The 288,358-nt window shown below is 45.6% G+C and overlaps 12 protein-coding genes across 37 annotated transcripts; 6 read left to right on the top strand and 6 right to left on the bottom strand.

Moving 5' to 3' along the window:
- Positions 1–24,012: 24,012 nt before the first annotated feature.
- Positions 24,013–56,967, bottom strand: LOC144719498 (polymerase delta-interacting protein 2-like). Of its 2 annotated transcripts, none has more exons than XM_078595483.1 (11): positions 56,738–56,967; positions 53,232–53,313; positions 49,044–49,141; positions 47,702–47,801; positions 45,673–45,742; positions 42,528–42,635; positions 40,070–40,242; positions 37,660–37,686; positions 35,955–36,080; positions 32,438–32,517; positions 24,013–25,454 (listed from the first exon to the last, which is right to left on the bottom strand). In XM_078595483.1, exons 1-11 carry the CDS (start codon positions 56,929–56,931, stop codon positions 25,340–25,342), a joined length of 1,173 nt encoding a protein of 390 aa, XP_078451609.1. In that variant the 5' UTR covers positions 56,932–56,967; the 3' UTR covers positions 24,013–25,339. The 2 variants fall into 2 exon arrangements, with proteins under 2 accessions (XP_078451609.1, XP_078451610.1); XM_078595484.1 differs by having other exon boundaries at positions 40,106–40,242.
- Positions 56,968–65,852: 8,885 nt separating this feature from the next.
- On the top strand, positions 65,853–87,769 carry LOC144719497 (aldehyde dehydrogenase family 3 member A2-like). 6 transcript variants are annotated; one of them, XR_013585605.1, is made up of 12 exons: positions 65,854–65,966; positions 70,818–71,004; positions 71,560–71,791; positions 73,573–73,658; positions 74,447–74,655; positions 74,950–75,067; positions 77,260–77,401; positions 78,901–79,067; positions 80,251–80,350; positions 80,860–81,122; positions 83,942–84,043; positions 86,353–87,769. XR_013585605.1 is itself a non-coding variant. In XM_078595482.1 (11 exons), exons 2-11 carry the CDS (start codon positions 70,843–70,845, stop codon positions 83,957–83,959), a joined length of 1,497 nt encoding a protein of 498 aa, XP_078451608.1. In that variant the 5' UTR covers positions 65,854–65,966; positions 70,818–70,842; the 3' UTR covers positions 83,960–87,769. The 6 variants fall into 6 exon arrangements, 5 of the variants coding, with proteins under 5 accessions (XP_078451603.1, XP_078451608.1, XP_078451604.1 ...); XM_078595482.1 differs by having other exon boundaries at positions 83,942–87,769; XM_078595480.1 differs by lacking the exons at positions 83,942–84,043; positions 86,353–87,769 and adding an exon at positions 66,690–66,823 and having other exon boundaries at positions 65,883–65,966; positions 80,860–83,915.
- Positions 87,770–93,473: 5,704 nt separating this feature from the next.
- Positions 93,474–100,505, top strand: LOC144719496 (adapter molecule crk-like). Its single transcript, XM_078595476.1, has 2 exons — positions 93,474–95,382; positions 97,882–100,505. The coding sequence occupies exons 1-2, from the start codon at positions 94,525–94,527 to the stop codon at positions 98,011–98,013; spliced, it is 990 nt and encodes a 329-aa protein (XP_078451602.1). The 5' UTR covers positions 93,474–94,524; the 3' UTR covers positions 98,014–100,505.
- A 1,938-nt stretch (positions 100,506–102,443) lies between these two features.
- Positions 102,444–124,994, bottom strand: KLHL22 (kelch like family member 22). Its single transcript, XM_078595475.1, has 10 exons — positions 124,623–124,994; positions 119,943–120,225; positions 118,189–118,354; positions 116,760–116,984; positions 115,896–115,964; positions 115,390–115,566; positions 114,397–114,695; positions 113,635–113,827; positions 112,680–112,913; positions 102,444–110,732 (listed from the first exon to the last, which is right to left on the bottom strand). Exons 1-10 carry the CDS (start codon positions 124,777–124,779, stop codon positions 110,301–110,303), a joined length of 2,235 nt encoding a protein of 744 aa, XP_078451601.1. The 5' UTR covers positions 124,780–124,994; the 3' UTR covers positions 102,444–110,300.
- Positions 124,995–126,612: 1,618 nt separating this feature from the next.
- Positions 126,613–156,458, top strand: LOC144719493 (fructose-bisphosphate aldolase, non-muscle type). 3 transcript variants are annotated; one of them, XM_078595473.1, is made up of 9 exons: positions 126,613–126,703; positions 144,540–144,670; positions 151,288–151,401; positions 151,930–152,141; positions 152,576–152,791; positions 153,500–153,583; positions 154,465–154,639; positions 155,201–155,400; positions 155,642–156,458. In XM_078595473.1, exons 3-9 carry the CDS (start codon positions 151,290–151,292, stop codon positions 155,735–155,737), a joined length of 1,095 nt encoding a protein of 364 aa, XP_078451599.1. In that variant the 5' UTR covers positions 126,613–126,703; positions 144,540–144,670; positions 151,288–151,289; the 3' UTR covers positions 155,738–156,458. The 3 variants fall into 3 exon arrangements, with proteins under 3 accessions (XP_078451599.1, XP_078451600.1, XP_078451598.1); XM_078595474.1 differs by lacking the exon at positions 144,540–144,670; XM_078595472.1 differs by lacking the exons at positions 126,613–126,703; positions 144,540–144,670 and adding an exon at positions 144,885–145,046.
- Positions 128,997–134,780, bottom strand: LOC144719657 (gamma-crystallin S-like). Its single transcript, XM_078595794.1, has 3 exons — positions 134,772–134,780; positions 133,228–133,476; positions 128,997–130,835 (listed from the first exon to the last, which is right to left on the bottom strand). The coding sequence occupies exons 1-3, from the start codon at positions 134,778–134,780 to the stop codon at positions 130,560–130,562; spliced, it is 534 nt and encodes a 177-aa protein (XP_078451920.1). The 3' UTR covers positions 128,997–130,559.
- A 4,123-nt stretch (positions 156,459–160,581) lies between the features above and the next one.
- MED15 (mediator complex subunit 15) lies at positions 160,582–179,800 on the top strand. Of its 6 annotated transcripts, none has more exons than XM_078595459.1 (19): positions 160,582–160,844; positions 162,486–162,573; positions 163,147–163,198; positions 163,554–163,577; positions 164,673–164,966; positions 165,754–165,869; positions 166,468–166,560; positions 167,637–167,945; positions 168,960–169,085; positions 169,517–169,669; positions 171,324–171,457; positions 172,720–172,844; positions 173,744–173,866; positions 174,980–175,043; positions 175,181–175,247; positions 175,791–175,954; positions 176,197–176,363; positions 177,677–177,775; positions 178,295–179,800. In XM_078595459.1, exons 1-19 carry the CDS (start codon positions 160,777–160,779, stop codon positions 178,429–178,431), a joined length of 2,403 nt encoding a protein of 800 aa, XP_078451585.1. In that variant the 5' UTR covers positions 160,582–160,776; the 3' UTR covers positions 178,432–179,800. The 6 variants fall into 6 exon arrangements, with proteins under 6 accessions (XP_078451585.1, XP_078451584.1, XP_078451586.1 ...); XM_078595458.1 differs by having other exon boundaries at positions 163,554–163,580; positions 168,963–169,085; XM_078595460.1 differs by having other exon boundaries at positions 163,554–163,580; positions 171,327–171,457.
- Positions 178,626–189,831, bottom strand: LOC144719492 (uncharacterized). Of its 12 annotated transcripts, XR_013585603.1 has the most exons (11): positions 189,703–189,812; positions 187,469–187,985; positions 186,573–186,623; positions 185,841–185,915; positions 185,369–185,558; positions 183,739–183,907; positions 183,178–183,292; positions 182,998–183,055; positions 180,787–180,896; positions 179,806–179,859; positions 178,626–179,255 (listed from the first exon to the last, which is right to left on the bottom strand). XR_013585603.1 is itself a non-coding variant. In XM_078595463.1 (9 exons), the coding sequence occupies exons 2-9, from the start codon at positions 187,860–187,862 to the stop codon at positions 179,144–179,146; spliced, it is 1,155 nt and encodes a 384-aa protein (XP_078451589.1). In that variant the 5' UTR covers positions 187,863–187,985; positions 189,703–189,831; the 3' UTR covers positions 178,626–179,143. The 12 variants fall into 12 exon arrangements, 8 of the variants coding, with proteins under 8 accessions (XP_078451589.1, XP_078451594.1, XP_078451592.1 ...); XR_013585602.1 differs by lacking the exon at positions 183,178–183,292; XR_013585601.1 differs by lacking the exon at positions 182,998–183,055 and having other exon boundaries at positions 179,218–179,255.
- A 680-nt stretch (positions 189,832–190,511) lies between these two features.
- Positions 190,512–193,461, top strand: MRPL50 (mitochondrial ribosomal protein L50). The gene is given in 2 exon segments (XM_078595456.1): positions 190,512–190,625; positions 190,627–193,461. Coding segments are annotated over 2 exon segments (690 nt in total). The 5' UTR covers positions 190,512–190,526; the 3' UTR covers positions 191,218–193,461.
- On the bottom strand, positions 193,153–216,229 carry SMPD4 (sphingomyelin phosphodiesterase 4). The gene is given in 19 exon segments (XM_078595455.1): positions 193,153–194,362; positions 195,000–195,128; positions 195,795–195,926; positions 196,745–197,152; positions 197,154–197,263; positions 197,590–197,753; positions 198,244–198,341; positions 199,481–199,571; positions 200,139–200,293; positions 202,070–202,159; positions 205,692–205,763; positions 206,613–206,745; positions 207,911–208,062; positions 209,302–209,354; positions 210,327–210,429; positions 211,028–211,103; positions 211,966–212,102; positions 212,556–212,642; positions 215,987–216,229. Coding segments are annotated over 19 exon segments (2,598 nt in total). The 5' UTR covers positions 216,032–216,229; the 3' UTR covers positions 193,153–193,999.
- Positions 216,230–225,989: 9,760 nt separating this feature from the next.
- LOC144719487 (glutathione hydrolase 1 proenzyme-like) lies at positions 225,990–250,996 on the top strand. 2 transcript variants are annotated; one of them, XM_078595452.1, is made up of 12 exons: positions 225,993–226,672; positions 232,642–232,772; positions 234,451–234,534; positions 236,929–237,139; positions 239,900–240,060; positions 242,802–242,948; positions 244,843–244,979; positions 246,087–246,274; positions 247,876–247,985; positions 248,641–248,753; positions 249,814–249,927; positions 250,695–250,996. In XM_078595452.1, the coding sequence occupies exons 1-12, from the start codon at positions 226,395–226,397 to the stop codon at positions 250,839–250,841; spliced, it is 1,821 nt and encodes a 606-aa protein (XP_078451578.1). In that variant the 5' UTR covers positions 225,993–226,394; the 3' UTR covers positions 250,842–250,996. The 2 variants fall into 2 exon arrangements, with proteins under 2 accessions (XP_078451580.1, XP_078451578.1); XM_078595454.1 differs by lacking the exons at positions 249,814–249,927; positions 250,695–250,996 and adding an exon at positions 249,711–249,804 and having other exon boundaries at positions 225,990–226,672.
- An 8,779-nt stretch (positions 250,997–259,775) lies between these two features.
- On the bottom strand, positions 259,776–285,275 carry LOC144719486 (glutathione hydrolase 1 proenzyme-like). The gene is given in 13 exon segments (XM_078595451.1): positions 259,776–260,688; positions 265,313–265,426; positions 268,523–268,635; positions 269,668–269,795; positions 270,835–271,022; positions 272,132–272,268; positions 273,728–273,877; positions 277,068–277,228; positions 280,614–280,806; positions 282,105–282,194; positions 283,362–283,492; positions 284,663–284,870; positions 284,873–285,275. Coding segments are annotated over 13 exon segments (1,812 nt in total). The 5' UTR covers positions 284,922–285,275; the 3' UTR covers positions 259,776–260,538.
- Positions 285,276–288,358: the final 3,083 nt, after the last annotated feature.

Genomic DNA, 288,358 nt, shown 5'->3' with positions numbered 1-288,358 from the left:
TACGCTCCAAGCCTGGGGTGTTTCATTCAGACGCTGTCTTCCCGACAGACCTGTTCTTCACCTGAGGACGGCTGCTTGCGTTGTGGCCGAAACGTCGTGAGAATTATTTTATTATGTTTTCTTTTTTTTCTTTTATTATTTCCCTTCTACGTGACTTTACCGAAAGAACCAAGAACATTGTAACCATCATCATTATCATTGTCGTCCATCATTGCCAATATCATCATCCTCATCACCATCACTGTTGTTATTCTCTATCGCCGTCGTCATCGTCATTATAACCGCGCCCACGGATCGGTCCCGCACTCTCTTACAGCCGTTCTTAAAGTGCACGCTTTCGGATCCAAATTTCGACAAAATCTCCGGTAACAAAAACAAATGTTGTTCCAATCATGCACCAGCGTATAAGCGAACTCACCAGTTTGTCATTACTACGGCCTCATACCCCAGCGCTGCACTGTTCACTGAATTTCGATTTAAAGCTTTCGTGACTGCAGGGATTCATCTTCTTGGTTCTTTCGGTAAAGTCACGTAGAATGGAAATAATAAAATAATAACAATAAAACATAATACAATAATTCTCACGACGTTTCGGCCACAACGCAAGCAGCCGTCCTCAGGTGTAGAACAGGTCCGTCTTCTTGACAAACCTGTTCAACACCTGTATTATTTCCATTCTACGTGACTTTACCGAAATAACCAAGAAGATGTTCACTGAATGTCCAGGTCCCTGGCAGATTGGAGTGGGTGGCACCACTGGCAAGTAACTGGTAATCCACGGCCATAGTGAGGATGACGTCACGGTGGGCGAGATGTTAACTACCTCGCCTGGTACACAGGAGGTTGTGGGTTCGATATTTGTAGTTTGCGTGTCTCTTTCCCTGTGGACGTGCGGATTTTGTTTTACCGGTCCTCGGGTTTTTTCCCCTCCACATTTAGAAACACGCGTTTAGAGTGTTTGGCTGCTGTGCATTTCCACACACAAAGCCACTTAGTTGAGTTATCGCGTGTGGCCTAGTCGATGAAAAACAAGAGCTTTACCTGGTAAAATTAAAAAAACAGTTTGGTATACTGGGTGTGGTGTGCCTGTTGCGGATATTATTTTTCCGGGACACGGACGGTGACAGACCCAACTGAAATGAAGTCGTGTTGCTTGTAACAGAAACATTTGAGAAACATAGTCAGAAAGGCTACGAACGAGCGGGCGGCTCCTTGGTCCATTTATCTCGCGATGGGGCAGAAAGCGCAGAGAAGGCGGCAGACAGCCAGACACCTGGCGCCAGCAGTTGCCGGAAATATGTCTCTGACGTTTTGGGCAATGGTCCTTCTTCAGCGAAGAGTGAAAGAGGGCAAGATAGATGCACCGTGGGTCCATGGGAAAAAAAACACTTGGGAAGTCTTAATAAAAGTGCGAAATGTTTTTGATAACCTTTTGACATTTTAAGGGATGTTAATAACCACGTTCGTCTCGGGGGGAAGAATCTGCAACCCCCCCCCCCCCCCATTAGACCAGCATCTCGAGATGGTTCACGTTTGGACAATTTAGAAACAGCGGAGTTCTATCGAACGGGGGATATTGCGTTAATGTCCGCTGACAAAGGAGCGGTTCAGAATTGACATGAGCAGTTTCCTATGAATAGACAATGATCAAATAGCCACGAAGATGCGCACTGCGGAGATGGAGAGAAGAGGTAGGCACCACACGCCTCTGATGGGATGGCGACGGTTTAGTGGGGCGTTCATCCAGCAGTGGATTGATCATAGCTGATGATGATGATGACGATCAAACAAACCCTGATTATAGAGTAAAATATAGTAGTAGGTTTTTACCCTTTAAACTGGTACAAAAACTGACACCTTTATACAAGGCATCATGTTTGCAATAACCACAACACAAGCAGTCAAAATGCAAACAAAAAGAAACAACTCTGATGATGATAATGATATGCACTGTCCTTGAAGTTGATTGGTCCACACCCGAGACAGCTTTTCTTAGAGCCTAGTCTCCATTGGTGTTGGGCCAGATGACGCCAAAAGGCGCATCATCAGAGTTGTTTCTTTTTGTTTGCACTTTGACTGCTTGTGTTGTGGTTATTGCAAACATGATGCCTTGTATAAAGGTGTCAGTTTTTGTACCAGTTTAAAGGACAAAAACCTACTACTATATTTTGCCACTGGTAAAGGAGGTCTCATAGTATAGAGTAAAAATTAACACAAACCCAGTTTAAATGGGGGCGCCACGGTGGCGAGATGTCAATTCCCTCGCCTGGTATACAGGAGGTCGTGGGTTCGACACTGACGCCTGTATATTTGGAGTTTGCATGTTCTCCCCGTGGTCGCGTGGATTTTTATCCGGGTCCTCCATCCACATTTAGACACATGCGTTTCGAGTATTTCGCTGCTACAAATGTCTACGTAATAAGCCACTTCGTTGGGCTTTCATTTGTGGCCAGGTCGCTTATGAAAAAGAACCATATAGCTCATTGGACCATACCTGGCAAAAAACCAAAAGTTGTTTAATTAATTTTAATTAAAAAAACATTAGAATGCAGAGCAGCATCGTTATGTCGATGTCGCGTCTGCCTATGTGAAGCCAAACCTAATGATCTTTCGCATCCGAATATTGTTGTGCTGTAAAGGGCCGTCCATAAATGACGTCAAGCGATTTTGGACGATTTTTGACCCCCCCCCCCTCGTCACACGGCGTCACAAAAAGCCAGACCCCCCCCCTCAAATATGACGTCACAAAGCTCTGCCCCCCCCCCCCAAACCATATTTCCATTTTGAAAATAAAACACGCTTCAAATCGCTTTAAACTATTGTCATTGTAGTGCGTATTTAATATGGGCTGCACTCTGCTGTTGTAGGAGTGTTGTTATAACAATCAGCGTTGTTATAACAATTCGATATTTATTTAAAATTGCGCATTTTTACGTGATGTCACATTTCTCAAACACCCCCCCTCCTCCTCGTCACACACCGTCACAAATATCTGACCCTCCCCCCCCGAGGTGCGTGACGTCATTTATGGACGGCCCCTAATGCGCTTCCGGTGATTTGACGATGCACACGCCGATGAGGATCGATACAAGCCTCAAGCGGCATTCGTTTCTTTGTCCATCCACTCTCCCCTGCACCCACGACAATTGTTTCGTCGATGGTCACAATTCATCCATAATAGGAGGATTTTGGGGGTGAGATCGCGTAAATATATAAATGCGTCATTAAAACCCGCCACCACCACCCGGCACAGCCAACTAGTGAGGGTCGTCACGCAAACAGGACGTGGCCAATTCGTCACTAGTACAGCACTAGTGTGTAGTGTATAGTGTAGTGTATAGTGTAGTGTATAGTGTAGTGTATAGTGTAGTGTATAGTGTACTGTATAGTAGTGTATAGTGTAGTGTATAGTGTAGTGTATAGTGTAGTGTATAGTAGTGTATAGTAGTGTAGTGTATAGTGTAGTGTATAGTGTAGTGTATAGTGTAGTGTATAGTAGTGTATAGTGTAGTGTATAGTAGTGTATAGTAGTGTAGTGTATAGTGTAGTTTATAGTGTAGTGTATAGTGTAGTGTATAGTAGTGTAGTGTATAGTGTAGTTTATAGTGTAGTGTATAGTGTAGTGTATAGTAGTGTATAGTGTAGTGTATAGTAGTGTATAGTAGTATAGTGTATAGTGTAGTGTATAGTGTAGTGTATAGTAGTGTAGTGTATAGTGTAGTGTATAGTGTAGTGTATAGTGTAGTGCAGGGGTCCTCAAACTTTTTAAACAGGGGGCCAGTTCACTGTCCCTCAGACCATTGGAGGGCCGGACTATAGTTAAAAAAAACTATGAACAAATTCCTATGCACACTGCATATATCTTATTTTGAAGTGAAGAAACAAAACGAGAACAAATACAATATTTAAAATGAAGAACAAGTAAAGTTAAATCAACAAACTTGCCAGTATTTCAATGGGAAATATGGGCCTGCTTTTGGCTAATGAGATGGTCAATGTCCGGTTCCATATTTGTCACTGCTAGTCGTAACAAGTGATGCAAGTGTGCATCCGTTAGTCTAGAACTGGTTGGAGATTTCAAATGTTTCATTCTGGAAAAAAGTCTGTTCACAGACATCAGTGCTGCCAAAGATGGTTGCCATTTTGAGTGCATGGTTCCTGAGATGAGGATATGTCTCAGAGGGGAGAGATGCATAGAAATTATGAAGGCTGCTTGACTTGAATGCGTCTTTCAGAGTCACAATTATGCAGTTCAGCCAGTTCCATTTGGTAAATTGTATCCACATTTTCAATGTCAATAGAAAATGGGTTACGGAAAAGCTGTATGTCCTGTTCATGGAGATGAAGCTCTTTAAATCTAAATTGGAACTCCTTTTGCAATTTTTCCAGTGAATCCACACATGTTTTGTTTGGGAATGCAACCAATTGTTTTTCCGCTAACAGATTTTGAGTTGTGGGGAGATGGCAGAAGTTTTCCTCCTTCACTTGTTTGATGAGAAGGCCTAATTTTACTTCAAATGCTTTGACATGTGATTGCATATCACAGAGGAGCTTCCCCTTTCCTTGAAGTTGCACATTGAAACTGTTGAGTAGCTCTGTTACATCTGTCAGAAAGGCAAGGTGCCATTTCCATTCTGCATCATTGAGCTCTGGTACTTCTTTGTTTTTTGAAAGCAAAAAAGCTGTAATCTGTGGAAGTAAGTCATAGAAACGTTTCAAAACTCTCCCTCGACTCAGCCAACGGACTTCTGTGTAGTACAGAACATCTTCATAGTCAACATTTAGCTCAGACAGAAATTCCTGAAATTGTCTGTGGTTTAGTGCATGAGCTCTAATGAAGTTAACACAAGATACCACAATTTTCATAACAGAGTCCCACTTCAGTGATTTACTACACAGCGCTTGTTGGTGGATGAGGCAGTGTATGGCTATTGGATGAGAATGGTTATGTTTGTCCATCTCTTGGTTAATGCGAGCAATCACTCCTTTCTTAGACCCCACCATGCTAGGAGCACCATCAGTTGTCACACTGGCTAGTTGAGCCCAGTTCAGCTCCAAACCATGCACAGTTTGGCAAACCTTTTCATAGATATCCTCTCCTGTAGTTGTCCCTTTGATGCTTTGCAGTGCAGCAAGCTCTTCTGTGACTTCGAAATAGTCATTCGTCCCACGAATAAAAATTAGAAGTTGTGCAGAATCACGAACATCATTGCTTTCGTCGAGTGCCAAGGAAAAATAGGAAAGTTTTTTTGTGGAGTTTTGCAAATGCTGATGCAAATTGTCTCCCATTTCTTCAATCCTCCGTGTAATTGTAGGTCCTGAAAGACTCACTGTACTAAATAAATCGGCCTTCTCTGGACACATCTCTTTGGCAACAGAAAGAAGGCATTCTTTAACAAATATCTCCCTCCACGAATGGTCTGCCAGTGCACACTATTAGCTTGGCAACTTGAAAACTTGCTCGCAGTGATGAAATATTTAGCTGCTTCTGCTTCACAAAAGTATTTTGCTGAGTTGTTAATGTATTTTTCAGTTTTAATATTTTATATTTTCTCACTTCTCCGACCAAACAATCATATTTATCTTTATGTTGAGTTTCATAGTGTCGACGTAAATTGTATTCTTTGAACACAGACTATATTCTGGCATATCAGACACACAGCTCTTTCCTTGTACTGCATGAAAAAGTAATCATAAGTCCACTGTTCTTTGAATATCCTACACTCAGAGTCAATTTTTCTCTTTCTTGACATCTTTGTTTCCTAGGGAGTCAAAATTGCTATTAGTAAAATACCTATATATATACAGCGCTACAAAAACAATATACCAGCAATAACTTTGCCCACATAGAGACATACAGACTGCACTGCCCATCAATGCAGTCTGATTGGGGGAACTCCGCTTTTACCCCAGGCTCACACTGGTGCGGGTGCCATTAAAAAGTTAATTACACCTGCAGTTTTGTTCACAGATCGCAGTGCGGTGGGCACAATGAGTGCCCACCGCCGCAGCTCAATCAGTGCTCGCCACCGCAGCCCAATCAGTGCTCACCAGCGCAGCCCAATGAGTGCTCACCAGCGCAGCCCAATGAGTGCTCACCAGCGCAGCCCAATTAGTGCTCAGAAGCGGAGCCCAATTAGTGACCATGGGCCGGATAAATGTCCTCGGCGGGCCGCATTTGGCCCGCGGGCCGTAGTTTGAGGACCCCTGGTGTAGTGTATAGTGTAGTATACTAGTACAGCACGCCGGTGTGTTGGAGAGCCAAGCCACAACATTTACAATCCGAGTACGACGTTTCGCCAGTAATTACAACTAGCTTCATCAGGCGACAGCCAGATTTGTGGAGAAGTCCACCTGTTTCGTTCCTTTATATCGAGGCGTAGATGTCTTGACCACTCTTCTGCGCTCTTGCACAATGATGGGGTGGGGGGGAGGCGATTACTGAGGCAACGTACATGATGCATGTGCATTATGCGAGCCCTTTCAACTTGTCCTTCCTGCCTATTGTGTTTATTATTAAAATAGCCCTATAAATGTGTCGTTTTAACGTTTTAACGACACATTTATATATTTATGCGAACTAACACAAAACAAATCTCTTATGGATGATATTTTGTCGCGAAAGCCTGCGTGTCAGACTGATCACAATTCACTCTGCACACACGTACTGAGGACAGCACTTTGCTCCGCATTGAATACGTTGCTTAAACCGCAATCGTGCAACCACAATGTGCGGCGTTGTTCATTCTTAATAATTTTATGACACGTTATAATAATAAACGTCTCCCATTCCAGGTGCTAAACCAGACTGGGCTCTGCTTTTCTGCCGAGATCCAACACATTCAGGGCCATTCGGTCTTACCACTGATAAAGGAGATGTCTCATAGTGTAAATGCTTACCCCGAGCTCTCAATATTCTGATAGTGCGCTGTCTTTGAGTTGTATGCCTTTTGGCGTCATCTGGTCCAACACCAATGGAGACTAGGCTCTAAGAAAAGCTGTCTCGGGTGTGGACCAATCAACTTCAAGGACAGTGCATATCATTATCATCATCAGAGTTGTTTCTTTTTGTTTGCATTTTGACTGCTTGTTTTGTGGTTATTGCAAACATGATGCCTTGTATAAAGGTGTCAGTTTTTTGTACCAGTTGAAAGGGTAAAAACCTATTACTATATTCGGTCTTAAGCCAACAGTCGAAGGCATTGCACGCTATGTCTGCAATGTGTTCAGTGTATTATTGTCTACGTGCACACATTGTGATTATGCTGCTATGGGAGCTGTTGCACTGGTAAGAAAGGTCTCGGTGGCTGCCGCTTTCTTCAGCGAAGAGCGAAAGAGGGCAAGAGAGATGCACCGTGGGGCCATGGAGAAAAAAAACACTTGGGAGATCTTAATAAAAGTGCGAAATGTTTTTGATAACTTTTTGACATTTTAAGGAATGTTAATCACCACGTTCGTCTCGGGGGGAAGAATCTGCAACCCCCCCCCCATTAGCCCAGCATCTCGAGATGGTTCACGTTTGGACAATTTAGAAACAGCGGAGTTCTATCGAACGGGGGATATTGCGTTAATGTCCGCTGACAAAGGAGCGGTTCAGAATTGCCATATGAGCAGTATCCTATGAATAGACAATGATCAAATAGCCACGAAGATGCGCACTGGGTCAAAGTCTTTCAACGAGGCATTCACGTCACAGCGATGATACCCACGCTTTGCCCCACCACGCGTGATCCATCAAATCTAGCGACAGCAAAAGCACTTATTGCTGGAGTGGACAAACACATGGGCTGATGAATAAATTAGAGGTAAAATAAATCACCCCTACACTCCGGCGATACTATGAGTTGTTATTAGATTCAAGGAGTATGTTATTGTAATATTTACATCTTAGTGAATGTAGCGGCCTCTAATAGCTGGGTTAGAACCCACACGAGCATGCATTTGTTGCTAATCCCGGAGAGAGGGTAGTGTTTCCATCCAGAAGCGAATATGGCTCACGATCAGACATTTTTTGCAGTCAAAATCATTCTCGTGCGGGGATTTGCAAGATTTTTTTGGGGGGGAATTTGTTATTATCATTGTTTTAACAACTTTGTAATTATCTTAATTTGCCTGTGATCCGCATAACTCAATCTCGTTTCTGGACGTGAAAAAGAGCTCATCAGATTCCTCCAGGATCGATATTCTGATCCTGATCATTAAGCCAGCACATAATCCACATCACTCACTCTCTTCACGTGCAGCCCTTTGTCGATTCACTGCCAGATAAAACCCTCCCCTCCACGCTCTATTGGTCGTGGGGGTCGTTGCCCATACTTCACCGTGCTGCTCGGTGTGGGGGTGTTGAATGGAGGGGGAGGGGGGGGCGGCCCGGAACCGGTTCACTTTATACTCACGGCCAGAAATTGAACTCAGGTTGCCAAGTTCACAGCACAGTGTGCGAACCACCCCCGACCCACATCACTCAAAGGCTCGCACTGATCGTTACTCTTCTAGCAAGTCCACACGTCGTATGGCAACACACACGTCGTATGGCAACACACACGTTGTATGGCAACTCACAGGCATTATGGGGGGGGGGGGGGGCAGGAAGGTCGGCTACCCCCACTGTCACGAGGGGAGACATCCATCTTCTATGCCTCCTCCTTCATGGGCCCTCATTAGCTACTCCTTTTAGTTGCTTCATATTGGACCACCCCAACAGTGTCATGGTACAATGAATGAAATGTTGTCGTCCCTTGTCCAATTTGCCCCCTCTGTATAGTCCAGTGCCTGGGTCTCTCCGGCTCGCGGGCCACGGTGCAGTTGCACCGCCTGCACACTCAACAGCTACCCAGTGCCACGTGACCACCCTCCAACCCTCAAAATCGCTCCCACGCGCTCCACAGCCGTCAGATTCCACACAACCACTGGGGGGGGGGGGGGCAGTGGGGGAAGGGTGGCACGGGTCCCCCCCAATGATCATTGGGGTTTACTAGTAATAAATCGGCATTTTGCGACCCCCACTGCCACTGTGTAGCATATTATTACGTGCCAGGGACTCTGTGAGATGATAGGACAATAGTCTGAGTCCATAATTGGCAATAAGTAACGGCAAAGCAGTTATAAGTGACTCACAGAATTGTGTGCAGTTGCGTATACAGGACACGACTTCCCTGCTAAAGGCATTCACCTTCGGCGAGCGCGATGCCGATCACACAACGCGGTTCGAATTCGACCCTCGATCGATGGCTGCACCATTGCCGCACACGCGTCGAATAAAAAGCAAGGGACGCGTCCTTACTTACTAACAACTCTTCTATCACCATTGGAACCTCATTTGCCAGTAAAAAATTATGATAATTGGTTTTTTACCCTTCTATCTGGCATCATCTGGTCCAACCCATGTGAGACTAGGCTCTAAGGAAAGCTGTCTCGGGTGTGGACCAATCAACTTCAAGGACAGTGCACATTATCAGAGTTATGTTTTTTGTTTGCATTATGACTGCAGGTATTGTGGTCTATGCAAACATGACTCCTTGTAAAAAATGTGTCAGTTTTGTTGCCAGATGAGAAGGGTAAAAAAACAATTAACAACTCCTCAATCATTTTTCATTGCTGGAGAGGTTGCCCCCCCCCCACGACCTGAAACTCCTGGCTCCGCCATTGCACACAACGCGGATTGCCCTCCACGAGCCTCCACCGCAATTGGCAGGTTGGCCACACACACACTGGCCCTGCGAGAACGTGGTCTGCGAGCGTGGCCGCTGCGATGACCGCCGTGCGATGACCGGTGCCCACCACGCCGCGCTGTCTGGTCGGCACGAGTGCCTTGGTGAGCCACAAACTCGACAACGCACGCGCTCAGCACTCATCTCTGGACGGGCATCACGTGTGATTTTTACAGGTGCCTTCGCTCGCTCTCGCTGTGCAGATTAAATAGATGGAGGGGGCTTCGCTCGTGGGTAGTTCCACCACTATCTCGCGCGTGTGTTTTTAAATCCTTTATATTAAGTTCGCTTGCTTGCTTAGGACCGTGCAAATCTTTCGGTCGTTTTTTAACCCACTTCCCGTGATCCAATCGAGCTGACATTTTCCACACAGACTCGTTGTGCGTGACAATTAATGTTCGTGGAAACAAAATCCAAAATTTTACACTTTTTAGGACAAAAATATAATATTTAATTACCAATTGCTTAATGGTGCAATGCAATGATCTGACCCATAGGTGGCAGCCATCTCAAGCCAGAGGACGAGAGGACTCTAGCCGCCACGCATATAAAGGATTTATAGTGGAAAACTTTGTTTTTACGGGTTATACTTATTTTCATTGTTAGATCTGGGATGCTCAGCTGCTCCCCCCGTGCGATGTGAAGTTCGTTTTGTTGTTGACCCAGGTGGACCTTGTAACGGAGACTCGGGGTCTCAGTGGGTTCTCACCTGGGCTGGATCTCACCCAGCTTCATTAAGGCTATGTGATGATTCAACCACTCTCCCTGTAGTAATAGGTGTTTACCCTTTCAACTGGTATAAAAACTGACACCTTTATACAAGGCATCATGTTTGCAATAACCACAGCACAAGCAGTCAAAATGCAAACAAAAAGAAACAACTCTGATGATACGCCTTTTGGCGTCATCTGGTTCAACACCAATGGAGACTAGGCTCTAAGAAAAGCTGTCTCGGGTGTGGACCAATCAACTTCAAGGACAGTGCATATCATTATCATCGCCAGAGTTGTTTCTTTTTGTTTGCATTTTGACCGCTTGTGTTGTGGTTATTGCAAACACGATGCCTTGTATAAAGGTGTCAGTTTGTGTACCAGTTGAAAGGGTAAAAACCTATTACTATATTTTGCCACCGGTAAAGGAGATGTTTCATAGTGTAAACACTCTCTCTGTCTCTCGCAGTTCCACACATTTGCGTAATTCGAGGTCACGTTTCGATTCCAGAACCGACGATCGTTTTACATTGCGGCAAACTTAGACACCTCCTGCTAATTAGACACCTCCTGCTAATTAGACACCTCCTACTAATTAGACACCTCCTGCTTAACATGTGGCAGGCTTTCGCGACCAATATTGTTCATAATCAACGATTTTTGGGTTTAGATCGCGTTATTTATAAATGTGTCGTAACCCTCCACCACCCGACACGGCCAATCAGTAAAAAAAGTGTCACGTTGACAAAAGACAAATAGTTCACTGCTTTAGCCCCACACCGGTGTGTTGAAGCGTGAAACCACAACATTTACAATTTGAGTACGACGCAATTACCAGCGAAACGTCGTACTCAAATTGTAAATGTTGTGGTTTCACGCTTCAACACACCGGTGGGCTAAAGCAGTGAACTATTTGTCTTTTGTCAACGTGACACTTTTTTACTGATTGGCCGTGTCGGGTGGTGGAGGGTTACGACACATTTATAAATAACGCGATCTAAACCCAAAAAACGTTGATTATTAGACACCTCCTGCTAGCGCGTGTTCCACGTGAACTCGGTACATGGACACGTGCACGATTTAGTTTGTACGGAGCAGACACTTCAAAGATGCAGGCCATCATCAGTATAATTGTGAGTTGCTTGTGCACTCGGGCGTTGTGTGGTGTGTCAACCAATTGGGGCTGTAATTATTCAGATATAACTAATATGTCATCCTCCGTGAAAAGTGAGACGATACATAATCAGACAATACACCGCCTTCCCATATCTGTCTCTCCACATGAATACATTATTTTATTTTTCACATCCCATCATCCACACGGGTTTTCTGAGAGTGCATAATCAGTCTTTATTTAGACTGGAGGAATCTGAATTTTGATTTAAAGCTTTTGCGACTGCAGTGATTCATAGTCTTGGTTCTTTCGGTAAAGTCACGTAGGACATGATGCATGTGCATTATGCGAGGCCTTTGAAGTTGTCCTTCCTGTCTATTGTGTTAATTATTCAAATAGAACCAAGAATATGGAGGAATCTGATTAACTATAACGCTCTTTCGCACAGATGTGCAATAGGGATGGGTCAGCAAGTTGCATACACAATTCCAAAAAATGATACCAAGAGTAAGACATAAGGAAGTTGCGTAACCACTCGCTTCTAGCATGGAAGAATACATTATGGTCGTACATAAATTTGAGCAGATTTGTCAAAATCAAATATAAGCTTGGGCAAGGCATCAAAACAGCAATAACATCAATGGAAGACCAGCAGCAGTGGTTCAACACAAGCGAACCTGTGGGGTCCGTTTCGACATTCAGTCTCATCAGCAGGGGACTCAGGCTGATTATTTGGATGAGTTTAATTATTTGGATGAGTTTAATAAGAGAGAAACTGACCTTTTCATCCACACTGCTTCGTGTTTGGTGTCACAACAATGACACGAATCACAAGCGAGCCACAATTCAGCCGGGCTTGTCTAATTTGTGAACTGCCCTTGTTTTCTCGACCGTTTAGTCGTGTAAACGATTTTTGATTCTCGAGCCAACCAACGATTTGCGTGCATCAAATGGCACCGAGAGTTGACAGCTCTCTGCTTCGTGTACAAAACGGAATGGAACTAGAAATATACTTTTTTTTATTTTGCCAGGTAAGGCCCACTGAGCGAGAAGCGACCTGACCACAAATGATAGCTCAACGAAGTGGCTTATCATGTGGAAATGTACAGCAGCGAAATACTCGACACGCATGTGTCTAAATGTTGATGGAGGACCCGGAGAAAAATCCACGCGATCACGGGGAGGACACGCAAATTCCAAATATACAGCAGCAGCCGTCAGGGTCGATATCGAACCAACGACCTCCTGTATACCAGGCGAGGTTGTTAAAATATCTACGGGAAGCGAGACGAAAACTTCAAATTTACAGTAGGCGTCAGGGTCGGGATCGAACCCACGCCCTCCTGTATACCAGGCGAGGGAGTTAACATCTCTGCATCCCTAGCTCCACTAAGAACTCCCTACTCCCACCCGAGCTCTCACAGTCACCTCGCCGAATCCCAGAAGCGCATTAGCTCTTGTCAATGTACAACATTGATCGTGCTGTTTATCGCTGTCCGCTTGACGTCTTGGGCCTCTGAAGCCGGTGCTGGGCAACTGTGTTCTAATAACTCAAAACACAGCGATTGTCGACAAGCTCGGCTCGGCCCAGTGTCCACCACGACGCGATCAAGATCCCATCGCGACGACGAGGATGATGTTGATGATGATGTTGATAATGTTGATGATTATGATGACGATGTTGATAATGTTGATAATGTTGATGATTATGATGATGATGATGTTGATAATGTTGATGATTATGATGACGATGTTGATAATGATAATGTTGATAATGTTGATGATTATGATGATGATGATGTAGATGATGATGTTGATAATGTTGATGATTATGATGACGATGTTGATAATTATGATGTTGATAATGTTGATGATTATGATGACGATGTTGATAATGTTGATGATTATGATGATGATGTTGATAATGTTGATGATTATGATGACGATGTTGATAATGATAATGTTGATAATGTTGATGATTATGATGATGTAGATGATGATGTTGATAATGTTGATGATTATGATGACGATGTTGATAATTATGATGTTGATAATGTTGATGATTATGATGATTATGTTCATGATGATGTTGATAATGTTGATGATTATGATGACGATGTTGATAATGATGTTGATAATGTTGATGATGTTGATGATGATGATGTAGATGATGATGTTGATAATGTTGATGATTATGATGACGATGTTGATAATTATGATGTTGATAATGTTGATGATTATGATGATTATGTTCATGATGATGTTGATAATGTTGCTGATTATGATGACGATGTTGATAATGATGATGTTGATAATGTTGATGATGTTGATGATGATGTTCATGACGATGATGTTGATGGTGTTTATAATGATGATGTTGATGATTATGATGACGATGTTAATGACGTTGATTATGATGTTCATGATGATGTTGATAATGTTGATGATTATGATGACGATGTTGATGATGTTGATTATGTTGTTTATGGTGATGATGATGCTGCTGATGATGTTTATAATGCTGTTGATAATTTTCATAATGATGTTGATGATTTTCATGATAATGCTGTTGATAATTTTCATGATAATGATGCTAATGATTTTCATGATAATGATGTTCATGATTTTCATGGTAATGATGTTGATGCCAGCTGCGGGCTCGGGTTCGCTCCACGGCACGTGCGCTCTCGCGCTGAGCCGCTTACCCCGCAGCGGTAATCTGTGCTCATCCCCGCGTGGTTATTTCGGGAAGGGGGGGGGGAGTCCATGAGCTCCCTTACAAAAACCAGAGACGCGGTGGAGGAGCCGGAGGAGAAGCGACCGCGCGCTGGCTATGGTCACTCGACCAAGACCATCGTCCAGTCTCGGCATCAGCGCGGCTTGTTTACGAGCCGGAGGAGGTGGGGGGGGTGTCCCACGCACGAGCGATGAGGGAGAGCGACCGCTTTGTCCACACCTGAAGCGAGTGGTTACGCAACGACGCAATGGAACGACGCGCGCGTTCGCGATGGCGAGGAGCAAAAATCGTAGCTCGCAAGTGAGCAGCACGGGTTGAAATGCGTGGCTGCATGCACTCGCTTGGCAGGCAGCGTTGGGAGCAACAGTCCGTCTCCAGACGGCGCAAATTTGCACTCGAGTGGTAGTGCCTTACGTCGATTACGCCTTCTGCCAAGCCCAGGCAAGCGGCGTTCTGGAACAAATATCGAGTGAAAAAAGCAGCCCCTTGTCCTGCTCCACCGAGTTGTTTGAGCTGATTTGGTGCATGCACGTGCTACAAAGATTAAGGTCTCCCGTATAGCCTTTTAACAGGCTGTTGGGCCAAGTGCCGTTAGCGAGCGCCTATCAAGGCCGTTGTGGGTGGCCAGCGCCACGCTTGGTCGCCTTCGTCTCCCCAGTGCCGATGTCTAACGAATCGCACCAAGTGTACTCATTTGAGGCCGAGTCGACCTAGGGGAGGCCCAGGACCGGTTAAAAAATTTGCCGCTGTTATTGGTCGTGAGCGGGGGGTTCGAACTCGGCTCGCCGTGCTTGCAGCGCAGCGCCACAGCCACTGCGCCACCACACAAAGACAAACATCCCCCGTCTAGCCTGTACCAGACTGTTGGGACAAGTGCCGTTAGCGAGCACCTAATGAAGGCCGGCACGGCACACTAGGGGATGGGTGGCAAGACACCACGCCCGGCCGCCTTTGTCTCCCCAGTGGCGATGTTTACACACCGCGCCAGGTACTCTTTTGAGGCTGAGTAGACCTAGGGGAGGCCCAGGACCGATTCAGATAATCGTCACTGTTGGTGTTGGCCGTGAGCGGCAATCGAACCCGGGTCGATCAGGTTCGTAGCGCAGCGTAGCGCTAACCGCTACACCACCACACACAACACAACATTCATAAACGCACACACACACACACCGCAAGCCTGCAGTGTCAGTGTGTGTACACATCGTTAGCTCGGCGGCAACGGAATTACAGCCGGTACACTGGGCATGCCAAGTCGCAACACTTCATACGCAATGTCGAGGCGTCGCTGTGGGGTGCGGGGGAGGTGAACGAGAGAGAGAGAGCGAAGCGACTTTCATCTCCGTGTCGACGCCGTTCCACATCGTGCGAGCGAGCGCAGCCACGCGGCGCGTAACTACGTGACCGCCGAGTCGCATCCCTTAACTTTCAAGAGCGCACGCGCGACGCGTGAATCAGACGTATCCCGCGCGAATGAAACATGACACATGCACGTGATGTCATCCGATACGCACACGCGTGTTATCCCTCTCTCACACACACACACACACGCGCGCGTGCGCGCGTACATTCACAGACACGCACGCACAAGTATACACATAAATACACACATGGGCAGACGCACACACGCACACACGCACGTGTTATCACACACGCACGCGTTATCACACACGCACGCGCACACACACGCACACAAAGACAAAGATCCCCCGTATAGCCTTAACCGACTGTAGGGGCAAGTGTTGTTAGCGAGCACCTATGAAGGCCGGAACGGTACACGAGGGGGTGGGTGGCCAGCACCACGCCCGACCGCCGTTGTCTCCCCAGTGGCGATGTTTACACACCGCAACGGTTACTCATTTGAGGCTGAGTCGACACACACGCACACGCGTTATCACACACACACGCGCTTGTGCACATGATTATTCACAAAGTCACACAGGGAGCTGGTATCCACACACACACACGCAAAGATCCCCCGTATAGCCTTAACAGGCTGTTGGGACAAGTGCTATTACTATTATCACCTATGAAGGCCGGCACGATACATGAGAGGGTGGGTGGCCAACACCACGCCCGGCCGCCTTTGTCTCCCCGGTGCTGATGCTTACACATCGCAGCAGGTATTCATTTGAGTCTGAGTTGACCTCGGGGAGGTCCAGGACCGGTTCAGATAATTGTCACTGGTATTGGCCGTGAACAGGAATCGAACGTGGGTCGCCGGGTTCGTAGCGCAGCGTAGCGCTAACCGCTGCACCACCGCTCCCCACAATTCACACGCAACAAAGACAAAGCCCCCCCCGCCCCCCCTGGAGACGGCACAGCCTCTTGGGGCAAGTGCTCTTGGCGAGTACCGATGAAAGGCCGGCACGACTCCCGCCCACCTTCGTCTCCCCGGCACCGACATTCACTCGCCGCGTCAGGCAATTGTCAAGGCCGAGTCGACCTAAAAGAGGGCCGAGGCCGTTCCGGACACTCGGCTCGCCGGGGCTCGTAGCGCAGTGCGCTACCCACGTCGCGCGCCCCCTTGTGCCGTGCCACCCGTCAGCGCGCCGACCCAGCCGCGTGGCTCGTGCCAGGGCCGCGCGGTGCACCGCGATGCCACGCGGAGCGTCGAACGTTTCCTCCGCCTCGATTTGACCGAGATGACAAAGACAAAGATCCGCCATGCAGCCTTGACGAAGAGGTTGTTTGGGGCAAGTTGCTGCTAGCGAGCGCTTACGAAGGCCGGCACGGCACGGCACGCGAGGAGGTGGGTGGCCAACACCACGCCCGGCCGCCTTTGTCTCCCCGGTGCTGATGCTTACACATCGCAGCAGGTATTCATTTGAGTCTGAGTTGACCTAGGGGAGGTCCAGGACCGGTTCAGATAATTGTCACTGGTATTGGCCGTGAACAGGAATCGAACTCCTGTGGCCGGGTTCGTCGAGCAGTGCGCTAACCACTGCGCCACCGCTCCCCAAAGACACACACGGGTTAAATTAAGCCTTGCACACACCTCGCTCGTGTGACACACACACATATCACTCGTGTGACACACACATACATGTCGCTCATGTGACACACGCCACTCGGGTGATCACTACATCAGTTAACTGCATTTTGTGTTGCTTGCGTAGGACAGGGCCCCCATAGTGAAGATGGAGTACCCTTACCAATACCATCTGGGAACCCGGCAACATTAACCACGACCCTGCTGGTGACACATCGAAGGTGGATACCGGTACCGAGTACGCTTGATTATACGAATACTGCCAATATTCCGACGCAACTAAAAACGTAAATTTCACGGATACGCGGGGCTACGTAACGGAGGTCCGTTTTCAGCGTGTTTCTACTTCGCCGGCGGACAATGCCAAGCGTCTGCGGTGATGTTGTGTGCGGCAGCCTCACCTGGCGCTCAGAATCACCGCCTCGCCCCGTCCGCATCCCAGCTGCTGCTGGAGCCAGCCCCGCAGCGCCACGAAAAGGCCCGGGAAGAAGGCACATCCCAGCAGGAACACGCCGATCATGATGCCTCCTCCTCTTCTGTTTCTCTCTTCTCAGCGGCTCTCTGCACCCACCGCCCTCTCTCTCCCTCCCTCCCTCCCTAACCTCCTCTTTCTTCCCTCTTCCCGGCGGCGTATGAGATGCGTCTCTCTTGGCGCGTCAATCACTGTCGTGCAACGTGTGTGATGGTGTGCCCGTCTGTCTGTGTGTGTGTGTGCCCGCGTATGCCTGTCGAGTAAACGCCTGTGTGTCTGTGTGCCAGTGTGTGTGTTCGTGTGTTTGCTGGTGTGTGTATGCCCGTGTGTGTGTGTTCGTGTGTTTGCTGGTGTGTGTGTGTTCGTGTGTTTGCTGGTGTGTGTATGCCCGTGTGTGTGTTCGTGTGTTTGCTGGTGTGTGTGTTAGCGTGTCCCTGCGGTGTGTGTGCGCGCGCCGTGTATGTGTACGTTCTTGTATGGATTTAGGTCTGCTCGTGTGTGTGTGTGTGGTTGGGTGTAACCGTGGGTGTATGTATGCACGTGCGCGCGTCTGTGTGTGTGTGTGTTGTTCGGCTATGTGTGTGCGAACACCGATCTCAAAATAAGAATGTAATTAATAAATAGAATCTTGCAAGCCACGTTCCCTTGTCTCCTTCACACGCTGCTGCGGCCAAGTCCAATCCTCTTGTCCACACCGCAGTCGCCCTTCATAATCACGCGTACGAACCGAGGATGAAACGGGAGCAGAGGATTGAACGAATAATGAATGACTGAATGAATGACGCGCGCGCGTGCGTGCGTGCGTGTGTGGGTGCGCTTCGAGACGCGCTATTGTGCAGCGTCTACAGCGGTGACATCCGCAAGCCGACTGACGCGCACACAGCAGCATCAGCCTCCTCCTACACCGAGGAACCCGCCTCCTGAGCAGACCCGCTATGCGCACTCTCGCAGCAGACAGCGCATTACGTATACAGTGCGTGCCGTAGTGCGCTTTCACGATACGCGGGCACTGCCAGGCTTGCGAGCTAAATATACCCGGCACGCGCTCACTGTACAGTACTGCAGATTGAGCCTTTATCAGAGCCGGCCGGCCGGACGGCAGCCTTCAATCATTCTCAGAGTCGCAGCCCTTCCCATGTCCATCCACCACTCCCGCCCGCCCCTCCTGCCCGCCCAGCCACGTTTCTCTCCCTGGCACCACCGCACGCCGCTCGCTCGGTCCTTCCCCTCGCAACCAAAACCACCACCTCCCATCCAGGGGGCATGAACGCTCGCGAAAAATACCCCATCCCCCGCACCCCGCCCACCACCACCACCACCACCCACCACCCCCCTTGCCCACGTTTGTTGCAGCCGCCGTCGAATCGCCTCGTCTCGCCGTGGCCCCTTTCCCAGATGCGGCCCTCCCTTTGTTATTTGTGGAGCGGCGATTGCTTTGTTGCCATATCTAAATCCAGGGGGGTGTACGGGGGGAGGGGAGGGGGGGAAGCTTTTCAATCAGCGCCGTGAGCTGGGGTGACCGTGCACCACGATGTTGAGGAGGCTCTTTGTCCTTCAGTTGGCAACGTTCACATTATAACCGCCACCTCCAACGGCCCCCCCCCCCCTCCACTTCCACACCGTACATCGCTCACACCCCCTCCCCTCCCCCCCCCCCCCCCCCGCGAAAACCAACGTCTCTTTAACCATTCGTGAATAAATTGGATTAATGTAACGGTCCCGTCCAATAACAGCGGTCGGCCGAAGCATCGGTTGTGACGTGTGGGCTGCTGCGCGTGGCACGGCCTCGGCCCGGGTGCATTGTCCCACGTGTGCAGGAGGGGAATTGGAATGCGCGGGTCCCATCTGGATACGCTGGCGACACACGCGGTTGAAGGAGGAGGAGGGGGAGGGAGGGGGGGTGACCCTCAAGCGAGTGGATGCACACGCCGCTGATACGGCCACGTTGAGCGTGCGTGTTGTGCACAGCGGTTCGCTCGCAAACTCAACAATGAAACGAGACCAAGCGGAGTCGCTTCGCAGGCTTGAACAGCGGCACGCACACGCCACTCGCCCCTCCGCGCATCCACCCACACTTTAACCTTGAGGATTCACACGCGATATCCTGACTGCGACTTGAGCCCATGGGCGTAATGCTCCAAGGTGAATGTGCACGCGTGTTACACTGCATTTGTGCGGTGCTGTGTATGTCGTGTCGCGTGCGTTGTCGTTATTTGTGCGTTGCTTTTGTGCTGTTCCTTACAACGGACCTCATCGGGCGTTTGTGGCACGGTTTTTTTATACCATGTGTGTGTGTATATGCTGCATTGTGCATTCCTTCCGCGTTTCTGTGTTGCGCTTATGTTGCGCTGTTACGTACCCCGAGTATAATATTGTGTATTTTATACCGGGGTGCGTGTCCGTCATCTCGGGGAAATGCAAATCGTACGCGTGCAATGTCTGCCACAAGCCCCAGGGGGCTTTGAGACGCGGCGCTTGGCGGGCGCTGTCCATTTCAGCACCCGGCACCGCCGCTGAATCCGACGCCTCTTGTATCCGCAGTGGTTGGGTGGGGTGGGGGGCACCGGGGACGCAGGGTAAGATAGTGTCGGTTTAGATTAGTGTGTGTGTGTTGGAAGAGGGGAGGGTGAGCCTTGGCTGTGAATGAAGGACGGTCACGCTCGCATGTGTTGAAAAAAAAAATATCGCAAGCTAAGCTCATGACGCGGGTTCCCGCATTAATATTTAACGCGGCCAAATTAAATGGCGCAGGCTCTTCCGAGGCTCGGGGTGACCGGGAGAGGACTTGCGCGCGCTCGTTGTGCCCGCGCGCTCCTCCCAACATCACCGCTGCCTTTCGCGCCGTCAGCGCGATGTGTTTTCCCACACAGATAAAAGGGATAACGATGCAGTGCGATACACATGCTGTAAACTGGCGCGGGTCAGCGATTGTTTCTGACACTGCAAGGTCTACAGAGAGCAAGGCTGGCGGTGGGGGTGGGGGGTGGAGGGGAGGTGGAGGAGGATGGGTGTATGGGCGCCCCCTGATAACGGCACGCGGCTGCCAAAGCAGCACAGCGCACAATGCGACCAGGCTCACCACGCGGCCCTTTCTTCCTCCCACTATCACCGCCCAGCCACGCTGCCGCCGCTGCCGAGCAAATACAACGCGTGGTTGTAAATCCCGAAGCATGTGCCCGTTGCCACCCGGGTGGCGGAGATATCGAGTGTGCAGGCGGTGCAACTGCCATGGAGCCCGCTGGCCGTGCGAGGTGGGGGAGGGGCGCAGGCGTCGAGATAGGAGAGGGATCAGCGGACAGCCCCTGACACCACCTCCCCCCCCATCCCCCATTTCATTCCTTGCACCACGGCCCAGCGCGATACGCCACTGCTTGTCACGACTGTATTCTTCTAATCTAGGAGTATAACGTGACTATTATTGAATGTTTAAAGCTCACTTCTGTTACGGCGGCAGTAATGATTTGGGCCATCACGCGTACATTGGTGAAATGTTTTAAAATATATATATAGAAGGCCGCAATCAAAAACAACCAATTTAAATGTGTAAAAAAAATCTGTAATGTCAATCGGCCGAGTACAGTGCGATATTGCCAGTGTGAGAGTTTGCGATCTTAAACTACAGCATGAATAATTATTGCAAACCGGATTTTTTTTGTTGCTATTGGCTTTAACGTTACAACCCATGGGAGGAATGACTTGGTTGACCGATTACAGGAATTGTACGATTGTTAATATTTGAGCACGAGACAAGAAGCAACGTAGAACTTGATGCACATCCTGCCAACCGAGTGAAACACCGGGGCCATCATTTGTGGGAGCATAAATTCGAAAATGTACGATGTCTGATTTGTTTTGAGTAATAAATCACAGACACGACAATATTAGTGCCAAACATATGTTCTATAGTCTCCCTACAACATCCCTGAAATTAGATTCAGTGATGGTTATAAACCGTGGAATACAGAAAACTCTACTACACTGCGCTGTCCTGATGGAATAAAACATTGTTGTAGGGACCCAACTGGAGAACGAAACAGATTTTAAATACCTATGGACATTATTTAACGCAGATGGGGATCAACTACGTGGAATTGGTAATTTATTTTACGGATAATTGTTCCACTTCTGCGGTCGCAATATTCCAAATTGAGACTGACGACATTTGACGGAGGAGTTTGGAAATCCAACCTTCAACTCGGCCGGTGGTGTAGAGTGATTGGCATGTGCCGTGGAGCAAGGAATGAAACGATGGGGACTCTGTTCAATCCCCCCCCCCCCCCCTCTGACCTATGGGCCTCGGTGCAGTTGCACCGCCTGCATACCCGATAGCAACACCACCAGACGCAGTGTTCACCCACTCCACGAGGCCATTTACAAAAACGAAAGCCACCCACGGCCGCCTTACGGTTATTTGACGCGTAGGGCTCGAGAACAGCAAACAAATGCATTCAACGTGGGAACTGCACCAGTATTTTTCGATTTAAAGCTTTCGTGACTGCAGGGATTCATCTTCTTGGTTCTTTCGGTAAAGTCACGTAGAAGGGAAGTAATACAATAATAAAAATAAAACATAATAAAATATTTTATGTTTTATTTTATGTTTTATTTTTATTATTTTATTACTTCCCTTCTACGTGACTTTACCGAAAGAACCAAAAAGATGCACCGGTATTGTTTTTCATCGTTGTACGCGCCAACCAACGGCGCTAGAATCAATCCCGATGAGCCTTTTAAAAGGTCACTGCAACCCTTTAAAAGGTCACGGGAGCCCTGCGGCGACACCGACTTTTAAACGAACCAGGCCACCTGACAACCCTCGTCCGCTGCCGTGTGAACGCGCGACCCGCAAGATTCCCGCACACAGCAAACTCGCACGACGCTTCATCCATCGCGAGCCGTGCTCACAACAACCAGGCAATGACGGACGACTGCAGGTGCTGCTGCTGCGGCTGCTGCTGCGGCTGCTGCGGCTGCTGCGGCTGCTGCGGCTGCTGCGGCTGCTGCTGCAGTGTCAAATTGAGAGGGACTAGAAGGCAAAGGCTTGGCAGGGCTTTGCTGGTTTGTACGTCTCCATGTACAGCTGTTTTGTCAATCCACTGCTGGATGATGGCCTCTTCACGGTGTGCGGGTCGCCGTGGGCTACCGTACTTCACTACACTGGGCAGTGTCGGTTGCCGACGGTAAGGGGAAGAGACGCGGGAGCACAACAAACTGTACATCAATGGCATTGCCCTTTGCTGCCCACCACAGAGCACCACAAGCATAATCACAACCTGTCTGTGCATGGTGGTCACCGACCCGAGCACTATCCAGGCCCAAACCTGCTTGACTTCTGCATTCCGGGCGATTGGGTTATAGGCTGGGCAGGTTTACCCTGGGGGCGTTTCAGTTTTCTTGCTTGCGTTGTTGAAAAATGCATCAACCTCATCAGATGGGATCTGCTAATGGACACTGGGGAGACCTTTTAGTGTGTTGACCCCTTACACGCATTCATTAACCGAGTGTGACGTGTAGAGGAGGGCCAACCAATGCATCTATGAGGGTTATCCATGCAATTGACAATTTGATGCAAAGTTCGGTAAATGCATTGTGCATATGTAGCAGAGATCGCAACCAGGTACCTGATACCCGTACCCTACCCGATACCCGTACCCTACCCGATACCCGGCTACCCGCAAGTACCCGTTTGCGACCCTGGTGCGGCCGGGTACGGGTAGACCGTGAGTCACTGGTGAGTAACTGTTTGTCACTCATTTCCCAACGTTTTGTCTCTTCTCACAATTCAAGTTCCTAGAATCAACCCACCCGTGTCTGCAACATGGCTTCATTCCAGAGGTCACAATCAGGTACCCGATACCCGTACCCTACCCGTACACGGCCGGGTACGGGTAAGGTACGGGTACGGCCGGGTACGGGTACCCGTTTGCGACCCTGGTGCGGTCGGGTACGGGTACAGGTAAGGAATCAAAACCCGTTTGGGACCTCTGATATGTAGGCACGTGGCAATCTTAATCGGTCCTAAACCTCCCCGAGATAAGACTCGAGTTCCTTGTGGAGTGTCAAACATTATCACTGGAGAGACAAAGGCGGCCGGGCATGGGAGCTAGCTACATCACACACACTCGTGTGCCATGCTGGCCTTCGTAAGCGTTCGCCAGCAGCTCCGAGAGTGAAAGTAGACTAAACGGGGCATCTCTCTCGTTTGTTTTACAATACACAGTTTATACAGCACAGTAGATACAACGACGAATGAATGAATAAAAACACACGTTACAAAGTACAGTATTGCATTTCGGTCTTTTGTTTCGCTCTACACATTTACACAGTAGCCCAACAGCTGCTATTGTGTGTGGTCATACATGGAGCAAGAGCGGAGGGGTTTATTCCCCAGTCTGGGGAGGGTAATTTCCCAGGGTGGTTGGGTCTAATTATCGGGCTGGGTCGAAGTAATTCCCCAGTCTGGGGAAGGCTCTGCTCAGGAGCTCTATAAGAGCGGCACACGGAGGGGGAGTGGCACAAGTGGAGGGCTGTACATTTGACAGTTGCTGTGCAAACCACACGAGTGGGGGGTAGAGTGGGGGGTGTGCAGTGGACAGAGGCATAGCTGGTGCCACCTAAGGAAGGGGCAACGTAACAATTAAGTTATTAATATTGATAATCGATTATTCCGCTCATGATTAGTTCATTTCAACGACGTACAATTATTTAGTGTAACGGAAAAAGACACAATCTAACAAACAAGGCAGACAAACGAGAATTAGACGGTACAAAAGTGACACACAGAATTGAACGCGTGACCCTGAATCGTGGGATATTGTAAAATCGGATGGGAGGGGATGGATGAGAGGGCCAAGGGATATCCGCTGCATAACTCACGGAATAAGCTCCTTTCCTCAAACTAAAGGAGACGCATGTTAAACGTCTTCACGTGCGATGAACCGTTACGCCGATTCGTAATGCCCACAAGAAACCGAAGCAGGTAGTGTCAGCTCCACCTGTCACAAACGCAAGAGGAACCAAGCTCCATTTTCATGCAAAAAGTACGCAAGCTCTAGAAATCACATGGCAAAAAACGATTAGCAGTGAGTGTCCTAAAACTAGTCACCATAATCAAGATACTGTCTTCCAACCAATAACAAGAATCCCCATTAGCTGGATATTACAATAACTTAACTACTAACAAAAAACACAATCATAATTTCCAGGTGGAGCTGACACTTTGTTCTTACATAAAAGGGGTCTTTATGTGTTGCACTGTGTCAGGGAGACCCATAAGTGGGAGGTGGGAGTGGCAGGGAAGACCCACAGCCTTGGCTAAACATCTGTATCACCCAGGGCTTAAAAGCTTCCAAACAGCATCGACGACAGCTATCAGTGACAATGACGGTGAAGATTTTGAAGGCAAAAGGCTCTTTCGTGACATGAAGGGGAACATTTTTATCGTACCCACGATGCAGTTGAATAGAACACAGGTAACCCATTCATACCGAGGAGATCCGGCTGGGCGGTCAGTAACATTCGGTCTTTTAGTAGGGAGCTCGCCACCAGTGCATTGTGGGAGTTGTTCGATGCACTATGACGGCACCCGCCTCTCTGGGGGTGCCCATCTACCCAGGGTTCCCCGAGCCTCCGCCCTTGGGACCTTTGCTGCTCTCCAGGGAGAAGGGAGGGATGCGGGCGTCAAACATCTTCCCGTCCGACCTCTCGAAGCGGAAGGTTCCCCTGTGGGCGAGAGTGACGGAAGGGGAGAACAGCAGGGGCAACACGGTGAGGGGCGAACAGCCGCTGTGTCTGCATGCCCTGGCAGACACGTGTCCACACAGTTAACAGAGGAGGTGGTCTTTAAAGTCCATGAAAACTTATTTCCTAAAATCAAGTCAATCTCGGACTGTCAATCATCGCCGGTGGCATCTGTCCTTCCCGTAAGACGATGGTGTCGACGCCACGGTGGTGGTGGTGGCAGTGGGTAATGGTGCTTAGTCGTTAGTGGGCGACAATGATGGTGGGTGGTGGTGGTTGGAGCGAGTTACAGTGTCGCAAAGAGACCAAATATAAATGTGCAAACCCTGGCACACAACCTGCAGACATACAATCCGGCACCAGGGGAAAAGCGAGCTCTGGTTTAGCTCAAGGTTTGTGACACTTTTTCTCAGACCACTACACCACAAGAATCCCGCAAGAGCCAAATGAGAATTCGCAAAGTGCACTGAACACAAGGCAGCAACATACAATGTGTGGGAACACAGGCGTGCCGAGACGCAAGATTACCTGCAAGCAACCGGCATAACATCCTACAGGTAACACAAATACCCGGGAGGTGAATTGTTGGGTTTCCTCATCGAGACATCATCAGAGACAGTTTCATCCATTTGCCCGTGTGTTTGTAGGCAGCTGTGGTGACACCGTACAGCAAGAAGTTGCATATATTCTGGTTGCCATTATAGGTGGGAGAATGAAAATGAAACGGAGGGACATCAAAATCCAAGGCTTGCTATTCTACTCAAGGGTGGCACAGAGAAACAACAGAGACCCACAACAGCAACTTAAGCCTTGCTTGACATGATTGCAACACGCCGGGACACGACACGGCACAACTTTGTAAAGGCTTCACCAGGTGTTGACGGTTGCCAGCTTCAGCAGATGTGAGACTTCACGTTTAATTCGGGTCTCTCTACCCCAATGGGCTCCAGGCAAATGTGGTGCTGGCATTGAAACACTTTTTGCCAAAACAAGCGGAAGGATGGCGTTCATGGCGATTTGCACCGCACTATCAAGAGATATATTTGCATCAACTTCGACCGATCTATCGTTGTCCGTGTGTTCCCACATAACGTACACATAGGATTATTGCATAAATAGAAGGGACTGTAAATAAACACACGGGGTAATGCTCCCTGAAGCCATTCCTGAAGCTACGGGCAGAAATGGTTCTGTGGATTATAGAGCAGATGTCGCAGCAATCAGTAAACATGGGGGCAAATGGACGGGCAGTTGTGGAAGACGAGCAGAAAGATGGAACAATGTAGACCACCAATCCTGCCCGCGGGGGCAATAACATCTATTTCAAAAGGAATGTTTCCATTGCAGTGGAGGAAAATGACTGCATATAAACACGCTTCTGCCAAAAATGCTGTTCGAATGCTTAGTTATTAAAACGACCAAGCGACTTATCGGTTGACGAATGCGACTGACGGCGAGATGCCATGAGAACATTTTCACTCGCAATTGAATTTGCTGGAATAGGTGTCACGTTAACCTCAACTCGGTTAAAAAAAAAATTAATTTACATTTATATTCATGGGAGAAATATAATTTGATGTTTCAATGCATTTTATTTTTAAGTGTATTCCCAATGTCACTTCATTGTTTATGATTTATGTATGTGGGTACAAGCGGAAGAGTTATTAAACATTGGATGCATACGCAGTGACGCAAGGAAGCCGACCACCACACTTCTTTTATGAATGAGCAGCACCTTTCATTTCCTGAGGTCATGTGCCATTCCTTCGCTCTAATCCCAGGTTATCTCTGATCATCTTTCCAATCTCGAAGGCTCTTGCTATCACACTTCTCTCCCCGAGTACTGCTTCTCCTCATCATCATCATCAGCCATGATCAGTCCACTGCGGGATGAAGGCCTCGCCAGGCTGATACCATCTCTTCGACATTGGGATTGAAAATGCAATTGACCATTGTCTTCTATCTCATCTAGTAATTATTTCGTGAACACTATCGATTTGATAATTGGTTTTTTACCCTTCTATCTGGCAACAAAACTGACACCTTTTCACAAGGAGTCATGTTTGCATAGACCACAATACCTGCAGTCATAATGCAAAAAAAAAACACAACTCTGACTGCAGGTATTGTGGTCTATGCAAACATGACTCCTTGTAAAAAGGTGTCAGTTTTGTTGCCAGATAGAAGGGTAAAAAAACAATTATCATATTTTTACTGGCAAATGAGGTTCCAATGGTGTAAACTATCGATTTGAGTTTACACTGTCGAATGTTTAATTGGCATGTCTCAATTATGGGTATATTTGTGGCAATGGCATTTTTGCTGTTGCCGTTCTTGTCTTGTGCCCCCGATAGTCTGGAACTCTCTACTCCCATCCATCCGTGCTGTCAACTCCCTTTCACCATTCAAGTCCCGGTTCAAAACCTTATCTTCTTCCCCTGCCTATGACCGACTGCCTCTCTCTGGACAATATCTTGAGATGCAACTGCATTAAGATGATATTTAAATCCAAATCGTGTTGAGGTTTTGCAACTGTACTGGGTTTTCTTTCTGTCTGTATGCACTCCTGTATTTTATTTCGTAACACAGGCCTCCCTGGAGAAATGCGCGGTCTCAGTGGGCTCCCACGAGGTTATTAATAACGATTCATGTCTATCTTCTGTTTCTATCTTAGATACCTTTGGTTAACCACCTAATCCAATTGCCTCTTTTCTATTTTCACTTTTTACAAAATTAGCTCAATTGCCCTCCTCTTTAATTCCGTCAGTCATCACGTGACAGCTGACAGATGCGGCTGGATCAACTTCTTCCACTTCTTCCCATCCCTGGCTATAGCAGTCGCTTCCTGTAGGCCGACGTTTGTCCCCGTTACAAGTCCTCCTTCGTGGACGACCTCTAACCTCCCGTGCCGCCTTTGCCCTCCTTGCCAGCCAGGAAACGTGGAGCGAGCGCTTGAAGCACTGCATTTCCAACGACTCTAATATCCCCTGCTTCATCAGCCTTCTTCACCGCCCACGATTCGCATCCGTGCATCACAGCATCCACATCGGCCATTGTTTATCCACTGCTGGTTGAAGGCCTCCCCACGCCGTCGCCATCCGGCGATGCCACAACCCATCTGACACCTGCACGTCAAGTGATCTCATCTCCTTGGAGCTCACCCTCTCGGGAACAATTCCTCCTTTGCACATCTACGCAATGCTTACAAATTTACATGGTCTGCATCGGAGTTCTCTCTCTCTCAGCGAGTCAGAGCAATGGGACTCCGATGCCAGTGGTGAATCGGCATTCGCTCCAAATGCGAAGCCCTCATCTTTACATAAGTTATGCCGTGAATTGGCTGATTGCGTAAGTTCAAAGTTACTCTGTGAGACACACCATTGTAGGTGTCCTGGAAACAAAATTGAACACGAAGTATCGGTTTTATCGAGAGCAGGTGCATGAAATGGATCAAGTGAGTAAATTATACAAAATAGTTTTTTGCACTGACAGGGGCGCCATCATTGAGAGGGAGTGCTCTTACCCATAACGATAATTAATAATTGAAAGCCCTTTGTCAATCCACTGCCGTACTAAGGCCTCCCCACACCGTGTCTGTTGAGGGGGATTTCTGACCATACTTCACCACGCTGGTCAGTGCAGGTTGGTGAAGGGGCATGGCACAGGACCTCTCTTGTTTACTTCTGTATAAGACACAGAATTGTGGTTCAATTGCAAAAACCTAAAGACTCGGCAACTTTTGAACAATACAGAGAACACTGCGACGTGACAACAAGCGTCAAAGCAATAAAAAAAATATAATGAATAAGTGATGTCAAAAGTGGGGGGGGGGGGGGGTGGGGGTTTACGACACGAACGTACACTGTATATATTTAGCAGCACTCATGGCACACGCGCATACGCACACGTGGTTGATTAAGTCAGCATTTCCAAATCCAGCGGAGTAATAATCCCGTTCGCAGGGCCATCCGCGCTGGCTTTGAGTGGGGGCGGGGGGGGGGCTTAAGGTCCCCTCCCCCCCACTCATTAAAAATGTAAGCGTTTTATTCAGCGCGCATGTACGCCTTTCGCTCGCGGTCCTCCAAACGTCTAATGTCGGGAACACGGACACACTGGGGAGCATTGATTGGGCCTGCACTAGACTTCGGATGCAGCTAAGGATGCTTCCCGTCAAGGTCACCCTCACGGAAGCTGTGCGCCGCGCGACATGAACCGCTGCGGTCGCTTGCAATCGCTCAGGGTCTGCTTAAAGTGACGTGCATTTAGGTCAAGGTACGGACCTGCAAATGCCCCACTAGAGAGAGCTCCGGAGCGCCCCTCCAGAGGGTATTTTGGCCTACTCTTTTAGGCGAGCCAAACTTCTTTGGGAGTCCCCACACTTTACCCCGACCGCACATCACCTGCTCATCGAGTAACTGTGGTGAACCCATTTACATTGTAGAGGGGGGCAGTGGCAGGAGGGGATTTAAGAAACGTACCACATTGTTTCAACTGCTGTCACGGGAGATTGAATCTAACCGGGGACCTCTGGATTTTGCGAGTCCATTTCTCCAACCTTTATACCATGGCAGCATCCATATGTATATTAAGGCAGAATATACATCCCCACCCAGTGAATGGGCCTTGTCCATCAGTGGATATACAATGGATGATGCACAGCCCTTTGTCAGTCCATCTTTGGATGACGGGTTTTTATTAATAATAATAATTTCAACTGATAATGCACACAGTATTCGCTCGCTCTCCAAGAGAGAGAACGACTCAGAGGCACGATGAACCAGAGAGACGAGTGGGCAAGGCAGCCACGTGGGTGAGCCGACACCAAATTCGCACCCAAGCTGTGGTCCTCAATATATAAAGGTGTTATCGGCCAATTAATGAGTTCTTACGTGCGGAAAGAAACCGGTGCACCCAGAGTGATTTCACGTGTGCAAGGGGACCACACTCCATTCGTTACAGATGGCAAAGTTGGAGTTCCCACTCGCTGTACTGCCTGATCCTCCTGGCAAGCCAGGGCATGGCACCTCAACGCTCATGGGACGATCCACCAACCCCCACCTCCACAGTGCTTGATTACAAGCGTAGGGGTTATTTGACCATAAGGTGTCACTTGAAAGGTCATAAAATGTAATTTATTCGAACGAGGTCAAAATGATGAAAATAAATGTGACTTGAGACCAGATTATTTGGATGAATTGGATTTTCTTTTTTGGGCTCCCGAGTTGTTGATCGGCTTGACCATTTACAATCGCCAGGTGCATTACAAGAACCCCCGTTCCAAAATCACAACAATGGAGAGGCATGTGCCGTTGGGGAAGGGTGCACATGGGCAGGGGGAGTTCGCGGCGGCTTGGGCTAGCCGACGCGAGGCCCTCAAAGTATTTGATCGCCGTTGAATATATATCGCTGGGCTTCTCAATTAGACGAGTAACGATGGAATAATAATTGGTGCAATGTTAATCTTAACGCGAGAATAAAATTATGAACAATTTATACAAATAATCCAATCATATGGTAATCACACATTTAGACTAACAGAATGAACAAACATAAATGTATAAATTTAATTTACGAATTATATAAAATGCAAATGAGACCACAGATTAGACGGAAAAAAGATTAAACTACCGAATCAACTTGTGACCCTATAACGTGCAAATTCGTTGAAGATCTGGCAGCCAAAGGAGAGAACGTATCCATGAGAATCACCACCGCGGAGATGGAGCGATGAGATCAGTTCACGTGCAGGAGTGAGATGAATGGAAACAGCACTGGTCCGTGAGGGTGCTGGTGACAGAATGAGGAGGCCTTCATCCAGCAGCGGATAGACAATGGTTGATGAGGAATATATACAACTGGGATGGCTTCACTTGGTGCGATACAGTTTTCCAGGAGGCCTCAATTTATACTGGTAGGAACGAAGTGAACCAGCCTACAATAGATCATATCGTCCGTCCGTCCGATGTCCGATTAGGTGTAGCAACATCGCCCCCTACTGCAAACACTTGGCAGGACCCTACAAAAACCTTTAGACTCAGTGAGGCTTTCCTGGCTAAACAAGTGTAACATTCCCTTATAATTCCCTGAGATAGTTTTTAATTAAAACATTTAATTTAAAAATTAACTCAAAGCGGCCTAAAGCCTACAGCTAGGCCTAAAGCCTAGAACTAGGCCTCAAACTCTCCCTTCGTATCGTACCCCCGCCATTTCATTTTATTATAGCCATTCATTTGTTCGTTCCTACCAGCCCACCCCGCAGGGACCTGTTTTACATGTCCCCCTAGTGACGTCCACGTGCATGAGATAGCAGATATACTCGCCGCCAGCGTTAAACACGTGCGTTGTATCAGAGTTGAAGCGCATCACGTAACACCACAGCCATATCCAAAACAAGAATGCAATGAGATGGTGGGTGGGGGGAGGGGGCAGTGAATTATTACCCACAAAAGGTGGCACACTCCATTTGCTCAGCAATCAAAACTCTCACAAATGCAAAGACAAGGATTCCCCGATAGCTGTAGAGACCTGTTGGGCCAAGTGCTGTTGGCGAGCACCTATTCATTTTGGCACAATCGAGCAGGCGAAGGGGTCCTGTGACTTGCACAATGCCTCGAGATGCCTTTGTTTGCCAAGTAATGAGGTTTCACGCATCGTATCAAGTAGCTCCTCAAGACTGAGTGGACAGACCTAACCAATACACTACACTCCCAAATGCAGCATAAGGATACACACATGCACACACCGTACACACACAAAGATCTGCCGTGTAGCCTACAATACCCACGCATGCATGCACACACACGCATGCACACACGTGCGCCCTGCACAACAGATTTGTGATTTGTTTGTTAGCAGCTGCTACCCTAACCGTGTCATGCTTTGTGGTGATATGAGAATTGGGGGGGGGAGGAGAGTGTGGGGTGGGTGATGCAGCAGTGGACAGCGTGCGGTTGACTGCCACTCACCACATGTGTCCGCTGGGTGCCTGGAGAGACACGTGACTGCTGTACTGAAATGCTGGCTGCTCCTTGGAAAGCAGGGGCTCCTGCCGGGGAAAACAAAACAAACACAGAGCCGTGACCCTCTCGGCGAGACTTGCAGCGCAGTCACAAGCTTTTACTTGGCACAACCGTTCACTGGGCAAAACTGTTCAGAGGGTATAAGCGTTCGCTGGGCACAACCGTTTAAAGAGACGGATTTACAAGTTAAGCGCTCTGCTACTGCATCCCACCTGGCTTTTGTTGCAGTGCTACAATGATTGTAGTGTGTATATAGTTTACAATTAATGTGTTCGTAGATCCATACTGGTGATAGTAATGCTGTGATGAGAATATAAAACTCGTGAAAAGTTTGGCTGCTTTTAGTCTCTGATAAAATTCGTTAAAGAAAGTTAAATCCTGAGCAGATTGATTAGACACACACACACATATAAAGTCACATCATAGGAGTAATTATAATACTGCAATTACTCAGGAAAGCCTTCCCGAGTCTCAAGAATCTCTTTTAGGAAGGTCTGTATTGGTATGTGGGGGCAATTCCATGAATCAGTCTTTGGTAAAAGTACCCAGATAATTAACTCACGATACACTCAAAACTCCACACGGCTTGAATCAAGAATCCATTGATGTAGTGCCATCTAGTTAACAATCTCCCAAGTACTAAACGAGGCTCAACCTCGCTCAGCTTAGGAGATCTGACAGGAATCGGCAAGTTTAGTGCGATTTAGTCACAGATCTCAGAGGTTTGGCCAATCCACTGGATGAACTGTACCCACTCTATCCATTACAGTACCACTCGAGAGCATGTGTTATTTATTTACACATATTTTATTTCATTTTTTTTTCTGACACGCACACTTACCATCACAATGGAACACTGCGTGCTATCTGGCATACATCTCTGACGCACAAAGAAGCTAGACAAAGCATGCGGGCGCAACCATTGACCCTATTTACTAATTGGACCGAGCTTGAGCCAAGGGCTGATTAGCTCATTTTCGGAAGGAAGCCCCAAGCACAAAGTATATTTTTATAAAGCCCGGTTTGGTCTGTACATGTCATCGAATTTCAGATGAAGCCGTCAGTTTGTGCTTCGTCCATACATCTGTCAAACAGCCGTTGTGTTTCTTGGGGTTAATCAATACGTGTGTTTGTGTGTGTTTGCGATTTTGTAAACGTTTTATAAATGCACCTCTCATTAAAGCGGCTGACCAGGCGCACAGAGCTGTTGTGCTGAGCAAAATGCGCCACTATCTGGCAACCTGAGTTTGATTTGAACACAACACCGGTGGGATCCATTATCTGAAGTTATTCTGGGTGACCGAGAGGTCAGCTTAGCCTAAACATCGTGATGTGTGTCAACATCATGACTGGAGAGACACAGGCGGCTGGATGTGGTTATGATCATACCACAGTCCACGTGTTGCTCCGTCAAACCTTGAATAGGTGTTAATTGACAAGAGCGTCAACTAAGTAACTAGATATTAGCCATGTAACAATGCAACAATTCACTAATTAGCCTATTTCTTAGACGGAAGATAAATGCATCAATGAACGTGTGCGAGAATCCGATATGCATGATTTATGAAAATTACATGTAAATTCAATTGCTCATGTTACATTCACACTAATGGACGGAAACAAAACTGTACAAATAACTCGTATAAAATGGGATGCAATATAAACAGCATGGTGAAAATGAGCCGAGTATACGGTTGAATCGACTCCCCATCACCACGAACTAAGACATTCATAGAATTGGTGGTGGGGGGGGAGTGGGAGGGTGGGGGACAGGGGGGGGGGAGTTGAATCGTTCAATAGTTTCAGCGATCGGTGATGATGACTGAACCGGTCATGGGCCTCCCCCCCCAGCCTTCACCAACCTACACTGACCAGCATGGTGAAGTATTGTTGGATATACACGATCCACCCGACATCGGGCGGCCTTCATCATCCAGCAGTGGATTGACTGGAAATATGTTTTTAGTGTTCTTATTATTCGTTGTTCATGTTTTTTTCTCTCAATCTTTTATCAAAGTACCACACCGTTGCATATACGTGTGATTGTGAACTTGGCCCGAGAGGAATTCTGTGACCGTTTGTGTGTCAAAGGGACAGAAGGCCATGTCCATGCAAATCCAGCCCTGTGGCTGCCTAAAAACGTCCCTGTCAAACACTCGATACCACGTCGTAACATTTCACATCGGGCGCCACTCAGCACGAAACGTGGGCTGGAGAAGTTAAAGGGTCAGCGGGGGGGGGGGGAGGGGGAGGGAGGTGGTGCTTGATGGTAACGGGTAAATATAATGAAAACATTGACGTTTAATAATAGCCCAGCCAAACGCAGTGGAACACATGCTTTTAACATAAGGTCATTTCCACTTTGCAATGCACTACGGGGGCAATCAGATCGGGGCAGGCGTGTAACATTGCCTGGGTTCACCAAGTGAAAACGATTCTCTGCTTACGATATATGCACAGATACTACAATATTTTCGATTCGTGCATGTTGTGGGTATGTAAAAGATCATTTCTTGCTCACATCTGCTTTGCAGAAGGTGCTCCCCACTAGACAGAACCGTCCAGCGCCCGTCTAGAGGGTATTTTGGCCTACTCTTTCACGCTGGCCATCTAGGAAGAGGTGGTAGCACCCACAATTTACCCCCCCCCCCTCCCCACATGTAACCTGCCGATCAACTAACTGCAGAATATCCATTTATACTCCCATGCCAGGTGATCAAATGGGTGACGTCTGCAGTCAAGTAGGCTAATAATGACACCATTGGCAGCGTCCCAAGGTATGCATGCAGGGTGTATAGAATTGACAATTGTAAATAATAATGGCCTGTAGCTAGGCGGTAGCTACATTCACCACAAAGCAAAACAAAATAAGTAATATTTAAAATTACTTTTTTTTAAACACGCTTTAATGAAATGTACCATATGAAAAGATGAATTCTTGATCCGAATCCTGACAATTGACTCAAATTCCAGGAGTGAATCAATTTGTGCCAAGTTAGCACAATCCATTCCAAAAATGTATCGATAGGTGACCTTTAAAACCAGATAAGAGCCCATGAACATCAAGACTCTTAATCAAGGGGAAACTGAATTCCAATTTCAATGTGTAAAACAAATGACACACAAATACATTTTTCGAAGCTTGTGTTGCCTCCGAAACGTCGTGATTTTTATTTTATTTTACTTTTATTATTTTTTATTTTTATTTTTTACCTACGTGACTTTACCGAAAAAGCCTAAGAATATGAATCCTTGCAGTCACGAAAGCTTCAAATCTAGAACGCAAATACATTGTTTGAAAAATGTTACAACACAATCATTAATACAAATCAAATATAAAAAAAAAACATTAACACTAACGGAGCGAACGAAACGGTACGAGACCAAGAAACGAGTAACGGTAAAAACGAGACTCGACCCGAAACAAATTTCTGAATCGAATCGTGACCTCGTCGCTCCTCACCCGGCCCACGACGCCGCGTCCCCGCACGGTCTCCAGCGTCCCCGAGAGGCTGAAGATTCTCCAGTGTCGCTCCCGCAGCTGGATTGCTCCGTCGCCCAGGTTCTCCAAACGCACGCTGTAGCGCCACTGAACGTCCGCTCGCAGCGTGCGGGTGAGAAGAGCCGCGTTTATTAGAAACAAGTTCGGAAAAGTCATGCACAAGACGTGGACTACGCAACGCCTTACAACGAGCCGCTGTCTGACGGAAGTCATGGATCGGCAGCACGGAAGCAGACAACGGGCCGGTGTCAGGGCCAATAAGTTTGCGTATTTGCAAACCGTGCATTACTGCTCGAGTTACAGGTTCGCTCATCTTTATGAGAATTATAAATTGATTGCTGTACTGCACAGAACTAATGCTAAAGACGGATTGAACATTCGTTGAATAACTGTTCAAAAGGGCAAGTATTATATCAGCGATAGTAATAATACAAATTTACCACACTTGAGAATCTGCTGCTGGATGAAGGCTTCCCCATGCTGTGCCAATCACCGAAAAGGTTTCACCAGACTCCACCTCTCCGGTCAGCGTAGGTAGAGCATTGGTGCAGTGGTTTTGGCACGACGCAATAAACCCAACTACCCATTTTCAAATCCGAGCTACAACGACAAAATATGAAGCGGTCCTGGCCATTCGCACCATTCAGAGTGGTTGGTTTGGGATTTCGATCGGATCGAGTGGCTAGTTTGGGATTTCGATCGGATCGAGTGGCTAATTTGGGATTTCGATGGGATCGAGTGGCTAGTTTGGGATTTCGATGGAATCGAGTGGCTAGTTTGGGATTTCGATCGGATCGAGTGGCTAATTTGGGATTTCGATGGGATCGAGTGGTTAGTTTGGGATTTCGATCGGATCGAGTGGCTAGTTTGGGATTTCGATCGGATCGAGTGGTTAGTTTGGGATTTTGATCGGATCGAGTGGCTAGTTTGGGATTTCGATCGGATCGAGTGGCTAGTTTGGGATTTCGATCGGATCGAGTGGCTAGTTTGGGATTTCGATCGGATCGAGTGGCTAGTTTGGGATTTTGATCGGATCGAGTGGCTAGTTTGGGATTTCGATGGGATCGAGTGGCTAGTTTGGGATTTTGATCGGATCGAGTGGCTAGTTTGGGATTTCGATGGGATCGAGTGGCTAGTTTGGGATTTCGATCGGATCGAGTGGCTAGTGTGGGATTTCGATCGGATCATTGGGGGGGCACGTGCCACCCCTCCCTCCACCCACTGGTCCTGCCAGTGCATATACTCTCCTGGCCAAACTGGCTACCTATAAGCATACTGGGGTACCTTAAGGAATCGTTTCATTCTTTTTTAAAACATTAGCGATGCAAGGCCTTGGTGCTCATAAAAACTAAATCTATATGTGAAAGCCGATTACATCACTTTTGAAGAGGCCTATTTGAGGGTGAACAAATCACCCAATCTCATTATATCTTAGAAGCGAAGGATGTTGGAGCCTGAATAGCGCTCGGATGGATGATCGCCATGTATAACAGGTGTTATAAGCTGTGGGGCTAGATTGGCACTTCTATGTTCCTCGCATTCAGCAGCCCACACTGACTAGCATGGTGAAGTATTGTCAAAGAATTCCCAACACCAGCACGGCCCTCATCTGGTGCTGAACCAAAAAAGGGCTGTACATGTACATTAGAGGATGAACATTGCTTACCCAGTAAACATTTGAGTTTTGAGCCTCCTGAACCACACACAAACACACACAGGCACAACCACACACAAAAACAGAGTTAAAAATACTTTGCAATCTTAATTCCTGTACAATTGCATCATAACTAAACAAGAGGCTAAAATAGTGTTTTAAACTATCCACTTTCAAATATCTGATGGCAGGCCACTCTAAAAGGGGTTTCCTATGCATTTTCATCGAGCACTCTAAGAGGCTTTTCATTTAGTGATTTCAATACACAAACATTAGGTTACAAATCACACATTACGGGGTCTGCCCACAGTTAGTTACGTTGCCAAATAATATATACACTCCCATAATTACAACTCCAACGATAAACCCAAGTGCATATCTTCAAATTGGGAATGACAGCACCACTTAGTTTACCAACCAAGCGACATTCTGCGTACGGGGATAAACAGTCATCACAGTGAAAGTGACTCGCAAAAAAAGCCTGATGACTACAGAGAGGCATTGCGGTGACAGAAAACTAAGACATTCAAGATTATGACAGCGATATGTGTACCTGCTAATAACCTGAGGGTATAGGAAGCGTTGAAAGGTGGGGTTGTGGATTTGGAGAAGAACGGAGACAGGATGTGACTAACGGGGAGGTGATGTGGTCTGACTAGCCATGATTTAAACTAAAATCTACGTACAAAAAACTAAGTGCATGTGTATTAACTACTATATTTACCCAAGAATGTGAGTGTGTAACGCGCGTGACGTCACTCCACGTCGAACAGCCCCCATCGTTAATAATCATGAACAGGTGACGTCCTCCAAATGGACACCCCCCCCCTCCATTAATAATAATTAGCGGGTGACGTCACTCCACATGGGGGGGCTCCTTTGCCTGTCCAAGGACGGGTGTATTGCAGTAAATCTGAAACTTGCAAGCGAAAAGCAGATTGCGACGTGATATTCATTGCATTAATGCGTGTGCAATTAGTAAGGGCGCGGTGACACAGACCTAATTAATTTTAAGGTTATAATCCCTTGTTCATCATGACGTTCTTTTTACTTTGATGTCTCAACAGCGTGACGGAGATCACGTGACGTGAGGGTTCTGCCTTTGTAGTGAGGGTTGTGAGTTGACGCCGAGGAGGGGGGAGGAGGCGCCTCGCCCCCCCCCCATGTGGAGTGACGTCACCCGCTAAATATTATGAATGGTGGGAGGGGGTGTGTCCATTTGGAAGATGTCACCTGCTCATGAATATTAATGAGGGGGGCTGGTCGATGTGGAGTGACGTCACGAGCATTAAGGACAGACATTGCTGGGTGATTATAGTAGGTATAAGTCTGTGTCACCGCGGCCTTACAAACTGCACACGAATGGATGCAATGAATATCGCGGTCTGCTTTTAGCTTACAAGTTTCAGATTTACTGCAATACACCCGTCCTTGGACGGGCAAAAGGCGAGTTATAAATAGACACACACGTGTACTATACAGTATGTAAGTAGATGTAATACGTACATTAGTGTGTGTAGTCTACGTGAGTACGTGTACAGACACAATAATTAAAAGTATTTACAGCATGTGTGCATGCCGTACAGTACAATCCTTATGTCTATACCATGTCACGTTAAACTATTAAACAATTTTTAGGCCCACTGAGCTAAATGTTTTTCAGAAGCGACCGACCTGGCCACAACTGATAGCTCAAGGAAGTGGCTTATCACGTGGAAATTTATAGCAGCCAAATACTCTAAGCATAATGTCACTCAGGCTCAAAAAACGACCACATCCAATCTTGATGAGATTTGACGCAGTTGCTAGGGACCATGGAGGCATGATAACATTCCAAATTGGAGGTCAGTGAATCAAACAACTTCCACGTTTTGAGTCATTGAATATTTGACCTTTTTTGGGTGCCAAAAGGGTCAAGTTCAACATTAAAACCCATAACTCCCTAAATTTTTGCCGATATAGAGAAAAACTAAAACTTCATTGTCAAGTTCTTATTCAGCCCTTTCAACCTTGTAAAATATAAGATAGTGCATGTAATATTCATGATTATTTTTCACAAAGTTCGGTGACCTTGTCCCTGACTAAATAGATTATCCAGAGGCTGGGCAACATTGGTACAAAAAAATCTAGTTGGGCACTTCATATGCTCCGATTAGCGCAGTTGGCTGCGTATGTTGCGAATGAAGTTCAATATACATCCATAACGTTCATATAATATAAGCAAACAATTATTAATAAGCATGTTCGTCCATTATTCATGGTTGGCCACTTGAGACAGCCTACCGGAACCGACAGTGACGTTTCTGTGCAACGCCCACGACCAGTAAGGCTGATCGTGACTGACCGCTTGATAGATGCGTGTATCGTGAGCGTAAGAACCGCCAGCAATCGATATTTGATCGATGCACCGCAACATGCCTACCGCAGAGGGCTCCGTGTTGGGGCTCGGTCTGCTCACCCGGGTGCCCATGTAGAAGGGGATGACAGTGACGCGCACGCCCTCTGTGGTCTCGCGGTGCACGTCCGACAGTTCCAGCCACGGGTGGTTCTTCTCCTGCCACGTCTGCAGCGTCTCCTGCGCCACGAAGGCAGGCGCTGCACGCGATAAATAAGTCAGCGACATTCGCAGCCATCACAGCCTTCAAAGATTAGCACGGTTGGCTACGTATGGTGAGAAAAAAGTTCAGCGTACGTACGTACGTACAGGGTTACCGCCACTGTCGTGCTTTAGAAGTTCAAGTGTCGCGAAAATGACTGAAAATGTGTCAACTTTATTTTTGTCGTCATGTAATAATTATCATTTGTAATAGTGGTAGCATTATTAGCCAAGGAGGGAAGTCTGTCGAGGAGATGCAGCGGTGAAATCAGCTCGTGTAAAGGTACCAGATGGATTTATATATAGCAGGACAGTGACAGGTGGTGATGGCTCTGGGAATCCAGGAGGATGAAGGACTAATAATGATGAGCATTGGCATTCAAACATAATCATAATAACGTTATTTGATCAATAATGAAACCCTTAAGTCTCAAGACACTCATTCAGGATGGTACTATAAAACAGCCATAAAGAACCCCCTAAATTGGAAACTCATTTCTTTAGGACAGCTTTTTGTGTTTAGTTTGTTGTCCTTCCCCCACACCTCCGATTACCATGGTTGGCTACGTACGGTGTGAAAGAAGTTCTAAATACATACATACAAACCTAGAGTACCCAGTGAAAACCCGCACATACAAGGGGATAACACTCAAGGCTGTGCACAAATAGATAGAACCAATCTACTGAATAATCTAAGGAGTTAACCCATTGCTCTACTGCCATCTCTTGGCCACCTCACCACCCCACACTTACGAACTCTGGGAGGCACTGGCGGTCACGCACCAAAGGATGAGCCAGGATTAAACCTGTCGAGTTACCAAGATCTGATGCGATCAAGTGGGTGCATTTCTAGTGAAAGTCAGAAGCCGGAAGTAAAGCTCATTGGGCTGTACAGCTCTTTTTTAACAGGTGACAACAGCGGCAGCAAAGTGTTACATCGTGACACCAACCTCAAGTAGGGAGTTTGCATGTATGTTCAACTTCTTTCGCACCGTACATAGCCAACCGTGACAATCAGAGGGGTGGAAATTATGAATTCCTTGCACAAGAACAAATGCCAACCACGTCACAACCCTGATGCACGAAATTTTGAAATGAATAAATGTTTCAAGAGGGGAAACACACGAGCCTGGAGAACAAAAACTAAGAGACCAGACATCAAACCAAAAATGGCATCACAACCAAAGTGGGGGCCTGATGGATATAACTGGAGATGGGACTCCTGCCAAAAGGGCAGACACTCACGGGGGGCCTGAGCAATGAGACGCTGGCACGATGAAATTGGACGTACTGTCCTTGAAGTTGATAAGGAAAGCTGTCTCGGGTGTGGACCAATCAACTTCAAGGACAGTACACATTATCAGAGTTATGTCTTTTGTTTGTATTATGACTGCAGGTATTGCGGTCTATGCAAACATGACTCCTTGTAAAAAAGGTGTCAGTTTGTTGCCAGATATAAGGGTAAAAAACCAATTATCAAACGGTTAACTAGTCAACATGTTTGGGGTGAAGTGGATACTGTGTTCGCAACGCAGGTGTGAGGCACAGCAAATAATAGAACGAGGGTGCGAGTAAAAAAAAAAATTGGAAAGGCACAGCCCTGCAATTTGTTGCTTCCACCACTGCCGGCTTAAGCGCCTCCACTCCAAGGCAGATCTAGAGAGAGCCTGTCGAGGGTATTTGGCCTACTCTTCCACGCTGGCCAGACGTTTCGGAAGAGTTTTGAGTACGACAACTCTACCGCCGCACATGTGACTTTCCGATTGCTCAACTGCAGTGTATTCATTCATGCTGCTGAGCGGACAGAGACGGAGGGGTGCGGGGTGGGGGGGCATTTAAGAAACTTGCTCCCGTTGTTTCAACTACTGAGCCGGGAGAGCAAACCGGCGACCTCTGGATTGACAACAAGAAAAAATTAACCCGTAAAAACAAAGTTTTTCACTATAAATCCTTTATATGCGTGGCGGCTAGAGTCCTCTCGTCCTCTGGCTTGAGATGGCTGCCACCTATGGGTCAGATGATTGCCTGCCACCATTAAGCAATTGGTAATTAAATATAATTTTTTTTTACCTAAAAAGTGTAAAATTTTGGAAAAAAATTTTCACGAACATTAATTGTCACGCACAACGAGTCTGTGTGGGAAATGTCAGCTCGATTGGATCACGGGAAGTGCGTTAAAAAACGACCGAAAGATTTGCACGGTCGTAAGCGCGCAAGCAAGCAAGCAAGTGAACTTAATATAAAGGATTTAAAAAGAGGGCTGGCTGGGGTACGTGAGACTCACTGTGCCCTGGCTGATGCTGCAGGAACTTGTGGAAGAGCTCGTGCTGGAGGGGGGTCGGGCTGGAAGACAAGTAGGGCAGCACGTCCTCGTGGCCTACATAGTCCAGCCCTGCCACACACCGGCACACCGCCCCGTCGATTTACAATCACACGCACGTGCACGATACTGACCGTGAGGACCAACAACAACCACCACCACCGCCACACCAACAACAACAACCACCACCGCACCAACAACAACCACCACCATCACCGCACCAACAACAACAATCACCATCACTGCACCAACAACAACAACAACCACCGCACCAATAACAACCACCATCACCGCACCAACAACAACAACCACCACCACCGCACCAACAACAACAACCACCACCACCGCACCAACAACAACAACGACCATCACCGCACCAACAACAACAACAACCACCGCACCAACAACAACAACCACCATCACCGCACCAACAACAACAACAACCACCGCACCAACAACAACAACCACCATCACCGCACCAACAACAACAACCACCACCACCGCACCAACAACAACAACCACCACCACCGCACCAACAACAACAACCACCACCACCGCACCAACAACAACAACCACCATCACCGCACCAACAACAACAACCACCACCACCGCACCAACAACAACAACCACCATCACCGCACCAACAACAACCACCACCACCACCGCCGCACCAACAACAACAACAACCACCATCACCGCACCAACAACAACCACCATCACCACCGCACCAACAACAACAACCACCACCACCGCACCAACAACAACAACCACCATCACCGCACCAACAACAACAACCACCATCACCGCACCAACAACAACCACCATCACCACCGCACCAACAACAACAACCACCACCACCACCGCACCAATAACAACCACCATCACCACCACACCAACAACAACAACCACCATCACCGCACCAACAACAACCACCACCACCACCGCACCAACAACAACAACCACCACCACCATCACCGCACCAACAACAACAACCACCATCACTGCACCAACAACAACCACCATCACCACCGCACCAACAACAACAACCACCACCACCGCACCAACAACAACAACCACCATCACCGCACCAACAACAACAACCACCATCACCGCACCAACAACAAACACCACCACCACCGCAACAACAACCACCACCACCATCACCGCACCAACAACAACAACCACAATCACCGCACCAACAACAACCACCATCACCACCGCACCAACAACAACCACCACCACCACCGCACCAACAACAACAACCACCATCACCGCACCAACAACAACAACAACCACCACCACCGCACCAACAACAACAACCACCATCACCGCACCAACAACAACAACCACCATCACCGCACCAACAACAACAACCACCACCACCGTACCAACAACAACAACCACCATCACCGCACCAACAACAACCACCATCACCACCGCACCAACAACAACAACCACCACCACCGTACCAACAACAACAACCACCATCACCGCACCAACAACAACAACCAACATCACCGCACCAACAACAACAACCACCACCGCCGCACCAACAACAACAACCACCACCATCACTGCACCAACAACAACAACCACCACCACCGTACCAACAACAACAACCACCATCACCGCACCAACAACAACAACCAACATCACCGCACCAACAACAACAACCACCACCGCCGCACCAACAACAACAACCACCATCACCGCACCAACAAGCAATTAAATGCACTTTTCGAGGAACCATTATTACACTAACGTGGTTAAAGGGGCATCGAAGTCGTTTGGTATTCTTTTTCACGTCACAGCCTTCTTGACCCCTATAAATTACCATACATCTCCTTCATATAAGTGTTCATCCGCATGAAAACATTTAAAGTATTTTTTCCACTTCCCATCAAACACAATGCCTTCTGAGAGTGCTTCTTCACTTCTGATTAGTCTTCTTGGTTCTTTCGGTAAAGTCACGTAGAAGGGAAGTAAAAAAATAATAAAAAATTGTATTACTTCCCTTCTACGTGACTTTACCGAAAGAACCAAGAAGATGAATCCCTGCAGTCACAAAAGCTTTAAATCGAAACTCTGATTAGTCCTTTGTATATGTACATTTGCAGACGTATTGTTCACAACGGTTTCTGCAACCTCTACTTCTGTGCATAAACAATTATTTTGTTAATCCACTGCTGAATGACGGCCACCTCATGCCGTATGAGTCATGGGAGTTATTTGATGGGAGCACAGAAGTGCAATACAGCAATGGATTTTACTGCACAGCCATCTGCTGCCTACAACATAGCCCATCAGACTATGTATTGGGGTCCCTATCCAAGCAATGTCCAAGGTGCTCAGCTTCTAAGACATGGCAGGCGCATTCTCTGTGAATTGCTTATTATTTATTGTTATTTTAGTGTCATAAGCGCTCTCTATTGCTGGCCGCTTCGGGTCGTAGGCTTTGAAATTGTGAGTAACAAAAACCAAAACAAAACTATGAACTTGCATGCAGTATTCCTGACGGTGGATCTTGAGCTCCAGTCCTCATACCTGTGCCCGTCCGCTCTCCGTGTCCTCCCAATCAACAACGGTACAACGGCGTGCAACGTACATCGCGGTGGCTTGGCTATTGAGTGTGCAGGCAGTTAAACTGCACCGGTGCCCTCAGGCCGAAGAGGCTCAGGAGCGAGACTACAAAGAGCGGGAAGGCCGACAGGGGACCCCCGCCCCATTTCATTCCTTGCAAGCTACGCCACCGGTACATCATACGATTCGTATGAATGACATCTGAATGGGAAGCGCGGAAAATATGGAATGCTACGGGGCTGCATGTGTAATGTAAGCACGGGCTAAAAACAGAACAGGTGACTGACTCATCACCGGGTGTCCTGGTTTAAGTTGAGCTCAACCAAGCGGCTGGAAGTGGCGGTGCCCTTTAATTAGACAAAGTCTCTCCTATGAACGTACCTGACCTAAATAATGTAATGTTCACGCGGCTGAAAAACCCCTCTTTTTGAGTGCCGCCGGTGTCAAGAAGCAAGCTCAACTCAACACGACACTTCGAGCACTAACTGCCGTGATGGGCGATTAATTTTTCAAAGACTTTTGTGTTTACCGGGGATTGCGTAGAGCACCCTGCTGTCGTCGTGGCTTCCCAGAAATGTCACCGCTTCGGTCTGTGCTCTCTGCCGGGAAATAAATGCAGCCGTGAGCGTACAGAACCATCAGATGCTTAGACATACACATCCCCAGCGACAGAGGTGTCTGTGTGGCTTGGAGGTCACGGAGCACTGCGATGGCACCACCGAGATCATACGTTCTAATCCAGGTGGCCGCTCGTGACTCGAGTATAGTGAGCTGATGGTTTCAGCCTGGTCACCAATGACTGTAGAAAAAAGCCACAAAATGAAATTTCTCTTCTTGGTTCTTTCGGTAAAGTCACGTAGAATGGAAATAATAAAATAATAAAAATAAGACGCTGTCTCCCCAACAGACCTGGTCTTCACCTGAGGACGGCTGCTTGCGTTGTGGCCGAAACGTCGTGAGAATTGTATTTTATTATGTTTTATTTTAATTATTTTATTATTTCCATTCTACGTGACTTTACCGAAAGAACCAAGAAGATGAATCCCTGCAGTCACGAAAGCTTTAAATCGAAAAATGTGAAATTTGTTTCCGCATTTAAGTTAGCTATTTTCTAGCTCTGAAGATTAACATTTCATTTCAATTTGACTGTCTTCTGAAGTGCTGCCCTGGACTGTGTGGATCAGAGATCACTGAGGTAGCTCTCTGGAATCCACTTGTGGGCCATATTCTAACATCTAACAAGAATGTGTTGTACTGCTCCAAATGATATAATTGGGAGTTTACTGTGAAAACAAGTAACTACAGCACATGACATCAGCAGTGGCTGTACAACAGAAAAAATATCAGTTTGGTAAACTATAAATTACCTATCGGTGATTAGCGCACTGCATTATGAAGCCAGCTATCCAAGTTAAATTCCCAGCCATGGCTAACATCTGGCAAGCGATAGCTGAACTGGTCCCTGGGTTCCCCTTCACCCACCCATATTGACCGGCGTGGTGAAGTACAGTAAAAACGACCCCCATAACCGACACGATGTGATTAGACAATTCATCCAAAGACAAACGGACAAAGATCCCCCGTATAGCCTTAACAGACTGTAGGGGCAAGTGCTGTTAGTGAGCACCTATGAAGGCCGGAACGGTATACGAGGGGGTGGGTAGCCAGCACCACGCCCGACCGCCTTTGTCTCCCCAGTGGTGATGTTTTGGCCGTGAGCGGGAATCGAACCAGGGTCGCCAGGTTCATAGCGCAGCGTAGCGCTAACCGCTACACTACCGCTCATCCAGTAATGGATTCACACATGACCATACATGAGTTCAGATATTTCTTCTACTTACTATTGCCAAATCAGTGAGTGTCAAGCAAAGTTTAATGTCTCATGGAGCGTATTTATGAGTCAATGTCCCAGCAGAATATGATCAATGGGTGGAAAATGGCCTCAAAGAGGCAAACCGTGAACCCAGAGAGAAATGCTCCAACTTGTAAGAAAAAATACAGAGGCCGGCCAGCCAGCCACCCAAGCCGCGTTAAGCACTTTACTTGATCTTACTTACGTTTTAAAGGAAACAACTGTAAAGGACTCAGTGTCATGTGAGCTCACGCTGTTTCCAGGAACACCGTGGCGAAAACACGCACGAACATGAGACGGAAGGGAACGGGAGAGTTGTCTCTGTCGTGGCGGCCCATTAGCGTGGAGGGACAATGCGTCTAAATGCAGCAACTTGGCAAAGGACTTCAATAATTTACACAGATGGACACTCAACGATAGAGCAAAAAAACTACAAAACAGCTGACTGGCTTGGAGATGCCAGAGAGAACCGAACGAAGTGAAAAATGTCTAAGGAGTCATTAATTTTTAATAGATTCATTGATTAAAATCAATTATTACGCTCACGACACATGCGTAAAATTGCGCGTGTAAGAATTTATTTTTTTAATATGATTTATGAAAAACTATATTTCTATGCCATCGAACAAATAAGCACAAGAGACAGAAAAACAAACAATAAGGCAGTTCTACAATGGGGAAGTTTGTACGTAGCGCGTGAACTCACAATGTGGGGGCAGTCTCTGGAGTCGATGAGGACCTGGTAGTACGTCTGGGTTTTTCCTGACACCTCCTTTGCGCTAGGAGTGTCAACCTCCTCCTTCTTACTGTAACAGAGCGAACATACGCAGGTCAGTCTAGCAACTCAGAGGGTCGGAGAATTAATGCATGATTAAACACACTGTACAGAAGGCGTGTGACAACTATTTTCCTGGATGAACATTTGTTAGGTACGAAGGGAAAGAACAGAATAGGTACCGCTGCAATTTTTAAAATATACATGTAGGAAATGTAGTTTTTGTCCGTCCGTGAGCTAGTCTGACAGCCACAGCATTATCTTGAGTGTTTTTCATGATGCTCGGTTGACTCAAAGCTCATCATGAGCAGAATGAAGCAGGAATTCGTGGTAATAATGACGACCTATGTACAATCGATGACCTTTTGATTTAGGTAATAAAAAACGAAATCCGTCACCTTGCCAAATCTGGCAAGGATTTAGAAATGTCTATACTGTCTACCCATTCCTTTAATTGTTGGAGTTGTGCCATTCATAGGATAGGCTGGTATCGGTTTGTTATACACAACAGAATTGTAGTCTATCCACCACTGATTAGGCTGCCCCTTGGGTGCCATCTACTGGCATTCGTTGAGCTGCTCTTGAGCTCATATAACCAAAGCGTTCCACAATTTCCTTGCCCGAGTGTTGCGGAAATTTCATATCACCTCTCGCCTCCTGTCCTTGAAACTTATTTTAAAAAAGATAGCTTTAATCTTATCCCGAATGTTGTCCTAATTGTGTTATCAGCCTCATCATGAGAGAGTATCCATGCAGATCTCTCACAGAGAATGCATATCTTCATGCTCGAGAATGGCCCACAAAAGTGACCATCACACAACTGTATCCGAGATCCTTTGAAATAACCTCTGTTCCACACAGCAGGGGGCAGCACTTTCCACACCCACTAAGCTAATTAGACAGACCTGTTCTCCACCTGAAGACGGCTGCTTGCGTTGTGGCCGAAACGTCATGAGAATTATTTTATTATGTTTTATTTTTATTATTTTCCTTCTACGTGACTTTACCGAAAGAACCAAGAAGAGTAAAAATGCAATAGAAAATTCTCAGTCAGAATTTTGCCCCAATTAAATAAAATCCAACTTTACTGCGACGTATTTTTTTAAGTTCGAGGTTAAGAGGCTGAGACCATCCATTCCCTCCACTTGGGTACCCAGTTTAATCTCAGGCAACTGCTTGGATCTAAATCGAGAATCTCACTTCTGAGTCACTCGTTCATCTTTGTCCCTGCAACCTTTGTGACTTTAGCATCTCACCGTGTGCGATTCCTCACCTGATGCCCATGCTGGAAGGAACATCACGATCGTAAAGACGAGCCAACCATGGGAACAGGATGACGCCGCGATATCCAAACACGCGGTGAAGGAACAGCTGAGCGACAGACGAACAGGGAAAACCATGGAAATGAGTCTTTAAGATGTAAGCAACATTAGCAATGCTTTTCAAATCCAAGCTCTATGACGCCTAATGATGATCGTATCGTGTATATCAACTAACAAGCACTGCCAATGAGTTTTGCGAGTTTTGCACGTGGAAAGGTATGGAATATTTTTCGTACTTTCTGAAACTGTGATGTGACAAAAATCTGAAGATAACTGACAGACGTGAACCAGTCCTGTTTTTCCAGTTTCATGGGGAGGTAAGATGTTGCAACGCCTGTGAAGTACAGTGCACAACACTACCACGTTAGAGTAATGGAAATGAATTCACCAAACTAGTTACCAGGAAAGCTGGAAAAAGTTCAGCATAAAAACCGATACAACCTAAAACCAAACTAGTCGAGTTGAGAAAACGCCATTCACCACCCAAAATGTTTTCTGAAATTGCATAACATGCACATGTGGATACTTGTGCACATTCTATCCTTCTCTGTCAGAAACATGTTCAGGAGCTAAATGCCAATGTTAAGCCACGAGAGGGCCTAGCGACAGAGTTTGTAAACTTTAGTTAGTCCTCCTCCGTTTGAGGAGCAGACAACAGTGGTTTTTTGCTCTTTGATCCATAGCTTGTGTTGTATGGTCACAATCACAACTGTGCCTTGTCTTTAAATTTCCATTAAAAAAAAATGCGCCTATCGGCGTGTTAATGTACTGATGTGGTTGATGGTTCCACCAGTGTGTTCAATGAATGTCAAAGTCAGGAAATGTGCGATGTTTTGGGTCCCAAATGAGTTATATTCTTAGGTTTTTTCGGTAAAGTCACGTAGGTAAAAAATTAAAATTAATAAAAGTAAAATTAAAATATTTTTTTTTACCTACGTGATTTTATCGAAAAAACCTAAGAATATGAATCCTTGCAGTCACGAAAGCTTCAAATCTAGTCCCAAATGAGTTATTTATTGTGGACGTCCGCGTTGTTCCACTGTTCGCCAGCTTTCTTCCACATCTGGGTAATATTCTAGGATGGCAACAGTGTGATCCCAGGAGGAGAATTGGCGGACTTCAGTGGACGGTGAGGTACATTGCTGAGGTGTTGATTGATGGGTAGGTAAACACCCTTTCAGTTTGCATGTCTCTGAACATATTTGGTGGCAGAATGTTGACCCCAACAGGGAGCCAGGGGCTTCAGTGTCCCGGTTATGATGCGCATTGCATTATTTAATTGTGCATCTAGCCGTCTTCTGTCTGAGCTCCTGGATCAGGCTGAAGCAAAATGAGAGGGTGTTGGTTTTCAGCACATCGCCTGAGGCACCCCAGGTTGTTCCTGCAAGTTTCTGGAGCAGGGCGATTCTTAGTTTTGTCTTTTTAAATCCTTTATATTAAGTTCACTTGCTTGCTTGCTTGCGCGCTTACGACCGTGCAAATCTTTCAGTCGTTTTTTTAACCCACTTCCCGTGATCCAATCGAGCTGACATTTTGCACACAGACTCGTTGTGCGTGACAATTTATTTTCGTGAAATTTTTTTCCAAAATTTTAGACTTTTTAGGAAAAAATTTATATTTAATTACCAATTGCTTAATGGTGGCAGGCAATCATCTGACCCATAGGTGGCAGCCATCTCAAGCCAGAGGACGAGAGGACTCTAGCCGCCCGTTTCAAAGACCAATGTGGGCTGGGTTGTGGCCCATTGAGCACGCATATAAAGGATTTATAGTGAAAAACTTTGTTTTTACGGGTTAATTTTTCATAGATCTGTTTGTGTGGGGCTTGAAGGTCAGGCTTCTTTCCATGACAGCCCCTATATATATTGGGTGTTGGGTCAAAGTGCACTGTGCTACCACAGAAGGACACACCAAGAGTGTTATCTGCTGCATGAATGTTCAGGTGAAAAGTGCTTGTGGTGGTTTTGGAAAAACTCCCCGTGAAAATCCACGTGAAAATTCCATGAAGTATCATGATTCAGGATCATGATTTGTTGCAAGTGTAGAGGAGTAGTGTGAGCAACCATGAGGGAGCGAACAGAGGGAGGTGCGAGCGAGTTCACAGCCGAGGATGACGTCAAGTCACGGGTGCGGTAAGGGGCTACACCTTCGGGAACAAAGGCGGGTGCGAGCTAGGGGGAGGAGCCGCCAAGGGGGGCACTTAAGGGGGACCCCGTGACGAGGGCGTGGTCGTTGTGGGGAGATGGGGCAAGGATCAGCTGGAAGAGGTCTCTCCCTCCTCGTCGCCGGGTGGTGTTGGATGAACCCCCGTCCCAGGCAGACGAGCGAGAGAGCCCCAATGGATAGCCGAGGGTAGGATAATATAGAGTTTGGGGGCCCAGGGTAAGGACCAAGAATAGAAAGCACCTACCTCTGGTGTGAGTTACAGTGTCGTGTGAACAGTGTTAATAAACGGCATCAGCCCCAACAGTGAATTCCGTCTACTGCGTGGTCGTTCTGCACAACACAAGCATGAATGTTTTTTTGTTACGCTGTGGTGCGTGTAATAATCGCTAATAATTATTATTATTCAACGGGGATTAAACGTGGCAACCATTGTCGTGTACTCTGTAAAACGTGACAGGACTTTCCTGAAAAACGGTCATGGCACTCCAGTGTGGCTTCCCTGGGTAAACAAGTTTCGTACTAACAAGGGCTGGTAAGGCCACGTGAGCTCATTACATAAATGTAGGCATTGAAAAACATAATTTATTATGCATGATATTGCATGCATGACCATGGGGGTTAACAATCAATATTAATCAATAAAAATTACGCACTGTTCCACGCCTAGCATTAACCAACTAAAAAAATGTACCCATGAGAAATATTGAACTTTGTCATGTATTAAATGGACTGTAAGATGAAAATATATACATTGTACCTTTGGCCATATGCATAGACTTAACAAGTGTGCAAATAAAGTGTGTTGAAATGCCCCGCATCCAACGGAAAATATTGGCTGCATCAGTGATATTCCGTCATGCGGTTATCTCCTTGCAGCTAAGCACTTAAGTAATGGGGCCTCTTTGACCAAATCACCCGGAATGCCCCAATCTCACGTGATCACAGAAGCTAAACTTGAGCGAGCCTGCAAAGTGCGTGGATGGGTTACTGCCATGAGTGGGTGTTATGGCTGCTAGGAGGACACGTTGTGAGCTGGAATGTGCAGTGCAGCAAAGTCTGTTTTTGTAATGTACTTTTATGAATGTATGTTGAACCTCGATCGCACCGTACATAGCCAACAGTGCTAAGCGGAGGTTACCCCATGTATATGCTCTCTCCTGCCTTCACCATTCTGCATTGCAGTGTTGAAGTATAGTAACAAATTAAACCCACGACTCACACAGCACAGGGAGAATCTCGTCCAGTAGCAACTTTACAAAAGGGCTGTGCACACACATGTACATGAGCAATGGAGGTTACACAAGTAAAAAGGCACAGATCTAAAGCAAACAAAGCCCTGTGCAATGATCAGCATGTGGCCTTTCAACTCTGCTCCACATACCAGGACCCCTTTAAAAGCAGTGGCGGCTCCTGCAAAATCTCTCAGGGGGGGCAAATGTCTGGATGATTGATAAGGATAAGGTCCACCCATGCAAAGGATAAATTAACAGCTTAAGCATGTAAAGGCAACTTCACTTCTTTAATATTAATGAAAAATAAAGTGACTCTTACAATACATCTTGTTTGTTTCTATACTCACTATTAATACAATCCGCTCATGTTTCTTTTATTAAAGATTCCACTAGGTGGCGACAAATAATTTTGTTGGATGAAACGTGCTTACGTATGATGACGTAAGCACGTTAGTACGAGCCCTCTCGGAAGCCATAGAGAATGCATTGCAGCGCCCCCCGTTCGAAAAAAAACATCTTTGAATGTAAGTCTATGGGACCACTCGGGGCGATTCTCAGCCGGAGGGAAATCGCCCAAAAAGAGGCGGTACTCCACAGAACGTAGCATGACGCTGATTGGACTATATCCAGAGGCACAGTGACGGCTAGCGTGACTCTGTGGTTGAATGACATTGGTGGTGCGTCGCCCAATCGCCCTAATGAAGAAACCGCCCCTGTTTAAAAGTATACTGATGTTCTCACCTGTCCCGTCTCATATCTTCCTTGCAGCTTTGGTGTTTCAAACACCCCCACTGGCTCCAGCACCTTTCCCTCTGGCCTGTTTCTGTAAAAGGAAAGAATGATACTTATTGTCTCTCAAAACATACAAAATACAAGATAGGTTATCAAACCTTTCACTTATTTGTAGTGTTTTTTGGGCCATATATCTTTGTAGTAATGAGAGGATAAATGGAGTACAATGGTCATTATTCAATCCTGCAGATTTAAATTCATCAAGATAAATATGTTGCCCATATGATATAAAGTATCATGCCTATAACCAAAGAACATAAAATGTGCCCAATCGCATTAACTTAGATGGGCAATCACCAAGCACAGCAGGCTTTTCTCGGCTATGGAGCAATGTGGTGGGCAACAGAGGGCAGTGAAGAAAAATCCACTGCTCTATGTACTGTATTCTATGTTCATGTCTACACTCCCCAACTTCAACAACCCAAATTGACCAGCACGGTGCAATACGGTCAAATAATTCCCACAACTACACGTCATGGAGAGGCCCCTCTTCCAGTAGCGGACCGACTAAATGGCTCTACATGTGCTTATAGTATCGCAAAGGGATAATGATTTGTTTTTGATGTAGCACCCTACATCAAAGAGCGCTTTGCATCAAATCGCATTGCAATCATTTGAAAGGGGTTCTTTAGTGGCAACTCTCCATGTGGCCATAAGGATGACACAGCCCTTGGCCTGCAATCATGCATGAGACTCCCAGTAGGGGGTGATGATTGGCATGTGTAATCTCAATAGAGCAGTTTGTAATTAATTTTCAGCAAATTGGGACCATGATGCTGGCACAATGGGTGACCCTTGCGAATTACATTGCTGGATCTTGAATGGCCACTTTGGAGTTGACGGCAAGTGTATTTATAAATGCACCCGAAGTATTGATCATGGTGGCCCGCTGGATTCGAACCACGAACCTCTTCAACAAGCAGCGACCGCGAGACCACAAGGTAATGTCAATCCCCCAGTCGTCCAAACAAACCGCTTAACCCAATCAGTAACATTATCTTCTGGCTCAGCACATTAGGAAAATATTAATAAAATGACAAAATCAACAAAATTATCAATTATATCACATCCAAAAACGTTTCAAAGTCAATTTGAAAAAATAGGACACCAAAAACATTACAGTTTTGTCCAATAAAATACATTACGTACCTTTATTTATGGAATGTACATTTAGTGTTCGTCAAACCTTTGTTTTAATTTAAATGAGTGCATGTTGGAAGACAGCCTCCGAAAAAGGAATATCAGAGAACTACTTCTGACATCCCTTCAACTGACCTTTTAAAAACTCACATCCTAGGCTGGGATATATTTTCCTACTGCTAGAGATATGTTTGCTGTTTAGCCGATATTTAAAATTTACAGTATGTTCTATAAATTAGCTAACTTATGTGAAAAGCCAAATATGTGATGCAATTTTCACGCAGTTATTGGCGACTGGTAATAATGTTTTGTGTTTGTACAGGTCGTGGGAGTTATTTTACCACACTGCGCCTTGCTAGTCAGTGCAAGTTGGTGAAGGCAGGAAGCAAGACCATGGGAGCATATCCAGTACAGACAGTCCTTGAGATACGAACGCGTGTCCTTGTGAACAAACCGCCAGAAGATGTTTTTATTTTTAACCATCAAACTTGTCAACGTTCGGTCGTACTTAGGAACCAAAACACGTAACTAATTTGTTCGGCGAAATGTAACGAGTCCCAGTATCCTCCTAAAAATGCCCCTTCCAACAAGCAAAGCCAGCATCAGAACTCAATGTACATGTTTTTATTTTAATGTTACTCTATGTTATGCTATGTTTTATTTACTACAGTATGTATTATTGTATTCCGTGAAAATGTACAATACTTCTTACAATGCTTCCCTTTTTGTTGAACCATAACACATTTATTAACACTAACCGTATATAGCTAAAATCACACACAGCAACGAGGAGCATGCGATGTTAAGCTGCACGTTGTCTTGTGGCCGCAATACCGGAGCAATCGAACGCACACACGAACCAGAATGCAACATTTTTATATACAGTGCTGTCGATTCAATAGTCACAAGCAGCAGAAAATGTACATCTTAAAATGCTGCATTGTTACATGTTTAATAAATTACCATTTTAATACCTCTTTATTTTATCATTTCCTATGTGGCCGAAAAATGTGGATACATAAAAAAAATATGTAAATGTTAACAATTGAGGATAAACTGATTAACTTGTTGATTACATTGGCGAAAATCAAATAAACAAAAAAAATTATCATGCCATAGGTGAACACGCTTGAAATTATTTTTTTCAAGGACGAAGTTTCAGGCCGATGCAGGGCAGTCTGGGACACAGTTTTGGTGTGCCGTGGTGTCTGACTGTCTGATAGTCAAAGTCTTTCTGACAATCGTGGTGTCTCCGATAGTGATGGTGCTTGTCTGACAGTCATGGTGTCTACGTGTCACGGCGTCCCAGTCTAACAGTCACACTCTCAAATATCTCACGGTCATTGAAATCTGTTTGAGAGTGTATTAATAGCTGTTCTCCACTGCCGGTGGTGTTGCTCTGTGTCAAGAAAGAACCCGAGGGGTGACCGTGACTCTGACATGCCCATAACTTAAGACACAACAACCACCATTCCCCACGAAGTGAAGGTGACGTCAACACGGCGCTTGTGCCAGGCTATGTGCACGTTGAGGCCACGTGAAGTGTCGAACGCCCGCTGGCAGGTCACGGGGCAGACCCAGGTGCCACGGTTCGACTGACTGAGATGACTGGCCAATGCACCACCTGTGCCCCCTAACGTGCGAACTTGCTGTGCTTTAGCCACCCAGCGCTCCGCTCGTTGTTGTGAGCGTCGCTCCTCCACCCTCCGTTGTTGTTTGGAGGGCGACTGCCTCCAACTGCCCAGCAGCGTCCTTCACGAGCCTCCTCCACAGAGGCCGATCCTGACACCGCTGGTACCAGTCAGCAAGTCCACTCAGTTCCACGTCCTCCTGTACCACATCACTCCATCTCTTCTCTAGCCCGTGCCGCGCCCGTTTAGCCCCCTCTACCCGGCCAAACAGAAGCTGCTTAGAGGCATGCGGTGTCTGTCTGTGCGGTGTCCGTGCGGTGTCTGGGCGTGCGGTGTCTGTGACGTGCGGTGTCTGTGACGTGCGGTGTCTGTGACGTGCGGTGTCTGTGACGTGCGGTGTCTGTGACGTGCGGTGTCTGTGACGTGCGGTGTCTGGGCTTGCGGGCTCCATGGCTCAGCCTGAAGACAACTCCAGACGCACGCGCCGTGTCAGCATTGCGACCCGGTGACCCTCGCTTTACATTTCACCCTTCGAACACGCGGCACGCGCGCTCAACTCGCCACCCCATTGGCCACCTCGCTCCGCAACGCAACCTCCGCACGGACCAATCGGTGCCCGCGTCCTTGACGGGGGGGGCCACGCCTATCCGCGGTGGGAAATCAAACGGCAGGCCTCGGCCTCACCTGGACGATGCGTGCCGCACTCTTGGGAGGCCCGCGCCGCTCGGCGGGCCCGGCCAGCGGAGCGGCGCCGAGGCCGAGGCGAGCGGGGAGAGAGGCGAGAGCGAGGAGGAGAGCGGGGAGAGCGAAGAAGCGAGCAGCCGAGAGCCGCGACCTCCGAGGTATCCCGAGCACAAACGCGCCGCGGCAGCCGCCATCGCCGCGCGCGGGCTGATTGGCCCACGCGCGGGTCACGCGGTCGGGGGCGGGGCTTTCTCGTGGGTGGGCGGGGCTCCCTCGTGGGTGGGCGGGGCTTCTATGTCATACCAGGGACTCCTCTACTTACGAACGCTCGACTTAAGCACGTTCAGAGATACGAACAAACCTGGTCCATCTTCTTGGTTCTTTCGGTAAAGTCACGTAGAATGGAAATAATAAAATAATAAAAATAAAACATTATAAAATAATTCTCACGACGTTTCGGCCACAACGCAAGCAGCCGTCCTCAGGTCGATAAGACTCTGTCTTATCGACAGACCTGTTCTTCACCTGAGGACAGCTGCTTGCGTTGTGAGAATTATTTTATTATGTTTTATTTTTATTATTTTATTATTTCCATTCTACGTGACTTTACCGAAAGAACCAAGAAGATGAATCCCTGCAGTCACGAAAGCTTTAAATCGAAAATTAAACCTGGTCCAGTTGCCTGTTCGGACCGAAAGTTCGTAAGTTCAACCGCCAGCGCAATAGATGGCGGTGGTGGCATTGACATCTGCATAACGTGCAGAACCGGTGGCATCTACGTCTACAGGAGATTGTATAACTTGTAAAGCCATCCGCCGTGTTTAGTGTACATGTCGTACAACATGTTTGGAATCGAGAGGGGTAAAGTTTGGACTTACGAACAAATGACTTACGAACATATAACTAGAACCTAACTCGTTCCTAAGTAGGAGTCCATGTAAAGCGATGTTTCTAGGAATAGGCCTTCTCTAGGGCACATTTTTACACGTGTCATTTGATACATTATAGCAACAGTTGTCAGTGTTATCAAGGAACGGCCATTGCCCGAAACGTCGCTTTTTTCTTGCAGGGGGGGGGGGGTACAAATCAAAATCTTTATTCAGACTGAAGGGATCCGATGAGCTATGAAGTTATTTTTCATAGATGCCCAGTAGGAGGTGGGTCAGAAAGTTACAACAACAATTAAAAAATATATAGGATTGCAAAAGTAGAGAAAAGGTAATCGAGTCACTTTAAATACATATAAAGTACTGTATATGAGCACAAATCCCAGAAGTTTATAGTGTACTAGCTTTACTACCCGGCTTCGCCCCGGGGCTTGGATTCACCATGCCCGGCCGCCTTTGTCTCCCCAGTGGCGATGTTCACACACCACACGAGTTAATTGTTTGAGGCTGAGTCGACCTAGGGGAGGCCCAGGAGCGGTTGAAATAATCGTCACCGGTGGTGGCCGTGAGCGGGAAACGAACTCGTGTCGCCAGGTTCGTAGTGCAGCGCGCTACCGGCTACACTACAACGCGTTACGCTTCCACGTGCGCGGGTCACGTGACAGATGTGACGTCACAGCTCACTTGCCGTGCAAAAAATCTCTGCATTAATGAGCTCCCCCCAAAAATAAATTGCAAAAGTGTATTTTAATAATTTTTGCATCGTGTAAAGTCTGGAAAGTACCCACGTGGCAAATTTCAAGTTTGTTGCATGTCGGGAAGTACGCTAAACATTTTGAACAGACACACAATCACAACTTTGCCTGTTATATATATGGAGATGGATAACAAGTGGAACCTCAGCTCTTTGCGGCGTCGCCTTTACTCATGATAAGGAGTTTGAAGGTGCGAGGGCCAAGGCGGGGACGAGGATTGCCGTGACCTTGACGGGTGGGGGACGAAGAGTGCCATGACCTTGACGGGTGGGGAACGAAGAGTGCCGTGACCTTGACGGGTGGGGGACGAAGATTGCCGTGACCTTGAGGGGCGGGGGACGAAGATTGCCGTGACCTTGAGGGGTGGGGAACGAAGAGTGCCGTGACCTTCACGGGTGGGGGACGAAGATTACCGTGACCTTGACGGGTGGGGAACGAAGAGTGCCGTGACCTTGACGGGTAGGGGACGAAGATTGCCGTGACCTTGACGGGTGGGGAACGAAGATTGCCGTGACCTTAAGGGGCGGGGGACGAAGAGTGCCGTGACCTTGACGGGTAGGGGACGAAGATTGCCGTGACCTTCACGGATGGGGGACGAAGATTGCCGTGACCTTGAGGGGCGGGGGACGAAGATTTCCGTGACCTTGAGGGGTGGGGGAAGAAGCGCCGTGACCTTGAGGGGTGGGGGACGAAGAGTGCCGTGACCTTGAGGGGTGGGGGACGAAGATTGCCGTGACCTTGAGGGGTGGGGGAAGAAGCGCCGTGACCTTGAGGGGTGGGGGACGAAGAGTGCCGTGACCTTGAGGGGTGGGGGACGAAGATTGCCGTGACCTTGAGTGGCGGGGGACGAAGATTGCCGTGACCTTGAGGGGTGGGGGACGAAGATTGCCGTGACCTTGACAGCAAGGGGGCGGGGCCTCTGTTGTTTTGGGGGCGTGGCTTTGTTGTTTGGGGGTGGGGCAAAACTTTAGTCAAGATTTGAAACTTTTTTTCTGATATACTTTTAGTATGATTTCATTTTTAATTCGATTGTGCAGCGCTTTGGGATATTTTTTTGTGTGAAAGGCGCTATTCAAAATAAATACTATTAGTTTCGTTATTAGTATTGTTAATACTAATGTCATGACTGCTTCAAATCAAGATCAATATCCGAGTTAAGGGAAATTGTCTCTCCCTTGAAAGTTCCTGAGACGGTGATGGAAATCCACATTCCAATGGCATTCTCTCTGTTGGACGACCACTGTTGACTTACCAAATGCCACATGAACTCACAACGTGAAACGAATGATACCAGGGGTCTCAAGGAACAGCTGCCCATTGTGGGGTTAGCAGGGAAATCTCCAAACGCGTATCTTGGCGGTGGTGGACAAGCAACATCAATGTACAGTACCTTACCACCTTTTTAATTAGTAATGCTGTGTTCATCATCATCAGCCATAATCACACGACTGCTGGATGAAGGCCTTCTCAATTCTCTCCTTTCGCAGACTATATAACAGGTTAACGTTTCAGGCAATGGCCCTTTACGCAAAACCCTAGCCTACTAGTTTCTGATAAGTGGTCAAGTAATTAATGTAAGCTATAGGATCAGGAACTCAAGGAAAGATCTTCTACTGGATAAGGGTCTCCCCATATAGTTGGGTCACGAGGGTTATATGATATGTATTGCTACTTAAGTGCAGGTTGGTGAAGCTGTGGAGAATGGTCATGGGGATATAGAAGTACAGTTCCATAATGGGCGTTTCTGCAATTCCCACTCCAGCCCATAACGTAGTCTCCCACTGCCCTCAGCTGAACGTCCTATGTCAATGTAGTGGTGATACGCGCTGGCAGTAGGGATCGTGTGGCAGCGCGGGGTGATTGGCTGTGTATTGGTGATACGCGCTGGCAGTAAGGGATCGTGTGGCAGCGCGTGGTGATTGGTCAACTAGAGTGGGTGCTCACATCGCGGTCCGCATAGGCTCCGCCCCCTCGGGAACAGAGGACTATGAAAGGCGATGCGCGCGGGCGCTCGGGGAGTTGGTAACCAGTGAAGACGGAAGACGGAGGAGGAAGAGATAGGGCCCTGAGACCCCTAGCCCCGCTGTCCTTGTAAGGGCCGGGACCCTGTGTGGCTCAGAGGCGGGACCTTGGGACCCGCGGCCGGACGTCCTTGTGAGGGCCGGGCTGCGGGACCCAGTGGTCGTGATCCATACCCCAGCTGGGGTAGGTCTGGGAGTTCCCCTGGAAGCTACGGGGCTGGAGAGCCCGTGTGTGTGTAGCCGGGTGGAACGTGTAGCGTGAGCTGTAGTTGACCACACGTGTTATTGTGGCTAAGGAAAATGTTAATAAAGTGTGCTACCCGTCAAGTGGTCTCCCGCCGTAATTTACAATATTACGTCAATAATAACAAGTATAACCCGTAAAAACAAAGTTTTTCACTATAAATCCTTTATATGCGTGGCGGCTAGAGTCCTCTCGTCCTCTGGCTTGAGATGGCTGCCACCTATGGGTCAGATGATTGTCTGCCAGCATTAAGCAATTGGTAATAAAAAAAAAATTCCCTAAACAGTGTAAAATTTTGGAAAACATTTTTCACGAAAATTAATTGTCACGCACAACGAGTCAGTGTGGAAAATGTCAGCTCGATTGGATCACGGGAAGTGGGTTAAAAAACAACCGAAATATTTGCACGGTCGTAAGCAAGCAAGCACGCAAGCAAGCAAGCGAACTTAATATAAAGGATTTAATGAATTGCCCTGCAACTTGACACAGTGCTGGAGGTATAGAGAACGACAGCAAAAGCCCACATACAGGTTTATTGCCTTTTTTGCAACTTAATACATTGCGTTCCGTGCATTTGTGTAATTAAATATGGTCGTAAGGACATAACCACGATCTATGACCACACCCCTTGGTTGCAAAACACGTTGCAACAAATCTTGACTTAAAGCTTTCGTGACTAGAGGGAATTCATATTCTTTGGGTCTTTCGGTAAAGTCACGTAGATAGGTTCAAAGAAAATAACCAAAAAAAACTACGACGTTTCGATCGCAACACAAGCGGTCGTCATCAGGAAAACAAACCTATTTACCATATTACCATCCTTTTCAAACCATATACTGTACAGTAAATCACCTGGTACGGCCAAAGGTGCTAAGGGTCCTCATCCATCATCATCAACATCAGCCATCATAACTCCACTGCTGGATGAAGGCTTCTCCAACCTGTTGCAATCTCTCATGCCTCGCTTTTGTTTGTGGCGTGCATATCTTTGGATGCCACCCCCTAGGAGAGTTCAGTGTGCTTGTATTCCATTGTGCAATTTGTCAACCTTGCAGAGGTTGGCACGAATGCGTTTTCAAAGTCCACTTAGCAGCAAACAACGCTCATTGACTTTTCATTTACAAAAATAACTTGCGTTGCCAAAATAAAAGTCTCTGGTGGTGCGGTGACGCAACAGTTCACACACTGCACTCTGCACCCGGTTACCTGAGATTGATTCCCGATCATGAATAACATTTTTGGCGAGGGACATCTGAACCAGTCTAGGACCTCCCCCTTCACCAGTGTACGCTGCTCAGAGTGGTGAAGTATGGATGAAAAATTAAACCCCAACACCTAAAGGCATTAAGCAGAATTAATTAAACGAGAATTAAGGTTTCTATGAATCCCCAGGTCCTCATTGAAAAAAAAATCTGGTCTCAGTGGACTCTTCATTATTAGCCATGATCAATCCACTTTTGGATGAAGACCTCCTCTGGCCGTTGTCATATCTCCCAATCATATAATGTAATAGTGGGCTCTTACCTGGTTGTAAATAGCAGTCATTTATCTCTCTAAGTGATTATTGCATAGAATATAGGTCACTCCGTAAATATAAAATATGTCTAAATTTCAGCAACTCTTTTATCCACTACAAACCAAATACAGTCCTGTTTTCTCGCTTTCCAGAGTTCATTGCACAAGTATGGCCATTACCAGCCCAAGTAATCTTTAAAAAATATTTTACAGCTCCTTTAACTTTAATAGGGAGGTAATAAAAAAAATACAATTTATTTACCGTCTTGTTTGAAATAGCTTTAAAAATGTATAACAATAACCTGCAATATATGTTTCAATCCACTGCTGGATGAAGGCAACCCCACATCATGTTAACCATGGCGTATTTGTTTGACTATACTTCACAACACTGGCCAAAGTGTGAACAGGATGAGAAGGGTGTGGTGGAGAGGGCTTTCTGGGGATCCCAATGACTAGTTCAGCTATCACTCGCTGCTGATGTTTTAATCAGGTTCAAAAGCGCAGTGCACTGACCACTGCATCACTGTTCCACTCTGCAATAGCTATACTTCTAGTCAATCACATATAGAACTTGCGCAGTCTATGTCTTGGTGTTTTACTTATACAGCAGTTCTCTGCCTAAGAGAAGATTCCAACTCAAGTTTGCTTTATCGCGCATCCTTATCTACATTTACTCATACAGTATAACTTTCAAGGTCAACCTCTCACATTCTCCATTCTCAAAGAACCTTTGAGTCGGTTCAACATTGTTAATGTGTCAAATTCAAAACGACTGTATTTTAATGCTCCTGATAAAGTGCGACCTCCAACTACAAACTCAGTCAATGTCTCTGCCCTCTCTGGGATGTTGGCTATCAACAACAAGGCAACTCCTGTGACTAATTGGGAATGGGACGCAAGCATAGGATTCATCACCCTGTCGCTGGTCGAACTTTGGGGAGGGTGTATCGTGTGAAAGGCCGAAACACCCTAGGAACCAAAGGTTCACTACTGACGATGCGCTCCCCAAATTTCACCAGGCTCACTGTTCATGATCTCTTGGAAGTGCTTGCACAAAGGATAGTAACATCTCATCCTGTGTTCTTGGAATCTCACCTCTCTGCTCTGAAAGGCCATTGCCGGCAGCTTTAGCCGATTTATATAGCGATGAATGTGGTTTGTTGTTTACATCTGTACTCGTGCACCACTGCCAATGCCAGTCCCTTTAACAGTTATCCAATCTGACTTTTCACCGTTTAAGGTCGAAAGTCTGAACTTTGCAGAGCGTGCACTGCACTGTCCGTGTGTGCGATATCACATCTAGTTTGAACTGCAATCACAGGTCTAAATCGAGCTCCAGGCATGGTTGGTGTACTTTCACCAAGCTGCACTGGCCAGCTTAAAGAATGATCCAAACAATCCCCCCACCACCAACACCCACAGGGCCTGGGAAAGCTCTCATTCAGTAGCGGATTTTAAAGAAGAAAAGGGTTGTACATGTACATGATTTACAACTACAGTACGTGTGAATTCCCAAACCACATGAGCACTCATTTGGGGAGCACTGTGGAAGGGAAACCTGTATGTGTAATGACACCGATATGGAGACGTATTGGCTGCTCGTCTATTTTTGCTTCTATTCACCACAACAATGCCAGTGATTATTTTGAGGTGCTCATTTTAAACAAACTGGAATGGATGACAGACACGACTTGGGGAGGCCTTCATCCGGCAGTGGATAGATACGATGATGGTGGTGGCTACTGCTGCTGCTGTTTTTGATGTAGTGCTGTAACACGACTTCGCATCAGCCCTGCAGCCCACCAGAGGCACAACTTTGCATTTGTTTCTAGTCTCGCGTACGGTATGGGGGGCAGCAATAAGTTCAGAAAGTAAATGAACCAATATACTGGTAGGAACCTCCTGGTTACACCAGCCCACAGGGGATTATTGTGTCTGTCGTGCAGGGAAGGGATGGGTGGGGAGGGGCGGATGGGGAGGGGCTGGGTGGGGAGGGTGGGGCTGGGTGGGGAGGGGAGGGAGGGGCTGGGTGGGGAGGGTGGGAAGGGGAGGGTAGGGAGGGGCTGGGTGGGGAGGGTGGGGCTGAGTGGGGAGGGGAGGGTAGGGAGGGGCTGGGTGGGGAGGGGAGGGTAGGGAGGGGCTGGGTGGGGAGGGTGGGGAGGGGCTGGATGGGGAGGAGAGGGTGGGGAGGGGCTGGGTGGGGAGGGGAGGGTAGGGAGGGGCTGGGTGGGGAGGGTGGGGAGGGGCTGGGTGGGGAGGAGAGGGTGGGGAGGGGCTGGGTGGGGAGGGGCTGGTTGGGGGGTGGGAGGGGTGGGGCTGGGTGGGGAGGGGCTGGTCACCCCGTGATGCCCTTATAAAACTCAACGTTTAACCTACTCACGCCGGCTTGTGCCCGCCCTCACAGTCGGGTATATTTGCGGAATACACCACGCCGCCGTTGACCCTGGCCATTGACCGAGCAACCCAACGTTCCTACCAGCTCCCTCCGCAGGAATGTGTTTCGAGGTCCGCGAACCAACGAGAGGAGGGAGAGAGCCCTTCTTCGGTCGTGACAGTCGGTGTAGTTCTCCGCTCCTCGCTCCGTGTGAAGGTAGCGGACCGCCACAGTGGTTTATCGTCGTCGATCCATGGCCACGACCGCGCTCCGTGGGCTTCGTCTCGTGGGCGTCTCTTCTTTATTCAACGATTTTTACTTAACTTGACTCCGCTGTGTGTGTCGTGGTCAAATCTTGTCATCAAAATTTCGTCCACTTCCTCTTGTCCAATCAATTCCACATTTTGCACACGTGCTCAGATCAGGTGACAATGCATGCCTGTATCAAAATCGGCATCAATTAATCAATTAATTCGCTAATTTAAAGCAATTTACATTTTGTATGGACGCCTTATTATTTATATATATTTGTGTGTGTAGGTCAAAAACTCCGTGGTCCCTAAACTCTCGAATCGCCTCGCCACGTGTCTCAATCACAAAAGTAGTACATTGAAGATTAATTTATAAAGTAATCAATTCATTCAAGTAAGTGTTGATGTGGGAGCAGGCGCCGCATCATTGACGTACTTCTCGAAGTTCTTAATAAAACCGTTGTTTTTTAAAACACTTTTTTAAAGGAGTTTATTTTTTTTATTCCCCCAATTACGAAGGTATTGGAGGTTATATTCTTGGTTCTTTCGGTAACGTCACGTAGAAGGGAAATAATATAAATATTAAACAATAATTTAATTGTTTTTAAAACAATAATCATTTTATATTCTTGGTTCTTTCGGTAAAGTCACGTAGAAGGGAAATAATAAAATAATATAAATATAAAACAATAATTTTATTGTTTTAAAAACAATAACTTTATTGTTTTATTTTATTGTTTTAAAAACAAAAAACATTTCGTTTTATAATTTTATAATTTTATTACTTCCCTTCTACGTGACTTTACCGAAAGAACCAAGAATATGAATCCCTGCAGTCACGAAACCTTTAAATCAAAATTTAGTATTGGAGGTTGTCCATGCGTCCCACACCCATCACGTTGTGTGCGTCGATTGACCCGCAGTGGCACGTGGCCCGCCACCGGGGGCAGTGCTCACGCGTGGCCGTGATGCTGCTGCTGCTGATGATGATGCTGCTGCCTAGGGGGGCTTTTAATTTGAAAGGCGCTCTCGAAACCTCTAAACCACCCCCACAAACACCACCAATCTCCTCCTCCTCCACTATCACCACTCCTCCTTCATCGTCTCGTCGAGCAGCTTGCGGGGGTTGAGTGCGTGCCAGGGGATCCATCGCGATAGCTTCGTTTCTCCTTGTGGTTGGTGAGCTCACCCCCCCCACCACCACGTCAACATCTTGTCGATGTGTCTTGTGTGTGTCGTCCTGTGTATACTCTGTCGTGTGTGTGTGTACTCTGTCGTGTGATACACACGCAGAGTGCTTGGTGTGTGTACACTACTGTGTGACACACACAGTGCGTGATGTGTGTGTACTCGTGTTACACACACACACACAGAGTGTGGTGTGTGTGTGTACTCGTGTTACACACACACACAGAGTGTGGTGTGTGTGTGTGTGTACTCGTGCTATACACACGTCGTGTGCGTGGTGTGTGTGTGTGCTTGTGTTACACACACACAGAGTGCGTGGTGTGTGTACTTGTGTTACACACACGCCATGTGCGTGGTGTGTGTATGTGCTTGTGTTACACACACACACACACAGTCGTGGTGTGTGTGTGTACTCGTGTTACACACACGCCGTGTGTCGTCCTGTGTGTGTGTACTCTACCGTGTTACACACACACAGAGTGCGTGGTGTGTGTGTAACACTACTGTGTAACACAAACACAGAGTGCGTGGTGTGTGTACTTGTGTTACACACACGCCATGTGCGTGGCGTGTGTGTACTCTGTAGTGTGACACGCCGTGTGCGTGGTGTGTGTGTGTACTCGTGTTACACACACACCGTGTCGTGGATTGTATCGTGCGTGGAGCGGTCCGAGCTCGACGATTTGTCTGAAGCGGTCCCCGGGCCTCCCCTAGGTCGACTCGGCCTCAAGCCAGCACCCGGCGCGTTGCGTAACAACAGCAAAAACACATCGCCGCTGGGGAGACAAAGGCGGTCGGGCGTGGTGCTGTCCATTCCACCCCCTCGTGTGCCGTTCCGGCCTTCATAGGTGCTCGCTAACAGTACTTTCCCCTACAGTCTGTTGTTAGAGGCTGTGTCTGTGTGTGTGTCTGTAGTGTGTGTCTGTAGTGTGTATCTGTGTGTCTGTAGTGTGCCAACTACTGTGTAGGGGGCACAGGTGGTGCATCAGTCATCTCGGTCATCTCAGTCAATCGACCCGTGGCACCTGCTGGGTGTGCCCCGTGACCTCCTTCACGTGGCCTCAAGGTGCACCTAGCCTGGCACAAGCGTCGTGGTGACGTCACCGGCACTTAGTGGTTGTTGTTGTTGTCTGTAGTGTTCTGTGCAGGGGGTTGTTGCTGCCGGGGTTGTGTGACACGCATTATTGCCACGTGCTTGCCACGTGCTTTGCTATTCTGGCTGATCTTTAAATTCTAGATTTGAAGCTTTCGTGACTGCAAGGATTCATACTCTTAGGTTTTTTCGGTAAAGTCGCGTAGGTAAAAATAAATAATAATTAATAATATTAATAATATTATTATTAAATATGATTTCTATTATTTTTATTATTATTTTTTATTTTTACCTACGTGACTTTACCGAAAAAAACCTGATATTTAAAGGTGCATTGAAAATTGTTGATACTCAGACTCATGCAGCCAGCTATGGCTACAGGGTTTTGGTGGTACATGTTGTTTATGTCGTTTATTGTGAAATTCCATCAGTTCCTATGATCACTGTTTCATAGCTTTCATGGCTTTATTTTGGTGATTTCGAAACGTTTTTTGGTTTTGCCATGTTTGTTTGTTGTAGTACGGAGTTAGACTGATGGCCTTAATCTTGTGGTTGTTGTTTGACTTGCATTCCACTGGGGTTTTTGCACACAGCGTTGGTGTACGGTGCTTTTTCTGCAATATTTTGCTGTCTTTTCTTTGATTTTCTGTTTGCACTCAGTCACATATTCACTTTAAGATGTTTTCTTGTTCATGTTTTTGTTTTTTTGTTTGTTGCGGTTGCACCCGATTCAAGAGCCGAATGGCTCACAGGGCTATACCTAATCAATGAACTTGAACTTGAATAGGTGCTCGCTAACAATGCACGTCCAGTACAGCATGGCAGGCACTCTCCGATCTCAGGATTTCCTGGTATTAAAGTAACGAAACCACATCGCAATTTCGTAACACGGTTGCAGTACTGTAAAGGGGCCGTCCATAAATGACGTCACGCCCTTGGGGGGGAGGGGAGGGAGTCAGATATTTGTGACGATGTGTGACGAGGAGGGGGGGGGTTTGAGAAATGTGACGTCACGTCAAAATGAGCAACTTTAAATAAATATCGACAATTCTAGATTTGAAGCTTTCGTGACTGCAAGGATTCATACTCTTAGGTTTTTTTCGGTAAAGTCACGTAGGTAAAAAATAATAAAATAATAATAAATGAATTGAAATACATTTATTTTTATTTTATTAATGTTTTGCCTACGTGACTTTACCGAAAAAACCTAAAATATAGACAACACATTCTACTTAATTATATCGACGTTTTGATATATGTTTTCTCCTACAACAGAGTTCAGCGCCACATTAAATACGCAATACAATACAATGGCAATAGTATAAAGCATGTTTTATTTTTGGGGGGTGGGGGGGGGCAAAGCTTTGTGACGTCATATTTGAAGGGAGGGGGGGGGTCTGACTTTTTGTGACGCCGTGTGACAAGGGGGGGGGGGGGTCAAAAATCGTCCAAAATCGCGTGACGTCATTTATGGACGGCCCCGAAGTATTTTCGCTGACGGGCGCTTCAATCCAGCGGTGGATAGAGAACGTCTTGCGGCTGCTAGAATCAACAACCACATGCGCTGCTTGCAAGCACCGATGCACTTGCAGTTGCTGTAACAAGTGCTGTTATGCCGTTGCTACTAAAGCAAAGTTGAATTTTTTTGTATTCCTTCCTTGATTGAAGATAGTTTTGCGTTATTTTCAAGTTACCCGCCAGTGTGACTTGAATGGTTGCGTGACTATGAATGTTGTGTTTGCTCCTCACTATCTGCAATGTTACGGTCTATTGGCTGCCCTAGCTTCCTGTGTTTTTACAAATGTACTCGGCTGGTCATTTTTGTGGATCGGTTTAATAAGCTGAATGTATCCTACCCCGCATAAACAAATACAATCAATCAAAAATCAAAGTTGCCACAGCGGGGTAAATATTGTAAATATTATTATTGCTCTTACTGATAAACATCCTTCTACTGGAGCAGTGTAGCCTCTGAATACAAAAAGTGAAAATGTAACTGATTTCTTTTGAGGGTGGAGTGAGAATGAACAGTGAATGGGGTTCATGGCTCGTGTCAAGGGCAGTGCAAATCCTCTGGTTGACAAGTTGGTTAAGGGTCGGACACAGAGGTTACGGTTTGATGACCCAGTCCAAAGTTGTCAAGCCCTCTCCCTGTATTTCCATGTTATTGACTGCGCTTTCACTATTTGTAGGTACCGCTTTGTAAGAGAAAAGAGGGATTAGCCTGGGTGTAAAGGAAAGCACATCTAACATCGGAGTGATGTTGGTGTACTATGTACGTGTATGGATGAGAGAGATGGGTCCTGATTATAGAACGACTTAAGCTTTTCATAGAAATTGCATGAGACAAAACTGCCTTGGCTCTATATTTATAATGAAGTTAACACAATAAAGCATCGTAGTTTTAAGTTGATGTTGTTTAACCCTGCCAGAGTTACATGGGTCACCGAAATGGCAAATGAGAAATATATAACTGAAAATCATAACGAAAACAACTTTTTTCACGTGAGGTATTGAAAATATGGCAAACATATCCTCCCTGCAGCGCATATCGGCTTGGGCAGGTGAAGCGAAGTTCGGAGAGAACCTCGGGTTGGTCAAGACCCACTCGTACGTCAATTGTCAAAGTAAAAAAAAAGTTTATCCAATAATTAATAAAGTCATGAATGACATTGATATTAATAACACGAATAGTTCTCTTTGGTTCTTTCGGTAAAGTCACGTATAAAGATAAAATAATAAATTAAATAATAGCATACACGAATAGTAATTACAAACTTTAATACTAGCACTAATAACCAACATTAAAAACAAATATTCTTACATGAGCCACAGCCCGACTGGAACAACGCACAGAGCGACGGTGTTCTGCTCTGGCAGTGTTGCATGGGTGACTTGGTGGTGGTCATGTCGGATGGGAGTTGCCTTCCTGGCAGCTGATTAGCTGGTGCGGTGGGATTGATATAATATAATCCCTAGCAACTGCTGCCATGCCCACAGTGTTGCAATATCACGAGGAAATGCTGGTATTACAGCATTTTTGTAGGTTTTCTCAAACATCATTCTGGAACTTGCTACAATCTCTTGCCTGCTGTTTTTTTTCCTGAGCGCTTTCTGTACTCAGGCCTGTGGACTCAAAACAATACAAAAAAGGATTGCCATTTAAGCAAAGGTGGCTGAGACGGATGCTGGGAAAGATAGAATAAGGATTGTGGAAGTGATGAAAATCTGATGAGGCAAATAAGGTCGCACGGCAAAGGACATGTGCACAGGAAGGAGAGACAGTTATTAAAACGGACATTGGAATGGTTTCCATGAGGCCCGCAATGAAGATCTGATGGTATAGGATAACGTTAGGTCAGATCTTGGAGGTCATGTGTCCAATATGCAGCAGTAGAAGGCAGAGGTCGCAAATGGGTTTTGATTCCTTACCCGTACCCGGGCGCACCAGGGTCGCAAATGGGTACCCGTTCCCTACCCGTACTCGTACCCTACCCGAAATGAGTGACAAACGGTGACTCACCAGTGACTCACGGCCTACCTGTACCCGTACCCGGCCGCACCAGGGTCGCAAACGGGTACCCATACCCGTCCCTGGCCGGGTACGGGTAGCCGGGTATCGGGTAGTGTACGGGTATCGGGTACCCGGTTGCGACCTCTGGTAAAAGGTAGAAAGTGTTGGTGACGTGTGGGGGCATCAACGCCTTTGGCCGTGGTCACATTTTAATTTCGATCTTTCGCTCTTTCAGTGTTGATCAAGGCCATCCAGCAACAATGGCAGACTTCCAAGAGATGGTGTCGCGGGCCCGGCAAGCGTTCCGAACGGGTCGCAGCCGCGACATAGCATTCCGCGAGGAGCAGCTTCGGGCTCTCAACCAGCTCATGGAGGAGAACGAGAAGGAGCTGTGTCAGAGTTTGTACAAGGACCTGCACAAGGTCGGCTGCCTTGCACTGAGCTACAACCACCTTCACATATTGTGGGATTGAATACCCTCTTGTTGGATCCTGCTTTATACCCTGTTGTGTCTTGCACTGGTCATCATCGTGATTACTGTAAGCCACAGTCTGATCAAATTCTCGCTGTCTCACAATGCCGCGATCTGGCATGCTCAATTCGCATGACCTGATCACACGTTGCCTTCATGTTTTGCTGCCCTCTGGGGTGTGTTCATTCATTTGGCTGCCACTTTGTTACCAGTCTTTGACATTGGCTGCCTTCCCTTGTAACGTGTCCTGGCCAAGCCCACTTTCCTGAGCAGTCGTTATGATGTCTCTCAATTTTGATCTATGGGTTCCTCTCTCATAATTCCCATCATGCATAGTTCCAGTCTTCTTTGCACACTTTTCAGCATTTTCTTTGTCAATGTACATGTTTCTGATGCATACATGACATATCCTGACAAATTACCTGCTCATGATGCAGATAATTATTTTTTTATCAAACACACTCTCTCCATCTTCCTCTTTCTCTCCTTATCTGGTGCCCGGCAGTGCAAGTTTGAAGTGATTATGCACGAGCTGGTGCCCGCCAAGAACGACATGGCGTTGATTGCGAGCCATCTGCGCGAGTGGGCGAAGCCACAACCGGTGTCACGCTCCCTGATTACCCTGGCCGACACTGTGTACATTGAGCCTCAGCCCCTGGGCGTGTGCCTCATCATGGGGGCCTGGAACTACCCAGGTGGACTTGTGTTTCAACCTCTCGCCGGAGCCATCGCTGCAGGTGCGGATGCAGGGCAGGCGAGGGAGTTTTTGCTGCCACCCATGATTCGTGATTCGAGGTCACGACTCGATTCGAGAAGGGACGCGTTGTTTTGTTGTTCTCCGGTATATTGTTTGTGTGGTTTGCATTGTGTGTGTTTTATTTGTATTGTGTCTCTTGTGTCAGATGTCTCTTGTATTTGGTGTTTGCGACTCGTTTGCTGTTCGGCTCATATTGTCCGTCTCATTTGTATCGTGTTTGTCTCATTTGTGTTTCTCTCGTATGAATGTAATGTGTGTTTCGTTTGTTATGCCTGGCTTGTTTGTATTGTCGCTTGATGCATTGTCTATCGTATAACTGATGTGTGTGTGTGCCACGTTTGTATTTTCATTCTGTAGTGTCTGCCCTGTTCACCCCTTTAGCCCAACCGTCACATTTACATATACAGTAGTTTTCATAAATTATAAACATTCGATTCTTATATGCCAGATTTCATGCCCGTATGGTGAGTGAAATAATTAAACTGATTAATTAATGGATCGTTACTTCGTTAGCACACAGACAACGGGCTGGTCCATCCACCCCTACCATACCCAGGCTCGAGAGCCTGGTGTTCTTTGGATTTATTGATTGATTGTTTTACCTGCGTTTGGTGTGATCCTACCCATTCATTGTGAAGATAATGGCACAGAGTGGCAATCAACTCCTTTACAAGCAGGGCTTATCGTGTCTTTTGGTGGGAGACTGCATGCACTACAGATACACTTTTAGTGCCAGTTTGTGTCCCACAACCATTGCGCAATGCATGGACTGCTTTGTCATGGGCTTTTTAATTTTCAGACTCACTCCCTGGTTTTCACCATTTAAGTCAGATTCTCTTTGTTGAGGCCAGTGTTTTTTTGGTCAAAAGATTTTACGTGTGCTTATATAAGCGAATGATGGTAGAACAGTGGTGATTACGTGAAGGAATTTACTCGTAAAAAAACTTTAACCTGAATAAAATAGGCTTTTTGTGCAGTCCATCCACTTATTAGGCGGCTGCCCTGATTCAAGGTGCATTGTGCCATTGCCCTGGGAGTGCAACTTTGCATGGGGAATTACCCCATTATAAACTTGTCCAACGGACACAGTCTCCTTACAAATAAATTATATTTTTTTAACAAGAGCCCATTGAGACCGAAGTCAAGGGAGATCCAAATGAGTTGCACGTAGCTCAGTTGAACAACTGATTTACGAACATAAGTAAGAAAATTGTTGAATAATTACTCAACATGTAATGATACATTCATTCATTGCACGACATCCATCTTTCAGCTCACAATACCTCTTGAATAATGTGTGGAAAAATCAATTATTTCAGATTCAATTATGCGAATAATATGCTCACATTACATTTAGGGTCCACAAATGTGACAAAATGACAATCCCAAAACTTGACAATTCATCGCATTTCTGGGGCCTTGGGGGAAGGGGTGGGATAGTGGTGCTGAACAGTTTTCTGTCTAATAATTTCAATTGCTTCATTCTAAAAGCTTGAGCATCGCAGGCTGCTCTCCCATCTTTGAATATTAATGTGCTGCGATTATAGTTGTGGGAGCTGTGCTATGCAGATTGGTAGAGATTGTGAGCAGAGACGTAACATGGTTGGCATGGACCCTGCTGTAAGAAATGAAATGGGGGTTCCCCATTAATTTTCCCCTTCTCTCCATAGCTGGCATCTGGGCCCCTACAGCCTGTGGGCCCCTGTGCAGTTGCACTGCCTGCACACTCGATAGCTATGCCACTGATTGTGCGGATTGTAGGAAATGCGGCCGTGATAAAGCCGTCTGAGCTGTCTGAGAACACGGCCAAGCTGTTGGCGGAGCTGTTTCCTCGCTACCTGGACAAGGTGAGTTTGGAGCGAGTGGTGCTGTCGATCTTGCAAAATCCACCGTACTGATAGCAATTGCACGTTAACATGGGAAACGGTTGCTTGTTAACAACGTTATACCTATTACACATACAGCCCGTTTTTGTCAATCAACTACTGGATGAGGGTCATGTAGGCCATGAAGGATTCATTTTACTATACTTAAATATGCTGGTCGAAGGTGAGAGAAATTCTGAATAAATGTTCTTGCACTGCCCACAATCCCTGTTACATAGTTGTTTCTGGATGGTGGCGGTAACGCATTCACGTACTAATTGGGCGCAATCCTGCCTTATCTCCCGAGGTCTGACGAGAACGAGCACATTCTGGCTGATTTGGTCATGGGCACTTACTCTGTCATACCTCTGCCTTCCCCACATGGATAGATGCAAGAGATGTGGTCAGCTACGCAGAAAAAACTTGACCTAGAAACATAGATTTTAAAACATAGTAACAAACATGAAACATAGAAGGCAAAGAGTGGTGGAAGACAACGGGTGGCAGAGGACAAACGAGAAGAATATGGACTGATGGAGTGGAAAGGGCACGAGAATGCAGAGGAACGGCAGGGGAATAACAACAGATGGTTACATAATAGTGGAAGACTGTGGCTGGAAGTTTGTGGACCCAGCGGCGTCTGTAAAGGGGCTGAATGGATGGGACGAAAGACCTCCACCTTATGCACTTCCGCAGAACCGACTGCGTTCGTGTACACGGTCAACCGCGTCCGGAATGTCCACTCCCTCTCGTTGGCTCGCCGGTTGCAGGACATGTACCAGGTGGTGTTGGGCGGGCCCGCCGAGACGACGGAGCTCCTGAAGCAGCGCTTCGACCACATCTTCTATACGGGCGGCCCGGCGGTGGCGCGCATCGTGATGGCGGCAGCCGTCCCGCATCTCACGCCCGTCCTGCTGGAGCTCGGAGGCAAGAGCCCCTGCTTCGTGCACCGCGACTCCAACCTCCAACTGGCGGCACGGTAGGCCTGCGACGACGGTGGGCCCTCCCACCAGCCAATGGCGGTTTTGTGGCCGTTGTTGATGGGCGTCAAGTCGGTCAACGTGTGGGAATCGTTTTGTTGCGCGTCGAAAGTTGGTGTTTTGAGTTGATTTGTGATTGGTTCTCGATGATGTGGATTTAGTCTTGTGATTAAAACAATTATATTCGTATTGGCTGGTCGGCATATATTACACATTAGTTCACAATGTAATGTCGCTTGTGTAACCTTCAAACGAATCTTGTTTGTTAAGTTTATTTTATCTCTTCCATTCAGCCGCATCACATGGGGCCGATTCATCAATTCTGGACAGACGTGCATTGCGCCCGATTACGTGCTGTGTGAACCATCGGTGCAGGAACCCCTTGTGGAAGCCATTCGTGTCACTCTCAAGGCAAGTGATGAGATCACTGAGATCTGAGTTTGTTTCCTGGCCACGGCTAAAATCGGTGGGGAGTGATATCTGAACCGGAACTGGGGCACCCTCTTCACCAACCTGCACTGGCGAGTGTGCGAGAAGTCTGGTCAAGCAACCCCCATGACTGACATGGGGATGCCTTCATCTGGCAGTGCGTTGATAAAGGGGCTGAAATTGTATACTATTTGTATGTTGTATAGCTGTTCAACAAGTGTGATAGATACTGCCATGAGCTCCTCATACCCACTCCTCCAGAGAGAGAGCAGCCATCTTTAAAAGAGAGCAGCAAGTCAGAGAGCGAGGAAGACATTGGAGATCCAGATGACAATTTCAGAGGTGGAGCTGAGGAGAGAAACCCATACTACCTCAACCAAAAAGACCTCAACGACTTGATCAGAGATCTTGGTCTCACCAAGTCCAATGCCGAGCTTTTGACGTCTAGGCTCAAGCAGTGGAACTTGTTGGATGAAAGTGTGCAAGTCGCAGATCAGAGGAAGCAACACCAACCTTTTTGCAGCTTCTTCACCTGTGAAGATGATCTCTGCTTCTGCCACAATGTGACCAGTCTGTTCGAGGCAATCGGAATCGCCTGTAACCAGAATGAGTGGCGCCTCTTCATTGACAGCTCATCCAGGAGCCTCAAAGCCGTGCTGCTCCATAATGGTAACAAGTACCCGTCTCTTCCCCTGGCTCACTCAGTGCAGCTCAAATAGGATTACAACAGCATCAAGACCTTGCTGGACGCCTTGAAGTATTATGAGTACGGCTGGGAGGTCATCGCAGACTTCAAAATGGTGGCATTCCTGATGGGTCTCCAAGGCGGTTTTACCAAGTTTCCCTGCTATCTTTGCCTGAGGGACAGCAGGGACACCAAGGCGCACTACTACAGGCGGGACTGGCCACAGCGGACTGAGTTCTCTGTGGGGAGGAACAACGTCAAGTGGGAGCCACTGGTGGACCCCCGGAAGGTGCTGATGCCACCACTGCACATCAAATTGGGCCTTATGAAACAATGTGTCAGAGCTGTAGATAAGGAGTCGGCAGCCTTCAAGTACCTTCAAGACTTTTTCCCTAAGCTGTCTGAGGCAAAGGTCAAAGCCGGTGTCTTCGTCGGACCACAGATAACGAAGAACCTGGAGTGCAATAAATTCCCCAATAAGCTCACTAGTAAGGAGAAAGCGGCTTGGGACAGCTTTGTCGCAATGGTTCATGGCTTCCTGGGCAATCACAAAGTCGAAAACTATGTGGAGCTGGTTGAGACTCTGGTTAAGTACTACGGCATAATGGGCTGTAGGATGTCCCTCAAAGTCCTTATCCTTGATGCTCATCTTGATAAAGTCAAGGAGAACATGGGAGCGTACTCGGAGGAGCAAGGCGAGCGCTTCCACCATCATGCTCTCAGTATAACGAGAACATGATGGGAGACTACATTTGGGGGCTGATTCGTGAAAGTGATTTACAGTATAATCGTAAATCTCGAAAAACTACTCGCTTCTAAATCTTTTGTAGTCATTTTTTATTCATATGTTGTTTTTTTCTGACTTTGTGAACGTAAATACACAAATTTGCCCGTTTTCTCATTGAAAATAGGTAAATAAAAAAATATCACCGTCCTGGTCACAAAAGCAAAGTTTGTGGGGAATAATAGCCATTTTCTATTCTCTTTGGGCATAAGCAATTACGAAATAACACTTACTACCCAGGAACAAAAATTGTGTAACATAGTGTAATCTGTGCAAATGCAGTGAATCTGCAAATTAACCATTCATGAGCAGTAACAGGTTTTTACCCTTTCAACTGGAACAACAACGGACACCTTTATACAAGGCATCATGTTTGCAATAACCACAACACAAGCAGTCAAAATGCAAACAAAAATATGCATTTTGACTGCTTGTGTTGTGGTTATTGCAAACATGATGCCTTGTATAAAGGTGTCAGTTTTTGTACCAGTTGAAAGGGTAAAAACCTGTTACTATATTTTGCCACTGGTAAAGGAGGTATCATAGCATTCATGAGCAGTTTGGTATTTGTCCGTAAGGTGCATAAAAAAAACTTAGACAAATATTTAATATGTACACACCCTTTTACATAAAATTTTAAATTTACTGTAAAAAAGACAAACATTCAGTGTATAAGCTGATTCATTTTCTGTGGAACCTGCGTAGGAATACTACGGAGAGGACCCCAAAAAGTCACTGGACTATGGACGTATCGTGAACAAGAGGCATTTTGACCGAGTGAAGGGCCTCATGGCCGGAGCAAAGGTCGCCATCGGAGGAGAGACTGACGAGGCCGAATTGTACATCGGTAGGAGTAAACACGGCATTTGAAATATACTTTCTCTCTACTCCTCCAGTCCCCTTGAAATGAAGGCTGCTAGTTCCATGTACCTCCGGCAGTAGTCCTCCACTGTTGCTGGCCATCATCATCATCATACCATTTGTTTCCATCTCATTACTCTCTGTTCTAGTGCTTCTTTCACTCCATCAATCCATCTTTTTAAATCCTTTATATTAAGTTCACTTGCTTGCTTGCTTGCGCGCTTACGACCGTGCAAATCTTTCGGTCGTTTTTTAACCCACTCCCGTGATCCAATCGAGCTGACATTTTGCACACAGACTCGTTGTGCGTGACAATTTATTTTCGTGAAATTTTTTTCCCAAAATTTTCAACATTTTAGGAAAAAAATTTGTATATTTAATTACCAATTGCTTAATAGTGGCAGGCAATCATCTGACCCATAGGAGGCAGCCATCTCAAGCCAGAGGACGAGAGGACTCTAGCCGCCTGTTTCAAAGACCAATGTGGGCTGGGTTGTGGCCCATTGAACACGTACTGTAATTTATTTGCCACGCATATAAAGGATTTATAGTGAAAAACTTTGTTTTTACGGGTTAATTTTTTCTCAGTCCTCTTTTGTTCTTCACGAGCATTGCCATTGCTTTTGCTGTATTCCTGTCGGTATTCTTCTGACATGACTATACTTTACCAGTCTTCGTTGCTCAATTCTTTCTGAATACAGAGAGGCTGCTTAATCGATGACATGTGCAGAAATGTAGCCAGACAAGCTGATTACAGCTTGACTGGAATGCAAGTTGACACAATCTATTGAACATATGACCTACAGCACTCTGCCCAAGTTTGCCCAAATAAGAATGGTTGGTCAGTATATTCGTAAATTGTTCCACTTTGTGTTGATTTAATCATCGTCAGCAGCAGCCATGTTCCATCCACTGTTTTTACTTAATTTAATCATATTGTAACCACTCATTATCCACAACTCGTATAATCTGGAGCTCGGAACTGCTCCATGAAATCTATTACTGAAGAATGGATATTTCCTATGATTAACATTATTTTTCATGGATAAGGAGTGAATTCATAATATGTTTAGCCATGATAAAGATGGGTTATTTCCGAGTGGTCAGCACGGGTGCTCGGTTGATCTTATCTACATTATTTTGTTGACAAGAGACATCATTCAGCAAATTCATCCTATTCCCATGTGTGTATATTTTCAGGGATAGGAGTCATTTTTGGATATCCCCCCCCCCCACCCCTCTGTATAGCCCAGAACCTGGGGGCCCCTCCCCGGTGTAATTGTACCACCTGCATGCTCAATACCTACGCCACTACACTGTGCCAACAAAAAATCCATTATGCTTTTTGACACGCAATGAATGGAGTGCGTACACATTTATCATAACTGAACAATTCAGGTTAGTTCAGACAATTGTTTTCTTATCGCTTTTGCTAAGTCCTCCTCTTCCTCCTCTTCCTGCTGCGGCGGTGCTGCCGGCTTTCAGCCCCAACAGTGCTCACGGGTGTGGATGCGTCCTCGGCGGCGATGCAGGAGGAAATCTTCGGCCCCATCCTGCCCATCATGACCGTGAATGGCGTCGATGATGCCATCACCTTCATCAACGATCGCGAGAAGCCGCTAGCGATCTACGTGTTCGCACTCGACAAGAAGGTGCCGGCCCTCCCACCCCAACCCGCGTCCCCCACCCCCACGGCCCAAGTTATGCACACCGTAGATGTAATGGAGTTGATGGCAGAGGCACAGCCACTTTGGGTGTCTGGACACCCGTAGAATGGTTAGATATGGCAATGAGACGGCTCGCAACATTTTGGATAAAATTCACGGTATTTTGAGGATGCTTTTTAAATCCTTTATATTAAGTTTGCTTGCTTGCTTAGGACCGTGCAAATCTTTCGGTCGTTTTTTAACCCACTTCCCGTGATCCAATCGAGCTGACATTTTGCACACAGTCTCGTTGTGCGTGACAATGCATTTTCGTGAAAACATTTTTCCAAAATTTTACACTGTTTAGGGAAAAAATTAAATATTTCATTACCAATTGTTGAATGCTGCCAGACAATCATCTGACCCATAGGTGGCAGCCATCTCAAGCCAGAGGACGAGAGGACTCTAGCCGATGCCACGCATATAAAGGATTTATAGTGAAAAACTTTGTTTTTACGGGTTTACTTGTTTCTCGCTCGAACAAGGCGACGTAAATACTTTTTTCTGCTGATGGTGGAACTTTGAAATTCAAATTACCTCGTGGACAGTATGCTCAGCACTGAGTCGGTCACCAGAAGTGGCTAAGATAAAAAAAAATATCGTAAAGTAAGATTCTTATTATCTGTGGCAAAGTGTGGAGCAAATTTAGCGGATCTTATTTGTAGCCTAAACAATAACCACCAGACACCACGCACTAGTAGGACTCCCCCCAACTTCCAAAGTGTGGTTGTGCTCCTCATTAATGGGACACGGTGTCGTTTTGATTTGTAAATAGGAATGCCATTTTGCCTGGCATAGATTGAAAATGTTGCCAAGTTTAAAATATAAATGCTTGTAAGATAAACTTAAAATAAAAGGGGCAGTAGTGTCACAGCTGTAGCTCTCTAACACTACGAACCCAACGACCTGAGTTTCAGTTCTAGGCACTGCTAACATCAATGGCATGCGGTATCAAAACTGTTCCTAGACTTGCCCTTCACCAACCTGCACTGACCATCATGAAGAAGTTTTACCATCGTGAAGAAGTATGGTTAAACAAACCCAATGACCGATAAAGCATGGAAGAGACCTCCTTCCACCAGTTAATTGACAGAGTGCTGTTACTGATAAGTAATGCCTTTTTTGGCAGGTGGTGAAACGTCTGGTGGATGAGACCAGCAGTGGAGGCTTCACATCCAATGACACCCTGTTCAACTACGCAGTCGAGGGCATGCCCTTCGGTGGCGTGGGTGAGTTCCCTGCTCCCATGAGCAGCAGCAGTTGTTTTCCATCTTATGGATAGTATCACAGTTATTATATGTAACTATTATTGTCAATAATGGTGGATCAACGGTGCAGTGATCCACACCCGTGGCTAACATTAAGTGTCGAATGATATATGAATCCTGAGTGCCTCCTTTACCAACCCACGCTGACCAGTTTGGAGATGTACGGTCGAACAACCCCTACGACTGACACAGTATGGGGGAGGTCTTCGTCCAGCATGTACAACATACATGAATTGATAATAATAAATTACTGATGCATATATTGTGGCGGTGTAAGGATTGAATGGATGCAGCATTACATGTATAATATTGGACGATATTATTGACGTTAGCTTTAGGGTTGGGGTTTAAAAACCGAACCGCCTACTCTACAGCACAACCACGAACATCTACGTAGTATCTTACATATCACTCTCTGTTTTCGCATACACCTGCGCAATAATAAAGTCGAATTGTGTTTGACCACGCAGGCAACAGCGGAATGGGCTCCTACCACGGCAGGCACAGTTTCAACAGCTTCTCGCACATGCGCGCCGTTGGCCTGAGGGGCCAGTCAATGGAGAGCGCCAACACCATTCGTTACCCGCCGTACAGCGACAAGAAGCTCTCCTGGTGCCAGTGGGCCATAGGCAAGAAGATGAGCAAGGGCGGCAGAGGAGGCCGGGGCACCATTCTGAGCATCGCCTTGCTGGGCTTGGCACTGGTCGGAGCCTTCGCCGCCCTTCTGACTAAGGTCAACAATCAGAAGCCTAACCAAGCACTGTAGGGGGGACCCAGAGGTCGCAAACGGGTTTTGATTCCTTACCCGTACCCGTACCCGGCCGCACCAGGGTCGCAATCGGGTACCCGTACCCTACCCGATACCCGGCTACCCGTACCCGGCCGGGTATCGGGGAGGGTACGGGTACCCGATTGCGACCTCTGGGATGAAGCCACGTTGCAGGCGCGGGTGGGTTGATTCTAGGAACTTGAATTGTGAGAAGAGACAAGACGTTGGGAAATGAGTGACAAACGGTTACTCACCAGTGACTCACGGTCTACCCGTACCCGACCGCACCAGGGTCGCAAACGGCTACCCGTACCCGTACCCGGCCGGGTACGGGTAGCCGGGTATCGGGTAGGGTACGGGTATCGGGTACCCAGTTGCGACCTCTGAGGGGACCCCGTTGATATTGATCAGGCCCGAGAAGGTGGCTCTGAGGTCAGAGGGCTAAACCGTCGCTGCTGAGATCGTTGGTTTAAATCCGTGATGAAAGTGAAACTCACCACATTAATCAAAAACGCTGCCTTAAACACTTAACTAGTAATGTAACAGCGACAGTGTTTGTGGCATTGGCCCTTCTTAAAATTTATGAAGGGCCATTTCTCAAAATTATGTGTTTTATATAATTTTCCCTCTTTAGGGCAGCGCTAATGATAAGTGTGTTGCATTTTGTTAGTGCTGAAGAACCAATACCAATGCAGCATCAAAGATTTTTGTGCGATTAAACTGTATTCTCAAGTGTAGTTGATGATGTAGTACCGTGGGTTCATGATATTTTCCAAGTGACAAATGGCCAGATAGAAACAAATATTAAATTCAGGGTTTTTTTTACTTAATTTTCCAGCTCTGAGAATTGAAAGTGTGAGTTTCACTTCCAAACCGCAGACAATTCTGTATGTTCAGAGCTTGGGGAAAGTGCACCCCCTTGTGTGGACAAAATGAAAAATTACTTGATGGCATCTGAGAAGCAGAGGTCGCAACCGGGTACCCGATACCCTACCCGATACCCGGCTACCCGGCCGGGTACGGGTACCCGTTTGCGACCCTGGTGTGGCCGGGTACGGGTACGGGTAAGGAATCAAAACCCGTTTGCGACCTCTGCCGAGAAGACATTCCATGATGTCTCACATTTCGTGAGCCGTTCTCTAACATATTTGGGTGGTTGCACTGCGCTGCAAGAGTTGTGAATGGATTTTCCATCAGCCCATGACATGACGCTGAAAGCACAGTTGTAGAATACAGTTGTCAAAAAAGAAACTCAAAAAATAATAATCAATGAGACAAGCAAGTGGAGAATATTTTAATATTATAAATACAGCAGATGAATACGCAAAGGGGTGCATGTAGTTCTGTCTGGTGAAGAAAAGTCTTCCCTAAATAACAGTTTACCTCATGTAATACTTGTAATTAACTCGGTTTTCTGTTGGCAAATCTAAATTGCGTTCATACACCAGGGAGCGCTATTTTCTCTCAAGTTGGAACAGATTTTGCTTTAACACATGACTATTGCGTCATTTAAAATGGCATTTTAAATACCACCTTTTGTGAGAATTGATGACACCTACGTGATTGAGATGTTGTTTCCTTTCAGAGAACCCATAACAATATAACATCTGTAAAAAAAGGTGCACACAGTAATTTGCTTATGACTTAACGCAGTAATTCACACTGCTTTTTAGGTAAATTTGCAAACAGCCGTCCTTCACAATGTACTTGTTAACTGATGTTTTATGTTAATGTTGTACTAGATTACATCATGGCACTAACTGCCGCAGTCTTTCGTAATGAGGCCGATGACGTAAAGACAAGCCCAGTTGTATTATTTGCCTTCTGCATCATCGTTGGAAGTGTACTCTGTTAAACTTTAAAGAGGGCAAGATGACGTGACACTCACCTGATGCCACTCACCACTCATGCACCATACACTTACAAGACCTCCAACATTCACCAGACACTCACTACCCACCATGCACCACATCCTCACCAGGTACTCGCTGCAGACCACACTCGCCACTCACCAGACAGTCACGACTCACCACTGGTGGTGTGTATCATGAACCTATTTTACATAAACAGCCACCAAATGTAACTATTTCATTTCCATTTCGATTTAAAGCTTTCGTGACTGCAGGGATTCATCTTCTTGGTTCTTTCGGTAAAATCACGTAGAAGGGAAATAATAAAATAATAAAATTAAAACATAATATTTAGTATTTTATTATGTTTTATTTTCTTTTATTTTTCATTTCCCTTCTACGTAACTTTACCGAAAGAACCAAGAAGATATTTCATTTCCCTTTCCGACGTGTTTCCGAGTTGCACTGCATGTTGTTCGGAATGATGTTCGACATTTCTCTGCACGTGCTGGGAGCTTCTTGAACTTCAGTTCCTCAAAAAGCTCCCAGCATGTGGAGCCATACAACACAACCATGAAAGGCCTGCACAGCATATTCGTTTCCCACCTCACTCGCTGCCGTTCCAGTGCACCCAGATTGAGTACACCGATTGTTCCAGCGCTCGGCAGTAGATTCGAATACATCCAATCGGGGGCTCACTATACGGGTCATTTCACACCTTGAGTGATGATGGACCAACACCTGGGACCGTTGTTATTGCTCTGGGATAATGGACGAACTGTAGCACGTTAAATAATTCCGTTTATAGTTTTTCCGATGCAAGTTTGCAGTGTTAAGAACCAAATGCCCAGCCACATCTACAAAAGTGTTCTTCTGTAATCGAAATAAATGAATTAAAATACTGTAACTTGGTGTCTGTGCATTTCATTGCAGTTTGTGTTGGACCAGTGACTTACACCAGATAGCTGCAGCCGAACTCAAGCAACAAATCGTGCTCGGCAGTAACTCACACCTCTGACTCACTTATTGCCCAAGGTAATTCAAATATTTTACATTTTCACGGTGGCTACCGTACCATATTTGGTGGTACATGCCACGTAGAAACAATAGTTTTTGGTGATTTACATAAAACAAACTAAAAATATAGTTATAATTTGCAATGTGAATGAGTCTTAATATTTCTTTACACTGTTGTTTTGCTGTTATTGCTGGACAATCGTGTAGCGTCTTCTCAGCAGATTACGAGTGGACTTGCACAGACTTGATGACAAGCACAGTTGTGGATCTGTACCAGACCTGGGGTCAATTACAATAATGTTATAACAAATGACAATCACGATGTAATTGTAATTTCAGCTACGAATGCTGCTATAACGACAGTAATTACAATTGACCCCAGGTCTGTTGTATATGGCACCTGTGACGTGGACCGCGTGTTTATCAGTCGAGTGATAGGTGAGGGCCTCCTCACGCCATTCAGATCGTGGGGTTTATTTGACGATACTTCACTATGGTGTTCATTGTGGATTGGTGAAGTGGGGAAACACGTGTGGGAGTATAGAAGTACAGTACCACAATGGATTATCCTTTACTGCCCTCCGATTCCCACAACTTTTTTCCCCACAGCAGACTATAAAAACATGTTTATGCAAGGTGGTTGCCAATTCAAGAACTGTCCAGGTTCCCACCTGCTTAACTTCCGAGATCTGACAAGATGGTGTGCATTCTTGGTGATTTGGTCATGGACTCATGCACAAGTATAGACTCCAATACAGCCGTTTCTCTTCCATGTCAGGTGTTTGCCACAGACTATTTTTGCGAAATAAACTTTACTAAATGGGGACCATAATTAAGCATTAATTCATCCGTTCATATATATCCTTATAATTGTGGTACATTTATACAATTTTGAGTGTAAAAATGTACCTTTTGATCCGTACATGTTTTCTGTACTGTAGTTTGTTCATGTGACTGCCGCAAAAATAGGCACGACACGCACCACAATGTATAGCTGGGACAAATAATCCACTACTTTAACCGACTATACTTTTTTTTATTGTTGGCCACTTGAGCCCTTTAAAATGGCAGCCGCCCTAATATCCTGCCTGCAAAGGCTGGAAACCCCCTACAAGCCATACCCAGCGTGACGATGCCCATAATGTCACCAAACCCCACCCATTATATCTTGTACAGCAGAACGCGTGAGAACAGGGGCAAGCCTTTTCAACTATTTTTGTATCGTCTGATTAGTTGAGTAATCGGGCTGACAATAAGTTGAGTAATCAATTACTTCAAGAATCAAATTGCCTTAACTCTACCACAATGTGACAAATATATATTGCGATGTGAATCGTAATAATTCATTGAATCGTAAGGAGGGCAAATCCATACATGGCTAGTTTCTATAATCCTGCTCTAAACTAAGCAGGCTATTTCAATGTGAATGCTACACTTTGGAGTATAATATCTGCACTACATATATTTGATGTTCTTTCAGACTAATCAATGTTTTATTCCACCACCGCTGTTCTTGTTGAGAAATATTGACGCATGACTTATGTTGGTCAGGGGCAGAACCTTGTCCCGCTGAGCCATCCCTTCGGTCAAGTTGCCCAGGATGTCAAGGACACAGGAGTCTATTCACGTTTTCATGCCGATCACTCTTCGGTTTCTCATATTGCCCACCCCGGCTGTGATACAGGACGCTGAACATGAGACAGAGCCATGGCTGTAAATATTGACACTGCAATGGGCACAATGGAAGTAATCTTTTTTGATCGTACACGACAGCCTGTTATGCTCGTATGCATGTCACGTCCGAGATAGTACTCGATTACTTTGCAGTATGTAGCCTCTATAAAATACCGTTAAAATTTTCATTCAAAAGTTTCATTTAGCTATGCACTGCTGATCACAGTTCCAAATGCTCAAAACGCTCAGCTGCAAGCCGCAAACAGCACTGTTGAAGGTGTCGTGGATAAGAGTTAATTGACTTGAGAAAGATGAGAAAAACTTTGGAGGAGAGATAATGGGAGGGAATTCCAAAGTTGACCTGCGTGAGAAAATCAGCATATTGATTCAGAGTCATGTGGTGAGTCCGGTACATTTAGTAATCTGTTGATCATGTTGTAAGGCTTCACGACCAGGACTGCTAAATAAAGAAGCGTTAAAGCTATTCTATCAGCATCGTCGGGGATTAATAATATATAAAGCACTTAATGACGAACTGGACTCTTTGCAAGGCCCAATGCTCCAGATTGTTCTGTATTTTGGAATAAACTAGCTATGCATTTGTTGTAAAAGACGTAAATGTAAAAAAAGGAACTTCTCTATTGCCCACCCAGTTCGCAAGGGGAAAGTACACGCCAATACAGTACAACGTCTGATATGCAACTCACTGGCGACTGAGACATTGGCGGGCATGTGAAAAGGTCAGATATGTGAACATCTATAGAATACAGAATGACAGTTGCACCGTGCACATACAATACGCTGGGTCTGGGTGGTTTAATTGGTCAAGGCGGATAAGTAATGGTCATCGCCGGAAATGGGAAGAAATAATTGGGGGAACTCATAAATTCCCTTACCCCGCTAGACCAGGACCCCCCGCCCCCCATCGGGACTATAGCCTCCCCCAAGATCTGGAGGGCAGCGGACACCAGCATTGACGAAAGCATTAACTTTTTGTTGGCTTGTTTCAGCACATTCAGTTTATAACAAAGTATATTCGCAGACCTTTGCATGTAGTTTTCCGTGAACTAATCTTTTCGAAGATCGGGATCGTGTCGGACGGACAAGTTGCGAATTTTATATAGAAATAATATAGGATATGTAGACTTACCCGATCACCGCACTTGACCCCCTGGTTCTTTCCTGAACGACAGTAGGGTTAGAATATTCACTCCCACCATGGCGTTCAAGCTCATTCTGGCCCATTTTACACCCCTGGTAACGGTTGGAAAAGCAACGTTGTACTCGTGGTCACCCACTTCCCTGCAATAACAGTAGCGCTGTTTACAAGTGACTTTAAGCATTTGCACATTGCACACACCTGGTGATGAGCAGAAAAGGAAGTTTACATCATGGGGGGTGTTTGTAAGGAATGTTGTTTCGACTCATGTAGGTTTATGTATACAGTACTGCTATTGCATCGAGGCTACACAATGCAAATTTTGTCTTACATGCTTCATAAATTCAACAGGAAGTGAATTAAAATGTGTATACAGCACCAGGATGTGCTGTTAAAAATGTACTCAGCGTGCCCGTTTGTCGTTTGTAAGAAGGCGTTAGGCTCCTGAAAGGAGTTTGTGTTGCTAAATAAGACAGTTAACTAACCCGGTTGCTTTTCCTCTTTGTGTGCGTAATGATATATATATTTCTAACAATCACTCAACATGTGTATGTTGTTGAACTTCGTTCGGACAGTACGTAGCCGTGCTCGTCAGAGGTGCAGGGGAAGGACAAAAAAAAACCGAAACAAACATAACAACCTTCTTCTTGGTTCTTTCGGTAAAGTCACGTAGAAGGAAAGTAATAAAATAATAAAAATAAAACATAAAATAATTCTCACGACGTTTCTACGTGACTTTACCGAAAGAACCAAGAAGATGAATCCCTGCAGTCACGAAAGCTTTAAATCGAAACATAGCAATCTTGAGAAATGTGGCTTGTAAGTTGTAATTAATGAAAAGTGTAAAGAATAATAGCATTAATTATAATCCTGTGAATGTAAGTACGTATCAAATAAATATTAATTGCTCATTGCTGTTGGTGGTGTTATCATTGGGATTCCATGTGTGATCAACTTTGTGAAGTAATAATGCTTCAAATACATGTACATCCCCATTGCGTAGTTTATACAGGTTTTGCCCTATGGTTATGCAAATTACATTCGGATGCACTTCACGAAGCACACGTACATGGGAAAATACAGCATGGCATTCAGTAATCATTTCAAAAGCATTACAGGAAATACAAGTAGGTAAATGCCCAACAAGAAATGTTCGCTTCAATAGACAAGTCAAAATTATACTTAAAACTCCCCTTGTGAAACTATTTAGTTCATTTATATGGCTTGCCATTATCACCAAAATCATCCATCTAATGCTGGATAAAGTGTGCCCCACACCACTGCCATCCTTCATGGTCCTGCGATGCATTCATTTGGCTGTCAACCTATGAATCTTTATTTTACTTGCCAATATCACAAATAATAAAAACAAGTATGTACACATCAGTGCGCATTTCATCAGAACGCGAACAATACAGAGGCACGGAGCAACAGGAACGGAAACAGAAACCCGGCACGACCCAAGAAGCAACCGCACGGAAAATAGTGTCACCGTGCACAGAGAGTAGCATAAGAAAGGTGAGATTTGAAATGAAATAAATAACAAAAATAACAATAAGCCTATTTTTTTTCATTTAATCCTTTTTTCCCTTATGAAATTTTTTATTTTATGGGAAGGCAAGTCGGAGCAGATGTGTCTTGCACTTTTCTTGAGAGTCAAAATTATGTCCTTAACGTGCGTATGGTCTCTAAACCATGTGTTCCTCTATCTCGGTGCAATACCATGCTTGTTTGCACACTTTTCAGCTACAGTTTTCTGTTTTTATCTATCAGGTTTCTAATACATGATGGCAGGTTTCATAGAATGATGGAACACTTTCTTTATGCACGTGTAAAAGTAATATTTGTTAAATATATTGCCAGCTTATGGGCCGTCCATAAATGACGTCACGCACCTGGGGGAGGGGGGGGGGGTCAGACATTGTGACGATGTGTCACGAGGGGGGGGTTTGAGAAATGCGACGTCACATAAAAATGCGAAACTTTAAATAAATATAGACAGCACGTTCTATTTAATTAAATAGACTTTTTAATAAATGTTTTCTCCTACAACATCAGAGTGCAGCGCCACATTAAATACGCACTACAATGACAATAGTTTGAAGCGATTTGAAGCATGTTTTATTTATTGTTTTGGGAGGGGGGGGGGGGCAGAGCTTTGTGACGTCATATTTGAGGGGGGTTTGACTTTTTGTGACGAAGGGGGGGGGGGTCAAAAATCGTCCAAAATCGCGTGACGTCATTTATGAACGGCCCCTTATTTGCATTCTGCTGTGTGTTCATATGGGCAAGTCCTGTCTTGTATGTTTATGGTAACAGTACACAAAGAAGTAGCGTAAAGTTACTTTCATGTTTACATATACTGTAGACTGTGTAGAGTAATTTCCTCATAGACTGGTTTTGTTTGATGCCGGTATTTGTATCACTAATGTAAAGTTTGGTGCTATCACACTGAAGGTGACGTAATCAACTCGTGTTATTTATTGTCAGTTGTGTTCAATAGGTCGAGTTAATCTATTTCTAAACGCTGAACTACGGTACATGTAACAATACAATTTAAAGTTAATGTTAAATTTGCTCATATATACTGTAAAATGATTGCAATACGTTTTAATGTACCTGCGTTGAAACTAAAGACTGTATATGGTTAATATAGAGGCTTGCGTGAATTCTCAATTCAATTGAAAAAGATCCCAATAGGAAAAAAGTTGTCTATTTTTTAGAAGCAGAATCGGGTCTTTAACAATGACGTTTTGTTTTTTTTCTTTAACAATTGACGTTAGAACATTCCACCAAATCCAACGAATCGCCACGGTGCTGCTTATCCCCTCTAACCATTTACAATACAGCGGTGCTGTGACGCCATGGTCAGCTGAGTGTCACAGCACCCCGACCACAGCACCGGGCTGCTCGTAAGTTAAAGAGCAACCAGGGTTCCCATCCACATCACAAGATCATACCTGTGAACCCATACGGTTTAACCCGTATTATTGTACAGGGAAATTTAGTTTTCAGGTCCATGTGGCGTACAGCCGTTTCAAGACGGGCAAAACATTTGTTTTGTCTATTTCTTTGTGTTTCTCCCTTGTGATTGGACTTTGTAGGATGAACATTGAGATGTATAAGGGCAGGGGGTGACCAATAAGGTCTAAACTGGTCTGTAATAAGAGAGGCACTGATACGAGTTGACAGGTATGCAAGCTTGGGATAGAACCATCGCTTGAAGCACACACACGTGATAATTACTGTATCTACGTGTAATGACGACTTGACACACTTCTCTTGAGATGGCACTTTATTGAAGACACGTTCACTTGACATCGGCGGGGACCCCACTGCAACAGCCCCGAGTTTTCTGCGCATCTCCCTGAAATACCGAGGCCACGCCTCCCTTCCAGAACCTTCTCGCTGACTCTGGACGCTCGCTCCACTGGCAGACTCCACCGTCCTCTTCCGTCACCTGACCATGCTCCCTTCTAGAACATTCCTGTAGCCACCAGTTCCTTCGCACTCACAACTGATACCCCTGTCATTACCTCCCGTGGCCACTAGTCCATTCGTATTTCAGGCTGACTCCCCTGTCATTACCTCCCCTGGCCACTAGTGCATTCGTACTGTAGGCTGACTCCCCTGTCATTACCTCCCGTGGCCACTAATCCATTCGTATTGCAGGCTGACTCCCCCTGTCATTATCTCCCGTGGCCACTAGTCCATTCGTATTGCAGGCTGACTTCCCTGGCATGACCTCCCGTGGCAACTAGTCCATTCGCACTGCAGGCTGACTCCCCTGTCATTACCTCCCGTGGCCACTAGTCCACTCACACTGCAGGCTGACTCCCCTGTCATTACCTCCCGTGGCCACTAGTCCACTCACAGCGCATGTAGGCTCTACTGTCATTACATGTGTATTACGTTCAAGGTGTACAGGGAATGGCTCTGACTCCCGGCCACGTAGTTTTACCCGGGCCCGCTCACCATCATGAATGTCCTTAATGATCGTGAGCAGAGGGTCAGGGACTCCGAAAGCACGAAGAACAACCCAGAGCCCAGGCCTACTGATGGTATCATAGGCCTTGACCAGGTCGATGAGAACAGTGCTGTACAATCGCTAATAGCTCAGGGAGATTTTACCTGTTACAATATAAAAAAATGTGTTCGAGACTTGTTTACCCTTTTCTTGATATTGCACTCCCGATAGTCTTTTGGTATTGCTTGTTGTTGTAACTTTTTGACCCGCCCCTACTGGACACCCGTGGACAAAGAGCATTATAGCTCATCGGATTCCTCCAGTGTAAATATTCTGATTCGAAGCAATTTTGTGAAGCCAATGGAATTGTGTTGGGGTCATTAACGCGGCTGGATCGTTCGAGAATGAGTGGTGGCTTGGGGGTGACCTCCATCCAGCAGTGGAATGACTAAGGCTGATGATGATGATGATGTCCAGAATGGTGATATCGATTTAAACTGGAGAAATCCGATCAGCTGTAAAGCTCTTTTTTTTACAGATGTCCAGTTGGGGTAAGAACGTTCCAACCATACAAAAAACACGATAAGAGTGCAAAGTATTGGAAAGGAAAACAAATCATACTCTTTGGTTTTTTCGGTAAAGTCACGTAGGTGAAAACTAAATAAAAACAACTAAATTAAATTGCAGTCACGAAGACTTCAAATCTAGAAAACAAATCACTTTAAAAAAAAATACACACGAATAAAACTAAACATTTATTTTAAAATCTTATCAACACGTAAATATTGTACGTGGAATCATAATAACTTTTACACTGGTCAACACACTTTTTCTGGCATAAGGCTGATTCCAAATCTGGCATCAGTTTTTATCTATCACATCAGGTTTTTGAGATATCAAATATTGCATTTTTAATCAAAACTGCAGAAGAAAAATATTAAATAAATGTGGATATCTACATAAAATGATATTATAAACACACTATCCTAAAAATACAGCACCATATTTTAACACTAAAGCAGTCACTGACTCGCCACAACTTGCAATCATAAGTGGCAGAGTTAATTTCGGGTAAAATCAATGAAAATGGGGTATGACGATAGCATAAAAATTAACCCGTAAAAACAAAGTTTTTCACTATAAATCCTTTATATGCGTGGCGACTAGAGTCCTCTCGTCCTCTGGCTTGAGATGGCTGCCACCTATGGGTCAGATGATTGCCTGCCACCAGGCACAACGAGTCTGTGTGCAAAATGTCAGCTCGATTGGATCACCGGAAGTGGGTTAAAAAACGACCGAAAGATTTGCACGGTCGTAAGCGCGCAAGCAAGCAAGCAAGTGAACTTAATATAAAGGATTTAAAAATGAGAGGTGATAGAGCAAATCTGAGATCAGATTTGGAATCAGCACCCTGAAATTAGTCTAAAACAGCTGCAAAAGTCCAGGCCAGAAAAAAATGTGTTTTTTGTTGTTGACCAGTGTTATTATTGCCATTAACCGCGAACACGTGTTCGCCACCGTCTTCAGCATCGTTATCCTTTAAACAAAATACTGAATACTCTTAGTTTTTTCGGTAAAGTCACGTAGGTAAAAAGAGAAATAAATAATTAACTATAATTGAAATAATAATATAAATTAAATAATAAATCACGACGTTTCGGAGGCAACACAAGCTTCCTTCATCAGGTGTAAAAAGGCACAGCAAAATAACTGTAGTGGGAGGTATTTGTGATGGGGCATTCATATTATTTTAATTAATTACTTTTTTAAAATTATTATATGTTAATATTATTTTATTTATATTATTATTTCTATTAATTTTTATTTTTACCTTCAAATCTAAAATACTGAATACCGTAAGTCTCAGACCACGTGGAGCTCCGGAAAGTAAGACGCACCCAAACTTACGCCCGGTGTCAATGACAAACATGAAAAACTTGTCACTCGGAAACACACAAATATATGTAACAGATTAAAAGACGCACACTCTCCAATCATTTTTCTTTAACCCGAGTGAAAAATACTCTTATCTTCAATTACGGTGTATCTCACCATCAAGAGAATACGGTAATAAATTATGTTAAGTTTTGATATAAACCTTTCGTGACCGCAGGGATTCATATTTTTGGTTCTTTCGGTAAAGTCACGTAGAAGGGAAATAATACAAATATTAAACAAGAAAAACCTCGTGTTTGATATTTGTATTATTTTATTATTTCCCTTCTACGTGACTTTACCGAAAGAACCAAGAATATAAATTATGTTAATACTCTTAGGTTCTTTCGGTAAAGTCACGTAGTTAAAATAATCATAATAAAATATTAATAAATTAAAATAACTAAACTTTCATTTATTATTATTAATTTTATCATGACTTTACCGAAAAAAACCGAAGAGTATGAATCCTTGCAGTCACGAAAGCTTCAAATCTAGAATAAATTATGTTAAGTTTATGCTAATTATACGCGGGGGGGGGGTCCAACGGTACGTGCGGGTTCACGGCGCGACCGGACAAGGGCGTGGCCGCGCATAAACAACGCAACTTAACATAAATTAACTAACTTAGCATAAATCAGCATAAATTAGCATAAATTAGCATACACTTACAGCGGTGGCGGTGGGGGGAGCCGAGCGGGTTTGTGACCGCGGCGCCATTTTGTCGCAGGGTGGCTGAAAGCTGCTGCTGCTGCTGCGGCTGGTGGCGCTTTGCCCCCCACCCCCCGCGTCTCCTCATCATCCTCCTCCTCTCGCTCTCAACTCTCAACCCACTCCGCCTCGACTCCTCTGTCCGTCGCCTTCTGAACCCTTTCTTTAGAAGTACATCTTTAAGGCTTCCCCCCCCACCCCTCTCTCTCTCTCATCACCCAGCCACCCGCCCCTTAGATCGATCGTCAGTCGCGCTCGCAGCCTGCGGTTTGGACATCGCCGCTCCGTCGTCTTCTTCGTTTTCTTCGTCTTCGTCTTCGTTGTCGTCTTCGTTGTCGTCGTCGTCGTCTTCTTCTTCGCCGCTTGGCTCGGCTCCATTGGCGGTTCTCGCGGGGCCCACGGGGAGGCGAGCCGCTAGTCCCGGGCGGGGTTCGTGTCCATAGACTTGGAGCAGGCCTCGTCGGCCTCCTCGGTTCCCGCTCTCGTCGTTGTTGTTTTGTTGTTGTCGTTGTTGTTGACTACTACGACTCGTTAGTTTGGTAGTTGTCTGTCTCCCCCTACCCACACCACCCCCCTCTCGCTTTCTTCTTTGTTTTGTTTATTTACTCGTTTGGTCAGAGTTGTGTTTGTTGTTAAACTGTTGTTGTTAAATTGTTGTTGCTTCGGTTGTTGTTAAACTGTTTCGGTTGTTGGTGGTGGTTTCCGTCGTATCGGCTTTGCCGTCGTTTTAATTGTTGCCGTAGGGTTGGCTGGCTGCTGCTGTGTTGGTAGTTGTTGTGGTTGTTGCTGTAGTTGCTGAGTTGTTGTGGTGGTAGTTGTAGTCTCTGTCTCTCTGTTCGAGAAGCCCGGCGTGTTCGCTGCTGTGCTCGTTTGTTTGCCCACAATTGTTACCGTAGCCATCGTTATTGTCCCGCTCGCTGCTGCTGCTCTCTCTTTCATCCTCTTGCCTTGCTCCTCCATCATCTTCTTGGCTTGCTCCTCCATCATCTTAGTCGTCGTTTCCTTTGCGGGTTCATTCTTTCCCCTCCTCCCATCATCGTCGCCGCCGTCGCCATGGCCGGTAACTTCGACGCGCACGACCGCGACTCGTGGTACTTCGGGCCTCTGAGCCGCGTGGAGACGCAGCGGCGTCTGCAGGGCCAGCGGCACGGCACCTTCGTGGTGCGTGACTCCACCACGTGCCCGGGCGACTACGTCCTCTCGGTCAGCGAGAACTCGAAGGTGTCGCACTACATCGTCAACAACCTCGCAGACCGCTTCAAGATCGGCGACCAGGAGTTCCGAGACCTGCCCGCGCTGCTCGAGTTCTACCGAATTCATTATTTGGACACCACCACGCTCATTGAGCCCGCGGCGGTGAAGCCCACGGGGGGTCAAGGAGGTCAGCAGCTGCCCACGACGGCGGCCACGTCCACGGGTCGTCACCACCTCGACTTTCAACTGCAGGGCTCGTCGCCCTCGCCGCCCGCCTCGAAGAAGAATCAGCAGGGTGGTGGTGGCAGTGGCGGCGGTGGTGGTGGCGTTGACGAGAGCGTGGAGTTTGTGCGAGCTCTCTTTGACTTCCCCGGCAACGACGAGGAGGACCTGCCCTTCAAGCGTGGCGAGATTCTCACCATCGTCGCCAAACCCGAGGAGCAGTGGTGGAGCGCACGCAACAAGGAGGGCCGCACGGGGATGGTGCCCGTGCCCTACGTGGAGAAAGCATCGCGGCCACTTTCTTACGCGGCCTCGTCCATGGCACCGGGCAATCGCAACAGCTACGGCTCCAGCCAGGGCGGTGACCAGGGGCCGTACGCGCACCCCTTGGCCATCGGTCAGCAGCTTCCCAACCTGCAGAACGGGCCCGTGCTCGCCACTGTGATCCAGAAGCGAGTGCCCAATGCCTACGACAAGACGGCGCTTGCGCTAGATGTGAGTGGTCGTGGTGGTGGTGTTTGGCAGGGACGGGCGAGGTTTTTCTCATCGGCAAAAGTAGTCTGCAGGGTTACATATTGACCCGGGTTATGAGTTGGGGTGCGTTTAGGGTTATATGGGAGTCATGCTTGCGATGTTTTATGGCTTTTTGAAAAGTGTGTTTTTTTTGGTATTCGCATTTGTATGTTTCCATAGGACACCTGGTAACATTTTTTTAAAGTGATGGTGTAGTGGTAGTGCGATTAAATCCAGCGACTTTCTGAACTGTGAATAAGGCTGTCATTCGTCAGCGGATTGACAACACACCAACAAATATTATTGATAAATTAAACGTCGCCAGTTTGATCTGTTAAGGCGGTGTTATTGGCGAATGAGGGTGTTTTTTTATTTACTGAAAGTTCTGGAAGCGTTGCGTCATGCGGCGAGAGGTGGGCATAGGTGCGAGGCAAATCCGACGCGGACATAAATACCTGAGTGGGAAACGATCTCAAGACGTGAAGGCGGCGAGACACATTGCGAGAGACCCAAGAGGGAAGAGTGATTTAAATAATGGGGTTGCCGTCTCGCAGGCGACAAACACGGGCAGTGGGCGTAATGTTTCTTGGAATAGGGAAGGAGCATGCTTAGAATTGACTTGAACCGTTACAGTTTCGACAAACTATGGCCACCAAAAGGCACCGGCAATTTGCCCACCACATGTACCTGGCGTGTCACGTTTGTGCCGTGGCCACGTTTGTTTTTATGTATTTTCTCCCAAGCTGTTGTCTTTAATAGCTTATATTGTTTTGTTTGACTTGGTGTTGTACAAAAGTTGTGTGGTTATGTAATGGTCTGGAGTGGTCCGTTCTAAAGGAAAATGGGTGGCACATTGATGTAACACTTTGTGCCTCTCACAGCAAGAAGGGCCTGGGGTCGATTACGACTCAGACGCCTTTCTGCGTCGTGTACTGTTTCCTCCCCAAGTTCTATGATTTCCCAAGTGTCCCAACTACTGAATAGCTACCTGCAAATTACTCAATTGGGATTACACACAGCCGCATTAACCGTACCTGTGAGAGTTTGGCAGGCCTCTCCAGAGAACGAGTTTTGAGGCTTTAGGTGGGTAAACGTGCAAAATAAAACGTGCGCACGTGTCCAGTAGCCAAGTTGAATGCGGTGGCAGAGTTCTCGTTGGCCTTGGTCGTTTGGTGACACTGACGGATGTAATGCGATTGTACATTACGTGGTGACCTTAATGTGAGAGCTGCTGGAATTGGGTGCTCTTGGGAATGTGGCCTACCACGGGAGATCATTTAAATTATCGATAACTGTCGGTCATTATTGGGTAGATCATAGGTTGAGTCTGGGTTAGTCTCTGCACGTCTTGCAATTAGCCCCTGTGAGATGCTAAGTCCTTGGGGTTTGTCGTTTTGTTAAGATTCTCAAGTAATTATTTTAGGGCAGTTATCCTTTATGCTTGTAAACGGAGTGCTCTTTGAGGTTAGTAAATGCGTCTGATGGCAGGATATGATGTGTGTACATGGAGTAATGAAGCTAACAACGTTAAAGGTTATGTGTACACGTGGTGAAATACGTGACAAAAAAAGAAAGAACAAAAATAGATTTTGTTGACCAGCCTCAATTAAATGTGGCTTTTCAAACTTTGGAAAGTGTTTTGAGTTTACAAAACGGGGTTTACAGTGTTTTAAATTGGAAACCGTTTTCTCAAGAATCCAGTCAAATTTAAATTAGGTTGTGCAATTAGGCTTTTGTGCCATTGTACAGATTACTCGTCACTTTATATGGCGTTTTGGTCTGCCTGTTTATGAAATGCTTACATTAATGTTGGGTCTCTGTGCCAGGAGTAGAACAATATCTTTAAATCAGTAAACGTGCACAACTAAAAAGGGGTTGTGTTTACGGTTGATTCAGCAGTCTGGTATGTCGGTGTGGTACAGAGAATTGACAGTCACTTGTAGCAACATAATTCTGGCACCGAGGCTGTGGCCTTCACAATGTTGTGACTGTCAATTTGTGGGTGGATTTATGAAGAAAGGCTGCCGATTAAAAAGGTAACGCTTGACGGCTAAGGTGCCGAACAGATAGAAATGGTGGCTTGTCCTCCTTGTGAAGGCTTGCCACATACCGAGGCATGCAAATGCACTCCCCGGCACACCCGCCTCAGGCTTTTGGTGCCTGCCCTGGTAATTCGCGGCAGCAACAAAGATTCCTTAAATGAAATCCTGTCGTGTGCTGCAGCGTTTGTGAAGGCAACACCACAAATCAAAGTACAGCCCCTTAACCTGGTGTGACCTCTGCCAAGGGATGGCTTCCTGCTTTGAAACTGGATGGGAGAATTCCAAGCAAAATGGACAATTCGCTGTATTAAGAGGGTAACATTTATGGTTTATGCTGCTCAGTGGAAGGATGTTTTAGCATTGTTTTTGGTATGTACATTGAATAGAGACCTGTTTATTTTGATTAATTGTTTTTGTTTTACCTTTTTTAAAATCGCAGATTGGTGAGGTGGTCACGGTGACGAAGATGCACGTCAATGGGCAGTGGGAAGGGGAGGTGAATGGCCGAAGGGGCCACTTCCCCTTCACGCACGTGCGGATCATAGACCAGGTCAACCCGGAGAACTCCTGATGGATGCGACCTTTGCTGTCCTGGCCGTTATTGTGTTCTTTCAGCCAGACTCTAAAACTGTGACTTTCAATGGATATTTTGTTTCTTATGAAACTAAAGGCAAGCACGAAAACACATGGACCTAGTCAAATGTCATCTTTGGTGGTTGAATGTCTTCTTTTTGCCGTGAAACCGTCGAGACCGTCCCACGTCGATGGGTGATGGACACCCATGATGCGTTCGCGTGCCCTCGGACCATGGGACTCGCCGGGTTAAAGGACTGCATGGAAGAAGAAAGATGCGTTTAAAGTGCAGAACTTGTGTCCGTAGGGCTAAACATTTCTCTTGCTGTAACTGCCATTTGTAATAATGTGGAGATTTAATGGTTCTTAATTATCATTATTAACGACAATCTTTTAGTTAACTACAACAATTCCATTTGTTCTAAGCTTTATAAACCAAAATTACAGTCTTTGCAAGGTGAACTTTTTTGTATAACTGATTTCTTTGGGTTTCATAATTATTAATACTGTATCTTATTGGCAGTTTTTAACTTTTTATACCTCTGGTCAAAATGTATTTTTTAAGTGATGACTTAACTTGAAAGCTGACTCGTTGGTATCCTTGAAAGTTTTTTTCCTTGCATTCAGTAACAACTTCAACGCGCGCATATGTGCATTAAATCATGCCAACAAGTACTGCCGCCAATTTTTAGTGCCAGTGTGGCTGCACTGTCGTGTGCATTCTCCACCCTGCGCATGTACCGTACTCTCCAGGGGTATGTGTGTCAGCTTGTCCGTTACCACATTGCCAGCACACGAGCAGATATTTGAGCAGGTTAATTGGAGTGCTTTCTGTGCCTTTAACTTATTGCTGTAAATGCAGGGCTTTTCTTCTGCATTGCTGTCGATCGGGAAGACTGATGAAAATTTTGACTGTCTGCAGCATCCGATGTGACCCTTTCGGCGGCGTATGGTACTCATTGTTGGTCTGTTAGTTTCATGTTCGTACTGACCCCGTCAGACTAGAGCAAATAGACACATCGGGGGGGGCACGAAGATCGTTTGACCATAAGATTCTGCGGCACTGGTCACCTTGCGCCACTAACATCGACTGTGTGCATATCATCCGGCTGTTTAAAGGGAACGTCTCAGTGCTGTACCGGACCAGGTTTTTCTTTGCGAGCTGGTTGTGAGGTGTAGCTGTCCTTTGGTGGTGGTAGTGCTTGTGTTTGAATGGTGGACAAGAGCCTTACAAAGCACCATTTGCTTGTATGCCAAATCAGGTCTCTTAACTGTTATGTACATTGTGGTAGATCATGGTTATTAATGGTACATTGTGTACATGAGGTAATATAAATGCATTCACGAGCTGCTTTTATAATTGGGGGCACTAAAAAGTGAAGAGAATAAATGCAAAAAATAAACTGGCACGTCCCAAGTTTTATAAGTTGTTTTATAAAACGCGTAGGATTTAAGTCCATTAACAGTGACCAAATGCTGACCAGGGTGGCTTCCTCAAAACAACTCTGATGGCACTTTAATATGTTGGTGTTGCTTTCTGCGTACCATCCTGGCATGCTTGGGTACATCAGGTGTGCTCTACCAACCCGGTTTGACCTTTTGCAAGCAGTGCCATTGAATGAGATGCTGAATTGCTGTGGTCATTTTGACGAATGCAGGAGGAAAGAGAGACGTGAGCCTGAGAATCCAGATTCATTTTTAATGCCCCGAGGCAACGAATTCACGCTTGGCCTCGCATGTTGTTGGGTATGTTGTATGAAATTGTACCGTAAAGAAATGTATTTTCAAAGCAGCATGTAACATGCATTGTTCATTTGTACGCAATGAGCTCCGAGTAAATGGTTGAAAACTAAATGTTTACTCCTTGCTTTGTGAACGGCCTCAAAAGAAAACCGTTTGTGAATTATATTTTGTAGTGCACTATATGGGTGACTGGGACAGGTTGAAGCAGGTTGAGAAAGCCAACTTACTGATAGTTCTTTTATTGGGGTTTCAATTATCTTATGTTCAAATAAGTGATGTAAAAAAAATGTACAAACAACTTATCCTATTTGCGAACTGGTTCAAATATTTCCTTAATATTTTAAGAAGTCGATGCATATAGAGTACATTAAATAGGTTGCCAAGCTTCTCGTGGTTGATTATAAGCAATTAGTTATAATCCAGGGCAATGCAGTACTGTAAAAATTAACACATTTCATAATACCGGTTTGTAGCTGTTGACGAGAAACCAGTGTCTCAGAAAATGTTACTTCAACCACCGCACCGCGGGTCTAAACTTTTGATTCCCCCCCCCCCCCCCCCAGTACTATGCTTTGCAATTCCTTCCCATCAATTTTGTTCCAAAGTTCTTGTAATATTTCTCCATTTTAAGAAACGTGGACTGTCTTGATACCTTAAAATGTGTTGTTTGTTTATATATGGCAATTTGGTGCTTTGGGCCTGTGCTCAGCAACTGTGACAAAATAAATTCTGATCTGAATAATCTTATTTCTGCCAACATTCGATTGGAATCCCGAGTTGCAAGTTAACGCTTTGCCGTACCGAACAATGCCTTTTTTTAAAAAAACAAATTACGTCTTCAATAAACGAGTTGCAAAATTCAGGAGCTCCGCCAAACGTGCGCTTACGCTAAAACAAGCCAGCAACCTCGGCGAGATTACTATGCCAGAGCCCGCGTTCCGTACGTGATGGCCACAGCAGACAAGCCCCGACTGGACTCGTGTTCTGCTCGCGGACAGGCGAGCGCTGCGCGGTAGGCGTTGACGTTGGTGGCCTGTATGCGCAGGAATGCGTGGCCCTGAATTCAGACATCGACTGCCCCACCACACCCACCCACCAAAGTCGCTGAGCTCAACGACAACGGAAGTCCTCCCTCCCACCCACCCACAGCTCGTAACGTCCTAAGCATCCGCCTGATTCATTCACCCGCGTGCTTGATCTGCACACAGCCACCTGTATAGACGATGCAACGCACCTTTTTAACATTTGGGGGGGGGGGGGGGGGCATTTCCAGCCATGTACGGCACTGCGCTAGTTAGCAGATTGACAAATCCGCTGCTGGACGGATGAAGGCTTGCCCACCGTGCGATTCGTGGCGGATATTTGAACGTACTTCAACGCTCTGGTTGATGAATGGTGAGGGAGCTTACAGTACAAAAACAACCTTGCAGCACAAAACTGTCTGCTGACAATGTAGCCCCCCTACCACAGAAGCCTATAGCACCTGCTTATGCTTGGTGGTCGCCCATGAAATCACTGTTCAGGCTCAAACTTGATGAGTTTCTGAGGTATGAGATCAGATGCATTCCAGATGAATTGGTCATCGACTTCCGGGGATGAGCGCCCCATTTCACACGCGCAATGCGGTTGCTATCTCTTAGTAATTGTATTACACGACTGTGTTAGTAGTGCCTTGTTTACACAAGTGTATGGGAGGGCACCCAACTAAGCTTGGTTAAAGATTTAACAATGTTTAACTCTTGTCTTAAAATTCAAGTGTTGGTCTATGCTTATTTGCTCAGTTTCATTTGTGTCAGTGAACAGTAAATAACAAAACCCCTACTGTTGCAGCGCAAATGGCACGGATCATGCTCACATACTCGTATTGACCCATGCCAGTTGCTGGAACTGCATCAAATACGCGACAATGTGAATGCATTTTTTTAGTTGTAATTTAAAATGTGAAGCCGTTAAAACTACTTTAATTCACTTGGAGAGATTTAAGTTAACGATGTGTCTCCCATACGTGTAGTAACGAAGGTCATTTCCAGCTCTTACAAGTGCATTTTGCAAATAGCATTTGAACGATGAACGGCAGAGGTTTTATTAAAACGATACCAAAATGATAATAAAAAAAAAAATTGAATACGGTACTGTAATAAACCCACGACTGAAGGCATTTCCACTTATTGGTCATGAGGGTTATCCGACTGTACTTCACGATAGTCAGTGTGATAGCCTCAAGGCATATAATGCACAGCTGTTCTGTCAGGCCACTCCTACTAAAGTCCAATCCATACCATGCCATCCACAGGGATCGTTCTACCATACAACACCATGCTGCTCAGTGCTATACTTACTCTATGGATACACATGTAAAATTGTAGATTACTGTACCAGAAATCGTTGCATACGTATAATAATTGCACAAGTAATGTAATACATCAGTATTTAAATTTTAACGCAAACATGCGCTTCTGTCCAAAACGCATTTACTCTGTTCAATTTCCCATCACGCAACGAAAACTGTCTGTTGGGCAGCAAATCAAAACAACGAGGGCGCACGGACACACTGAGACAGTGGTCAAGAGAAAGTCGAAGTTAATTCGGAGATAGGATAACTAAAATGTTTACAAATGAAGCGTGTTGCCCGTGTACAGGTGGAGAAATTGGTCATTCACACGCAACTCACTGGGTACACACGTCTGAAACTTGCAAACTTTATTTGGCCATTACATCCGGAACCCTGAGGGTTGGGTTTCCCAGAAAGTGGCTGTTTGGGTCATTGCGCAACACAGAAACTACGCGCAAGTTAAAATGCCACACCTGTACGGGTGGGTGGGAAGGCGATTCTTACCTATGCAGAAACCGCTCCGTCATTTTGTAAAACAAGCAAAAGCGTCTGTTGATTTTTATATTTATATATGTAAAGACAAAAACAATTAGGTGGAGTGGTGGTGCGGTGGTTAGCACACTTGCGCTGTGAACCCAGCAAGAAGAGTTTGATCACCAGCCAGAGTTAACATCGATGGGGAGTGAGATCTGACCCAGTTGTGGGCCCTCTTTTTCAACCCGCACGGACCAGTGGTTAAGTATGATCTACCCCCCCACAATTGACACAGCATGAGGCCTCCCAGCAGTAGATTAACAACATAAATTACATGTTTACAAATATTTCAACGGTAGTTAAACTCTTGTAATGTTGACTTTACATGCAATACATAATTTTCTGTGTTAAGGATACGTCAAATTGTGTCCTTGCTCAGACCATAAATTGGGTCACACTCGTCTCTTTAGCGCGTCCTGAGCTTGTGGAAATTCCAGATTTCCATCGCAGGGACTAAGTAGTAATTGATACAGCACTGTCATGTTTTCACAAAGTCATACAGTTCTTGTTTTATTGACCCAAGAGTGGTGGTAAGCAAAGTCGGCACTTGACTGCGATTTCAGCTCACAATATACTGTTGACGAGTAGAGCAAGCTAACCAGTGTCAAGCGGCCGAATTAATGCAGAAGTACCACCATTACAACAATGCCAGTATACTTCCATTCATAATATATGTAGATGCTATGTGAAACGAATGACAACATCACAAAGAATACACGCTCTCAAAAGCTAAGCAAGGATGAGCCTGGGTAGTACTTGGATGGACAACCACCGTGCATACCATTTATGGGATGTGACATTGTGGTGGGCAGCAGAGGGACGTTCAGAAAATGAATCATTGTACTTTCATGCTCCTGTGTCTGTATTCTTTTCGCCTACAGCAACCCACTGACCAGCGTAGTGGAGGATGGGTAAATACTAAATAGCACCCACAACTTGCAGTGGGGAGGCCCTCATCCAGCAGTGGATTGACAAAGAAACTGTACATGTACGCCCCGTGTGATTATAGAATCGTGACAGTCATGCCTTTGCATTTCACAGCATCTCGGGAAATGTCGTTGGAGCCTATTCCATGCAGTTCCTGTACATCACGCATGACAACTTGCCCAGTCAAGCATGCCAGTTTCATTTTGTGAAGTGCTCATGAATGTCAGCTGCAACCGGAGTTGCTACTGCCCAGTCTTCACTGTCAGGCTGGTAATGATTCACATTGCCTGCCATTCATGAATTGTCATGACTCATTCATTTATATTTCACGGTCTATTTGGTTATATTTGTAATTTGCTTCGTTGATCGAGTTTCGTTCACTCCAAAAGCTTAAATGCAGCATTAGCATATAATCTGCATACATTGGAATTTCTTATACAATTCATGTTTCGTGAGCTTAAGATTGTATGCAAGCATCCTGACAATCAGAATTAATTTTTATTAATCATTCCATGTCTACTCAATATCCAAGAAGCATTTACTGCGAACACGTCAGCACCCCATATATAAACTGCAGGATGCACAGTATCTTAAATTGGATCATTATGCTTACCAAATGCAACGGCTCATGCGTAACCAAGTCTGGCTAAGGTTACAAACACAGCATGGTTAGCCAGCACTGCAAAGCTTGACCCTGATGGTTTTCCAACATAGATGCAGTGTATGGTTGTGGCACGTACATAAACAAGGCTTCTTTGAAAAGAAGGAATTTATCCTTTGTTTCCAACCTGTGGGTTCCATCAGCAGGCCCGGATGCAGCTATCCTGACCGGCAGCCACTTTTATGTGGCCCAAAAACGTGTTTCACTATGAATAGAAAACAAAGTCCCGACAGGGTTTTAAAATAATGTATAATATCTTCACGACACATTTTACAAATTTGACATATTCCTCAAGTTGTAAAAATAAGTCAGAGAGTAACTGTTTTTACACTCATAATTTCCTACCTCTACACTTCAATTTCATGCTCTTTCAAATGTTTTGCAACAGAATGCTTAGCATTATAAACACAACCTATTTGCTTTAAACATCTGTACTCATGCCTTCACATATGCTGCCCAACCTTCATAGGCCCTAGACCTCTGGTTACCGATTTAAGTTTTGCTAAACCAGAACACAAACAGCTTTCTGTAGGTTCCGACACCTTCTAAGAATAAACTTATAAGTGCCGCCACCTGAGCAAACAAACAATCCCGTCAAAAACATAAAAATTTTGAACGGATTGAAAATGTATGTTCATTAAATGCATTTGCTTACAAGTTAAATGGCACCAAAACTGTAAGGACTTTTTAAAAATCACCCTATGCATGGCTGTGCAGACAGGGACGATGACTGCTTCGTATAATGCCAGTTCAGTAATTTGTGCACATTTTTTCTTCTTCTCAAATCTGCGAATGGCATCACATGATCTTTAAACGTCCACTGTGAAAAAGACAATATTTTCATAATTTATGGTAAATACAACTGCGGTAATAACCAGGGCGGTCGCTGGGCTTCGAACCATGAACAGCAGCAGGGTGAACGCGCTACCACTACGCTACGTCACTGCCCATCTACTACTGTAGGATGTTGCTACTTTGGTTAACAAATTATTGAAAAGGGGAAATATTTTTTCGTGAGAAGAAAAAAAAAGAGTCAACGTTTCACTCTGCAGTTCTTCCTATTCGTAGGAAATCATTTCCTTGTTTTTCAATTGTACTTATTTTGGAAGCATATCTTGTACAACAAAAACTGCTGAAAAAAATGCAATCCAATTTTTTTTTTTGAAATAAACATTTGCAATAATATTTGTCAATAGGGTTTAAAGACGAGTATTTTGGCTCAAACATGAAAGGCACAGTATACATGCTATTTGATCACTTTAAATAACACAATGGGTGCAGTGGGGGCACAATGGTACATAGCAAACTGAATTAAATTTCCAGCCACAGCTAACATCAGGGGCGAGTGATACTAGAACTGGTCCTGGGCCTCCCGACATTCAGCTTGCACTGACCAACGTGAAATATCGTCAAACAAACCCCCTGACCAGCATGGCATGGGAAGGCTTTCATATCCAGCAGTGGACTGACGAAATTATGTAACTAAAACACATTTAACTAACCAATCGTGTAAGGTAATATATTTCAGCAACTCCCAACTGTTATGGACACACAGAACAATCCACCATCAAGATCTTTTGCCAACCACCATGCAGTAAAAGCCATGGTGTTTGTGGAAGAAAAAAAATCTGCAAAAAAAAATATTGGTGATATTGCTATGCTGGCAGTAGTGCACGAGCACAAATAACACAACAATAAACACATTCGTCAATAACATTGTGACCTTAAAAGGAAAAGTATGGGCAATGTGCTATGATGTAAGGTCGCTGTCTGAAACGTCAATTATATATGACCGTAGATTTGTATTATCTGCATTAATTCCGTGGATTGCTTTCCATGCACACTGGTCTGCAGACAACCGTTGGGAACTACTGATCGTTCTTATATTATTTATTGAGCTCCACAGCTACGTGTTCTCCTGTGCCGTGGTCGAAGGTAATGAAACATGCAGCTCATGCAGTTTAGCGGCTTCCTAACCATATCAACTTCATCTTACATTGACTCAAGTGTAATACCAAACCATGGCTGTGATGCTGCAGTGCTGTAGCAAAATGCCCCAAACACCTGTAAACACAGGTTCTGTTACTTTATACAATGGAAGCCTAAGAAAATGATGTTATGAAAAAGCATTTAAACCACGGTAAGAAAATGATGAGAAGTTATACTAAAACATGTATTCTCAAACCCCCGTCCTCGTGACCTGCCATGATACAGCTGTGAATATTACTGCCGGATAATTACTACCACAAGCCTATGACCAAATCACCTGGAATGCACTCAAAGTCGTCAGATCTCCGAAGCTAAGCAAAGGAAAGCCGAGATGATACTTAGCCAACTACCAAGCGTAACAGGTACTATCGACTGCTGCTACACTATCCTGTGAGAATAGCAGAGCACAGTGCAGCAACATCCTTTACGATCATATTCTTAGGTTTTTTCGGTAAAGTCACGTAGGTTAAACATTAAAATTAATAAAAGTAAAATAAAATAAAAATCACGACGTTTCGGAGGCAACACAAGCTTCCGTCTTCAGGTGGAACCGTCACAGCCACGACAGCTGTATCATTTTTATTTTATTTTACTTTTATTAATTTTAATGTTATACCTACGTGACTTTACCGAAAAAACCTAAGAATATGAATCCTTGCAGTCACGAAAGCTTCAAATCTAGAATCCTTTATGATCCTCCAATGTTTGTCGTCCCTGCATTCACCGAGGTGGGGAAGTACTGTCAAAAAACCCCGATGACCCATACAGTGGGGTGGGGGGGGTCGCCCTCATCCTTGACAAACACGGCAGCACAAGTACATTCACAACCGGACCACCAGTTTTGATTTGCATAAGGATGGAAAATATTGGAAATTATGTGCAGGTGTATAATGGGGGGTTATGAGAATTGGCATTTGGAAAACGGTGGCATATCACACTCGAGCACATACACACACACGCACATTGCGCACACGGAAGTGAAGAATAAAAACTTCACGTCGAGGGAACAGTTAGTGGTGAAGTACTCTGTTATTTATTGCTTTCCGCTTTGAACTTTTTGGCCATACATTGAATGTGGATTAAATGACTGCTGCACGCTGGCTTAAATTGACATCACCATCGACAACGTGCTTCTGACGCAGTGACCGACTCACACCGAACGACACACGGCATGTGGTAGACATCAATACCAGCAGATGAACTACAGGGCTTAACCACCCCTGCTCTGTCGGTGTACCCGTGCGAGATACCTGCGAGGATAAACAGGCGAGACAGCCGTTTGTTTAGAGTAAAGGGTATGTCGAAATTCTTTCGCACCGTGTGTAGCCAACCGTGCTTTTTGGAGGTGCGGGAAGGGTGATTTAAAGCGTCTTCATTCACAGGAAAGCTATACCTGACAAGTGTTTAGACTGCATAAGCATTATTTTATTTTCTTCTCCACGTTACAAATGCTTGCTACGGTGTTGTGACATTAGTGTGGATCAAAGCAGCCAACGTAGAATCTTATACATTTACAGGTGTTTGTTTTTGCTCTGCTGGTCCAGTCACTAAATTCCAATTACCATAAATACCTGCTGTCTCCGCACATACAAACTCAAGGCAACATAACCGACCTTTCAGGAAAATTCCCACCGCAGGTATAACTAATGGTGATGTGCGTAACGATAACGATCACATTCCAGTGGCATATATCTGCTCCACAAAATGTGTTCAAATTAATCACACACTTGTGTGGCAGTGAATAGAAAAAGGGTTTTTGTTTGTTTTGCAACGATGACTCTCTTCAGTTCAGCCAACGAATGCTGGCAGCACCCAGCGATGACGATGTACATTCTTCGGGGGCACAACAGCAGACGTCTGCAGAGGCTGTGTATCCCCTGCCGCTACGCGCACCGCCCACGCACTCCACCTAGCAGTCCCCGCCGCACCCCTTTCCTTGGGGCTGCAGGACAGCGCCACCCTACCTGCAGTCACAGCTACCAACAGCTGTCTTCGAGCTCCGATGTTCCGCAAGCCCACATGGCACTCGCATCGGTTCTTGCCTCTCTCCGAGTTGTGAAACAGCGCCACAGCTGGCGGTATATCAGCAGTGTCCGTTTCTGGCCAAATCGCGCTTTGTGTGGAGGCTCCTAACATAGTTGGTAAAAGAAATTTATAGCAATATATTTTTACGAATAGCCATATATAGTGACACAGACAGAAACACGTTGATCAGAGACTAAATGATATCTATTAAGGAAAGTGGTCTTGGACATAATGGCTCATAGTTGCCATTCTGACGACAGAACGGCAGCCAAAGGGGGTAATGCGCCCGAGAGGACAGCCATCACGGAAAGAGGGCAATGTGATCAGCTCGTGCAGCAGGGATATGGATTGTTACATTACAGGACCATAATGGATGGCATCTGCGTTGGGAGGCATTCATCCAGCAGTGGAGAGATCATGGAAAATAACGACAACTTGTTGAATGTTCTATATATAAAAAAAACTATTACTTGCTTCAGTCAGAAAATATCAATTATCGGTAAACAAAGTTTACCTTGCCTTCGTGCCATGCCTTCTAGTGTTCTTATCAGATGCAGGAATCCAAGAAAATAATGTGTCAAATCTGTTTTCCAAGCATTAAAATTCCTTTAATTGAACGGCAAGACCAGGCACCCACTTGCCGAGTGGTGCAGTCTTGGAATGGTAGCCAAACTTTTTTCTCATGTTTTTAGCAGACCGATTCAGTTTGAGAAATTCTCAGGAGTGAGACGTGCAAATGGCACTCAGCTTGCAGCATGACCTTTCAAAGCTGGGGGAATAAGGTGCCAAAATGTGGTACCATGAGCAAGTAATGCAACATGTGAAAGTTGTTATTATATTTTGGTACTGGCAAAGGAGGTCTAATGATGTAGATGCTTACCCCGAGCCCTCATTACTTTGATAGTGCGTTGTCTTTGAGCTGTACGCCTTTTGGCGTCCTCTGGTCTAGCACCAATTGAGACAAGGCTCAAAAGAAAGCCGTCTCTGGTGTGGACCAATCAGTTTCAAGGACAATGCATATATTATCAGAGTGTGTTTTTGTTTGCATTTTGACCACAAGTATTGTGGTTAATGCAGACATAATTAAATGTAAAAAGGATTCAGTTTTGTTGCCAGAAAAAAGGAGAAAAACACTATTATTATGTGAAAGTCGTGCATAGATATTATTGAAAAACTAAATTTGAACTCCCCAAACCATTAATAAAAAGAGCTGACTGCAGTGTATTTTTTGCCTTTTCTAACAAAACAGCTCTCATTTCAACAAGACTGTTCCTCTTTAACTTGAGAAAACATGTATGACTAATAGCAGACATAGCCATGTGACTGGAATGGCAGTGCATGAGTTAACCTCCACCCGTTAGTTTTATCCATATTTGATTAAAAGTATGGCTTTGGATTTTATTAGACTATGGCTTAGAGAGATTTGAATGACTCATACAGTGCGTATTGTCCACCGTACTTCTCTTAAAGTGTAACTATGGTGTGGAAATTATGTTAAGCCTTTTATTTCCTTCTTAATACCAAATATTTTCCCAGAGGAACCAGTGACAATTTTAAATGTATTTACCCCAGTTATGTACAAGTATTTTTCTGTCAAGCACACTGTATGACATGAACAGAAGCCGAGTGACTCTGCCACTAAGTGCGCCACTGTAACGGTGATTTTTTTTTACGTGTGCAGTGAAATACTCTCCACAAAGTGCAATAGGCCTATGCTTAAGTCCACCCGAACCCAAAATACACAGCTCTGTCCCACCGCAAGCAGAGATGCACTCAGCCAATGTCATGCAGTCGCCTTCTGAAACAATAGCAATCAGTGCAGTGCATGTAACAGGCCAGCGTGCGGCATGGGGTAAAATGGTACGAGTTTAACCGGAGTTCACCCCGACCGCCTAGTGGCCACTCCACCCTAGTCCGAAGCAGCGAACTCACATTGCTTACTCTGCCCAGGTAAGACGGCCTGAGACCTTGAACACCCAACTCAAACTACACGGCTACACCGTAACGAGCTGGAAAATACAGCGATGGTAGCCGCCGCCGTGTTCATAACCGCTCGCCGCACTTCCACTTGGCCTCAATCCTCGGCAGCACTCAGCTCGCTATCGCTGTCCGACCACCTGTGCCGCTGCTCCCAGTGGGCCGGGTGGAAGGGGCGGCCGTGGCGTGCGGCCGCACCCCGGCCTGGCGGGCCTGTCGGCCGGCGGGGACCGCGCAGGTACGGGCGTGCCAGCACCGCCACGGGCAGCGTGAGGGCGGCGCACGCCATACCCGAGATTTCGTCTTCCAGCTTGGGCCCTGACGACCATGAGTTGGTGGCGGCGTCGTACACATGAACGCAGGATGTGCGCGCGTGCCGGTCATGCGAGCGGCCGCCTACGATGTAAATCTCTCCCTCCGTGGCTGGCCCGTCTGACGCCGGCACAACGGCGATGCCGGGCTCACCGTGTCCGGCTGGCAGGTGTGCCACGGATGTCCATTGCTCTGTGTCGGTCTGTAGCACGTTGACCTGGAGATGGGGCAGAGTGACGCGACGGTGAGGAGCTGCCGAGCAGCTCAAAACAAAAAAAATTACAAAGATGACAGCGCTGTTTAGCAATTGAGTCACTGCACCACTGGTCTGTGGATTTAGACAGTTAAACACGACTTTAGTTCATTGCCTGTGTGAGTAATAGTGGTGACAGGCAGCCATTTGTCTGTGAGATTTGTAAACTTGTGCGATAAATCTACCACTACGCAAGCACTACTGTTCTGTGCATGCAAAAGTGCTGCTGTGTTATGTCTATATTATGTTGTGGCTTATCGCACGCCTCTGGGTAAACCTATATAGACGTTTTTTTCTCGTGTTTATTTTTGTATTTAATCTAGTACAATCAATACAATAGTGTTCTTTAACACTCTAGTTCTTTAATGTATATTTTTGTATGAAGGCCAACAATCTCAAATATCTGTTTGTGGTACTGACTCATCATTTCAGTTTCATATGCAACAAATTGTAAACATGTACAGGAATGCCCTTAATCTTATTTACAAATGATGAAAAACAAATTCTATTCATACATCATAGCCGGTCTTAGTCTTGAAATGATACACTCACATCTTAAGTCATGAAACATACATGAATTGTACAGCCCTTTGTCATCCAAAGCTGGATGAAGGCTTCCCTAGGCGTCGGTCACGAGGGTTATTTGACTATGCTGGTCAGTGCAGGTTGGTGAGGGTGGCGGCTCAAGGACCAGTTCAGATATCACTCGCCACTGAAGTTTGTCGTGGAACTGAAGTGGCTCAATTCATAGTGGGAGTGCACTCACCATTACGCCATTGCTCCACGCACAAGGCATGCAAGACTTTAGAAACAAATCAGCGAAGCTAACAAAGACATGAGAGGGAGGCCTCCTGCTGGAAAACGTATCAATGGCATCGCTTGATTTAAAAAAAAAAAACAGCAAATGCTTTTCCACAACCATATTACAGTACTGGTGGAAGAGCAAGTCTGCAGATGAATGTGGTAAATGAAATACAACGGCGATATTATTACAAATGCTGGTACAATGGGTCATGTGGGTAAGTGGCACGGCCACTTTCACGATGGCTCTCACAATTTATACTAAACCTCCACCGTACCTCACATCCCATATCAGCACAGCAACAAAGGTATACTACAGCTTGCAAACCTACAGTGGGGCTACTGCAATTACAATAACGATTATTTTTTATTTACTTATTCACTACAGGAAAGCCTGAGTGTAATAACTGTTTTTCAGGAGCGTTTGGCATTTGGGAAAATTCCTTTTTATGAAGTCGACAAAAAAAAAACACAAGGGACTACATTGGCTGTGGTACAACAAAACATCACTCACTACATGAATGACCAAAGTGAGTGAACTTTAAGGAGTGTTGTGTGTGTGGCAGGAAATCCCAAGTGTGCACAGAACACCCATCATGCACAAGAGGGGATGCTCACAGACAGTTTTCCCAAAACTATTTACTGGGCTGCCATACCCTGGTCACCTTTCAGCCCAGCAACAGATTTGTGAGTTTCTTAAATCTGCTGGATTCACCAACCTCTGCCTGCTTCTAAAGCGATGGATTGCAGGCATGCACCACCACCCCCGGCTATGATAATGAAGTGCTGTCATTAACGTCGGTATCAGCCATGATCATTCCACTGTTAGATGAAAGACCTCTGCAGGCAGACACGATCCTTCATAGTCCTGTGATGTACTGATAATGCAGTTAGCGTTAGCACAGTACAGTGGGTAGCGTTAGCGCAGTACCGTAGCTTCTGATAACGCATTACCGCAGGTACTGATGACACCGTACCCTAAGTAGTGATAATGCAGTGACATAAGTAGTGACAACGCAGTCCCGCAGGTACTGATAACACAGCGCAGCAGTATCGACAGCTTCACCCTCCCAGCTGAAAGGGCAGCAGGGAAGCCACACAGCTCGGCACCTGCAGGACGTCGCGGCGGTAGCCGTGCAGGCGGTTGCTGCCGCCAATGAGGTAGACTTGGTTGGCCAGCGCCGCGGCGCAGTGCCAGGCACGCTCCACGGGCGCTGGCGGCAGCTCCCGCCACGCGTCCCCGGCGGGCTCGTAGCAGTACACCGTGCTCAGGTACGTGTCCGCGCGGATGCCGCACGCCACGTACACCTTGCCCCCGCACGCGGTGCCAGCGTGAGCGTACATCTGCCAGGGGCACGGACATGGCGTTGGGCGGTTGGGGGATGTATGTACGTATGTATTTTGAACTTTTTTCGCACCATACGTAGCAAACCGTGGTAATTATCGGAGGTGCGGGCAAAGGACAAGAAACGAAACACAAAGAGCAGTTTTAAAGAGATTAGTTTTCAATCTAGATTTAAATGTGCATAGCTCCAGTGGCTTCCGAATAACGGACGGACCGTAGAACGGTAGTTGCGATTGAATGCTCAAATATTCAACTGATTTTTCATCTTTGCATTCGACGATTTTACTAATTTTTTTATTTATCCGTTTTAGCAAAGACACATGTGGGTGTTTTGGTCGTTTGTTCTAATGTTTTGGTGTGCTCTTTCCACCCATTTGGTTCACAATTATTTTTCCGGGCTAAGTCACCTTTTAACGCTGTCCAACTAAAGTGTCTGCAAGTTTTGTTTGTGTGTTGTGATGCACAGTGTTAGGTGGTGTGGCGTTGCGTAGTCTTGTGTTAAGTGTGGTGTTGCATGCTGTTGAGTGGTGGTTGCACGGTGTTGAAGGGTGTTGAATGGTGTTGCAGCATGTTGAGCGGTCCTGTACGGTGTTGAGTGGCGTTGCCTGGGTGTGGAGTGGTATTCCACAGGAGTGAAGTAGCGTGCAGTGTCGTATAGTGTGGTGAAGCATGTTGTTGAGTGGTGTTGCACGTTGTACACCGAGTAGCGATAGACAGCACCTCCTTGGGTAGCGGGGCGGCAGCATCCCACGTGTTGGTCTCTAGGCTGTAGCGCTCCACCGAGTGCAGCTCCTCCACGTAGTCGCGCCCGCCAATCGCGTAGATGTAGAGTCCCACGGCGCACACACAGTGGTCGGCGTGTGCCCGCTGGAGCGCCGCTATCACCATCCACTTGTTGTGCCGTGGGTCGTACCTGTTGCAGAAGCCGTGACAACGGACACAAAAACAGGAAATTGTGCATCAATGTCTCGTCTGAAATGACGTTTAATTCGTCATTATTATTATTAGCCATGATCTATCGACGATTGGATGTAAGTCTCCCCAAGACGTCGCCAACTGACAGTTTTGCGATGCAACAATCCACCGAGTGCATGCACATAAGCCGATTTTATTGCACCTGTTTAAGCAGATTGGTTGTGCAATTCATCGGGTAAATTCCAGCTTTGAGAATCAAAAATTCAGGTTTCAATGTCCAGTGACGAAAATGACTCGCAGCAACAGAGCAGATGGGAAAAAGTTCACCCCTACTGTACCACATTGAAGGGAACTCAGAAGTTATTCTAACACAAAGGGTTAAATTGCTCTGCGTTACTGGCATGACATCATGCCAACAACACAAATTGGTATAACATTGGGAACAAAGATTGTCAAATTATAAAAAACACTATGGGCACCGAGTGCAAGAAGCACCTACATCTTCCAAGCGTGTGCACTTGCAAACGCAAGCTTCTGTCACCAATCCAAAAGGTTCCCCGTACCCACCTCCAGCAGTCCGCCACCGCCCTGAAGCCATGCGAGTTGTTGTCTCCGCCGATGAGGAAAAGGAAGTTGTTGACAACAGCGATGCCTTGGTTGGACATGCGGGGAGGCGCTCCTCCACCAACGCCGCTGCCGCCGCCGCCGCCGCCGCCCCTGGTGAGCACCTCCCAACGTCCTGTGCTCGGGTTCAGGAAGTGCGACTCATCGCTCAGGTCGTTGTCGTCGGATGAGAACATGCCACCGAAGCCCACGACGCAGTGGTGCTTGGAGCGCAGGCGTGTGCGTGCCGTCTGCAGCACCGGCTGGAATGCAAAGGCATCAGAGCAGATTCACCAGATTGGGCCACGTAAAAAAAAAGACACGAGATATATTATATTTCAAGTAGTTGTGCATGTCAACCATTATTGTCAATCCACTGCTAGATGAGGGGCGCTCCACGCTGTGCGGTTTGCAGGGGTTATTTTATCATAATTCACCACGTTGGTCAATGCTGGTTAGTAAAATTGCACAACAGATGTAGCAGCACACAACAATGGATTGTTGCTGCACTGCCCACAAAGTAGCTACATAGCAATCCCTAACACCTGTCTTTTGATGCATGGTGGTCACCCATCAAAGCACAATTCAAGGTCAATACGTTAAATGTGTGCATGTCTATGAAAATAAATGTAGTTTTTTATACATCACCACCAATGTCATCGTCATCTACCATCAATATTAGCAGCAGCAGTCTCAATGCACAAGCTCCATATAACATTGAAAGCTGTACATGGTTTTAAAATGTGATCTGTGGCTATATTTGCATACTAATTTTTAATTTCATTAATCTGATTGATGAGACGCTTAGTCTTTAATGAAAAACTGGTCAATATACGTGATTTACTACAACACACAGCATTACAATTACTGAATACAAATTTTTACTGAATAACCAAAATGTGCACTGGCTGAGGGAATGAACAATGTCCTAAATAATTGATGGGAGTGGATAGGCACCTGCAGCATGACGTTGGCATGGTAGGCCATGGCATCAGCGAGGATCTCTTTGAGCGGGCATGGGTTCAGACGTCCATAGAGATCCTGTACAGTGCGTGGGCTGAGCAACTCGTAGCGTACACACTCGAGCACCTTGGGCGGGTTGGACAGAAGTTTCAGGTCCTCCTCTTGTTCCTCCTAAGGATATGGGAAAAGGCAGCGATTGAAAAACTGATGAAGGTCTCTCCGTGCAGTGTTTGTCGTGGATTTAACAATACTTCACCACGCTGGTTAATGTAGGTTGGTGAACAAAGGGGGGGGGCCAGGATCGGTTGAGATGTCACACTCCATGGACGCAAGCCGAAGCTGGGAATCAAACTCAGGTTGTCGGGTTCACAGTGCAGTGCGCGCTCAACATGGTGCCACCACTTCATCCCAGATGTTGGTTAAAGAATGACAAAAAATAACATCAAAGCCATGTGTAAACATGTAAGTATAGCTGCTACATCTTGCAAATCAAAACACACCTTTGAGCCAGAGGTCTTCCCACGATGGTATAAAAGAGCCGCCTCATACACATCAGTCTCAGCTGCAACCTGGGTAACATAAACAATGAAAACGTTTGCAATCACTGATCTTCGTAAAAAATAATCCACAAATACACACAACTCACATTGACTGTATGGATAGGCCTTCAAAAAGCCTGCAAAGCCCTGAAGGATGGGGTGAAATACATTCTATGGGAATATCCCTGTCCAATTTGCTATATATTTTGGTACATGTTATTGAGACCGTAGCCCATCAGCTTATCCACTGCCTCCTCATTAAGGGTTATTATTTAGTAGATAGTCTTACATTATACTTATTCATTTACAAGTCTTTGTGAATACACTGTTGGATAAAGGCCTCCCCATGCCACATAGGTCACGGGGTTGTTTGACCAGGCTTCACCACATTGGTAAGTGTACATTGTTAAAGAGGGGGCCCCGGACCGGTTTCGATATCACTCGGCATTAATGTTAGCCATTACTGGAAATTACGCTACAGATCGGTCAGTTCACAGCACAGCACTCCAACCAATTTACCACCGCTCCCCTGATGGATTCACAATCTTCAGCGAATTCCAATCACTGCTCTAAATTCGAACAATGAATAAAACTGTCTTCCAGGGCTATGTATGTATGTATGTGGTATGTCTGTTGAACTTCTTCCGCACCGTATGTAGCCAACCGTGCTAATCGGAGGTGCGGGAAAAGGACAACAAACTAAACACAAAAAAGCAGTTCTAAAGAAATGAGTTTTCAATCTACATTTTAAATTTAGATCTCACCACATGCCAAGGCCCTAACTTTTGGATACGTATTCTCTCGCTCACCTTCATTCCCGCTCACCTTCAGGCTGTCGCTGCTCAGCAAGAACTGCACTTTGTCGACACGCAGGCGGCGGTAGGCTTCGGTCTGGCAGAATGCCGGGAAGCTGGAGAGCAGGTGCGCATCGAGCTTGTCCGCCAGGTCCGTGAGGCCGTAAGCCTCAGCCAGCATGTACAGATCCGGCACGCTCTCCGCCTCCACCCGCGACACGAGGAAGTCGCAGCAACAGTCAATGGCTGCCGACATCTGTGGAAACGTAAATTATTAGGCCTGTATTGATTCAATCCCCCCAGCGATTCGATTAATTGTTACGATTCAGGACGATCGATTCAAGAATAGAACATTTTTGGCTCGTTTTGACGGGTCTAATTTGTATTGTTTTTTTTTTCTCCTTTGCATGGCCTTGTCCTGTCCATTTGACTCAATGTAACATTAGCATACAATGGTCAATGTATGAATATCCATGTATCAATTCAACAATGCATATCTAGTACTTATTCACTTGCACCACTCAAGCAGATGGTTTAGTGACCCATGCATTAACCACACACATATAAAACCCTTGCAGAAAATGGAACGATATCATAAAATCCCACATCCACTTGATAGTTCTAAGGGAGGTCTGTTACATACTTATTGTACAATTACTTATATGTTAAAGCGGTTTATTATATCTCCTAAATAAAAAATAACCTATATTTATATCAGTGGCTTCACACAAATTATACATAATACACAGACAATAAGCACTAGAAACCCACTCTCATCGACCTCTTTATTTAATTAGTTTCATCCCGTCGGCCTTTAGTAGTGCTCTTCAGTACACATACTCTTCCATTTGTGTCCCTCCGACAGATCTCATCAATGATTCAGTAAACTTGTAAACGACTTACCCACTGCTAAGGCTATATTTAGCAAAGGACTTGCAGCTATATTAGAGAGATAGCTCCATTGTGTGTGTGGCACAACAACCTACACCTGGGGATTTGTAGAAGAGAGTAGTGGCATTGAAGTACAGTTGTTAAGAGCACTGCGCCATAAACCCACTTCCCCGAGTTAAAGTCTCGGTCAAGCTAACAAGAACCAATCCTGCGCCTCGCTTGGGTTGAGTACCATGTGCGATATGTAAACATCAGTAGCGAGGAGACAAATGTAACCGTGCGTTGTGCTTGCCACACCATGCCCTCATGCGCTGGCTTGCATAGGTGGTCTTAGCAGTGCTAGTCCCAACAGCCTATCTTATAGGATGTTATTATTAGATTGAAAACTCATTTGTGGAATGAAAACTAATTTCTGGACTGAAAACTCATTTCTTTAGAATTGCTTCTTGAGTTTAGTTTGTTGTCCTTCCCTCACACCTCTGATAAAAGCACGGTTGGCTACGCATGGTGTGAAAGAAGTTCACTGTACATACACGGGAGATCTTCGTCTGTAGTACAAAAATGTGCACCTGCAGGAGAACGGCGGCCGACAGGATGTCCTGCACGTTGTCTTGCGACACCTCAAGCTCAGCTGTGTAGATGTAGGCAACGAGCCGCTCCAGAGCAACGTACGTCACGCCGTGGATCTCCACCTCGTCCTGCTGTGCCTCACGCAGGCCCCGTGCGAACATGCCCCTGGGTGCGCGTCACATTCCGCTGTCATGAAAACCTACGCGTATTTATATTCCGTCGGTCTGGTGGCAGGTGAATTACTGTGATCAGGTGGTGGCCATCTCAACGGCACATCCCGATCGGTGGAAAACTGGAATGATGTCATGTGACAAGAACGAACTGCGTTGGATTGGCCGCAAGCTGCCTGCATCCGAGCCCTACATCCGAGCCCTGTTTATTAGCCATGTAGTGATTAGTCCTGCTTGTAATTTAATCAAATGTCACAATTCGAGGTTGTAATTTGATTCAAGAATCGATTTTTTTACCATTATTGTTAATATAGCACCTCTAGTGGATGTAAGATTTAGGTAAGCAAATTACAACATACGGACTACGAACTGCAAATGCACGCATCATTCAATACATGTATTGTAAGTGTTAGAATTGCTTTTAACCGCTGAAGCGATGCATTGTAAAATGGCTAAAACTTACATGGCTTGAATTTCATTACATCCCATCATGAGCAAATATTGTTCAGTATGCGAGAGGTATCTTAATGACACATCATGATTTTCGTAAAATCACAAAAGACGTCCAATAAAACACTTAAGGCTTCCACATAATTGCCCTGATTAGGATGCACTAATATGAACACTGACCAAATGTTTTGCTACTAATTTACAGTGAGAGCCCACCGAGGGACAGACCTTTATTGAGATGTAAGGAAGGTAACGATTTAGACAGAAAACTATGGCCCTGACCTAGTTAGGTGTTGTAAGTGCTGCGAGTGCAGACATTGTTACCAAAAAAAAACATTCGGTCGTAAAAAAAACCTACGTGCCTTCCAAATGGCAGTATTTCCCAGAGCCGTCATTATCTATGCCACAGCACTAAGTCAGTACATCTGAGACCCCTATTTAATGCCCCAGATGAAAGACAAATTGACATGTTTTCCACTGGGGCTTTATTTACTTCTTCAACAACACAACAAATGCATTCACTGAAGTAAAGCCATGCCTGGAAAATATACAATATTGTAAGTAAAAAAACTAAACTGCTGAAGAATAGCCTGTAAAAACTCCAACATACACGTACACATAAATGTACAGCCCTTTTGTCAATCTTACTGCTGGATGAGGGCCCTTCACACATGTGGGTCATGGGGGTTATTTGGACATACTGGTCACTGTGGGGTTGTTAAGGGGGGCAGCACAGACAGGGGACACATAGACATACATTGCAACAATGGATTTTGCTGCACTGTGGTCTGCTGTTCACCACCTAGCCCCGATCAACAACCTGATTGTGGATAGTGGTTACTTCACTATGGTATTCATTGTGGGTTTGTGAAGTGGGGAAACACGTGTGGGAGTATAAAAGTACAGTACCGCAATGGATTATCCTTGACTGCCCTCCAATTCCCACAACTTTTTTCCCCACAGCAGACTATAAAACATGTTTATGCAAGGTGGTTGCCCTTTCAGCAACTATCCAGGCTAAACCCTGCTTAACTCCCTAGATCTGATGACATACGGTACATTCCGGGTTATTTGGTCATAGAACTGAGCTTCCACGTACATAATAGAAAGAAGAATGCAAAACGTTCTCAAACCTGAAGTAATCGCATGACGCCGCCAGGACGACTCGATGGGCACAAATCTTCCGACCCTCTGCACGCAGAGTGATGTCGTAGAGGCTGTTGTTGCGACGCAGCTCACTCAGGCCGACCAGAAGAAGTTTGGAGTGGTCGGCGCAACGATACGCGGTCCGAGTTCGAAATTTCTCCAGCACACACCGCTGTTGCTGCTGCTGTTGCTGCCTTCGCTGCTGCTGCTGGGAGAGCCAGGATGCTCCTTCTCCATCCTGACTGCTGGGTCTGCCTCCGACATTCATCCCTGTGGGGACAGGGACAAAAAGGTTACGCTTGCTCTGCACTCTCCTTGCCATCAGCTATATGCTCTCACTCATAGTTGTGTGGCACAAGCTTTCAATCGCCAGCCAACCACTCCAGCGCTACCAAAGGACCACATCAACAATTATTTCCTGTAAATATATACATTGTAGTTGGACAGGTTGAGTTTAATAAACTACAACACAATCGGCTAGAGAAAAAGCAAGGGAACACATGCTGATGTGTTTTCCAAAGCCTAATATTAAGGAGCACCAACAATGCATATCTGACCCAAGAACTGTGATCATTCATGCACAATGTTGCTAAGTAACCAGAGGCACTAGTATTATGCACCTAATCCAGTTACACTGCAAATAACGCTTTGAAGTATAAATTATGGAATGATTCAGTAACGCTGGGGAATTTTTTTTTTAATGATTCAGTGGCTCATAAATGTTATTTTCATCTGGAAGAGATTTCTTATATTGAAATACCATATTTGCACTGCCAACCATGCAATTGTAGTAAAACATATTGCTCCTGCCACTCAGAATGGATTGTGGGGCTTATTAAATGTGGTTATGAGCATGGAATAACCATGTATGGGGAAAAAGGAGATAATATAACTGGGGTTAAAGACAGGGTTAGGGCAGAGGCTTCCACACCTTTTGCTCCGAAGGCTGAAGAAACTAACTTGCTAGACATTTCATAATAACCAGTCTTGACCTTTACAACCTATGTTATATATCTTATATATTCTGATGAGATATAACAAAACAACTCAGCAAAACCATGAACACAACAACAGTTGCCATTCGCCACGAAGTGGTGATGTCACCACAGTACTTATACGAGTCTTGGTGCACCTTAGGGTCACGTGAAGTGTCGAAGGCTCGCTGGCAGGTCATGGGACAAACCCAAGTGTTTCGGGTTGACTGAGATGACTGGTAGATGCACCACCTGTGCTCCCCACTGTGCTGTGTTTCAACCACCTGGCGCTCCGCTTATTGGTGTGAGCGTTGCTCCTCTGCCCTGTTGTTGGAGGTGGAATGACTAACTGCCCAGTAGTGTCCTTCTCGAACCTCCTCCAGAAGCAGACCTTGACACCGCTGGTACCAGTCATCGGCTAGTCCAATCAGCTTCACATCCCTCTGTACCACATCAGTCAATTTCTTCCGTAGCCTGTGCTGCACTCATTTGGCTTCCTCTATCCGGCCAAAAAGAAGCTGTTTAGGCATGCGGTAGCTGGGCAAACATACCACTTACATACATTGTACTACCATACAGTGCTAGCAACAGAGATATAGTGTAAATAAGTAGTGAGATGACAGAAATACGACAATGAGATGTAGTAACATGAGAAAAAAGCATACAAAACTCAGGAATGTAGTTAAAAGGATGAGCGATGCAGACGAAAAAGAGATATGAAGGACAAGTAACATATAGAGAAGTGAGATAAGGTTAAAGCTATGAGGATGAATTAAGATCAGACAGCAGAGAATAGGAGACATTTATATTCAGTATAAATATGATAAACATGATAATAAAGCAATGCATTCAAAACAGATACGGGACAAGTGCATTAAAAAGAGAGATTGGAGATGTACTGTATTTGGCAAATACATACATCAACAAAATAGTTTTATTCTGAAAATAAATATAACAAATCTGTTCAGAAGTGACTATCAGAGATAGGAGATATTTTTTTTTCAGAAGATAGGACAGGACATGTATTCAAAAGAGATGGAATATAGAAGGGACAAATAGATCCATAGAGCACGAGGGTACAGCACTTAAATCAATAGATTTTTTTTACGCCAACGTCCAGTTATTACAACAGATACATGGTGTCCAAGATGGTTCATTTGTTTCATAAGCCTATACAATATTACTGGTAGGAACCTCCTGGTTACACCAGCCCACAGGGTATTATTGTGTCCGTCCATCGTGCAGGGAGGGGCTGGGTGGGGAGGGGAGGGTGGAGAGGGTGGGGAGGGGCTGGGTGGGGAGGAGCTGGGTGGGGAGGGTGGGGCTGGGTGGGGGGTGGGAGGGGTGGGGCTGGGTGGGGAGGGGAGGGTGGGGAGGGGCTGGGTGGGGAGGGTGGGGCTGGGTGGGGAGGGGCTGGGTGGGGAGGGTGGGGCTGGGTGGGGGGTGGGAGGGGTGGGGCTGGGTGGGGAGGGGCTGGTCACCCCGTGGTGCCCTTATAAAACTCAACGTTTAACCTACTCACGCCGGCTTGTGCCCGCCCTCACAGTCGGGCATATTTGCGGAATACACCACGCCGCCGTTGACACTGGCCATTGACCGAGCAACCCAACGTTCCTACCAGCTCCCTCCGCAGGAATGTGTTAAATTTAACTTTTGGCCCACGGACCATATTGCTTGGACAACGCTTGGTTATGGATAACCCATTGGCTATAACATACATTTTCACAGCAGCAGCAGTATACCCGACTAAACACATTTTTTTTAAATTACGACACAGCGAAATAGATTGATTCAGACCAGACGCAAGAAAGAGCAGATAGGAGGATCGACTATCGTTAAGAACGTATTCTGTTTGGCCAGCAATACTTGACGAGAACCAAATAAAAAAAAACATTCAGAAGAGCCGCCCAGTCAATACAAGTCGAATGAGAAGAACCGGGGTTAATTTGGACAAAGCCACTCACGGATAAATTTCGATTCCCGTTGGCGTGCGGCCAGATCGCACGAGATGTCTACAGCAGCCCCAAATATTATCTATTTTAAATGATGTTGATTCACTCTTCAACACACCGGTGGGCAAAGTAGTGAACTATTTGTCCTTTGTCAATGTGACACATTTTTTGACTGTTTGGCCGTGTCGGGTGGTGGAGGGTTAATCACATTTATAAATAACGCAATCTAACCCAAAAAACTTTAGCAACACATTCCTGCGGAGGGAGCTGGTAGGAACGTTGGGTTGCTCGGTCAATGGCCAGGGTCAACGGCGGCGTGGTGTATTCCGCAAATATGCCCGACTGTGAGGGCGGGCACAAGCCGGCGTGAGTAGGTTAAACGTTGAGTTTTATAAGGGCATCACGGGGTGACCAGCCCCTCCCCACCCAGTCCCACCCCTCTCACCCCCTCCCCACCCTCCCCACCCAGCCCCTCCCCACCCAGCTCCTCCCCACCCAGCCCCTCCCCACCCAGCCCCTCCCCACACTCCCCACCCAGCCCCTCCCCACCCAGCCCCTACCTGCACGACGGACGGACACAATAATCCCCTGTGGGCTGGTGTAACCAGGAGGTTCCAACCAGTATGAAGAACAGTACAGTTGTCAACGAGGGACCACCGTCCGTGTGCCGTGATGATGAGAGACACGGTGTCGAAACCGGTCCACAATTTCCTTGCACTGAATCAGTGTTGTTGAAACGATGCACCATCGCTGGGCCTATTAGCTGTGTAAAGAAGGGCAGTGCATATCATTATCAGAGTTGTTTATTTTTGTTTGCATTTTGACTGCTTGTGTTGTGGTTATTGCAAACATGATCCCTTGTATAAAGGTGTCAGTTTTTGTACCAGATAAAAGGGTAAAACCTATTGCTATAAAGAAATACTGTTTACGTGGAGTGACTGATACGTGAAGCTGACGTATCATCCGCAAAGCGATATGGTTATTTATATTATCCACAACGACGCTTATTACGATTTTGCGTTAACGTAACATCACCATTATCAAAGTTCGGACGTACTTCGTGTGAAGTGCCAGTCCACGGTGGAAGTTTTCACAATTGGCGTTCTAATGTGGAGAGTTGAATATCACACGGAGGAAAGAGGTGCAGCCTCACACCAGCTGCTGTTTACTTTATCGATGCGAAAATCGATCGGTGATGTTGTTGCTGAGAATGATTATGGAGGTGACGGGTGGAATTGAGCTAATCGATATCTATTGGTGGCGATGACAGAGATGAGGATAATCGGTGATAACGACGATGAAGAAAATACCGGTGGTGATTATAGAAATGATCACTGCTGATGATTACCAGAGTGATGATGATGATGATAACGATGGTTGATGACGACCCAGATGACAATTACTGCGATGGAAACTGTAGGGACCGTGGTCGAGATGATGAAAATTGGTCGGTGACTAAAACGTAAAAGATGCTTGTTGATGATGTTAACGATGTTTGATGACAATGATAATGCATCTTGACTTAAAGCTTTCGTGAATGCAGGAATTCATATTCAAGAAAAATAATACAATTACAATGGAGGAAATTAAATCAACAACACTAACCATGCACAGGCACCCTAAAAACACCCGACGAACCAATCCGCACCGTGCTGACATCCGATATCAAAAGAAGCACCATAAAATACACACCAATTAAATATCATTACCCAACTTTCACAGCCCCGACTCATCGCCTCACCGTCACTCTCCCGAGTCCGAAGATCGAAGGCCGAATCCCCGACCTCGCCTGACCGGGCTCGGGACGCGCCTCGCCCCGCAGGGCCCGTAGTCGAGGAGGGGGTGCGCGCCGAAATCCAACTTAACCTCGATAGACCTAACGCGTTACGCCCATTCATGTGGCAAATAGCTCGTCGTTATTTACTTCGTTTTATTTAAAAACAGATTTGAAAAGATATATTACGAACCTATAAACACAATCGAACGTAATGTTTAAATAGATCTCATCGGTGGGGTTGGGGGGAGACGCTGAGGGTGAAGGCGTCGTGACGTCACGGGGACAAAGCGGATCCAAAACAAATGGGAATCGATCCACGTCGCAGTTGGGACAGCCGAGAATCGATTCCGCTTCACACTCTTCGCAAGCGAAATAGCCCAGGTAACTCATTCTTTGGGTTTTTCGGTAAGCGGCCGTCCATAAATGACGTCACGCACCTAGGGGGGGTTGGGGGTCAGACATTTGTGACGATGTGTGACGAGGGGGGGGGGGGGTGAGAAGTGTGACGTCACATCAAAATGTGCAACTTTAAATAAATATAGACAACACGTTCTACTTAATTAAATAGACTTTTTAATAAATGTTTTCTCCTACAACATCAGAGTGCAGCGCCACATTAAATACGCACTACAATGACAATAGTTTAAAGCGATTTGAAGCATGTTTTATTTTCAAATGGAAATATGGTTTGTGACGTCATATTTGAGAGGGGGGGGGGGTCTGACTTGTTGTGACGCCGTGTGATGAGGGGGGGGGTAAAAAATCGTCCAAAATTACGTGACGTCATTTATGGACGGCCCCTAAAGCCACGTAGATAGATCAAATAATAAAGACCCCAAGAATATGAATTCCTGCAGTCACGAAAGCTTTAAGTCAAGATTTAGCCCAGGTAACTCTTGACTTAAAGCTTTAGTGGCTGCAGGAATTAATATGCTAATTTATCACATTAACATAACTAGCCCCGCCCACTTCGTGAATGACCCTTGGGCTACACCCATTTCATTATTATTACACGCTTTTATCTAACTCAACAATGCTTGTCATTCAGAGAGGCAAGGCCTCGCCATGAGAATGTGGAATGTATACCTCTGGCTCATGATCGCCAAGATAATTACAGGAAGCACCGACAAATGCCTGTCCCTTTGAAATAAGGAAAACCCCAGCAAATGATATTTTATTTATAAATGTAGTATTTTCTATAAATATAAATATAGTATTTTCCAAACCACGCTGCATTTGTTTAACCGATTACAGTAATCCTATTTTCCTCCAAAAAAAATCTTGTAACTCAACTGCAAACTTGAAATACTTATGTCATACTGATGACAAGACTATATTCTATCATAAAAAAAACAATCCAAAACATTTTTCAACATTTTACACGCTTTTATTTAACTTACTCTGTGTGTTGTTGTATCCTAAAATCTTGTAACTCAATTTCAACCGTATTCCCAATGTCGTATCGACTGCAAACTTGGTATACGTATGTCGTCATACTGATGACAATACTATTTTCTATCATTAAAAATAAAATATATATATTAAAACAATCTTTTTTACGGATCTAATTGTCCACGCTCAAATCACGTTGACTGTAAATCACCACGGTCCCTTACGTCACGGCAAGCCACAGGGAGCGATGGGGGAAGGGGGCAGGGGGAGGGGCAGCTCGGACAGTACATTTCATTAAAGCGTGTTTTTAAAAAAGTTATTTTAAAATATTTTATTAAACCTTTAAAACAGTCTGCCTCAGAAGCTTTCCTAACTTGATTTCTGTGTCGTGGTCAAATCTTGTCATCAAAATGTTGTCTCCTTCCTGTTGTCCAATCAATTTCAAATTGTGCACACGTACTCAGATCCGGTGACAATGCATGCCTGTATCAATGAATCAATTAATTAGCTACTTTAAAGCAATTAACATTTTGTATGGACGCCTTATTATTTATATATTTTTGTGTGTAGGTTAAAAACGCCGCGGTCCCTAAAGTGTTGAATCGGCTCGCACAAACCGACGTCGCAATTGACCCCACTGCACTTCTCGACCCGTGAGTTAAACGAAGTTGTTATTCTTGGTTCTTTCGGTAAAGTCACGTAAAAGGGAAATAATAAAATAAAAAAATATATTATATTTATATTATATCTTGGTTCTTTCGGTAAAGTAACGTAGAATGGAAATAATAAAATAATCTAAATATAAAACAATAAAAATTATCACGACGTTTCTACTGCAACACAATCAATCGTCATCAGGTGTGAAATCCACAGCAAGAAAATAAAAATAAACCTTTTTTATGATGTTAAAATTTTAAAGAAAACCTTTTTTTAATTTGTTTTGCCGTGGAGTCGAAACGTCGTGAGAATTGTTATTTTTAAATATTTTTATTATTTTATTATTTCTCTTCTACGTGACTTTACCGAAAGAACCAAGAATATGAATCCCTGCGGTCACGAAAACTTTCAATCAAAATTTAAACGAAGTTGTTATTTAAAGCGTTGCTTTAAAAAAAAAACTTGTTTAAAGGAGTTTTTTTTTTAAAGCGTTAATTATATCGGTTTTCTTGCACGAAGTTCGATCGTTTATTGGAATCAATCAACGGCAATTGTTAACTTGATGAGGAAGGTGGTTATTGTGTAATTGTTAGATTGTGCGGTGCCAGGTTCACATGCGTGCTGGGTTAGGGGTGACGATTAGGGGGCTCCGTGCCCCCCCCAGAATCTCGCCCAGATCATCGGGATCTGGGTGAGATTCTGTGACTGTAACGGCGTGATCCCCAGAAGCTGGATAGGTACTTGAATCGATTGTGAGTTACATTGTTTGTTTAGGTCTTGGTTGACAGGTAGGTTGTTGTTGGCGAGTGTGATTTGAGGAATGGGAGTTTATTTTTGTTAATTGTGTTTTGTGCACCAAGGCCGTAATTATAATAGAAATAATATTCATAATTATAAAAATCAAATATTCTCAATGTTCCCCCCCCCCCAATATATTGCAATAAAAATATTTTTAAAAATAATAATTGCGATGCTATTTAAATAAAAACAACAATTTGCTAAACCTTGTCCACAATAGCTGGACTTGTCTTCATATAACAATGCATAGATTTATGTTTATATGATTGTGGTTATGGTTGTACTTTATTAATCTCTATTCTCTGCCATTTAAATACAATGAAACAAGAAAAGGTAAAAAATGAAAAACAGCAATGTAAATTTCGATTTAAAGCTTTCGTGACTGCAGGGATTCATCTTCTTGGTTCTTTCGGTAAAGTCACGTAGAATTGAAATGATAAAATAATAAAAATAAAATAATTAGAATTGAAATAATAAACATAACGTAATAATTGTATTATGTTTTATTTTTATTATTTTATTATTTCAAACAGCAATGTAATACAATAAACTACAAGACATTATTGTAAAAAATAAATGAAAAGTCAATCCCATGTGTTAGTGAATTTTTAAAATATTAATGGCAGGAAATTAATATTCAAATTTAGATTTTTTTTTCTGGGGGGGGGGACCCCAGACATCCTGGAAGATGTGGTCCCCCCCCAATGTTGACTCCATGGCTACGGCCTTGTTGGGCACCACTGCCAACATAGTATCACCAAATAATTTAGTTTAGAGTGTACATGGAGTTTTTAAAAGTCGATCACGACCAAAGCCATTGATAACCACGAGTTTTCCAGTGCATCCGATGTTAGGAGCTTTAGATGGTAGATACATGTAGATTTGCTGATGGCATATGACCATATGCAGACCTTACATTTAACATGCATTCCTCCAGTTACATATATTATCTCTGATATCTGGATTGAATCCGCCCAATGTGTTTACGCTGCATTGGGGTGCCTTTACCAAGACAGCTGATGATCAATGTCTTTTTGCTCGACGTGACAAATATTGAATACTGTGTGTATGTTGCACTTCTTTCGCACCGTACGGAGCAACCGTGCTAATCGGAGGTGCTATTTAGTATGGCTATGATATGTGTGTGGAGGGGCGGGGGGGCATGGTAGTGCTTAACGCACTGCGATATGAACGCGTCGGCATGAGTTGTTAATCCCTGCCACGTCGTGGCATATCAACCCGGTACTGGGGCAGCCCACGTTTACTTTGCCAACACGCACTGTGGAGCGTGGTGAAGTATGGTCAAACAACGCCCACGACTGACAGCCGTGGGGGAGTCCTTCATCCAGCAGTGGATTGACGCAGGGTTGTAAAGCAGATCGACTGCCTTTAACCCAGTGTCCATTTTAACGTCTGCAATTTTTTTGTGTGAAAAGTGTCATTGTTGTAATGAAATAAGGCATTCTTTACACTCACAATTGTTGCATTGCATTTGGCTTTATTGCAGGATATTAAGCACCACAAATAATGCTTATTTTTACAACGTTTTCAGGTGTAATATTGCGTTGTGAAATCACCTGCCCAGCAAATAAATAGTGCGTCGTTAAAGCTGTGAGGGTCGCGTTCGTCCGCTGCGCAAAACGCCGGATAACAAAGTCGCAGTCTGTACACTCGGTCTCGTTCATCATCTCTTGGCCCTCATCCAGCAGTGGATAGACAGAAGGACTGTCACATGTAGGCCATCCCTTGAATGTGCAGCTTCTGTAGCCGGTGTTATCCCATTGTGTTGGACTCACAGCAGCAGGCTGTGTGGGCCTTAAGCAGAGACCTGCCCATTTGATTATATTTTCTACATTCCAATTATCTTGCTGTGCAATGAACTCATGAATACATTACACAAATGTCATCCCTGTGCATCCATGATATATGCCCAGAATATGTGCAATTATAGTATAGAGTTGATATTTAACAAATATGCTACGTGGGAAAGGAGAGATGTAGCGTGTTGGTAAACAGACCTTAAACGTTAAAATGTAGCTTGCTTCCTTAAGAAAAGGAACATTACATTAGTTTTTTAAAATTACGTTATTCATAGTCGCTGGATCATAACTGTTAACCAAAAGTTGCTTCAGTGGTTATTTTAGATGTAGTACATCACCACGGGGCCAGTCGGATAGTACTGGCGTGGGCATATCTTAATCCCATACCTCCGATTAGCATGATTGGCTACGTACGGTGCAAAAGAAGTTCAACATACTGTATTATTAAGCATGTAACGACTAAATGGATTAATTATAATGATTGGAGGTCACGGTTTGAGTTGACAATAGATTGTTTTTAATCTGGTTTGTAAAGTTGAGGACCGTTTAACCCAAACGAAACATCAGCGTATGATGAAAGAATTCTCATGCGCACGATCCCGATTCACGATGGGCATAACCATTTATTTAATCCGATTTATAATCGATGGGTCTTTACAGGCCTGCAGTGTATAAACATATATACCTGTGTGTGGAATACGCCCTAGAGGACACTCACCGCAGAAAATGAACCTTGAGATTGGCTTTCTGTGCAGGAGAAAGATGGATCGATTGCTGCAACACAACAATACCCCCCAAGGATGGCGACGACTTGTAGAGGGGGGGGGAAAGGCCTTCATCCAACAGCGGATAACTCGAGGCACCTGATGACTATGATGACGACTTGAGTGTATAGACCGTGGCTTTAGTCCATGGGCCAGAACAGAGATTGGTACCATCTCATGTAGCGCACCTTTTGTATGGCGAAAAAGGGGTGAAGTATTTCATAACCCACCCATTTCAAATCGGGTTTTTTATTTATATTTCACTGTTATTGGCCGCACATGAATTGTGGCCGCAAAGGTTATATACGGCCACCTCGGTTGTTACCCAGACAAAGAGATTGCATCTCGTTTGGGCCCATGGACTTTGGGTTTTTGGTGCCCACGCTCCAACCCCCTCCACGCAGTGCGCGCACACCGCTGCTGGGACGAGGAGGACGAGGTGGCCGTGGTGGGGGGGGGGGGGTCCTCGCTCAGCACTCGGTAAACCGGCGCAGAGACTGCACGCGCGGCGCAGTCGCGCCCCACGCCTGGTGCTTGCGGTACTCCCCGCGCTCCAAGCAGTACTGGCGGCCGCGGTACTCGGGCTCTTCGTACGCCACCCAGGCACCGCCGGACACCACGCGCACCGATTGCACGTCTTTGCGGCCCCAGCGCGCCTCCAGCACCGGGCAGTCCTCGCTCAGCTCCAGGCAGTCGCCGGCGAACTCCGCCTTCTCGTACAGGCGGATGCGGTGGCCGCCGCTCGCCTGGAAGAGAGACATGTGATCGGCAACTCGTTTCTTTGGAACTTTTATTTTGCGTTTTAGTTTGTTTGTCCTCCGATTAGCACGGTTGGCTATGTGCGGTTGCGAAAGAAGTTCAGCATAAATCTTGACTTAAAGCTTTCGTGACTGTAGGAAATCATATTCTTTGGGTCTTTCGGTAAAGTCTGCGGTTTGAACTTCGGCATACATAATATATCCGCTGTAGGATAAAGGCCTACTCAAGATTTTGCCATCTACTTGCCATTCCTGCAATGGAACAACCCAACTAGCCCCCCTGCACGCGGCTTTGTGTCGTGGCTTCGTTTATACGTGGCGGTGGGTGCTCGCTCGAGCGTCCTCCCTCCTTTCGCTGCTACTCTGTCATTGGTCTCGACCACTGTCGTCATCCCTTCAACCATCCTGTTCTGTCAATGCCCACTTTTCTTTGTCTAGTTGAAATATTTTTTTTATGAAATACATATTGTCGGCAAAATACCCTGATCAAACATCTGCTGCAATGGTATCCAGGGCATCGATTTACTGTGCATAGCAAACACGTAATGACCCGTTTACAAATTTGATGTCTCTAACTTGTGTATGTTCTCTAATCCACACATGTCTGAGGTTTGAATTCACAACCCATATTGTTGGGAGCCTGCCAACATGACAATAGACTTTTTTGATTTAAAGCTTTCGTGACTGCAGGGATTCATCTTCTTGGTTCTTTCGGTGAAGTCACGTAGAAGGGAAATAATAAAATAATAAAAATAAAACATAATAAAATACAATTCTCACGACGTTTCGGCCACAACGCAAGCAGCCGTCCTCGGGTGAAGAACAGGGCTGTCGGAAAGACAGATGACAATAGACCTTGTATATCCATCCTGTATTTTCAAGGGAGTGTTTGCGCTGTGGTTTGCACACTGCGCTATGTACCTGGAGACCTGAGTTTGATTTCTGGCCATGGCGGCAAGTGATATCTGGCCTGATCCTAGGTGCCATCCACTTCACCAGCCCGCACTGAGCAGCGTGGTGAAGCATGACTGACATGGCGTGGGGTGGCCTTCATGCGTCAGTAGATTGAGAATGGGAAGAAGGTTAGGGGATTTTTTTTTAAGTTTTCAGTTAATGTACGGAAATGAATTTGATTGCTTAATTTATAACTTCTGCAAAGTGCAAATTTAGTGTTCTTTGCAGTTTTGCATGTCAGCTGCAGCCAGAGAGGAATGAGGCATGGAGTGAGTGAGCACAGCGCTGCATCTTTGAAATCCTGAAATGTTCATCCTGTCATGGTTCTTGTGCCACTTGGCACTCTTGTTGCAATCACTAATAATTTTCGTGGCCAGTCGGCAGTTGATTTATTGTGAAAATGATGCAGACTCATTATCCATGATCTACCCACTGTTGCATAAAGTCCTCTTTCCCAAGCCGTCGCCACCACTCTGTCCTGCTATGCGACATTCAATGTAGACCCTACCCACTAGCTGTTTTCATCCCCTCAATGGAAGTGCACTTAGATGTGGTTCCCTACTATTCCTACTACTGTGTTTAAGTTGCAACTGCCAGCTGTCATCTCTTCTAACAGCGTGTCATGCCCAAGGCTACGTACAGAATCTTAAGTCAACATGATGTTAAAATTGCGCATGTACACAAATTCCACGTTTCTCTTCCTGTATCAAAGTACAATTACAAGCGTGCACCTCGCCCAGCTTTTTAATGGACTGGTACAGCTTTTGTTCCCAAAAAAGCTGTAACAAAACACTCTAATCACGATAACTCCTTAAATCAACGCATTCACCGCTTGAATCTCAAGCCACCATGTGGCGGCTCTTCCTACAGTACCTATCAGCACCGTAGGAAGTGGGCCGATTGCACCTCAAAAACTCTCAGATCTGGGCCAAGCGCTGCCGATATGCTGCTAAGGAGAGCGCAAAAACCACACCGGGGTGGACACCCAGAGGACAGGCATCGAAAGAGGTGGTTTGAAGTGGTGAACCTGGATCTGAAGACCTGTGGAGTGGACGTCGAATTTGCCCAGGACATGAGTATGGGTGGGGAAGGAGCACCTGGAATGCTAACTACCACGTGAAGAGGGGAAAAGATTCCAGGAAGAAGGACGAAAGCTGTTGGCTCTCAGAGATGGCGAGATTCGAACCGATAAAACCGCGCTGGCCTGTCGGCTCCTCTGTCCTCAACTGGTGACGGATACAGTCGTGTCGGTAGAAGCAATGCGAGGAGTAGATGTGATTTTTGCCCAGGAGAGGGGTATGAGTGGAGGATTAAGACGAGGAAGGCAGGGCAGATCCAAACTTTGAGTAGCGAGGAGGGGGGGGGGGAATGCCAGGAAGAGAAGTGCGGTGGGCGAAAGCGAGCGATGGGAACCTCGTATTTGTACCTGGCGGAGGATGCGGCAGGACAGGATGTACTGCTCGCCCTGCACTTGCCACTGGGCCGGGTCGGCGAACTCGCCGGGCGACAGCACGTGCATGGTGCCCGTGAAGTCCTTCCTCTCGTACAGCACCCAGGTGCCGCTCTCGATGCGCACGGAGCTCACGGGGCCCTGCACCATGGCCTCCAGGTCGGTGCAATCCACCGTGTTCTCATACTTCCGGCCCTGGAAGTTGTTCTTCTCGTAGAACACGATCTGAGCGCCCCCGACAGACAGGAACACGGGACGGGACGGACGATTTATGATTACTTGTCTGAGCACCCGAGTAGTAGAGGTAGGCAAATGGATGGAGAGGCATGCAGAGACATACATGAAGGAATGACATGGACGAATGCTAGACGGTTGTAGTTTTTTTTTTATCAATTGATGGAGTGACATGAATACAATTCCATACGCCAGTTTTCCATCGTGACAATTCGGAGCCTCCTTGTCAATCCACTGCTGAATGAAGGCCTCCCAATGCCGTGTCGGCCGTGGGGGTGGTTTTGCCAATACTTCAACCACGCCGTGACCGAGTTCAAAGCACAGTGCTCGCAGGCCCAATTCATTGCACAGGTTCAGAATTATCGTGGTTTGCACGCCCATACAAAATGATCCTCCATACAACCTTGTGAGTCGGTGCTCATGCTTTTTGCAAGCATCGATTTAAGGCTAGCCACGTCACACAAGTGGGTGGTGTGGCCGGAATCTCGCCTGGCCTCCTCTTGTTACCCTCGGCGCTTAGGTTTTTACCATGCAGCAGCTCCTCTTTTTTTTTTAGGTCGATTCGACCTAGGGGAGGCCAAGACAAGTTCTGGTACAATGTGCCACTTATTCTAGATTTGAAGTTTTCGTGACTGCCGGGATCCATACTCTTTGGTTCTTTCGGTAAAGTCACGTAGGTATAAAATAAATCACGACGTTTCGGGTGCAACGCAAGCGTCCGTCATCAGGTGGGACAACCACAGCAAGAAACAACTTCAGCAATGTGTTTCTTGCTGTGGTTGTCCCACCTGATGACGGACGCTCATGTTGCACCCGAAACGGCGTGATTTAATTTAGTTTATTTTATACCTACCTGACTTTACCGAAAGAACTTGCCATTTGATGGCAGCGCAGTGGGTAAACCACCTTACCATCGCATACAAAGACAAACACAAAGATCCACCAAATAGCCTTCTAACCGACTTCAGTTGGCGAACCTCTATTAAGGTCGGCACGACGGCGTGGGTGGCCGGCAACACGCCCGGCCATCTTTGTCTCTCCAGTGCTTATGTTTACACGCCAGGTACTCGTTTTATGGCTGAATCGACCACGGAAGAGGCCCAGGACCAATTAAAAAATATTCGCCACCTGTTTATTCGTCGTGAAGCGAAGTCAAACTCTGTTCGCAGGGCTGGCAAAGCAGTGCGCTAACCACTGCGCTTGCCACTCCCTACGATAGAAACCCGCAGGCACGCGCACACAAAAACAAAGACAAGTGCACAAGACACGAGCTTGAGATATTGTACCTTTCCCATGGTGATGGTTGTTGGAGGCAAGTCTGTTTCGGGATGAAGTTTGAAATGGCGAGGGACGGGCCTTTTATACTACGCAGTGTACACTGGCCTAATCCTGAAGCAAAAAAACACAATCGTGTTTGTGTCTGCGAGGCACAATGAGCGAACATCTGGGAGAGGGGCCAATGGTGATAGTCATAATAAGCCCACTTTATTCGCATAGGAGCACGGGGCATTGAGGGGGTGGTGGGGGGGGGTATTTCGGACATTCATTCAAACCCTCTCCAATGCGCTGGGTTTCTGGATTTTTTTGCGACCAACTGGCACGCGTGGCCGCTGTGTTTGGCACTCAAATGCGCTTATGTAGAGCATTTGCTTGTAGAGTAGAGCGTCGGCATGCACTATTACCACCCAAATTGGCAGACGAATATATGCGGACGCGGGTGGGGGTTTTTTTTGTAGGTGTGCTGCTTCTGTCAGTAATGCGATTTTTTTTTGTTATTAGGCCAGCAATCTCATTGTATGTCATTCCACGTGAAATTACGATGATCGTTGCACATTTCGTGCGTGAGCACACCGCGCATTCTCTCCACGAACTGAAAGTAATGCAGTTACCGTGCGGTTGGGTCACGGATAATTGCGTGCAAACTCGGTCCTGTGTGGGCACATCATGATGGTATGATTGAACTGTGTGCAATTATAATATTACTATGTATAACATGCGTGTGTGCATATGCATATCACTGCGCTGCGAGTCTGGCAACCGGCGTTCCTATTTGGGACGACTGCTAACAGCAGTAGGTCGGTGATCCCTGAACTGGTGTTTGACCTCTTTTGAGTTGATAGAGCCTTAAATGATTACCTGGTGCAGTGTGTAAGACATCAGCACTGGTCGGACAAAGGTGGACCGTCATGCTATTCATACCTGTCCCCTTGTGCACCATGCAGACCTCAATAGGTGCTCGTAAACATCATCCCCAATGGAATTCAACTATACAGGCTTTCTTTGTTGTCGTCGAGCCAGATATAATTTCATGTACATTTAAATTGCATACCTGTCGACTTGTGTTTCTGAAAGTTTTTTTGGCCCACGGACCACCCAGCCCCCCACCTCTGGTGACAAAACGCATTCACTTCTCTCTATTAACACCACTAATACAACATTATTAATGTTACCGGAACATCAATTTGTTTTTGGTTTTAAACACAGCTTTAATTTTTCTTTTTTGAGGTTTGGCATTTAGATCTGACGTTTAATCAGGGTAGTTTACCTAACTTATTTTTTTGAATTAAATATCGTAACTAAAATATTAATTAATGTCCAAACCAAAAAGGTAGAAACGTCGTCATTTCCGGATCGAACCTGGATTTGCATCACAGCCCCGCGGTCCACCTGGAGGACCATCACAGCCCAGCTGATGCTCCAGGGACCGCACTTTGATACCCACTGCTGTAGTGGAATGACTGACGGATGGCTCGTTCATTACTATGGCCAAATACATCAATATTTGTATAAATGGGGCCAGGAAGATGGCCATCTGCCGGATTTGCCAACCGCTACCCAAACACTTCCCCTGAAAACAATATAGAACACATGATGAGTATAATAATAAAACATAACATTATGTAATGTTAAAATATTAGTCAGGACTGAAATTAACTTTTAATTATACCTAACATCAAGCAAAAAAACAATGAAACGGTATAAAATAATCACAATATTGCTTCTTTGATTAAACACTTTTAAAGGTGGTCCTAATTTAGGATGATTGAATAATGTCATTAACGATTGTTATATTCTATTCGTGTGTATGCCAATGTTCAGGATCTCGGTGGCAATGTCGAGGTCTGCTAGCCACGAGAGGGCTTCAGGAGAGAGTTGGTGTAATTTTTCTGTTCCTCCATTGGACAAGTAGTGCAGACTACAGCAGTATAACCATGCGGTCCATGGTTTGGGTTGCATGGCCACAATTGCTCTCCTGTGGCTTGTGGCTTTAATTTTCCATTTTTTAAGAAGATGTGGACATCGGCCTGGTGATGTTCTGATGCGGTTGATGGTTACAACACCGCGGTGTCTTCGATGGATGAGGAGGAATGTCAAAGCCTGGAGGTGCGATGTTTGGGTCTCGAATGAGGAGATTATTCTGGACATCAACGTAGCTCCACCGTTCGCCAGCGTTCTTCCGGATCTGGGTGAGATTCTAGGATGGTGACTGCACGATTTTGGAAGGGCGATCGGGAATTGAGTGGGTGGCGAGATTCATTGTTGAGGTATTGGTTGATGGTTAGGTTGTTGTTGTTGTTGGTAAGAAAACGGATGTTTGGTGCCAGAAAGTTTGCCAGAACTGGGAGCCCCGGGGGGTTGGTGTCTGTTTCATTGTTCTGGTTATGATGCGCAAAGCATTTATTTGTGCATCTAGCAGTTTTGTGTAAGAGCTCGCGTACCAGACTCGAGCACAGTACTCTGCATATCAATTGAGTTGTTCCTGCAAGCATCTCTATCGGGCCGATTTATTGATTTGGTCTTTCACAAATCTTTTTTACGTGGGGCTTAAAGGTCATGCTTATCCATGTTACAACCCATTGATCGATATCTTGGGGCGGGGGTCATAGCACATTGGACGTCCATGGAAGAACACATCAAGAGTCCATCAGCTACACGATTGTTCGTGTGGAAAGCGCTTGTGGTGACTTTGGAAGGATTTTGTTGCAGTCTCCCCCGATGGAAATATTCCTCCGGCAACATTTTGTGAGCTGTTAGAATATTGGCGATGTCCTCGAGGTTTGTGCACTGTGCAGCAAGAGCTATGTAATCTACATTTATGAACTTGCGAGATGGTGTAGATGGCAGGTCACATATATATATGAATGTTAACTTGTGACGGAAATAGTACCGGGCCTTTGAGGGGGAGACCGTCGTTCATAATTCTCTGGCGGCTGTGTTTGTCGGCGAGGTCTACCCTGAAAGTCCGGTTGCTGAGCGTCGCCACGATTACGTCTGCAGTAGAACGGAATCTGATGATTTTATCCAACTGCTACAGCAGGCGATGATGCCAAGCGGTGTTACAGACAGCGGAGGGGACGATCATTGCAGTGTCGGTTTTCTGTTGACGCGGAGCGTTTAGCTTGTGGGAGGAAAGACAGAAATACCCAGAAAAAAAATCCCACCACATGTACGCTGGCACAATACTCAAAGCTCTGACACAAAAGGATTCGAAGGTCTACCTTGATGCACTGCTTGAGTTGAGTCACCCCATGCCTCAACAGGTTTAGAAGCTTCACAAAATCCTCGCGTGATTCACCAAACCTCGCCTATAAAACGCCGGAACTTGGCCGTGCGCAACTACACGCGGCTTTAAAAGCATGAACGTACCTTAAACTGTCGGCAAACTACGAACTAAAATTAGGTTAAAGCAATGTGCAATAGTAAAGTTATTCGGATAGGATACAACATGTTCTTAGTTTTGTCCAAGTCGTCGAGTCACAAATATGATTTATGTAAATTATTAATGATTTTGCTCGAAGTTTTCAAGCAGTTGCCATCGCTCCCGATCTTGTCGTGGGCACCTGCACAAGAGTTGAATTCAATGCATCGGATCATGTTTGTAAGAATCAGTTTTTCTTGACTTAAAGCTTTCGTGACTGTAGGAATTCATATTTTTTGAGTCTTTCGGTAAAGTCGCTGAGATAGAACCTATCTGCGTGACTTTACTGAATGATCCAAATAATTTGTTTTTCGATTCACATAAAGTACCTTCAAACATCCTCCATGACTGAGGGGGGGGGGGTGCTTTCATTAGATAGTTGGTGAAGTTTTAGATTTTTACAACAATGCATGAATAAATAAATGGATTGAATCAAATCGCAATCCTGAATCGCAACACTTAATTGGAATGCCTGGAATGCCTGCAATGCCTGGAATGGGCAATATGCGAATCATTGCAACCAGTGTGAGTATTGTTGACAAGAACTCTAACAGATGGCTGTGCATTTCGTTGATGGGAAAAAGAATGGGGAAAACATGTTTTTGTTGACTTTAAATAATTCCGTTGGTAACTCTTGCAGAAATGTTGTTTCGGAACAAGGAGGGGGAGCTCCCAATGTTCTGAGTGGATGGCTCTTCTCGGTAACTTTAAGACAAGCCAGCGGCAGTTAACAGGTCGCAACACTGCAGACGAGACCGGAGAAGTTGAAACCGGTGCACAGTTGACCTGTTTTCTGCAAATGCTGCTTGAAAACATTGGTCTGGGGAGGCTCAAGGGGCTGATGGCCTCAAATGCGATCCCCAGTGATATATCAGCCATTCTCATTGGGTAGGTTGATGGGCATCAGCTTTGGTGCAGATGGCCGCTCTCAAAACAAACCTCTCGTTGGCTGTGGGCTCGGCTCCTGGCACTCAGTCCGGCGTTCAGTTTGGGCTCACGGCGTTTGAAATCGCCCGGTTGGAACATTGTCACGGGTAGTAAGGGGACCATTGAGATTTGACGTTTTAAATAATAATTTTAATTCTAATTTTTAAAAGGACATTATGTTTTCTGTCATTTAACTGTGGTTCGTAAATGTGTAGTTTTAATGTTGGGGTTAGAAACACCTTAGTCTGGGCTGTGGTCTCCAGTAGCCTGCATGAAAAAATGTGATAGTTTTTTTTCCCAATCCTGGCCAGCTGCCTCCATAAACCTAATAAGCTGAACGGTGCCACACTTGGTGGCACAATCATTATAACTCTGACTTCTGGGTATGCTACTGCATCCTATTGTTTTTATTTTTATTGTACTTGGGTTGAATTTTTTGTTTTAATGCTGTCTGGATTTGGATGGAAATTATTCCAATATTTTCAAACTTGGCGTTAGATTTCTTATGACCCTGGTTCATATTCTAACCCTGGTTATCAGTACCTCTACCGTGTGATCTCTTTATCTGGCAAAGTGGATGTTAAGGAAATCGTAATTCCCAACAAGGCTTTCGGCTTTGGGAAAACCATTCACGAGTAGGTTTGATTCGGATTTGTTGGCACACAGACGCGGGCTTCTTCTTGCCGATGTAAATGTTTGGTTCGCCCTCTGGTGGCCGTGGAAGAATTGAGCAACAAAACAAAAAACATTCCCTGCCTTTGCCAAACCCTCCTCGTGTCCGGGCCTTCGTCTGCCCTCTCAGCAAGGCCGTAATTATTACACTGGTCAACACACTTTTTCTGGCATAAGGTATTCCAACGGTTTGAAGGTAATTTTGGGGTGCCGATTCAAAATCTGGCATCAGTTTTTATCTATCGCATCAGGTTTTTGAGATATCAAATATTGCATTTTCAATAAAAACTGCAGAAGAAAAATATTAAATAAATGTGTATATCTACATAAAATGATATTATAAACACACTATCCTAAAAATACAGCACCATATTTTAACACTAAAACAGTCACTGACTCGCAACGACTTGCTATCATAAGTGACAGAGTTAATTTCGGGTAAAATCAATGAAAATGGGGTATGCCGATAGCATAAAAATGAGATGTTGACCAGTGTAATATATATTTGGGGGACACATCCCCAATATTCAAATATGCTCCATGTCTCCCCCAATATATCGCTATAAAATAGATTTCTGTTTATATGATTGTGGTTATGGTTGTACTTTATTAATCCCTAATCTCTGCCATTACATACAATGAAACAAGAAAAGTTATAAAGGAAAAAACAGAGCAATGTAATACAATACACTATTAGACATTATTGTAAAAAAAAAAGTCCATCCCATGTGTTAGTGAATTCTTTTTTAATATTTGAGGCAGGAAATGAATTTACAAATTTAGATTTTTATTTTTTTCTCGGGGGGACACCAAACAGCATCAAACAGTTCTGGGATGAACCGTCGGCGTGACGAACGAGGTTGTAATCTCGCCTCGTGGGTTTAAACGTCAGCGGCGCGTTATCGCTTCGACACCGACACGCCTAGGGTTGTATTTGCTGCGACTTTTGAATGCAGACCCATTGTAAAAGTATAGGCATTGTGCTGCGTTAACAACCCCGCACTGTGACCGGCGTGGTCAAAGTATGTGGCCAAACGCAACCCCCATGGCCAAACAGGGCGTGGGTGAAGCTTTTGTCCAGCAGTGAGTTGACGAACAAGGCTGCGCAAGTTGGACACGACTGTGCAACATACCAGGCTCCAGGAAAATAACACGCAATTATCCGTAATGGAGGGTTTTTATTTTTGGGTTCGATCGCGTAAATATATAAATGTGTCGTGTAAACCCGCCACCACCCGACACGGCCAATTAGTAAGGGTTGGCACGTAAACAGAACGTGGCCAATTCGTCACAAGTACAGCACTAGTGTGTAGTGTATAGCAGAGGTGGGACAAAGTCATTGTTATGCAAGTCCAAGTCGAGTCGCAAGTCATCAAATTCATGACTCGAGTCTGACTCGAGTCCAAGTCACATGACTCGAGTCCACACCTCTGGTGTATAGTGTAGTGTATAGTAGTTTATAGTGTAGTGTAAGGTGTAGTATACTAGTACAACACACCGGTGTGTTGGAGAGCCAAGCCACAACATTTACAATCCGAGTACGACGTTTCGCCAGTAATTACAACTAGCTTCATCAGGCGACCAGCCAGATTTCTGGAGAAGTCCACCTGTTTCGTTCCTTTATATAGAGGCGTAGATATGGTGACCCACACTTCTGCGTGTTAAACTCTTGTGCAAATTGTGTGCGGGGGGGGGGTGTTAAACATGCAATTAGTCTGTGCCATGTTGTTGTGAGCATTGCAGCGAAATTCCACCACATCGTCCGTCGTTGTCCTGTGCTCTCTGCACGAGTCGGCCAAAACGGATAAACGCCACCTGGCGGTCTCTGGCCGGAACGCCTGCCGCTACTCATTTGATTAGAAATCTCCTAGTGAACTTTCGCCAGTCTTTTTTATTCTCCTGCCCCTTCCAGACGCTTGCAAACGACGTCGTGAAAAAAACCCTGCATATTTCGACCTGAGAAACGTCGCTCAACCGCGTCGTATTTCTTCAATCCGCCGACGCAGAGGGGCTGGGTCCATGCGTTTGTATTTGTGGATTGACTATTGCGCAGTGGCTTGCTTTTTGGCGGTGGGGGGGGGGGGTCGTTCCGAGTGTAAATGTCCTCCTGAGCAGGTTGCAGACTACGGGCAGCCAGGGTGCTCGCTCGCACCCCGTTGCAGGCTTTGTGGTTAATGCAAACATGATTCCTTGTAAAGGTTTTCAGTTTGGTGTTTTTTAACATCGTAACACCTGTTTTGTTGCCATAAAAAAGGGGAAAACCTATTCTCACTTCCATATCCGTTTCACAACTTCACCAACCCACACGGACCAGGATGGTGAAGTATGGTAAAATAGCCCCCCCTGGCCGGCATGGTGTGGGGAGGGGGGGGCCTCATCCAGCAGTGTATTGACAAAAGGGCTCTACGTGTACACAGATGCCAGGCTAAAAGTAATAGCTGCAAACAAACAAGTTGTAGGATTTTCAGAAAACATACATGAGGTTCATGTGTATGGCACTAACAACTTATACTTTCCTATACTTTGCACTCCTATCATGCTTTTGTAATGTTGTTAGATTCTGACCTGCCCCGACTGGACATCTGTGATAAAGAGCTTTATAACTCATCGGATTCCTCCAGTATAAATAATGATTCTGATATGAACAGAATTTTAGCAACCTTTTGGCTTCGGTGTCGCACTCAACTTGTTTCACTGATGATGGGAATTGTATATACAGTGTATATATATTTTTAAGTTTAGCATGACACTTTAAAGCCGTTTCGAACTTTAAACTGAAATGTAGGCTGAGCACAACCAGTTACCCTCTGGGCTGTAAATGTTGGCGGCCCGTGTAAGATAAACGAGGACTTGTACGTTGGTTAAACAAAAACACGTCTTTCGTCTATTTTGTCGGGCACTGGTCCAAAGTTCTTCTTCACATTATTCTGATAATTAATCCAGTGGCCGGGGTATAATTAGAACAATCCAAACCCCACCCCCCACCCCCACATTTCTCTTCGTCTCGTATTACCGGCCACAGGTCCATTGATAAGAACAACTTGGACTCTAATATAAGTAGATATTTTTAAAATCGTAAACATGCATTACACTACACAATTTTTAATTGTATAGCCCTTCCCGTGAAGACCTCCAGAATTTAAATCGGTCACTTAGCCAACACTCGTGTACTGTTTTCAGATAATCGAAAAAGACTTTGTTTGATCTGACACCACTGCTCCCTGTGCATGTGTAAGCCAGATGACGTGTGTGCATTATAATGCCAGATACATTGAGCGTCTTAGCCGTGACTGCATCTCACAATTGTCAAGGGGAACAGGACAGGAGGCGTACTTATACCAACTAACTTGTCTTTGGTAGATGTACCGCAGTTGCAACTCATTGGTGATGCCTCCCTCGCCCCCATCTCTAATGCAACTGCCCTGCTAGGAATTATTGGTGCTGCCCTGGCTATTTATTTTTCTTAATTATTTTCTATTTGACCAGGTAAGACCCACTGAGGCTATACAGCTCTTTTCAGAAGCGACCTAACCACAAAGGATAGCTCAACAAAGTGGCTTATCATGTTTCTAAATGTGGAGCGAGAAAACTCGGAGGACCTGGAGATAAATCCACGCGACCACAGCTAGAGCGTGCAAATCCCAAATATATTCAGCTGGCGTCAGGGTCGGGATCGAACCCACGACCTCCTGCATACCATGGGAGGGAGTTGACATCTCCTAGCCACACCGTGGCACCTTGGCTGCTCCTGGGGGTCGTTCTTAATGTCGTTGGTGCCAGAGGTCGCAAACGGGTTTTGATTCCTTACCCGTACCCGTACCCGGCCGCACCAGGGTCGCAAATGGGTACCCGTACCCTACCCGTACCCGTACGCTACCCGAAATGAGTGACAAACGGTTACTCACCAGTGACTCACGGCCTACCCGTACCCGGCCCGGTACGGGTAGCCGGGTATTGGGTAGGGTACGGGTATCGGGTACCCGGTTGCGACCTCTGATTGGTGCTGGGCTGGGTTGTGCCGAGCCCTCCTCTCTCTCGTGTTTTTCTTCCCTGACTCCCCTCGCCACCCTCACCTCCTCCCTCATTTCGCCATAACGTAGACATAAAAAAACAATCATTGGTAAAGCGCCTTGAGATAACATCTTCCACCACTGACCACATACACGCGAATAATCAAATGCTCGACTTGACAAACTGAATGAGCGGTATCGACGATGAAAAGGAATTTGATTTGGGTGGAATACGAAGCAGTCCATCCCATGGCTGTCACAAAGCGAAGCGTTGCATTTTGGTGGCTATCACAAATATAAAAAAACGTGCAATGTAGTAGCATGCAAACGCCCCTGAGTTTAGATTTAAAAGCTTTCGTGACTGCAGGGATTCATCTTCTTGGTTCTATCGGTAAAGTCACGTAGAAGGGAAATAATAAAATAATAAAAATAAAACATTATAAAATACAATTCTCATGACGTTTCGGCCACAACGCAAGCAGCCGTCCTCGGGTGTCTTTCTGACAGACCTGTTCTTCACCTGAGGACGGCTGCTTGCGTTGTGGCCGAAACGTCGTGAGAATTGTATTTTATTATGTTTTATTTTTATAATTTTATTATTTCCCTTCTACGTGACTTTACCGAAAGAACCAAGAAGATGAGCCCCTGATAGTTTTAATGAAGGTCAAACGCGCGCACTCGAGTTCATCTGGTAAGACGATATGCATTGTCTGCTGCACTGGATTAAACTCTTAATTCGTTTTCAGTGCGAAGTTGGGCAAGTCCACATTGACTCTGCTGCTGCTGCCGCCCCCGGATCAAATCTCCCCTCTCGTTCACCGCCTGAGCCTCTCCTCGGGTCGAACATCCATCGCATTGGCCACCCGCCTGCTGCAACGTGCGTTGTCTTTCATTTAATAAAAAAATTTCTCCCCCCCCCTCCTCTTGCTAAAAGCTTTCGCAACAACTTTGCTGGGTGGCGCTTTCTCTGCCGGTCGCCTCCCCCTGCCCGCACCTCTTATTTGGCCAATCGTCATTGTGCGTCTGAACCACCCCAAGGGGGGGCAGTGGTGGTGGTTGGGGGGGCGTTGATGTGCACGCGTGGATGAGGATCTCTGCTTGCAGCCAATGGGAGAGGGAGGCAGGGTTCAAGAGGGGGCATTGACGTGGCCACGTTCCACTCGGGGCAAGTCAGCGAGCAAAGCAGCAGCAGCAGCACCAGAGGCAGAATTCAAGTTTCTTGCAAAAGAATCTTAAAGTCGGGTGATCAGCAGGTATGAGCAAACAGTGCAACGCAATCTTCTCTTGGGATGTGTGCCAACTCATACCCACAAAGCAATGAATAATAAGCATGTAAATACGTGTTTTAGTCCATCGGACTATAACATCTCTGTTTTACGTGGCGTTGTTAAACCGTCAAGTATTGTGGTGTTTGAAAGGACGAGATTGATTTTTTTAACCTTTAGAAAAGTACTTTACGTTTGCTTTGTAGTGCTTGCAGTGGAGCCGAGTTCAACTTTACATGCAATGCATGGGAATGGCAAATTGGGACGTTACCCTGGGGGGGTGGGGAGCAAGACGGCAAAAATGTGGACAGACTTGTGTTTGGTAGTGGTGTGTGTTCTCGTGCTAACTGCTGATCCGGTGTATCCAACTTTTATATCTTGATGCTGACACCGTTTACGCAATGCATGTCATCCCAGAATGCACCGTTTAATTATTTTTGTTATCTGTGCCACATTGACTTGGTAAGCTTTTCGATAAGTTCACTTTGATTGGGCGCTTATATGTCCGTGCCACTTATAAAAAAAAACCTGTTCAAGCCAGCTCTGATCTGATCTCGCCCCCTTCCCCCACACAAGCCCAGCTCCCAGACTTCGTCAACAACTGCTGGATCGCTGTGTGACACGTCCCCCCCCCCCCCTCAAGGAGCTGGTTAGAGGCCTTGTAAAGATACGGTTCCATTTGGGATACGTTGCAAGAGAATTGATGGCCGTATTTAACAACAACAATAATGCAAAACAAATGTGCACTGAACAGCTGTGCAAGTGGGGGGAAGCAACAACAACAACAACAAAAGAATCGAGTTCTGTGACGATTCACCAACTCGCTGGGTAGGAGCAGGGGAGTTCATCATGACATGCCCATTGGCCAGTAACATCAGCATTCTAACTCTTCTGGTTTTATTACAAATTGGCAGCGCCCGTGTAATGTTCACGATTGCCGTCGCTGGTTTTGTTCCACGCGACGTTTGCCTTCACGTGTGCGGTCCACCCAGATGTCTGATGCCAATAGACGCGCATCTCGATGAGATTATCCACCTGTAGATGTCACGCCTCTCCTTAAACATTGCCGCGTCAACCAAAAAGTGCAATTGTGCAACGCGTAAATAAGACACTAGAACTGACAACTGCTATTGCAATCCCCTTTTGTCTGGCTAGCTGTATAAATGAAAACCATAGATTTGTTTTTATCCGACCTGCAGTACAGTGCAGTGTTTGATAGTGGTGGTGGTTGGTGGCAGGTTGCTTCAGTCCAACGTAATCAGGGTTTGGTTTCGGTGAAAGTGCCAGCGTGGTCAGAGGCAAGACAGGTTTTACGAGATAATGATACATGGCCGTCGTAAGTTGACAGATTACAAAGTTTGATTATGCCAAGTAAATACAGTACGGTGGTGAGGAGTTTCCCATTTTGTGCGTTCCTTCGAAATAATATCCCAAATTTACAGCCCTTTAGCAATCTGCTGCTGGAAGAAGGCCTCCCTTCTTCTTGGTTCTTTCGGTAAAGTCGCGTAGAATGGAAATAATAAAATAATAAAAATAAAACATAATAAAATAATTCTCACGACGTTTCGGCCACAACGCAAGCAGCCGTCCTCAGGTGAAGAACAGGTCTGTCGAGAAGACAGAGGACGGCTGCTTGCGTTGTGGCCGAAACGTCGTGAGAATTAATTTCTGTTTTCTTTTTATTATTTTATTATTTCCCTTCTACGTGACTTTACCGAAAGAACCAAGAAGATGAATCCCTGCAGTCACGAAAGCTTTAAATCGAAAGGCCTCCCTTGTGCAGTGTCGGTCGTGTCGATTGTTTGACCATGATCATACTTCACCATGCTGCTCAGTGGAAGTTGGTGAGGGGGGATGAGGCCTAAAGCCTGTTGTGACATCACTTGCAAATCGAACTCGGGTCACCGGGTTTTGCAGCGCGGTGTGCTAACCACCGCGCCACCGCTCCACCCCACGCCTCAAATGGCCGTCTTTAACACCGAATAATTGTCTTTTCTTACTAAAGCTCTTCGTCATCATGGCGTAGTACGGAGAGAATGCTCGCGCACCGCATGCAACGAATTCAACTCTCTTACTTGGGACGTACATTGGACAACCCCAAACTGAGCTGCTGCAAGTGAAATACCGAAGTCGGGTGGGGGGGGTCATAATTAGAGGTCATCCCTCTCTCGCCGCCTCTTCTCCCTCCCATTTACGACCCTCCTGCAAGACTGGGTGCCTGCAGGATATTTTAGCAATCACGCACCGCAAGCTCGTTGGCAATTCGACGTGTCCCCCTCCCCCTCTCCCCGGTAGGGGTGGAACAAAGATGCCCGCCCGCTTCAAAACTCCTGAGGGATTCTGAGGAATTGTCACAATTCGTGGGTTGCTATTAGGGTGTGACGAATATTTTCTGTTTTAAGCTTTACACTTAATGGTGTAAAACGTGGTTTATAATAGTTACTGAACTCGTGAATGTAACATACTAATACAAATTTAATACTGTACAGCCTTTGTTAATCCACTGCTGGATGAAGCTCTCCCCATCCTGTGTTTGTTCAATTCAGTGCCCTCTGAATGGCTGGTTTCAAGTAGCTGCTGTTAGTGGGGTGGATTTTCCTGTTCAATTCGCTGTAATATATATTTTTTGACTATTTCTGTATTTTCCTTTTTTACCCCCCCCCACCCTTTCACCCCAGGGGGGTCGCCCTTAGCTCAATAGGCCCCTACCCCAAGTGAACATTAAATCAACTAAACTAAAACCGACATGGCACAGGAAGAGATGTTGTGGCTGAACCCGATGTGTTGAACTGAACCACAACCCCCTCTGTGACAGCTCCTGCACGTAGAGGGTACTGCTTCAGCCTGCCCCTGTGGTTCATCTTCTTGGTTCTTTCGTAGAAGGGAAGTAATAAAATGATAAAAATAAAACCTAAAAATAAAACATATTTTTATTATTTTATTATTTCCCTTCTACGTGACTTTACCGAAAGAACCAAGAAGATGAATCCCTGCAGTCACGAAAGCTTTAAATAGAAATTTAACTGCCCCTGTGGTGTTGGAAACCTTTCATTGTGTGGACACTGGAATCGTTTGTGATGGCCCTGTTAATAAGTGGGTGGGTGGACTTTTGTGGAATTTTGGTCTCCTGACCTTCAACCTTTGCTTACCGACCCTCCAGCTGCCATCCTCCCCCCCCCCCCCCATTTGTCAATCAGGCGTGTCCACGCTGGTTAAAAGTTTAACAAAAGTTGTCCTTGACGAGGTCCTCCTCCTGGTACATGCACTTCCACGGCTGAACTCTGCACGTTAGATAGATCCTGCTCTTCTGCATAATTAAGCGGTCGGTCGTCGTCTCGCCATCCCTATGGGGAGATGTGGATCGGAGGTCGCAAACGGGTTTTGATTCCTTACCCGTACCCGGCCGCACCAGGGTCGCAATCGGGTACCCGTACCCTACCCGATATCCCTGTACCCGTACCCGGCCGGGGGTAGGGTACGGGTACGGGTACCCGATTGCAACCTCTGGGATGAAGCCATGTTGCAGGCGCGGGTGGGTTGATTCTAGGAACTTGAATTGTGAGAAGAGACAAGACGTTGGGAAATGAGTGACAAACGGTTACTCACCAGTGACTCACGGCCTACCCGTACCCGGCCGCACCAGGGTCGCCAACGGGTACCCGTACCCAGCCGGGTACGGGTAGGGTACGGGTATCGGGTACCCGGTTGCGACCTCTGATGTGGATCCTGGTAAATAATTAATCTGGCTACGTGCCAAGTCCCTGGTCACGTGTTTTCCAGATTGGACAGCCCTCTCGATAATGGCGATGATGACGGTGACCCATGGAGGGCACAAACAAACAAGGCATTGTAATGCATGCAGCCTCGTGCGCCGAAGGCTGAAGGGCATCGTGGTAATTTTTGTAGGGTCGGTTGTTGATGGTGGTGTGTGTTGCTGTGGCCGTAAGTGGGCGCAGAGAGGGTGGATGGGTGGGTGTGGTGGTAGGAGTGGCAACAGGGTGGATTTGGAGAGGTTGTTTTCTGCTTTTTTGCTCATGGATGTTTGTGCACTTTGACCTGAATAATCTGAACCGTGTAGGAGAGTAAACGCACTGAAAGCAGTTGTTGCTTTCATTGTGGGGTGTTTGGTAGTGCTTGACCACAGCAGATTGTGCAACCGATTGGATCGGTAGTGTAACAGATTTCCAGCATGACTAGCACAGTTTCTGCAATTTGATTTGCAAAATAATTCGTATACCGAACCAAATATTATTTTGAAAATTTAAGTTCACCTCCTCTCTAATATCGAACTGATGAAAAATGGATCCTAACCAACATCTAACACGATGGTAAATTGTAATTAGCCCATCATCGAATCACAGTGCTTGCATAACTTGTCTTGCAAAGTTTAACAAGGGCTCATTGTTGCCAGAATGAACGAGGGATGACCCATGTATGACCTCGGTGGAAAAAAAACCCCACGACTGATAATGTACATCAAAACAATCTTTTTGGGTTTTAGAAATTTCCTTGACTCCCTTCAGATTTGTCTGATTTTCACAAGTTGAGAATTGGGAATAGTTTTGTACAATGAAGGGAAATCTAGGTATCCTGTGGGGGGGGGGGATTGGGTGTTTTGGCAGTGGGTGCAAGCAGGGTTCTAGTTAAACCGTGACGTTTCATTTTCCCTGCAAGCGTATTAATCGTACAATTTGAACCTTACACAAACTTTGCAAAACCGAAGCCTCTACACAACTAATTTTTGGTAAAAGAGAAAACAGCCACACAAACGGGGGGGAGGAGGAAGGGAGTCATTACGTGTTGGTTACTCTCCCTGGACAGAATGAACTTCAGTGGCGAGTAAACTGCTGAGGTCAGGATTTGAGAGGGGGGCTAAGTGCACTGGTTACCACGCCAGTGGAAATGTGTTTACTCTGCTGCAGTTGCAAGAACTGCCTTTGGAGCGGCGCTTGACGTGACGTCTCTGCTTTTGTTTGCTTGCTTTGAGACAACTGGCTTGAGGTGGGAGTGCTCACCGGGTTGATTCAGGTTATCTCCAAATCCTGACGTAACTGGGAAACGTTGGTTATTTTGTAGGCTTTCAGCGATTTTTTTTTTAATATAATGCGGGGTGAATATTACAGTGGTCATCCATTGCCTCTCCGCTAGTTTTGGTTGAATAAGTCGACGCGTGGGCCTTTTTTGAGTAACTGAGTGTGCGTGCTTGGATGGCGATGTGTACTCTTCTGCCAGCTTTGCACAACCCCTGGCCTGCTGTGTTTTCCGTGCGCTGACGCGGAAGAAAATATGTTGTTGGGAATGTCAAATCCAGTCCAAAGGTCACGGGTTCTGGATTAATATATGTTTTTTTATTAATTAAAACAAGAACAGAAAGGGAGTTTAAACCTGGTCATTAAACAGCCACAAAGCCACTTGCATTGCTACTGATAGGAATGAGTAATGATGCGTAGATGCAACGCGTAAAACATCCTCTTTCGTTTGAGCCGAGTGTGCGTCCCTTATTTTCCTCCTGTAGCCGGCTCTTGTCTAAATGACCTTAGGCCAAAACTTGTAGAGCACAGATATATGACAGCAGAATTTAGAAACTTTTCCAGTTTGAGGCTTGGCAAATCTTGTTTTTCTCAATTTGGAGTGGCGAAAGCAAGCTAGTGGTTCACAGGAGGGGAATGCTCTTGTTAACTCAGGATCCACATTGTACCCACTTTCTTGGGCACAGATCGAATGAGCGACGCAGAAAATGTACTCCTTTAGGTGTGTACGCATGTCTGCATAAACGGCAGCCATGGACACGTGTGTCTTTGTGTTAGTTTTGTGTCCGTGTAGAAATGGCGGCCCTATGCTCGCATATGTGTTTGTTTTGTGTGTCTTGTATGCAGAAATGGCAGTTCTCTAGGCGTGTGTGTGCACGTGTGTGTGTGTGGGGAGCGGTAGCATTGTGTTTAATGTGCTGTGACTGCGAACCCGGCGACCCGAGTTAGATTGCTGCTCAAGACCAACACCAGTGACGATTATCTGAACTGGGCCTCCCCTAGTTCGGCTCAGCCTCAAATGAGTATCAGGTGCGGTGTGTCAAAATCGCCACTGGGGAGAGAAAGGCGGTCGGGCGTGGTGCTGGCCACCCACCCACTCGTGTACCGTGCCGGCCTTCATAGGTGCTCGCTAACAGCACTTTCCGCAACAGTCTATGGCTATATGGAGGATCTCTTGTCTTTTGTGTGTGTGTGAGCAGAAATGGCGGCCCTGTACCCTGCGCTCACCCCTGAGCAGAAGAAGGAGCTGGCGGAGATTGCACAGCGCATCGTCTCGAACGGGAAAGGAATCCTCGCCGCTGATGAGTCCACCGGTGCGATTTTCACTCGGGGGAATCGTCGACAGAAAAACTGCCCCATTTAAGTGCAGTCAAAATGTTTGTGAAATCGGATCATATTGAGGCTCGCGTATGAAATTCTATTGGGCAGTTTCCCACTGAAATGCTGCTTTTACCCCACCTTATATACTGGGCTGTAGATGTGTTCCTGGAAAGTGCCACGTTAAGAGAAAAATGGGTTAAGCGAAAACTATTTCCCCATCAGTAACGTAACGATAAAGTTTGGCGAGATACGATGTGCACACGCACAGATGGCGGGACAAATAATTCGTGCTACGTCAGCGCGTACTGGATCATTCTGCAAGCTGTATCACTGTGCAGCTCAAGAAACTAGTTCGTCGTTGGCCGCTCAGAGTTCTAACGGGCGCTTTCGCGTTGTGCGAAAAGTGTTTCATCGTGGAAGAACTGCGTTATAGTGAAAACACGTTGCGTGAAGACCACGCGTTTTAAGCGAGGGCTTGCCATACCTCATGCCGCCACCACTGGTTGCTGTTGCCATCCCAGGCACCATGGGCAAGCGACTCTCGGCCATTAAGGTGGAGAACGTGGAGGAGAACCGCCGCGTCTACCGGCAGCTGCTGTTCAGCAGCGACCCCAGCGTCACCAAGGCCATCGGCGGCATCATCTTCTACGAGGAGACGCTCTACCAGAAGACGGACGACGGCACGCCCTTCGTCAAGCTCATCAAGGACCGCGGCATCGTCGTGGGGATCAAGGTGAGTGGGCGGTGGCTGCCTCCGCGCTTGTTAGCACCAGCGATGATGAATCTGAAAGGAACACACGAGTAGCGATGGGGGAAGGAGGGGTGGCGACGGGGGGGGGGGGGGGCAAGGTGTGGGTGGAATGCACAAGTCCATCAGGTTCTAGCTGCGACCATAGCACTAATTAACCAGCCCCGAGAACCAGCACCTCTCACTGACTCTTCTCAGAGCTGGAATTTAGCCAGATGAAGTGTAAAATAAAATTTAACTTGGTGTTGTGTGTTTTTTATGTAGTCACAGTTGACCCGGCTGAGACGATTAATGCCTTATACTTGGAAAGCCAGTTTGTTGCCAGGTGAGTGAAACCCGGATTTGTACCCACCCAGGAAGGCCATTATTACAGTCATCATCATCATTACAACACTGGGCACTGCTCGTTTTTGTTGCAGGTTGACAAGGGCACCGTGCCCCTGGCAGGCACCGATGGGGAAAGCACCACACAGGGCCTAGACGGGCTGGCAGAGCGCTGCGCCCGCTACAAGAAGGACGGCGCCGACTTCGCCAAGTGGCGCTGCGTGCTCAAGATCTCCAAGAACACGCCCTCGGCACTCGCCATCGCCGAGAACGCCAACGTGCTGGCACGCTACGCCAGCATCTGCCAGCAGGTGATGGCGCCACTGCCGCCGCTGCCACCACCACGGCGGTATTAACCGTGAGGATGGGATGAATAGAAAAAAATGCATCTCAACACATTCATCGGGAGTGCTGCCAAAGAGGAAAAGTACACAATAGGCGATGTTTTGGGCGGTGGCCCTTCCCAAAAGACGTTGTCTAAATTATACCTCATCCTCTAAGGCCACAAGGTGTTACTGACGAATGTGACTGTGTTGTTATTAGTGCTTGTGCACCACTGTGAATGGCCAGGGGTTACCTAGATAGGAATTGGAGGAGCACCCATAGGCTGGTGACTAAGGAGAAGACCAGAGAGTGGGAGACTGCAGCAGAACACCTGTAGCAGTAGAAGGAAGTGATGGCAAAGGATAGTAGCATCAATATAATTGGCTATAGTGATCACTTTACCATAACGGATTTTAGATAAAATATGATTTTGTCAATCTTGGGGCGGTTGGGTAGTGCCCAGCTCACTGCTCTATGAAACTGGTTACTCAATTTCAACTCCCGGCCACGGCTATCATCATTGGCAAAAGGGATTTCTGAACTGGGACTTGGCACCCGTGCACCCTCTTTAATAAACCCTGCACTGACCAACACAGCGTTGGGGATGTCTACATCCAGTGGTTGACGAAGATCTGCAAGTTATTGTTTTTTAATTTTTGTAATAATGCCATGACCTTTTGTGGCGTTTATAATAGAATGGACTGGTGCCGATCGTGGAGCCTGAGATCCTCCCCGATGGAGACCACGACCTCAAGACGTGCCAGTACGTCACCGAGAAGGTGAGTACGCCCGTGCGTTTCCAGTCCATGACCATCGGCTACGTTTGCTCAACACCCGTTCTGTTTCGTGGTATATATTTACAAAAAATGTTTGCTTGCATCAACAGAACAAGCAAATCTCACCTTGTTTCTAACTCGAGTCTGCCTGATGTCTCCTGGAATTTAAGTTGGTCAGAATTGGTGCCATTTTTCATGGTTTTCCAAGTGGCTTGAGTTTTCACACGAGTTCGGCAGCTGTTTCCCAGAAGCGTAATTTCCGCTTGACTCAAATTCTGTTGGAGGGAGTTCAGCCCAGCCCTCAATGTGAAATCCGCCCAGCGCATTTGAGCTCCTGTCCGAATTGGCACCCAACTTGAATTTGGAGCCAACTCGAGTTGTCTGAAACCAATTAGACAGGGTGCCCCATTGCATTTCTTGCACCAGAGCCGATGCCACCCATGCTCGGTCACTGAGCTCAAACAAGTAATTTACCCACATGTGAATATGTGTGAGTAATTTTAACTGGGCGACGGGGAAAAGAGACAATTGTAAACTTGTTTACGGCATAGCTATCCTATGTGCTCATGTTGTTTGCCCTGACGTTTTTCTCTGCAAGCTTCTTCATGAACTGAATTGTCCTACTGGACATCGGTGAAAAAGAGCTGAATAGCTCATCAGATTCCTCCAGTAGAAATAAAGATTCGGATTCTGTCAAACGCCAACAGCAGCTGGCTACTTTATATGTGAGGATGTTAGCTGCTCCATCGGCTCATGAGGAAGCTCGCGGCAATACAACCCGACAACACATCCGAGAGTGATAGTACCAAAGCCATGAAAACCTGCGTGGTAGTTTTCAACATCGTCCGTCAAGCTTCCCCGTTTTATCGCTGCTCATTCGCCAGGTCCTGGCAGCCACCTACAAGGCGCTGAGCGACCACCACGTGTACCTGGAGGGCAGCCTGCTCAAGCCAAACATGGTGACGGCTGGCCAGGCTTCCAAGATTCGCTGTTCACCACAGGAGGTCGCCATGGCAACTGTCACTGCACTCCGTCGCACTGTGCCCAGCGCGGTGCCTGGTAAGCGTCGCGCGAGTGTGGCAGTGTGCGGTTGGTGTGCTAGACCGGTGCTCGTGCATTTACTTGCTCGAGATGTCTTGTCGGAGGTGTCACTGTTGTCTTGCCGATTCAGGACTCGGAATTCCATCTCCGCCTCCTTATGTTAGAGTACATCGCAGGGAAATTGTCTAACTAGCTTGTGGGAGCATAGAAAGTATGCGCAAGTACAACGAGTTTGCTGCGCTACCCCCGGGCTGCCCGCCATATAGCCCCGCAGGAGCCTATAAACAACCTTGTGTATGATGGTCACCCATCCTGGGAACTCCAGGAACCACCCTGCTCCGCTAGCAAGATCTGATGAGATTGGGAAAATTTATGATTGGGTCCCAACGTTGCATTCAAAGTGCACGTTTTAGCTTCGACTTGTTACCAAATCGCCATTTAATTTCCGATGCTAGAAATATTCCTGCTAGGCTGCAGTGGATCTCGATGGGCTAAGTCGCCGCAAGGGAAACGCTCGTAAAGTGCGCATGATGACAGTGATGGTGAGCGATGGAGACTAATGACGGTATCTCTCGGCAGGTATCACCTTCCTGTCGGGTGGGCAGAGTGAGGAGGATGCCTCTCTCAACCTCAATGCAATCAATAAGGTGCCTCTGGAACGGCCGTGGGCCCTGAGCTTCTCGTACGGCCGAGCTCTGCAGGCCTCCGTGCTCAAGGCCTGGGCCGGAGCTCCTGCAAACATCCCCGCTGCCAAGAAGGAGTTTGAAAAGCGTGCCGCCGTAAGCCATTGTCCACCAAAACCACCCACCACCTTTCATTAAAGTCGTCCATGTTAATGTTGATGATGACCAGTGTGGAAAATTGTCGATGTTGCTGTAGGATAATGTCTAATATTTAGGAAAGTCAATAACATTACTGTAATTGTGTGATCTTGATAATAAGCGTTGTGAATACGGGTATGACATTTCTGCTATGCGGTCTAACTACATGTTCACCTTTCCCTTTGTTGATTCTCCACAGATTAACGGGTTGGCTGCCCAGGGCAAGTACGTCCCTGCCGGATCATCTGGCAGTGCAGCATCGGAATCTCTCTTCATCGCAAACCACAACTACTGAGTTTGCAAGCTTCATCCAGGAGAGAATAAAAAAAACCATAGCATTGATTGTAAAAGGGCCAAATAAAAATAACGTTTATTGTCGAAGCACACTTGCAGTGTCGGTTAAAAAGGTGTAGCTGTTAAAGAAATTGTTGTGTTCACTTTGGTAAGGTAGAAATGGGAGGTGCGGTAAAATAAAAAGGCAGTGGCTTCTGAATTCTGAAAGCTTGAGGAAGAACCAATTTGAGCAGGTGTTCGTGATAGCTGTGTGCCAATTAATGCATTCGAGTAACACTTGTCTTGTGAAAAGTCTTTGTGGGTTGCTAACGCAAGTGCAGATTATCTTTTTATGAGAGGGTATCATGTACTTGATTGTTCTTCTATTGTGAAGTGATTTGTTTAAATTAAAGATCCTTCATATGCACTCTTCCAGAACAGATTCCTGCGTGTGGAATATATTTTTGCGGTTCTCACTAATGGAACTATTGTTATTCAGTTATTACATTCTTAACCAATGTGAACAAAACTCCTCTATGTTGTGAACTCTTCAGAAATGCTCATTTGGGAAATGCTGCTGTGGGTTTTGGAAGTGGGAAGGCGGCTCGCCCTTCGGTAATGTTAGCGCTGTGAATTTGTTGTGCAGGTGCAAATTGTCCTCGACGGATGCCTTTGTTTTTGTGCTGGACTGCGAAGCTCTGTCCTCTGCTGCTGCTCGTCAATAAAACCAATTCTGACGCAGAGCCGAGGTCTCGTGTCATGCTGCCCAAGAATACACGCCGTGCCAGTGGTGTGGCTATCCAGTGTGCGGGCGGTGGGCTATGAAGAGAGGGGAAATTGGACAGGGGAAGGGGTCCCCATTTCACACTTTGCACCAGGGCCCTTGTCCACCACGCTATGATAAAGCGCCATGCATCATGGCGAATGAGAAAAAGGTTGTCTTGTGCAAGAGAGATCTAAGCTAATACGTTAAAGAAAAAGTGGTCTTGTGTTTTACTCGGTCTGCAAAGGCTAAGCACAATGGTAGATAATATTAAATTTTCTTTAATCTGATAGAATATAGTCAATGGTAGAGAACCCTTTTTTCTTAAACCAGATAGTTGTTATGGTCTCTAAATGGACCATTATTTTGTTCGCTGATATTCCGGAACGAGTTGTGTGTCAGAAGTGACTAATGGGTCTGTAATTATTTTAATCGTTTTTGGCTCCCCCTTTTTCATGCGAATTTAAATGAGGCATTTAATTTGTGTACACATTTAGTAGATAGTTCCCCTAACTTTTCCCATAGCTGGTTCCCATTTCTTTAGTAACATTCTTCCACAACGGTCCCCACAACATCGTGATTCCATGCCCTCTCTACACACACTGCTGTCAATCCCTTCACAGCTCACTGGGAGTAACCTCCAGGTATGAAGATAGGGGATTGGTGGCAGGAGATGAGACACGGTCCGAAGTATGAAGATAGGGGATTGGTGGCTGGGGATGAGGGGGAGGGAATAGGAGAGGGGGCTGTGGGGATAAGGGAGGATGTCAGGAGTGAGGGGAGAGAGAGAGAGAGCTGGGGATGAAGATCACTGAAGGAGGGAGCTGTGACGGAGGCGGTGGTGGAGAGGACTGGAACCCTGACTTTTCGGCGCATTTTGGCAAGAAGTGTACCCGCTACATTTAGATGTGAATGGTTATTTCATCTGGTCCAGGGGATTTCCATGTCATTGTACTGTGACCGAGCAGCAGTTACCTCTACAGGTGTGACATCTGGAGCATTTTGAATGGGGTTTATTGCGTGTTAAATTACTGCGTAAGATTTTGTGGTTGTGCTATAGTGATTAAATGAATCTGTAATCCAGCATTTCTCAGTTTTCAATGAGTTACCATTATTTATCAAATTAGTTTTTTTTTATTGAAACATTACAATAAAACCAAGGGCCTTGGTGAATAACAGGACAACGGCCTCTTTAATAATCTAGGCCGTGCTCCCACCACTTCACGAACACACACTTACCAGTATGGTGAAGTATGGTCAAACAACTCCCCATCCCCCCCCCCCCCCAAAGCTGTGGACTGATAGAACTACAATTCATTTCACTATACTGTATATACAGGGTGCTTAAAAAAATGTTATCACTTATATGGGAGTTACATCATGGGACCTTCTTTGCCAATATCAAAATATAACAATAGGTTTTCCCCTTTCTGGCAATACAACAGGTGTTAAGATGTTAAAACACCAAACTGAAACCTTTTGCAAGGAATAATGTCTGCATTAACCACATATACTTGTGGTGAAAATACAAACAAAAAACATGCTCTCTTTGAAATTGAAAGGTTTCAGTTTGGTATTTTAACATCTTAACGCCTGTTTTATTGCCAGAAAGGGGAAAACCTAATCCTATATTTTGATACTGGCAAAGGAGGACCCATGATGTAGTTGCTCACCCCCGAGCTCTCAATGTCCTTGATAGTGCGTTGTCTTTGTGCTGTTCGCCTTTTGGCGTCCTCTGGTCTAACGCTGTTTGAGACGAGGCTCTAAAGAAAGCTGTCTCTGGTGTGGACCAATCAGTTTCAAAGACAATGCATATTCTGTCAGAGCGTGTTTTTTGTTTGTATTTTCACCACAAGTATTGTGGTTAATGCAGACATGATTCCTTGCAAAAGGTTTCAGTTTGGTGTTTTTAACATCTTAACACGGCTGTTTTATTGCCAGAAAGGGGAAACCCTATTCTTACTTATATGGGACTATCGTTTTTCATGGAAAAAGAAGGGATAATTACACTGTCAAAAGATAACAACCGTATGTTAATAGCTTTAAAAAGTCAGTCTCCACTTGTTCGCCAGCATTGTCAACACGTGCCTGGAATCTTCTCCAGGTGGTCTCCAGAGCCCGGAGGCACATTTCTTGTGGCCTTGTTGCACATTCTCAGAAGTGTTAACACATTTTTGTTAAGCACCCTGTATATCTTCTTGGTTCTTTCGGTAAAGTCACGTAGAATGGAAATAATAAAATAAAACATAATAAAATAATTCTCACGACGTTTCGGCCACAACGCAAGCAGCCGTCCTCAGGTGAAGACCAGGTCTGTCGGGGAGACAGCGTCTGAAGACCAGGTCTTTCGGCCACAACGCAAGCAGCCGTCCTCAGGTGAAGACCAGGTCTGTCGGGGAGACAGCGTCTGAAGACCAGGTCTTTCTCCCCGACAGACCTGGTCTTCACCTGAGGACGGCTACATGCGTTGTGGCCGAAACGTCGTGAGAATTATTTTATTATGTTTTATTTTATTATTTCCATTCTACGTGACTTTACCGAAAGAACCAAGAAAATGAATCCCTGCAGTCACGAAAGCTTTAAATCGAAACACCCTGTATGTATCTCACATGCACATGTGCATGTTCGAGAATCAATAGGGGACATCTGTCGGAGAGAAACAGCGAGATGTTAACCATCTCTCCCGGTATGCAGGAGGTCTCGGGTTCGATCCAGACCCTGACGCCTGCTGTGTATTTGGAGTTTGCGTGTCTCTCTCCAAGTGGTCGCGTGGATTTGATCTCCGGTTCTTCCCCCCCCCCCCACGGTTAGAAACGTGCGTTTATATTATTTAGATTATTTTGCTTGCTTTAGATTTCCACGTGATAAGCCACTTCTTTGAGCTATCATGTGGCCAGGTCGCTTCTGAATAATAAGCTAAAAGCTCCAGTGGGCTTTACCTGATTGTATACAATTTTTAGTTTTATTTGTATATTTTTAAATCCTTTATATTAAGTTCACTTGCTTGCTTGCGTGCTTACGACCATGCAAATCTTTCGGTCGTTTTTTAACCCACTTCCCGTGATCCAATCGAGCTGACATTTTGCACACAGACTCGTTGTGCGTGACAATTTATTTTCGTGAAAATGTTTTAATTTTTTTTTACACTTTTTAGGAAAAAATAAATAATATTTAATTACCAATTGCTTAATGGTGGCAGGCAATCATCTGACCCATAGGTGGCAGCCATCTCAAGCCAGAGGACGAGAGGACTCTAGCCGCCACGCATATAAAGGATTTATAGTGAAAAACTTTGTTTTTACGGGTTAATTTTTTTTAAAGTGATGTTTTCCTTTCCTATACAGTTCTTTGCATTCCTATCGTGTTTTTGTCCTGTTTGTTGTGTGTGTGTCATGTTCATAGCTCACTAGCAGGAAGGACGCGGCTTTGTCCGGGGGAACAACACATTTCACAACTTGTGCTGTCTTTAAAAAAACCCATAACATATACATACACAAATACTAAAAAGTGCTTGGGTATAAATGTTATGTTTTTTTCCAGGAGAATAGAATATAAACTCTAAAACAAGATCTGTATGGCTCATCGCATTACTCCAGTATGAATGAATACGCAATTCTGCCTTATCGCCTGACGAAGCGAGTTGTAACCACCGGCGAAACGTCCCCAATGTTGTGGATTTACTCTCCAACACTCCGCGTGCTGAAGTTGTCACGAATTGGCGGCCACGTGTTGTTTACGTGACACACCTTGCTACAGTAATTGGCTGTGTCGGGTGGTGGCGGCTTTTACGACACACTTACCCGATCTAACACCCCCCCACCACACACATACAAATTAAATCACCTTTATCACAGATACAATTATAAAGATTACTTATTCTGAGCCGCTAGCCCACACCCCGAAATTCTCGCTGGCGTCGTGACGTCACGGCCTCGGCACCGGCTCCAGCGTCAAGACGTCAGGGCCTCGGCTCCAGCGTCATGACGTCACGGCCTCGGCACCGGCTCCAGGGTCATGATGTCACGGCCTCGGCTCCAGCATCATGACGTCACGACCTCGGTACCGGCTCCAGCGTCTTGACGTCACGATCCCTGCTCCAGCGTCATGACGTCACGGCCTCGGCACCGGCTCCAGCGTCATGACGTAATTCACGTCACGGCCCCACCCCCCTCCCGTGCGTGGTGACGTCACGCGAGAGGGCCTTGCCTACAGAGGAGGCGGCGGTGTGGACTTGTGGAGGAGGCTTCAGCAGCAGCGGCGGCGGCGGCTTCAGCGGCTTTGGCTGAAGAGTCGTCGAGATGGACTCCGGCATGGGCGATTCGGACTGGCGCAGCCAGGCGTTCCGCCAGAAGGTCGTGGTGCAGATGTGAGTCGCGTAGAGTTGGACGCCGTGGTGGTGGTGGCGGCTGGGGGGGTGAGGACGGAGAGAGACGCGGGCGGCTGTGGAGGCAAGCCCGCGGCCCTCTGTCTGGGGGTGGTGGGGGGTGGTCGTCTCTTCTTCTCTTCTCAGAGTTACAAAGTGCGGGTTTGACTCCCTCTCACAGCTTCTGGTGGCAGTGAGGGGACACATTTATAGCGGGGGTGGTGGTGGTGAGGGACGTTAAGAGGGACACGCAGATTCGAGAATAATAACGCTGGTTAATGGTGTGGTTCAGAGCGTTGGGAAGAGCGCTCATTGTGAGCGGGGACGATGTCCTGCGGTGGAGAGTAATCACGGAGTGGCAGGCAAAGAGCGGAGCGCTTCGCGAGAGGATGGGACGCGGCCGACGAGATGGAGCGATGAAATGAGATGCTAGGGTCGAGTGTTTATTGCAGTGTGTACGGTCGTGACAGGCGGCGGCTTGGGGAGGCTTGTCAACCAGCAGTGGGTTGACCATGGCTGATGATGATGATGAATGACAGACCAATTGTCGCTTAACTGCTGGATGAGTGTCAAGCATAAGTTCAATATACGGTACTTCACGAGTCCATCATACTTCACACTGGTGAAGTATGCATACCGTGTCAACCCATACGGCTTCCCCGTCGTTCTTGTGCGGAGATATTGAGTTTCCAGGTCCGTACAGCCGTTTCATTTCGGGCAAAAAAAATAATCATATTTTTGTCTTATTTTTTTGTGTTTCTCCCTTGTGGTGGGACTTTGTAGGATGAACGTTGAGATGTATAAGGGCACGGGGTGACCAATAAGGTCTGAATTTGTCTGTAATGAGGTAGGGCACTGATAAGGGGTTGACAGGTACGCGTCTGATGCGGATTGGAGAAGCGGGTAGAGCCCAGGACCGGTTCAGATATGCCTTGGTTTTAATGAAATCACCGAGTTCATAGACGTTTACTTTACTGGCTATAAAGTTTTAAGATTGTTTCATGGTGCGTTTCTGTAATACGGCTCGGTTGCAGTGGACATGATGAAGTACAATTACAGTTGTGAGGCTGACGAGTTGGATTCTTGACCGACCATCGCTTCAAAACGAGCTATCAACGTCATACTCCATGAACTCAGGAAGCTGAGTTTGATTCTTATTCGTGGCTCAGCTCAGTGGCAAGTTAATATCTGAAGTAGTCCTTGACTAACTGGTGCTGAGTGTCACGGTCAAACAATCCCTGTGACAGATCTGCCGGTTGGTGATAGGTTTTCGTAAAAAAAAATTGGCATACCTACACAATCTCATCCAAAATAAATTACCTTACCGTATTTATGAATCACAGCTGACTGGGTAAATGGCTCTTCCTGCTTTTTTTTGTATGGAATTGACCTAGTATTCTAAAATAGCCTTATGAGGATTTCCTGCAAAAAGCAAGTCATAACTAACCCTATTGTGGTCATCATGTGCCTGTGCCATGATATTTGGCACAGAAAACTTCAAAAACCCCCTGGCGTTCTGATTTTTGTGTTATGCATTTTATTAATAGTAAATGGGAAATCCCGAGGTGCTCGTGTTTGGCGAGGAGAGGATATTTTGTTTGTGCGCCTGATTGTGGTATGTGCGCCTGATTGTGGTATGAGCAGTGAGGAGGCAGTACGGCAGGCTGGCCACCCAATAACCAAGTCCAGTAAGGAGATGGAGAACCATGTATTCATGAAGGCCAGCAGCAGGGTGAGCGCTCCGCAAGACATCCCACTCTTCCCTTTTTTGTACGGCTTTTGAAAAGCAATGGGCCAACTTAATACACGTAGCTTGAGTTTGGAAAGCCATTCGATGGCTTCTGGGTCACCACATGGATAACATTTGAACCTCCAGAAGTGTGCATTGGGAAATAATCAGTTATGTGAGTGATGTATTGCACTTCACAATTATTTAACTCCATAATTCCCCACATATGGATTAGGTAGCCACATCTCCCTTGTGTAGTTCTAACATGGGTAAATACAGCCCATTGCCTTACAGGTAACAAAAGGCAGTTACTTTGTTGAATCTTCAATATGTGCCTTGTTCCGTAAATTGTAGACTGACCACATACCTCGTTCATCGGTTTCAGCTGTCTTTCATGGCTAACAAAAGGGTCGTGGCTTGGACGTGTCAGTGGTCATAGAAGCTGCTCAGCACTCAGACAGCTGAATTCATTTCATGGCCATTCAATTATTGTTAGCTGGTCCATGAGTAATACCGGTTTGTGGTCAACGTTATAGTCACTTTTGATGGATGGATGAATGTTGTGTTTTTGGACAGGATGAGTACATGGCGCTGCTTGCCAGGCTAATTCTACATATAAGAGACTACTGTAAGTATATGCGTAGCTGAGAATTACTTTTCACAGTGTGCTTCGTCCATTTTAGCTTACTTTAGCTTTTAGTCAAGAGTTCTTGCCCAGCTTTCCACACCTCGCTTAATCTTGGCTCACATTGTCAAGGTCATTGGCTCTTGATCATAAAGATGGGCTGCTCACAAATGTTAAGTTGGGGTGTTAAAAAATTCTGAAACCAATCTTAGTGGATTTACCATCCTAACTTTGAATTATGTTAAACAATGTCTAGCAGAAAATGTTCTTACACTTGTGTGATTGATCTAAATGTATAGTTTTCTTGAGTGGCACTTTTTGTGCCTTGCTAACATTTATTATCGTATTTTCCCTGCAGCAAAGAAGGCTCGTCCAAATCAAGGTGGTGAGTGACGTACTAATTTTTTTTTCACTAATTGTGTTAACTGTAACATTCCCATTTTCCGTGTTTGGGAGATTCTGTATGTAATGTGTGTATGTATCTATATTGGACTTGTTTCACACTGTACATAGCTAACCATGCAAATCGGAGGTGCGACGGGTGGGGGAGGGACAACAAAAATAGTATTAATGAAGAAAAGATTTTGACAATGGCTTTCATTCATAGTTGTATAATCTACATATGACCAAATCACCCAGAACGCATCCGATGTCGTCAAATATCAGGAGCCGAGCAGGGTTGTTGAGCCTGAATGGTGCTTGGATTGGTGATTGCCATGCGCAATGCCTCTATTATAGACTGCTGCGTGGCTATGTGGTGGGCAGCAGAAGGCAGTGTAGCAGAATCCATGCTTGCACTGTACTTATATGCTCCTACATCGATGGTCGTGACCTTTATCCACCCACAGTAACCGGCATGATGAGGTATGGTTACATTATTTAAACAGTCTGCATGGCGTGGGGAGGCCCTCATCTACCAGTGCATTGACAAAAAAGTGCCGAACGTCTACATTTGTAAAGATTACATTTTTATCATGAATATTTTTACACGATCTTTCTTGCTGTTTTAAGATTCTTTGTTAGTTTTCGACATTTTATCAACTTGTTTAATGTCCTCAATGATCAATATTTTGTCCTTAATTTTGAGATCATCAACATTTAAATGCGGCATATTTCTATATGTTTGATAAATGAACATGTTTAATAGCTGTTGATTGAATATGTCCTTGATTATGAAATATATACATTATTTTATATTGTCAACAGTCAAACATGATTTATCAGTGATTTTAATGTGCAGCATTTTTTTTATTCTTGGATATGATTTGTTAATAATGAAGGACATGTTAAATGTTAGTTAATGTGTTGTTGATCAGTGAGAATATATTAAATAAGTTAGTTAAATATGTTGTCAAAACATAGCAACAAATATGCCATAGATAACGTTCTTCATATATATTTACAATTATTGGGTTATGCTGATGTCAACTTAAGGTTCGGCAGTGAATGAGCATTGACCTCCTCTCTGTGCCTGCAGACCCAATGCACGCGCTGCAGGTCATAGCCCCACTGGGCCCTGGGCAGCCCGGCCCTCCCATGATGGTACCCCGACCTCAGGTTCCTGGGGGGCCCATGCATCGCATGCCGGTTCCACAGCCTCAGGGACAGCCTAACCAGGGGGGGCCTCAGCCGGGCAACATGGGTCAGCCTGGGCAAGGTCAACCTGGTGTCATGGGAATGTCTCAGGGGATGAGGGGTCATCCCCAGTCTGGGGGTATGGGTGGAGGTCTTGCACCCTCGGGACGGATGCCCACACCAGCGCAACAGCAGGGTAAGGGTGAGACGATGCATGGCATGTCGGGCCTGATGACGGTCGCTTGCATTGCGATTGAAACGTCGTGATGTATTATTTTTCTACCTACGTGACTTTACTCAAAGAACCAAAGAGTATGGATTCAAATCAAAATTGCATTCATATATATTTCATCTAGATGTTTTTTTAGGTTTTCACGCGCAATGTTTTATTACTTATATTTGTTTGAAGCAAAGTTTTGTGAAGCGTCTTGAGTTGCAGTCGTATGTAGATGCAATATAAGTTTAAATAGTAATGTAATGTAGGTGGTGGAGCCTTTGTGCCAGTACTCCGCCATGTGTCATAACAGATGTAGCCAATATTAGCTAAAGGTACTTTCTCTAACAGTTTTAATTAGTCTGAAGAAAGGTTTTTGTGTGCATACACGTCTGTGTGCGTGTACCTTTATAGAGGGGAGCGGTGGTGTAATGGTTAGCACACTGCTAAGCGTTGCAAACCCAGTGACCAGAGTTCGATTGTCAATCATGGCTGACATCAGTGGAAAGCGATATCCTGAACCGGTCCTGGGTCTTCACTTGGTCAACTCGGCCTTATATTATTATGTGGTGCCATGTGTAAACATCAGCAGTAGGGAGACAAAGGTGGCAAGGAGTGGTACTGGCCATATCACCCACTAGCACTCTCTGCCGGCCTTCATAGGTGCTCGCTAACAGCACTTGCCTCAAAAGTGTGTCGAGTCTATACGGGGGATCTTTGTATTTGTATAAGCACATTGACAAGTAATATTGTGTCTTCTGTTCTACAGCAATTCAACAAATGTGCATCGCAACGCCACCGGGACAGCCGGGCATGCAGGCCGCCCAGATTCAACAGCAGCAGCAGCAACAGCAAATGCAGATGCAAAAGCAGCTTATTCAGCAGGTGCAAACAAAAGTGTTTGATTTCTGTTGGTCTTTGGCCATTTGCCCATCTACATAATCTTGTCATCACACACACGTGTTTTTATGATCAAATCACCTAATCGCGAATCGATCTTGTCAGTTCTCACTCTACCTCCCTGGCCTCTCTATGTGCTGTGACGATGGCCCATTGCACAAATAGTCACCTATTTTCACACTTTTTTAAGCAAGTGTTATTGCCGAATTCGTTTTTTTCCGTCACATCTCGGAAGCCGAGTAGGATTGAGCCTAGATCGTGCTTGAATAGGTAACCACTGCACACCAGAATAGGCGGTTGCGAGATTGTGCTCTGGTCGTTACCAAAGGGCAGTGCAGCAAAATATATCGTTGTACCGTACTTCTATGCTCCAATGTCTATGCTGACATCTTAACATACCTACAGTGACCAGCGTGATGGGGGTATGGTCAGATAACCCAAACGATCTACATGTCATGGGGAGGTCCTCGTCGAGTAGTGGATTGTCAAAGGGCTATGCATGTAGATTATTGCATGCCCACATCTCTTGTTGTATACATCTGTTCCTGACAGTCTTTGTTATGCACATGTCTGTATTGAGCAGAGGATGCAGCACCAACAACTGCAAATGCAACAGCAGCAGCAGTACTTGCAGATACGGCAGCAGCAGCAACTACAAGCACAGCACGGAGGACAGGTGACACCATGAAAGGTTTACTGTGTTATGTCAACATGACAAGTGCGATTGCAGAGTGACTTGTTTTTTGTGATGCGGAATCGTTTACCTTGGGTATCATGTAGTATAGAACTGTTGTTCAGAGGGTTTGTTTGATCTATCGGACACTTGTGGTTGATTAAAGCTTAGGTGCCCACATCTCTTCCAGTGCATGTTGACCTTTAAAATACAAACATTAACCGAATCTTGCTTGCAATGGGTGGGGAATTCTAGTATTATGGGTAGGGCTTGAAGGATTCACTTCCCCCTACCGCGCCCTGATTGTATGTACGTTGAACTTCTTTCGCACCCTACGTAGCCAGCCGTGCTAATTGGAGGTGGGGGAAATTGAATGAATTGTCAACATTCGGTGTCATAACTCCAATAATTATTTTCACATTGCAGTGAATGATCGTCTCTGGTGGCTGCATGGGTGATGCGAGTCCAATCAAGAGCTTGAGTAAATATTAATCTACTAGCCTTTTGCACGTCCAAGGACGGGTGTATAGCAGTAAATCTGAAACTTGCAAGCGAAAAGCAGACCGCTACGTGATATTCGTTGCATCCATTTGTGTGTAATTTGTAAGGCCGCGGTGACACAGACCTATTTCATTTTAAGGTTATAATCCCTTGTTCATCATGACGTCCTTTTTGCTTCGATGTCTCAACAGCATCACGGAGATCACGTGACGTGAGGGTTCTGCCTTTGTAGTGAGGGTTGTGAGTTGACGTCGAGGAGGGGGGAGGAGGTGCCTCGCCCCCCCCATGTGGAGTGACGTCAGCCGCTAATTATTATGAAGGGGGGGGGTGTCCATTTGGAGGACATCACCTGCTCATGATTATTAATGAGGGGGGCTGTTCGATGTGGATTGTGACGTCACGAGCATTAAGGACAGACATGACTGGGTGATTATAGTCGGTATGAATAATTTAACCCCTAATAGGACCAATCTCTCCTTGTATGGAGATGAATGTTAATGATGATGCAACTCTTTTGTTTTGAAATTTGGGGATGATTTTCTAATGTGACTTCTGTCTCACCTGGCGTGGTGTCTCAGGGCCAGGGAGTACAGCAGGCAGGTGGCGGTGGTGGTGGGCCCATTACTAGTGTCATGGCGGGGGGCCAGGTTTCGGGATCCGTGTCTGGAATCATGAACGCACAGCAGCAGCAAGGGCAACAGCAGCAGCAACAACAGCAGCAACAGCAGCAACAGCAGCAGCAACAGCAGCAACAGCAGCAACAGCAGCAGCAACAGCAGCAACAGCAGCAGCAACAACAGCAACAACAGCAACAACAGCAGCAGCAGCAAATTCAACAGCAGGCACAGCATATCCAGCAGGCGCAAGCCCAGATTAGGGCCATTCAGGTACAGTGATTCCTAAAAGCTTGATTTTGAATGATAAAATGCCACTTTTTTTTTATAATACTCTAAAATATGTTCTGGTGTAGATGTCCCCAATTGGATTTGATGCCTTAGACGATAAAAAAACACAATTATGAGGGCAGACAGTACCCGACTTACGAACACCCAATTTACGAACACCCGCACTTACCAACGAGCTTCCATGAATATATATTTGTTTACATTGAACGTATCTATGTTGAACTTCTTTCACATCGTACGCAGCCATCCGTGCGAATTGGAGGTGTGGAAAACATTGACCTAAATCACGAACTCGCACTTGGCAAGCTGAACCGCGGAACTATTTTGTTCAGGGAGATGTAATGAGTTTGTCTTGCTTGAGGGAATGAGTGTGTGCATGTGGGCGCGCGCATGCGTGTAAAAGTGTCTGGGAGGCGGTAGGGTAGAAGTTGGTGAGCTGCGCTACCAACAGCGGCAACCCGAGTTCGATTCCCACTCATGATCAACACCAGTGCCGATTATCTGAATGGGTCCTGGGCCTCCCCTAAGTTGACTCAGCCTGCATCTTCATAAAAGCTGCTCGCTAACAGCACTTGCCCCAATAGCCTGTTCAGGCGATACGGGGGATATTTGCCTTTGTGAGTTTTATTTACGGTACAGTTTTCCAGTATTACATGCAAATGTACAATTATTCATATTTATGAGTTTAACAGTACTTTAACAATACTTCAATAATACTTAAATTTTTTGTTGAACCGTAACACATTTCATGACACTGACCGTATGGGCATTTAAATACAGTACATTATTGTGTTCCGACTTGGGAACCGTTCGATTTTCGAACGGGTCTCAAGAACCAATTATGTTCGTAAGTCGAGTACTATCCGTTTTGCTGTATCAAGTAAAAATTACACCAACAGAGACATGTCACTGTTGTCATACGAGTATAATATCTTGCAGCGCCATGTGTTTTGTATATCTTTGCCTCGTGTCTTAATATTGGTTCAACAACGACAGCAGCAGCAGCAGCACCAGCAACAGCAGCAACAGCAGCAACAACAGCAGCAACAGCAACAACAGCAACAACAGCAGCAACAGCAGCAGCAACCTCCCATCCGCATGCAATTGGCCCACAACCCACAGGTGTGTACTGAGCTTCTCTCTCTACTGTTGCTTTGGGGTTACAAAAAAAGCCGATGTGAGAAAGCGGGCATCTCTGGAGATATGCATGAAGAAAGATCAAAGTACCAGACAGGTGTCGAAAAAACGCTCATTCTTTCATTAGGGATATTGGTCATTGTGTTTTAATTGAGCTCTTCACACACTGATCAGGAACGAATGGTGATCGTCCTCCGTGCTATTGTGCCCTTCGGCGTTTGCGCTTGTGTTTGTTGCTTGGGCCGTTCCCGCTGTTAATTTGCTGCTTGTCCAAAGGTGTGCTCGCACGCTTGTCATATTTTCTGTTCTGTGATTTGGCTGAGAGCTGTTATCACGTGACTTGCTTGCGGGCCCCCCACCACCCCATTCCACCCCCCCCACATCCCCGCTCCGTGATCCCCGTGACCCTTCTGAAGATTGGGTTGAACCGAACTGCCGTTGGGGGCCCCCGTCCCCAGAGGTTTCCTTCAGGGGTGTCTGTCCCATCATCAACTCCGCCACCCCCCTCCTCGGGGGGCTATACCCAGAGCTCTGCTCCTCCATCAATGGGGGCCCAATCGAGCACACAGGTACACGCATGCACGCGCATGTTTTGAGGGGCTCGGACCAGCACGCTGGCGAGCTGATGTAGACGCACGGATAAGAAGGGCGTTTTACTCCCTCCGTCGCACGAAGGGGCAAGGCACTGCCACCTGTTATTTTGTCAAATGTTTGGCCAGTTTCCCATTGTTTTCCTATGACCAGTTTTTATAATTTATTTTTAAGAATTGTATTTTATGATCGTGTTTTCAAGCACAACTTGCAGTGGTCTACAACTTCTGTATTAATTTCAAAGCATCTTGTCGGAGTGATTTGCTGTTCGACCAAACCGTTTAATTTACTCTGCTTTGGAAGCCAGTGATTATCTGACCAACCATCGTTATGGCTGTTAGCGGTATTCTTCTGCATCTCCAGCAGCATGCGTCAGTTTTGCATCCCTGTGTGTGAAAGTCTCACTATTCCCTGTCCTAATCTACCGCAACTAGCCTTTTGCCCGTCCTAGGACGGAAGCTGTAATATTTACGTAAAGAAACGTCCGCGTAGAGTTATAGTAAATTTCAATAAATAAACGTCAAATTTAGAGCGAAGTTGCTTATGATAGTAATGATGGGGGGGGGGGGGGCTCTTTTGCGGTGACGTTACGTACAGATGTAGCACTGCTGTGTAGATTTATTTTTGACCCGTCACTTTGTGTAAAAAAACGTCATATTTGAAGTGACTTTGCGAAAAAATTTCTTTCCACTCGACCTTCTGCGTGAGTGTAAAAATCCACCCGCTCATGATTATTTTATTATTAATGAGGGAGGGGAGGGGGGGGTGCGGCATGTGGAGTGACATCACGCGCGTTACACACATTTCTGGGCTATTATAGTAATAATTCCTGATTTTTTGCCAATACCTCTTTAAGTTAACAAGGACTTAGTTGTGTATGAAATTTATTATGACCACATGGCCTATACTTTCATTCATTTATTATGTCACCCTGCATGTTTGCATGTATTTTAAAGTGTTTTTTTTTCCGTGTTTATACCTGGCTGTTAGTCTGTTTTTCATGCTTGGCTCTGTAATTTTCTCCGTATATTGTAGCAATAACAATTCCCTTAAGGCACCAGTGCCGCACCTCCTGGCTATCACGTCAAATTCCGTTTCTTTTATTTAACCAACGATAGATATTCTGAATATGGAGATCGCCCTTTTTTACGGTGGGGTGGGGTCTATTTTCCCCATCAGCGATGCTAATTTCTGCATCTGCAAAGTGTTTAATTGAATATATATTGGTCAAACAATGGCCTTTAAACAGGAAAAGCAAATAATCATTTGGCGCATAATTGTTCTTTATTTATTTCGCACACACATTGGGCCATAATCGTATTTTGAGAATGGCATATAAAATGTGTACACAGATTCACATTTATGTTTCTTATTCTTCTACATTCACGACTCACATTTATTTTCTATACTATATGGATTTTTCATACATAAATATGAAATTCTGCGAGCCATAATATTTAGACCACGTTGCTTTTACGAGTATCTCCCCTTCAAATTTGTGTTTTTTTTTTGTCATCCCTTCCGTATTCCACACGTTAAATTGCTCCTTTTCTTTTTGACGGTGGTTGCGGTGTTGTAGTGCGTGCGGAACATTTCCGAGAATTGTTTTTGTTTCTGCCGTCTCGATTGCAGCAGATGATCCAGTCTCCACTGATGATGTCGAGTCCGTCACCTGTGCCGGCTCAGAATCAGGTGATGCCGCCTCCGCCCTCCCAGCCACAGCCATCGCCACAGTCCACACAGAGCCAGCCTCCCAGCAACATGAGGTACCGGCGTGGGGGCAGCTGCCGCGCTCTACAGCCTGCGTCTGTTTTTGTTCACAGTGTGTTCTGAGAAATAATGTGGGTAGATATATGACGTCTCGCATATATTGGGTGTTTTTGGAGACGACAAATTTTTTTAATTATCAGAAACTGCACTCCCGAAGTGCAAAACTTGAACGGCAAATGCTGACTTGTTGTTATCTGCGTCTCCACTCCGCACGATAACATCACACACCAGTCAAACCTCGTTTCGTATTGTACTGTACAGTACAATACAGATCGTGTCTGTATTTTGTTTAGTGATTACTGTATCACACTTTCATATGTAGTACTTGGAATATATATTAAAACACATTAAACGTTATACGTAAATACTATTATTCTCCAAGTGTTTTAATATAATACATATTGTTGAACACTCTAAAATCACAAGCTGTAAGTGGGATAAATTTGGTCTTCAAAGAGAGAACGCTGGATATACTGGGGCACCCCACCCGTGAATTAGCCTGTTATTTCTACGACACGCTGTATGTGTGTTGACATTAGAGTCAGGACCGATAGTGTAATGGTAATGCCGTGCTGGGATGACTGTGACCCTGGAATTGATGCCTGGCTATGCACTGCACAACAGCAATGGAAATTGATATCTGAACCTGGCCAAGGTTTCTTCTTGGTAGGCTCAGCTTAAGATCATTGCCTGGTTCATTGTTTCAACATTTTGTCTATCGAAGCAAATGTTGTTGGGTACAATACCAGTCACACAACTTTATTCGGCCCATACATATAAGGACCATCATAGTCCAATTTCGTGAAAATAAACCATATTAGAGGTATTTATAAGTCAATAATTTTGGTTGCGAACGCATACATGTGTTGCTTTGGAGGCAGAGGTTCGTGGGTTATGTGAATTTTTTTAGTGTGGTTTTTGAAATAATAGAGCCCAGAACAAGTTTAATTATCACTCGCCACTGATGATAACCATGGCTGGAAACCGAACCTATGTCACCGGGTTCATAGCACTGTGCGTTACCGACTGCAAATATGACATACCGTATACTCCCAAACTTGTGCCCAGTGTCAATAAAGTAATATAAATGTGGTCACACATCTACGGAATTATAAAACGCACCGCCAAATTTAGCTTTAAGGTACAGGGAAAATAGCATGTTTTATAATCGGGGGAAATGCAGTACATAAAAACCTAATGTGTGCTCCGCGATGTTTAATTGTGTTCCCTGCCGTGACCGCTTGCATGTGTAACCCAGCTCTGGGGCAGTACCATCTCCTGGATTCATGCCTAGCCCATCCCCGCAACCGTCCCAGAGCCCTGCGCCCGCTCGCACCCCGCAGGCCATGGGCGTGCAGTCCCCGGGGCCCCTCAACACCCCAGGTGAGCGCTGCGCCGGCAACAATAGAAAAACTGGTGAAGACAAACCACGCAAAAAATACACTACACCCAGGACAAGCTACACTGTGCAGCCAGTCGGAAGGAGAGTTACGACTTACAAAGGCCTGATGCACTGCTGTGGCCTTTACCTAGTTTACACAAAATGTATTTAGCACATTTAGACAAAGTTGTGTAATGGCAGATTTTTTTACGGCTGTTGTAGCCCCTGTCCTTACAATCAACGTTTGGCAAGAGGTAATTGTACATTTAAAAATTGCAACTGTATTTGAAAAAAAATATCCATTTGCTGGCATGATAACCTTTTTGTAAAGATGATCCAATATGACCAAACTTTCATTATAAGGTTGTGTTGCTATTATGTGGTTACCCAGTAGAAAACGGACCAAATTTATTAAACGGTAACTCTGGGAGACACACGCTTGAAGAAAAAGGACCTGTCTCAGTGCTCCAGCCTTACCGGTCCGGTCAAGATGAACAGCATAAGTTGGAGATAGCATTGAGGAAGAAAGTGAAATAGGAAGGAGAGGGACAGGGGGGGTGGCAGGTTGAGGACAGTGACATGAAGAAAAGGGAAGAGAGAGCAACCACCACAGCATGACTCGGGACTAACAAGGCCAAGTGCAAGGGCATGAAGCAACTAGGACCCAAGGAATCATATTCTTATTCTTAGGTTTTTTTGACCCAAGGAATCCCATCGGCAGCCAGGGCAGCACCGGCGAGTCACAGGGCAGGCTCAGGAGGGCCGATGCTCATCACCACCAATGAGTCTCATAGAGTAAAATCGTGCATTGAATGAATCCGTTGGTGTGAGTATGTTATAAAATAGTCCCATTCATTTACTGGGGAGTTGACCCGGTAACGGCGCATCGTGGGACCAACAGGTGCACCGAGCCCGGCGGGGCGCACGCAGACGGAGGAGCAGCAGTACCTGGAGAAGCTGCGACAGCTGTCCAAGTACATCGACCCGCTGCGCCGCATGATCAACAAGATCGACAAGAACGAGGGTGAGGCACACGGCTGCTTTTGTAGTTCTGCTGTAGACTTAATGGTTCAGTCATAATAATTATCATAATGAAACGAAAGTCACCACTTGAAATAATGCACCTCCGATTAGCATGGTTGGCTATGTATGGCGCGAAATAAGTTCAACATACATCAATGGACATACATAATGCATTCGTGAACATATTAATGGGTTGGTACATTGAAAAGTGGGGAAAATTTCATAAAACTAGCAGAGAACTGTTTGTCTGCAACCACAAAAGGCATGATAAGATTATTAGTAGTCTCATTAATATAGGGATGTCTCGCCATTTTCTTGTAGAAGGGTCTGGCATTGGATTATTTGGCCACGTTTTTGTTTTTAACCTAAAGATGAAATACGTGGAAAAGCTCGACTGAAAAAGTCCACACAGCTGGGTTGCTATGTTAACCCCTTTGCTGTACTGCCTTTTGGCCATCTCACAGCCCAGCTGGTTTGAGGTTTCATCTAATCTGCCTACAAAGGGCTGGATAGCAGGCATGTGCCACTCTGCTTAATTTCATAGCGACTGCTTGATGCTCAAGATTGCAATTCTAATGTTTTTATAATCTTTGTTAAATGAGTGCAAATTTAACCTAAAATACTTGATGTTTTAAAATACATTGCATCATAATAATGACAGTGATGTTTAGAAATGTGTATCCGATATATGTAACATTGTTTCGTACTGCTGTCATTAATTTGGAAAGCTCAGTTATAAGCAGTTATATTTAAATGTAAGTCATAATTAGTACATTCAGCTTTCAATTATGCAGGGCAATGGACAGAAGGGGTGGCATGGTTACAATAACATGGATAAGACAAAACTGAAGTAAATTCAGCTAAAAACATTTGTTTTGCTTACCTATGTAGAACGTTTATGGTAATGTGGGCATTTAGTCAAGAGGATCGGCACATAGTATCAGCATGCATATACGAATATATATATTTCACAAGCACAGTTAATCTGCAACCTGTATGATCTTCCCATGGAAAATTAAGAGTTAACAGTAGCTTCATTGTTGTCAAACAAAATCTATTACAATAAGCCTTTGCTCATAAGTGATGTATGGCTTTGTCCGAGTTGCAAAAACAGACCGTAAGAAGGATCTGAGCAAAATGAAAAGCCTTCTGGACATTCTCACGGACCCTAACAAGCGGTGAGTGCTGCCTACGTTTTACGTTTTGTCTGTTTGGCCCTCACTGCTTAATTGAGCATTTGTCTCGGCTCTTTGTTTCGATGAGTGCATTTCTAATCTGAGCTGGGAATGACCAAGCATTGTGTCGTGACTCACAGGTGCTCCCTGCAGACACTGCAGAAGTGTGAGCTCGCGCTGGAGAAACTGAAGAGCGACATGGCCGTTGTAAGAGAATCTTTATAAATATTGTTACGTGCAACTGACACATTGTGTAGTTCTTGTTCTTCGTGTTTGTGGATTTATTTAGCAACATGAGAATGCATGTATTGGAGCCAGCCGCATGTTATATATGGAATGTCAGCACGTGAACGTTTATATAAGCATTTTTTGATTGGAGGGAAAGACTAAGGCTGTGAAATGATGCTAACACTTATTTACTTTCTGTGTCAAGTTGGTCACTTTTACTATGGCCTCTCGTGCATATTTTGCTCACTGCACATTGTATGTGTGTCTACAGACTATAATAATGTAGCATTTTGTTTATGATGAGTGGTTTATACATGATTATGGCATATAAAATTGCGTGCACACATGAAGTGGATGGATTTTACTTGATAACCTTTAAAATCATTGGCTTATTAAGTTGCTTAAAAATGAGCATAACATTAGATCAATACGTTTCCAGTTGTATTCTCAAAATATGTCAGTGTTTACCGTACACGTTTATTGCACGTGTGTGTGTGTGCGCGCACTTGCGTTTGCTTGCAGCCCACGCCTCCGCCACCCCAGGTGGTGCCACCCAACAAGCAGGCACCCTTATGTCAGCCGCTGCTTACCGCCGTGCTGCAGCAAAGCCGCTCGCCCCTCTTCAACCACTCGCTGGCACGAACGTTCGGCCCCGCCATGCTGGCTATCCATGGGCCGCCTGTCGCGTAAGCAGGAAGTCCCAGCCGCTACACTTGACCAAGACTCAATGTTGCTTTGGCCGGAAAAAAAAATATATATATATCAGCCTATAACCAAATTTCCCAGAATGCACCCGATCTCGTTACTTATCGGCAGCTAAGCAGGGTTGAGGGTTGAATAATTATTGCTTCAATTGTATGAAAAGCTTGTCTATGATGTAATTTAAATTTGCTGCTGTAATTTAAATTTGCTGCTGCTCTGCGGACAGGGTACCAGTGTCATCCCCCAAGAAGCGCAAGTACGAGGAGGATGAGAAGCAGACCATACCAAACGTCCTGCAGGGGGAGGTGGCCAGGCTACATCCAAAATTCATGGTTAACCTGGACCCCTCCCATCACAGTAACAATGGAACGGTCCACCTGATATGCAAGCTTGGTGAGTAAACATTGAACACTTTCACATGGAATACAGTAGGTCTACGGGTTGTGGGTCTTGGGGAAATCCGAACCTTATGGAAATGCTCCCAGAAATCATGTAAAAATAATCAATATGCGGAAATTGTTGCGTTAGTTCGGCAAGTGCAAATAGTGCAGTGCACTGAGGGAGCGGATGAATACTGTGGAGCGAGGCGTAAGGCAGGCAGCATCTTCCCCCCAAGGTGCTGGTGGTTAGCCGCTCAGTCACGCTGTTACAATGTCACCATGTGTATACCCGCCACATCGTCTCGTAGTTTTCTTCATGTGAAGGTTATTTAATTATTTAGTGTATGTACTTTATTAAACACAATTACACTTCGATTGCTTATGTTCTCAGCCAACAGCGATCGGAGAATTCTAGGCCTAGTCTAATGCACTGTAAACGAACATTCGGAAGTGACGGCTTTCTGTTAACAATTAATATTAAAATGTTTTGTGGTATTCATAAACAAATGGATACAGTATGTGTTCCATTAGTTTAATTATGGGTAGTGTTAGTGTAGATATTCGATTAAATTAAATAATCATAGGAAGTGCAGAGCATATATACAGCAATATAGGTAGCGATATAAAACGGACGACAGTGTGATACAGAACTTAGAGAAAACTAACAAGTAATCGGGTAGGGGAGGCACAACTTTTTTCAGCTATGGGATTTTATCTTGATTTAGGAAGAACGTTTTCCAATTTCCAACATACAGAAAATTCGCTTTACGGATCGTTTTCGGGAACATAACTCTTCCGTAACCTGGGGACTGCCTGTATTATTGAGACTTATTTGTACATGTTGATAAAAACATGGTTTTCAATGTCCTCTATGAAGTAACATTTAAATGCTGTGTTATCTGGGGTAATGAGAAGAGTGCCTGGATAAAAGAAAAAACAGAATGCATCAATGCAAATTAAGCAAAAAAGTATTGTGTTCATACCCTATGTGTCATATGTTTTAATAGTTTCTTAAAGTAATCGGTTTACTTGCTGATATGGTTGCAGTCATATGGTCAATGAGTCACTGTCCTTCACGTGAGGAGCAGCTGATAATTATGTCAGCGTGCATGTAAAAGGCACCAATAAGCACTGTTTATCTGCAACCCAAATCATCTGCTCAGGGATAATCGATAGTAAACTGTAGCTGGAATCTATTCTTGTGATTAGGTCTATTATTGCCATCTTCATCTGATACTTGCCTTCAGATCGGAGCAGAGTGAATATTCTAATGGTTTTGCTATATGCTGCATTTACACGCGCACGCACACATTTTTTTTATTGCAGATGATAAGTCTCTTCCAATGGTGCCTCCCCTGCAAATTAGCGTGCCGGCTGATTATCCTGACCAGAGCCCCGAGTGGGTTGACCTGCAAAACCTCTACGGTGAGGCTGCTATACAGAGACATTTCGTTATTTATAATAGAAGGGCAATGTGTTTTGCAAATGGATCACTTGTTCGTGTGTAGCTGAGAAGATGGTTCAGGTGCATTTCAGGGGATTTTCTTAGATCATCTCTGAAGCTAAGCAAGAATTTTGGCCTGGATAATGCTTGGTTGGGTGATTGCTATGCATAGCGAGCATTACGGGACTGCGCAGCTACGTTGTGGGCAGCAGAGGGGAGTGCAGCAAATCCCATCGTTGCACTTATTAATTCCTCTATATTCTCTCCGTTCGCCAACCCGGACTGACCAACATGCCGACGTATAGTCAAGTAACTTCGTTAAACCTGCATGGCATGGGCAGGCCCTCATCCAGCAGCGGTTGACTCAAGGGCTGTACATGTGCAGTGGATACAAATGAGGGCAACGTGATTCATGTCTCATGTGCAACTGATGTGAGTGTATTTGGGGGGTTCGGGGGAGGGGAATGGTCATGATGGGACTGTTTGTCTGTTGGTGACAGAGGCGAGCCCGTTCTTGCGTGCCATTCACGACATGCTGGAGTCGCGCATCATGAAGCTGCCCGACCGGCATGCAGTGACAGCCATACTCAATGCCTGGGCGCTGAGCGTACGGCAAGCCTGCCTCACGCTCACCTAACTCTCACCTGCATCCAGCGTCTGTTTGATGTACTCGGTATATGCTTACTGTGAAAATTGAGTGTTTCCAGTCGGGGGCAGTTAACAGAAATATGGATAATATAATGTATTAAAAGTACGACTTGATGGGTCTGTGTTACCTGTTCTTGATGGCAACTGCAGCGTTACATCGAGTGATTAGACGTACAATCATGATAGACTTGGCTCATCATGTCAGCATATTTTTATTATTGTTGTTTTCAATTTAAATGACAATTTTAACACAACATAGGCCATCAGAATTCAAGCAGGAACACATGCTCCAGCATTTTATTGCATTGCTTACAAATGCTGTGCAAATCAAATGTATGATATAAACGTAATAGTTTATCACTTAACACTCCACTACAGTGGCATGAAATATACCACTCGACTCTGAAAAGGCCACATTTGGCATTGATCAGAGTAAATAATGTGCATGAGCGCAACACTGCACCGGCACCATGGATGCCATGTGCAACAATTGTACATAAATATTTCCTTTAATTTTCAAATCCCCCCCATTTGTTTTAAAAAAACTGATAATGCTTGTACAATATGGTGAACATTATGAAGTGTTTTCAAGAATATAAATGACAAATGTAAAGAAACACGTTAATCTTGTATTAAACTGGGGGACAATTAGTTGATTGCATTTCGAAACGTGTGCTATTACATGCAACGTTTTTGTATTCTTAGCTGGGCAGCATCTTTTGGCTGTCCTTTTCCCTGCCATCCTGTGCAACCTCCCTTCTGAGTGGCTGCACAAGTGAAGGCAGGGACAGCTTGGGTTCCGTTCGCGGAGGCCTGTCGTGAAGGGGAGGAATGTAAATAGCAGAGCGTCAAGACGTGCGAGTGAAATCCCCAAGATTGGGTACACTTCCACTGTTGAAAGTGACATTATCCTGGCACCAGGATCAATTCACTGAAGATGGCTTATGATCTTGCTATTGAATAACACTTTTTTGTAAATCACTCAAACTCTACTATTTGTATAATTATGGAATACCATTTGTGAAACAAAAGTACATAACATGGCTGTTGTAATTTGGAGAGAGGCATGAGAAAGCTTGTAACTTGCTGACCCACCCCTACTGGACATCTGTGAAAGAGCTTCACAGCTCATCAGATTCCTCCAGGATAAATACATATTCTGAAAGCAATGGCTTGGCAGTAATGAAGGCTAGCAGAGATGTTTTGTAATTGCATAGATCATTAACTACCTTTCATTGCTGAACACAAAAGCCTAGGTAGGTATATGGTTATGTGCATATTTTTTTCACTTGGAATTTGTATTTATAATCTTTTACATAATGATAATAAAGGTCCGTTATGGTTTGCTTTTTGCCCAACTTACATTTTTTTGACTGGATTCTTGATGGGTATTTTAGGTAGTCTGTTGGTTGTTTGCCTGCAAAAGTTGAAGACAATGAATAAAAGTAGCACTGCTTTTCAAGTTGCTAAATCATATGTCCAGGGCTCGGGCAAAATTTCAACTAGGTAATGCCCAGTGACCTGCCAATGATTTTTGAAATGCCATTGAACACCTCAGTTGAATAAAAAGTGGAATGTTTCATCAGTTAAGCCATCATTACTTCAATTGGCTGCATCTGATGGTGAATTTATATAACCCAAGGCAGATGTTATATGTCCTACTCAGTGGGATGGAGGTGTGTGGGAGCAGCATGAATCACTTTGTTTAAAAAAAAATAAATGTTGCTGTCCTATGCTTCCACGGCTATGCCTCTCACCTACCCGAACCTGCACTGACCAGCACTGTGAAACATGGTCAAATAAGACTAATCACAGTTTAGCGATGCCCTCATCCAGGGATGGATTGACAAAAAGGAATGTCAATTGATAAATAAAACCCACCTAACTTTGTCCTGTTGCTAACTCAACTCCGTCTCTACTGTTTGGAATGTGTTGCAGCAGAAAGTCTGCATCTAGTCTAGATGTAGGGCTAAAGAAAAGACTAAGTCTCGTGCGATCCCACGTAGAGGGGCATAGGAGGTGGAGGACGGGGTGTGAGCGCACCTGTGTGCACTTCTCATGGATGACATTGCTGGTGAGTTTTCCCCTTGGTGGGAGAAAGCCATTGAATTTGCATTGAAACGACTTCTACCCATACCACGTGGCTGCTGGTGTGATTTTGCATGTGGTCTATCGTGTCATACCAGCGATCGCCCTCCACGCAGACTACACACCGATACGATACAACATCTATATTGTATGGAGAAAAAAAACACACCCTCACTTTGGTGTGTTAATAACTGGAATTGGGTAGAAGGCTGTGAAGTCTGAGCTAAAATAACTTGTATAGTAATCTGCTTGGTACCATTGCTCATTTGAGCGGCTGGAGAACAGAGGCTTGGCCACAAGCACGGAGTTGGCAGGCAGCCTGTCTGCAATGGCGGCATTCCTCAGCTTCGTCTTCAGCTGCAGCAGCTGAAGAGATGGAAAGTGAGGACAACCATTGGTTTTCAGGAGAGCAGCCAGACTAAGCAGGTAGGATTTGGTCATCCATAGATTCAGGTTCTCATTACAAGAGGTGGCCCAGGTGGTACAGAGAGGTTCGTGTACTCGAACCAGCACAGCTGAGATCCTGGGTTTGAATTAAACAGATTTTTAAGTGAAGTTGACAGTCATCCCAGTCACTGGTGTCCACATAAATATAATCATGTTCAATTTTGTTTATCACTTAATTTAGATAGTCCAGCCCCAAGGACTGCCGTGCAATGAACAAATGCCTGCAGTAGGGTGTGTGGTAAAACACATCTCATGTGTATTAAGAGACTAGGTCATTGACCACATATAAAAGAGGCGTTTTCATAGAATGGCCTTGCTGAAAATCAGAATACACTGGATCATAGAGAGACCATGCAAGCAAACGTGATTCGATATCATACTATTACATATACATTATGCAATTTAATCTAATATAATTATTTATTTAGAGCGATTTGCTTACCTTTCCTATACTTTTTCGTATTTTGTTTATCGTAACGTTATGACCCACAACGACTGGATATCTGAAATATAACTTCATAGCTCATCAGATTTCTCCAGGATTACTACTATAATAGCCCAGAAATGTGTGTAACGCACGTGACGTCACTCTTGCATCCCACTGGGATGTTTGCACACAGCGTTGGTGTACGGTGTTTTTTTCTGCAATATTTTGCTGTCTTTTCTTGGATTTTGTTTGCACTTAGTCACATATTCACTTTAAGATGTTTTTTGTTCATGTTTTTGTTTGTTGCGGTTGCACCCGATTCAAGAGGCGAATGGCTCACTGGGCTATACCTAATCAATGAACTTGAACATGCCGCACCCCCCCCCCCTCATTAATAATAAAATAATCATGAGCGGGTGAAGAAGGCCGAGTGGAAAGATATTTTTTCGCAAATTCGCTTCAAATGACGTTTTTTTACACAAAGTGACGGGTCAAAAATAAATCTACGCAGCAGTGCTACATCTGTACGTGACGTCACTGCAAACGAGCCCCCCCCCCGTCATTACTGTCATAAGCAATACTTTGTTTCATGCAAATTCGCTTTCAATTTGACGTTTCTTTATTGAAAGTTACTCAAATAAATAATTCTACGCAGACGTTTATTTACAGAAAGTGACGGTAAAAAATAAATATATGCAGCAGTGCTACATCCGCACGTGACGTCACTGCAAAAGAGGCCCCCCCCCTCATTAATAATCATGAGCGGGTAGATTTTAACACTCCCGCAGGTCGAGCGGAAATTCGCTTTCAATTTGACGTTTCTTTATTGAAAGGTAATCAAATAATTATACGCACCAACAAAGTGTATATGGTGACTTTATTTATTTCTTCTGCACTTGAAACAAAAGGTAAGTCAAATTTTAGCTTCTAATTTTTTTTATAAAATATATAAATTTCTCAGATTTTCCAGACATTGTATCAAATTCAAATTGATGATAACCCCAGCGAGCGAAAGCAGAAGAAAATAAAGTTTCAGAGCAGTGATTTCGAACTAATTGGAGGTGAGTTAAATGAAGTGCTACAGTGACATGAAGTGCGGTGTTTTATGACATAGTTTGTGCAAGATTCACTGCCATTAATACAGTGCTACAGTGAAATTCAGCAAAGTGTTTGATGGAATTCTTTTGTGCAAGATTCCTTGCCATTAAATTTACACAAGATACAATTATACTCTGTACCCTCTGGTTCTTTCGGTAAAGTCACGTAGATAGAAAAAAAAGTAAAAGAAAACACGACGTTTCGGTCGCAACACAAGCGTCCGTCTTCAGGTGAGAAAATTATCTGCTGTTGTGGCTTTATATAGGCACGGGAGGAGGGGAAGGGGGGGAGTTTGTCGTTTTTTCTCGACTTAAGCATAGCTTGAAAATATAGCATAGAGCAAGCAGTGTAGAATAGGCCTGACAGAGGATCATGAAATGGCTAAAGTTATCTGAATTTAAAATCAATGAAATATCAAAACTGTAAAGTGAATGAAACATTGAAAGTGAACAACAAAAAGGAAAATAAGATGTGAATAGGTTTAATAAGACTGACCTTTAAAAGAAGCAGGAAACAGGAGGCAATCACAAGCAGCAGAGGTAGGCCTTGGAGACTAAAAAGATGAAACTAAATCAAACTTAGAATGAAATGCTGACAATACTTTAAAATCAACAAATAATCATATAATAAGTATTCAAATATAAAAGTAGAAAATAAAAACAAGTTTAAGAATACCCAGGGAGAACAGAGAGCAGGCACAGCTACACTGGCAGCCATGGTTTTCTGTGTGCCTTTGTTCTTCTGTGACCCATGCTTTGAAAACATGGGTATCCACTATCCTGTGAGCGTTCTGAATGGATACATAATCTCGTCACACGACACTAATGAAATAGGGGAAAACAGTAAAAAAACCAATAAACATTTCCATTAAAATACGTCACCGACCCCTTATATAACCAGTTTCATCAATGCCTCCATCTCATCCAGGACAAACCCATTAACTCTCAAGACACCTCGACTGCTACAGTCCATCCCATACTAAGACAACCCTGACTGTACTCGAATGTATGCATGTTGAACGTCTTTCGCACCCTACGTAGCCAACCATGCTAAATCGGAGGTGCGGGAATGTTGGACCCCCCCAACATCCCTGCAAATTCGCTTCCTATCTCAAACCTAACATTCCTTGGAATAGTCCGAGAATGAGTTTTCTATTCCACCTCTACAAAAACCTCTCCCTCCATTGTCTGCCAACCATGTAAGAGTGAACCTTAATTCCTGCACGACTTGATGTACCTCGTCAGCCTGCTGCTGGTTGACCTTCTGCAGGCGCCGAACCAACTGCTGGAATTCTAGAATGGACGCAGGGCCGGCGAGACCGAATGACGTCTTCACAGGGGCCAGGCCACCCTTGCCTGCCTGCACAAGCAGCATGGGTGATGATGTCTGCTGGGCTGTGTCCGCCCTGTGAGCCAAGAGCACACAAAGGGCCACTCTGTGCATTGTACAATAGTACTCCATTGAAAAGTCTCACGACTTGCTCAACCACTATATATGCCTTTTGTTCAATAATTACATCACCCTCTTCTCACTCAGTGTGGTTTCATTTCTCTATTTGAAAACTAAGCCCTTGTTAAATATGAAATCATTTTAACAGGTTTATTACAGCTATACTCTTTGGTTCTTTCGGTAAAGTCACGTAGGTGGAAAAATACTAGATCACGACGTTTCGATCGCAACACAAGCAATCGTCATCAGGTGAGACAACCACAGCAAGAAAAAACTACCGAGTATTTTTTTATTGTCAAGCGGTTCATGTTTGATGACAACTACTGAAGTAGTTTTTTCTTGCTGTGGTTGTCCCACCTGATGACGATTGCTTGTTGCGATCGAAACGTCGTGATCTATTGTTTTTCTACCTACGTGACTTTACCGAAAGAAGCAAAGAGTATGGATTCCTGCAGTCACGAAAGCTTCAAATCAAGATTATTAAAGCTAATGATAAACTTTTTCTCACACCCCACACAACTTGCTCATTTTCATTAAAAGTATCGTTTGTCATATCTGTGACTAAGATGTATGTACTGCTTTAAGAACACCCAATATTCCTCTCTCAATAATAGTTATTAAAATACATTTTCAATTATAAATGGCTGTTTCCTGAAACTACCACATAATAGTAGTTCACATTTAAGTCCTTCAGGCATAAGAGTACAGATAAATTGCTAAAACTGCATTCCTTGTCACATATGAAGATTGAGAACCTACCTCTGACATGCAGTATGTATTCTACTTATAACTCCGAAACAGAGTTCAGGAGGTTAGGGCGGCACACCACCCATTAATCTTTTTTCAGCATACCCATTTCACAATACAATAACACTGGTCAACAAAAAAAAACCCATTTTATTCTGGCCTGGACTTTTGCAGCTGTTTTAGACTAATTTCAGAGTGCTGATTCCAAATCTGATCTCAGATTTGCTCTATCACATCATTTTTATGCTATTGGCATACCCCATTTTCATAGATTTTACCCGAAATTAACTGTCACTTAGGATTGCAAGTTGTTGCGAGTCAGTGACTGCTTTCGTGTTAAAATATGCTGCTTTATTTTCAGGATAGTGTGTTTATAATATAATTTTATGTAGATATCCACATTTATTTAATATTTTTCTTCTGCAGTTTTTATTGAAAATGCTATATTTGATATCTCAAAAACCTGATGTGATAGACAAAAACTGATGCCAGATTTGGAATCAGCACCCCAAATTTACCTTAAAACCGTTGGAATACCTTATGCCAGAAAAAGTGTGTTGACCAGTGTAATCGGCAAGAAAAGGTAACGTTTAAACTTAAAAGTTTACAGTTGCAACAAAAGCAACATCAATCATCAACCGCTTGACAATGAAGAAAAAAGGTGCCGTACCACGCCCTGTCCATCATCGCAGCTTGATGTAGGGGTCTTCGTTTCAGCGCACCCCCAGTCACGTGCACAGGATGAGCACTGGAGTCTTCAGACCCCGTGACTTGGTGATCATTTTTTATTGCCTGCGCAACCTCCTTTTCTGATCTTGATTGATTTGTTCTCTCTGTCCCGGACCCTTTTGAGTTTACACCTACATCACATAGGATAAGCATATTCTCGATGTCCAAGTCAGAAGTATGATCTTTTTTGATAATTCTACAACCATTAGAGAAATTGCCAAAGATTATGCACCGTGTGACCCAGAATAGGGCAACCTTTCCGATGTAAACGAATCAACGTCCAAGCACATTTGTCGATTTACAAATAAAATCAAAAGTATAAATGGGTTAGATAGGTGAACAATAGTGGTAGGTTTTGCAGAAATTAAATGTTAAAATATCTGACAAAATACCGTAGTTTATGTATTACTCACCGCTGAACTGCTCACAACTTTCTGAGCGACTCAGTTTCGATTCATTGCTTTCTGATGCATCAATAGAACTTCTCTCTATCAAAACAGTGCACACGAAACAAACGTGTCAATTCTTTGCTTAAATTCAACTATCATTATTTATTTCTGGGTGAGGACATGTAGTGATATGATTCAATATCATGAATCTATTGTACTTCCGTTCTAATAACTACAGTAAAACCTTGGACTGCGAGCATAATTTGTTCCGGAAACGTGTTTGTAATCCAAAGCACTCGTACATCAGTTGTGATCACGTGACGCTCGGCAGACAAAGCGTATACACGTACTACTCGTATTGCAAGACCTCGCTCGTTTATCAAATTAATATTCATTTAAAAATGTTGATCGTCTTGCAAAACACTCGCAGACCAAGTTACTCGCAATTCAAGGTTTTACTCTATATATCCTCGATCCAAATTTGTTCAAACTAATTCTGGCCATTATCAACATTTTGGGTCTCATTAACGAATATATTTTATACAACTGGGCCGTGTTCTGCACAACAATAAACAAAGCTATTACAACTCATTGAGTGTTTTTGTGGAGAACTATGTGTTATGAATAAATAGACCTATGAGCTCATAGATAAAAAAGCATGTTAAGAGACGAAGATAGGTGTATTTATTCTGTTACGGTAACTTAGGAGTGTACGAGTCAACGTGCAGCAGTGGAGGCACTAATTAACTACAATACCTTCACTTGAATGCAGCTCCCTCTGGTTCACAATCAGCATGAATTGCAGATCTGCGGATAGAAAAAAAATCACATTTATCAAAGTGTGCAGCCACGTTTTAATAATACACCGCCAGAAATGTTAAAGGGAAATATGAGATTGCAGTATTGAAACAATGTACACAATAAGTCACTAAGGAAATTAATATTCTTATTTTTTTACAGTCTAAATGCAAGAGTTTCTCATCATTTACAAAAAAATAATAATCTTAAAATGTATTTCCAAGTCTCTCTGTTTAAAGTCCAACTCCAGAATCAACAGGATCAGATCAAAGCACTGAGTTACGCACAAAGTGCATTCAAGTGTCACAAATAACTTAGTGTTATCTTCAGCACCCACTTCCGCGCTTAATATGCCATGAACGTGCTTGATGTTGCACCCGTGGCACCACCACAACCCCCGGGGTTGCCATTCCGGCAGCAGGCAGCGCTGGTCAGTGGCGTGGCATGGGTACGACGGGCATCGGTGCAAAGAATGGGAAAGGCTCCACCACTCTCCCCTGGAGCCTGAGCCCACTCCACCCCCATTTTGCCCCTGTTGGGCCCTGATGTAACTGCACCGCTTGCATTGGGAATTGCTACACCACCACTGCTGCCCTGATTTGGTTAATATTTTATTTTAATCGTAGGCTAGTCCACGACGACCTGTGGAATTTTCGTGAAGCCTGGATTTCTGTTAATAGTTATTTTAGTCTTGTCGACTAAAGCAGTCCCCTACGAGTTATTAAACGTCGGTGTGAGGAGTGTGCAATTTCCCCCGACCTCCGCTGCCCTTGACAAAAAAGAAAACACACTTTGTCGACGATTATATTTCACAACTAATTTTCGTGAACACCATGAACACCTGTTGGCCTCACCCTTGTTCTCCCGCGTGAGTCGATCGACCTCGGCGTGCAGCCTCTGCAGCATGTCCGCGTGCTCCTTCTGCACGAACTCCAGGCTCCGTTCGAGCTGTAAAATCCTGCGGCCAGCCAGGCTCGACGCCTCGACACCACCGGTGGCAGTCGCCTTGCCATGCTCGGACCTTGAAGAGCCCGCACCAGACTCTGACCTCACGTCTCCTGACCCTTTCCTGTCCCACCCACCGCTGCCAACAGCCAAGGTGATGCCCTCTACCGGGGCTGGCTGAACGTTGAGGCGGTGGACTGGCCGCTCCCCATCCACAGGCCGTGGGTAGTGGGCACGGTCGAGGCTGGTGACTCGGCTCCAGTGTGGCAGGTTGCCCACAGGAGGGAGGCTGGCACTGGACATTGTGTCTGTTCCTCCTTTCTTGAGAGAGCTCCGAGCTTGCTTGGCCGGGGTGGTGTTGTTGGAGGTCGGAAGAGCCGGGAGAAGAGAGGCCGCCTCAACGACAACGGGATGCGTCCATCTCGCCTGAGCTCCCGCACACACGCACGCACTTTATCTGTCGGTGTAAAGACGGCATGGGTATTTGAAACGTAAACTCTAATAGTTATGTTAGCTTTTGTCACCCTAAAGAGGATGTCAATAGTTTCTGACTAAGCTGGAAAACAAAACGCATTTTAAGAGGCAATCACATTAAGTGTAAATTTTCGTGACTGCAGGGATTCATATTCTTGGTTCTTTTGGTAAAGTCACGTAGAAGGGAAATAATAAAATAATGAAAGTTAAATAAACATTTCTTGCTGTGGGTTTCACACCTGATGATGATTGCTTGTGTTGCAATCGAAACGTCGTGAGAATGTAATTGTTTTATTTTTATTATTTACCTTCTACGTGACTTTACCGAAAGAACCAAGAATAACATTAAGTGTGTTGATTGATGACAGATAAGGTGTATACATGGAATTGCGGATAACAATATTTTTGAATGAAATGACATACAAGGGTTAACTAAATAACAGATAACAATGCATATTAATTAAATCATAAAATACGTTCAATAACAATTGCGAGTGCAAACAGGACTTCTGGAGCGTGGCTTTGCCTCCGATGCTTCCCAGTTTGCTTTCCAGTTTGCTCCCCAATGAGAGAATCAAATCACACGACGCATTCCCCCACTGAGATAACAATTTATATCAATATATAAGATAACAACCATCGGTCCCAAGTGCGAACACTTGGCAGGACACCTCCTGAAAAGGAGCCATGAGACTCAGCGAGGCTTTCCTCAATGCGTTTCCAAGCAAGACATCAAAAGGGTATCAAGAGCACACGTTGTTTTCAACTTGTAGTTTCCAGGCCTACATTTGTTATTATTATTTGATCATGATGGGCTTTGCTCATCATTTACACATTTTATTTGCCGGGTACATAAGCGTAATAATATGAATTGAACAACAAAAGCACGTGACACTATGAACGCGTTACATTATCCAAAAATACTTTACACTAAACACACATGGCAATGCACATAACATTACTAACACATTGCATCAAGCACTCGTTACACTATAAACAGGTTGCATCTTACGTTACACTCCAAACACATAGCATTACAGTGCAAACATGTTACACTATATACACACACGTTCCACTTTAAACACGTTACTTTACCCTAAACGTGTTACACTACAAAACACGTTACACTCCAGACAAACACCATTACAGTCAAAACATGCTACACGTTTTACTTTACACTACTAAACACATTACACTACAAACACAATTTTACCGTACAGTACAAACACGTTCCGCTACATTCACACGTTACACTATAAATACTTTACACTAAACTATAAAACACGTTACACTATAAACACATTACACTATAAACTCAAAACACGCAAACCGCCTCGAACCCCGTTACATTATTAAAGCGACTGCGTCTCGCACCTCACCTGTGAATCCACAAACTTTAGTCAATCATAACAACAACAATAATCACGGCTATCGTAACGTAACAACACCACCATCATCATCATTAATATTATAACGAAGTAACAAATACCACAGTAAGCGTCAATAAAACACCGACGGCCTGGCCTAGGCCTCACGAAAGCCTCCCCGTTGCCATGGAGACGGCGCGTACCACAACCCGCCTGCAGAGCTGTGGGCTCCCTCCTCCTCGTCGTTATCCACACGCGCCTTTGTATTACCGATAGACCGACAGCCGTTTTGTTTTCTTTACCAGCGGTCGTTGTTTCCCACGATCGCCAAGCGGTTAAAGTTACCAACTTGGAAGTGTAACGTCGGTGGATGTTGTGTGGAGGAAGAGTCCATTGACGAGGAGGGGGTGGGGGGAGGGACAACTCGGTGTGACGTCACTCACGACGCGTCATCGGTGTGGGGCGGGGGGAGGTACTGCAACCCCCCAACCTCGTCCCCTCACCCCACCCAATATGGCTACCGTGTGAAGAGTCGGTTTGGTGACGTCACGTCTTTTCGCGATTTTTTTTATTCACTTTATTTTTAGTATTTTATTGTTATTATTTTTATATCGAAAGAACCACAGAATATGAATTCATGCAGTCACGAAAGTTTGAAGACAAAATTTAGCGATCCATGACGTCATCTGCTAGTACAGCTCCTCTTTCCTTGCCCCCTCCCCTTTTCCCTTTCCCCCGCCCCCTCCTTCCCCCACCCACAACTCCAGCGGCCATCTTAGGCGGGGGCACGACCCATCCGCTAACACGGGGCAGCGATGCGTGACGTCACGCAACCGAACCGCAGCGCCCCGCAGATTAACGCCACCAGTCTCATACTCTTAGGTTTTTCGGTAAAGTCACGTAGGTAAAAAATAAATAATATAATTGAAAAAATATATAGAAATAAAATAATAAATCACGACGTTTCGGAGGCATTTATTATTTTATGATTTACTATTTATTTCTATTATTTTTTCAATTATATTACTTATTTTTTACCTACGTGACTTTACCGAAAAACCTGAGTATGAATCCTTGCAGCCACGAAAGCTTCAAATCTAGAAGCCACCGGTCTCCCTCACCCAACATGTCCGCGGCGGGGTTCAAAGCGGTGACGACGGCGGCGACTTCCGGCGCATCATCATCAACACCGGAAGTCGCCGTCGCCGCCGCCGCATCGGCCTCGGGGCATTCAGCGAGCAATGGCGGCCCCCATGGTGGCGGCGCTGCGTGGCGCGTCCTTGCTCGGCAGACGCCTCCCGTGCCCCCCGTGGTCTCCCGCAGCAGCAGCCGCCTACGCCACAGAGACGCGAGGCAGCTTCTGGAGCAGGATTAACTTCCTGAGGAGGGACAAGGCGGCGGCGGTGCCAGCGCAGGAGGAGCAGGAGCAGGAGGAGCGGCAGGCGATGGTGCTCATGCCTAGGCCCGAGCCGCGGAGTCGACGCTACGACCCGCCCGCTGACCTGGAGCAACGCGTGCGGCGAGCAGTGGGCGAGGTGTACGGCGAGGGCGACGGCGACACTGGCACTGGAGCTCGAGATTGGCGCCACGTTGCCGTGGGCGCCGACGCGAAAAAGTTCGAGCTGCTGGCGCGGTTGGCGGCCGATCTGGGCGGCCACCGGGTGCCCAACTCGCGGCTGCACGAGGTGTCCCACGCGGGCGACGTCCTCGCCTTCTACGGGGAGGCCGTGAGGGACGCCAGCCGCTTCGAGGACCTCGCCTCGATGCCACTGCCGCCCAATCTGAAGATCCGGTGGGAAGAGTCCCGAGCAGAATGAAGGAGGAGGAGGCGAGATGGTTGCCATCACCACCCCCCACAACTGAACTTCTCCTTCAGGGTTTGCCTGTTTTAGCGACCCCACCAATTATTCAGTTGTTTCTAATGTAAATTGTACGCTCTGCGCAATCCCGATGATTGCTAAAACGTGGGTTTTCAATTACGATATTGTGTGGAGGCTCTTTCCCTGTCTGATGGAGGTAGCGGCGATTCGAATTAAGATGACATCGTGTGTCTGCGTATTCTTCGTGAACCACGCTTGACGGCTTAATTTGTATTTAAACTGAAGTTTGTACATTATGAAAATACGCACCTTGGTGGGTCGCAAAAACAGATGAGTTTGGGAAACACTGCAAACGTTTAAATGAAGATTCTGATATCATAACCAATGCTTCTGATGCCACAACATCTTACCTGCCAAGTCACAGCTTTTACGCTGAACTTTTGACCTCCAAGGTCCGTGCATGGAGTCAAACATATTGTGGTCTCGGTATATAGGGGCAGCAATGGACACGCGACCTTAGTCTAATTCCACCTTCGTCTGGTTGTTGGTCTATTGAAACGGGATATTTCAATATTAAAGTCGTATCCAATTATATGGTTTGTTACACTGTTAACTCGAGTACCTCTTACACATGCCACACATGGTTGCATATATCCCTTTGGTCCCAAGCCACTCCCAACGCACTTGGTAACATTAAACTGGCTCGTGGAATACGTGGTCGGGATGGCTGGACTGGTCAGTCGTGTGGGCTGTTACCACGTACAGTATAGCTATTGTGTTGAGTGTGGATTCGTTTATTATACTGTATACCATTGTTGACATGAAAGAGGCCAATGTTGGGTTAAGTGGCTATACATTAGAGGTGGACAACCCAAGGCCCATGACTTAATTTGACTTTACCCGCAGCTACACGAGTCCTCCACCACTTAGAAATGTCCCCCACGCGATATTTATCTGTCACTGCTATGACCTTAGCCATACTAATGAGGTATTAAAAGGGAATTGTTTAAACCTGGCAACACTAAGTTTTCAGTGCGGTCACTTGGTGCACCTCTTGCGATGACGTGTGCAATGTTCGCAGTGTGCTCTCAGGAAGGAAAACGTTTCACACTCCTGGTGTGTACCCATTCCTCCATGCAAAAGTTGCCGTTCACCCATTTACTAATTCAATTGGGATTGTTTATGCTTAATTTTAACAGTGAGAAACTCTTGAAAGAGTTTGGTTAATAAATAACAATTGGGCTTGCAAATATGTAATTTATTGCTCCCGATAATGCTCTGCCATACCACATATACCAACATTTTAAGTCGACGTTAAGTAATTTTACAGGTCTCAATAGTAAAAATTGAAACTTGCACCTTGCTGGGCTGGATAGACCACATTTTGGGAAGCTCTTGTCCAACAGTGTTGTTAAAGGTGGCGATGCCTTTGCGTGTCGCACACAAACGAAGAGGCTCGTATACACCTCCCGAGCCGTGAATATTCATGTTCAAAGACATGGAGATAAGTTAGTTCCCATTGATGAAATATGATTTAACCACCCAGAATACTTGGAGGTAAACTTTTAAGACCACTATTTGCATTTGGTTGATGTATGTATGACTAGTGCATTTAACTTTTTGGTTCTTTCGGCAAAGTCACGTCGAAGGGAATGACGCTGTCTTTCCGACAGCCCTGTTCTTCACCTGAGGACGGCTGTTTGCGTTGTGGCCGAAACGTCGTGAGAATTGTATTTTATGATTTATTATTATTTCTCTTCTACGTGACTTTACCGAAAGAACCAAGACGATGAATCCCTGCAGTCACGAAAGCTTTAAATCGAAATTTAGTGCATTTAAATTGTGCTCTTCAGCATACGACCCAGCATTCCTGATGACATGTTAAGGTATACACATTAAAACAGTGGTTTTTCATGAGACTTAACTTCTGCATTGGCTGATCTTTTTTATTTTTATATTCTAAAAACACATGAAGAAAGCTGTTTATAAAACATACTTAACAAATCGATATTCATCTTATTAAAATAGATATGAATGACCCATGTTTCATTTCAATTACAAAACAAAAACTCTGCTTATAACCTCATGACAATGAAGAAAATAATGCATTGTCAAGAATACAAAAATCCTCTTCAACATCTCTTTGTGGACATAAGCCTAAACAGCAGGCATGTAATGATCCACAAACCAGTCCATGAATCGTGATACAATTCAAGAATTAAGTCTTCTGTTTATCCACCTCATCGGGATTCTCGAATTTTTTGCAATTTCCTTTTATTCGCTCCATTAGTCCAACTAACACTTGCAAATAATATGTCGTCTTGTCAATACACTGCATGACTTCAGTCATGATTGTTTACTTCGCTTTGCCACGCTTATCAGTAGATTGGTCAAGTGGGGGCCATGACTCATTTAGATAGCATATGCCAATGACGTTAGACACGTTCAGGAATCAAACCGAGAGCAGACCCACTGCCAACAATCCAAACCGACTCGCATGGTAAATTAGTCAAATAATCCCAATGACCAACACGGCATGGAAAGGCGTTCATCTAGCAGTGGATTGACAAAGGGGGCTGTAAATAAATACCAGCATATAATCTGCACAAATGTAATCATTAGATGCAATATTAAGCGCAAACATATTGCGCAATTCAGAATACGTGACTCACTGCATCGTTACATGCCCCCTACTAAACAACTTCGTCCAATTTTAACGGCCGTGAACTGACAAGGGGCCGGGGATGGGGGTGGCAGTGCAAGGTGTAATGTCGGTTGTTCAGTCAATGTGCGACCGCTCCCTGAGCAGCGTCTTGATGACGCCGTGCCCCAATGCCGCCAAGAGCAGCAGCAGCATGAACCCCAGGGGGTCGAGCGACAGGAGCACGCGGGCCAGCGCGTACAACAGCAGCAGGCCCAGCGCGTTCCTGTAGCTTGCCAGGAAGCGCAAGCTCAGGCGGGGTGTATGCGCTGCCGCTGCCGCCATTATCACTGGCTCCCGGAATGAGGAGGAGGAAGAAGAGTTGCTCTCTGTTGATGAGAGCCTTGGCATGGACGCGACCCTGGGCGGACAGAGGTAGTATCGCGAGAGGCGGCCCAGGAAACCCGGCCGCCTGCACAGCGCCTGCATCTGGCTGTTGTACTGCAGAGGGAACACATTGGAACAATCATGGGGTAGGACAGGGGTATATGTTAGGTAGACTTGACAAAGGGCTGTAAAATCACTATCATACCATTTGCACGTAATTCAATTCTGAAATGCATGTCGATGTATGTATGAACTTATTTTGCACTGTACGTAGCCAACCATGCTAATCGGAGGTGCAGGGGAAGGACAACAATCTAGCCGCTCACAGTGAGCGTAATGATGGATTCACCACCCACCCTGCCGCATAGATTCAATGATTGTCCCAAGTGAGGGAAAACATTAGGGAAGGTGAAATGGAAAGTGGGGGGTTGGTGACAGCATCGACACATGGGAGAGAGCAACAGCGCGGTCCGGCCCAGGACCAACGAGACCAAGTAGAGGGGGATGAAGCAAGATCAACATTGCACACTCATTCCCTCCCGTTGCCCTCTGGTATTTGTGCTATGAGATGCTTTTTACATTATAGGCAAGATATGAATGTAAGTTGTTGCAGAAATTGGGGCCAACACTGGGGAAGGTACAACAAAAGGCAGGGTGGGAAAAGGGATCTGGCTCGGTATTGCTCAATTCAAGCACCACCAATGTGAACACACCAGTCGCATCATATCGAAGTGTTTGAGTTATGGCTTACCCGGAGGTTGAGAGCGGATGTCAGACGATACAGCAACCGAACGAGCGTGGGGTTTTCGTAGCTTCTGATAGGCTGCAGTTCGGGATCTCCCGAATATTGGATGTTGAAGCGACGCAGCCCATTCATCAGCTGCATGCACCAGTAACAAACAAGCACGTATTTAAAAATATATATATTCATGACCTAACTTGTAGCCCAATTAGATGGAATGTATTTGCAGAGGAGTTCTGGATGTGGGCATCGTGAGCCGGGCCTGGTCATGCACACCTGCAGTGCCAGTGCTTCGGGAGGTAAAGGTCAGTGGATCACATATAGGTTTGTTAAATTCCTAAATCTGCTGGGCTGTGAGCTAGCCAGGAGATGGTCGTACAGCAAGAGAGTTGTGACCTCATCTGCGTGGACCTTGGAGTGCCGTTCCGTCATGCGGATGTTTTCTCCTGGAATTCCAGTTTCCAGATCGCAAACGCTTTTGTAAATGTAATTGACTAAACATCCCAATGTTGGAGATTCTGTGATGGTTTAACGGATAAATATTAAAACAATTTCTTGACGATTACAAACAACAAATGGAACGTTAGAGCACGTGGGGTGGAGTGGTAGTGTTGTGGTGAGCGCGATGAACCCAGCAACCGGAGTTTAATTCACCACCATGGCTAACCGACACTGACCAACACGGTGAAATATGGTGAAGAAACCACCACAACCGACACTGCATGTGGGCAGCCCTTCATCCAGCTGGGGACTGAACGAGAGCTCTCAACGACTTATTACATCGAGTGACTTGGGTGCGGTAACCTGGTAACGGCCGAGAGGTGTGAGCATCTGACCATCCTTCCCCGGCGCACAGTCTGGAAGCTCGCCGGTGCCAAAGTCTGGCGCACCGGGGCCCATCCACGAGTGTCGCGGAACCACGAGCGCGGCGTTTATCTGAAACAAGCAAAACAACGCGGCTCATTTGCGGCATGGGAACTCTCCCACGACCTGCCTTGGCTCCAACGGTGTCGCAAGGACCTTTTTTGCAATTACGATTTTTAGTGTTTTTTTACTGCTTCTGTCAAGTGTTTTGAGATATGGTCGCACTTGGGCTGTACTTTATGACAGTGAGAAAGCCTGTGTGCTTGAGCCTCTTACTAAAAAGACCTTGTATATTCTTTTTTGGTTCTTTCGGTAAAGTCACGTAGAAGGGAAATCATAAAATAATATTAATATAAAATAATAAAAATTCTCACGAAGTTTCGACTGCAACACAAGCAATCATCAAAAGTGAAATCCACACCTGATGATGATTGCTTGTGTTGCAGTCGAAACGTGAGAATTTTATTGTTTTATATTTTTATTATTTTCCTTCTACGTGACTTTACCGAAAGAACCAAGAATATGAATCAAATTTAAAAAGACCTTGTACAATGTGGGAACGATGCAACACAAAATTGGCCGCAACGCACTCGATCTCATCAGATCTTGTAAATTCAGCAGGTTTGAGCCTGGATAGTGCTTGGTTGGGGGTGACCACTATGTGCAAACATGCTCTCATAGGGCTTGCATTGCATGGCGGGCAGCAAGACGGCAATGTTGTACTGTGGTTCTGTGCTACCACAATTTTTGTCCTTGCTTTCACTCCATGCTGTGCCCTCATCCAGCAATGGACTGAAAAGACGGCTGTACATGTACTTGTAAGTTAATAATAAATTATCTTAAGATGCTTCCTTGTCTTTCAATGAAAAGTGCAAAAAATTACACCACACCCTGAATGTCTGCGAAAAGAACTCGATGGACTTCTGCAGGTGTTCTCCCAGCTTGCGCGTGTCCACCGCCTCGTAGTCGTCCCCGTTGGCGCTCGCCGACCCGTACCCCAAGTCCCACGTGAGGCCCAGCATGGAGAGGAAAGAGCGCCCGCCGCTCGGACCGTTGCTGCCACCGCCACCACCCGAAACGACCTCGCCTGCCCGATTGGGTGCCGTCATCGCCGCGGCCGCCTGCCTCTGCGCCTGCTGCAGTGCCTGCACCAGCTGCAGGACGGCGGTGCGGCCTTCCGAGCCGAACAGGGGCGTGTAGGTGCGCTCCTGGCCCTCGAGCGCGCACACGTGCAAGCGCACGCGAGCCGCGCCGTCACCGGGTAGCGCCTGGCGGGGGGCGTGCGCGCCGCCGCCCCCCCCACCGCAGGGAGGAGGGCGGCGCTGGGGTCGGGGAAGAGCCCCGTGCCGCCGGCGACTGCTGCTGGCGCTGGGGAGAGATGTGCTCAGGCTCTTGCAGCAGCTGCTCGCCTGGTTAAAGGGGAGCGCACAGGGTGATGGAAATCAGAATGGCGATCGCTCGCGTGGGTGATGGGAATATACTATGCTGTAGGCAGCATACGCTCATGCTCCACACCAAAGCGCACGAACGAGCGTGGTGAAGCGAGGTTAAACAACCTCCAGGGCTCTTGTGCCATTGGGTGGCCCCCGGCAGTGGATTGACAAAAGGGACACTTACATATAAAACAATCGTACAAAGCAACCGAAACCGACGACCCTCAAGACTGTTACAAATGTACGGTCCAGATCGGAGCACGTCCAGCGTCCCTGTCGCTCCCGTAACACGTGCGACGGACCTTTCATGATGAGCGCGCACAGGTTGCACTGCGCGTACACCTTGGCGGCCCGGTACGCCATGAGTGTGTGCCGCGCCGAGCTGAGGTCGGAGCGCAAGGTGCGGCCCACAAACACCTGGAAGAGTCGCGTGTAGAAGAGCAGGTTCTCCTGCACGAACACCGCCCTGCCGTAACGACAAGCACGCGAGCACAGGACGCGTTACGTCAGGGGTCAGAAAAGACTGGGTTAACATCCATCGGGTGGAGCAGTGGCTTAGTGGTTCATGCAATGCGCTATTAAGTCGGTGACCTAATTTCGATTCCCGGCCATGGTTAACCTCTGGCGATTGAAAGCAGAGTTGGTCGTGACAATTCATCAAATCACAGACGTTGGCGGTGTGCATAATTACATGCCTAGATCATAGGGATCCATACAGATTAACTATCATGCATTCAAGTTATTACGCATTCACACGTAATAGGAGCTTAGATTTGATCTGTGCACCCTGCAACACTGAGGGAAGCGAAGACGGCTGAAGAATGGGCAGACGCCGTTTGAGCTAACGACCTGCTATTGGGCAGAGGATCAAAGAAGAAGACCCTGCACCGAGAACAAAAGCCATGGAACACTCGACCAAGGTCATGTGCAATTGCAGCTCACGCTTGCAGCCTCACCACTTTTCGGGGACGGTGGGGTCGTCCGACTCTCCGCCACCGTTCGGCCACTCCGTGTAGCGCCACGGCTGGATGTAGCTCAGCCACGTCTCCAGCACCTGAACGAAAGGGTGCACCATCGTTTGCTCACTTGCTGAAAAGCCACTGGCAGGTTAGACCACCCTGAGCATGGTTTCATGGCCGACGGATTGTGCCTTTGCTAATCAGGGCAGCCTTAGTATGGACGGTGCATAAAATAGATGTCGTCTGCTTGACGGTGGACGTTAACGATCCCATAATGTTATTGGCAAAAATGTATTAAAAAGATTACCCACAAATTCTATAATTGGATAAAACATGTAACAGCATCGCCCCCTACTGGCATATTATAGCCGACAAAAGTCATATTACACGCATATCCCGTTTAGCGGTACCCCGTACAGCGCCGATTCGCGGTTTGTTCTTAGGAAATAAAAAAAAATACTATATATAAAAACATGTATACAGTACATATGTAACCTACAATAAATAAACATAAGGATGAAAATCCGTACTTGAGTTAACTCTGTGTACATTCTCATCCAAATATTGTACATTAGGGCCGTTTACACTCTCTGCCCTCAGCTAATGAACAAGCACCATCACTCGAGTTGGCATGGCATTAGCTCTCCACCAATGAGCGCTTTCCTCTAAAACCGGGGGGAGTCAATAAGAGGTCTTTTTTGGGTTAGATCGTGATCTAACCCAAAAAAAATCTCTATTATGGATATTGGTCAGGAAAGCCTAAGTGTTAAACTGGGGAGAGTTAAGTCACAGATCATGTTTATCTTTATTATTGTTCCAATAACCCACTGAACCCCAAATGTGTTGGTCTTAGGTGATAAATGATGATGTCGGGAACACATCTCCATAGGGCCTATGCTATAGTGACCCCGTTATAGCGCTAATTCACCTAGCACTCTCGTTTCCAGGCACACATCCCTCCGGCTAAACGGGGTATGCGTGTATTGCATGGCTACCTTGTCCTTAAAGCCTGGTTGTCCAACCCCGACAGCAGAAGGTAATTATTGTGCCATGTCTGCCTCTGCAGTCCACTAGGACCTTGGTCCACCATCTCTGCCATTGTAAGTGGCATTGTCATTTTCTATGAGTTGTATGACCCAGTTCACCGACTCATGGGGTGCACTGTTTGCACACCTTGGGGGGGGGTGCATCGGACACTCAATCACCCACGGGCTGCTGGCACATGGACACTTACCACTCGGAAGGAGTAATCGAGCGGCCAGTGGCTGAAACAATGCTGCAGGAACACGTAGAGCTTCTTCTGTACAAACCTTGGAATCACCACCCTGGACACACACAACAAAGCATTTCAGTTGGCCCATTGTGACACAGCCAACAACCTCATGTTTGACCACGCATTGAGGGGGACCGATTTGTGTACGTACTTGCTTTACTTTAAATTAGATTTTTCATGAATTATGTCACGAAAAAAAAGAACCCGTTCAGAAATTATCGGAAATTTTCGCAGAGCAGTGCAACCCCGGGTAAAAAAAAAACACCCCCAAAAGCAGATATCACGGAAGTGCTCCAGATATGATTTCGAGTGACGTGTTTTTTAAACCTTCATTATACACGGGCTGTACGGTGATGTCAAGTGCAATATTTTGCTGTCTTTTCTTGGATTTTCTGTTTGCACATAGTTACTTTAAGATGTTTTCTTGTTCTTGTTCATGTTCATGTTTTTTTGTTTGTTGCGGTTGCACCCGATTCAAGAGCCGAATGGCTCACAGGGCGATACCTAATCAATGAACTTGAACTTCACCTGCAAAGCATGATTGAACCCTATGTTCACATTCATGCCTTTCGCCGTTCACAAATCATTCTTCGAGGTTGCACATATTCACGACGCTCACCGTTTGAAGTTGTCGAGCGGGCTCGTAGGTTGCGAGTGGTATGGGGACGAGGGGGAGGCGGGCGGCGGGTCGCGCGCACTGCTGCTGAAGTAATGCAGGTGCTTGACGAGCAGGCGGACCACCCGCACGTGCTCCTCCGTCGGCACAAACTGTTCCTGCGAGACGTCGTGCGGGCGCGAGCACACGCACGCGCGCGTTGTGCACACGGACCCACCAAGCAGCAGCCAAGCAGCCCACAATGCATCCAACAGCCGCCAAACGCAGGAAACGACCCCCCCCCACCCGCCCTCCCCCCCAAAAAAGTAAATCAGGTTGCGGGAAAGAACAAAGCAGAAAGCCAAGGCTTAACACAGATGGCAGGCAAGCTTCGCTATCCCCTGTGTGCTTAAGGCTGCATAGCAAGCTGCCGAATTTATAGGATGCATATAAATGCAGCAAGCTCAAACGTTATGGTGTCGTTCACAGTTGCCATCATTTTAATCAGTTCACGATCTCATCCCATGCATAATGATCAAATTCACCCAGAATGTGTCCGATCTCATCTTATCAGATTTCGAAGCTAAGTATTGTTGGGCCTGGATAGTGTTTGGATGCGCGATTGCCATTCATGATCAAGAGCAAAGCGCACTACATAAAACTATAAAAGCTGTACAATACTCCCTAGAGTATGCTCCCCACTTTCGGCGTGAAGAATGGTCAAATGACCCCTATAACCCAAGCGTGGGGAGGCCCTCATCCAGCAGAGGCTGTACAAGTGCGTGTGTGCACATGCTTGTTAAGTGATGGATGGCAGCGGCATGTGGTTAATGAGAGCATGACGTTTAATTGGTGGAAATCTCACACGCAAAAAATGGATGCTGAACACGGGCCGTGCCCCCATGCAGATGTGGAAAGGGGTTGATGATTCCATGGCCATCAAAGAGGACAGAAATCCAAGACAGACTGAAAGCAGGTGAAAGGATCCCAAGACTTTTTGAAAGGGGGGGCAAGGGAGGTAAGAGCTGAGATGGTTGTTAAAAATAAAACAAACATATCTGGAAATGTTCAAATTATATCTACTCTGTCTTGCGTTGGCTGTGGGCATTAACGACAGCTTCAAGAGCAGAATGGATTACACCAAAGTAAGAGCCATAGCATTAGTTATTGATATTTGGGTGGCTCGTTGATCTTGGCTTGAACCCAAGTGTGTCATTAAAGTCATTAAAGAAAGCGGGACACACTCTCTATAAGATCAAGCCGCTGCGTGCCAATGCCTACAACAAAAGGCTTCACCTGAAAACAGAGGACAATTTGGACTGAAATGTGAAATAGGGTTTCTGCAGCCAACACAGAACATGCATGCAGAAGATCGGACAGACTCTGCATAATCACGGTAAATGTAAATGACTCAGAAACATATAATTGCTTCTGCGGTATGGTATGCAACGGGATGCCATACCGCATACCCAGCCAAAATAAATTTAGCCAAACGCTAACCTCCGCTCCTGCAAACAAGCACTGCTGCCAAGATGCCTTTGCTGCGTGCGTGCCACTTCAAGGTGCATGCTTTCTAAGGAGGTAACGGAGCCACCACGGGTCCTGGCGGGCAACACACGGTCCACGTTTCCCACTACCACCAAATGAACCGGTGCACGGTGCCTGTGAATCGACGTTACACGATAAGCATCAAATTTGCTCCCCCATAATTTCATGAACTGTTATTATTTGACGAAAAAAAATATTTTTTGTTCGTACAGTCACGTTGTCTTACTCGCTCCTTCGATGCACGTAATTTGCGAGCGTCGGATTAAATTTTAAAACAGATGACTCGTCACGTGCCGATTGACGAGAGGAAAAACAAGAAAAATGGCCTGGCACGATAAGTGGAAACGCGCCGTGTGTCTGGCCCGCAAGGTCCTGCGGCCTGCCCCTCTCCGCTCTCAATCATTTACTTCCTGCAGGAGTAGGCCGCAGTAGGCGGGCGGGAGAGGGCTACCGAGCGGCACACCCTGGGCACACAGGCGCCACTGCATCACCTCCATCTGACACAGGCACAGCGCACGTGGCAGGCGATCACAAGGAGGAAACAGGCGACGGTGGGGGGGGGGGATGCGGGAAGAGGGAGAAACAATGAGCGCAGTCGAGGGCGGATTTAACCCACAGCTCGGGCGCATCTCAAGAGAGAGAGACAGTGGTGGCTGTCAAAGCTGGGCCCGGGTTATGCTTTTCGTCACGTACTATCAAGCTCTTTGCACCATGTAAAGCGATGGCGAAAAAGCTATATCTTCTTGGTTCTTTCGGTAAAGTCACGTAGAAGGGAAATAATAAAATAATAAAAATAAAACATAATAAAATAATTCTCACGACGTTTCGGCTACAACGCAAGCAGCCGTCCTCAGGTGAAGAATGAAAGACCACCAAGCTTCACCTGAGGACGGCTGCTTGAGTTGTAGCCGAAACGTCGTGAGAATTATTTTATGTTTCATTTTTATTATTTTATTATTTCCCTTCTACGTGACTTTACCAAAAGAACCAAGAAGATGAATCCCTGCAGTCACGAAAGCTTCAAATCGAAAAAGCTATACTTGCGTGTCGCGGCTGCCACTGAAGCGAGTTTATACGTCAACATTGTATACAGTACGTGGATGTCATGCACCCTTCTTTACAAGACTATTGATGCTTCTTCCTTAGGATGATGAAATTGTATGATCCATCATAAACTTGCCACACTTCCCCACAGCCCCAATTTCATACTATTTAACCGCTTTAAGCAATAATCTCTTTGATAATTATTTAAGCAATATCTCCAATGGACGATTGCTTTAAATCAGCACTCGACTGCACCAACACAAACAACACCAAATGGACACAGGACAAAAGCAACAGGTGGCACACTGAAACCACTGCATGGACACCAGCACGCCACTTCCATTCGACAGCAAGAAGTTTGAGATCACACGGTCGTTCATTTTTGCGAGCCGACAAGAGCTGGCATGCTTCACCACATGCGATGCATGTATTTTGAGGGCTGAAGATGAAGTTTTTCTTTTCCGCATGGTGCAACAAAAAGTGTGCCACCTTGCAATGCGACCTCAGTTTACTCCGGTAATTGTTTTCAGACGAAAATAGTTTTTGGTTCACAGTGAAATCAACGATTGAACGAATGTAGTTCTAAGACGTTTAAGTTCTGTTACTCTTAGTATTACTTGGTTTCATCTTCTTGGTTCTTTCGGTAAAGTCACGTAGAATGGAAATAATAAAATTAAATAAATAAAGCATAAGAAATTATGTTGTATTTTAAAGATTTAATTTTTATTATTTTATTATTTTCATTCTACGTGACTTTACCGAAAGAACCCAAGAAGATGAATCCCTGCAGTCACGAAAGCTTTAAATCGAAATTACTTGGTTTATTAAAATACTGGCATTGTGTGTTAGATTTATGTTCATAAGAGTATGATCCATGTAGGCTCACAGAAAAATGGTAAGCGCTATGTTTTCCCCTGTAGTGAAATATCAGACACTTTCTGATCACAAAATGGTTCGCATATACTGAGATTTTCTCCAAAAACGCAACAATAACCGTGTCATGTTAAAGCAATGAAAAAAAAGACACGTACAACAATTACTGCCTGTAAAACATGCAGGTGGATGACTTTCTGGCATGCGCCAATGGAAGGCAGATGGGGTATTAGTTATGGTTTTAGTGCACAAGACTGTTAAATGTAAGTAGATGAGGTCTCTACTAATATGTGCATTCATACAATGCGATGACATGGTTACAGAGGGGAGAGTGGCTTTACTGCCATGCAGCAAAGGCATTAACCACAACTCTATTCAGTCAGTCAGATATCCCGCTCGGAATTCACAATGTGCCAATGTTAGGCGTGGCTGATGGACCACGTGAATGGGCAAGCTTCAAAAGAAGTTGTGCAATTAGATGCTTCACTCAAACATTAGAGAAGGCCTCTACCATCAGTTATGACTGTGGCTTTTGGACGACTTGCAAACTCTGCCTTTATTATCACTACAGGTGATTCACCATCCCACCCACCCCCATTTGATGACCTGTCGGGATTAGATTAATTGGATAAAATATTACGATTTAGAGTCGTGATTATATCGAATAATAGATATATTTGTTATTATATTTTGGTTCATATAGATGTAGAGATCACATGACCCAATTCAGAACCTTCACAAATCGAGAAAAAAACGTGGATATTGCACACAATATTTGATGCACATGTCACTCGCTGAAGCATCGAAATTAATCAATGAAAAAAATGAATTGTTAAAACTCTAATTATCACCCTTTTAACACTTTGTCGATGACGCCATCCATGACGCCATCGGCCACAACTAACAAGGCATTCTGGGAAAAACACCAGCTGTCTCGGGATGGGTCGGAGTTTGGCCGATCAAACAGAGAGAAGTGACATTCTCACGAATCGCCTTGTACCTCGCGTCTCATTAGCCAGGCAGCGGTGGCGTTGCAGCGATGCATTGCAAGCTGAAATCATTAGGACACCACACCAAGCGCGCATCGGCAGTAGCAGGGAAATAAGTTACATGCAGAAGAGGCAGTTATCAGCAGCTTTGGGATGTATGAAGCAGGATTTTGTTCGGGTGTGGAATTGTTGTTAATCGTAGTCATACTGGGGGCCAAATGCATTGTCATTACGAAAAATCCTGTTTGCTAACTGCACTTTACGTAATAGTCCAAACGGTCACTCAAACATTTTGTTTTATATAATTAAAATTATCATTGTTTCAGTAAGCAGACATTTGCCTATTATTTTTCACTTGAAATTAATCTTCATGGACATCACTGCACATGACTCCTTTTAGAAGAAAATGAGGTGAGGAAATTTCGTTATATTCAAATTGTATGAATATTAAAAAAATACAAAACTAGGCAAATTTAAATTCAAGTCACATGGCTGCTAGACATCGTACATTTAATGATACACTGGTCCCAAATACAACCACCGAGACAAAAAAAAATGCTTTGTGGCCAAGTGGCCATGGCTGTTTTCTGCCATATAATTGCCTTGATTGCCATGGATATCATGGACCAATTTAAGTTGTCATACACAACCGGAGCAGCCAACTGAATCAGTGAAACTCCACTTAAATCACTGGAGAATTTAAATTTGCATCAGTCTGCGAACTTCGTAGTGAAGACATGCAAAATGTTGCCCCTACACTGGAAGAGACCAAATAAAGCCAAATGAGCGTTGGGCATCCGATTCATAATTGCTTCACTACACTGTGACGAAGTATTCACGTCCCCGTGTGCATGGGAAGAGGGGGAGGAAAAAGTGGGCCACCCAAGTAATTTAGTGAGGCCATGATGCACGCTTTGCTGCATCCTTGACCCCGTGACCAACCTTATCCTGTTATCACCATCCCCTTAAATTCCTTCGCCTGCCCCACTGCCCCTTTCCCCCCCCCCCACCCCTCATTGGGAACATACAATTCACGTCATTATGGCCCGTGTGGGAATGCGACGAGGATGCAATCTGCTGTGCGCGCCGAGCGGAATGGCATGTCGACGGGCAAAACATTTACCCGAGCCTGTGGGGACTGCATTTTCTGGAATACCTCTGGGGAGTAATGGTGCAACCAAAGCTCCACAAACACCTGTGGAGGAAAAACGACAGCGGTTTCAGCGGAGTCCTAATGAACGAGTCAACAACATTTTGGCTGGCCATCGAACAAAGACGGTCGCTGCTTCGCGCACGTTCAGATGCGCTTCTGCGGCTGTCTGGAACGCTCTTCCTTCCAATATTAGGAAGCCCCTCGAGCTAGATGAAAACTCACTTCTTTAGAACTACTTTTTTGTGTTCAGTTTGTTGTCCTTCCGCTGCAACCGATTAGTACGGTTGGCTACGTACGGTGCGAAAGAAGTTCGACGTACATGCATGCATACAACAGCTCGTCTCCCGTGAACAGCGATGGGAGCTTTTTGGGTTGGTTGTCTACAACACGACTCTGCACATTATACACGCAGTAAGTAGCGGGATGCTGCCATCGAATAACGGGGAGCACAATTACATTGCAATTCAGAGGTCGTCAGTTCGATTCGATCTACCGTTTCCGGCAGATTAAACAATTGGCGAGTTTGTGAAATGTTCCCGTCTCTGTCCGCGCAGCAGTACAAATAGGTACACCCACAGCAAGCTGATCTGCAGATCGCACGTGGTCGGGGAAAATTATGGCTACTCCCACCTCTTTCAAGACGTCTGGAGAGCTTTTAAGAAGAGGTACCATCTGGAGGGAATCTCTTGACCACTCCCTATAGTTGAAGGCCATTCCACTAGCAGTGGCATGAGCAAGTAATCACAGTGGGATGCCACGTTACACGGAAGGCATGATTGGAGGATCCCATCCAATGGTCAAAATCGTGCCGTTTGCTTTTCATTAATCACATTCTTGCGTGTCAAACTACTATTGTTTCCAGCCTCATTGGGAGCGTTTGAATTGGTTTACCTGCAAGAGCGTCTCAGAGTGCCAGATCTGGTGTGCGGCCGGGTCTGGTGTCACGGGCGACTGGTGCTGGATGGGTCTCTTCAAGAGGGCGGACAGAGGGCTGGAGTATGGAGACTGCAGGCAGCTCACTGGCCTGAAGAGAAATACCATAATCACTGTATTGATTATGTCATATAGGGTGACATAGCAACATGTGTTGTTAAGTTTTGATATCCAGCCAAGCGCTTTGGGAGAGGGGCGAATTTCAGAGACACTTATGGGGAATGAGCACGTTAAATCATTGTTAGCAAGACGACACTGACACGACTTGCAAGGCATCGGGTCGCAAATGATGTGAAAAAACTAATTTTACATTATAGATTTCATTGTGGAGTCATTGGCGATCAGGCTGAGACTGTGAACTCGCTGCACTTGACAATCTGGTTTAAGCACAGGCAGCTGAAAGTCAGATGAAAACACAGAATCTCAGCGTTGCTCGCTCAGTGCTCTGATCTTAGCCCCATGACAGCCACCCAGCCACCTCTCATGGGGGCAAGTTGCACAAATTTGCCGTCAACAGTCAAAATTGCAAAATCATCATAATAGTCAGCATCAGAATATGTATTTATCCGATGAGCTATAATGCTCGTTTCCACACATGTCCAGTAGGGTCAGGTCAGAATGTTACAACACACAATACAAAACACACAGGGTGTCGTGTTTAAGGTGACTATTCTGGAGTTTTGTAAAGTTGGGATTATTTATAGATCAAGGCAATGGTGTGAAATACACAACGCTGAATGCATCACCAGTATCCTGGCATGGAAGAAAACATGTATTTGATTACGTCTGTCACTGTACTATTAAGAGCATTTCTCCCTTTTTAAGAATGGTGGACAAATGATTTATTTCTATCCAAATTACAGCGCTAATTGGCTAACATACTATGCCCAAATAAAAAAGCGGCTTCATCATTAAACTAATGATTACCCGTTTCTTTAGAGTATTTAAAACGCACGTCCAAAATCACAGACCTGCCCGTACGCCAGTTATTGTCGCTACCGCAAAGGGACATTACCATTTAAAACAAACTGCAAAGCAGAGGTCGCAACTGGGTACCCGATACCCGTACCCTACCCGATACCCGGCTACCCGTACCCGGCCGGCTACGGGTAGCCGTTTGGGACCCTGGTGCGGCCGGGTACGGGTAGGCCGTGAGTCACTGGTGAGTCACCGTTTGTCACTCATTTCGGGTACGGGTAAGGAATCAAAACCCGTTTGCGACCTCTTCTGCAAAGCTCTCAAAACAATAAAGTCACCTGTGGTTAGGCGGGGAGGGGGCCTTGGTTAGAGTGTGTGTTGGAGACGCAGGTGCGTTTCCCATAGTCGGCAGGAAGTACTTCAGATAGTCTTCCACCAAAGCCGTGTACAGGTTGTTGGGACCGGCCGCGTACTGGGGGCTCAGGGACGTCTGTGAATTACAGGAGGAAAGCTTTCAGCCTGCGAGCCAGGGCAAGCGGTGGCATCAGTTGTGGTTGACTGACACCAGAGGTCGCAACCGGGTACCCGATACCCGTACCCTACCCGATACCCGGCTATCCGTACCCGGCCGGGTACCCGTTTGCGACCCTGGTGCGGCCGGGTACGGGTAGACCGTGAGTCACTGGTGAGTAACCGTTTGTCACTCATTTCCCAACGTCTTGTCTCTTCTCACAATTCAAGTTCCTAGAATCAACCCACCCGCGCCTGCAACATGGCTTCATCCCAGAGGTCGCAATCAGGTACCCGATACCCGTACCCTACCTGTACCCGGCCGGGTACGAGTAGGGTACGGGTACGGTTGGGTACGGGTACCCGTTTGCGACCCTGGTGAGGCCGGGTACGGGTAAGGAATCAAAACCCGTTTGCGACCTCTGACCGACACCACCCATCGCAATGGCTGCTCGCAGGTCACGGGAAGGTACTCCCGTATGGATGCGGTAAGCAAGGTAACGAGGCACCCGTGGCTAATAAGGCATGAAATGATTCAGTCTTACTCTCACGATACATTGACAAAATTATGCGTGTAAGAATAAGAATTTGCACGTGATTTACATCACCGGCCGGCTACTACGTGTTACATTTATCACAATGTTAAAATAATTGATTCTTGAAATTAAATCACAAGCCTGAATTGTGACGTTTCATAAAATCGTTGGGGTGGGGCAAACTGATGCAGGGGTCTTTATCTCATTGTGGATTTACAAATGTCTGTAAACTATAATGCATTAACAATCTATGTTTAAGGAATGATCCAAAAATTCAACGTTTCACTAACATGCACGAGTTATGACTTAAGCCTTCTCACTTGAGGGTTACAAAGGCACCACACCACTAACTCAACACATAGTGGTAGTGAATGATCTGGTCGTACTTAGATTAATATAAACATAGTAGTAATTAGACAGGCACTCTTCATACTCTTCATACACCAGTACCTGCCTAACAACGAGGCAGGTACTAGTGTACAATGCTGCTAATGCATACATTTATAAATCAAGCTTAACACGTAGGCTTTCACGACCAATATTATCAATAATAAAGGTGTTTTGGGTTAGATCCCGTAAATATAAATGTGGCACAAGGTACCAGTTCCAGGATTCTGTAATAAGTGATGTTAACTTGAATTTGTGAAAAATAATCGATGTACCAAGGAACCTGTTAGTCTCACCTTTGGTAGAACGAGGTAGTTGGCGAAGCTGAATAAATAATACTCAAAGGCATCTGAAGGTGGCAGCAATTAAGGTGGAAGTAGCTTACCAACACAAGTGAGCTGGCTAGACATATGAACATTCATGACAATTGGCTTGACCATTGTCATCTATAAAACACTGCCGCTGGAATGTATGATGGGTTGTTTACATGTCTTTCCCTTCAAGTAATCTCTCCCACCTTGCCGAATGGTCTCTCGTATTTAGACCTTTCGTGACAGTGGGAAGACCACGATCCCTTTATTACAGTCAAAATGTTTCATGAATTCAAATATAGGGTGGTGTGCCGCAACTTGTTGTCAGGTGGATACACCTTGAATTACATTTGCAACGATTAATTTGAAGAAAACATTTAATCAGTGGCAAATAAATTGCAACTGGTGTCACATTGGTTAAGTAGAACGTGACTTTTATACCACCTCCCACATTGTAAACACAATCAGGAAGAGGATGTTGTAATGGATAGGGCATCTTTCCAGAGCAGAAGAGGCATGTTAATGAGCCGGGCATTGGAGTGGCACCCAGATGGTTGGGATGCTGAATACAGTGGGTCAGGAGGCCGGGTTGTTGACTTTGCAACAGCTGCACAAAATAATCTTTAGTGAGGTGGGGTGACATCAACAAAATTGTTATGATGACCTCTTCCACATTCTAGATGCAAACATAATTAATGACACTTAGAAGTGCGCTTTTCCAATTATTGTTGATCAATTTGTTAAATGCCCTAGACACATTTATATTTACGCGATCTAACCCAAAAAACTCTATTAAGGAATGCAGTGTGTGTGCATATCGGCACTGTCCTTCTCAATATTTTACTGTCTTTTCTTGGATTTTCTGTTTGCACTTAGTCACATATTCACTTTAAGATGTTTTCTTGTTCATGTTTTTGTTTTTTGTTTGTTGCGGTTGCACCCGATTCAAGAGCCAAATGGCTCACAGAGCTATACCTAATAAATGAACTTTGAACTCTGCGAAAGGATACTCAGGGAGAGAGACAGCACAAGCCCACCGCCCACTAGTTTGTTGACATAGAGGGGCGACTCTGTGGGAAGGAGGCCCTCCTGAAGGGCGCCTCGCGCCGGAGCCTGCGGTGCAGACAAAACGCAAGCAATCTTAGGTCACATACGTATATCTTATCATCAATCATGCAACACCGAAGCTAAGTAATGCGGTATGATTCATCTACCTGTCAGGAGACCTGGTCCCCAATAATTACACCTTCCCATTCACCTATTACCTCCCGCATAACCTCAAGGTTCTTGGTTCTTTCGGCAAAGTCACATAGAATTGAAATAATAAAATAATAAAAATAAAACATAATAAAATAATTCTCACGACGTTTCGGCCAGAACGCAAGTAGCCGTCCTCAGGTGGAGAACAGGTCTGTCGAGGAGACAGAGTCTGAATGACAAGCCCCAGGCTTGGAGCGACTATTTAAGCTGGGATGGAGGGGCGAAGAGCGCCTTGACAAAATAATTTGCATATCAATAGGAATTTAGCATATTTATTATTTCAATTCTACTTGACTTTACCGAAAGAACCAAGAAGATGAATCCCTGCAGTCACGAAAGCTTTAAATCGAAATGGGCTTATGTTGTTAAGATCTTTATTAGTTGCACACGTATATGTTGTTCTCCGCTTTTGTTGATGGATTAAATTCATTAAAAAAAATATATCACTTACCGGCAGCTTGGACACTTGGTAGGAGAACTTGGCATCGTCCACCTGCAGTTTGTACACCAGCCTCATCATGGCACCACTGCACAGAGGAATGCAAAAGTACCACATTCACTCGGTGAATACGTGCCTGCTTAATGGTGTTCAAACACCAAATAAATACTTTTTTAAAGGCATGAAGTCTGCATTAACCACACACACTTGTGGCAAAATATGCAAACAAACGTGCTCTAATAATATATGCATTCTTGATTTGAAGCTTTCGTGACTGCAGGAATCCATACTCTTTGGTTCTTTCGATAAAGTCACGTAGGTAGAAAATAAAATAAATCACGACGTTTCTGGCGAAACACAAGCGTCCGTCATCTGATGATCCGTCATCTGATGACGGACGCTTGTGTTGCGCCCGAAAAGTCGCGATGTATTTTATGATGGATGCATTGTCTTTGAAACTGGCCTACACCAGAGACAGCCTTCTTCTTAATGGTCTTGTCTCACCAGTGTTAGACCAGTACAAAAACAATGGAAGTATCAGAACACTTATAGCGCGGGTCGATCAGTTATATCTATGGAAAGGGTAAACCCTATTCTTGTTTTTCATCATTTTGGATAATGGTATTTGCATAATGATAATTATTCATTCACAGTATCTATTCAGCGCGATAGCCAACAAGACTTGCGTGAAAAAGGAAGAATTTTCTGCTATATTTCACCAGGGACACATATGCACTCTTACTGGAAAAAATAACACACGTGAAATTGTGTATGTTGGGCTACATCTGCCAGCATGCTACACTGAAGAACGCCAAAAATGTCAGCCTACTTCGCATATTTTAAATTGCACGGAGTGGTAACGTGCTTTGTGCGAGCATCTGCTGATGAACATGTGTGTTGTGTAAGATGTGTTTGTCGTTATTGTTGCTTTTGTTATATGGATACAGTACCAGGGGGAAAGGAAGTCATTGACGGCTGCATAATCCGTAGGACTCTCTTTATTTTTTATGTAGAGGAGGTTCCATCCTGGTTCGCCATCAGCTCCAAAAATGGAGGCCACCAGCCACTCGAATATTCCTTGAAGATCCTGCAAACAGACATGCCCAGTTGGTGTTTAGGGAGCCACAGTACAATCATAGGTCATATCTAAAATATTCACAACACTACAACATTCACACGACTCTCTGATGAGGACAAAATGGGATACTTTCACAGAACCTCCAGGCAATAATGAGAAAGCTGCCATTGTTAACCCGTCAACTCGAGTTTGATTCCCAGTTATGGCTAAAAGCAGTGCCGTGTAAATATCTTCACTCCCCACTGCTAGTTGAATGACTTCTGAAAGCCGTTATCATCGTTCACGGCCTCGCGATGCAAAAAATAATTTCAATGCACCGTCTTCATGGTGGACGTGTTTTGTTGAGGCAGGTGAGAGTCAGATAAAAATTCCAAGCAGGGCCTACCGATTCTCCAGCTAATCAGATCAAATTACACATGCAGGGATAATACAGTGGTATTGTTGGTGTGGCAGATTGCAAACCTTGCTGGTGTATTCGTCAATGGTCCTGGTGAGGTCTGCACAGCAGTAAAAAAGAGGCTTGTTGACCTGTTCTGCCTTCAGTTGAGCCTGCACGAGCACACACGAGGGGCTTTGTGAAAACTCTAGAATGTTTTTTCTCTCGTTAACGAAGATTCAAATTAGTCGGAGAGCCTGGCACACTTAACCAATGTGTTTACCTCCAAAGAGCCGTTTTTTTGGGTTGAATTCTCCATAATCATGAGTTTTTGAAAATAATTACCTAAAGTTTTTGAAAAATATGCCTTATTTATGGAATGTTACAGTTTTTGCATACAAACGAAACTGAATGCACCATGATCATCCCAGCGTCGATGAGTACATGGTATTTTATGCACATTTCTCCCTTATCAAGAGAGTTGGACAAATTATTTATATCCGAATTACTATTCAAATTTGTTAACGTAACTATTCTCAAAAGCCACTTAATAACTGTACCGATAATTACCCACATCTTTTATTAAATTGTCTTGACATGTAGTCCAATCTTCTTGGTTCTTTTTTATTATGTTTAATTTTTATTATTTTATTATTTCCCTTCTACGTGACTTTACCGAAAGAACCAAGAAGATGAATCCCTGCAGTCACGAAAGCTTTAAATCGAAATGTAGTCCAATATTGTCACAAATGCCCAACTTTGATCAAGTACTCTATGCAAAGCCTGCACATACCAGTGTACTACATACACTGTATCGGTGTACTGCACAAATGATCTGTATCAGTATATTGTACCGAGTATATTTTACTGATAAACAATCGCCCAGTCCAGTGACCAGGAGCAAAGACTGAAGGCCAGACTGTGCATACTGTGAGGACAGGTCTTGGAGGTGACACGTATCTACTGTGCAGCAGCTGCACCGTCCGATCGGGGGGTAGAAAGTCTTGGCGACGAGGTGTGTGGTGGCATCCACAGCTTTGGCCACCATTAACATCGTGATCTTGGTACTGTTGACCAAATACCAAGTGTATTGGATGACTCGTGTAGCGGTGTACTTTCAATGCCAATGGGCATGAGAATAGGTTTTCCCCCTTTTTTCTGGCAATAAAACAGGTGTTGAGATGTTAAAACACCAAACTGAAACCCTTTACAAGGAATCGTGTCTGCATTAACCACAATACTTGTGGTCAGAATGCAAACAAAAAACATGCTCTGATAATATATGCATTGTCTTTGAAACTGATTGGTCCACACCAGAGACAGCTTTCTTTTGAGCCTTGTCTCAAACGGTTTTTTGTTTGCATTCTGACCACAAGTATTGTGGTTAATGCAGACATGATTCCTTGTAAAAGGATTCAGTTTGGTATTTTAACAACTTAACACGTGTTTTGTTGCCAGAAAAAATGGGAAAAACCTATTCTCATATTTTGGTACTGGCAAAGGAGGTCCCATATAATGTAAATGCCTATGGGCATTTTACAGCAAGAACGGTAAACACAACATTAGTGCTGCATCCACAATGGCCAGAGCACCACATTTACCGTACACGTGCATGTTTCCCACAATGCCAATGCAATGTGTACACCACAATACAGCACTCGCCACCACGTGACTCTCATTCAATCGTAATTACCCTTCAGGTGTAGCTTAACCAAGCTCACAGGGCCAGACTGTGCACAGGATATTAAACGAACACATACTAAATTTCGATTTAAAGCTTTCGTGACTGCAGGGATTCATCTTCTTGGTTCTTTCGGTAAAGTCACGTAGAAGGGAAATAATAAAATAATAAAAATAAAACAATAAAATAAGTGAGAATTTTATTCAAAGAATAAAAAATAATTTATTATGTTTTATTTGTATTTATTTTTAATAAGTAAGAATGAAATTTTATTATGTTAAATTTTTATTATTTCCCTTCTACGTGACTTTACCGAAAGAACCAAGAAGATGAACATATCCTAAGTCAACAGCCACTGTAAAACAGTGGCTCCAACATCACACGTCAAAAAAAATCACAGCCCAGGACCCCCAACAGTGGTCAAGTAAATGCACGTGCACGTGTCACAGGCCTCTCATCAATCCACTGCTGGATGAGAACACCCAGCCCCTAACGTGGTCACGACAAAGATCCACCGTCTACAAAACCATTGACAGGACTGTTGGGGCATATTGCATGCGATCATGCCGCCAATATGAAGGCCGGTATGGCACACGCGGGGGGGTGGGTGGCCAACACCACGCCCGGTCGTCTTTGTATCTCCCCAGTGCTGCTATTTACACACCGCACCAGATACTCGTTTAAGGCCGAGTCGACCTAGGGGATGGTCCGTGACCGGTTCAAATATCAGCCAAATGTTGTAAATACACGACCAACACACACTCACACACACCGCTTGTACCCCTACGGGCTTGCCAAAAGAGTTTGATGGTTCAATAATGAGAAGTTACTCTCAGGCGCAGCGCCACTATTAAGCGTTGTAAGTGATGTTTTTACAAAAATTTAGCAGATTATAAATTAGTACAGGGCCCCGAATGACGTCACTGCAATGTGCTTTGGGCCCAATACACACGCGGCCTCGGATAGAACTCCACAGTTTCACGATTTCCATATCCCTCAACTGTCATCACCATCATCATCACCACCACCACGTTATCAGTGATCACTGCCATTGTGATGATTAACAACAAAGTTATCGCCACGCGAACAATACGTATTAGCGCGATGAACTGCGCGACTCCTACCCACCCACCCGAGTTGGAATCCAGGCCAGGGCCCAAGTGTGGTGAAGTGTGGTGAAGTATGGAGTAGTGTGGTGTAGTGTGAAGTATGGTGAAGTGTGGTGAGGTGTGGTGAGTTGTAGTGTGGTGAGGGGTGGTGAGGTGAAGTGTCGTGCGGTGTGGTGTGGTGAGGTGAAGTGTGGTGAGGGGTGGTGTGGTGAAGTGTGGTGAGGGGTGGTGAGGTGAAGTGTGGTGCGGTGTGGTGAAGTGTGGTGCGGTGTGGTGAAGTGTGGTGAGGTGTAGTGTGGTGAAGTGGTGGTGAAGTGTTGTGAAGTATGGTGAAGTGTGAAGTATGGTCAAACAACACACGTGATGGGGGGGGGGGTGAAGAGGCAGGCGCCCCACTCATCCAGCAGCGGACTGACAAGTGATTGAATATCAACATCATCATCAACAACATCAACAACATCATCATCGCTACCGCTACAACAACATCATCATCGCTACCGCTACAACAACAGCCTTTCCCCGCCTCGACTTCACCGACAACGACGAGCCGAGCAGTAGGCCGCAACGCAGCGGAGCCCGCCACGAGCGCCGAATCCCACAACCACCACCACAACAACCACCACAACAACCACAACCACCACCACCGCCGTACGTAGATGACCGTGAAACCGAGAGCGAGCGAGGACGCCCCGGGTTGGCAGGCGAGGCGACACCGCCGTACACCCACCAGCAGACTCGTGTAGTAAGCGGGAACCTGTGGGCCGAAAGCCATCGCTGCTGAGGGGAGGAGAAGGGTGGTTGTTGTGGTGGTTGTGGTGGTGGTGGTTGTTGTTGTTGTGGTCCTTCGTTGCTGCTGCTGTGGCTGCCGTCTGCCCGCTTGCTGCCTTTGGCTCTCTCGACTTTTCGCGGGCTCAGCGACGGCGGCCGCTGCACGACGCCGCCGGTGGCCGCGGCAGTGCCGGGCCCTGGCCACGAGGGGGCGCACGTGGCCACGTGGGGGGGGGGGGTCACCGGTGGCCACGTGGGGGGGTCGATGGAGGCCACGTGGGGGGGGGGGGGTCACCGGTGGCCACGAGGGGTCGCACGTGGCCACGTGGGGGGGTCACCGGTGGCCACGTGGGGGGGTCGATGGAGGCGCACGTGGAGGGGGGGGGTCACCGGTGGCCACGAGGGGTCGCACGTGGCCACGTGGGGGGGTCACCGGTGGCCACGTGGGGGGGTCGATGGAGGCGCACGTGGGGGGGGGGGGGTCACCGGTGGCCACGAGGGGTCGCACGTGGCCACGTGGGGGGGTCACCGGTGGCCACGTGGGGGGGTCGATGGAGGCGCACGTGGTGAGAAGAGGCCCCAACGGTGGCGACGACGACGACGATGATACTCTTAGGTTTTTTCGGTAAAGTCACGTAGGTAAAAATAAAAATGAATAATAAAAAATACATTATATAAAAATTACAATAAATAATAGAAATAATAATAGAAATTAAATATTAAAATAAAATTTCTAGATTTGAAGCTTTCGTGACTGCAAGGATTCATATTCTTAGGTTTTTTCGGTAAAGTCACGTAGGTATCGTGCTGTGACGGTTCCACCTGAAGACGGAAGCTTGTGTTGCCTCCAAAACGTCGTGATTTTTATTTTATTTCTTATTTTACTTGTATTAATTTTAATTTTTTACCTACGTGACTTTACCGAAAAATCATAAGAATATTAAAATAAAATATGATCATTTTTTATTTTATTTATTTTTACCTACGTGACTTTACCGAAAAAACCTAAGAGTATGAATCCTTGCAGTCACGAAAGCTTCAAATCTAGACGACGACGATGTCTGTCTGTTTAACGCGTTGGCTTTGGCCACACACAAAAAAATAAACCACGCGCCAAAGGGCATTGCAGTGGGTTGGTCATAGATAGTGGATATACAACACATTCTCGACATCTTTAATCGAACCAACCAAGCGGCTTACCTTAAAACCTACTGCTGCTAGTTCACCCAGATTTTATGACTTACCAAAAATCCATAAAGAAGGTACACCACTTCATCCTATCGTCTCCACCATTAACTCACCTACCTACAAACTGGCCCGATTTCTATCTGATACCTTACAACCATTCACTGGTAAGACCACCTCAGCTGTACTTAACTCAGCTCACTTGGTATCGTTAATTAAAGACATCTCACTATCTCCAGGTGAACTGCTTGTCAGTTTCGATGTAGTATCTTTGTTTTCGAAAATTCCTGTGCCTGACACCATTGCAATAATTGAAGAATTGGTCCAACAAGGACTGAATGCTGATGTACCGGTCCTGATTAGACACTGTCTCACCAACACTTACTTCACCTGGAATGGAACATTCTACAAACTAGTTGAAGGTACCCCAATGGGTTCGTCCTTATCTCAGGTTGTAGCCAATGTTTTCATGGAAAATTTTGAGACAGATGTCATCCAGGCATCCACCCTACGTCCTTCCTTGTGGAAGAGGTACGTAGATGACACGTTCGTCACCTGGCCACATGACCTACCAGTGCTGGGCCAATTCTTCAACCACATCAATTCCATACACCCAGCCCTCAAATTCACCATGGAGGTGGAAAAGGATGGAAAGTTACCATTCTTGGATGTTTTAATCGAAAAGAGACCAGATGGCTCAATGGGACACTCTGTCTACAGAAAGCCACCCGTACGGATGCCTACCTAAACCTGACTCCCACCGCCATCCATCCCAGAAGAATTCCCTCATTAAAACTCTATAGTCTACACCATAGAGCTCCATGTATTTCCGACCGTCATCACTTAGCCAGTGAACTGGAACATGTACACCAAGACCTCAAGATGAATGGATATTCGGACTACACAATCCGTAAAGCTATCACCCCAACCGTTGGGAAAGAACCATCTGAGGACCCAATCAAAACCATCACCTTGCCATACATAGCAGGGGTCACCAAAGAGATTTCCAAAATCATGAGCAAGCACAAGATCCAGGTTCGATTCAACACAGTACGTAAAATTCGTGATCTGATCCCATCTGTGAAGGATGTGATCCTTGACATGCAATACCCCGGCGTCTACAAACTAAGCTGTGTCTGCGGCAGTAGTTACATTGGGGAAACTAAGCGACATGTCTCGGACCGTGTTTGTGAACATAAGGCAGATCTGAAACACGGCAGGACCAATACATCAGCCGTGGCTGATCATTGTTTTAATGCAGTGGGCACATACGAAATATATTTTTCCAAGACGAAGGTACTCTGCAAACCCACTGGCTATCAGCAAAGATACGTTCATGAAGCCATCCAGATATATAAACACAGACACAATTTCAACCGAGAAGATGGGTACAAACTGAGCAATCATTGGAAGGACGTTATTAACCAGTTTAAGCCATAATGGGCTGTGATGTCCCCAGCCTACCACCTTCCGATGTTAGTTGTTACTTTTGTCTCTATGATTTTTTTCCTTTCTTTCTACATGACTTTACCGAAAGACCCAAAGAATATTTGTTCATACTTTGATACTGGCAACTATATTTTAATAAACAGTAGGTGTAATTTCGGGGATAGGTTTCACAATCTGTATAATTTTACGTAATAGTGAGTGGCAGCGGTTTAACGAAAGCAAACTATATTTATTCTAATGGTTACGTTGTCGTAGCCTTTTTGATGTCGGGTGTGTCCACTACCCCGCCTTTAGTCCCACGCAATTTCAGGATGGGGATTTTAGAATTGCCCTTCTGGTGTGCATTTTAACTCTATATCTGCCTGGCTCCAAGACAAGGCAAGAAAACACATTGGTTAGCCTTTAGTTTATGAAGAATTTTGACACTTGACCTGTTTATATTGCCTTTGTGGTTAAATTGGATTTGGTAACTGCCAATTTGAATGGCAGTTTACGTAGGGGTCTATTGTGAGTGGAATCTCATTTGGAATTGATTGGCAGCTGCGCTATTAATCCAGACAATAAGAAACACTCCCTGCAGAGTTGAATTTATTGCACAGGACGGCCACGGTTATGTAACCCCCAAAATCAAAATATGGAGGCCTACTTTTTTAGAATTGCGGTACGCTGCACTGTAAACTAGTAATCCCGAGTTCAATTCCCAACCATGGCTAACATTAGTTCACCAACCTGCAACGTAGTGAGTTATGGTTGAAAAAAATTAACCCGTAAAAACACAGTTTTTCACTATAAATCCTTTATATGCGTGGCGGCTAGAGTCCTCTCGTCCTCTAGCTTGAGATGGCTGCCACCTATGGGTCAGATGATTGCCTGCCACCATTAAGCAATTGGTAATTAAATATAATTTTTATTTTCCTAAAAAGTGTAACATTTTGGAAAAAAATTTTCACGAAAATTAATTGTCACGCACAACGAGTCTGTGTGGAAAATGTCAGCTCGATTGGATCACGGGAAGTGGGTTAAAAAACGACCGAAAGATTTGCACGGTCGTAAGCTCGCAAGCAAGTGAACTTAATATAAAGGATTTTAAAACCCCATGTCTGACATTCATCTATTGGTCGGTTGAGCATGGCTTAAAGTTGTTTATATATATACTTTTCAGAATGTTGTTTTGAAGATAACTTATCGTTCTAGTAGGGTTTTTATTTGTTTAATTTGTTCATTGCAAAATTATGGTACGATATTGCGCTGTTGGAGGAAGTAGTGGCTTAGTGGTTAACAGAATGTGCTATGAATCTGGTGTCCTGAGTTTCAATTCCTGACCCTGGCTGACATCAAAAGTGCGCAATATCAGAACCCGTCATGGCCAATCCAAACTGACCGGCATGGTGAAGTATGGTTAAAAACCCTTGTGACCAACACGGAGTGGGAAGGCCTTCATCGAGCAGTGTATTGACAAAGAACAGAACATTATTGTTATTGCATTGAATGCCAATGTACACAGCTTGGAGTATTTAATAATTTAGTCGATTAATGGTCACGTTTTGTAGTATGTGTCAGTTTGTATATTTAAGCGAATGAAAACAAATAAAACACAGAAGGAACCATAACAGGGCTGAAGCTGTCATAAAAAATGTAACTGCAATAATTCCTAAATTTATTGATAAACATACTTGTGCAAATAGATTCTGGACGAAGGAATCCACCACCATCAGCATCTCTTATGATCCCGCAATGCAACGAATTACGAGCGGATCTCATTGCTCCACGAGCTGATCTCATCGCTCCATCTCCTCGGTGTGCGTCCTCTCAGACATGTTTCATACCTCGGCTGCCACTGTCATTATTCTTGATCATTGGCCGAAGGCCGTCATCCCTTATTGCGAAGTCGTCTGCCCAAGCCCCCTATTTTTCTCGAATTAATGTTTTCCTCGTTCGATCTCTCATTGGGATCCAAGCAAGCATCTCCCCATGCATCTTTGTGCAAAATCGGTTTCTGTTCCATATTTTTTTTTGCAAACAATGTTTATGAACCATATGCCGTACTAAGGAGCTGGCTTGGCAGATATCGAACAATAAGCTGGATTAAGGTGCCAGCATCAACAATGTCTGAATGTGCCCATGTGTTTTGGCTCATGCAAGAGGGAAAGAGAGAATACATTTAATGAGCTGTCACTGCTGTTCTTGTGGTGCAGAATACATGGTAATGAGAAATAAGGGCGATTCAGGATAGTACAGATGTTTATGCTTATTGCATGTGCAGTAGATATTTAGCAAATGTATACATTCTCGCAAAGCATTGTCAAACATCATATATAGCAATAATTCCCCAGCTGAATGATAAACCCCGCAGGGATCAGTATTATCAGCCCTACTGTTCAACATTTACATTAAGCCCCTGAGAGATCTGATCAGAGCACATGGTCTTTATTTTCACCAGATCCGGGTCAAGCAGGACTTTACTAGATTGTCCGCTTCTCGGTTAGATATTGGCAGCTGGATGTCTGACAACTGGCTGAAACTCAATTCCGACAAAACTGTTATATTTGCTGGTTGAGCAGAAGTCTAAACTTGCTGACATGAGGCTCATGGCAGCGTCTTTAACTGTTGATGTAATGGCACCCCGACTGGTAAACAAAACTAAGAGTCTTGGCTAAGTGCTCGATAATTCACTATTGTTTCTGCCCTCGATAAAACAAGTACTAAAAAACCTGTGTGTTTCATTTACGAACAATCAAAACGATCATACCACCCCTCTCTGACAGAGATCGTGTTACGGTGCTGAATGTCCTTATAATATCTCGACTATGGCAATGCCGTGTACGTGGATCTTCCACCGTGTCGAGATGGACAACTCCAGGGCATTCCGAACGCCTCTGTGCGACTATTGACTGGTCGTTCTCACCAGCACCCAATCTTCCAAACTGTATTGGATCCAACCCAGCTTAAATATACGCTCCAAGCCTGGGGTGTTTCATTCAGACTCTGTCTTCCCGACAGACCTGTTCTTCACCTGAGGACGGCTGCTTGCGTTGTGGCCGAAACGTCGTGAGAATTATTTTATAATGTTTTATTTGTATTATTTTATTATTTCCATTCTACGTGACTTTACCGAAAGAACCAAGAAGATGTATTGGATCTGCCACACTGGCTTCCAATTCAGCTCCGTGGTTGCACGATTAAAATGACAGTACTGTGCTCAATTCACGAATCACTATTTCAGCAATCGCCTCAATATTTGACCGATAAACTGCAGCTCTAAAATCTTTCTAGGAGTTCGAGGTTCTCACGTATGACCATGCTCCTCTGTCAGCCACGCTGTTGGAAAAAAAACACGTTTCGGAGCTCAGCATTGTTCTGCCGTTGGCCCTCAGATTTGGAACGCTCTGTCAGAACTGCGCCTGACCGCTGAGATTCTCCCGTTAAGAAAAAAATTTGACTTATTTCCTATGATATGTTAAATTAGCTAGAGATGTTTTGGCGCTCTGTTGCGTCTGGTGCACCTTATAAAAACGTTGATAACAATAACAGCGTTTCTCTACTCCAGATCTGATAATTGGTATGGTGTTCGGTGATTACCAACTATCAAATTGCACGCAGTGTGTAAATGTGCAGGCATTTTTTGCAATACACTGTTGGATGAGGTGCTCACCATGTTCGTGCACGCTGATAGTTTTTTTTAACATACTTTAAGACTCTGCTCGGTGCGAATTGGTGAAGTTGGGCAGTATAGTTGTGGGTGCATATAAGTACAGTACAATAATGAGTTTCGCTGCAGTGTCCTCTGCTGCTCACCATATTGCCTCACAGCATATAACACCTGTTATGCACGGTGGTCCCCCATCCAAGCACGATTTAGGTTCAACCCTGCTTAGCTACCGAGATATGACAACATCGGATGCATTTCTGGTGATTGAGTCATCGGATCATGCATTGGCCCATTAAAATTATGCAAATCATGACATGTTTGGACTATGGGGGTGTCTTCTCGAGGACTGGAGTTGAGAGACACTGATGTAGCCCACCAAGGGGCCGTCCATAAATGACGTCACGCGATTTTGGACGATTCCCCCCCCCCCCCTTCGTCACACGGCGTCACAAAAAGTCAGACTCCCCCCTCAAATATGACGTCACAAAGCTCTGCCCCCCCCCCCAAATGAAACATGCTTAAAATCTCTTTAAACTATTGCCATTGTAGTGCGTATTTAATGTGCCGCTGCACTTTGATGTTGTAGGAGAAAACATTTATCAAAAAGTCGATTTAATTAAGTAGAACGTGTTTTCTATATTTATTTAAAGTTGCGGCTTTTGATGTGGCGTCACATTTCTCAAACCCCCCCACCCCCTCGTCACACATCGTCACAGATGTCTGAACCCCCCCCCCCCCAGGTGCGTGACGTCATTTATGGACGGCTCCCAACCTCTATTATGTGTTGGCAGATAAGTGCTGCTCTTTCATGCCTATGTGGCTTTCAACCAACACGTGGTTCTCAGTGTCTCAAACTGTTGCTACGGAGTGACCATTGTTGCATGGGGACTTGGCCAGAGAAGATTGTTCCTTGCGTATCCAGCCTGCATTTCATGGCATTACCCGTTCTTTTCTTGTTTATTGTGTCTTAAACCCAGCTGACTCACTTAACTCCTGTTTACATTTCTTGTAATGTTATAAATAACAATTAGTCATCCATTTCCCTGAAATGATTAGCTGATGAACTAAATTGTCAAAGTACGGTAATTACTTTGTTTATTTTATTGGAGACACACTGCCCTGTTTGGTGTTCCACATCACAATTGTTATTATAGTTTTGTTTCCATATCATTCATGCTGCCAGTTCTGCACGGAAGACATAATTGGCCAATCCCAACCCCTGACATTTAAAATCACGGTTTTCATCGTGCTATGCGTATTGGTGAATCTTGCCAGCTTCTAAAAAGTACATAATTTGGCCTCCTTTGCCAGTAGCAAAATATAAATATAGTTTGTTTCCCCTTTTTTATGGCATGATGTAAATGCTTACCCCGAACCCTCATTACTCTGATAGTGCGTTGTCTTTGAGTTGTGCGCCTTTTGGCGTCATCTGGTCGAACACAATATGAGACTAGGCTCTAAGGAAAGCTGTCTCTGGTGTGGACCAATCAATTTCAAGGACAATACATACATTATCAGAGTGTGTTTTTTGTTTGCATTCTGACCGCAGGTATTATGGTTAATGCAGACATGATACCTCGTAAAAAGGTTTCAGTTTTGTTGCCAGAAAAAAGGGGAAGAAAAAACTATTATTACATTTTGCTACTGGCAAAGGAGGTCTCATGATGATACAAATCTGCATAACTTCCTCTCTCTAAATTGATTGCCAGCTGGGTCGACAAAATATGCTCCATAGGGGAGCTAAACAAATTCGAAAATCTAGCAACACAATTATTGAGTAGTAGCATCTGAGGATGGCTTCAGGGCCTGGTATCTGCTTGTAGTGAATACTGAGCAGGATAATTACGAAAAACTGCTGTGCATCAACTTGCCATGGAATGTGTTTATGTGGGGAGTGGTCGTATAGCGGTGAGCGCGCTGTGCTGCTGAGTTCGCGACCCGAGTTGAATTCATGCCCACGGCCAACAGCGGCGACGATTATCTGAACTGGTCCTGGGCCTCCCCTAGGTCGACACAGCCTAAAATGAGTAACTGGTGCGGTGTGTAAACATCGCAGGGCGTCGTGGTGCTGGTCACCCACCCCCTCGTGTGCCGTGCCGGCCTTCATCGGTGCTTGCAAACAGCACTTGCCCCAACAGTCTGTTAAGGCTACACGGAATATTCCAAAAACAATATTAGTCATTGTTTTTTGTTGCCCTAACAGGAAAGAAGTACAAAAGTAAGCGGGGTTGTTCTGTATAGCAGAGACAGAGAGAGATGGAGCTTCTGCTATCATTTACTGCAGAGATGTATGGTTCTTAACTGTTGCCGCACTCAGTTTTGTCTCAGTTACATCTTCAGATCAAATAATTTCCGTCGAGATTGGAGTCTGCATTTTAATTGTTTCAAGATTGCGTTTTGAACGACGACGAAGAGTTTAGTTTTACAATTCTTGGCCCAGTAACATAGAATATTTCTAACGGAGATCTCAAGTTTAAAATAGCATTTCGGTTGTACCATACTCTTGAGTGCTTCCTTTTCAAAGCACTTAGCTTAAACATCCGTTTGATCCCATTCAAAGCATATTTTTGCCTCGAGTAATTGTCTCACGTAATACAATATAACAGTGCTGCAAATGTCTTCGTCTTAAAAAAAAGTCAATGTGGGCTCGTTTTTGTGTTTCACAACGGCGACGTCGTAATGATTAGGTTGCTTGACAGGACAAAAACATGCTCCGTCTCTGTTGGTCGCATTCGATAAATAACAATTATAAGAGTCAACTTCGGGGAAGTCAAGTGAGTAAGTCTGAACACTTGTTATCACGCACTCTTATGAATCCAGTCCATCACGAATGGTCGGCGTTGATGACACGTACAAATCTTTTTGGAATAACAACAACAACAGTTTTAATTGTGTTGCAAAACTGGCTTAGCCTCAAGTATGGACCCCCAAACATCTGCTGGTAAGCTGGTTCAAGGTTCTTCAAGCCGGAGATCCCGACTCTGTGCTGGCCGTATCGCTGCACGCGATTTGCACGTCGGAAATCCTACCACGGTTGGCTACGTACGGCGCGAAAGAAGTTCAGCAGCTATTCGTTACGAATAGTTCCACTTTTTATTGCTCAGTCGGTGTTCGCCGCCGAGGTCGTGTCGGGTTTCTTATTTTCTCCTTCTTGTTACTCTGTGCCCCCGGTATTGAACCAATATTGGCACATAAAATAAATATTGATATTGTATTTTGGTTGATTGCATGTGGGTACAGTGGCGTTACAAGTTGAAATAATTAATACTTTTTGGTTATTTCGGTAAAGTCACGTAGGTAGAAAAATTCAACAAAATATATAATTTTTATTTTGTTTTATTTACCGAAAGAACCAAAGAGTATGGATTCCTGCAGTCACGAAAGCTTCAAATAAACATTGAAATAATTCACATTGATCTCTCACCTACCGATTCACTCATTACTCCATTCACCCTTGCACTCACCCACTCATCCATCATCGCACCCATTCACTCAAGCGTCCACCTAACCCATCAATGCATCCGTGTACAGGATGTATTCATGCGCAGATCAATTCATCATCTACCCAACCACGAATCCCATTCATAATTCCACCGACGATCCGACCCTTCTGCGCTTGCTCTTTAAAAGACGCCCCCACTTGGCCGCACAGAGCACTTTCCTCTACGTGGTGCCTGTTAATCACTCCCCCTTCACCCCAATGTTCCCCCAACATCCTCCCTCCTCCTTCCTCATCGCTTCTCACAACTCTCCAGAATCACCAGCGGCGTTCATCTTTGCAGCGCTTCGTGGGGTTAGACGCGGAGAGAGCTTGACGCATCGTGCAGGAGTACCAGGGGGAGTAGATAGGCGACTGACCGACTGACGGAAAAACCAGCAAGCCGGAGCCACCCAACTCCAAGGGACGTTCAGTTTTTTTTGCACGACTGCGGTGCTCGGAGCTACGAGCTTACGGGCTTGTAAGGGGGTCAATAGAACACCAGCAGAAGGAGTGGCTAAGCACGGCAAGCAGGTCCGGTAGCCAGTTCGGGGACGAACCGACTGACCGACTACCCGTACGGATTTCCCCACCACCCCAAATGAAATGCCTCCTCCTCCTCTTGCGCACGGCGACTCCGGGAGGCGGGCGAGGCGGGGGGGTCTCTGCCGGCGAGGGTCGCGGTGCTGGGCGTGCAGCCTCGTGGTGGCCGTAGCGAGTCTCGTGGTGCTCACGCTGCTGCTCGTGGCCGCGGCGTTGCTGCAGCTGGGACATCCACGGGGCCCCGAGGATGCGGATAAATGTGACAGGATCATCCGCGAATGGCCCAGCTACCAACGCGGGGCCGTTGCGTCGGACGCAACGCAATGCTCCATCGTGGGCAGGTCAGCGAGTGGTCGGTCGTATTTTTGGGTTTTTTCGGTAAAGTCACGTAGGTAAAAAAAAACCCAGTATATATACGGGGTCGGATCTCTTGGAATTTCTCACTTACTTGATACAGCGAGCGTGCTGTGACGGTTCCACTTGAAGACGGAAGCTTGTGTTGCCTCCGAAACGTCGTGATTTTTATTTTATTTTTTATTTTACTTGTATTAATTTTAATACATTTTTTACCTACGTGACTTTACCGAAAAAGCCCAAGAATGTGAATCCTTGCAGTCACGAAAGCTTCAAATCTAGAAGTGGTCGATCACTTTGGCCACCCCTTACGCACGCGGTTGTTTGACCGTGCGCGTCTTTGTCTCTGCGAGTGTTGTATTTTTCTGTCCGTTGTCGGCGTGCGTGTGTCTTTGTCTGTCTCTGTCAATGCGTGCATTTTTGTTGTTGGCATGGTCTCTGTGTGTACGTGTGTTTTGTCCGCGTTTGTCTCGATGTGCCATGTGTCTTTTGTCTGTAGCCGAGTGCGTGTCTTTCGTCTTTCTGTGCCGGTGTGTCATTTATTTGGCTCTGTGTCTTTAGTTTTTTTATGTGTATCTTTGTTTGTTCGTGCTCATGTATGGGGGAAGCGGTGGCGTGGTTCGCGCACGTATTCAAAATCAAAAGTTAAAAATATTTTTTTGCCCATGTGCTTTGAGGCGGTGCTTATCTAAAGCCCTCATTCAGTGGTGGAAATTTCTAATTCCTATGGCGGGGATGTCTGTATCAATAGGCCAATTACTCGCTTTACTTAAGTGCTTCTCATTTCATTGAATCCGGAGGGTTAATGAGTCAGAATTGCTAGTTGTGTATGTTTTTAAATAATACGAAACATCAAAGTGTGGTCAGTTGCGTCTGTGGCTTCCAGTGACGACACTTTGATATATAAACCAGATACAGCAGAGATTTCTTTTGTGGGACAAGTCCATTGAGTCTTGAAAGTTTTTTTTTCTTCCCAAAATTATTTTGCATGGAATGTAGACAGATGACAAATCGAGTGACCCCTTATGTGGTTTTTGTGTGTCTCAGGAATCTCCAGATAAAACACGTTCACTTATCTTGCTTCCTTTCCCCACATATCATGAACAGTCGTCGTGGAAAATGTTACTAACGAGTAGATATCGCCTCTTTCAACATAAACAAATAAAGTGTATAAACAAAACACACAAAAAAGCGGAAAGTAAATATTGCTCCACTCAATCCATCGGATTAACGGCCTTCTGGGGGGGGTGGGGGGAGTGCATCTTACTTAGGCAGTGTTGGCGCAATCCAAGCAAACACTGGGACCGTTTCTCGACATTCAGTTTTTCTTCTTCGGCAGAGTCAGGCTTGCCTGAACCAATACTGGTTAGCTGCCCGGTGTTTTCCATAATAGAGGTTTTTTTTTGGGGGGGTTAGATCGCGTAAAATATATAAATGTGTCGTTAAAACCCGCCACCACCCGACACAGCCAACTAGTAAGGGTTGTCACGTAAACAGAACGTGGCAATTCGTCACCAGTACAGCACTAGTGTGTAGTGTATAGTGTAGTGCATAGTAGTGCGTAGTGTAGTGTATAGTAGTGTATAGTGTAGTATACTAGTACAGCACACCGGTGTGTTGGAGAGCCAAGCCACAACATTTACAATCTGAGTTCGACGTTTCGCCAGTAATTACAACGAAGCTACAACTAACTAACACCGAAAGAACCAAGAATATGAATCCCTGCAGTCACGAAAGTTTTAAGTCAAAATTTCATTACGCAATTCTTTGCTCCCATGTGCGGAGGAGTCACGGGTGCCAAAGTCTCCTCTTGACCAAGAACGCCTTTAATAAAGATTAGTTTGAAACAGCTGGACTTAATCAAATCACCACTTCCTGAAAGAAAAATAAATGCTCTAACGCCAGTGGCCTTTTAGGGAGGAGTATGACTGCTTAAAAATGACCTTTGTAGATACCCCACAGATACGTCAGTTAATAATAATTATAGGGAAAACAACGGTGGATATTGCAAAAAAACACCTACGTGTCTCCCATCAATCCGAATGCTCTTATTGTGTAATATTGTAAACACTGTCCTCCGTAAGATATGGAGCCATCACTTTCACAATATGCAATCGCCTGTTGAGAAGTAAGAGTCTCATTAAAAATGTGTACAGTAACTATACTTGCATCAGTCTGCATACTTTTGAATGCTTGGATTATCTGGTTGATCCAGTGTAGACTACACAGCACCTCGTACTTGAATTCTGTCTTGTGTGCCCTGGAATTGAATTGAATTTGGATCCCTTACAACACCTTGGCCTATATGACCCAATCACCCGGAATATGAGCGATCTTGTCGGATCTCCGAAGCTAAGCAGGTTTGAGCTTGGATATCGCTTTGGATGGGTGACCGCCAGTACACGGTTACCCATCTAGCCCCGCCCCCCCTCCCGATACGTTCCATTCATTGGCTACCACATTCTAATAAGCTCCTCCCCCCTTAACTTGTATTTAAGAGCTTGCATCTTGAATCCCTGCCTCACTTGATGCAGCAAATCTGGTTGTGACGGTCCCACCTGATGACGGAGACTTGTGTTGCCTCCGAAACGTGGTGATTTTATTATTTTATTTTTTGTTAATTTTAATTTAATTTTTTTACCTACGTGACTTTACCGAAAGAACTCAGGGTATAAAGTACCAACACCCAGTGTTGGTACTGCGCTTCCGTGTTCTCGCGTCTCTCCTTGCTGCATTCACACCGACCAATCACAGACCAGCAGGGCGAATTGTGCTTCACATGATTCCTGCAACCCTCACAGCTTTGGGGAGGCCCGCATCCAGAGGTGGAATGACAGATTGCTGTACACGTACAACGCCTCCAACGCACCCTTGCCTTGGCAGCATCACTCATGTGGACATCTGTTGAAAAGAGCTTCATAGCTCATCGGATTCCTCGAGTATGAATAGATAGTCTGATGTGCGCTGTACTCAACAACGTGAGTTTGACCAAACCGAGTCCCAATTCTCCGGCGCTGTGGCAGTATCAATCACGCATAATACTAATAATTGTCATTTATAAGACGCAATTCATCCAATAATCTCAGTGTGCCATGCACGAAGAAAGGAAATACAAATAATGTCAAGTCCAGAGTCCACTGGCTCCCACAACCCCGTGCGATTGACCAAGAGTGGGCAGCGTATTTTATGCAGCTGTTTGCTCACCAGGAGTATAACGATGCCGCTCTGCGGTCAACTAAAAGTTCGTTCCTGCGTTCACGACACGTGCGTCGAATCGTGCGTGCGTGCGAGCATCGGCGATATTCGATTTGTATGTTGTAGTCAACTGACGTGACCTATGCAGCCACTGAAGGGTTGCCATATAACAACACACCGCTGCCAAGACTAAATTAATCAGAGCACGACCAAGCAGAAGACGATTAATCAAATCGCATGGGGGAGGAGGACAGGAGGGGGGACAGGGTGCGGCGCTCGTTCGACTGAGAAGTGCCACACTGTGATGCTATTCCCAGACTCGTGGAGAAACCGCTTGGCATGTTTGACACGACGACCAGCGATAGTGCACATCTCTCGTTTCTCCACGGTTCACGTCAGGCCAACTGATTCAACGGCTCGTGTGTGGGGTACAAAGAGCAAGCGACGATGTGAATAACGTACAGGGCCTTTGTCACTCCACTGCTCGTTTGGATGGAGCCCTCCACGTGCCGTGTCCGTCGTTATGGTGGTTTGACCCAACCTAACAATGTGGATTGATGAAGGGGGCATGGGGAGGAGAGTGATGTGGGTGGCCAGGACCCGTTCAGATATCACTCGCCACGATTGCTAGCCATGGCCCGGAATAGATATCGGGTCAGTCGCCAGGTTCATAGCGGAGTGTGTGAACCAGGAGCATAATTAGCGTGGTAGTGGGGGGCCCCCCCCTCGACAAACACCATGAGATATTGTTGAGTTTTCAACAACTGTGTAAAAGAACAAACACTTATCTAAAACGCGGTTTACATTTATTTTAATGAACATGCGTTCATTTGCGTCCCACGTTAGATTTTTTATTGAATTGGAGCAGCAACGTTTGGCTTGCGTTTCGATGTTGTCGTAGCGTAACTGGGTAAACGAGCAGAACCTTTCCGCCGCGTTGGGGCGAATGGGGGGGGGGGGTCGTGAGCGTAACGATTTGATTCGTCAAGAGGAGCCGCGGTGTATAATCGCCTACGTTCAACCGTGCAAAACAAAACTGACCGATTGCCGGCTCCCCTGTGCTGATGATGTCGTTACGCCACTGGCACAACCGACTGCATCGCTGCTTCCCCTACAAAGAAAAATAACTTGTCCGAATTGTTTTCCTGACATGCTTGGCGAGAGATATTTGAAAGTTCTATACAGTGAGCATAAGTATTATACGAGACATGCAAACCTGCATAGGTAAAAATGTATTCTTATGTTCACGATACAAGCATCGTTCCATGTGCTTGGGAATCGATTTAGTTTTTGGCAAATATTGTGTAAATGTACATGCCCAAGTTTGTCTTCAATGCATTACTAGAGACTTTCCATCAAGCGTCTAAAAACATTTAGAAACATGCATTTAGAGTATTTGGCAGCTATACATTTCCACACGATAAGCCACTTCGTTGAGCTATCATTTGTGGCCAGGTCGCTTCTGAAAAAGGGCGACATAGCTCAGTGGGCGTTACCTGGTAAAATAAAAACTGTTTATAGTTGAATAGTTTTATAGTTGACCAAGATTGTTAACAACCCCCCATGCGACACAGCCTGCCTCGACATTCCGATAACGCAGTGTTCTTCATTAACTTTCAGACGGGGTCACTTTTAGCGATACGACATCGGTGTGAGGGCCGCCACATTATTTGAAACCATTGGGGGTTTCGCGGCATGACGGGATCCTTTCACATATGTGCATTGTCGGGGGCCGCGCTAAAGGTCACCAGGGGCCACCAGGGGCCACCAGGGGCCACCAGGGGCCACCAGGGGTCACCAGGGGTCACCAGGGGCCACCAGTGAGGAATACTGCTAAGACACGGTTCAAAAATATATTCAGATACTTCAAAGCTGTGGGTAATCATTAGTATAACAGTGAAGTACTTTTTTTTTACTTGTGCATGGTATGGCAACAAATTAAGACTGCAGTTCAGATGGAAATGATTTGTCCATTATTTTCGTAAGGGAGAAATGCTCGTAATCTACTTTTTCGTGATCACTACCTGACCCTCTTTACCCACACATGTACGCGTCGCATGCACCATTCAGCTTTGCGCATGTGGGAAACCATTTTACTTGGTAAACAAGCCGCGTTTTACTGCAGCTGTAGACGATTACCTTCAAAATTACACCGGATATGTACGGTCAGGATTACGTTGCACTTGTTACCGTGCGGTTGCCTAAATTTGCCTAATTTGTGGAACTGAACAAATGATGTGAAGTGGTGCACAAGCACAACGAACAAAAAAACACTCACAAAAATGCATGAGTTTTTTTTGTTCATTTGCAGAACTTTCGAAAACTCAATGCGCCCATTTACGTGGTTAGCACGCTGGACTTGCAATCCTGAGATCGCCGGTTCGATTCGATCTCCCGGCACGGCCGTTGAAACAATGGGACGAGTTTCTTAAATCCTGCTGCCTCTGTCCACCCCGCAGTATAAATGGGTCCACTCTAGACAATCGGCAGGTCGTGTGTGGTGGGCTAATTTCTAAACACTCTCATTTCCAACAAGACGTCCGGTCAGCGTGGAGGAGTAGACCAAATACCCTCCAGAGGGGCTCTCTATAGGGGCTCCGCTTCCATCGGCAGTGCCACGAGTAGAACAGTTGCAGGGCTCCATCCTTTACCTCTTAACCAACGAGTCTAAGATAATCCCAACAGCCCGAATCGCGACAAATCACGGAATCGCCAGGACGGTCAAACCGTTACGGGCCTAATGACTTTGTTTCCTGCACAGGGACATTCTGAAGGTAGGCGGCTCTGCGGTTGATGCATCGATAGCTACCCTGTTCTGCACCTCGCTGATGAACCCACACAGCATGGGTCTGGGAGGGGGCGTCATTTTCACCATTTACAATCCGGCCGGAGGTGAGTGCGCACACGCGACCATACACGTTCCTACACGTTGGCATGTATGTCCATTTATCATCAAACTCCTCTGTGCTGTTACGTCTCAATTTTTATTTCCATCGGGAGGCGTAGAAGCAATTGACCGCCCATCAAGCGGTCTCATCCCAGCGTCTTGAGATGCGGTCGCATTCAGATGCGGTACAAAATAAATCCCATCGTTGTTCTGTGTCACGTGGTGCCAGCATCATTGGTTGTGTCCAAGAGGAGATGGCGGGGGAGGGGAATGGGGTAGGAAGTTGCACACTTTGGGGGGGAGGGGAGAACAATCGACTGTAGCCTCCCCACTAAAAACACTTGGGCACAGGAAGGTAGAAGCCACTTGTCTTCATTTTAATAGTAAAAAGTATGCATTACTATTTTTTTTTAAAGCCACTCATTGCGGAATAACATGCTCTGGATTAATTGCGTCAAAAATACCGTCGCTCATTGGAGAGACGCCGTAGCCGAGGGGGTGGTTAAAAAAAGTACCATCCGACTCATGAATCTGAGCTCGCGTCTTCCACATTAGCATCCGGGCGTCGAGTCGCTAATCACCTCAACTACCGTGCCTCTTCTTCTTCTTGGTTCTTTCGGTAAAGTCACGTAGAAGGGAAATAATAAAATAATAAAAATAAAACATGTTGTTTTTAAAAGTCACGTAGAAGGGAAATGATAAAATAATAAAATAAAACTTTTTTTAAGTCACGTAGAAGGGAAATAATAAAAATAAAGCATTATGTTTTTTTTTTATATAAAAATAATAAAATAATAAAAATACAACATTATATTTTTTTTATAAAAAATAAAGCATAATGTTAAAATTTTATTATTTCATTATTTCCCTTCTACGTGACTTTACCGAAAGAACCAAGAAGATGAATCCCTGCAGTCACGAAAGCTATAAATCGAAATGTACCGTGCCTCTGTGCTGATAGACGCTGGTTGTCTTCACCCCCCCTCCCCCCTTCACATCACCGATCAATGTGTGTGGTCACCTCATTCCCTTGCCCAGGCCTCGGCCCCCTCATACCCCATGTAGACCCTCCCCCCCTCTTCCTTTTGAAAATTCCTGACACCACGCAAGTATTTCCATGTCCTCGTGTGTGTACAAATGTCACTGACTCTATACACATTCACGCTCAGCCTCATATTAAACAACCCATTTTGAAACGGCGACCAGGTGCTGGGTGATATTCGTGTTCTTGGGTGAGGTATAGAACGCAACTTGCCTACAACAGAGGTGGGGAACGTCCGGGCCGCGGGCCGCATGAGGCCCGAGAAATCATTTGGTGTGGCCTTGCCAAGGCAACCGCAGGCGGGACTCGAAATTCAATAAATCTAGAAGCAATCCTGGAAAAACAGTTGCGAGTAGCAACATCGTCAATACCGGCTAACATCACACGCCTCGCCAAAGAGAAGCAGTTCCAGCCATCACATTGGGGGTGAGTTAATTAAATGTTTGACCAAATATAACAGGCTAATTTTAAAGTTGATAATTTTGTATGGCCCGCGAATGATGTTATAAAGATCCAAATGGCCCTTGGCAGAAACAAGGTTCCCCACCCCTGGCCTACACGCTGCCATCATGAACACGGACACGTTGTGCATGACTTCGTGTCTGTGTCATTTGTCAAACTTTTGTTTTTCTCTCATGCAGGGGAAACGGAGGTGATTATGGCGAGGGAGAGGGCTCCGAGGAACCTGCCGCCATCCATCAACGAAACACTTTGCAATCGAAAGAGTAATGCCAGTTTTGTTGTCCTAACGAGATATCTTCCACCGTTCTGTTGGGGGGGGGTGGTTTGAAGGGTTTGTGGGGGGGGGGGCAGGCAAGGGGGAAAGATGGTAACATGGTCTGCCCCCGCCCCCTCTCTCTATTTAAGGCCTTGTCACAGAGACGCTCTCTCTCTCTCTGTGTGCCTATGTGTTGCTCACTCTCTATGTATCTTGGTGATATCTGTCTGCTTATATGTCTGTCTATAGTTTTCTGGTTAGATTTTTGTTGCCATTTCATTTATACCTGATGATGATTGCTTGTGTTGCAATCGAAACGTCGTATGCTATTATTTAATTTATTATTTTATCTTTATACGTGACTTTACCGAAAGAACCAAAGAGTAATTCCTGCAGTCACGAAAGCTCCAAATTAAGATCAAAGAGTATGGTCCAGTGGTAGAGCGTTCGCCGCTCGTTGCAGAGGTCCGCGGTTTTAAATCCAGCGGCCACCCTGAGCCTGGACGAGAACAGAGGCAAAGAGTGAACAGCACAGATTGCTGGGACTCCGGAGTTCCAGACAAAAATAGGTGACAGCAGAGCGGAATGAGCGACGTCCCACTGAGTTCGGGTTGACTGGAGGCTTCGACAGAAAGCCTTGGTTGCTGTGCGCAGGAGAGTCGAGTGAAATGAGAGGGGAGAGGTAAGGTTGCAGCGAGGTGGTGTGAGAGTGATCTTGAAATTAATCTAGGTGACAGCGTTTGGAATAATACACATGAGGAAGTGAAACAATGTACCACATTTGTTTTGGTTGGTCTGTATTTATCAAGCGATATTTTCCCACTGCTGTGGGAAAGTCAACAGTGGTGGTCCTATGGATAGACTCGCAACAGGAACGTGGAATATTTACACGACCGGCTCAAGGCTGTAAACAGGAGTTGAGCGCCACCTCAATTGTCATCGAAACAGGAAATCACTCTGACTTATCTTAATCCTTTGCAGGCAACGCTCACAGTAAATGTCAAATATGTATATACGTCACGAGGACATCAAGGGGGCTTTAGGATTTCAAACATATGTTTAAAAAAATAAATCGCTGTGTGGTATAAGTCACATGCCACGGCTTTCTCCTGACAATGCTGTGCTTGTGTTGCCGATCGATGTCTTTGGGCAGACTTTGAGTCAAACATTTCCCACTCAACCATAATAATGTCTATCTTCCTGCAGGTTGATTAAACACTGGGAATGAAACCAAAATTCCGTCTTCACAGATATGTCATGCTAGCTTAAAACAGCAAACGCTGTACATTATAAGCGTTCGTTAAACCGCAAGACTACGGCTGATAGAGTGTATGTTACTCCTACTGTCTCATCGGCTCCCGATGTAATGCGAGGTTTGCTGAGAGCAGCAGACCATGGGCAGAGGCATCAAAGCATCTTGTAGTGGATTCCCTCCCCGCAGATGGTGCCAGGTAGATTGATGATTGTGAGATGTGGTGATGGCAAGGGGAGACCTTCATCCAGCAGCGGATTTATCATGCCTGATGATGATAGGCACCATTCCATGGTCTTCAGTTGGAAATACTCTATCAGTCACTTAGCTCTGGTGGTGAGATAATGGCATTGTTCCATTGTAAGTGATTGCTAGATAAATGTATCCAGTTAAATGAAGTGCATCAGGGACAGTGGGAACGGGCATAGTTCACATAATTTGTGCTGTTGTGGGAATCTCAATAGATGCCTGACCCTCGTGCGTTTTGGAAATCTCCGTTGACTACTCCATTTGCAAAATCAATGTGTCCATGCGTCATAGATTTTCCCAGGATGTCAGATTTCTTGAGCAAGCTGTCCTTGGAAATCTGTAAATCCTGGGACATCGTAAGACCCATTTTTTGTTAGTTGTTTAATAGTACACCGCACAAGGCCATTTGCGCCTCAAAATTTGCGCCTCAAAATTTGCGCCGCAAAATTTGCGCCTCAAAATTTGCGCCTCAAAATTTGCGCCGCAAAATTTGCGCCGCAAAATCTTAACCGAGTTTAAGCATCGTTGTACTTTGTATAATAGCTTCATTATTCTATATTTTATTTATTATGTTAATTGAGAAGCTGACACCCCATGCAATAATGGGACTTCTGGCTAAGCAGAAGAAGAAGACTCGAAACCAAACTTACTCAATTGGAATTACACGTAGCAATCATCAATCATCGCTCCCTACTGGCAGACTAATGGCCGATTGCAGGCCGGGTCCTAAGTCGCCTCGTGCCACACAAGGACGGCTGCCATTGGGGGTGCCGGTGCGAGATGAGATGAGATGTCAAGTGTTCCCGAGACGCCCCGGCGTGTAGGGCGCTATATCAAAAAGACAAACCCATCGTCGTTCCCATTAACCGTCGGCGCTCTCCTCGCCCTCCTCTGCCGCAGTACTTTCCATGGAGCCGTTGGCGATCGGCGTTCCCGGCGAGCTGCGAGCCTACGCCCTCGCCCACCGCCGCCACGGCCGCCTGCCCTGGCACAAGCTGTTGGAGCCGAGCATCCAGATGGCTCGCAATGGCGTCCCCGTATCGCGGGAGCTGGCCGAGAAGCTCACCAAAATCGACGAGGTGGTCAAATTCAAAAACGACTCCGAAATCTGGTATGGACGCGATAGGAACACGGTCTCGGTGGCAACCCGGTAGTGTGACATTGATTAAAGGGTGGGGGGGGGAGGAGGGGATAATACAAAATCTCGGGGGTGGGAGGGGGGGGGGGGCACGATCACGTTAATATAAAACTAATTTAAAACGTACGCTAAACGCCAAAGAGAATACGTAACGGCACGACCTTTGTCCGTCATGCGTCCTGCCCTGGCTCTCGCCAGCTGTGTGCGTCAGCGAGGCCCGAGATGCCCCTCGCTTAATTGTATTTTGCAGCCGCCACCAACTATTGCAGACATTTTGTAAATCATACGGCTTGAATATAAGAATTAGAAGGGGTGGAGAGGGGGCGGGGGGGGGGGGGGTACTTAGCCTTCAGCAGGGGGGGGGGGGCTCAGCCCCCCAGCCTTTGCGAAGCTACAGGCCTGGCCGGGGGTATATTTGGAATAAACTTGCCCTGTGCATTACGCAAAGCGAAGGCGTGAGAGATGAAGTGAGCATTACTCTTGCGTGAAGAGGTTGGATTTGTGAACATGTACATAATGTGATAGTCACGCCATGACAAAATGTTGGGGACACCCCTGCACTGGAATAAACTTGCCCTGTACATTAAGCAGTCCCCTTCCTTAACCTCCTTCTCGTTCCGCTCTTAGATTTATGGCCAACTTTTTAATTGTTGATGTTCTATTCAAGTGCTGTGGACGGTTAAAAAATGACCCTGCTGGTTATCAGTTACCGATGGGAAAGTTAAATGCGAGTGCAATTTTGACAAAATCCTAAACCTGGCACAATGTCGCAAACCTTGGTTACGTTACATCAGCATGAGTGATAACTTTCGCCGTTGTGATCTCATGGTGTGTACGTGTACAAATACACGGGCATTTGTCATTCCACTGTGTGTGGGTGAGCGTTCCCCCCACTCCGTGGGTCGTTGAAGGCGCGGTGTCTGGCTGCAAGAGCATAGCAGTACGCACGCTCAATGGCTACGCCACATGCCCAGGTATAACCATCCATGTCAGTGTTAAAAGTAGGAAAAGTGAGGTTGGAGCACCACAGTGGTGAGATGTCAACTACCTTGCCTGGTATACAGGAGGTCGTAGGTTCTATCCTGACTCTGTATATGTGGAGTTTGCAAGTTCTTCTCGTGGTCGCGTGGATTTTTCTCTGGGTCCTCCGGTCTTTCCCTCCATATTTAGAATCAACATCATGCGTTTAGAGTATTTGACTGCAATAGATTTCCACGTGATAAGCCACTTAATTGAGAAATCATTTGTGGCATGGCCGCTTCTAAAAAAGAGCTATATAGCTCAGTAGGCTTTACCTGGTAAAACAAAAATAGTATAAATCTTATTATTGGTTCTTTCGGTAAAGTCATGTAGAAGGGAAGTAATAAAATAATAAAAATAAAACATAATATCATAAAATTTTCACGACGTTTCGGCCACAATGCTAGCAGCCGTCCTCACCTGAGGAAAATGTTATGGTATATAATGTTTTATTTTTATTATTTTATTATTTCCCTTCTACGTGACTTTACCGAAAGAACCAATAATATGAATCCCTGCAGTCACGAAAGCTTTACATTGAAAAGTATAAACATTGACTTAAAGCTTTCGTGACTGCAGGGATTCATCTTCTTGGTTCTTTCGGTAAAGTCACGTAGAATGGAAATAATAAAATTAAAAAAATAAAACATAATGAAATAATTCTCTCTCTGAATGAAAGACTCTGTCTTCTCGACAGACCTATTCTTCATCTGAGGACGGCTGCTTGCGTTGTGGCCGAAACGTCGTGAGAATTATTTTATTATGTTTTATTTTTATTATTTTATTATTTCCATTCTACGTGACTTTACCGAAAGAACCAAGAAGACAAGCAATCGTCTTCAGGTGCTGTATTCATTCACCTGAAGACGATTGCTTGTGTTGCAATCGAAACGACGTGGCTTTATTTATATATTAAATTTTATTATTTTTCTATCTACGTGACTTTACCGAAAGACCCGAAGAATATGCTCTATTTTTGTTCAATAAGAGACCGGCACAGATCACAAACCGCGACGCAGGGAGGGGGTTATAGAAACTCTTCTGACCTCAGTGCCGACCACAATGCACCTGGGTTTAAAGACAGAAAGAGAGAGAGAGAGTGGGCTCGTTGACCCCACCGGGACCATATGGCGAGGGGAAGGTGACGGAAAATAACTTAAAAAAGGAAAGTGGATGAAGCGGGTGGAAATGACAGGGTGTGGGGGAGTGGGGTTACCGCTTGTGAAACTACTTAAAGCGCCCTGGGCCGAGGCGCTCTGTAGATAAACATAAAACAAACACCTTTTTATACAAGGAGTCATGTTTGCATAGACCACAATACCTGCAGCCATAATACAAACAAAAAACATTGGCGTCATCTGGTCCAACACCATGTGAGACTAGGCTCTAAGGAAAGCTGTCTCGGGTGTGGACCAATCAACTTCAAGGACAGTGCATACATTATCAGAGTTATGTTTTTTGTTTGCATTATGGCTGCAGGTATTGTGGTCTATGCAAACATGACTCCTTGTAAAAAAAGGTGTCAGTTTTGTTGCCAGATAGAAGGGTAAAAAAAACAATCATCATATTTTTTACTGGCAAATGAGGTTCCAATGGTATAAAACAAACAATAAGATAAGTTACGTGACGGTCCGATCTGCGGCGCCCTTCTGCGCGCGTTCGGCACGCTGAGCGATGGCCTCTGCCGCCTGTCCCCCCCCCCCTCCCTCCCAGCGCTCTCTTCTGCTGGCCCAACGGCACCGTCAAAAAGGAGAACGACATCGTGCGCTACCCAGCGCTCGCGCGCACCCTGGAGACGATCGCCAGGGAAGGCGAGGACGCGTTGTACAACGGCTCTCTGGCCACGCTGCTGGTTGAAGACGTCCGCGCGAAAGGTGACGGGAGGTCAAATTTCGATTTAATGCTTCTTTCGTGACTGCAGGGATTCATCTTCTTGGTTCTTTCGGTAAAGTCACGTAGAAGGGAAATGATAAAATAATAAAATAATAAAAATAAAACATAATAAAATAATTCTCACGACGTTTCGGCCACAACGCAAGCAGCCGTCCTCAGGTGGAGAACAGGTCTGTCGAGGAGACAGAGTCTGAATGGCACGCCCCAGGCTTGGAGCGACTATTTATGCTGGGATGGAGGGGCGAAGAGCGTCTTGACAAAATAATTTGCAAATTATTTTCCCAGCATGTCTCCTTGACAGACCTGTTCTCCACCTGAGGACGGCTGCTTGCGTTGTGGCCGAAACGTCGTGAGAATTATTTTATTATATTTTATTTTTATTATTTTCCTTCTACGTGACTTTACTGAAAGAACCAAGAAGACGGGAGGTCGTCAAGCGGTGGGGTCACATGTGTGTGGGGGGGGAGGGGCGAAGTGGGGGGTGCTCGCACATTTTCTCCGAATCACGTCCGGTCAGTGCGGAAGGAATGTAAAAACTTCACCATTTTTAGGGATTCGTGGGGGTGGGTGATAGGCCCTCCACCCCAACACCAACCCATCCCCTTTGCTCAGCCATGTGACAGAGAAGGTCAAGTAACCTCTAACCTCTTGAGGGATTATCTAGAGCTCCCTCTCGTTGAAGGTCCTTCTGGCAACATTCGCGTGAGCAAGTCATTGCAGAGCTGCACCTTTACCTTTGTAATGTGCTTTCGGATATGCTGGAGCAGGGGTCGGCAACCTGCGGCTCCGAAGCCGCGTGCGGATATCTAAGAACTGCTTGGTGACGTCGTTTATTCAGAAACGCGTCATATTCAAGTTCCATTGCGGCTCTTGAAATTTTGAGTTTCTTACCGAATTCGAAAAAAATGGCTCCTCTTGTTGTTTTGCTTGCCGACCACCACTCTGGAGCGATGACGACTACAACGAACCGTCAAAACGTCACGTCCACTCAGAGGCTGCTGTGCCCCCAGTTGTTGTTGTTGTCGTTGTTGTCGTTGTTGTTGTCGTCGTTCTTGTTGTCGTCGTCGACAGTGCTCCTATTCCCATCCGTGTTCCAGTGGCGGCTGGTCCATTTGGAGCATTGGGCCAGCACCTGCCACTGTCGTGCTCACTTGTGGTTCATGATTGGGTCTGTCTCTGCCTCTGTGTGACGCATTCACCAGGAGGTGGGGGGGGGTAGTTTCTGGCTTGGTGGGTTAGAATCTTCCTTTTTAGCATCGTTTTTTCGATTTGTAAGTGGCCCCATACGGCCATTCGAGGCCCCTATTTTCACCACAGTATAAAAAAGCATCGGATCTTGACCTCAATCATGACTGAATTGTGAAAGTTCACTGAATGATGAGTGGGGCAGATCGTTACATGCCGAGCCGCCTAGTTGCCGATTTAAAGGATTAGCTTTCATTCCGCCCACTGACATAGGCAAATGAGCCAACATGGAATTTCCAAGGCAGCCTCATCAAAGTGTGACCAATTTGCCACGTGTCGACACAAACTATTCATTTAAGTTAAATAATAAGCAGTTACCACACCTAATGTGGATTTGCAGGAAAATCTAGGATGGATTAAGTGGTCCAATTGGAGAATGTTTTCGGTAGGTCTCTCTGTAAGTGCGCAGCAATAAATGCGACGTACATTCGAGTTGCTAAATTCAAAGGGACTTTGGATGAATGTAGCGATTGAGTTGTCTTTGATAACACATCAACATCATCAGCCAATGTTCTAGCCACTGCTGGACAAAGGCCTTACCCACGTGGCCACAGCTCTGCGATTCCACAATTCATCTCTCTCACAAGTTTTCAGAGTCAAATAAATTTTTCCAATCGTGATAAATCTCGCTCTCGCTCACCTCTTTATTTCATAATTTCACTCCTGGTCCATCATCAGCAATTGCCTTTGATGTACATCATTAGTTGTGTATTACAGCCGTGTCCCTCCAACAATTATAATGTCTCGATTTAAAGCTTTCGTGACTGCAGGGATTCATCTTCTTGGTTCTTTCGGTAAAGTCACTTAGAAGGGAAATAATAAAATAATAAAAATAAAGCATAATAAAAATAAAACATAATAAACGTCGTGAGAATTATTTTATTATGTTTTATTTTTATTATTTTATTATTTCCCTTCTACGTGACTTTACCGAAAGAACCAAGAAGAATTATAATGTCGTACATGACTTTCGTTTTGCACATTTTTCATCTGCATCCCACTGCTTATTCCTTCCTCGTTCTGCCTCTCGCTGTAACCATCTCTCCATGCCTCCTTCCACTTTCACCTTTTTTCGACATTCTTTGTTGGTTCATGTTTCGAAGCCGCATCACGAAAGCGCAATGTTTTTTTTACTCAACATTTAGTTTGCTTAGAGTAACCTTCACCCATAATTTGTAATGTGGCCTTGTTCCCCTTTATGCCTCTCACTGTAATTCCCCGCATCTTTCCAAAACCTTATCCGCGTACAACGCACGCAACTTGCGCTAACCTCGATTAACAAGTGGCTACTGCGGGGGGGACCGACCTCCGACAACACACGGGAGACGCCAAGAATCCCCATTGTTGGTCTCTGCCAGATGGAAATAAAAAAACACAATGCTCGATGATGGTGGCTGTGGTCTGACGCACACTTGCACATCCGCGGCACGCCTGACGGTAAGCGATGTCCCACACTCGTGTGCTCGGCCTCCTGCAGGCGGTGTGCTGAGCCTGGAGGACTTGCGGTCGTACCACGCCGAAATCGTGAAACCGCTGATGTTCTCCGTCGGCAAGTACACCCTCGTCACCCCGGCACCTCCGGGGGGAGGCGCGATCCTCACCTCCATCGTCAACGCTCTCTCCGGTACGGGGCCTTGTTGCGCACAAGTACAAACACACGATTGACTGTTTGCAGTGAGCTTGCACTGGGTGCTGCACCACGCTACCTCCTCCCGGCGTCGCGCGGTGACTTGATCGGTCCCACGCACGGCCTCCACGGTTTTTGCGGTGTGCTGCCAACCTACGCGGAATGCGCTGCCGGTAATTGTCCGTGAAGATCTGTTGGCTAGTTCTGCAGTAAACGCAAAGCGGAAACGTTCTGCAAAGCTTACGAAGCATAAGCGCAGTACCTTCGTGTAAGCCTTTGTGCTAGAGGAATTGCGCAAATACCGAATGTGAGTATTATTTATGAGTTGACCGCTAGAGCCATGGCGAGTTTTTGTGCTTGATAATTGCATTCTTTCAAAATGTTTGGCTTATACCACATCCAACCGTTAACCCCCTCAAGGAGCATTCCTTCTGCCTCCTTCTTTTATTCGCTTTGCTACCGTGCCACACCTGCATTGGCCCACCCACATTCCATTTCATCATCTTGTCTCACGAGGCCAATTCAATTATTCACAAAAACCCTCACACCCCACCTCTTTCAGATGACAGTTTGATAATTTTGTGATCTTGGTGGGTTTTTAAAAATATCCTTTTCTTTTTTGCGATATAAAATATCTGAAAAGTCAAAATATTATATTTTACTAACACCAGTTGTACAATGTTGAATAAGGAACCTAGGACAATATTTTTTTATCACCTGCTGTAATATTACCACAAGTGAATGTTGCGGACTGGCCGTGAGAATGAGAGTTACCCTCACACCTTAATAGTCCAATGTGATGATGGCATTCGGCCTACAAGGGACTGTGGCATATTTCAAAATAACACATTCCTGCGGAGGGAGCTGGTAGGAACGTTGGGTTGCTCGGTCAATGGCCAGGGTCAACGGCGGCGTGGTGTATTCCGCAAATATGCCCGACTGTGAGGGCGGGCACAAGCCGGCGTGAGTAGGTTAAACGTTGAGTTTTATAAGGGCACCACGGGGTGACCAGCCCCTCCCCACCCAGCCCCACCCCTCCCACCCTCCCCACCCCTCCCCACCCAGCCCCTCTCCACCCTCCCCACCCAGCCCCTCCCCACCCTCCCCTCTCCACCCAGCCCCACCCCTCCCATTTTTGGATGCACGACGGACACAATAATCCCCTGTGGGCTGGTGGAACCAGGTGGTTCCTACCAGTATAAAGGCAGTTACATATATATATTTTTTTAATATGACTAAAATTAGTTAAGAAATATATTTAGAAGATGTACGTCCAAAAACAAAACGGCACAAGGTCGCCATTAGCGGAACACGTGGTCGGTTGACCCCCCCGCCCGAGGGCACAGGTTACACCGGTCGTGTCAGTCTGCCACGTGCTCGGCCACTAGTGGGTGACCTTGCACTCTGTCATCAAATCCAGCTCCCAGAGGTTTGACTGCTTAGGCTGCATTTTTCGATTTAAAGCTGCGATGCTGTCTTTCCAACAGCTCTGTTCTTCACCTGAGGACGGCTGCTTGTGTTGTGGCCGAAACATCGTGAGAATTTTATTTTATGATGTTTTCTTTATATTATTTTATTATTTCCCTTCTGCCGCAGTGGTTAATGCACTGCGCTAAGAACCCGGTTGACTGATTTGAATTTCCAGCCACAGCTACCATCAGTCGTGAGCAATATCTGAACCTGTCCTGGGACCTCCCGTTCATCAACCCACACTGACCAGTGTGGTGAAGTATGGTCAAACAACCTGCATTACTGACACGGTGTGGGGAAGGCCTTCATCCAGCAGTGTATTGCATTATACGTTTTTTTTTTGCCAGCCAAGCTCATTGCGTTGACGGTGCTGATGATGAAACGGTCGCTAAAGGTTTGACGTGCTCGTCTGGGCCCACAGCGTTCCACATGCAGAGGAGGGAGATGAAGGACACTGAGGGCAGGGCCCTTGACTTCCACCACATGGTCGAGGTGCTCAAGTTCGCCTACGCACAGCACAGGGAGCTCGCCGACCCCGAGTTCGAGAACATGGCCCAGGTGAGCTCGCGGGAGGTGAGCTGCTGGTCCGTGAGGGGTTGGCGATGAAGGCAGAGAGCAGAGGCGTGGGTGCAGCACGACAGTGACATTTTTAAATCCTTTATATTAAGTTCACTTGCTTGCGCGCTTACGACCGTGCAAATCTTTCGGTCGTTTTTTAACCCACTTCCCGTGATCCAATCGAGCTGACATTTTGCACACAGACTCGTTGTGCGTGACAATTAATTTTCGTGAAATTCTTTTCCCAAATTTTTACACTTTTTAGGAAAAGAAAAATTTGATTTAATTACCAATTGCTTAATGGTGGCAGGCAATCATCTGACCCATAGGTGGCAGCCATCTCAAGCCAGAGGACGAAAGGACTCTAGCCGCCACGCATATAAAGGATTTATAGTGAAAAACTTTGTTTTTACAGGTTCATTTTTTCTGCACTGCCTTTGTGCTGACAACGGCGCCCCACAGCAGCAGCAGCAGCAGCAGCCTAGAACAGCTGTTTTTTATTCATTGTGGTCGCCCTTCGAAACGATATCCAGGAATGCGCGCGATCTTGTCAGACCTCAGAAGATAAGCAGGGTTCAGTCTGGATAGAAACGACACTTGTTAAAAAAAATGTAGACAAGAGGGCACTTGAATGGATCTCAGAGGTACCTATATGGTTTCTGCTTCCACGGGTCATTCTCTAATACAAAGGATCACACTGCTCTGTGAGAAATCTGAATGGTTACTTTGTCTCATGATATGCCACCTACAGCATACGCAAGTAATATTCATTACCTTACAGTCAGACCATTGTTTAATTCTCAGAGCTGGAATTTATCCAAATGAAGTGCAAAACCAATTTTAACCTGATGGGTATTTTCTACATTAATTCGTGAACCTTTTGAGACCAGCATCTCACCACGCTTGACAACACGAGTTCAATCACAGTGGGCCGAAACCTGGATTGTAACCAAAGCTGTCTGCGGTGCCAGCCCAGGGCTCTGACCTCTAAACCACCCGGCCACCTCCTTGTAAAGTACCATTTTTTTCAATGTCCACATACGAAATTGATGTGCACGTCCCCACCTTGCTGCTGTGGCGGCGGCGCGTCTCCTGTCGCGCTCCCAGAAGGTGCAGGAGCTGATGTCTCCGGCGTACGGCGAGAAGCTGCGACAGCTTATCCAGGACGACCGCACCCACGAGCGCTCCTTCTACACGCCCACTGACCCCGACAAGCCCCGATACGGCACGTCGCACCTGTCCGTGCTGGCCGAGGACGGCGGCGCCGTTTCCGTCACCAGCTCCATCAACTTGTAGTGAGTCTCCCCACCGCGCGCTGCGGCCACGCCATCACGATCGCTTTCGCTTCAAGGGTTCGCGCGCTACGAATTGCGCAGAGCCGCCAGAGGGAAGATGCGTCGGCGCCACTGCATCCTTATTTGAGAATGGCGAAAGTGAGTTCTGGGTTTATTTATTCTTGGGTTTTTTCGGTAAAGTCACGTAGGTAAAAAAATTAAATTAATGAAAGTAAAATAAAAATAAAATAAAAATCACGACGTTTCAGAGGCAACACAAGCTTCCGTCTTCAGGTGGAACCGTCACAGCACGATAGCTGTATCAAGTGATACAGCTATCGTATCAAGTGATACAGCTATCGTGCTGTGACGGTTCCACCTGAAGACGGAAGCTTGTGAAACGTCGTGATTTTTATTTTACTTTTATGAATTTGTATTTTTTACCTACGTGACTTTACCGGAAAAAAACTAAGAGTATGAATCCTTGCAGTCACGAAAGCTTCAAATCTAGAATTCTGGGTTTATTGTTTTTTTTAAATGCCCACCATATAACCAGGATGCCCAGCAGCGGTGGCACAGGCCTCACGTGCAAAACGCGAATGCCACTGCTGGGACCCAAACGGCAAATCTTTACGGAGCCTCAAAACCCTTCATCAGGAGGGTTTTGCATTGGAATTTTGGCAAGTAAATTTTTCACGAGCTGAAAACAAACATCGATTCTTGAATCGAATCACGAAACCAAATTGTGACATCCGGCATTCATGGAATCACTGGCAGCGGTGAATTGCTTAATGCCTAATTGTCGACAAAAATAGAAAAATGTTTGATAGGATTGCGTTGGTAACTCTCGGCTGCTGCGATGATGTCCCATCAATTGGACAGTAAAGGTGCCTGGGAGACCAGCACGAGTGCTTGGGATGAATTTTGAACCGGTGGAGTGGCCACAATTCAGCCTCTGCTCACCATGTGCATGGAGCTGTGGTTCAGTGTTTGGCACACAGCGCAGTGAACACGGCAACCCGAGTTTGATTCCCAGCTACCGATAATGTGGTGATAGGTGACACGGGCCCTGGGACCCTTCCTCTTCAACAACCTGCATTGACCAGCATGGTGAAGTATGGTTAAACTACCCCATGCAACGTTGGCCCACCATTACATGTTTACTGAGATAGTGTGGGGAGGCCTTTGTCCGGCAGTGGATTGAAAAAGGGCTGTAATTGTTATTGTAGTGACTGTGAATGTCACTGTGTGGTGCCGGGCTTGCGAGGCCACGGCGGATAATGTGTTGTCATTATGTGCAGCCCGGTTATTGGGCGTAGGACCAGCCCTAGCGGGGCTTGGGTAAGCGCTGGTTAGCGCAGAGGCACCATGTACAGTGTGCGGTGCGGGCTCCCGGTGAGGGAGCGAGAGGGAGTGTTCTGCCAGCCAGGGTTACGTTGGGGCATGATACGCTGGTTGACCTGCAATTATGTTGTAAAATTAGATTCACAATTAAACTTTAGGGATATTAATAGTCAGTTTAAATAAGGACAGAGATGGCAGAATGGAGATACCAAAAGACAAAAACGACCGTGTTATTGTTTTGTTGACCTTTTAAATTTAAAACAATGTTTACCCGATAGTTTTGGTTCACAGGTCGTGTCGAACAGAACCGGCATCATTCTCAACGACCAGATGTCCGACTTCTCCTGCCCTCAAGCCGGCAAACCGGCCTTCAACTTCATCGAGCCGTGTAAGCCCCTATTTTCATTCTTGATTCATGTGCTTTGAAGGAGGGCCATTGCCCCGAAAAATCGCCACCTCTTGTATAATTTTCCTTTTAAGGCCACGGCGTTATTGACAAATGTGTTGAGCTTATTGTTTTGTTTGTTATTCGTGCTTGTACACCGTTAGCCAAAGCAGTAGCAGCAGCAAAATAATTTGTCCTATTCTTTCTTAGGCTGTCACTGCAAACAGAATTTGTTAGGGAGAGTTAAACTCACTTCCTGCTTTTTGTTAAACAGTCCCACGGGGACACAATGTTGTTGATCTGCCAATTTGTGCAGGCCATTACCGGGCCATTTCCATTCATTACCGGACATGTAAGCTCCGCTTTTCACTGTGGCTCACTGTTCTTTGGGACAATATCAGCCTTGCCAACTGAATAATGTAGTTTATGAAAGTCATCTAACAATATTCACAGTGATTGAATGGAGGCACTTTTTTTTTCTCACTTCCAACGATTGTTCACTGCCAAAAGGACAGGAAGATGTAGTTCAGGCTTTTGAAAATTGATAAATGCATTGTTGAAAAACTCAACTCACCACTATTGTCAATGCATCCTGGGGAAAAAGCTCAAGTAAAAAAAAAAGGTGCAGCCCTGCAATGCCTTGCTCGTGTCACTGCAGGGAAACGTCCCATCTCGTTCATGAGCCCGAGCCTCCTCCTGGACGAACATCGATTTGTGAAAATGGTGATCGGCGCCTCGGGTGGCTCCAAGATCACAGCGGCGATAGCGCAGGTGAGCACCGCTCCGTGATTCCACAGCGGGAGCTGCGAACACTCAAGTCCCGCCGGACCACCCCTGCGGTGGAAGCTGTCAATGTTTTTAAACCTAGCTCCAGCTGCGTAACGATGCGTCGATTCATCGATCATTTTTTGTTGAAATGTGTCCCAATCGGCATCACCCGCGATCTATCATGACTGGTGGTGGGTGAAAGTCTCCCCAAATTTGTCACCATCTTTCACGGCCTCGCAACGTACAAAAAAGAAAAACCTCGCTCCCGCATACGAGCTGGAGTTATTGCTCCCCTTCCGTGGCGGTATACATGTCCTGTGGGGCGTGTTGCCTCTTGGACTTGGCGTTCTGTTTAATTGAAGGTCTTATATCGTGTGTGCGCACGCCGTACGTGTCATTTACTCTGTCGTAAGGAAAGCGAGATGGCAGTTGGGGAACGACACATCAAGGAATCTCTCGCGCTCACGGTCGTGCATCTGTGTATGCGCGCACACAAATCGGTTATTTGCCATCGTTCGACCGTGCTGCTTGTGATCGGTGTACGTGACACCCTGCGGCCACTACATTCAATTGTGATGTTTCAAAAACAAAGATTGAAACGAACCGTGACCGCCAGCAAGTCGGGAGGGGAGAACCTATTGGACATCTGTGACAAAGAGTCTCATAGCTCATCAAATTCCTCCAGTATAAATACGTATTTTGATTCTGATCTGATTCTGTTTCAGGCGTGAGATGCTTGCCAGTGGCAGCTCGCCCTTTTTTTATTTGTTCCTTTCGTTGTTGACGTTGTCTTTGTTGTTGTTGTTGTCCGTCGTAATTTTGTTGTTGTCACTAGCGATGTTGCTACCGACGCTGTTTGATTTGTGGTCGAAGTTCTCGATGTTGTTGTTGTTGTCATTGTTGATGCTCTTGGTTGTTTATGATGTTTTGTTGTTTCTTTTGTTGTCATTGTTCTTGTAGTTTTTGTCGTCTCTGTTCTTTACATCTTGTTCGTCTAAGGGTCTGCTGCAGGGACTATTGGGCCACGGCAGAGTGCGTGTCTAAACAAGGCTCTCCCGTGCAGGTCTTGGCGAACGTGCTGTGGCTTGGGTACGATCTGCCAAATGCAGTGTGCCAGCCAAGACTCTACATCAACCAGGGAGACTTCTCCCTGCAGAACGAGACAGGCTTCAATAAGGTGATCACAACAATGATGAGTCTTCTTGGTTCTTTCGGTAAAGTCACGTAGAAGGGAAGTAATAAAATAATAAAAATAAAACATATTAAAATAATTCTCACGACGTTTCGGCCACAACGCAAGCAGCCGTCCTCAGGTGAAGACCAGGTCTGTCGGGGAGACAGCGTCTGAATGAAATACCACCACGCTTGGAGCGTATATTTAAGCTGGGTTGGAAGGGGGGAAGGGCGCCCTTCCCCCCTTCCAACTGTCTCCCCGACAGACCTGGTCTTCTTCACCTGAGGACGGCTGCTTGCGTTGTGGCCGGAACGTCGTGAGAATTATTTTTTTATGTTTTATTTTTATTATTTTATTACTTCCCTTCTACGTGACTTTACCGAAAGAACCAAGAAGATGAATCCCTGCAGTCACGAAAGCTTTAAATCGAAATTTAACAATGATGAGTGTTCAGTGGTGTGGCGCTCGGCATAAGCAAACTGAGTAAAAGCTTAGGGCCCCAAGAAGCTTACGGGGGTTGTTATCTCAGGCATGGACATGTGATCTCTCTGTGTACCCTTAGTAAACTCGGGGGGGGGGGGGGGCTCACGGAGGCTGTGGTGGGGTGGTGGGCGAGGACTGGTGGTTTTTATTGGGGAGGTTGCCACATCAAAGAGTTTGATATATCCACTAGACTAGAACCTTATTGTGACCGGATGGGATCGTGCATTTTGCGTAATCGTCATCATCACGACCATTTGTTTTCTCTCTAACCCTTTTTTTACCAACAGGCCATCAAGCTGCTTTTGGAGAAGAAATCCCACGTGTTTAAGCAGAAATTCCCCAGTGTTGGTGTGGTGCAAGCCATTTGGCGCGAGGATGGAGCCATAACAGCTGTGTCTGACGCTCGCAAGTATTCAATGGCCGATGGCTACTAGGCCCGGGAGAGGGCTGCCCTCACTCAGGCCGAGCTGCAAGCACCCTCCGTCTCACGCTCCTCTCCGACGCTTCAAGTGCTCTGTCCGTCGGATGCTTGGAGAGAGGCCTACGAATGTGGCATCTTCCAAGCGCCGCTCCGCTACAAGGACAAAAACTCAACGCAATGATCTTGTCATATTAACAGCTCGGCGCGTCAAGTCCTGTTCCTCTGCTGTGCCCTTCGAAGTTGTGAGTTTTACGAGCACCTGCCGGTCAGTGGCCTCCAGCTGGCAAGGTGCTAACAAGAGGCCCACGAATTCTGTGGCATCTCGCTGCTTGCGAGGCATCCTTCGAAGTTATCCGCTGCACAATGTATTCGCTCGGGCTCACTTTTCCCATAGACGTCAACTCGACCTGGATAGAATAACGGTGGCGTCACAGTTGCTTGTCGAGATTTTATCGGAGGGCTTAGATTTTTATATTTGTAATGTGCAACAACAAAGTCGTTATTTTAAACGTTTTTGGGTGTGGGGGAGTTGTTTGTCCATCAGTGTTCTTGTACAGAAATTATTGTTTTAAATACATGGTTACGTGACAGCACAGGCATTCCTCAACAGATCACGCCAATGCAAGGTGGAATAGTGCTGGAAGGGAAAGAGCAAAATCATAATACGAATCATCCAGGCCGTCTCCTCTACCTCTGCGGTGTGTTTTCGGGTTGTACCGCGTGTTGCTTTGCACACTCCATCCCCGATGTTGTCGGTGCGAAAACACATCGGAGAGCTGTACGGCACAGCAGCAAAAAAAAAACGCACTCGGTAATATTTCGTCCGCTGTGCCACTGTAATGACACTGTACAGTGGTAAATGTAAATTCGGCCTTCAGTTCTGTTTGCACGGCTTCGGCGGCCAAGTGTGGAGAAACTGCACGTGGGTTACACAACACTTTGATGCTAGAGTTCAAAGTCAAAGCCATTTCCTGCACAGAAGAGCGTTGAGGCAGTGCTCATGGTTGTTTACAGCCCTGAGCCAGTGGGGGTGAACATTCCACATTCAAATTTCTGTGGCCATAGGAATACCGACTGTTGACTTCCCCACAAGGTGGTACTCGATTTATTGAACGTTTGAGGGATGATGGGCCAAGTGAAACCCCCAACCAGGGTGAACTCGCGACCCTCTTATTGTGAGCTGCTTGTTGCACTGCTGAGCAATGTGACCAGATGATGATGATGACAGAGTTTGCTTTGTTACAATCCCCATTTGCTGTGTGCAACTGCCTCATGGTGGTGCGACAGTGGAGATTATCGCAGCAGGAGGAGGACTGCCACTCTATGGCAAGACTTGTAAGATTCTTACGTCGTACAATATATCGATGTAGCATACGACACAAGATTCACGATCAGTGTATCGCCTGCTTGCCAAAATATCCTGATTATAGTTTGTCGTTTAAAAATATAGATTTTATTTCAAATAACTTGATTGTAAACAAGTAGCTTAAATGAGTATATTTTCTATTATATTCTGGAGTAAATGTTATGGCGGTTACAGTATTCGATGTCATCATTTTGGTAGATAGTTTATGCGTTTAAATATTTCCCGATTGTTTAACTAACATCATGTGTGCTATAGAAGACTTATGGTATGCCGATGTTGAGTGCGCTACAGTTAAATTACTCTTAATTTGTACTGAAAGTAATTATATTTTGGCGCTCTGCCTTAACAGCATGTCCTTGGCTACCATCCGCTGCATCCTTCTCTGTTCTCTGCCCTCCGCTTGACTTGCACAAGTGACCCTTCCTTCAACTTCCCCAACATGCCAATCCCCGGCCTTCCTCTCGCTTCCGTGCTTCCTTCTATGACGGCTTTCTTCGTCAAAACGTTCCCCTCGAAGAAATGAGGCCAACTCGGGTTTTCTTTCTCCTCACGATGACTCCGTTGTCATTCTTATTTTTTAGTTGTTGCCAACGCGTACATCAAACGAAAAAACATTTACGTTGCGGGAAAGTGATGTCGCGGGAGTAGTCGTCGTACCGGGGAAAACTGATATCGTATCGTGATGTCGTAACATCACACCTTCCCATTTACGGTTGCCGTATCGCAGTGGCTCTCCCTCCGTGCCATGTAGGACCCTCCGATGTTTGCGCTGTTGCTTTTGATTTTTCCATTCCAGCGCACATTGTTCATCCGATGCAGCGTTGCTCTCGATTGTATCTGGCACGCAACGCGGCACAGGAACAGTCCATGTGTAGATACAATAACAAAACTTGTGGCGTGAGGAAGTGGCCCATCAACTGTGCAGGAAATCACTCGCCCCTTGCTCCCCGGCCTCTTATTTTACCCCTCCACCACAAACTTCCAAAACTTTTTTTTTACTGAAGGAAAAGAGCCCACAATTACATTTGTAAAGAAGCGAGATATCATTAAACACATGAGAGGGTGTAAATTTGCAATTTTATGTATTCAAATATTTGAGAACGGTGGAGATGCTAAATGAGGCATGTGGGGGCCCATATTTGTTTAGCGAATATCCGTAACTTTTACTCCAATTGTGCTATTGGTGTAATGTCATGAGTTCAGGGTGTCCTTGTCAGAACTCGCAGAGAACAACAGTGCTTTGCCCCCTCGTGAGAGAACGGCCCTGTGGAAGGAGATATGAAAGAACTACTTCTAAGATCCCTTCAAGTAAACGTTATCGACCGAAGTATGGGGCGCCAAACTTTCCCACGCACCCATTTAGGCGGTCAAAATTATTTTCAATTCTCAGAACCCAGAATTTCTGCCAAATAGAGCAGAAGAATGAAATGTATTTCTATTGATTTTTGTTGTTGTTGTTCTGTGTGCAGTCCTTTATAACCAGGCTGACATCATCATCTCACTATGTTTGAGAATCAAATGTAATCACGGACAGCTGCAAACTGAATTCAAACCAAAGGTGTCAGCGGTGCCAACGCTCCGATCCCTGAGATGTCCGGCCACCAGAGTGATCACACTTTTGAACTTCAGTCCCACACCGCACTCTCTTTGCATCATATGCATGAACTAAAACCAAATACCTCCTATTAACTGCTGCCTATGACAGAAGCACATCAAATACATGGCTATCCTTTGTACAAATATTGCAAACGTGCAGAATACTGCTACGGAATGGAAATTGTCTGAGGATGTGATTGTATTTAGACAAAAGTGTTATTTGCCTTTGCTGCCAAGCTTTATAAAATTATCTTTGTACATGAGTATATATTTTAAAACACGTATATTAAAGGATGCGTATAAAATTTGAGACGAATAGCATACGCTCGTATAGTCGCATATATTCAGCACCTTTATCTTTTGAAGGTTTTTAACATCAGACCAGTGCGCTCTCTCTGTAGCACCTTCGCGGGTGTGCTGTGGTGTGTTCGAATTCGACAGCAAGGAAAGAAAAATGAACCCGTAAAAACAAAGTTTTTCACTATAAATCCTTTATATGCGTGGCGGCTAGAGTCCTCTCGTCCTCTGGCTTGAGATGGCTGCCACCTATGGGTCAGATGATTGCCTGCCACCATTAAGCAATTGGTAATTAAATATAAAAAAAACATTTTCCTAAAAAGTGTAAAAATTTGGGGAAAAAAATTCACGAAAATAAATTGTCACGCACAACGAGTCTGTGTGCAAAATGTCAAGCTCGATTGGATCACGGGAAGTGGGTTAAAAAAACGACCGAAAGATTTGCACGGTCGTAAGCGCGCAAGCAAGCAAGCAAGTGAACTTAATATAAAGGATTTAAAAAGAACCTTGCCGTACCCGAGCTAGGAAAAGACGAAATCACCTCTTTGTGGTACAGTGGCCAACCCTCCCCTCTCCATTCGTCGCGGTGCAGCACGGCAGCGGGCAGCCGTCGGCCCCCACCCCCGGCCCTCTAACCCCCCCCCCCCCCTTGGTCGCGCGTGCGCAGTTGGGATCTTTCGATCAGTGTTTTTTTTTACGTGTAACTTCTTTTGCACCGTACGTAGCCCACCGTGATAATCTGAGTTTGCGGGGGGGGGGGGAAGGACAACAAACTAAACACACAAAAAGTATATTCTTGGTTCTTTCGGTAAAGTCACGTAGAAGGGAAATAAAATAATAAAATTATAAAACAATACAATTCTCACGACGTTTCCGACTGCAACGCAAGCAATTATGTTTTATCTTTTTATTATTATTTTATTATTTCCTTTCTACGTGACTTTACCGAAAGAACCAAGAATATGAATCCCTGCAGTCACGAACGCTTTAAATCGAAACACAAAAAGTAGTTCTAAACAAATTAGTGTTCAATCTCGAGCAATGAGCTGTCAATCTAGAAAACAAGTTTTTTTAAAAAAATCTCGGTTAGTTGTGTGCCAACAAAGACCGAGCGAGGTTGACGGTGCGTGCCTCGGGGAATGTAAAAGGTTGAGAAGCACTGCGTTGGAGGATGCCATTGTTTTGTAAAACTTGCTATGAATACCCGAACAAACACAATACTTACATTCAGCCGTTAAAAAAACATCAGCGTGGGGGGCCCTCCTGTTTCAGATCAACAATATTTCGGAGACCTCCCCGTGATGACACCTCAATCTTGACCCACGGCATGTGCCCCAAACTTAAGTGTGGGATTGCTTGGCAGGTGACATTGACAAAAGTCGATTGTTTATACAGAAGGCGCAGGGTGCATTGTGACACAATACAGTAAGGTGTATTTATGCCTCACCTACGGTGGTTTTATGCCTTAATCCTCTTAACATTTACGCCCAAACCTCATGCGGCACTTTGAATAAACGTGGCTTGCCTGTGGCTAATTCAGGACGAATGTTATTCACGATTCTGACTACGTCAATCGAAGACTGTTCACGTGCGAGTTTATTCCACGCAATTGTTGCTTGTCGGACGATATGAAATGTGCGTCGAATGTAGTTTACAAAACGTTTTGTGAATTAAAATGCATTTATGTAGCTTATTAACGTGTTCATTTCAGGATCAAGTGGGAGGCATCTTGTATCTGTAGGCGATATGATACAGGTGGCAGAACCTGCCATCTGTTACATGAAGACGATTGTGACTGAGTGACTGATGTCATTGGAATGATTTTCTTGGGTTTTTTTCCCTCCCCAGGACATCACTCAGTGAATATACCCAGCCGCACGGGTATTACGGTTCACGCACCATGTGTGGGTGGAAGCTCAGGCGACTTGGCATCAATTGAAAACCCACTTAATGGCAGGGCCTCACAAGAGACCGTTTCTACCATAAAACAGTAACAGTAAAGCTGCAGCCCTTGCACATACTTGCTCACACCGCTGCTGGCAGTGTTGACCCTGATAAACCCATTGATACTGTTGGGGGGCGGACTGATGCGGTGGGAGGGGAGATTTAAGAAACTTGCTTATTTCAAGCCCAGTCTACTATAACCACCACACCAGGGCAGCCTCCACACTTCAAAATAAAATGGTGGCAGTCATTTATTTACAGCCAGGGTTTTATGGGGCATTTACGCACGAGACAAATCAAAGTGAAACGTGTCCGACGCTCCTCCACGTCGGTGCGTGCAAGCAGTCCTGAATTTCCAGATCTCGACAGCAGCGTGTCCCTCCCCCCCCCCGTAGGTGCTTTGGGAAACGAGACTGCTTAAACCGTGGTCTTTCGTTCACTAATAGCAACCGATAAAGGCTCGCAGGAGCAGGGGATACAAACGGCAGTGGGTTCTGTTTGCCGGGGGTTCAACGGAACGCGTGTCCCTGCGTGATGGTGACCTAAAGATTCTAAAGGGCATGATTTTCAAATGTGATCATCTGTGATTTTAAGAATATTATTTATATTGTTTCAAACTTGACCAGTTGAAGAATATTAAGGATCACAGTCGTGTACTGTATACGAAAAAGTCGCGCTTTGTTCATCTTGCATACCTGTTACTGCATGAAAACTGAAAAAATGCTGGTGTGTAGGACAGCGTCAATGAATGGTTGTGCAGATACAAACTGATTGAACGCATTTCTGTTTTAACGTATAATCTACAGAACATTTACGATGAAATATTTTTTGTCTATTTTTATAACATTGTTATTTACTCACAATAAAGCCTTTATACGAAACATTCTATTTGTCTGGACGATTGGGGCCTTGAATTCACGTGTGGATAAAGTTATTCTTTGGTTCTTTTCGGTTAAGTCACGTCTAAAAATAAAATAATAAATTAAAATAACATATTACGACGTTTCGATTGCAACACAAGCAATCATCATTAGGTATAAAAGAAATAGCAACAAAAAATCTAACAAGAAAACTATAGACAGACATACAAGCAGACAGACATCACAACGGCACACAGAGAGAGGACACACATCGGCACAAAGAGAGGGGTTGTCTCTATGACGGTCCCTTAAATATAGAGAGGGGGGGCGAGAACGGAGAGAGGGAGGGGGCAGAGAGAATTAGCATATCAATGAGTGTACGCCAACGTACTGCTGCTGCTGCAAGTAAGATGACAATGTGGAACGCGCACGCAAAATTGAAAACTATGAGACAGGCACACGAAAATTAAATAACCCAGCAAAATATCGAAATGTGATGTAATACAACACAGAGAGTCGGTTAACACACAATTAACGCATAGCCTGGTTGATTACGTGTTTCAAAATTTGCTAAGTTAGAATTTTAAGTGTGAAAATTCCAAAGAGAGGACACAGGCAGAGAGAACAAATAGCCAGAAAGAAAAAGGATAAGCTTAAAACTTCCCCGTAGATTGAACCACTTCTACGGGGAAGTTTTAAGCTTATCCTTTTTCTTTCTGGCTATTTGTTCTCTCTGCCTGTGTCCTCTCTTTGGAATTTTCACACTTAAAATTCTAACTTAGCAAATTTTGAAACACGTAATCAACCAGGCTATGCGTTAATTGTGTGTTAACCGACTCTCTGTGTTGTATTACATCACATTTCGATATTTTGCTGGGTTATTTAATTTTCGTGTGCCTGTCTCATAGTTTTCAATTTTGCGTGCGCGTTCCACATTGTCATCTTACTTGCAGCAGCAGCAGTACGTTGGCGTACACTCATTGATATGCTAATTCTCTCTGCCCCCTCCCTCTCTCCGTTCTCGCCCCCCCTCTCTATATTTAAGGGACCGTCATAGAGACAACCCCTCTCTTTGTGCCGATGTGTGTCCTCTCTCTGTGTGCCGTTGTGATGTCTGTCTGCTTGTATGTCTGTCTATAGTTTTCTTGTTAGATTTTTTGTTGCTATTTCTTTTATACCTGATGATGATTGCTTGTGTTGCAATCGAAACGTCGTAATATGTTATTTTAATTTATTATTTTATTTTTAGACGTGACTTAACCGAAAAGAACCAAAGAATAGTTCCTGCAGTCACGAAAGCTCCTAAATTAAGATTGTGTGGATAAAGTTTAAAGATCACGTTAAGTACGTTTATTTTGTTTAACCAGGTCTCATGAGTCTCATGAGACCAGGATGAGTCAGGATGAGTCTCATTTGCAAGAGTGATATACGGCATCAGTCCGGCGATTATTGTTATCTAATTCCAGTTGAGTAATTTGCCTGTAATGCTCTTGGTCCAAATGTTGTTATCGAGTACATCGTAAAGGCTGACATGGCTCACGAGGGGGTGGGTGTCCAGCACCACGCCCGGCCGCCTTTGTCTCCCCAGTGTAGATGTTTACCCACTGCACCAAGTGCTCACTTAAGGGCAGGCCTAAGACCGGTTCAGATATTCGTCACTGTTATTGGTTCTTGAGCTCGAATCGAACTCGGGTCACTGGGTTCGTAGCGCACTGGGCTAATCACTACAATACCACTTCCCCTTAACACCGCCACACAATGGCCTCCTCCGACACGTAGCTTACAAAACCCGGCATCTGAATGGATCGCTTGACAATACGTTTTACTGCGTACACGAGGATTAGTATGCGAAAGGTCCATTGTGTTTGGAATTCCACCTCTAAACTGTGCCCTCCCATTGGCACAAATTTGTTCACAACAAGTGCCATTTGAGCCGTAAGCCATCACAAGTCCTCCGACATCACTGAACGCAACGCGCAAACCGGTCGGGTGACTCGCCTGCAGAGAGGGCGACTCACAATTGAAATATTGCAAGTTCGTGTCCTGGTCGACCCAACCCATAATCCCCCCCCCCCAACTTTGTGAAGAAGCCAACAGTGGTTGTCCGATGGTAGAACTAAACCCCACCACGGGAATGCGGAATGTCGAGTATCAACCACTGGCTCTGGGATGTTGAACAGGAGATGAGCACTGCCTCGATGCTTATTTCAGCGATTTTTTTTTTCATCAGACGTCTTGGCTTCTTGACACGTCCATTGGTCTTGGTGTGTGCGACCGGCTAAAGCTTCCCTCGATTCCACGCTCTTCTGCCAGCAGGCAACTGCAAGACTTCTGGACGTTTACACAAACGCTGTCCCTTCATTCTAGATTTGAAGCTTTCGTGACTGCAAGGATTCATATTCTTAGGTTTTTTCGGTAAAGTCACGTAGGTAAAACATTAAAATTAATAAAAGTAAAATAAAATAAAAATCACGACGTTTCGGAGGCAACACAAGCTTCCGTCTTCAGGTGGAACCGTCACAGCCACGACAGCTGTATCAAGTAAATGAAACCATTATATAAACGGAGTGGTAGCTCCTGCAATCTCTCATTTACTTGATACAGCTGTCGTGGCTATGACGGTTCCACCTGAAGACGGAAGCTTGTGTTGCCTCCGAAACGTCGTGATTTTTATTTTATTTTACTTTTATTAATTTTAATGTTTTACCTACGTGACTTTACCGAAAAAACCTAAGAATATGCTGTCCCTTTCACTTTGGCATGCACAACAGTGGCGGGCTGGCCAGTGTTTTTTATTTCCCAACCGATACTTTCAACCAGGAAAGTTAGCGGGTGAGTCATCTGCCGCAAACACAGTCAAAGGAGAAACAGGAATTGGGCGAGATTTATTTTTTTTGGTGTAGTTTTATTGCGGTTACATTTTTAAAAATATTATTTTTACCATTTTAATCGGCGTGCAGGAAACTGGAATAACCGCTCGTGTGCCTTAATCTGTAGCAATATTATCGTGCGCAGGCAGTCTGAAAAGAGCGTGATGGTAGACGAGACACGCGTACAATGATAGGCGAGGCAGCACAAGGCAGTTACGGCAACTGCAGGCAAGAAGGGGAGGATATTTGGCCTACTCTTCCACGATAGCCACACATCTTGTAAGGGGTGGATGCAGACACCGCGCATAACCCGTGGTGTCCTCATTTTATACCACTGGCTGAACAAGGGTGGAGGCATTCAATATATTTCGATTTAAAGCTTTCGTGACTGCAGGGATTCATCTTCTTGGTTCTTTCGGTAAAGTCACGTAGAAGGGAAGTAATAAAATAATAAAAATTAAACATAATAAAATAAATTATTTTAATAATATTATATTATAATATTATATTATTTTATTATGTTTTATTTTTGTATTACTTCCCTTCTACGTGACTTTACCGAAAGAACCAAGAAGATGCATTCAATATACTTGCCACGCCGAGAGATCGATCGAACCCACGACCTCCTGTAGACCAGACGAGGTGGATAACATCTCGCCACCGTAACGCAGTGGGGGTGACGAGGCAGAGGCGGGGGGAGGGGGCGGAGACCGCCAGCTCACGTCGTGACCTGGCTGAGGCCTCCCAGACGCAGCAACGCCGCCCTGAGTCCGCCTCTCAGTACCCGGCGGGGCAGCCGCCCTTGCGGTGGTCGGACTCGGCGCGCCAGTGGCTGCCGACGCGCACGATGGCTTGCACGACCGAGTCGGCGGCAGGAGACTGGAGGGCAACTTCGTGGTTCCTGAAGCGAAGGCCCTCCACAACGGCCTGCCGTAACGAAGACGCAAAGCACGGCGCAAGCGGCGTTTGTTTGGAGAACGTGGTTTTTGTAAACATTTCTTTTAAAGCACATCTGAAATTGTTTAGCATCTCAAAGGCAACAAATGGCGTTGTGCCTGCTCTAACATGGAAATTCTGGGGGGGAAAAAATCGTGAATAATAAAACAGTTTGCAGCTTAACACTTTCCGGGCCAATATTTTCCATAATACAGGGTTTTTTGGGGGGGTTAGATCGCTGTTTCAGGCCAATTCTGGATGAAGGCATCACCATGCTGCGTCGGCCACGAGGGCTGATTGACCATACTTCACCACGCTGGTCAGTGCGGGTCGGTGAAGCAGCAAAGGACCCAGGAACGTGTCAGCTGTTGCTCGTCACTGATGTTAGCCGTGGCTGGGAATCTCGGCATCGTAGGAAAATGCGCGCATCAATACCCCACCACTCCACCCGTCGTTTCAAATAAGTAACCTTATGACAACAGTGACAATCTTGCAAGAATGATAAGACATTCACAATTTCCCAAAAGCAGCCGAGGTCACGACAGTGAATTTTCACCGCACAGTACACAATCTACTGCCCCTATGTATGGAAAGACTCGCTCCCGCCGGAGGGATTTTGATTATTGTAAACTTCCGGCTCAGCAAATGAACACTGCCTCAATGATTATTTGAACAGAAAATAACTTTTAAGTTTCGTGTACGTTTCAACATATCACGGCCTGTTTTTGATCGGGATTGCATTGGTGATTTGGTGCTGGAGGGGATGAACTGAGTAGGCGCCTCGTACTCCTAAGCGCCTCTTGTAGTACACAGCATCGCGAGCAAGCGTTCATGATAACTTATATTTTATCACGGTTGCTGAACACAGGCCCAAAGGCGCAAGATGTCAAGCGGCCAGGAACGAACAGCACTCTTCAAGGTTTAAATAGATAAGAGTTCAGAATTATACTGGAGGCGTTTCATGAGCTATGAAGCTATTCTTCACAGATGTCCAGCAGCGGCAGGCGAGCAGGTTACATCAAAAGGAAATACGGGGACACAAGAGTAAGCCAAAGAAAAGTTGAGCAAGTCAATGTAGAAATTTAAATAGAGATATGGCATGGAAGTACAAATTGCACGAAAGTACTGTATATAAATGTTTCAGATGTATTTACCACGTTCATTGACTTGAGCAGATATTATAAGAACTTGGGATACGAGACGATGGGAGGGAATTCCAAAGCAGAACAGCACAGATAATACATCACGAAGAGAAGTGTTTTGACCCGCAGTGTTGGTTGGTTCAACAAAATGGTGTGGATGAGATGAACTCATCTGGTAAGATCTCAATATGGGTGGAGGAATCAAAGAGCGACGTTCAGGGGAACACTAACCGTGTGGCGGCATAGCGACAGAAGAGTGATGAAGACCGTTATTACGAAAAACGTTCATCGCACAAGCCTACGTGTTAAATTGAGTGATACAAATGCGACTGGCCCACCCAGTGCGTGAGTGACCGGAGCGAGTCGGTGATTGCTGCATCAGCTGACTGTTTTTGCGTGTCAATTGCCGTACGGTGTACGCAAGTTCGTGCGAATGAGTTGTCGGCTTGCGGGCTAAACTTCAAACCAACCGCGCAAGTGTACACGTGCCCTTTCGGGTCGTGAGATGTGCGATTAGGTGTCGGATTGCAACCAGAGAAATGAGAATAGGAAATAATCAGGCGCTGCATGTTTATTGAGCTCCCAGAAATTGCCCCAGGAAAATGAATGCCACGTGTTTTGTGATTGTACAACTTTTATCATTGGCCTTGTGGTGGACTGTGTTTCAGATCCGAGCTGAGGGCAAGTGCTTTCTTAAATAATCTACATCAGGCGTCTTCCCCCAACTCAGATGATAAGAATCAGAATCTTTATTTAGAATGGTGGAATCCGAAGAGCTATGAAGCTCACGTCCAGTATGTGCGGGTCAGCAAGTTACGCCAAGTTACGCTGGGTTTTTTTTTCTTTTGAGAGCATGGGGATTGCTCGTGTTGTTGGCGAGAGGGGAGGAAGAGGAGCAGTGTGAGAGGTTGGGTCCAAAAGGAACAGTTCCATAATTTTCACCAGATGTGGGACCTTTAAGACCCTCTGTGTTTTTTTGTACTTTGAAATCTGCACCACACTTGAAATATGGTTGCTGTGTCCCTTAACATCACCCACCATCGCTCGGGGAATTCTTTCAGAGCATGGATTCACGCTCAAACTTTTTCTTTTCTCTCCTGTCTGCTGAGTATGTGGTGTTCTGCCAAAGTGAGACATTGTGGGAAAATGCTGTGTGAGTAATAACCCCTCTCTGCCACGTGTTGCTCTGTCATTGCCAGCTCTGGCCGTGGGACTCCATACAACCTTGACGGAGACAATCTCCAGTCAGCGTTTCTAGAGGAAGCGGCTGGCAAGGAGACCCATCGATGCCAATGATTACGTATTATCATGTAGGTTTCCGTGAAACGAGGACCCACATCTAACAGAGGATAGTTGCCTTTAAACATTTGACAGTTCACCAGTATTTGGTTTATGCAAACCTGACTGCTGAAAAGGTGATGAATGACTTAAAGCTTTCATGACCGCAGGAATTCATATTCTTTGGGTCTTTCGGTAAAGTCCTGATGACGAACGCTTGTGCTGCGATCGAAACGTCGTATTTTTTTGTAATTTTTTGGTTATTTCTTGTTATTTCTTTGAACCTATCTACGTGACTTTACCGAAAGACCCAAAGAATAAGGTGACGAATGTTGAAACGGGTCGAGAGTTTGCTTGAATCAAACATGCTAATGAAAAAGAGTCACTCTCAGAAGGCTGTGTGGGCGATGGGATGTGTACACAAATGACCGTCATTTTGTGCAGGCGCAGATATGAGGTGCAATTGGCTGCGTATTCATATGTCGAGCGGCTCAATCGTTGGAAGTGGCATGGCAGTGCACACACAAACAGCTGAGGGACAAGCTGATGCAGGGAGACGGATGTCAAGATGTTGTAATGAAGTACAGTACAATGCTGGTGCCCATTTTGAACTGGCACCACTTTTTAAAACATTTCTTGCTGTGGGTTTCACACCTGATGATGATTGCTTGTGTTGCCAGTCGAAACGTCGTGAAAATTTGTATTGTTTAATATTTTTATTATTTTATTATTTCCCTTCTACATTACTTTACCGAAAGAACCAAGAATATGGCACCATATAGCGATAGGTTTTTACCCTTTCGACTGGTACAAAAACTGACACCTTTATACAAGGCATCATGTTTGCAATAACCACAACACAAGCAGTCAAAATGCAAACAAAAAGAAACAACTCTGATAATGATATGCACTGTCAACTTCAAGGAAATTAAGTAAATGTTTATAATTTCCACTGTTGAATTCTGGAAGATATTGATTCTCATTCTGCTCAAAGTAAGAGGCAACTCTGACTGATTTTGTCATCAACACATTTTTCACAGATGTTCGAACTTGTTTCAGTTGCAAATAAGGAAAAACATCGTAACCGGGCTGAGTGAATGCATATATATGTCCATAATAAAGGTTTCTCTGGGTTAGATTGTGGACATATAAATGCGTCGTTAACTCGGCACCACCCGACACAGCCAATTAATAAGGTGTGTCACGTAGAAAACAAGTGCCAGTCATTTACACTATGAGATCTCTTTTACCAGTGGCAAAATATAATGGTAGGTTTTTACCCTTTTAACTGGTACTAAACTGACACCTTTATTCAAGGCATCATGTTTGCAATGACCACAACACAAGTAGTCAATAAAGCAAACAAAAAGAAGCAACTCTGATAAGGATAATAATATGCACTGTCCTTGAAGTTGATTGGCCCACACCCGAGACGGCTTTCTTTAGAGCCTAGTCCCCATTGGTGTAAGGCGTACGTCTTCTGGTGTCATCTGGCCCTACACCAATGGGGACTAGGCTCTAAAGAAAGCCGTCTCGGGTGTGGGCCAATCAACTTCAAGGACAGTGCATATTATTATCCTTATCAGAGTTGCTTCTTTTTGTTTGCTTTATTGACTACTTGTGTTGTGGTCATTGCAAACATGATGCCTTGAATAAAGGTGTCAGTTTTGTACCAGTTAAAAGGGTAAAAACCTACCATTAAGTGCCAGTCAGTTACTGCTTCAGCATACCGGTGTGTTGGAGAGTAAACCCACAACATTTACAATTTGAACACGACGTTTCACTGGTGATTACAACCAGCTTCATCAGGAAATTTGGAAAAATTGTGGCAAATCGCCGGATGAATTGTGGCCAATCAAAAGCCGACATGTTAAACGGCATGTATTTGGGGAGTAGTGGCACGATGGTTAGTGCACTCACCACTGCGTCACCAGTGCCCTGAATATGATTCCTGGCCAAGGTTAGCATCAATGGTGAATATCTGAACAGGTCCTGTGCCTACCTTAGGTCAGTTCCATCTGATATGAGTACCAGTATAAACATCAGCACTGGTGAGACAAAGGCAGCCGGGCACGGTATTGACCACACCATCCTCTTGTGCATCGTGCTCGCTAACAACACTCGCCCCCACAGGCTATGAAAGGCTAGTGGCGGATTTATGTTTGTTGTATATAAAGATTCTGTATACTGTATACCTGATCGAACCCATCCTCAATGATGACTTTATTTGGCAGGAGTTGATGGTGCAACCGTGGTGCAGACACAGCCGCCTTGATGTCTTGTCCAAACCACAGCGTGTTAATTATGGCCTGTTGGAAAGATGTCACATTCACACCTAACGACCAATATTTCAGAAAAACATCCACACTGCAATTATTATGTTCTCGTATACTCTCCAGGCGATGCACTCGCTACGTGCCCAACTTCCCTTCATGCTTGCGCACAGTAAACAGCTCCCCGTGCATTAAACGAACTTGCCCTTTGCTTGGAATTGATAGACAATTCGAATCGCCTGCGTAACAATTAAGCCCTAATCCATCAGCAAACAGAGAATGCCCATTAAATGAAACAACACGTCATTCCTATTATACGCGCCACTTCTGTATTGTAAATAGTCTACGCCTGTCATATGCCCACTGGCAGGTCCCTCTGCTCCACCATCTAAGAATGAGTGCACTTTGTATATACAGGATCAATCTCTAGCCGGCGGTCAAAAACAAAGATCCCCCGTATAGCCTGAACAGACCGTTAGGGAAAGTGCTGTTAGCGAGCACCAATGAAGGCCGGCACGGCACACGAGGGAATAGGTGGCCAACACCACGCCCGGCCGCCTTTATCTCCCTAGTGGCGATGTTTACTACACAGCGCACCAGGTACTCATTTGAGGCTGAGTCGGCCTAGCGGAGGCCCAAGACCGGTTCGGATAATCGTCACTGGTGTTGGCCGTAAGCAGGAATCGAACTCTTCTCGCGCATGACAGACCTGTTCTCCACCTGAGGACGGCTGCTTGCGTTGTGGCCGAAACGTCGTGATAATTATTTTATTATGTTTTATTTTTATTATTTTATTATTTCCATTCTAAGTGACTTTACCGAAAGAACCAAGAAGATGAAATGGACACTGGCGGCAGGATTTAATGAAATCGGCACCGTCGTTTCAACTGCAGCACCGGGGTTCATCGAATCGAATTGGCGACCTCTGCGATGGGAGTCCAGTGTGCTAAGCATTACGCCAGCGCAACATCGATGATGGTGTGTTATTCTTCTCAGGAATGTCCGTTTTTTGCGGTGGCTGTAAGTCTTTCCGGTATTTCACAAGACCCGTTTTTTTTGGTCAGTTGCGCAATAATACACCACTTCAAGAGAACACTTTTACAGTAATTCTCTCTTCTTTCAGTAGAGTACTGTGAGTTATTCTTTTTCGCATGATGTATCCCCGGTCACCCTCAGAGTTAGCATCACTAACCGAGCAAGTGCAGTCGCTCTCTTGCCCGTCATTGCTTCTTTGTGCGTGAGATGCTTCCGCTGACCAAGCGCGAACGACGGGTTTGTCTGTCGGTAGCGCCATGCGTCGGTCCTTTTGCGCATGGGTAACACCCTGAGGGCGGGATGCTTTAGCTTTTTAAGTTTTAAGAATGTCCTTTCTGCTTCGCCACACACGGGCGCATGTATGTTGAACTTTCTTCTTCGCAAACGTACGCGGCCAACCGTGCTGATCGGAGGTGCGGAAAATGTAGTGGAGCAGATAGTAGAGTGACCCACCTGAGCTGCCAGTTTTATTGTGGGACAAAGTGCCAGAGTGGGTAGGGGCTACGGGGATAATAAGCATTTTTTATCGGATAGGTGTAACATCTGTCAACGGTGGAACACTGGGTTTAACGGCTATGCGTCTGGTCTGTCGGAATAAATGCCGCAGTGAAACATGCTGGCCTCGAAAAGCGTGTTGTAGTCATGTGGAGACATTTCTTTCGTGCATTTTTCGGCTCTCCGAGTTACTTTAATGAGCTTGCACCTTCGCATTGCCATTGGTAACCAGGTGTTTTTTGAGAAATCCCTTGCTACGCCTGGGTGCATACGCTAAGAGATAGCTGCTCTCTCCTCCGGGTTAGGGCCTTACAAGCTCCACTACGCAAATGTGTAGCCCTTTGTCAATCCACTGATGGATGATGACCTCCCCGCACCGTACGAGGTGCTGGTGGGGGGGGGGGGGTTATTTGATCATACTTCGCCACGCTGGTCATTGTCTGTTGATAAAGGCAGGGAGCATCGATCTGGGATCATAGAAAGGCAGTACAACAAGCGTTTTTTTGCTGTGCTGACCTTTGCCCAGCATAGCCCTGCAGCAGCCTATAACACCTGTTATGCAGAGTGGTCGCCCGTTGACGCACTTTCTAGGCGCAACCCTGCTCAGCTTCTGAGTCTGACAAAGTGGGGCGCATTGCGGCTGATTTCGTCGATGGTGAGCAGCGAGATGGATGTTTGTCTATGGTGGGTGTTCGGCTTTGCTCGGTCCGTTAGACTCGATGTAACATCAGCGTATCATTTGCATACACCTTGCAGACTTTGTAAATAATCGAGTGATGCACGCGCAATTCAGTGCACATATCCTGAGCGTAGGAATCCCTAGCCAATGAATCAATGCGTCGTTATACAGCATGAAGACAAACGTACTGTGTTCTTCTTAATATAAAACACAGCTGCCTCGGTATACAAGTAACAAGAAACTGTACTTTCAAAATAAGCACCATGATCCCTCAAGCACTGAGCAATAACACACTTTTAAAACGAGAGGCGTAGCGATGGTGCAGTGGTTCTTATACCTGGCGAGCTGAGCTCGATTCCCGACCACGGCTAATATCAGTGGCGAGCGACGAAACGATGAATTTATACATGTTACATTTCGATTTAAAGCTTTCGTGACTGCAGGGATTCATCTTCTTGGTTCTTTCGGTAAAGTCACGTAGAAGGGAAATAATAAAATAATAAAAATAAAACATAATAAAATAATTAAATTTCGATTGAAAGCTTTCGTGACTGCAGGGATTCATCTTCTTGGTTCTTTCGGTAAAGTCACGTAGAAGGGAAATAATAAAATAATAAAAATTTAACGTAATAAAATAATAATGATAATTATTTTATTATGTTTTATATGTATTATTTTATCATGTTTTATTTTTATTATTTTATTATTTCCCTTCCACGTGACTTTACCAAAAGAACCAAGAAGATTTATACATGTTTTCATAATTCATAATTATACGTTGTATGTAACGGGTTCACTCAAGGTGAGGTGTTGTGCCAGTGTAGTGTAGTTGCTGGGCAGCATTTTGCTCCGAACGGGTGGATGTTGAGGTCTGAAGGTGGAATCGGCGGGTATCGAATGTAACCGAGCGCGCTACCGCGTACCAGGGCGGCGCTCGTGACAATGCGGATCCCACCGGCTGCACCCACCACCATCTTCACCTGCGCCTCCTCGTCCATAACCACCGCTGGGCACATGGAGGACAGTGGACGTTTCCCTGGGTGGAGGAGTTGAGAGCATTGACAGTTGGGCAAGAAATGCCGCTTCAATATATCTCCATGCAACAACAACAACCGCCATTCGCCACTAAGTGGCGGTGACGTCACCACGACGCTTGTGCCAGGCCAAGTGCACCTTGAGGCTACCACGTGAAGTGTCGAACGCCCGCTGGCAGGAGGTCACGGGGCAGACCCAGCAGGTGCCACGGGTCGACTGACTGAGATGGCCGAGATGACTGGCTGATGCACCACCTGTGCCCCCTACTGTACCAACTTGCTGTGCTTTAGCCACCCGGCGCTCCGCTCGTTGTTGTGAGCGTCGCTCCTCCGCCCTCCGTTGCACACGCACACACACACGCTCGTTACGCTGATGTAGGTAGAGGGCATGTGCCGTGGTCACATGAGGCCTTCCACTTCAATCTGGCCTACATGCATCCTAGCCACACTAATCGGGTACGGGAGGGGGTGAGAATTTTTCAACCTGGCAACGCTATGTCAATGCCACGGCCTCTTGCAGTGACAGAAGTGACGTTGGCATGAGTGTGTGTGTGTGTCGATATTAGGAAGTCCTATTTGGTCCTCAGTAGTTCCCCACCCATGGAATAGGACTTTCCTCTTGAGAAGGTAATAAAACTCATTGATCCATAATAGAGTTTTGTTGGGTTAGATCAGGTAAATATAAATGTGTCGTTAAACCCGCCACCACCCGACACAGCCAATTAGTAAGATTTGTCGCGTAAACAAAACATGCCAATTTGTTAGCAGTTCAGCACACCGGTGTGTTGGAGAGTGAACCCACAACATTTACAATTCGAGTACGACGTTTCTCCGGTAATTACAACCAGCTTCAGCAGGCGACAGCTAGATTCATACACTATCAATGGTTGTGCGGTAGCAACATTTTCAGTAAGAGTTTAACCCCCCGTGCGTGCGAGGGAGCAATCGGACGACGCAGATTACTGCACGAATTCAAAAGGTCAAGAGTAGTTGACAGCAACTTCCATGGAGTGGATTCCATCCCTTGCTCCCACCTGGCTGGATGTAGTTGGCTGGCGATGGCGGTACCCCCGAGGTGTTGATGGTAAACGGGGATGAGAAACTGTCCATCGCGTTGTTGAAAATGATACCGGTTGTCCTGGAGCGAACCAACGAACCAAAACTGCCAAAGTACAAGAATACGTTACGCACTGTGGGTTTATACAGTGTCTAAATGCCACCGCTTCTTAAGAGAGAAAAAGTCCTTTGTTGCTGGAACAGAGAGTGTGTGCAGCAGGTGAGAGCGAGATGAAAGGACAAACGTAGGCAGGGGGAAAATTGATGGCAGATCTTGAAGATGCGAGAGCAATCAGAAGGTAAAGAAAGAAAAAGAAAGAATGGCCAGGTGGATAAAGGGTCAGAGGAATAAACCCCCCTGCATTTAGAGGGTACCAATCTGGGTTTCAGTCACCCATAATTAAACCGGGTTCTTCAGTGTGGCAAGTTGATGTTTGCAGCCGGTCAGCAGTAACTGCACAAAAAAACCCATCACAATGAATTTAGTTCTGCACTTGATTTGGCTGATTTCCATGTTATGAGCAATTTTGTTGTTAGCAAGATGGATGGGAAAGAGTTTTGCCCGAAGCTGTGAACCAGAAGTTACTTCAAGGGATTTCTGAGGTAGATCTACGATATCCGCTTCTGCAGGCTCTTCTCTACCACATGGCGTGACGACAATATTATTCATTTCATGACATGACACCGACAGCACAATCAGGCACCGCGGTAGCGAGGAGATGTTATCTCTCCCTCGCCTGATATGCAGGGGGGTGCGGGTTTGATCCCAACACTGCGTATGCCTGTTGTATATTTTGAGTTGGCGTGATCTCTCCCCATGGTGGTCGCATGGAATTTTCTCTGGGTCCTCTGGTTTTTACCTCCACATTTACAAACATGCTTTGAGATTATTTGGCTACAACTTTAAATTCCCACATTTATAGTGGTGAGGATATGAGCCAATTCGACGAGCTGTTATACGTGGTGGCCAAGTCACCTCTGAAAAAGAGCTCATAGGCTCAGCGAGATTTTTCCTAGTTAATTTTAAAATAAATATTGATTGAGTTGAGCTTAATCAAGACAAAAGCAATCCCACAAAATGAATTCCGCGGCGAGATCCTTATTCATTCCAAAGCGGCGAGGCTGGCCACTCCGCCTGCCGGCACCTCAGGTTGATGCTGGAGGTGGCGCTGACGGCGCTGCCGTCCCTGGCCACCACGGAGACGTGAGAGGCTCCCGCGTCCTCCGCGTGCGAGAACATCGACTCGTAGAACCGGGCCGGGTGCGTCGAGTCCCCGCTGATCTTCCAACGGAGCGCCTGGGCATAATCCTCCGACGTCAGGTTCCGCACCAGCTGCCGGGAGAAACCGCCGACCGTGCGTCCCCCACGACTCGTTACCGGCGGCGTGCTTCGCCGGGGGTGGAACCCCAAGCCCCGGGTTAATGAGGTCAACAAGAGTCATCGCTTTATAGAGCTGGAAGAATGCAAACAACATTATATCGTGTAGAATTTTAGTTTTCGGTTAAAAGTTGCAGCTCCGAGAAACGTATCGGTTTGACTGACATGATGAACATCTCAACATACTCTTTGGTTCTTTTGGTAAAGTCACGTAGGTAGAAAAATTAATAGATCACGACGTTTCGATCGCAACACAAGCAACCGTCTTCAGGTGAAAAAGAGGGGGAATCCGCTGAGGCAGGCTGTTTATAAAGGTTTAGAGATGGGCGGGGCAGCTAATGTTAATGTGGGAGCGAGCAGGAGAGAGCGAGTAGAATAGAGAAATTTGCTTGTAAATGTGAGCTCGGCGAAGGCCGATCTCGGTTCGGGCCTGGAAATTTGAGAGTCGGCCAATATTGGCACATAGGAAGGGAACATCAAAGCAGTTAAACATCTCAACAGTGCAGCAATCCGTCGTGTAGGTTTCATGGATTTTAGAACTAGTTATGTAATGTATCCATGCGTTATAAATTGTGTATTATTATTATTGTCATGAGGACCGCTTTCTGACATGGCGTGATGCACCACTGTACAAGCGGTCCAATTGGATGATTAAAATACGTCACCATTAAGTGTTACAACCTCGGGTTGGCTACCGCTTAAGCCATGCCATAGACAGGCGACGGCTGCTTAGGATGAGACTGATGGCATGACACCTGTGTTGGGGAATATCGCTGCTGTGGGTTTTGTAGCTGTGCGGGTACAGGTCTCCGCCCGGCACGTACTGCCTGGACGTGATCCCCCGACGTTTCCCTCCACGTCCCCATGGAGCTTCTCCAGGAGGTGACATCATTTAAATTCGGTTTGCGAAGAAGCTCGGAGCACGCGGAGCACAACGTTGGACGTCGCGACAGATAACACGCGGCACAAACCAATAACCGCCCATTGCAAACCCGCGTAGAGTTGACCTGGCTTTGGCTCGTTCCGCCGCGCTGGCTCGCGACCACGCGGCCCGTGCCACTCACGTCCCGGACGTCGGCGAAGCGAGGGTCGGCCAGCTCGCTCCGCTTTGCGAACGCGAACTTGAAGGCCTCGACGATGCGGTGGTAGGTCAGCGCTTTCTCTTTCGCCGTGGACACACTGTCGGCGGAGAAGTGGAAGCCTGCAAGACAGCGACGGCGAGGTTCGCCCGCTTTCAGCGGCCGTGGTTGTAGTGTGCGGTGGAGAGGCAGAGGTGGATCTGGACACCTCCCTAGGTGGGTTGGTCCCGAAATGTAAAGGCTTTTCCAGTGACCTACATTGACAGTGGATACTAATTATTTTCTCAAGTCATTTTTGGGGTCTCACGGGTGGTGGGGGGGGGGGGGCGGGGGGTGGAGGGCATCGTCCCCATTGCCCCCCTCTTGGATCTGCCACGACGGGGCAGTGGTGGATCCACATTGAACCGTTCCAGGGCCAGGCCACCAACCTGCCACCTCCCTGCCACTATCCTGCTTCAACAGCCCACACCGACCAGCGTGGTGAAAGTGTGGATAAGAGATTACTTGAAGGAATATTAGAAGTAGTTCTGTGATAACCTCATCCGCAGACCATTCTCTGACACACAACAGGGTGATGCACTGCTCTGCAAAACTTCTGAATCGACTCTTGCATGATGCGCTTTCAGATGCGCTTCCACGGCCGTCTGGAACTCTCTTTCCTCCCGATATTCGGAAGTCACTGGGAGCTATGCACTCTTAAATCATCGTCTAGATTGAAAACTCATTTTTTAAGAACAGCCTTTAGAGTTTAGTTTGTTGTTCTTTCCCCGCACCTCCGACGCGCACGGCTGGCTACGTACGGTACAGAAGAAGCCTAACATACACACACACACACGTGTTGTGCAGTAGAACCACGTGGAGACGAGGAATACTATAAGAGCTGTTGCCGTTTTTTAAACCATTGTTACACTCAGCACTCTATACTCACACGAGGGGTAGGTGCTCTCTATCTCGGTCCTTTACCCCGCAAACTGAATGCTATCTGGGTCCTGCCCTCAGCTACCCTTTGGGGCTCTCTCACTCGTCTGGCCGGAGCGGGGGTTCAGCCAACACCGCTTCCGCGACGAGGAGAGAGAAACCCTCTCCTAGCCGACCCGTACTGAAGACTTGGTACCCTACCCTCGGCCATCCCTTGGCTCTCCCACTCGTCTGCCCGGAGCGGGGGTTCAGCCAACACCGCTCCGCGACGAGAAAAGAGAGACACCTTGCGGCCGATCCTTGCTCTGGCTGCCCCACAACGACCACGTCTTTGTCACGGGGTCCCCCTTAAGTACTCCTTAGGCGGCTCCTCCCCCGAGCTCGGACCCGCCTTTGTTCCCGAAGGTACCCCTCTTACACCACCGGTGACATGACGTCATCCTTGACTGTCAACTCGCTTCGCACCTCCTTCTGTTCGCCCCCGTCACGGTGACTCACATTACTCCTCTACACATACAACGACGCGACGCCAATAGCGCGATGGGAGCAACATTTCTCAATGAGGCACCTTCGAGGATTCATATTCTTAGGTTTTTTCGGTAAAGTAACGTATGTAAAAAATAAAAATTAATAAAAGTAAAATACAAATAAAATAAAAATCACCTTCGAGGATGTTGAGGATGAGGCTGAGCACAGCTCCGCTGGCTGGCGGGGGCGGCGTGTACACCCGGTAGCGTCCCAGCTCCACCAGCAAGGGCACCTCCACCAGCTCCGGCTCGTAGGCCCGCAGGTCCTCCAGCGCGATAATGCCACCTGCAAGCGAGGCCAGGTCAAGTTTTTGCTATCGTTCTGGAGGTCCCTTTTCGTTCAAGTTCAAGTTCATTGATTAGGTATAGCCCTGTGAGCCATTCGGCTCTTGAATCGGGTGCAACCGCAACAAACAAAAAACAAAAACATGAACAAAAAACATCTTAAAGTGAATATGTGTCTAAGTGCAAACAGAAAATCCAAGAAAAGACAGTAAAATATTGCAGAAAAAACACCGTACACCAACGCTGTGTGCAAAAATCCCAGTGGGATGCAAGTCAAACAACCAACAACAACCACAAGACAACTTAGATTAAGGCCATCAGTCTAACTCTGTACTACAACAAACAAACATGGCTAAACCACGATTTAAAGCTTTCGTTAAAAAAAAAAAACTTCCCTTTGCCGTTTTAACGCGACCGATGCCCAATGTCAGGCACTTGATTGTTATTCGCATTGGTTATTTCAGTTGTAGTTTTTAAACGTCAAACAGTATACACGGTGATCGTAAAACTGAAATCAAACGTTCAAATTAAACAAAACTATGTTAAATATCAGGACACAAATGGTGGCAATACGTACGGTTATGTCCTAGATTTAATTAACAAACTACCCATAGGATCGATCAAAGTGCCAAATTATGCATTTGAACCATTTAAATGAATATAAACAAGTAAACCCGTAAAAACAAAGTTTTTCACTATAAATCCTTTATATGCGTGGCGGCTAGAGTCCTCTTGTCCTCTGGCTTGAGATGGCTGCCACCTATGGGCCAGATGATTGTCTGCCACCATTAAGCAATTGGTAATTAAATATTTAATTTGTTTTCCCTAAACAGTGTTTAAAAACGAGCGAAAGATTTGCACGGTCCTAAGCAAGCAAGCGAACTTAATATAAAGGATTTAAAAATATATTCGCCTGTGGAGGACGCGGGGATCGATCCCGCGACCTTTGGCATGGGAAGCGAGGGCGCTACCAACTGCGCTACTCCGCCACGGCCTGTGGAGGGGTTACACTCTGGGCTCTTACACTGTGACGTTCAGCCAAAGCCATGAATGAGTTCTATTTGAATATATGTAAAATATTATTTTTTTGCCTAAAAGTGTAAAATTTTGGGAATTTTTTTATCACGAACATTAATTGTCTCGCACAACGGGTCTGTGTGGAAAATGTCAGCTCGATTGGATCACGGGAAGTGGGTTAAAAAACGACCGAAAGATTTGCACGGTCGTAAGCAAGCAAGCAAGCACGCAAGCAAGCAAGCAAGCACGCAAACAAGCAAGCAAGCGAACTTAATATAAAGGATTTAAAAAGACAAAGATCCCCCGTATAAGCTTAACAGACTTTAGGGGCAAGTGCTGTTAGCGAGCACGTATAAAGGCCAGCACAGCACATGAGGGGGTGGGTGGCCAACACCACGCCCGGCCGCCTTTGTCTCCCTAATGGCAATGTTTTACACACAACCCTGCATACTAATGGCAATGTTTTACACACAACCCTGCATACTCATTTGAGGCTGAGTCGACCTAGGGCAGGCCCAGGACCAGTTCAGATAATCGTCACCGGTGTTGCCCGTGAGCGGGAATCGATCCCGGGTCACCAGGTTCGTAGCGCAGTGCGCTAACCGCTACACCACCGCTCCCCATGATACAGATCACACACACACGCACACAAGTATATATATAAACACATTTTGAGGGGCCCCTCAAAATCTGAGTCCCTGGGGTGCCCCCCCGTAATCTTGCCGCGCGTTAATCCGGCGCTGCCTGAAAGGACCAACGTGTTGACAATTGTGGTGGGGTCTGGCAGCCACACAGTTTTGCATTATAATTCCCAATTTTATTTTAATTTTAATGGGAACATTCATCCAAAGAAAAAAAAGTTATTCCTCGTGCCAGTTTGGCTCACGGGATTTAACCGCAGGAGCATGTGGTAGCTTCATCATCCATTCGAGAATAATATGTACGGCATGCAAACTCCAGATGTTCTTAGACGTATTTCTGCGGTGTTTTATTGGTGGAGTGGAGCGGCGGGTACAATGGTTAACGCGCTGCCCTGTGAACCAGGCGACCTGAGTTTGATTCCCGGCTGCGGTGAGCATCTTCACCAACACACGCTAACCAGCGTGGTGAAGCATGGTCATACAGCCCCTATGACCGAGACGGTATGGGGTTGCCTTCGTCCAGAAGTGGATTTTGATAAAACTCTGTCAATTATTATCGCTAATGCGGTATTATTATTATTATGGGAGAAACTGTATAGACTGTGTTTGCATGCAAGCTGGTAAATAGTGTTATACACTATAAACTATTTTTTTATTTTACCAGGTAAGGCCCACTGAGCTATAAGGCTCTTTTTCAGGAGCAATGTGGCCACAAATGATAGCTGAACAAAGTGGCTGATCACGTCCAAATGTATAGCAACCAAATACTTGTCTGACTGGGAAAACCGGACCATGGGGAGAACATGCAAACTCCAAATATACAGGCGACTAAATATATTTTTAAATTAAATAATAATTTTCTATTCATTTGGCTAAATTCCCTGTAGCGAGGTCTGAGAAAGTGCACCATCCCGAGGGAAGAGGCCACTTGAAGGGATCTTAAAAATAGTTGTACAGTCACTCCTTCCTGCGAGCATTCCCAATTGACCCTGCCTCTTAGGGGCCGTCCATAAATGACGTCACGCACCTAGGAGGGGGTCAGATATTTGTGACGATGTGTGACGAGGCGAGCTGGGGGGGGGTTGAGAAATGTGACGTCACATCAAATTGCGCAACTTTAAATAAATGTAGACAACACGTTCTACTTAATTAAATAGACTTTTTGATACATGTTTTTTTCTATAACATCAGAGTGCAGCGCCACATGAAATATGCACTACAATGACGATAGTTTAAAGCGATTTGTAGCATGTTTTATTTTCAAAATAAAAATATGGTTTTGGGGGGAGGGGGCAGAGCTTTGTGACGTCATATTTGAGAGGGGGGGGGTCTGACTTTTTGTGACGCCGTGTAACGAGGGGGGGGGGGGTCAAAAATCGTCCAAAATCGCGTGACATCATTTATGGACGGCCCCTTATGACATGACACCAATAGCACAAGTAGAATATAATATGGGGGTGGTTGGGGGGGGAAGATAAGCTAATACCGCGTATATTTGTTCAAGTGCACACGATACTTGGTGTGAGCGGTCACCTTCCGCTTGGATGTCATCGACAATGCTTTCGGAAAGTGATCCGTCGTAAAAGGCGTCCGGTCCCTCTGCCGCAATCACCTGCAGCGTCTCCGCCAGCCTCTCGTCTCTCACCGTGCTGTTGACTTGCAGGATTTCCCCGTGGTCGTCACAGAACACATCGCTGCGGGTCAGAACGACGACGCAAATAAATGCACTGCAAGAACGTGGAATGAACTCAAAGTGGGATTCTTCCTAGGTGCCACATTAAGCCGGAGATGAAAGAGCGGGGCTTGTTAAAAAAGGATTACGTTTGACGCTGAGTGCAATGGTGCAACACAATGCACTTTGCAGATAATTACAGACCGCTGGTGTGTACATATGAAAACCCGCAGCATTATCTCTGGCGTTTTTTTCATCTTACGTCAAACACCGCCGGGTTGTGGCTGTGCGCTGGGTTTGAGATGTATGTATGTATGTTGAACTTCTTTCGCATCGTATGTAGCCAACTGCGCTAATGAGAGTTGCAGAAGAAGGACAACAAACAACACAAAAAGCAGTTCTAAAGAAATAAAAAATTCAATAAAGATTTCAAAGTGCATAGCTCCAGTGGTTTTCGAATGTGTCAACAGTAAAAGTGACTTCTTACTCAAATGGGCATGTAGGCTCCTCCATAATATAGGTTTTTTTTGGGTTAGATTGCGTAAATATATTAATGTGTCGTTAAAACCCGCCACCACCCGACACAGCCAACTAGTAAGGGTTGTCACGTAAACAGTACGTGCCAATTCGTCACTAATACAGCACTAGTGTGTAGTTTATAGTGTAGTGTATAATGTAGTGTATAGTAGTGTATAGTGTAGTGTATAGTAGTGTATAGTGTAGTGTATAGTGTAGTGTGTAGTGTAGTGTATAGTAGTGTATAGTGTAGTGTATAGTGCAGTGTATAATGTAGTGTATAGTAGTGTATAGTGTAGTGTATAGTAGGTGTATAGTGTAGTATACTAGTACAGCACCACCGGTGCGTTGGAGAGCCAAGCCACAACATTTACAATCTGAGTACGACGTTTCGCCAGTAATTACAACCAGCTTCATCAGGTGACAGCCACATTTGTGGAGAAGTCCACTTGTTTCGTTCCTTATATAGAGGCGTAGATGTGATGACAACACTTGCGCATTGTAAACTGATGTAGGCTCCTGTTTACAGACTTGCACAAGTGATGCAAATTCCACATTCCCCAGACATGTATGAGTCCTTCCAAAGGAAAGCCACTGTTGACTCACCCACAAAGTGGCACTTATTTGATCAATTCCCGGGGGAGAAGTGATGCACTGAGAGATGGGACGTGCTGGTGAATGTACATTCTGTAACGTCAGGGGCTAAGGTGGTGGGGGGGGCTAGAGGGGGCATGTCTATGCGCCGCTTCTCGGTGGCAGCCCCAACAGTCTGGAACGATATCCCTCTGCACATTCGCAGCATCACCTCAATCGCCTCCTTCAAGAGACACTTAAAAACTCACCTCTAGAACCATGCTTTCGAGCGACTCTGAGCTTGGCTCCGCGCCTCTGAGTTGCGGCCACTACGTCTGCAAATCTGCGCGCGTTATAAATTGAACTATTATTATTATTATTAAAGCACCCTCCTGATGAAGTCATGTTAATTTTATACTTGCCTGCCGCACAAATTTGCCACCTCTATACATTCTCATAGTCTTGTAAAAAAATATGTCGTTGCAATATTTAACTCCAGCAGCGGCCATTTCGGTGAGCTCCCACAGCATTGAAAACTACTGTGCACATCTGCTTTAGCTCAGTTGATTCGCTTCGCCTATAAGTGGTTTCGGCAGCTTGGCCATAGTTGGAGGGGGCTGGATGAAATACAAGAATTCTAAAATACAGAAATTTCAGCAGGGTCACCGTGACCTCTAGTGGATGATAGGTGACTCTAGCGGCAAGGTTAAACACATTTTTTTCTTTAACCAGGTAACGCCCACTGAGCTGTATAGCTCTTTTTCAGAAGCGACCTGGCCACAAATGATAGCTCAACAAAGTGGCTCATCATGTGGAGATTTATAGCAGCCAAATACTCTAAACGCATGATGTTAATTCTAAATGTAGAGGGAAAACCCGGAGGACCCATGCTTCTTCGTAAAAAAATACAACTTTTGTTTAATTTTCTCTATCAGTATCCCTGTTTCTGATCCATGAAGTCACAGCTGGAAATCTGCACCCGTCGGAATCGTTTTCGTGTACAGGGTGTGCTGCTTTTCCCAACGCAATTCAGTTTCCAAAAGCACCGCAACCTACCTACTCTCGCCCACCCCTTGAGTTCTCACTCTGCTGTGTGTGCACGCTGTCTCTCTCCAACATCCATTTTGTTGAGCAAAAACTTGACCTTAATCTGCTCATTTAATATTGAGCGCAACTTCCCTTCCTCTTTCTTATCCTCAATGCATCAGTGCAGCCTCCAAGTTCCGGTTTCTCTTCTGCGCATGCCATCTTCCCCAATTTATTGCCGCTCCTTATTGCACACATTCTTTGATGTCGCTCACCCGGCTGATGCGCTGTTTTGCCACGTCCATCTTGAGCCTTCTCCTCGTCAAGTTTCAAGTTCACTTTGTTGAGCCCAAGTCGTCTTCTTTCGTGTGGATTAATAGCAGCGGGTTAAAGATGTAATTTTAGTTTTGTTATCCACTCAATCGACTTTTCAAAAGCGCCATGGATCTTATCCATTCCTCCTTTAAAGCAGTGAAGACAGTAGCAGCAGTGGAGTGTTTACGACGTGGTGGATGGTTTTGGATTCGGGGCCTCACTCGTAGGCCGCCAAATATTTGATGCGCCATTTGCGCATCAGGTGGCCGCATCGGCCATGCCCGGTCTTGATTCGGTTGGTGGTCGACCATTGTCAGAAATCAAGGCAGAACTCAAGACTGGGTCAGTCTTGATAATTGTTTTTTTACCCTTCTATCTGGCAACAAAACTGACACCTTTTTACAAGGAGTCATGTTTGCATAGACCGCAATACCTGCAGTCACAATACAAACAAAAGACATAACTCTGATAATGTATGCACTGTCCTTGAAGTTGATTGGTCCACACCCGAGACAGCTTTCCTTAGAGCCTAGTCTCACATGGGTTGGACCAGATGACGCCAAAAGGCGCACTTGGGTGTGGACCAATCAACTTCAAGGACAGTGCACATTATCAGAGTTATGTCTTTTGTTTGTATTATGACTGCAGGTATTGCGGTCTATGCAAACATGACTCCTTGTAAAAAGGTGTCAGTTTTGTTGCCAGATAGAAGGGTAAAAAAACAATTATCATATTTTTACTGGCAAATGAGGTTCCCATGGGTCAGTCTTATTTACAAGAGTGACCTGGATCGCCAATGTCACTAAAATCCTCCCAGCACCGTGCTTCATGGTACCCTGACACCGCTCGTCCTCTTTACACACGCACAGCTTCTGTTTCTGGATTCATTCATTAGAGTCTACTGTTCAGCATTGACATCTATTCTGGCCACAGCTTAAACCCAACTTTGTAACAGGATCCTGTAATCATCGTGTTACCGCAAGGAGGGGCTGGCTTCGATGGCTTGCCGGTGCTCCACGATAGCGCTTGCGAGTGGGCCGGACATTCGGAAGCCGTTCCGCGCCAGCGCGATGCTGGGCTGGAAGAGGCGCGCCCAAGGCAGGCGGCCGTGGCGTCTGTGGGCTAGGGCATAACCCCGGATTTCACCGGGCACGGCTATAGCCAGCCCGCCTGCACGCAAGCACCCACCCATGCACGCACGCAACGCATGTATGCACATGCGCATGCAACGACGCCAGAATGTTTTGCATGAGTATTTTGTGCATGGGAGGAAACTGGAGCATGAAAAGAGATTAATAATGACTTAAAGTTTTCGTGAATGCGGGATTTCATATTCTTTGGGTCTTTCGGTGACGTCACGTAGATTGGTTCAAAGGAAATAACAAAAACTAAGACGTTTCGATTGCAACATAAGCGGTCATCATCAGAAAAAGGGGGTTAGCCTCTAAAGGCAAACTGTTTCTAAAGGTTTGAAATGGGCGTAGCCCAAGTGTCAGCAGCATGGGCGAGGCATGCGAATGTTGATGTAAGTGGTGGGCGGCAACTGCAACGGTGGTAAGTTTTCCACCAATTAAAGGGCTGCCAGGTAACAATTAGCATGTTAATGTAAGATCGGTGAGCAGCCTCCACTGCGAGCGTGCTGAGATGGGTATGTGAATGTGAGAGATTAGCATGTTAATGTGAGAAATTAGGATGTTAATGTGAGAGATTAGGATATTAATGGGAGATTGCAGAGCCGCAACCTCTAGGTCGGCGTGCGAAGGTGGCTGTGTAAGCGTGAGAAATGTTACCAGTTAATGTGAAATTGGAAAGCCGAAAAGAACAACTTTTGGGTTACGCCATTTCAAACCTTTATAAACAGTTTGCCTTTAGAAGCTAACCCCCTTTTCCTGACGACGACCGCTTGTGTTGCGATCGAAACATCGTAGTTCTTTTTTGTTATTTTCTTTGAACCTATCTACCGAAAGATCCAAAGAATACGAGAATAATAATAAAAACTGGCCTTCACGTTAAAACATTCAGTGAGTCACAACATTATTTCTCGTTAACTATTAATAGCTTTTTTGTGCGGGGCTAACACTCGAAAGTCCAGAGACATGGTACACAAACCCATTTACTTGTGTTGCCATCTCCAACTAGTTTTAGAAGGCTATGAGATCTCAACTTCAAGGACAGTGCATATTATTATCATTATCAGAGTTGCTTCTTTTTGTTTGCTTTTTTGACTACTTGTGTTGTGGTTATTGCAAACATGATGCCTTGAATAAAGGTGTCAGTTTTGTACCAGTTTAAAAGGGTAAAAATCTACTACTAGTTTTAGAAGGCTAAAAAATCTGCTTGATCCACCAACCCTTTCCTTCGAAGTTATCAATCACAGGCTTGTGCCACCACACACTTGTAAAACAGTTCCTGGCACTCCAATATATAAGAAACAAACAGTGAGAATTCACATCTCTGCATAGATTTACCGATGCGCGATGAGCCGGCATCATCTCCAAACATGTCTTGAGTAGCGTTCAGCGGAGCAACCTCCCTGGCATTGATGGCCTCAACTTTACCTGATGGAGCACAAGACGCACTCACACATCTTGTGTCACTTGCTTTAAATACATTAGTTCGCAACATTTTTACCATTGTCGTATTTTGCATTGTTTTGGGCAATTATCTCAGTATCAGGTCTCCCAAAAAAGACATTTAATCTTAGTCTTAAAAATACATACACTTGCACAGTGCCGGATTAAGCTAGTGCGGGGCCTGTAGCATATGTTATAAAGGGGCCCTAAATATAAAAAAAACATAAATATTAAACCACAATTTTTTTACTTGCATAGTAAAGTAATTGTATTTTTTTCATTTTCTATACAGCCAGATAATACGACAAATCGCTAACCTTAAACACCCAGTCGTTCATAAAAGTGGAAGGCAGTATAGTACTACAGTAATAGAGCAAGTGCACAATCACGGAACCGGAATCGATAGCTTGAAAGCATTTTGCGCGGGGCCCTTGAATGTGCGGGGCCCTTGGCGCAAATTTTGCTACGAGGATTACACTGGTCAACAAAAAAAACAAATTTTTATCTGGCCTGGACTTTTGCAGCTGTTCTAGACTAATTTCAGGGTGCTGATTCCAAATCTGATCTCAGATTTGCTCTATCACATCTCATTTGTATGCTATCGGCATACCCCATTTTCATTGATTTTACCCGAAATTAACTCTGTCACTTATGATTGCAAGTTGTTGCGAGTCAGTGACTGCTTTAGTGTTAAAATATGGTGCTGTATTTTTAGGATAGTGTGTTTATAATATAATTTCATGTAGATATCCACATTTATTTAATATTTTTCTTCTGCAGTTTTTATTGAAAATGCAATATTTGATATCTCAAAAACCTGATGTAATAGACAAAAACGGATGCCAGATTTGGAATCAGCACCCCAAAATTACCTTAAAACCGTTGGAATACCTTATGCCAGAAAAAGTGTGTTGACCAGTGTTATCTGGCACTGCACTTGCACCATCTCACTACTGAGCACGTGACCACAGTAGTTATGTAAGCATCGCCATGGATGAACGTTCATTGGCGTGCTATCCCCACTCTCTCGCGCTCTTTGCCCTGCCAATTTCTCTAAACGCTACTCTGTTGTGCACTCTCTGGTATCCTGCCTTGCAACTCGCATTTGGCAAAACTACTCGCTTGGCTTTCTGACGTAGCTCTGCCGAGTACCGGTGCTGTCGTTGTAGATGGTCAGGAAGAGTCCACCGCCTATACCCGTGCTGTGGGCACAGGTGAGGCCCACACACAGCAAGGCTGATATGGCCGCGTCCACTGCACTGCCACCCTCCTTGAGCACGTCCCTGCTCACCACAGAATATCGGCGAACGAACAATTGCTGCTGCTGCTTCTATATGACGAGTGGGGTGCCGCGAGACGTTAACTACCTCGCCTGGTAAACATGATGGTCTGTGGGTTCGGTCCCGACCCTGACGCCTGTATATTTGGAAAGTGTTCTACTCGTGGTCACGTGGATTTTTCTCCAGCTCCTCCGGGTTTTCCCTCCACATTTAGAAACATGCGTTAGAGTATTTTGGCTGCTATAAATTTGCACGTGATAAGCCGCTTCATTGAGCTATCATTTTCGGCCAGGTCGCTTCTGAAAAAGAGCTACATAGCTCAGTGGGCCTTACCGGGTAATATAAAAAAATATATAATAAAATAATTGATTATTTTCCTTCTACGTGACTTTACCGAAAGAAGCAAGAAGATGAATCCCTGCAGTCACGAAAGCTTTAAATCGAAATAAAAAAAATAGTTTAGTTTACAGATTAGTTTAGCTACCGAGTGTGCAGGTGGTGCCACTGCGTCGGGGCTCATGGGCCGGAAGGGCTCAGGTGCCGGGCTAATTGCTAATTAACTCTGATGTATCACAACATAATCTTCCTGAGCTGACTTACACTACGTGAGATGTATCATTTAACACCGAATATTGTTTGTGCAATGTTTTACTCGTGGGAAAGTTGTTTGTTTTTATCCTGATTTCTGTTTTTTTCATTGCTGTACTTTGTGTCATTTGTTTTTGTCACGTTGGTGAGCTGGCCAGGTCGCTCTTGCAAATGGGACTCATCGTGGTCTCACCTAGTTAAACAACATATTTAGATTTAATTTGGAGCTTTCGTGACTGCAGGAATTATTATTTGGTTCTTTCGGTAAAGTCACGTATAAAGATAAAATATTAAATTAAATTAAATACTAGCATACTAGTATTTAATTTGCTGGTATTTAATTTCATTTATAATTTCATCTTTATACGTGACTTTACCGAAAGAACCAAATAACATATTTAGATTTTAATGGGGAGGGGAGGGGGTAGACTTGACAGGGGGGCTCCATTCTTAACACAAGTTGGTACACATCACACTGCAAGCGTTCGTTAAGGAACGCTTTCGATCGCCTTACTTGACGCCAACCACGCAATTGGAAAATCATCGAGTGCAGTCGAGAGCAGCGCGCAGACTGAGCACTCGCACCTTCCGATGTCAGAGCACAGCCCGGAGTCCGTGGTCACAACCGCGTTGAGGAATCGGTTGCTGGGACCCGGGGAGGTTGCGGGAACCACGACGTGGCCAGGGCGCCGGTCCCCCGTGAGTGCGAAATAGAGACCGCAGACGAGCGTGATGGCGATGAGAACCACGGCCAGGGCCTGCACCACCACACTCAGCTTCTGCATCTTCAGGGCTCAGCGGGCTGTGCAGGGGCACCGTTGGAGCCACGCACTCGTTCAGTCATTTGGCAAAGCAAGCGAGCGGCAGCGGAATAGAGAAAGTAAAGCTTGAAATGTCATGAAGGTGATTAATGGTGATGATGATGATGAAGCCCTGAACACGTTAAGTACCATTTCTATTTTGACAACTGCCAATAACAACTTTGTTGTGATAATTGGTTTTTTACCCTTTTATCTGGCAACAAAACTGACACCTTTTTTTTTACAAGGAGTCATGTTTGCATAGACCACAATACCTGCAGTCACAATGCAAACAAAAAACATAACTCTGATAATGTATGCACTGTCCTTGAAGTTGATTGGTCCACACCCAAGACAGCTTTCCTTAGAGCCTAGTCTCACATGGCGTTGGACCAGATGAAGCCAAAAGGCGCAACTTTGTTGTGTTTAGTTTGTTGTCCTTCCCTGTGCACCTCAGTTGGCTACGTATGGTGCAAAGGAAGTTCACCACATATACATACATCGAACCACCACTCATTGATTTATTGAGAGGTGTTTGTTTTTCGACTCATGGTTGGAAACGGATGATTGATACAAGGATGAGCATTCCAGTTATAATCTGCAAGAAATAAACACACGTTTTCCCTTTCCCCCAAAAAATGCAAGTTTGTGTTGTTGGTGGTGATCTGAGCTAGAGAACTCGCAAAAAAAGCCTTCTAGAGATGTTTGGTTGCGATTGTTCACATATTGATGGATGGCTTGTTTCGTTAAAATATACAACCATACTATTGATTGACTAAAATACATTTATCATCATCATCATCGTTGTAATTATACTATTGATTGATGTTTTTCGTGTGTGTCTCTCCATCATTGTTTTGAACTCCAAAACCATATCACAGTACAAGATGTCCTTCCTGTCTGCACGGCTGTATGTCGGCAGCTGAGCTAATTTGCATATTCATATGAGGTTTAATTTCCAAGAGACATCATTTATCGGGATTTTTCCTTCGGTAATAAAATAATAATGTTCAGCCCTCTTTCAATGCACCGCTGGATGAAGACCTTGACAAACCATGTCGGTCACTATCCTTTCTATACTCTTTGGTTCTTTCGGTAATGTCACGTAGGTAGAAAAATAATATCTCACGACGTTTCGATCGCAACACAAGCACTCGTCATCAGGTGCGACAACCACAGCAAGAACAAACTGCTGAGGTAGGCGAGAGACCTGCCGTGGCACGAGGTTATTTTTCTACCCACGTGACTTTACCGAAAGAACCAAAGAGTATGGATTCCTGCAGTCACGAAAGCTTCAAATCAAAATTGAACCATCCTTTCTATAGTTATTTTTATTAACCTGATGATAAATACATGTGTACAACACGATATATTTTAACTTGATAATTGTTTTTTTACCCTTCTATCTGGCAACAAAACTGACACCTTTTTTTTACAAGGAGTCATGTTTGCATAGACCACAAAACCTGCAGTCATAATGCAAACAAAAAAAAACATAACTCTGATAATGTGTGCACTGTCCTTAAAGTTGATTGGTCCACACCCGAGACAGCTTTCCTTAGAGCCTAGTCTCACATGGGTTGGACCAGATGACGCCAAAAGGCGCACAACTCAAAGACAATGCACCATCAGATTATGAGAGTTCGGGGTGAGCATTTACACCATTGGAACCTCATTTACCAGTAAAATTATCATGTTTAACTTTTTTGACAAAGTTCACAAATGTATTCAGATCAAGACGCAGTAAAAATGGGGTGGCCAACATGAACATTTCGATACAGTGATTTGAAAGTGATTCTCATCGTTCAGTTACTCGAGACAACCAAAGTTAATCTTGTAGAACAATAACGTGACAATCATTAATTTGTTTAACTTCTTTGAGCCTCGAGGGCACGTTTACAGGGAGCTTTCGTGGGAATGTTCTCTCAATGCTCATTCCTTGTAACGTGTCTCGTGTCATGTGCGGGAGGAAGCCGGAGAGGCCGAAAAAACCCTTCGACGAACGACCTCGACAAAACAGAGCAGGCTGACCTAAACCTACTTGCTGTGCTGCGTCTGACGTGCGTCTCTATGTTCTGTTTGGGGGGGTGACCCCGCGCGTGCTCCATCTCTGCGTGAACCACCAACCCCCATCCCACTCCCGTGAGCAAGCCTCTGGATGCAGGCAACAGCATCGGTAATAATATAAACTAAATTTCGATTTAAAGCTTTCGTGACTGCAGGGATTCATCTTCTTGGTTCTTTCGGTAAAGTCACGTAGAAGGAAAATAATACAATATAAATTTTACTTTTTTATATAAACTAACTTAAGACTTTCTCCTGTAAGAGTAAACACAATGATCTCAAATTAACTTGCTTCTATACGAAGTGGCAGTGTTACCTCCTCGGTATTTTATCCACCGCTCGAGAGACGAATGATTAAAGGGTGGTTGAAGAAAAATTCTACAACAATCAGCCTGCCCTCATCCAAATGAGCCCGAAATCTCGCTCTCAAATACGTATCGCCGCACGGACCTTTGTCAATCCACTGCTGGATTAAAGCCTCCCCACGCCACATTTGGCATGGGGGTTGAACAGCCCATGTTTAACGAAGGTGGCCAGTGCGGATTGGCGAAAGCCGCAATGGGCAAGGATCGGTTCAAATATCACGCGACACTGATGTGAGCCGTGGCACTCGATCGAACCTATCCGACTACGGGCCTATATCTCTGTGCACAACCCGCAGCACAACTGCCACCACCACCACCACCACCCTTAAATATTGACACACAAGCGCACACCAATGTCCTTACCTGATTTGCCGTTCGGTCAAATATGTTCTTTGCCCGAACTCTGATGAGGCTGTGACGGGTGACAACGATCGTCCAGGTGTAAGCTGTCACCTGCCAATGATAACTATGATCTGTCTCGAACCCGTTTTGGTTTGAGGGCTGACGTTGAAAACTGGACGGATGCACTAGTAACCTTTGATTACCTCTGTCAGGCTTGGCAGTGGTGATTACCGCTCATAGCAGCTGTGTTTGCCATTGAAGCTTGCCTCATTTGTGTTTTACTACTCGCACCTCTGTGCATACACCATCACCCTGGGCCAAGGTGTAATTCACGTCACGGATTGATTGCATGTTTTCTCATATCGGTGCATAGGGTAAAGTGGCGTGACCTTTATAAATGGCTATTATCTATAATATACACCCACGCAAACATCGCAGCGAAAATGTTTGCATATCAGGAAAATGAATATTTATTTTTTAACGAGGTGTGAAATACACAACCCGCTTCGTGCATATTTTAATACACTTGGCCAGATTACACGACTGCATTGGATACTTTTATTTGAGCATTTGGGTTCGGTTTGTGCGATTTCGCGTGTATGCGGCTAACCTATTTTGACCTCAAGCTTCGCAATATGCGGTTTGAATGAACTCATATCTCATATGCGGTCGGACAATAGTGCGTGTGAACCGGTCCCTGGGCCTCCCCT

Source organism: Lampetra planeri, chromosome 6 (genome assembly GCF_965212315.1).
Source record: "Lampetra planeri chromosome 6, kcLamPlan1.2.h2, whole genome shotgun sequence".
Lineage (NCBI taxonomy): Eukaryota > Metazoa > Chordata > Hyperoartia > Petromyzontiformes > Petromyzontidae > Lampetra > Lampetra planeri.
The sequence above is the reverse complement of the archived record's forward strand: the minus strand, read 5'-3'. Positions and strand labels throughout refer to the sequence as shown.

Coding starts and splice junctions, on each gene's coding strand:
- LOC144719498 (XM_078595483.1), bottom strand. CDS start 56,931: ATGGCGGCTGCCGCGGCGCGTTTGTGCTCGGGATACCTCGGAGGTCGC. Junction 49,142..53,231: donor GAAGATATGAGACGGGACAG/GTGAGAACATCA, acceptor TCTGTCGCTCAG/CTGTTCCTTCACCGCGTGTT. Junction 40,243..42,527: donor GCAGCATCAGCCAGGGCACA/GTGAGTCTCACG, acceptor TATCGCGTGCAG/CGCCTGCCTTCGTGGCGCAG.
- LOC144719497 (XM_078595477.1), top strand. CDS start 70,843: ATGGCAGACTTCCAAGAGATGGTGTCGCGGGCCCGGCAAGCGTTCCGA. Junction 73,659..74,446: donor TTCCTCGCTACCTGGACAAG/GTGAGTTTGGAG, acceptor CGCCGGTTGCAG/GACATGTACCAGGTGGTGTT. Junction 75,068..77,259: donor CCATTCGTGTCACTCTCAAG/GCAAGTGATGAG, acceptor GAACCTGCGTAG/GAATACTACGGAGAGGACCC.
- LOC144719496 (XM_078595476.1), top strand. CDS start 94,525: ATGGCCGGTAACTTCGACGCGCACGACCGCGACTCGTGGTACTTCGGG. Junction 95,383..97,881: donor AGACGGCGCTTGCGCTAGAT/GTGAGTGGTCGT, acceptor TTAAAATCGCAG/ATTGGTGAGGTGGTCACGGT.
- KLHL22 (XM_078595475.1), bottom strand. CDS start 124,779: ATGAATGGGCGTAACGCGTTAGGTCTATCGAGGTTAAGTTGGATTTCG. Junction 118,355..119,942: donor GCGTCATGCGATTACTTCAG/GTTTGAGAACGT, acceptor ACGCGCACCCAG/GGGCATGTTCGCACGGGGCC. Junction 110,733..112,679: donor ACCGCCGCGACGTCCTGCAG/GTGCCGAGCTGT, acceptor CCCCATCTCCAG/GTCAACGTGCTACAGACCGA.
- LOC144719657 (XM_078595794.1), bottom strand. Junction 130,836..133,227: donor CCTGCCGCATCCTCCGCCAG/GTACAAATACGA, acceptor TCTCTCTTCCAG/GCGAGCGGCGGCCACCGCAT.
- LOC144719493 (XM_078595474.1), top strand. CDS start 151,290: ATGGCGGCCCTGTACCCTGCGCTCACCCCTGAGCAGAAGAAGGAGCTG. Junction 151,402..151,929: donor CGCCGCTGATGAGTCCACCG/GTGCGATTTTCA, acceptor TTGCCATCCCAG/GCACCATGGGCAAGCGACTC. Junction 152,142..152,575: donor GCATCGTCGTGGGGATCAAG/GTGAGTGGGCGG, acceptor TTTTTGTTGCAG/GTTGACAAGGGCACCGTGCC.
- MED15 (XM_078595457.1), top strand. CDS start 160,777: ATGGACTCCGGCATGGGCGATTCGGACTGGCGCAGCCAGGCGTTCCGC. Junction 162,574..163,146: donor TCATGAAGGCCAGCAGCAGG/GTGAGCGCTCCG, acceptor GTTTTTGGACAG/GATGAGTACATGGCGCTGCT. Junction 169,086..169,516: donor AATTGGCCCACAACCCACAG/GTGTGTACTGAG, acceptor ACCCTTCTGAAG/ATTGGGTTGAACCGAACTGC.
- LOC144719492 (XM_078595463.1), bottom strand. CDS start 187,862: ATGTCCAGTGCCAGCCTCCCTCCTGTGGGCAACCTGCCACACTGGAGC. Junction 185,916..186,572: donor GGAGCTGCATTCAAGTGAAG/GTATTGTAGTTA, acceptor CTGTTTTGATAG/AGAGAAGTTCTATTGATGCA. Junction 183,908..185,368: donor GCGATGATGGACAGGGCGTG/GTACGGCACCTT, acceptor CTTGGCTCACAG/GGCGGACACAGCCCAGCAGA.
- LOC144719487 (XM_078595452.1), top strand. CDS start 226,395: ATGCCTCCTCCTCCTCTTGCGCACGGCGACTCCGGGAGGCGGGCGAGG. Junction 242,949..244,842: donor CATCGTCAACGCTCTCTCCG/GTACGGGGCCTT, acceptor CTGGGCCCACAG/CGTTCCACATGCAGAGGAGG. Junction 248,754..249,813: donor TCACAGCGGCGATAGCGCAG/GTGAGCACCGCT, acceptor TCTCCCGTGCAG/GTCTTGGCGAACGTGCTGTG.